The 287648-nt window shown below is 38.9% G+C and overlaps 16 protein-coding genes, 1 long non-coding RNA gene and 1 pseudogene across 22 annotated transcripts in view; 5 read left to right on the top strand and 13 right to left on the bottom strand.

Annotated features, from left to right (window-relative positions):
• Positions 1–3737: 3737 nt before the first annotated feature.
• Positions 3738–14136, bottom strand: nt5c2l1 (5'-nucleotidase, cytosolic II, like 1). 2 transcript variants are annotated; one of them, XM_041811409.1, is made up of 18 exons: positions 13925–14136; positions 11636–11709; positions 11393–11510; positions 11096–11191; positions 9900–9991; positions 9640–9697; positions 9432–9525; positions 9290–9343; positions 9124–9207; positions 8984–9019; positions 8794–8901; positions 8650–8716; positions 7705–7875; positions 7566–7617; positions 7338–7398; positions 6751–6927; positions 6548–6626; positions 3738–6468 (listed from the first exon to the last, which is right to left on the bottom strand). In XM_041811409.1, exons 1-17 carry the CDS (start codon positions 14071–14073, stop codon positions 6549–6551), a joined length of 1569 nt encoding a protein of 522 aa, XP_041667343.1. In that variant the 5' UTR covers positions 14074–14136; the 3' UTR covers positions 3738–6468; position 6548. The 2 variants fall into 2 exon arrangements, with proteins under 2 accessions (XP_041667343.1, XP_041667345.1); XM_041811411.1 differs by lacking the exons at positions 3738–6468; positions 6548–6626 and adding an exon at positions 7081–7121 and having other exon boundaries at positions 6788–6927.
• Positions 14137–16716: 2580 nt separating this feature from the next.
• Positions 16717–27299, bottom strand: slc2a11l (solute carrier family 2 member 11, like). The gene is made up of 12 exons (XM_041811158.1): positions 27276–27299; positions 26885–26983; positions 24726–24886; positions 24461–24585; positions 24112–24241; positions 21644–21792; positions 21375–21562; positions 19204–19314; positions 18873–18974; positions 18673–18748; positions 18478–18605; positions 16717–16932 (listed from the first exon to the last, which is right to left on the bottom strand). Exons 1-12 carry the CDS (start codon positions 27297–27299, stop codon positions 16717–16719), a joined length of 1509 nt encoding a protein of 502 aa, XP_041667092.1.
• Positions 27300–53774: 26475 nt separating this feature from the next.
• kcnn2 (potassium calcium-activated channel subfamily N member 2) lies at positions 53775–103778 on the top strand. The gene is made up of 9 exons (XM_041811529.1): positions 53775–54581; positions 54913–55008; positions 78165–78583; positions 78870–79011; positions 81327–81437; positions 81530–81657; positions 90549–90557; positions 95172–95241; positions 103196–103778. The coding sequence occupies exons 1-9, from the start codon at positions 53775–53777 to the stop codon at positions 103469–103471; spliced, it is 2058 nt and encodes a 685-aa protein (XP_041667463.1). The 3' UTR covers positions 103472–103778.
• Positions 103779–107777: 3999 nt separating this feature from the next.
• Positions 107778–121782, top strand: drg1 (developmentally regulated GTP binding protein 1). The gene is made up of 9 exons (XM_041810104.1): positions 107778–107961; positions 110422–110545; positions 110677–110852; positions 110949–111018; positions 111490–111659; positions 114819–114949; positions 118694–118861; positions 119556–119678; positions 121423–121782. Exons 1-9 carry the CDS (start codon positions 107923–107925, stop codon positions 121520–121522), a joined length of 1101 nt encoding a protein of 366 aa, XP_041666038.1. The 5' UTR covers positions 107778–107922; the 3' UTR covers positions 121523–121782.
• Positions 121783–128784: 7002 nt separating this feature from the next.
• stard7 (StAR-related lipid transfer (START) domain containing 7) lies at positions 128785–135444 on the bottom strand. The gene is made up of 8 exons (XM_041811370.1): positions 134562–135444; positions 133154–133317; positions 133018–133067; positions 132586–132696; positions 132302–132384; positions 132094–132193; positions 131915–131999; positions 128785–130956 (listed from the first exon to the last, which is right to left on the bottom strand). The coding sequence occupies exons 1-8, from the start codon at positions 135005–135007 to the stop codon at positions 130778–130780; spliced, it is 1218 nt and encodes a 405-aa protein (XP_041667304.1). The 5' UTR covers positions 135008–135444; the 3' UTR covers positions 128785–130777.
• Positions 135445–142939: 7495 nt separating this feature from the next.
• slc20a1b (solute carrier family 20 member 1b) lies at positions 142940–157823 on the top strand. Its single transcript, XM_041811195.1, has 11 exons — positions 142940–143243; positions 144882–145590; positions 145886–146026; positions 146711–146796; positions 147091–147187; positions 151381–151500; positions 153247–153528; positions 153615–154239; positions 154338–154523; positions 154663–154747; positions 157092–157823. Exons 2-11 carry the CDS (start codon positions 145242–145244, stop codon positions 157245–157247), a joined length of 2127 nt encoding a protein of 708 aa, XP_041667129.1. The 5' UTR covers positions 142940–143243; positions 144882–145241; the 3' UTR covers positions 157248–157823.
• A 907-nt stretch (positions 157824–158730) lies between these two features.
• LOC121525294 (protein gar2-like) lies at positions 158731–167277 on the bottom strand. 2 transcript variants are annotated; one of them, XM_041811197.1, is made up of 13 exons: positions 167133–167277; positions 166924–166977; positions 166803–166829; positions 164877–164927; positions 164718–164747; positions 164607–164627; positions 164496–164531; positions 164360–164398; positions 164181–164210; positions 164051–164065; positions 159993–160031; positions 159863–159895; positions 158731–158840 (listed from the first exon to the last, which is right to left on the bottom strand). In XM_041811197.1, the coding sequence occupies exons 1-13, from the start codon at positions 167185–167187 to the stop codon at positions 158827–158829; spliced, it is 444 nt and encodes a 147-aa protein (XP_041667131.1). In that variant the 5' UTR covers positions 167188–167277; the 3' UTR covers positions 158731–158826. The 2 variants fall into 2 exon arrangements, with proteins under 2 accessions (XP_041667131.1, XP_041667130.1); XM_041811196.1 differs by having other exon boundaries at positions 164718–164753; positions 167133–167272.
• A 538-nt stretch (positions 167278–167815) lies between these two features.
• On the bottom strand, positions 167816–175729 carry pcyox1 (prenylcysteine oxidase 1). The gene is made up of 7 exons (XM_041811716.1): positions 175519–175729; positions 175174–175321; positions 174039–174245; positions 173751–173925; positions 173444–173655; positions 173205–173357; positions 167816–171533 (listed from the first exon to the last, which is right to left on the bottom strand). The coding sequence occupies exons 2-7, from the start codon at positions 175283–175285 to the stop codon at positions 170863–170865; spliced, it is 1530 nt and encodes a 509-aa protein (XP_041667650.1). The 5' UTR covers positions 175286–175321; positions 175519–175729; the 3' UTR covers positions 167816–170862.
• Positions 175730–176326: 597 nt separating this feature from the next.
• Positions 176327–179424, top strand: fam136a (family with sequence similarity 136 member A). Its single transcript, XM_041811167.1, has 3 exons — positions 176327–176598; positions 176695–176835; positions 178596–179424. The coding sequence occupies exons 1-3, from the start codon at positions 176512–176514 to the stop codon at positions 178782–178784; spliced, it is 417 nt and encodes a 138-aa protein (XP_041667101.1). The 5' UTR covers positions 176327–176511; the 3' UTR covers positions 178785–179424.
• Positions 179425–181737: 2313 nt separating this feature from the next.
• gmcl1 (germ cell-less, spermatogenesis associated) lies at positions 181738–193692 on the bottom strand. Of its 3 annotated transcripts, none has more exons than XM_041811175.1 (17): positions 193377–193692; positions 192260–192340; positions 191999–192077; positions 191235–191418; positions 190991–191114; positions 190802–190898; positions 190614–190711; positions 190382–190494; positions 188538–188603; positions 188255–188339; positions 188077–188167; positions 187845–187985; positions 187394–187463; positions 187192–187267; positions 186959–187104; positions 185204–185291; positions 181738–185112 (listed from the first exon to the last, which is right to left on the bottom strand). In XM_041811175.1, the coding sequence occupies exons 2-17, from the start codon at positions 192269–192271 to the stop codon at positions 184972–184974; spliced, it is 1611 nt and encodes a 536-aa protein (XP_041667109.1). In that variant the 5' UTR covers positions 192272–192340; positions 193377–193692; the 3' UTR covers positions 181738–184971. The 3 variants fall into 3 exon arrangements, with proteins under 3 accessions (XP_041667109.1, XP_041667111.1, XP_041667110.1); XM_041811177.1 differs by having other exon boundaries at positions 192267–192340; XM_041811176.1 differs by lacking the exons at positions 191999–192077; positions 192260–192340.
• Positions 193693–196690: 2998 nt separating this feature from the next.
• Positions 196691–208487, top strand: ggcx (gamma-glutamyl carboxylase). The gene is made up of 15 exons (XM_041810531.1): positions 196691–196888; positions 197623–197832; positions 197913–198071; positions 200501–200666; positions 200770–200848; positions 200940–201046; positions 201128–201291; positions 201556–201857; positions 202235–202366; positions 202493–202644; positions 204447–204616; positions 204716–204846; positions 204939–205086; positions 205749–205953; positions 206051–208487. The coding sequence occupies exons 1-15, from the start codon at positions 196864–196866 to the stop codon at positions 206208–206210; spliced, it is 2310 nt and encodes a 769-aa protein (XP_041666465.1). The 5' UTR covers positions 196691–196863; the 3' UTR covers positions 206211–208487.
• Positions 208488–208517: 30 nt separating this feature from the next.
• On the bottom strand, positions 208518–219053 carry snx24 (sorting nexin 24). The gene is made up of 7 exons (XM_041810532.1): positions 218884–219053; positions 216924–217007; positions 214093–214197; positions 213799–213893; positions 213666–213695; positions 211454–211518; positions 208518–211300 (listed from the first exon to the last, which is right to left on the bottom strand). The coding sequence occupies exons 1-7, from the start codon at positions 218950–218952 to the stop codon at positions 211230–211232; spliced, it is 519 nt and encodes a 172-aa protein (XP_041666466.1). The 5' UTR covers positions 218953–219053; the 3' UTR covers positions 208518–211229.
• Positions 219054–221376: 2323 nt separating this feature from the next.
• loxa (lysyl oxidase a) lies at positions 221377–231139 on the bottom strand. Its single transcript, XM_041811563.1, has 7 exons — positions 230291–231139; positions 228045–228153; positions 227442–227579; positions 226260–226416; positions 222194–222289; positions 221945–222060; positions 221377–221859 (listed from the first exon to the last, which is right to left on the bottom strand). Exons 1-7 carry the CDS (start codon positions 230913–230915, stop codon positions 221853–221855), a joined length of 1248 nt encoding a protein of 415 aa, XP_041667497.1. The 5' UTR covers positions 230916–231139; the 3' UTR covers positions 221377–221852.
• A 19744-nt stretch (positions 231140–250883) lies between these two features.
• On the bottom strand, positions 250884–259266 carry LOC121525563 (eosinophil peroxidase-like). The gene is made up of 17 exons (XM_041811608.1): positions 259195–259266; positions 257045–257214; positions 256871–256936; positions 256672–256759; positions 256153–256328; positions 255786–255918; positions 255262–255391; positions 254977–255183; positions 254526–254889; positions 253985–254145; positions 253636–253894; positions 253387–253557; positions 253036–253273; positions 252588–252793; positions 252391–252428; positions 252118–252186; positions 250884–251022 (listed from the first exon to the last, which is right to left on the bottom strand). Exons 3-17 carry the CDS (start codon positions 256932–256934, stop codon positions 251014–251016), a joined length of 2313 nt encoding a protein of 770 aa, XP_041667542.1. The 5' UTR covers positions 256935–256936; positions 257045–257214; positions 259195–259266; the 3' UTR covers positions 250884–251013.
• A 6956-nt stretch (positions 259267–266222) lies between these two features.
• Positions 266223–267390, bottom strand: LOC121525677 (protein HP-25 homolog 2-like). Its single transcript, XM_041811783.1, has one exon. The coding sequence runs from the start codon at positions 267199–267201 to the stop codon at positions 266728–266730; it is 474 nt and encodes a 157-aa protein (XP_041667717.1). The 5' UTR covers positions 267202–267390; the 3' UTR covers positions 266223–266727.
• Positions 267391–268138: 748 nt separating this feature from the next.
• Positions 268139–273145, bottom strand: LOC121525264 (annotated as a pseudogene).
• A 9127-nt stretch (positions 273146–282272) lies between these two features.
• Positions 282273–284407, bottom strand: LOC121525556. 2 transcript variants are annotated; one of them, XR_005993230.1, is made up of 4 exons: positions 284350–284407; positions 284153–284190; positions 283881–283949; positions 282273–283222 (listed from the first exon to the last, which is right to left on the bottom strand). It is a non-coding gene; the product is annotated as an uncharacterized LOC121525556 (long non-coding RNA). The 2 variants fall into 2 exon arrangements; XR_005993229.1 differs by having other exon boundaries at positions 284153–284382.
• Positions 284408–284427: 20 nt separating this feature from the next.
• The window catches only part of LOC121525263 (eosinophil peroxidase-like), a 6827-nt gene continuing 3606 nt past the window's right edge, over positions 284428–287648 (bottom strand). The window contains exons 6-15 of the mRNA XM_041811157.1: positions 287590–287648; positions 287165–287294; positions 286880–287086; positions 286429–286792; positions 285888–286048; positions 285539–285797; positions 285290–285460; positions 284936–285173; positions 284488–284693; positions 284428–284432 (exon numbers count right to left, since the gene is read on the bottom strand). The exon at positions 287590–287648 is cut by the window's right edge and continues 74 nt beyond it. Of these exons, the coding sequence (XP_041667091.1) occupies positions 284428–284432; positions 284488–284693; positions 284936–285173; positions 285290–285460; positions 285539–285797; positions 285888–286048; positions 286429–286792; positions 286880–287086; positions 287165–287294; positions 287590–287648 (1800 nt within the window). The remainder of the gene's footprint in view (positions 284433–284487; positions 284694–284935; positions 285174–285289; positions 285461–285538; positions 285798–285887; positions 286049–286428; positions 286793–286879; positions 287087–287164; positions 287295–287589) is intronic.

Here is a 287648-nt window from a genome sequence, read left to right as displayed (position 1 = left end):
TAGGGGACAAGTGGCAATAGTAGTGGCGAAAAATGGGAAGAAAGAGGCAAAAGGGGTTAAAAATTGCAAAAATAAGTGGCAAAAATGGGTGAAAAGTGGAAAAAAAATGGCAACGGTGGGTTAAAAGTGGCAAAAAATGAATAACAAATAGCAAAGTATTGGCAAAAATGTGTTTAAAATTGGCAAAACAGGTGGAAAAAGTGGCATAAATAAGTATTTTCAACATCAGAACCTAATAACTCTTTGACACACTTTTTAGCTCCAAAACGAGGGAGGTGTTAGCCAGGATGCTAGCACCAGTGCTTCCAAACCAACACGCACGCTCTGACATCTTAAATAAATCACAACTGGCAAGGGCCCATTCTCTGGTATTTCAGGGGCCCAGCCTTTTCTGTGGACAGGCATGCTAACATGCAATATTAGCCCTGTCTTGTCTCAGTAATTGTCAAAACACATATGACAAACTACTTGATGGGGAAATATCAGAAAATGTTATCCTCTCCCCATAGCTACAGGTAGTTTCTATCAGGTTTCTATCCACTCTTAAAGAAGTGCACTTCATTGTTGATGCAAGTTCTACTCCTGGCATACACAGAAGAGCTACATCTCTAACCTACCTAACAGCTCGTGCTCTCTCTGTCACACTGTTTCTAACAGGAATGCACATAGACACGAACGCTCTTCTACTAATATTTAGTCTTATCCAGAAACCTTAACAAAAACGAAACTAACTTTGAAACCAGAGGGTGCATTATAAAAGATCTGATTTTGCTTATTACCATACTGTGTTCCTCATTTAAAAAAAGCTAGTTGGCAAGAATTTTTAGGCTAATTTTAGTCTAGGAAATTAAGTTTAAATGAAAAAAAACACACTCAAACACTTTGTTTCGGGGGTTTAATGTATAAACTTTGGTTTGCAGGAATAAAGAGAATGGCAGGAAAGTGATGAGAATATAAGACTTAAGTAAAAGCAAGGAGAGACTAGAGTAGAAAGTTTGAGCAGGTGTGGAAATAATTTAAAAAATTAACTCAATGAAACAAATCGGGGGGGGGGGGCAACAACAATAAATCCAGGTGACAAGCAGACAATGACAGAGGAAATCCGAATAAACGGAAATAGCCCTGATAGAGGAAATGAAATCATCTGGGAAATGTGTGAGTGTTTGAAGGGGGGAGGTGCGAATGAAAGCCCAATGTAGAGCTGTCTGACTGATAAGTTCACTTCAAAAGACTTAAACAAAGCAGCAGCAGCATTAAGAGTGCATGAGAGCCAAAAACTGTTCAGTAAGACTCCGACTCCCTGTTTACATTTTAATTTAACAATCTGTTCTAAGCATTTAGAGACCATGTGACTGCACTTCTATATGTTCATCCACACTGCATTAACAGTCTGCACAGAACATCAGAACACTGGAGGAGAAAACCCACAGTCATATGTGAACACTGATATCAATCTGTAAGAGGAAGGGAAACTTAAGTCTTGAAAATGTTAATAATGAGAAACAACTCATATTTTTATGCATTTTTTTTAATTTAAAGATTTTAATAAATTGCTACAATAGTAAGCCTGTAGGAAACTAGGAAAAACATGCAATTTCCACTCATGCAAAATATGGGAAAAGGGTTTGCATTTGGTGAGTAACAGGGAAAAACTGCAAATTTGAAGCAGTGACTCTAGAATGAAGGGCTAATATAAAATGCATGTCTTTTTTTTCTTTTTTTAAATGCGATGGCTGGGGGGACACATTGTGGTTTTCATGGGTTCAATGTGGCTTTTTTGGTACCCAACACCCTGAGTGTATAGAAAAAAAGTACAGAGCTTATTATCGACCTGCAACAGGTTCTGATACTAAAACTGTAAAATTCTATTTAAAAAGCAAAACCACCAACATTTATGTTGTTAGCATTAACATAGTCATAGTAATAATTATATATATATATAAAAAACAAGAAGGGTTGAAAGAAAGTTAAAAAAAAAAAAACCTGAGCACTAAATCAAAAAGTCATGCTCTCAAAATATTTAAATGCACTTCACTTTTGAGTTTTGCATCTAAAACGGCTCCATATGGCTCTGCTGCAGCCAAACTGTTACTGTCCTGAGCTCTTTTTGCCCTAAAGCACTCCATGCAGTCACATGACAGAACAACTGACAGAAAACTTCTAGAAAACTTCCTGCTGTGAGGGACAAGTGTGGACAAGCCAGTTAGGAATTTTTCAGGGTAGGTTACCCTGAAATATCCAGAAGATTTGACCAACATCTGTCTTTTATCTCTCATCAAGTCTACATTATGGTGTCCTTAGAACCGTATTACACATGCACATTAACAACACAGAAGACTGGCGAGCCATGGTATGACAAAAACATGCAACTTGAATTTTACTTTTTTGGGATCATATTTGTATTATTCAAAATCTCCAACAGTTTTGATCATTTTTCTCCTGACACATCAGCTAAAGCACTGCTACCCCAAGTAAACTGCAAAATGTGTGGTACACCTTAAGTTTATTCATTACACTTAGAAGATTGATAAAGTCATTTTTTCAGAATTGCATCAAAAGCACCAGTAAGTTGATGATTATACCAAGATAGGCTATGAGTCAAGATTTTTCTTTGGGGGAAGAAATAGCCAATTCCATGTTAAAATAGACATTTAACCTCTCCATATGGCTGGAATGGACTGATCCTTCGCTAACATGCAGATTTGAGAAAGGCTCTCTTAAATGAATTGTCAAATGTCAAACTATAGTGGGTCATTCCTGATTTGAAACTTCTCCTAGTGAATTTTGAATTCAAAACTAATACCTGATCTGCCTTCATAGAAATGACTTGTTTTGGTTTTAGTAAAATGATGAAATCTATTCTCATTCAGTCATTTCAAACCCACTGATCAATCCCTCTGCTGCAGAGGTGATTTACTGCCACCCTGTGGACAACAGATGAAGTAAAAGACAACATCCCACCGAGAGGGATGCTTTACAACAGGAATGGAGAACTTTGGTAACCAAGGGGGCCACATTAATTTTATTGTCAATGCCAAAGGGCCAATTTGTCACAAATCGTTTGATATTCTCGATTTAACCATTGTTATAAACAATATAAGGAAGAATATATAGCTTGTTGATCGTTTATTAAACCAACCTTTATGTCTTTGAGCTCTAATGCAAATATAAACAATCCAGAGAAATGTGTCCATTCACATGTTTTATGACAGATTTTGTCATGTTTCCTTCAAGTTTAAATTTGATTGATATTTGAAATTGACTTGGGGGTCGCTTTGAGTGAAGTGGAGGGCTGTATGTGGCCCCCAAGCCACCAGTCACCCACCCCTACTTTACAGACACAAAAAAAACAAGCATCTTACAACCTCTTCTACTATTTTGCCTTTGATTTGATTTGCAGAAGTCCCCTTTTGTCTGTCTTTGAGAATCTGACAATCCTCAAAGACAAAAAAGACTGGTGACTGAATTTTTTTCAGGCACTAAATTTAATCACCGGCTCAGTGTCCTTGTTATAGACAGACTAATCTACAGACTTTGCAGTAAAAATTCACCATTGAAGTTAAACCATTTTTCTACCTTGATATCTAGAAAATAACACACAAAATGGGAACTAATAATAGGACTGCAATATCATTTACACTCCTTTAAATGTTGTGCAGATAGATTTAAAGCCCCCCCCATCCAAACATCAGCCACACAAATTAGAACAAAAATGATAGAAACTCTTTATTAAAATGATTCTATTTAAGTAGCACACGCCACATTTAAAAACCATTACATAACACAAACCTAATATTAAAAGTGCACCACAACATTTAAAAACATATTCATATATACAGTAACCCTGAGTCTGTCAAAGCTTTGAATCCTAAAAATCTCTAAAAGCTTCATTTAAGGGTTTGATAAACAAACATTGAGCTGAAAAGCAATCTCTGTCCACTAGAGGGAGCAGTAACTTAGTTTAATTAGGAAAGGGAGCTCATTATAGCAGTATGCATACAAAGTAAGGGTGTAACTGATTTAGGATTTACATAGTCCAGTCTGGTCAGATTTTGCCTTTGGACATAAATCATCAAATATATTCTCTTTTTTCCCCTCATTAATCCATACTCACATTTATAACATGAGAGATGAACCACATAATTGAACTGTTTATCTTCTAGACTTGGAATAATAATTTATTCTCTGAATAGACTTTATCTAAACTTTCTCTTGCTCATTAAGTCTGCATTATAGTGACCTTAAAACCACATTACACATGGACATATAAAATGCAGAAGAACTGGGTATACTTTCAGTTTGTCCCCAACATTTTAAGTGGCCTATGCTGTAAAGAAAATCAGCCCTGTGTTATAAACAAAGACATATAAGACCATCATGTTTTACAAATGGGCCTTTAGTATTTTCACATTGTTACTTAACCTTTGCTGCTTTAGAAGAAAAGATTGTTGGGAAATTAACAGCAAAAGAAGAGCAGATTTTACCATCACCACTGATCCAAAACAACACCCCCCCTACCAAGGGGAGGGGGTTTTAGAGGTGGGTATACTTTATGGAGACAGAAAAATAGGTGGGTATACTCTGTATACCCATACCTACATATACCCTGCACTACAATACTGCCTGTAGGCTATTGATAAGAGCAGTCCAACGTCACTTTCTGTTCTCTAGAGTGACATCTGGGTGAAAACTAGCCCCAATACTAAATGGCAGAAGACAATTATACACCACTGCATAGCATTTTGGGCTTCAAAAAAATGTTGAAAACCTAATTTATGACATGTTTTTGTCCTCTGCTGACAAGGCGTGTAAAAGGAGCAAAAGGTCTGGGCTGCAGACAGCAAACATCGATAAACACATGCATACTTAGATATAAAAGGCATCTTCTAGCATCATTTTCACAAGTTTCAAGTGTTAATACACTTTTTGAGCTTAAAATTGTGGATTGCAACGTTTGTGATTCATTTTCTAGGATTAGTAATAACAGGTAACGTTATTATTAAGGCCTGAGCACTGACTTTGGAGTGAGGGCCCACTGAAACTGTAGGGTTTCTAAAATATTATTATTTTAAGGCTTGATTTTGGAGCCTCAACATGCCTAAAAAGTCTCAAAAACCTTCCATAAAATTGTACTACAGTGGAAATTCTTGTCTGATAGTGGAACTGGCAAGTCTATTGCTTAGGGGTGGGAACGTGAGATAGGAAGCTGGGTAAGAGCTACATGCATGAAAATCAGTACACATATGCATGTGTATAGTGCAACATGCTTACTATTTGTCCCTGAGGGTCTATGTGGTCTCTCTGCTGTGCAGGAGCCCACTGCATGTTTTACCAACACCTAACTGTGGCTTTACACTGGCATTTACCACACATCCCGACATGCATCGGCATGCACGGGACCTTCAGGACTGCTTGCCCTAGTTGCTGAATATATCTCATATTTTCATGTTTATGATCAGTTTGGATATTTTAAATATCTTTTAAATGTTCATATTTATTTCCCAACTTCAGTGGCTGAAAGCAGTGACTAGCAGTAGATGCTGATTCTGCAAGCACATGCATTCACAGATGGGGGCTATGCATGCACTGACAGGTGTCCACTGTCTGCAACCAGGTGCCTCTGGAAAGAAGAGCTCTGTAGCTTTGGGCTGAAACTAGAGAGGAGTAAAATGGTCAAATGTGGGACTGGTGTTGTGTTTCTCCTGAGTTTAATGAAGTCTTCAGTCACAAGTCTGTCAAGTCTGATTGAGAGAGTCTGAACTGACACTCATATACACCTGTAACTTAGTAACTTATTGGCAATGTTACATTGCCAATTCGTGTTCGGAAAAGTCCTAATTTTACATTTAACTCACTTTCCATTAGATTTTGGCTCCTCATAACCATTTGACTGTATGGTTTTCTTTCTTTTTTAGGCTTTTAAATCGCCAAACATCTCGTCTTTCCCATTTACCATCACTAAATGGATTTTCATCTAGAAAGGGGCTGGGTCATTGTTTCAGCAAAGTACTCAGATGGATTGCTCTTATCAGTATAAACCCATTTCAAGTGTTTTGCCATATTACTTCTGGAGCTGTATGACAAAACCTTTTGACAATAAATTATGACAAACCTTACATTCGACTTTTAAGAATCATCTATAAGTTATTAAATTTATTCTCCAGACACTCTGAGAAGTTAGAAACTAAAAAGGTTTAAAGGTCAGCTTAGATACCAATGCTCTGATGGCCTTTAAAAATCGGATAGTGCACCTTTAATTTATTCATGCAGACACTACGGAAAGTGATATAAGAACATGAATTATTTTTAGACAAAAAGACATTCAAACCTCCATACATCTGGAATGAAATTATGCTTGTTTTATACTGTATGTTTGGCACTCCAATAAGGCTGAATTAGTCATTGAATATTATTTGAGGTCACCCTTATTGTGAAGCTTCTAATCAACATCTGAGACATCTCAGCCAGCTGCAAAACAAGAGGAAATATTGAAAGACTTCAATAAACATCAAATAAAATTGTAATACTGCATAAGAATAATAATCACCTCAGTTTCTGGTCATTTTGACAATGCCAGATATCTCTGATGAAACCAGTTCAGATGCAGGTTGAGTTTCATGTGGCATCTGGAAGAATCCAAGAGTGACACAGAGATTAAAAATGGCTGACATGGTCAGAAGCACAGCATGCCGACATGAAAAATGCAGATGTTTTAAAAATGCAGTCATGGGGGTGAGTGAGAGGACAGACCAGCACTGGTGGAGCCATGAAGAGGTAATTTAGAGGGTAGTTCAGCAGACTGGTGCACGTGGATGAGTACAGATCGGCGTAACGCACCAGCTGGCTGGCAAACAGCGTCTGTCGGGCTCCGCTACGCAGGAGGCTGCCCATCTGGCCGTAGGACATGTCCATTCTGTGGGTCACCACCTGAAAACAGGAAAATCAAAGAGCTCAGATGAAATAAAATAAGAAAAAACAGATAATGTTTAAAGGGGATATTTTGTGTCTCTGCATTTTTCATTTTTGTCTGGTATTATTGTAATCTCTGGCTTCATGATGGTACAGTAGCTGTTGCCTCACAGCAAGAAGGCTCCTGGTTCTAATCCATGTCGGAAGTTGCTCTGTGTAGAAAAATATGAAGAAAAACTAGAAAAATAGCCAAATTCTAACTGTAATTCAAACACTTTAGGGTCTAGAATCATTTGTGGTCATGAATGACTAAACTCATCATCAATGTGACTTTGAAACTCTCAATCTTCTCAGCAATAATAAAAAACATAAAACAGTATGTCCTTCAGTAATGATGTGCCTGTGAAGTTTTAACATCTAGTGTTCACCTTCATTCTGGTCTGGATGGCGCCGATGTCAGGACACTCTTTGCTGCCACTGTCCAGGTGCCTTCAGGTGAAAAATGACAAAAATACATAAATCACTTCATGTTAGTTCATCGTTCTGAAAATGTCAGAAAAAACTCTCCTTTATCTTATAAATCTAAAACAATTATTTTGGAAAAACACGAGTAAATTAGTGAACTGTGCTGCAAGTACAGGTGGATACAGACTCACGTGTAAATCTCAGCTAAGAAGATGTCCAGATTTTTAAGCTCCTCAAACAGACCTGCAAATCCAAACAGTCATCAGGACTCTGAAAACCACCATAATGATCAAAATGATCCAAAACCTGACACTATGTGCTTGTTCTTACTTCTCTTCTCCTCCCACACTTTCAGCTCTTTGGTGAGCTCAGGTACGACCAGGAAAGTCTTCCAGCCCTGACGCTTCTTAGATTTGAGGATGTCACCATAGATGTGGTCTCCAACATAGAGGATGTCTTTACCTTTAACATCCAGCAGGTCGCAAACAATGTCTGAAGATCCTGTCAACAGAGGCGAGTCAAAACAGTTGTATGGAAGAGTGCGTCAATAATAACAAAAAAACTCAAGTCACAATTTATCAAAAAAAGCTCACACATGTAGAAGCCAAGAAAGGCTGACACAGGGAGGATTTTAAAAATAATATATCTGCTGTATATAACTTATTGGGATATTTGATTGAAACAAGAGTATTACCCAGTTACAGGTTCACATATTCAGACTCTGACTCTGAAAAGTGCAGAAAATAATTTTCACTTGGTAAGGTTTTTTCAGTTAATGGATTCTAGTGACAAACTAGCCAACGGTCAAAAACAGATTAAAAAATCTAGCAAACATTTTTAAATCTACAACAGAAAATAACTTTTCATAAGAAATTTATGACTTATTTTACAGATTCTGAACATTTGAGTCATTAATGCTCATTCCTGCTCTTAAAGTTTCATTCGAGTCTGACAACATAGGTTTGTAATTGATCGGAGACATTTATTGCAGCAGCACAGCAAGTGAGGGCATCATCAGGCAGGAAGGAGTATTGACATAATCTGTTGAAAAAATAACAAAGTCCACACCTTCAAACAGCTGTTGGCACATAATTAAATCCATCTAAGTTATGAGCCTTCCCTTTCAAAATGACGATTCAAACAGACCTTTTTATTTCTCGTCTTTGTAGATTGACTGTTTTCCAGTGAAATCACTAATGCTATTCTGCCATGTTTCCCTCTTTCTGTCCAGAAAAAATAAAAAAATAAAAATAAAAACAACTGAATGAATCTCACCTCCAGAGTAAACAGTCCCATGTTGGAGATCACCTGTGTACGTCCCGATCCGAAGCTTCCCTGTGTCCTGTAAATGAACGCAACATTGAAACACACATCTACCATGAACATGCAAAGACTATGTGTGAAGGACTTTGTTAATACCGTGTCCACTTGTCTCAGCACAGTCCCCTCAGCAAAGAACAGCGGCTTCCTGGTGTCCACCACAACCAGGTCAAAGTAGGAGCGCCACATCTTTTTAGGATTTCCAGACTATGAAGAGAAATATTAAATCCCCATGATTCAATAAAAAGTCATTTACTGAGTGCTGCAACAAAAGTTAGAGTGCTCTTACCTTCACATTACTTTCTAGCAGGTATTTCATGATGGCCTTCATGAAGACAAAAAAAATTAAATGAGTTTGATTGATGGTTTGATTTTAAAGGTTGAGGTTTATTTTGAGCTCTGTTGTTTGTTTTTTTTAAAGAAGCTCACCTCTGTGTAGTTGTAGTCACTGTTAGTAGCGAGAAAGACTTTGGCAACCTCTTTAATCCGTGTCAGCAGTATAGGGAGATTTGGCTGGAAATGATGCAGTAATTTGATTCATATTTTTTTTACTTACAAAACTCAAAAAAGTGGATACACTTATTGGTTAACTTACATCTCTATAAACATATTTCTCCAAATTCTTTATGGTTCTGTCTTTCAGAGCTCCCTGTAGGAGAAATAAAGTTTAAGTCACTACAACAGAAATAAACAACACTACGTGTTTTTTCCTCTTTGAAACTGATATGTGAATTTACCGAATCATGTATAAAGTCCATGGCGTCTCTAACGTCCTGAAACATACTTCTATAGGACATAAACAAGTCTCCATGCTGGAAACCTTTCAGCAGGCTGGAAGAAACACAAAGAGCCATTCAGATCATCTGATTTATATCAAAGTATGAAAGTTTGAGGTAAAGGGTAAATAAAGAGAGCAGCTTTAAAACACAAGTAGGACTCACTCACTTTGTATATCTGGTGCATCTGGTAAAAAAGTCCACAAGGCAGGAGTAGAGATACGTCTCTGCACAGAGCATGGAAACACAAGTCAGGTAGCAAAGGCAGCCAAGTTGCTGATATCATATCAAAACTTTTCTTCAAAATCAGTTTTTAGTTTTAAGTAATGATTTGAATTCCCAAAGAGCTGTTTGTGTAGAATAGCATTTATAAGCTGTAAATATAACCATGAAATCACAAGCATTATTAATAAATACATAATTTCATACCTGAAAGATTGAATAGGGTGTTGAGGATGTAGAAACGGTCAGTGTCGTCTCTTTGAATGAACTTGTTTGGGTAGTAGCTGTGAATTTCTGACCTGTGGAAAATAAACACATAAAATTTAAAGGCACAATTGTTAAATTTTGGCCATTAGATGTCTACATTTATTAAAAAGCTTATGTTATGATTATTTTTTATTGGGTACTTACTTTACAACAAATATTTCTAATAGTTTTCAAAACTAGGGAATGTAAAAATTTTTATAGTTGTTATGGGACAGAATCACACTTGTCACTGTGACCATCATGACAGACACAATATGCTTATTATTGCTGTAAAAATGCTGGATGTTACTTGAAATACTGTAACATAACTAAGGCCTTTTGCATATGTGTAGTCAGGTATTCTTGAATATGGAGGTTTTTTCTTCTGTTTTCAAAAACTGATCTTATCCACACATGCTATACTCTCAACATCTCTCTCAAAAACATCTAAGAGCATGTCATGTCAAGAGCAGCGGTATTCCATTCATTTGTTTCTATAATCAACTCCAGCTCACTCAGGCAGCAACAATGTCTTTGACATGAACATTTTCAAGCCATTCCTCTGTAAAGACCATTTTTTAAGTTGTCCCACCAACCCATTCCAGGTTTCATCCAGAAAACAGAGTTTCTAAAAATCCTCCCCCTAGTAGAAGTCTTACAAAAGGTGAGTTTTGAGCAACTTAAAATGTTGTTTGTGTGTGTACAGAGGGTCAAAATGTAAAGAAAATGTTTGTTTTCCAAAAAATGCCCACCCATCTGAGGTGTAGGCCTCAGTATGAACTGTCACAAGAAGCTGCCTTTCTGCCGCTGTATCTGTATTCATATTTTGTGCTGCTTACTTTATGATAGACTGCTATTGTTCTCAGCCATAAGCAGGGCATTTTGACGCTGATCTCTCCGCCACAGAGTAACTCTTTCCTCCTGAAATAATACCTACAAGAAATTGTACACATCTAAATCTTAATTTTTTACACTTTTTCATTTTTTTCCGTATTTAATGTTTATTACGTTAAATAAACGTTTTGATTCTCAGTGGTACCTTCATTATTATCAGCTTTGTGCAGACACCAGTCTCTAGAGCTTTAGATACTACAGGCTAAGATGTACATCATAAAAAACATCAGTTCAGCAGAGTATTATCACAATTTTCATCTTACCCTTTAAGGAAGCGGAAACCATGACTGCAGACTAAAATATTCCCGTTTGAATCCACCTTCAGGAGGTTCCCATATGTGGTGTCAATCACTAAACCGCTGAGGGAGAAGAGACAAAAAAAAGTGTGAACAAGGATTCAGAGACCTGATGTGAACTGAGAGTTTATGCTTTTACAGAGCATGTTATTACACAGCTGTTGGCTTTATTTAAAATCGATTCATCCTTAAATTTTGTAATAAATAATTCAAATGTGGTAAAAGTTATCAGGTCTAAGTTACAGAAAGAGATGTAACTCTTACCGTGTGGGGAAGCTGGGGTCATATGTGTAGCGTAGAATCTCATGAGGATACCCAATAGACACCATCTTATCTCTTAACATCTCAAAGCCCATGCTTTCATAGTCTGGAGATTGATAAACTACAAACAAAACACAGCCATTACAGACCAGTAATTCTTGTGTAACCACTCTAGGTTGGAATAAGGAGCTCAAAATTACAACGCCCTAATGATGACACAATTCAACAAACATACTCTGTACATACTTGCCATGGTGTAGTCCATGTCAAATCCATAGCATTTGATGTCCTCCAATGTGAGACTTCTGTTGACGAACACCCTAAAATCAGAGACAAAAACACAGAAATGTAGCTGCAGGGAGATGCTGCAGAGGCTTAAACAAAGTGTGCTGAAAGGACAATAAAACATGATTAATGTGTTTTTGAAAGAACTGAACTAACTGTGGACCTTAATTATATTGCAATCAATGCATTAATGCTGACAGCCCCAGTTAGAATACCGTTATCTGTGGGCACTATATGGAAATAGTCAAATACCTTGTTAATATAAACATTAACAAGGTATTTGAGGACAGAACTCAGATTTATTTAACACTAATAAGACAGGTTTCTCAATATTCATACTGCAGGTCTCTGCTTGTCTGTCTTACTGTTCATAATGTCCTAAAGGGAAGAAGTCATCCCAAGTGATGAGACCTTTTCTCTTTTAAACCTAAGGTTTAAAGCTTTTTCTTTCGTGCCATTGAATATCTTCAGGGTTTCTTTAATAAATCTTTTCATCACAGGATTTTCTTGGAAATGCAGAAACTTCCTCCGCATTTTAGTCTTGTGCACCCTCTATCTCTTTCTCTGTCTATAAGCCCCCTGCTGTGGGGGTGGAGCTGGGTGGAGGGTAGAGATGTTATCATCACCCTCAGCTATCTCTACTGCTGTTTCTAAGGCCAAGTACGAGAAAGAGTAAAATAAACACCGAGGATCCATTATGTGGTTTTCACTGGTGTAAGTCTACATGGTGTACTGTGTCACTTGCCACCAGATGCTCATGTTTATCAGTGACACCCCGACAGAGACAGAGAGGCCTATCTGCAGCTTCTCCACACTCAACTCTTCTGACAGTTCACACTAACAGGGCAAGTGTAAATAATTTACCTGGAAACTTTTGGTTTGACAATCTTTCTGCTGAGATCAAATAAAAGCTGTCCGGTAGCAGTGTTTCTGTTTGAGCTGCTGGATTCAGTGTCTGCTGACTGAAATATTTAGTGACAAGGTACACCCCTTTAGAGAGCAAGGCCATTAGACGGGACCTGAACATTAGGCCATCTGCACAGCTATTATGAATATTCATTGTAATTATTGCATGTTATATCAAAATTATGACTTTTTATTTGATAATTTAGACTTTCAATCTCATAATCATGACTTTCTGTCTCATAACTACAATTGTTTTATATCATATTTTTGACTTACTATTTCATGATCATGATGTTTTATCTCATAATTTTGACTTGTTTATTTGATAGTTATCACTTACTATCACATCAATAGGACTTTCTATTTCATAATCAGGACTTTTTCCTCATATAAAGACTTTTTCATCTCATAATTATGAGCTTATCTCATATTAAGATATTTATCTCATTTACATGAATTTAATCTTTTAATAATGATTAATTATCTCATAATCATGACTTTTATCCCATCATCAAGACTTTTTATTTCATAATCATTTCTTCTTATCTTATCATCATGGCTTTTTCCTCATATTATCACATTTTTATCATATAATCATGACTTTTTGTCACATAATCATAACTTTTTATTCTATCATCAGGACTTTTAATTTCATAATCATTTATTTTTAACTCATTATCATGCCTTTTTCCTCATATTATGACTTTTTTTTTATCTTATAACCATTACTTTTCCATATAAGGTCTTTTTCAGATCACATTAGCATGACTTTTTGTCTCATAGTCATGACTTTTTACCTCATCATGCCCTACTTTCTCCTTGTTTCAACTGTAGCATAATTTCAACTGTTTAATCCATACTTTGAACTTTTATTTCATAATTTTGACTTCTTTCTCATCACTTTGACTTTATGCTCTTGACCTGACAGTCTTTAATGATAACTTTCTGTTCTTTCATGTGGCAGCAGAGTAAGGAGTATCTTGTAAAGGAGATTTTTAATGTCAATAAGCTTCTCCCAGTTAAATAAATTCAAATTAAAAACAAATAAACCAGGAGACATTTTTTTATTCTAAAGGCCTGCAGGGGTAGCTATCATAAATGTTTTACTAATTATTTTATGAAATTCTGAGATGTTAATAAAGTAAAACATACATTGAAAATAAAATGTCACGTGATCTGAGGTTGTAAACAATGAGATGCACTAAAATTGGAAATTAAAATAACTTTTTTTCTTATTTAACATAAATCAACAAACATTCATCGGAGTTTTCATCATGTCAGTTGTTGAAAAGAATCATTCTAAACTTCACGTTAAAAATGTTGATGACAATTAAAACGACTCACTTGTGGTCTAATCCTCTCTGCACCTTTGGCTCCTCAGAGGAGATGCTAGGATCCGGGTCCACTGCGTCCATTTCCTGACGTCCTGCTCCTGTATGTGTCACGTCAACGTGAAACAGTCCACTCAGCACGGTTTTTGCCGTAAGAGGCATTTAATCTTTAAAAGTCGCCCAAACTTTGCAGGCGTGGACTTGTTTGTCTCTGCTACACGTAACTCTCAACTCCTCCCTGTTACTTTTTGCTAGTTGGTGACGTTGAGCATGCGTCGTGCACGCGCATGCAGCCTCTCTGGTAGCATGTATTCCCCCTTGAGGACGTCAGCTCGGTGACACCACGGAGTTTGAGGGTGTAGATTATGTTATCAGAGGGGCACAGGCGGGCTGCACGCCTGCGTAATTAGAAGGAGTTCCCTCGTGTCAGACAGACCCGCTGTGACCCGAAAACTCAGCCGTGGTCACCAGGAAAAACACTTTATCATTGTTTGGATGCTTAATTTACTCCAGCTGTAGGCTATCCTTAAAGCTGCGCTGGACAAGTAGCCTTCAGAAGTGATGACAGCCACATAAAGCTACTGAAGCAAACATCCAGCAGCAGAAACATTATTGATAATGAATGGGCATTTTCTCTGCAATTGTTTTAGTTATCTATGATTGCTGTTGGTTATTTTGTAATTGTTGTTTTTATTTTATTTTTGTGTTGAGAATAAACTGGTACTATAACTCATGCTCAAAGGCAGTGGTTCTCAACATGGGGGTTGGGACCCCTTGGGGTTCGCCGGTCAAAAACATGTTTTGTTTTTTTTTTTTTTTTTTGGTGAGATTTATGCTGAAATCAAAGTAATGTTTAAAAAATCATTAGAAATTCACACCTTCAGGTACAGTGGGGGTCTCTAGCACAATTTTGGGGATCATGGGCTGAAAAGTTCAAGAACCCCTGCTCTAACAGGCCTCAATGATTAAGTCATGTGTATCTATGTAAATAAGGGACTAAGAAGGAATAAAATACCACTAAAATAGATTTAATCATCTAAAATGTTCCTTGGGAAAACCACTAGCCCAAACAGTTAGGTGAATACTCCTCAAAAAGTCCCAGTTTGTGCTCATATCAAGTAGATTATTGATATGTAGATCCCTGGATGAACTGGATCGGTGAATTGGTACAAGGGTGGGCAACTTTGGTCACTGAGAGGGCCAACATTTGTTTTCTTTCCTATGCCAGAGGGCCAGATTGTTACAAATTGTAGGATATTTTCAATTCAAAGAATAGAATTTGTCATAAATAAGCAAGGAACAAATTTATAGCTTTTGTCACACAAATGCAAATAGTAATGCTACATTTTGTAAATGAAACACAATATATAAACTAATTCAAACTGGGGTTTTTACAGTTAAATGAAAATAATAACTGGTTAAAATGAAGATATATTTTAGTTTTTATAAAATGCATTTACCATATAAAAACATTTCTACAGGCGCAATTACAATTACATCTCCATATCCTCACTAACATATATTCAAAGATAATCATAGAAATATTTCTATTTTTCTTGTTTTCATGGCAGCTTGTTCATGCTTTCTTTATATTTCCAGCTCCTTGATGTGTAAAATTGACTTGCAGTGAGTTGGGAGGAGAGCTGCATGTGGCCCCAGGGTCATCAGTTGCCCATCACTGAAGTAGTAGATTACTGGGTGCTAAGTGGCATGCAAGGTGAACATATATTTTATTCATCTGTTTATTTATTTTTTATCACATTTTGATGGAGTGGGCTTGAGTTATGATGCACGTCTAAGAGGCGATAAACTACTAGTAGGTATTGGTAGGACTGTCAGTGTTTATGTATTAATCTTGATTACGGCCAGAATTGGGTGCATTATTTTTCTTGTATAAATTACATGCTTTATTGTCCCTTTCAACACTTTGCTTAGGCCATTGCAGCATCTCCCTGCAGCCACCATGATGTAAATAAAGTCCTCATTACTGCTTAATGTCTCTTTTTACTTAGTAAAACTTACATACAGCTCAGAGGACAATTCAAAAGTTATCTAGCTACACCTTGTGAAATCAAACATTTCACTTTTCAAGGTTCCCTTATTTCCTCTACAATCCACAAATTCCCTTTTCTGTGCTTAAGTTCATGTCATAATCTTTGATCTACCAAGGTTCCTTATTTTCTTCAAAATAAAAGCCTGTATCCAAACAGGAAGTCAGTTACACTTTGTTCAAGACAGTACAAAAATCCCGAATGAAATTTTTAAAATGGAGAGATTAATCGTGATTTAATTATTATTATTTTTTTAATCATTTGACAGTTCTAGTGGTTAGACATATCTTATGTGTCTCTTTAAGATATGTCATGGAGCTGCCTTTAGTAGCAGTGGAGTAGGCTACAGCACATTTCTCATAGATAAACAGAAATGCAAATGTCAGACCCCCACCCACTCACAAACACTCTTAAGGCCATTTGCCCTGCATGTAGCATGAAGTTTATGCAACTGGACACTGGACGTCCTGAAGCCTATCTGTTTAGTCCGAGCATACAGGCCCCACTGATAACCTCGGGGGGCCAGACCTTGTTTGAAGCCATGAGAGCAACTCAAACATTAAACAGGAACAATTTTTCATGTTACAATGCAAAGTGTGGGATTTTTTTTTGTGTTAAGAAAATACAAGCAGACCTTCAACATAAAATCCACCTTTATGTCTTCATACACAAGACAGAGTAAAATGACATCACTTAAGTTAAAATAAAAAATTTAAATTTCGATGTCTTTGAGTATTATATTTTCTCAATGATCTCAGAGTTTGGTGTCATATAATGTTAGTCCATTCAGGTTCGGTTCAGTGGATTTGCTTGTCTGTATCTCTTCAGATTTGCCATGCATCCTCTGAAATTCTGCAGCTATCTCCAGTGCTGTCCGATTTTTGGTCTCAGGGACGTTGAACCACACAAACAGCCCACAGACGGTGCAGAAAAACAGGAATATAAGGAAACAAAAGTACTCCAGCTCCTCCTTGAAGGGAAAATAGAAATACAGTGTTGTACATCATGTTTATAATTGCTGTAATAAACTCTCCTGTAAGCCTACTAACTGCAAATCTACAATGCCAATTCCATAAATTGGTGCACTGTGTAAAATGTAAATAAAGACAGAATGCAATGATTTGTAAATCTCTTATTCACAATAGAAGACAAACATATTAGATGTTAAAACAGAGACATTTTACTATTTTGAGAAAATAATAGCTCATGTTGAATTCAATTGCAGCAATGCATCTCATAAAAGGAAGGACAGGGCCATGTTTACCACTATGTAGCATCCTCTTCTTTAAACAACAGTCTGCAAGCCTCTGGGAAGTGAGGAGACCGGTTGTTGGAGTTTTAGGAGAGGAATGTTGTCCCATTCAGGTCTGATGTAGGGTTTTAGTTGCACAACAGTCCTGGATCTTCTTTGGAGTTTTTGTTTTATGATGCTCCCGGTGCTTTCTGTTGGCGAAAGGTCTGGACTGCAGGCAAGCCAATTCAGCACCTAGACTCTTCTACTGTGAAGCCATGCTGTTGTGACGGATGTGGTATGTGGTTTAGCATTGTCTTTCCTGAATATGCAAAGCCTTCCCTGAAAGAGACGTTGGATGGGTGCATATGTTGCTCTAAAACCTCAATATACTTTTCAACATTGATAGTCCTTTTAGATGTGTGAGCTGCTCAGCAATAGGCACTAATGTGACCCCAGACCATCAGAGATGCAGGTTTTTGAACTGTGCACTGATAACAAGCTGGATGGTCCTTCTCCTCTTTAGAGCACATGGCATCTGGCGTCACTGGTTTCCAAAAAGAATTTCAAATGTTGATTAATTTGACCACAGAACAGTTTTCCGTTTTATCTCAGTCCATTTGAAATGAGCTTTGGTCCAGTGAAGACAGTGACGTTCCAGGATCATATTGCAAATTGCTTCTTCTTTGTGTGATGCAGCTGTAACTTGGATTTGGACTGTGTTGACAGTGATTTTCAGAAGTGTTCTTGAACCCATGCAGTGATTTCTGGTACAGAATCATGCCTGTTTTTAATACAGAGCCCACTGAGGGCTTTGTCAATTGTGTACAGAGATTTCTAGAGATTCGCTGAATCTTTTGATGACATTTTGCACTGTAGATGCATACAGATTCGTAAAACCTCAGCCCCTCTTCACTTCTGAGAGACTATGCCTCTCTGAAATGCTCCTTTTATACCCACTCATGTTACCCACCAGTTGCTAATTAATCTTATTAGTTGCAAAATGCTCCTCCAGCTCTTACTTTTCCAGCCTTTTGTTGCCCAATCCCTACTTTTTTGATATGTGTTGCTGCCATCAAATTCAAAATGAGCTAACATTTTTCATGAAATGGTGAAATGTCTCAGTTTTTAACACCTAATATGTTGTTTATGTTCTATTGTGTATAAAATATGGGTTTATGAGATTTTCAAATTATTGCAGTCTGTTTTTATCTAAATTTTACACAGCGCCCCAACTTTTTTGGAATTGGGGTTGCAATTTCATTGAGATTGTTACAAGCTTACCACTAAGATTGGGAAAACCATCCCCAGTATAAACAGGCCAGACCAGTTAAGAGTACAGGCGATGGTGTATCCAGCTGATTTATAAGGCTGAGTTAATATTTCTCCAGGAAGAGGAGCCGATACTCCAGCTGAGAGGGAAGAAACTGTGAATTTACTCATCAGTGATTCAAAGGGGAATTTTAAACTGTTACATACCTGGCCCACTGGCAAAAAAGAAAATAAAGATGAAAATGAGGACCATGCTGCAGTATGGCATCCAGGAAACATGAGTCTGGAGGAAACATGAAGTTATACCAAGGACTTTATGAGGTTTGTAGAAGGAAGATTTGAGTTACAGTGCCTGTTTTAGGATGAGAATTGTTCAGAAATGTGCTTCTGCTTTTATTTTGACTCACTTGCAGGTACAGAGTAATGGTGAGGAGGATCAGGGTTGCAGCCATTCCCATGTATCCTCTGGACAGAAGGACTTTTTTGCCCATCTTCTCAATGATCATGAACTGTGACATCAACAAAACTTCAACAGTGTCCCACAAGAGGGAGCTCTAACTACATATTATGGGGTGTGTGTCCCATATATCAAAGAACAACATTTAACTGTAGCAGCAAAAGAAAAGCTTAGAAATAGAATAACAAAAAGGGTGAAAAGTGTCTGTATCAGGACAATAAAGGGATATTTCACCAAAAAATCTATTAAGAAAGATATGAAATAGGTTGATTTTGACTTACACAGGCAATGGAGGTGCACAGCTCACACAGACCTGTTCCCAGGGCCGCATAACGTAAATGTTGTGGTTGGATTCCTGCAGCACGAAAGACGTCAAAAGAATAAAAGTACACCTGCAGAGGAGCATATGAATAACCAAAATGCACACATTAGACCAGTGCTGGTCCCTATCCTGGTTCTGATACTGGTGTCAACGTTTAACTGGTGTTGGATCAAATGGTGACTTTGGAGATGCCTGATTGAAACAATAACAATATTGGGTGCATTAAATGACTCCACAAACATTTTTATATATCAGCATAAATGTCTCTGAAAACTGACCTTTGATATTGAAATTCTTTGTTTAAAAGAAGTGAATTGAAAATATAGAGGTAAATGCCTCATTTTTAAGTCATATGAGGGTTTTTGTGGACCCCGTAAATGTCACATCATCTGCATTAATTTTCACACCTGCATGGCAGGGTTGAGTGAAGCTATAAAGAGAGCAGAAGTGAAGCATTCTTATTTCTCTTTAAAAGCTCAATACTCATTTCTGTTTACTATTGGGTTGATTTTTATTGGAAAAAGGGCCTTTTAGAAAAATGGAGCATAAATTTAAAAGCTCCTGAATTTACTTTTAGCACCAAAAGTGTTTTTCTTCATAAGTGCATCTTTGAGACTTTTCCTCCTCAAAGGATCAGTCTGACATTTTGGGCTTATTTGCTTTCTGTCAGAGTCAGGTTAGAAGATTAGTATCTGAGCAGGATGATGTGCTGCCTTCAAAATAGAAATCCTGAACTTGTGATTTCAGGAAAATAAGACTTAAGATGCTGTGATTACTCAAGAGGAGGTTGTTCATGTTGTAACTTGCTGTGAAGACAGTACGTGACCCCATCTAAAGGCACCTTCAAAGCAGTTAGCTTAACTTAGCACAGAGACTAACAGCCAGATTTAGCTTTTCATAGATACAAGCAGGGGGTGCTTAAGGAAAATACTCTCTTGGGTCTCCTTCCAGTGGACAAAATGTGATAAAATGCTTTCTAGGGTGCTCTCTTAGTAGACAAAACAATACTAAATTCCCTCCAGGGTGCCCTACTAGTGGACAAAATGTGGCACCCTCTATGGTGTCCTTCCAGTGAAAAAAATCGAATAAAGCAGCCTCTAGGGTTCCCAACCAATGAACACAGTGAGATAAAGACCCATCTAGGGTTTCCTTCCAGGGAACAAAATGTGGTAAAGTGCCCTCTTTTAGTGGACAAAATGTAAAGGTGACCACTGGGGTTCCTTGACAATAGATAGAACATAACAAAGTGCCTTCTAGATTGTCCTATAAGTAAACAAAGCTTGACAAAGTGCCTTCTGGGGTGTCCTTTCAGTGGATAAAACATGGAAAAAGAGCTCTTTGGAGCTGCCCTTCCAGTAAACAAAACATTATAAAATGTCTTCTAGGGTTCCCTTCCAGTGGGCAGTAAGTTCTATAGTGTCCTCTGGGATGCTCTTCCAGTGTACAGTCTTCATCATCTACATCTACTTCTGCATGTATTTGCTTACCTGTCACTGCCAATATGGTGGACAAGCCAACACATCCTAGCCAACACAGTCAGTGCTGTGTCTACATGCATAGTGTGTTGTTCTGTTTCTCTGTTGAGATCTAACTCACTGCCACCAAGTTAATAGGACATGTCCAAGATAATTTGGCACATAAACCTCCATTAAACAGTGATTCATAATCTTTATACTCTGGTAATGGTTAAAAAGTGGGCAAAGAAGCACTGTTCAGAATGTATTAAATGTAGAGCCAACCTAGCAGCAGGTTTGCCAGCCACACAGAGAGTTTTATCTTTCTTTTGAAGACCCTGCCAGGACTTCAAAAGAAAGATTTCCAAGATTTTAGCACAGAAACCCTGACAAAACAACATATTGTTATTTTTACACAACTAATTAGTGAGGATTAGAAGTGCTTTCAAACACAGCCAAGCTAACCAGGCTCCCAGTGTTTATGGCGGGCTGATTTACTTTAGGCCAAACCCAGGAGCAGGTTAGATTAACATGCCTTTTCACTTAGTTGTCCTGATACTTTAAAAGCATCAACATCACATTTACTACTCCTCATGTTTGTTGCATACTTGCTAATCATTTACTCTGCACAGCTAATATTATACTTTGTGCTAAGAGTGCTCAGTGTTTTACTCACAGCATTGATGCCACAGAGCTGCAGTGCACTGAAAGTAACAAAGATGGTGATGAGCTGCCAGCGCAGTGTTTTGTCCCGTAACAGCTCCAACACTGAGTGGTTACGTACACCCTGTAGGGCAGCTTTCTCCTGCAGCATCTCCTCCACCTTCATGCTGTGGTCCTGGTCGCCCCACAGTCTCCTCAGAGCTGGTAGAGAATGGCAAAGCAGCTGATTAAGGTCATGATATACCCCAGACCCTTGAGGGAACATATGGTTTCTTTCTGCACCTTTCTCACAGGCCTGACGGTCTCCTCTGTCCAGCAGCAGGAAGCTGGGAGACTCTGGAAGGAAGGGCAGTGTGGAGAGCTGGACCAGCGCTGTGAAGCCGTTGAAACCAAGCAGCCATGGCCACCTCTCATATGTACCAAGTAACTCACTACAACAGCAACAAAATCTTATCACACCAAATTGGACCTTTTCAATCTTTAAATGGTCTCTCAATTTAGCATGAGAATATATTTTTCCTGAAAAAGACATACAGAAAAAAATACAGTTATTGCAGCTCTCTGAGTTCTAACAAAAACAAAGAAAACTGAATACATTAATCCTCTTCTTAAAACATCACAGTGGCCCACAGTTTCTTGTAGAATATTTCAAAGTGGTGCTCCTAGTTCATAAAATACTCACTCATATTAGAAAATATAAAACCGTCATTGCTCTCAGACGAGGCTTTGAGTAACTCAGAGCAGAATGAAGCAGAGCTTTTTCTTGCTTTTAGCGCCGTACTTCATAGCAGACATGGATTTATCTTGCTGTTTATTTTCTGTGCAGGTGTTTCAGCATTATAATCTACATTGTTACTTTTTCTTATAAGTATTGGCATTAATATCGAACACTAATATTAAGGATGCCAAAGATTACAATTTTGAATCGTGTAATCATAACAAAATGCAACAGTATAGTGCTATTGAAGAGTGAATTGTTAGATAAAACAATCAAAATTAGGACTGCAAGCAGCACTGAAGGACCCTCACACCCTGGTGCATGTCAGGATGTGCTGCAACTGTGGCTGTATAGCATCTGCTGCGTGTTGGCGACCCCTGTGGTGTGTTGCAGCAAAGCAGATAGGCCATGCAGAAACTTTCAGGACTGTCGTTTAATGTGAGATACTGAGCCCACTGTATTTTGTATATGAGGTAGTACCGCTCATCATCAGTAGGTGGTAGCATGCCTAAGTAGAATGGTTAAATGTAGAATTGATAAGGGCATGACTGACATTTATAGTTTAATGTTAGAGGTGTTACTGGCTTCCTACATAGGTGGTGTTAAAGAACAAACATGAAACTAACATTTAAATGTGTAAAGGAACTGTAAAATTTGAAACAAATCACATGTTTAATATGAGAGTTGTAGCAACTTCCTGCGAAATTGGCAACATATGAAAATTGTTGCCATGTTAGTGTTGTAGAGCAATATTGAGGCCTTTTTTTCCAAATCTAAAGGTTGATAAGTTCAGCACAGTAAGAGGGCTGAAAATGGCCCTGTTGTGTCACTTCCTGTTGCCAGTAGGGGGCGCTTTGATGAGAGGTAGCTGTGTGATACAAAGGGTGTTGGCAAAAGACATGAAGAACACAGAACAGTGTATCTGAAAGTTAAAACAGGCTGAAGTCCTTCAACATCATCTGAAAAAGCCTTATATAGAAAATGAGATGAAGCTGGTGGACTTCTTGTTATTGCTTTTTTTTGGCAAAAGCACCAAAATTGGTCAAATAATTGCTTGTAGTGCGCTTCCTGTACATTTTAAAGGATGATCCAAAGAGACTTTTTTTTTGTCAAGACCTGATATGTATCTGTACTGATTTAAGCCTGTAGGTCCTTCCCAGTCCCTTATCTCCTGTTTGGGGCCACTGTGGGACCTGTTTGATGGACTTGCACAATTCCACCTAAATACAAAGCCCCCAAATTAGCAATTCCTCTGACAAATAAAGCTCAGCATTAGTTCATGCAGGACATGGTAGTCATACACACAGCCGTGATGAACTGGTGGCCGGCTGATCCCAATTATTGCCTCCCAGCTCCCACAGCCAATCCCAGCTCTTTCTTCCAACACAGCGGTGTATTTAAATATGACATACTTCTCACTAATCCCTGCTTGCATTAATGCTGATGCACCATGCTGCTACTGGCAAAGCTTTACCTCCTCCACCCCAGCCTCCTCCTGTATAGCATACAGCTTACATCATATTGCGAGTCATGCTACTATGCATTAATTGATTTTGAACAGATTTCATAGTATTCAGTATGCAATGTCATTAATGTATCCATCCATATGTGGGTTTCTAGCTGTAGTTAAATAATTATGTTTGGCAGCCCTTAAAATAACAGCTATTGATTCTTTTTCATGTTAGTTTTGTAGTTGAAATTGTGATCTGAAAGGTAAAAATAGAATGGAATATCTCTACTTCTTTGTCTCTTTAGGTGCATCGTATGTTTTTATTTTCTAAGGTTTGGAATGTCTAATGGTCTTCTTTGTCATTCTCTTGTTCATGTAAATTGCTTTTTCAATTATTTTCTATTGATAATATACTATAGTTACCCGGTATTGTCCTTTGCTTTCCTTCCTAGCTCTCTTCTACAGAGAGGACACCCTGGATCTTTAAGAGCATTTTGACCTAATGTGAGCTGTCATTTGAGCCCACCACTACCTGACCCCTCACTTGACTCTTCACAGTATCCATGACTCCGTCCACCTCACCTGATCCCCAGCAGCTGACCACCAAACTTCCCCAGGGAAATAGAGGTACCAACTGTGACACCCACCATCCCTCGCAGCCTCTTGGGGGCACACTCAACCAGATACAAGGGGTGAGCTGCAAGACTGAGTCCTAGAGGGACACACAGGGGAATCATACATTTCAACAAATCAATACTGATCAATAACTGGGTGAAAAATGGCCACAAGGACTACTCTAGTGACAAGTATAGATAGAAATCGATTGTCTGTTGGGTTAAATGTGGACCTAAGAGTGATGGAGGAATTGCTTCGAAGAAATTTAGGAAAAAACACAGGGATGAGCGCTGGCTTTTTAAAACACTCTGTTCACCCGAATTGATGCCGTAGAGAAACCGTCCCACCATGATCATCTCAAAGGACATGGCTGTCCTGCTACAGATCATCAACACAGCTCCGATTATCGCCACAAAATTGTTGAACAAAAGGCAGCCCTTTCTGTAGGAGACAGAGACGATTGTGATACAGCCTGAAGGCATCATTCAAAAACAGAAGACAAACCACTTAAAGTTTAAATTTGTTTGTCTTAAAGCATAGACAATTTATTGAATAGTGCTTTTTCAATGAGAAAAACTAACCTCCCAATTTTTGAGAGAACAGGACCCGCTATGACCCCCCCGAGCAGTCCCCCGATGCAGTAAATAGACACCAAGAAGGACCAGATGAGAGAAAGCTGCCACTGCTCCAGGTACATGTTGTATCTCTGCACACATGTTGTGTTCACCAGCTCCTTTATAAACTGCAATAATCACAAGCACAGTTATTGGTATTTTTCTTTTAGGTCTACAAGCTTGACTAAATTGAAGTATAGAGTTACCTGTCTAGATTATTGTGGAAAGCATTAGTACAATATTTTCAAAGTTAACCCTGGTCACATTTACATGGAAAAAATCCACCTGAAAACAATTTTTTATTTTGATTTCATAAAAATTCTGTTCAGCAGCTTGACAGGCAAATAGATTCTTTCACATGTCCATGTCATGGGGTATATTTCACATTTCATCTGGACAACCTTTCATAAACTGTGTTTGGGAAGAGCCCAACCCTTGAAGTAAACTTTGAGGGTGATTAGACAAACAGTCACATTCACTGAGTGACAAAAAATTGCATAGTGGGTGTACCAAGGTGTAAACTTCTTACTGAAGTCACTTTTGCACCAAGAAAATCTTTCATTGTGGTTCTTCACTCTTATTTTAATAAATAAATATTGTCCTGTTCTGTTGAAACTACCTCTATAGCTGTATCCTCACTAGTCCCTTCACCATCCATCATTTTCCAGTAAATGTGGCCTGAGTAAAGATGTAATTATGCACTCAAATTGCAATACAATACATATCAAAACAGTTTGTTATGATGATGAGTTTTAAGAAGACATTAAAGTCAATTGATAAACAAATATGATTTGCCATTTACTTGTTGCTTTATGTCGGATATGCAGTCCCATAAGCTTAGTGGAAGTTGGAAAAAACTGTTTTACAGCTGTCTCCTCATTCTTTTAAGTTTATTCTGAGATATCAAAGAACTGCATTGCTAAAACAATTAAAAGAAAACATAAATAGGCCCTAAAATAAACAAGATGACACCTGGATGGAAGCATATCTTCCTCCAATACCTGTTTGTACCTCTCTGTATTAATGATTCCTTAAAAGATGTGTGAGTTACCCATGCCATGGGCACTAATACACCCCTACACAATCACAGATGCTAGCTGTTGAACTTTGTGTTGATAACAATCTGGATGGTTCTTTCTACTTCAGTCTGGAGGACTTAACGGCAATTATTTCCAAAACCAATCTGAAATGTGGACTTATCAGACCTCAGCACACTTTTCCACTTGAAGTTGGTTCATCTCAAATGAGATTGTGCCCAAAGAAATCGATGGTACTCCTAGATGTTGTTGATATATGGCTTTGCTTTACATGGTAGAGTCTTAATTTACATTTGTAGATACAGTGGCGTACTGTGTTAACTGACAATAGTTTTCTGATATGTACCTGAGCCTACATGGAAATGGAGCTCAGTGAAAGCTCAAGCAGAAAGACTGTTTCTACTCATTCATCAGTGACCACTTGTTCATATCTCTACCTTCTTCCATTCTCTCTCTATTCCCACTTTGGTGATCAGCTGATTATGGGGGTTCACACTCCTCGGTACTAAGCTAATCAGATTCTGCCACAACCTCATTGACCAACCATCAGGCACCTGTCATATTTCAAATCTGTCTGCCTAACTTTTGTTTCAGTGTGAACGCTGCAACCCTCCTCCACCCCAGCCACCTCCATTCAGTTCATCAGCATCTAGCCCAGACCCTTGCAGGTCTTCTGTTCTCATCCTGCATACCTCAGTCTTCTCTTCCAAGCCACCTCACTGGTTCCTGGTCCAGCTACTCAAAAGTCTACTCCTCATATGGTCTTGCATCACTCATCAACTCCACCACCAGTGTCTAGACTCCATAGGTGGGTATCTTATTCCTGCCGTTTGCCTCACTACCCCTTCAAATACATTTAACCTGCTTACCTATGAAATTTTCCAGTTGTTCCTGGAGCATTCCATATGATGCAAGTATCAAATTCAAAATATGTGCATATTTCCGGACAGTTAAGTCTAACAGTTTGAAAATTAGATAACATGTCTTTGTGTTGTATAGGTTCTATTTTTATTCACATTTCAGACAATGTTCCAGCTTTTGTGGAATCAGGGTTTGCATTTAACCATAATTAGTTGCAGTTCTACTCACAGCAGACGGAGAAGTCATCACAGATATACTGAATCCATACTGAAACGTCCCCCCAATCCCAGCAGCAAAAATGGCTGTGATTACAACAGGACAGTCGAGCTGCAGAAATGAAGCATACAGTATGAGCAGTTATGTTGTCAAATATCAGCACCTTCAGTTTGATTTACAATCTAATTCTTTGTTTCTATTAACACATTTCCCAAAGCTTCCATTTGTCAGTGTCTTTATTGAATTATTTATGCTGGTTATGTTTCTTCTGCGAGCTACAACAATCACTCAGAGCAGTTTAATTAAAAGTAGTTTCCCGAGTGCATTTTTTATTTATCAAAGCTTACTGCAAACATTCATTTCTAAAAAGAAACAGCATTAAACAGAATGAAGTTCTACCTACCAGGAGCGTCAGGTAGTGTGGCATAGCTGGAGTCTGGTCGTTGTCATTTCTGCACTCTTTCTGGATCATTCAGACATTAAAATGGAGAGACATTTTTAACCCTGCTCTCAAATCATTAACTTTCTGTTCAGGTCAAAGAGGAAATGTACAGGAGGGAGACAAAATGAGCATTATTTTAACAAGGAAGTTATGAACTACTTAAAAAGAGCAAGTGGATTTTAAAAATAGAGTTATTTTTCTTTTATTTTAATGTCAGTAAAACTTGGCCGGACACCTACATTCTCTGAGTGTTTATTTTGTTTCAGAGTGGAGGAACAATTGAAGTGTCCACGTTGTGGTATTAAAGGTTGCAGTGGTTCTCAACAGCCTAAAATATGCAAAACTGAACACCCTGGAACTCTGCGTAACTGTAATGATTACACATTATGCAAAACAGCCATGAGCAAGAGGTAAATCTAAAATATTCATCAGCAGAGCCTCTGAAATGTCGCCCTCTGACCCTCCCTTACAGTCTAACAGCCTTTTTACTTGTTAACTGGCAGCTCTTTGGTATGCAGAGTTGAATAGGGAGTTATCTCACATTCAGTGATTACTGTCATTTTAGGGAGGCTTTGAGGACCACACAAGGCCAAAAAAACTAGACACAAGTTAACAAAGACTGCAGAGGCATAGGGACCCTCTGTAGATTTGCTGAAGCCCCCTAAATTACATCTTAGCACCCTGAAATAGTGCTAACAAGAGCCTTCATCCTATTTTGAAACTGCACATGTTCAGTACTGTGAAAAAGTATGTACCCCCTTTCTGATTTCTAATTTTTGGCTGACCACTGAGGTCAGCCCTACAGATGCCTCTGTCTGTGTCTGAATAAGTAGGTAAGTGACTGACTGACTGACTGACTGATGCTATTTTATGAGCCCTAACATAACAGAGTCACATTTGCTTGGACTGAATGCTGGCGGTAATGGCTGCCTCCACTGTGGTAACTAGAGCCATACATACAGAGATGCGCTATGGGCGGGGTTTACTTGTGCTGAAAGCCCACTAATGGCTGCCTTCACTGCTCTAAATACTCAGACATAGCTTTAGCATGGCCTCTGTTTAACCAGAACTGGACCACATCTCTGTATGACAAAGATTAAAAACTCCCTATAAGCTTTTCATGTTGGGAAAGATGTTTTCACTCTTCTGCTGACCTGCTTTGACATAACTATGTGATAGTTGAGGGGGAAAAGGTAACTTCTTGAGTGAATACTTGTATACAATGGCTGCTAATGGAGAACCTAGCTTGGTCTTAGTCAGACCAGCACTTTTGTCAGAAATGTCCAGCAATTCTTCATTACAGTTAGTGCTGAGAGGAACACAGAAAGCTTTCTGCGACAGAAAATGATGTTGTCGCTCCTCTGCCAACCTGCTTCAGCGTGACTATGTGATAGTTAAGGGAAAGGGTTTAGTAGTTGTGAGATACACACATTTCAATCAGGCATTTCAACAGGCATCCCAGATAGTTGCAGTTGGCCATATACTAGGTTTTTACCTAGGCTTTTTTTGCATATTTGTCACACTTAAATGTTTCAGATCAATAAACAACTTTTAAAACTAGAAAATGATAATCTGAGTAAATGATTTTTAAATGATGATTTCATTTATTAAGGGAAGAAAGCCATCTAAACCTACCTGGCCCTATGTGAAAAAGTAATTGCCCCCCTAACCTAATAATTGGTTGTGCCACCCTTGGCTGCAACAACTCTGACTAGGCCACTCCCCAACCTTAATTTTGTTTTTTAATCCATTCAGAGGAGGACTTGCTGGTGTGTTTGGATCATTGTCCTGCTGCATAATTCATGTGCGCTTGAGTTTGATGTCATGAACTGATGGCCAGACATTCTCCTTCAGGATTATCACACTACCACCACCATGTCTGACTGTTTGTATGTATGATGGTGTTTTTGTGAAATGATGTTTTAGTTTTACACCCAATGTAACAGGACACATTCTTCCAGAAAGTTCAACTTTTGTCTCATCAGTCCACAGAATATTTTCCCAAAAGTCTTGGGGTTCATCCAGATGTTTTTTTTTTTTTTTTTTTAAATATGAGACAAGCCTTTGTTGTGCTTTTTTTCTTGTGGTTTTGGTCTTGGATACCTCCCATGGGTGCCATTTTTGCCCTGTGTCTTTCTTATTGTTGAATCATGAACACTGACCTTAACTGAGTCAAGAGAGGCTTGCAGGTCTTTAGATGTTGATCTGGGTTCTTTTGTGACCTCCTGGAGGGGTCGTTGTTGCACTCTTGGAATAATTTTGGTAGGCCGGCCACTCCTGGGAAGGTTCACCACTGTTCCAAATTTTCTCCATTTGTGGATAATGGCTCTCAGTTGCAAAGCCTTGGAAATGTCTTTTAATGCTTTCCCTTTCTTTTAGCCTGCTTCACTTTGTCATTCAGGTTCTATTTAAGTGATTTTTTTGGATTCAACAGGTCTGGCTGTAATCAGACCTGAGTGTGGATAGTGAAATTGAACTCATTTTCCAAAAAAAATGAAATAAAATTGAAACATAAATTTTGCATTAAGGCACCTCTTAAAGGTGATTTTTCCAACCTGGTGACTTCTGTGTGACTTCAAGAAGAAACCCTGTCTGGCTATCACTTTGTGTCAGGCAGACTGTCCTGCAAGGTGTCACACAGCTGACCTCCGGGAAGGAGCCGGGACGGCTGTCCTGCATCGTCTTTGGGAGGCCTCGGCTTCTGTTGACAGCAGACAGGGACCAATGTGACATGGAACCTTCTAGAAAATTGTCAGCAGAACTTTTACCTTGAGGGGCTGCAGCAAAAGAAGCTCAAGTTACTTGTTTTTACCACAAAAAAAGAAAGAAAAAACAATAAAGGACATTTTATTTTTACATGTTCTTACATATGTGTAGGCATAAAGTCACCACTGACTGCACAGCAACACACAATGTTTAAAATCATGTGAACAATGACTAACCACCGGTATATCCATAGATATATCATTGTTTGTCTCGTCTGACTGGAAGGTCAATACTGAGATTGATTCTGTGTATAGGTCAAAGGAGTAGAAACTCAGTGTCTATGGCCACAGCAAAAACCATGTGAAGCCATGCGACTTTTTACCAGCACCACAATTCTTAAACCTCCACTATCTGGGAAATTACATTAAAAATTTAAATATCAACCTAGTAGTGATGACAGAATGAAGGTCAGGGCATCACCTACATGATGTGATCAACCCACCAGAAACTGTAAGTGATTTTAATAAATATGTTACTAGAATTTCTAAGAAAGTTTAAACTTTTATTATACTAAAGAAATGCCACAGTGTCCTTGGGGTCCATCCTCTGGGCTCTATTTCGTCTTTTGTAAATTTCAGAGCAATATAACAGTAATTTATCAAATATAATAATCACATTGTGAAAGATTAAGGGGATTACCAAAGTCTGCAGTGTTAATCCTCATAAGACCATAAATCAATATTAATTCAACAGGAGCATCCACCCTGTTGTCTCTTTTTGTTAATTTTGCTTATATAATTAGGTACCAGAACTATTGCCAGACACTTGTTTTCTTCTGCAAAGTTTACAAGAGCTGGGTTGATTTCTGTGGTACAAATGTTATAAGCAAGGGATGAACATGAGACCTAACTGGCCCTTACCTTTACCCTGTGATCACCCACATCGAATCAGTTAGTTCTTGAGTGAGTGAACATGTGTGTAAAGTTTGAAGAAAAACCCTCAAGACATTCTTAAGATACTGCATTTACAGGACAAACAAGGAATTAACATGAGGTCTATGACCTTTACATTTGACCTTTGACCTCCAAAATATAATCATTTAATCCAGAGTTTCCCAAACTTTTTTGTGACCCACCTTTTAGATGGTACAAGCCATCAATTTTGTTTTCTGTACTTAACTGCTTACCTGGTCTGTTTTGGTGAGCTGATGGCCAGTGCTAATCTGGTCCTGACCCAGGACTTTCCTTTTTATGAGCCAATTTTACCTCCCTGACATAGGCCTTCTTTAAATGCTTGATCCTTGGGCCTTTATTGTCTTTCTAACCTGGAAAAATGACTTTCTTTTTTATTAGCTAACCCTACCTAACTGTGACCTTAGCTCTACCACCAGCCAGTGTTGAGCCTTGTTTTGTTTTTTTTATTATGGCAGCAAGGGTGAATGTTATAGAGTGGAGCTTACCGATTTGGCTATAATGTGTACTGCAGACATAATTTTCCCATTAAATGCTATAGGAAAGAAATTTTGAAAACTTGCCTTTTAAACTCTGACCTCCAGAATGCAGCCTGTGGTTTATCTTCATCTTCAAAATTAATTTCTGAGAGTCTTTATTATCTAGAATCACAGGAAGAACCTTTGTTATCTTTAACTCTGAAAACTCACAAATGTGCTTCAGTCAATTAAACTCTGGACTTACTCACTGTGTAAACTACTGGTATGCCAAAAGTGCTTAGTTGGTTGAATCCCCTCAGGCATCTTATAAGGAACAGAAAAGACATCCTGATTAACGAGCTAAAAAGTGCCACCGTGTACCTTCAGAGCCAGAGTGAAAGAAACAACGGAGAGGGAAGGGGAGAAATTAGGGCACTGAGATCAGAGTGAGAAATACAGTGCTGCACTTCATTGTGTTTGAGGAGGAGAAAGTGAGACCAGATACCAAGTATAAATGAGAACTGGTGGATGTGCTGCACCTGACAAAAGGCAGAGGAGAAGGATGACTGGTTTTATTGCCACTGAGAACAGAGAGAGGAAATGGAAAAGCCTGAAATTGAATCACAAAAGAAGCGAGGTAAATCCTCAGTTGTAAAACTGTTAAAAACATATAAAAACCTGGGTCACACAAATTGCACTACACTGTTCTCAGAAAAGCAAACACTCTGTTCCCAGGGTAGAGGATGTCTATTAGCAGCTGGCTAATGCAGGACAAAATTGTATCACTGCACTAATCCTTACACGGCCCTTTACAGGTAGGTCTGAATCTATTAACAATGTAAGAAAGGCTGATGGACTGCCAGTGAGCTTTAATCTTGGGTAAAGGTTGTTTTATTTGTCTGCAAGTCTACATGGCAAACATCCTATACATAGAGATGAGTGCTCTATTTTTTAAGAGTGTTTTCATATTAAGCATGATTACTTTTTGTGCTAGGCTTAGGTTACACACTATTTTAGACAAAAAAAAAAACCAAACAAACAGAAAACTACAGTTCCCACAATCCTAGAGTGTCACAGTGACATCTCTGATCTGTTGGGCCCCTCTAATCACGAAACTGTTGGCCGTCGATGATGACAACACATGCCACTATGATATATTTAACCTGACATGTCAGATGGATGTGTTTCACACATCCATCCAGAAAGGGTGGTGGCTAGACATGTGAGTACACGACTTTTGTTGATTTTGAAAAGAAAACAACTCAATTTTGGGTATCTATTCTTTACTGGAGTAATTATTATTTTCAGCCTACTTATTACTTCTACTCCTTACATTTACACGTAATTATCTGTACTTTCTACTCCTTACATTTTAAAAATAGCCTCATTACTGATATATCATTTCAGCTTGTTTTAATTCCGGCTTGGCATCATTCAAAAAAACAGAAAAAAAATAAACCTAATAACCTATCCAGATAAACTGCGCCATCTGGATAGAGTAAATTTGAGTGTAGTTGGATGAGAAGTATAAACATAATACCATTCTGACACCCTATTGGCTTTGTTTTGTACGTTTGTACGCAATCCATTGCACCTTCGGACATGACACAAATCACGTCACACTCCAGCAAGGAAATTTTAGACGTATGTAGCATAATATGAAGATGTCCGTGGCAGGGACTCAAGAGAACTGGAGCATATTGTCCCAACCAAGCACCAGCCAGGAGGTTGGTAGTACACATAAATGGTTCTTGAATGTATTAGCATTGTACTAAAATACGTTCATTCTTAATGGGCATAAATACAGCTGAAACAGGTGCATCACAAAAATTTCAACATTACCATTTTAATATAACATTATAGTCATTATGGCCTTTAGAAAAATGTTTTTTTTTGGGGGGGAGGTGGGGTAGTGCACTATGGTAGAATGGAATGGAATGTATAATGGAATGGAATGGTAGAATGGAATGGAATGTATAATGGAATGGAACGGTAGAATGGAATGTAAAATATAATGGAATGGTAGAATGGAATGGAATGTATAATGGAATGGAATGGTAGAATGGAATGGAATGTATAATGGAATGGAATGGTAGAATGGAATGGAATGTATAATGGAATGGAATGGTAGAATGGAATGGAATGTATAATGGAATGGAACGGTAGAATGGAATGTAAAATATAATGGAATGGTAGAATGGAATGGAATGTATAATGAATGGAATGGTATAATGGAATGGAATGTATAATGGAATGGAATGGTAGAATGGAATGGAATGTATAATGGAATGGTAGAATGGAATGGAATGTATAATAGAATGGAATGGTAGTATGGAATGGAATGTATAATGGAATGGAATGGTAGAATGGAATGGAAAATATAATGGAATGGTAGAATGGAATCGAATGTATAATGGAATGGAATGGTAGAATGGAATGTATAATGGAATGGAATGGTAGAACGGAATGGAATGTATAATGGAATGGAATGAAATGTATAATGGAATGGTAGAATGGAATGGAATGTATAATAGAATGGAATGGTAGTATGGAATGGTAGAATGGAATGGAATGTATAATGGAATGGAATGTATAATGGAATGGAATGGTAGAATGGAATGGTAGAATGGAATGGAATGTATAATGGAATGGAATGGTAGAATGGAATGGTAGAATGGAATGGAATGTATAATGGAATGGAATGGTAGAATGGAATGGAATGGTAGAATGGAATGGAAAATATAATGGTATGGTAGAATGGAATAGGCCCCTGTGGCGCGGCCTAAGCTTTTGTCCTTAATGGAAGTTTTTCCCTTTTACATTACTTTTACTTTTTAACTTTAAGTAGTTTTGATACCAGTACTTTTACACTTTTACTTGGGTAAAAAGCTTGAGTTGATACTTCAACTTCTACTGTAGTCTTTTTAAACCCTATTATCTATACTTCTACCTGAGTAATGAATGTAAATACTTTTGACACCTCTGCCGCTGCATCTGAAAGTATTGCCCCTCAATGCTGATTGGTGCTGTCACTTTCTAAGCGGGCCTAAACGGTTCAGACAGGAGCTTTGCAAGATGGATTTTCCAGTGAGAAACAAGGAAACAGGCGTATCTAGCTGCTTTGCAAGGTTATGTTCCGTATATTATAATTTAAACTATATATACACCACAATGAAGATATATGTAGAGAGAAAGTACAAGCATGGTTTGAAAGCCTGAAAAGCAATTGTTAAATGAATGGAATTGCAACGGATTATGAGATAAGTAGGTCCTTTGTAAAATACATGCACACAGTCTTGTACATTTGCCTTTTTTCAGTTTTTGCATGGGCCGAATGGAACGTTTTTAGTCATTAGTTTTTTGGTAGCTGATTGATGTGTTTCCCAGATCAAATATGTTGATTTAAGGACTTTAAGAAATGCCATTAGATGATTTAAATGTATCCCTAAGACTGTAGCATCAAAGCCAGGCTAAAACTTTAGATTTTTGACTCTGAAACTCAATTAGACTTTTTTACAGAGGAGAAAAACATTCTTAAACTTCAATTGGATTTATAATAAAAAGTTGGATTCATAATCAAAACTATTTTAACTATAGTTTTTGAGTCTGGTGTGAGTTCTGCTTATCACAGCTAATGTTTGCTGAGGTTAGCTAACTGTAGATTGTAGTGTAACTGGCATTACTGGTTTAATTACTGTGCTGACTGTTCTCTTATGCTACACATCAATCATTCACCTGCAGTTTGTATGGTTGCTGTACCTGCAGAGAGTTGCGGTCTGAGAAACTTGTGCTGTGCTATTTTTTTTTTTTTTTTTTTTTGTGTAGCATGCTATTGAGGGGTGAAACTAAGAAAAATTAAACTATACAAGTCAAGTTGATAGAAACTCACAAATCAGAAAAGGGTAAAAATTAATTTTAGCTGGAAAGGAATGATCAATTTGAGGTATTTTTTAAAGAAAAGTGTTGTTTGATAAGAGTAGATAATCATCACTTTTATTCACCCTTTTTTAGTCCTTTTACTAGTCTATGCAGCCCCTAGAATGCATAAGTATTCATCCCATTCAAGTATGTGTTTAGTAGATGCACCTTTGACTGCAATCATGGCACTGAGTCTGTGTGGATAGGTCTCAGTTAAGGTGTGGGCAATGACTTGGCCATTCCAGAACATTCACCTTGTTGACTTTAAACCATTTCTATGTAGCTTTCACTACTTGTCTTGCTGTAAAATAATTCTTCTCCAAAGCTGTAGCTCTCTTGCAGGCTGCATAAGATTGCCCTCCATGATTTTCCTATATTTGGCTGAGTTTATTTTACCCTCTACCTTTACAAGCCTTCCAGGGCTGGTTGCAGAGAGCCATCCCCACAGCATGATGTTGCCACCACCATGCATTACAGTGAGGATGGTGAAGTGCAGTGTTGGGTGTCCACCAAACATAGCTCCTTGTCTGATAGCTATAAAGCACAATTTTTGTCTCATCAGACCAAAGGGCTTTCTTCCACTGGTCTATGGAGTCTCCCACATGCCTTTTGGTGAACTCTAGTCAAGATTTCATCTCAGTTTTCTTCAGCTGTGGCTTTCTCTTTGCCACTCCCTCATAAAGCTTTGATTGCTGAAGAACTGCTTGTAACTCCTTTAGAGTGTCTTGGTGGCCTCTCTCACTCGTCTCCTTCTTGCACAGTCTCTCAGTTTGTGAGGAAAGCCTGATCTAGGTAGATTTACACATGTGCAATATTTCCTCCATTTCTTGATGATGGATTTAATTGAACTCAGGGGAATGTTCAGTGCTTTAAATGTTTTTGTTTTACCAAGCCCTGACTTATACCTCTCAGTAATCTTTTCTCTGAGTTGCTAAGAGCGTTCTTTTGTCCTTATGGTGTAATGGTAGCCAGGAATACTGATAACCAGTAAATGGGCCTTCCATATACAGGTGTCTTTATACTACAATCATTTGAGACACATTCATGGTATTTAGGTGATCCCACTTCACTAACTGTGAGACTACTAGCACCAATTGGCTGGACCTCTGTTGAAATTGGTTAGACACTTTAATGGGGGTGAAGATTTATGCAATCACTTATTTTGTCTTACACATTTTTATTCAGTTGATATTACCTTGTAGATATCTGTTTTTGCTTTTACAGTATTATTATTATTATTATTATTATTATTTTTGTCAAAAAAGCCACATTATATTGACTATGATTTATAAAATCAATAAAAGGGTAAAACATCTTAGGGGGTTTATGCCCTGCATTTATATTTAGCTAAAACACCAGGTAAATGTAAGTATTCATAGAATATAGAACATTTTAAATTGTACTGAAAGTTGAGGACATTTGGCAGAGTAAAATTTTGACTTTTGGAGCAAGAAAAAAGGTCTATTTTTAAATTTCATATCTAGGTATGATAAAATGATTTGGTATTTTTTTCCTTTAGAGAAAAACTGAAGGGTGCCCACTAGGTATATAAATCCTCTGTCTAAACAAATGCCAAAATTACTTTTTTTGATTAACTAATAAAGCGTCAGTCAATCCAGCTTTGAAAAAAAAAAATCCCCCCACTATTGTCAGTCTCTTAGCGTTTTAAATATTGACTTTAAATTTTCCGTGAGGTGGCAGCAGCACTGTTAATATTCTTTGCATGAGTCCCCGAACAAACACAGAATATCTCTGAGTCTGAACTCTAGTCTGCAGTCAGTCAGAAACACTTGGCAGCACAAACAAATGCTCAAGGAGTCGTGCCAAACTCGAAGGGTCCTCCCAAGTAGACAGAGAGTCATGGCAACGCTTGATCACAATGAATAATGGATGGCTCACAGGTTCACTTTACAAGGAGCTTTTCAGGTTCAGAGACACACTCCCTATATTCTTGTTGTCTGAGTGTGAACTGCAGTCCAGCTGCTGAATATTCAGGAACAGTCACTATACTCTGCTTCATAAGACTTTGCAAATGTTGTGTATAAGCAAGGCTAAAATGAAAGCTACATGGGTGCAAAAAGGGGATTTCATCCACTTATGTTGTGACGGGCAAGGCAATAAAACATGGAAAAATATTTATAAGCACTTCTTAATCTCAGTAATTTAAATATTTTACTGCACAAGATACCTTGTTCTCTGACTTTCTTAGTCTACAAAATCTCTTATTAAAACACTATCATTTTTAGGTTAAGTAAAAGTCTAATGTGGATTTTTATAAGGCATTTTTAGAGATTGCATGTGTTCACTCCTTCTTCTACTTAAAGTTGACAACACCTGTGGCTTCATATTAAGCATGCAGACATAAAAATGGTTTTCAATTTTTCTTTTTAACTCCAAGCAATAACACCAGTACAGAACCTCCTAACTTGTCAGCTTGTTCAGTTATTTATTTCTTACAATTTAGAATTCTAGGCTATGAATTTCGTTAGATGAGGCCTCACAAAATGTATTCTAAATCTCTCAATACACCTAGGAGATGGATTTGTGAAAACATTCTTGGTTCTCTGACTAACTTCTACAGACATAATTCATAATCACCACTGGGATTCTTTAAATTGCATCTCAAGCATCAGGTCAACATTTTAATTTGTCTAATATTTAGGGTGACTATGTTTCCAAATCTCCATATAGAGACACTTTAATTTTACCACGACCAGCACCTATGAATTCAGGATAATTGGATTTAAGATCTCAACACCATGACCAATAGAACACCAGTAAACAAAGCACAAGAACTGTACTGGTGTGTTAAATTTATTTGTTCTGTTAAGTTAGTTGCCACAGGCGTTTGCATAGCAGAAGTAGGTTGCAGTAGTGCTGCTTCAAGCCTGTACCCAGTGTTTGTGTTTCCTCATTCTGATATTGATTTTTATGTGACTGAAAATGGACTTCTGCAGTGTGTGCAAAAGGTTGCATATTCATTGTCAAGTACTTTTAGAAGGAAGCTGCACCTCTCCTGGAGCCCTCTGGTAAACATTGACTTCCTTTTTGGCATTACAGCAAGATTACCTGATGTTACCCAGCAGGTCCAGGCGGTATGATAACCTGGGCTAACCAGACAACAGTTGCATTTTAAGATTGACTGGTATGTAAAGACAGATCAGTATTTGCCTGGGGGTGCATGTGTGGTGTTTTTCTATCAGTAACACCAACACCAGCGGCCCTGGCAAAGACATTGATTGACATATATAGAAATCAGAGAGGCAAGGATGGTGCATTGTTGTGCTATGTTAGTTGGCTGAAACCAGGACATATGTATGTGGTTTTATGGATATTTGTTGTAACTTGGGACCTGGAGTTTGAAAACAAGGCAGTCCCTGTCATATCAGGAATTCAGTCACATCATCACAACAATAATGCATTTGATAATGAAATTTGTCAAAACTAACATGATATTAGCATATTGTTCTGGTCAGACCCCATGAACAGAGGCCGCCGGCCTTTAAAGTGGGCAGCCTGACCCACTTCTGACTGGAGCCTCTTTTATACCTTTCCTACTGTACTGAGAATGGAGACTGAAATCCAGGGGTAACGATGCTAAAGTTAGCATCAGCCACTTCCTAGCTACAATTTACTGTAAGCTAACAATTTAAAAATCTTCATGAAGTACTGAAAATTGGTAGGGAGAGTCTCAAAGTAAAAAATTAGAACATTTTCAAGCTAACTCATACTTGATAACTCAATAGTTATCTTCAAAAAGGCACAACAGGTAAGGTTAGCATCAACCTATTCCATGCTCACATTAACTATTAGCTAGATAATCCCACTACAAAGCAGCAAAGCAGCTACGTGTCTATGTTATCTGCGTAGATAAGTTAGCTTTAGCTATGTTAGCTTTAGCTACATTTGCTAAAGTTCACATCTTCAACCTAACTCAAAAGTTATCACTAGTTATTTCCAAAAAGACAAAACAGTAAATGTTAGCATTGACAAATGCTGAAATTTACTGTTAGTTCTGAATTTCTGTGCTAATAATAGATAGGGATAATCCAATTCAGAAGATTTTCAAGCTAACACAAAGACTTCTTGACAGCCTATTTATCACCAAACAAGCAAAACAGCAAATGTCAGCATAAACCAAATATTTGCTTAAATTCACCACTACCAAAAAAAAAATGCCAGTCCTGCTGTAGTCTATGGAGAGAGAATAGTTAAATTCAAGGGATACATCAGAACATATTTTACGCTGTAATATTAAAATCTAATGATAACCTCATCTATAAACAGGTAAAACGCCTTACATTAACATCAACCAATTCTTGCTTAAATTTAGGCTCCTGTTAGAAAAAATTCACAGTTTCCTTCTGTATTAAAATGAATGAGGAAAGCTCAAGTAGTACATCACAACAAATTTCAAGTTCAAACACAAATAACTCTTCATCATCAGCCCATTAGATTCCAAACCTGATGCTAGCACCAACCAATGCTTTATAAGAGTGACTAGAAATTTATGTTTTCCTATTAAATCAAGTAACACTATCAAATAAAAGTAAGCCAAGAAATGATTGAGTGCCAACATTAATTTAAGGTAGCAGTAGATAACAATGAGCTATTAGGTATGTTGTTCTTCTAGACCTATGAGTGAGTGAGTCTTTATTATTATCAGTGAAATTAAGCGGTTGAAGTGAAATGACTTTTTTGTCAGATTCCCCGCTTTTGTATAATTTGCAAACCTGGAACAGCAGTTTGACAATTTATCAGCACACCCTCCCCCCTTAGTGTGATGTATGATAATGTTAAATGTATAAAATGGATGCAGACTCTGAGACTTCTTGTCTTAAGCTTCAAACCTCAAAGTAACCACTAAAGAAGACCAGCCTGATAAGCACTAATTCAACGTTCTGGTTTTTATCTGTCTCCAGACAGATGTAGGGACATACTCTTCTTATTTCACTGAACAGCGACTATAGCTCCAAGAGTCTGCTGAAGAGGCATTTTCTCATCTGTGGTTGGGTGATGGGATAGGATAATGGGTTACAGACCGGAGGACATCAAAGCGCAGGAAAGCGAAGAGATGTAGTGGATGTCAGACTTTAGGATTAACCCCCATCTGTGTGCTTGTGCTTGAAGCAGTTTTATGATATTCACTGTCTGGCCAATGCTGTTAGCCATTATCTGTTCTCAAACAAAAGAGAAAAGCCTAAAACATTTGGGGTGTCTTTGTGAAACATGCAGCCATGTATGAACACACACTAAACTCAATGATAAAACATGCAGAGCTTGTCAGATTTGTCCTCAAAGTGCCAGTCAGGATGGATCAATTCACTAATCTCCTGTGGCATGAAAACGACCGGCACAGCAGAAGACAAAGCAAGCTAAACAAAGAGTTTTGCAAGCAAAGACAAAAATAATAACAATAATAGTAACAGTTAGATTTGTTAAATATGTTTGTGTTTATTATCTAGCTAATCCTCTTTTCTATACAAAGTTGTCATCATATCACCAGTCAGTTAATACAGAACTTCATTGTGTCCTTTGGCCAGTTATCCTATATCCTTATAAGCTTACCAATTAGGTCTTTAATCCCTGCCCTTTTATGCAGGACTATACCCTTTCTTCATCCTACAAATCAAAAAGTTACTAACCAGCACAGTGGCAGTGGCTCATCAAAATAAACATGAAACTTCAGAGTCGAAATCCCATGTTGTATATTGAGCTATCATGGCCTTGAGTGTGGCACTTAAACCAGATTGCCTGTAAATCTTGAGCTTGACACAAATGGCTCTTCTGTCAGATGTGACCCGTTTAAAAGCTCTCTGGGTTCAGGTATCAGGGACATCAGAGTGAAAACAGACACAGACTGTTTCTCACTCAGGTCGGGTATCCAGTGTCCAAAGGAATCAAAGCTGAACTAGTCATGTTCAGTTCATTTCCAACTAATTAAAGGCAGGTGACAATGGATTGTTTAATTTAAACAAGTGGAAAAGGATGACCCTTAAACTGAAAATCTACGCTAAGACTTGGGCATAACTGCCAGAGTGGATTTCTGAGTTTCTGGAGGCATTTGGTTTTTGTCTGTTCTGCCTTGGCCATGAATGTGACTGATAACTCAAGACAGCTTTGAGGGATTTTTGTCAGATTTTGCACAAATGTTCTGTATGACTTCAGTATAGACTGATTAGAATTTGAGGATGAAAGGTCAAGATAATTGAGCAAAATCTCAAGAAAGCTTTGTGGGATCTTCTTCTTGCATTGCACAAATGTCCCTTTTTGCTTAAGAATAAACTGATTAGAGTTTTGAGGTTGACATAAGGTCTGAGGCCTAATGGTCATCCCTTGGTCTTGACCAAGACACTTTGAGGGATCTTCTTCAACCTCTGAAAGCATGGTCTGATTAGATTTTGAAGGTCAGAGGTCAAGGTAATTGGGCCTCATGTTCATCCCTTGCTTGTGAACCCAATATCTCAAGAATGCTTTGCAGGATCTTCTTCTAGCTTCTTCTGGCTAGGATGAACTGATTAGAGTTTTAGGGTCAATATAGGGTCATTGGGCCTAATGTTCATCCCTTACTTGTTATGTTGCATCTCATGGGCTCTTTGAGAGGGTTTCTTTAAGCTTTGTACAAACCTCAACAGGGGCCTTAGTGTTAACTTAATTCGGAGGACAAAGTTCAAGAAAACTGGGCCTCATGTTCATCTCTTGCTTGTGCGCAAGATTTGCACATTTCTGCCCAAATCTGACCTATTTTCACCACTTTCCACTTGTTGTTGCCTCTGTTGACTCGTTTTTTCCCACTATTAACCAATGTTTACCACTTATAACCCCTTGTAACTGTTTTTTTCCTACCAGCTTTTGCCCCTTAACACACATCTTTGCCACTCTGTACCCATATCTGCTACTTTTAAAATCCCATTTCACTACCTTTTCCACCCATTTCAACTCTGTTTTAAGCAAAGAGGTTTACATTTTAGAAGGCTATAAACTACAGCATAAATAAATGCTGCTTAGATAAGAGTAATAAACAAGAATTTTCTGACCCCTATCATCCCCTCTTATGGGCAGCCTTGGTTTTGACTCAAGGATGGTCTGATTAGATTTTGGAGGTCAGAGGTCAGAGACAACAGGCTTCATGTTCATCCTTGCTTGTGAGCATAATATCTTAAGAGCTCCTTGTTTGAGGGATTTTAACCTTGCACAAATGCCACTATGGTTAAAAAATAAACTTATTCCATTTTGAAGGTCTCTTGGACAAAAAAATCATCCCTTGCTTGTGAAAGCAGTATCTCAGTGTTTTAAGGGATTTCCTTCAAACTGTGCACAAATGTACACTCTCAGTCAAGGATGAATTGAGGTTGGAGATCAAGCTCGTTTGCCCTCATGTTCATCCCTCTACAGGTCATATTGAATTATAACATAAAATTATTATCATAATTTCCCATAACAGTCAGTTTGGTGCCTCTTAAAGATCTCCCTTTGAAGGGCCAGGTATCCCGAGTTCCCCACTCTACCCCTCCCTTTGAAGGGCCAGGTATCCCGAGTTCCCCACCCTACCCCTCCATTACAACAAGAATCGGGACACCCTACTCCTTGACATGAATTCACAAAAGATAGGGGTAAGCCTAAGTGCTGGGGGCAAGGTTTTTTTGGGATTGTGACTGTGCTTATATAATTTCTACAAATCATACTACAATAGAAACCACCCCAGCCTTCTCATTTACCCCATCACTACTTTCACTGTCCAGCACTTGTATACCTCAGTGAGGCACATAACCTCCAGGCGGTAGTTATAGTTTTCTGTTTCAAAAGAATCGTTTCTATTTCTGTCCTTGTTTATTCTTATTCTGAATGACTTTGTTCTTCCTCAGTAATGTTTCTTTTTTTAATCCTTCATTTGTCTGTTTATATCCCAACTGCGAGGAAGGTTGTAGTTTTACTTTGAAACTATAAATAAAGATGTGGGGAGGCTTTTAGTGAAGACTTCAAAACAAAGAGAGGCACATTTCCTGCCCAAGCTCTCTTTGTTTTACCACCATGACCCGTGTAAGATGCAGGATCACTTCTTATTTTAGTAATTGCAACGCTTTGTTAATTCAGAGTGTACTTTGTACAACCCCAGTTCCTAAAAAGGTGGGAAGTTGTTAAAAAAAAAGAAGTAAATTGATATAGGATGTGATCATATGTAAAATGTTAAACTCCCATGTTGAATTATAAATGGAATGACAACTTCAGTCGTCACAGATTTAACCATTTATTCTACAATCCATAAAGATGCTCCTGGAGTTAGCCAAGCAGCATGTTTTGACTTTGCAAGTGCAGCTCTTCAAACCTAGAGAGATCAATTTATGTCATTGCATGTCAAATATGATTTAATTCTGTTTGGCAACAACCCACTCCTTAGCAGCATAGCCAATTTTCAGGTTTAAAAATCAATTTTGTTGGGCTAAATGATGATTCTAAATTGCCCATTGACAGGCCTTCCCAAAGAACTGGCTGGGCCACTGACAAAACCTGAGAATGAGCCTTACCCAGTCGTGGTTTATAATGATGTTAGTTTCTGGGTGCTGGATCAGTAGCATTGGTGCTAGCATCCTCTCTAATAGTTATTTCATTTGCAGGTGAAATTGTGTGAAGCTGTTATTGGGTGATGGTGATTAAATTATTTGTTCATGTTACTTTTAAACCGGTTTTATCAACTTCTTTTTTTTTTTGCCATTTTTAACCTGTTGTTCCTTTCACCCTTAAAAGCTACTTTGTTTCTACCTGTAACTGAATTTTTTGCCACTTTCAATCATTTTTGCTGCTTTGAACAATCTGGCACTTTATTCCCTGTTTTGACACTTGTTGCCCATTTTTGCCACCTCTTTACCACTTCCATCAAATTTGCTACTTTTCACACATTTTTGCCTTTTCTTTTTGCCCCTATAAACCCATTTTTGCGACTATTCGTCTGTTGGTACCTTTATGCCTATTTTTGCCACCTGTTTTTGCCATTTTATCCCATTCTTGCCACTTTTTGCCAATTGTTGGCACTTTCTTGCTACTTTTAACCAATTTTTGCCACTTTACACCCCATTTTGCCACTTCTTTTAGCCACTTTTAAGCCAGTTTGGCACTTTTTGTCTTAGTTTGCCAGCTTTTACCTTTTTGCTACTTGTTACCGTTTTTGTTTGTTTCTTTCAACCAATTTTTGCAGCTTTTCACCCATTTTTGCCTTTTTTTTTGAACATTTTTAATGCATATTTTTGTAGTTATGAACACATTTTTGCCCATTTTTGCAACTGTCTTGCCCAAATTTAAGCAACTTGCTTCTTTTAGCTGTTAATGGCCCATTTTTTTCCACTTTTTTTTGCTGCTTCGCTAACTTTTGCCACTTATCCCTGATTGTCACTCTTTTTGCCACTTTTCGTGCATTTTTGCCATGTTTTTGCCCCTCTAAACCAATTTTTGATTTTTTTTGCCTATTTTTGCACTTTGTTTTGCGCATCTTAACCCTATTTGCAGCTTTTTCCTTATTTGCCCATTTGTGCCACTTCTTTTGCCACTCTTTAACCCATTTTGGCCCCACATGTGACTCTTGTTGCCTGTTTCTACCACTTCTTTTTGCTACTTTTAACAGTTTTTGCTGCCAGTTATCCATTCTTGCCACTTCTTTTGCCACTTTAAACCTTTGTTTGCCATTTTCCACCCATTTTTGTACCTCTTTAACACTCCACGTTGAACCCTTTGCCTCTATTCACCCATTTTTGCCACCTTTATACCACTTGTAACCCATTGTTGCCACTTATTTTTCCTCGTTTCAACCAATTATTGTTTTGCCCAATTTCTACCCATTTTTTGCCACATTAACCCATTCTTGTTGCACCCCTCCCCCTTTTTGCCACTTTCCTGCCACTATAATTCATTTTTGCTACTTTTCAGAAATTCTTTTGTCTTATTCATTTCTTTTCCATTGAAGTTGTTTCAGTTTCTTCTATTTCATTTTCTGGCTTGCTGATGTTTGTACATGTCATGGCTAGGTGAAGAAGTCTGACATTTCTTTCCTAATTTTTTATCAGCGTGTCCATCCACATTGCTAATACTACAATAAAAAGGTAATTCTGTTGTCAGAAAAGGGGTTTACATTTAAAAAAAAAAAAAAAGCTTTTTTTTACTACAGCATAAACAAATTAATTTTTGTGCGTGTGTCTTTGATAAGAGTGGTTATTACTCAGGCTAGAAATAAAATATGGTTATCAAAGCTTAACTTTACAATGAACCATAATTTTGTTGACCTCCTTGGATGACAAGTTTTACAATGTTGGAGAAAGGGTACCTGGAAAAATACTTGAAGTACAGATGATAGAAATTTTACCAGTTACAAAGATTAACTGGTTACAGGTAAGTGACATACTTGGGTATGAAAAGAGCATCCATCTTAAGTATATTTGCAAACTCAAATTCTGATTGTTGGGTAGTTTGCAGCACAAATAGATTAAAGACTGCGAGTCTTGTGAGACAAACCACAACCCAAAGCTAAATATAGACATGTGGTTCTTTAGAGTTCTTTATACCAAGGGAAAGTATAATAAATGTAATTAAACAATTTTCCGATGTCTTATTTTCCATTTAATTAAACTGACACTGATGTTATTAGGGTCTCTGACCATTGCACTAAGAGCCAACAACAAACAGAGTGGAGTTTTTTTTTTCTTTGCTTTTATCCCAGTCAATATTTAAACATCAAAAACACTCATTTGTTTCCAGACAGCTCTCTTTTAGCGCTGTCAGATGATTTATTCACTTACTTCAGTGCATCACTTTTGATTTACAAATACAAATGCTGTCAGTATACAGAAATGGAAAAGTTTTGTTTATTAAGACAATAAAAACATAAAACTGTTCATTTAAAGGGATTCATGGTCTGTCAAGTATCATCTTAAGACTTTGAATAAGAAAAATAAACTATTAATACTCTTGATTCCTGATTCAATGTAGAATCCCACTCACTATACTTTAAACAAAGTACTTTTATCCCCTATCATTCCATGGCATCAGTTAGCATTTAACATCCCTGAGAGATATTCTTGATTTCAAACATTTCTTTTATTCGTCTCATCTGTGGCGCCAAAGTCATCCAAGGACTCAAAGTAAAGCTATTAAGAAAAATATTGCAGCAAAAATGAAACCTCTGTGTATAACAAAAACATAACATAAGCAATCTATCACTTTATCACCCTGGGAATTTAAAAGCAATCAATGCGCTCAGAACAACCAAAGTTTCTCATAGTAATAGATGTAGAGGAATTTGTCACACTGACATCGGTGCAAAGATGTATTGATAAGTTTCACAGCTGAAATATCCCCTAAGGCAAAGGAGTAAGGCTTACTCACATGTGCCATAGATGGACACAAACAACTGCAATGTTCTAATGAGACATTTTACATTTGATGAAAAATATCAGCTCACATTGAATTTGATGGCCACAACACTCCTCAAAACAGCAGAGACAGGGCAGCCAAAGGCTGGAAAAGTAAGTGGTAATAATGAAATGAACTAATAATGTTAACTGGCAACAGGTCAGTGACATGACTGGGTTTAAAGGGAGCATTTTAGAGAGGCATTGCCTCTCAGTAGTAAAGATGGGCAGAGGTGCACCAATCTGCAACAGTCGGCATAAAAACTGTAAAACAATTTCTGAGAAATGTTTCTCAATGAAAAACTGCAGACTTGGAATATCCCATGATGTACGGCTCATAATATCAGACTCATTTTGTCTGAAGAGACCTCTGTGTTCAAGGAACAAGGCTGAAGATCAATACTGAACGTTCGCCATCTTAGGCCCTCAGGCGGCACTGCGTTAAAAGCAGGCATGATTCTGTACTGGAAATCATAGCATGGACTTGGGAACACTTTCAGAAATCATTGTCTGTCAACACAGTTGGCTGTGCCATCCACAAATGCAAGTCAAAGCTGTATCATGCAAAAGATAAGCCATATATGAACCCAATCCAGAAACTATGCTGTCTTCCCCGGACCAAAGCTCATTTAAAATGGACTGAGGACAAATGGAAAACTGTTCTGTGGTCAGTTGAATCAAAATTTGGCATTCTTTTTGGGAACTATGGACGCCAGATGCTTTGTGGACTAAAGAGGAGAGGGACCATCCAGCTTGTTATCAGCGCACACTTCAAAAGTCTACATCTTTGATGGTATGGGGTGTCAATAGTGCCTATGGAGTGGGCAGTTTACACATCTGAAAAGGCACTATCAATGCTGAAAAGTATACTGTAAACCCGAATTTTGTTTCCAATTAAACTTTATAGCAGTCATTACTTATTTTTCATGTTTTGTCAAAAAACGTGTGCATTACTAAATCAAATTAGTCATCTGTTGAGCAACTAGAATCATTACTCGCACATGAATGCACCCTTACTGTCCCTACTTTTTTGAGATGTGCTGCTGCCATCAAATTCAAAATGAGACAATATTTTTCATCAAATGGTAAAATGTCATTGTCAGTTTCAACATTGGATGAGCTGTTTATGTTCTAATGTGAATAAAATATGGGTTTATCAGATTTGCAAAGCATTGCTTTCTGCTTTTATTTACATTTTACACAGTGCCCCAACTTTTTTGGAGTCTGGGTTGTACCTATGTAGAGATGTCTGATGTGAAAACTATCTGAAAAGTGCTTTACAAGGATAAAGTCCCACTGTAAAGGTTGGTAAAGAACAGCCACAACTCTCAGTAGAAACATATTGAGGTCAAGGGTGCTCTTTGTGTTTTCAGTCTCTCTGTAATGGACCTTCACCCAAAGGGGAACCAGGAAATAACTGCTGAGCGTCTGAGTGGCTGTTTCTGTCAACCTAAGCAGGCTGCTCGCTCTGTTTCTCGCCTCTCTCCCAATTTTTCTACCCACATGTCAGACTGAACAAAATACAGTCCACTAGGTAAACACATGGAGCTGTGAAGTGAGGTGCTGCTGACTCTGTGATTGTGTGAGGCTGTGTTATGTCTCTCTTTCAAAGTACATCACAAGGTGAACAGAAATCAAGACACACAGCAGGAGACAGCTCACAGCTCAGGTGCAATAATTTTATTGGAAAATGAACCTGATTTGGATTAAATATTTTTATATACAACCCAAATGCCAAAAACGTTGGGATGCTGTATAAAAAAAAGTCCAGTTGGATAGGATGTAAAAGCAGGGTCAGGGCTCAAGGTGCCCTCTGGAGCAGGTGGATGTGCCATTTCTCTAATTTAGAGCATATGCTGCTCTAAAAACCTCTATATAGTTTTCAATATTGATAGTGTCTTTCCAAATGTGTAAGCTGCCCACACCGTAGGCACTAATGCAACCTCTTACCATCAAAGATGCAGACTCTTTGTGCGACAATAACAAGCTGGATGGCCCATCTCATGTCAGTCTGCAGTAATTTTGACCACTAGGGGGAGCATCAGTCAGTACCATAGATAAAACTCTACATGAATGCATGATAAGTGTTCATAGCTGATATAAATATACTTCTGCTAATTATGGAGCCTTTATCATTAATCTCTTAGTGATGAATAACTGATCTGAAGGACTCTCATGGAGCTCCATGAGGAGCTTAAAGGTTCATCATATTCATCAAGACCAGAGGAAAGATGTGTGTAACAATTCATTTATACAGATTTTTATTTGATAGTTCTGTGTTTAATGTATTGTGTTATCATTGAGATGTAATCAGCAATGTGTTAAAAAGATTTGGTAAAGTAGAAATAAATTAGTTGGATAAATTGCTATTTTGATGCCTGAGAAAGCATCTTTAGTTTTCACATGAAGCTTAAATCAAAGGAGTAATACACCAAAGAATTTCTAATACAGCTCAGATTTTGAGATTTTTGCTGGCGAGGTGATTCTTTTCTGAGAATCTGTGTCAGAAAATCAGTAAGGAGTCTGCCTTTAGTGTCAGAGTCCTGACATTTTAATCAAAATTCATTCCGTTTTCTTAGATTACAGATTTTTTTTCCCCAGGGTTCTCACTTAAATCTCAGAATTTTTGTGAGTTTTTTTCTGTGGAATTCTTAGATTTAATCTCAGAATGTGAAAAAAGTCATTTAAAAAAATAAAAAATAAGTCAGTGTCCCCTCTGCTACTCTTCAGCTCCAGTTGAATGTTAAAAGGGAATATTTGTAAAGACTGGAGAAAAGATCTCTTGTAGGTTTTCAATTTACTAAAGATAATACAATAATATCATTTTATTTTGGAGGCCCCTGTTAGCCATGGGCCCCTAGAATCTTCCTAACTTTGCTCCTCTATAAGGAACCCTCTGCATACATATACAGGTACAGCTCAAAAAATGGGAATATCATGTGAAAATATATTTTCTCCCTTGTCATTTACTTCAAAAGGTTAAGTTAATAAGCTCTCCATTCATCTCACACAAAAGGAAATATTCCAAGACTTTAATCTTGATGATTACAGCTTAAAGCTCACAAAAATCAAAAGTCCACTATCTGAGAATAATAGAATATTTTGGAAGTTCAATTTGCAAAGGTTTCCTGAGCCTTCATTCTCTAATTGTTGCTCAGTACATACAGCTGCAATAATGAGGACAACTACTGTCTTGACTATTGCCCAGAGGATAATCGCTGACCCTTCACAGAGAGGGTAAGCCACATAAGATTGATGCTGAAAAAGCATCAGCAGGCTGTATCAAGGCATATTCATGGAAAGTTGACTGGAAAGGGGAAGTGTGGTAAGAAACAGGGATGAACTCAGCCTTCAGAGGGTTGTCAAACAAAGCAGATCGAAGAACTTAGGGGAACTTCACAAGGCATGGACAGAAGCTGGAGTCAGTGTCTCAAGAGCCACCAGAAACAAGATCAGAGAGGCACGGAATCCAAATTTTAGTTTCCACAGTCAGTGATGGTTTGGGGTGCCATGTCATCTGCTGCTGTTGGTCCACTGTGCTTTATCAAGTCCAGAGTCAATGCTGTCTGAAGGTCAGCATTTCTGTATAGAAAAACTATTAATTTAGGCAGATTTTTGTGTTATTCCTATTTTTTTAAATAGTGGATTTTTCTTTATTTTTTGAGCTGTAAGTTGTAATAATCAAGATTAAAATATAATCTTGAAATATTTCACTTTGTATGAGATGAATCTACAATATATTGAAGTATCACTTCTTAAATTTAATCAAACGGGAAAATTCGAACTTTTTCATGATATTCACATTTTTATGCATCTGTACATGCATTACATACAGACGTCCAAAGATCGGATGATATACGGACTATTTTGCACGTCATTTTACCAAAATAAAAGAAAAACAATGATAAAACAAGATAAGCATTAAAATACAGCAACTACATTCCAGCATTCTTGTCTACCGCTGTCTCTCACTGTGTTACACCGAGTGCTAACGCTTCTCTAACTGTTGCCCTGATTGTACACTGTACCCATCCTGAAGTCGACATGAGCCTTGAATTTATGCAGGCTGTCTTCATTCACTGGATTCCACACACACACGTAAATCCACGCACAGACTTACGGGATGGAAAAAAAAAAATGAAGCTTCCGCCTTCTGAAGGTGGGAGGTGTCACATGGCGGCGGCAGCCAATGAGGAGTAAGTGCGCATTGCGATCCTGTGCAGAAGGATTGTTTTATTAAAGGGTTGGTAGTGATCAATGAGCGAGTGGAGCTGTCCGCGGTGCTGAAAGTTAGCTCATGATGGAATGACTTTCAGCACCGTGGACAGCTCCAGCGTCATATTTCATTTTAAAAATAGAAAACCGAGCAGAATCTGAAGCATTTTTAATCAGAAATTTACAACTGATTCTTTTTTTTTTTTTTAACTGATTTCATGACGTTCGGGAGAGAAAAGGAGACAACTTTATGACTCCAAAGCAACAGGAGCAGAGAAATCAACAGTGCAGCTCTGACTTAAATCCCTCCACTAATACAAAAGCATAACTCCAGTCCAACAGCCCTGAGACTAAATTTGTTGCTGCTTGGACGCCAGGACGTGTGGATGATTGGGTTTCAGCCTTTGCTTTATGCCTTCACTGCTGCTCAATCTCGGCCAGTTGGGCTGTGTTTCCTCAGGGTGATATAACTCTTCTACTCCATTAATAAGGCAGCCACCAGCGGTCACATCAATCTGTGGCTGCAGACATGAGCCCATGGACATATAGGTGTTACGGGCCGTGCGCGGTCACGCGGTCAGCCGCCCGATGAGCTGAATGGACGCAGCAGCAGCTTGTAAATCGGCGGTGACAGCAAGCTACGTGTGCTTCCTATGAAGTCAATAAATGGGGGATCAGTCGGGACTTTATGAAGAGGGCTTGGCAGGTGGGGTGTTGTAAGAAAAAAGCTAAATTAGATCAGTGAGAAGGGGTGTATCTCACTGTGCAAGAGTTTATCAATAAGTGAGATTTAACAAGAGTTAAAAGAATGACTATTTGGTTTAATTTATACTTTTAAAACTCTACTTTTTGGGTTGGAGTTTCAGGAAGACACTAGCACCTTTATAAGTCTTTGTAAAAAAGCCTTAAAGTGCTGTTAGGAATAAAAGAGCTTTAAAAAGTAACAGTCTTGCAGTGTTTCTTGGTGAATTTGACTTGACTTCACAGTTCAGGCCATGTAGCCTTTAGCTACTATCATAAATAGAGGAATAGCAGGCTTTACTTCTCACAAACTATGTAGACAAACTTTTGAAAGGTAGTAATTCTCAGCTCTAACACTTCTAATTGAAGTAACTCTATTGGAGGCTGTTCATGAGACTGAAGAGATAAAGGAGACTTCAGTTTGGTAAGAAATTTCAGCGTTTTATGCTAGTTGCGGCTAATGTAGCCTTTAGCTTCTAGCCTTAACAGTGGGAGAGCGTGTTGCCTTTTACTCACTTCATCACATTTTAAAAGCTTGTTATACCCAGCTTTAGTGATGTAACTTAAATGACATTAGAGGCTGTTAATAGGACTGAAGACAGTAAGACGGCTTCAGCTTTTATGCCAGTTACGGCTAATTCAATCTTTAGCCGCTAGCATAAACGGACGAGGGGCTTTACATCCAACTAATTTTGAACTGGCAGATATAAAACAGCTCTAGATAATCTTAAGTCAAGTAACAACGATTAGAATGTGTTCATCCTACTCTAGAGAAAAGGGATGCTAAAGTTTGGTTAGATTAAGACTTTATATTTTTATTATTTTTGTGATGTATTGTCATTTAAAAAAGATAAACATGTCATTGCATTTGCAAATAATACATAAAGCATTATGTGTAGATTTTTGAAAGATGACCCTGCAGTCAGTAATAGGGAGTAGCATAGGGGTATCCAAACTATGGCCTGGGGGCCGAATGCAGACCACAGTCCATGTTTTTTATTGGCCTGCAGAAAAATTTCTAAATAAAATCAAATATTGCCCAAATTATAATGGGACACTTATGCTTGAATGCATTCGTTTCAACACTAGAAGGTGCTGCTGTGTTAATTCAGTAAAACATTTTTTAAATAGTTTGTTAGCATAGCTTTTCGTGACTAAAATGAAAATAAATTGAGACGATAGTATAAATAGTAAAAATACTGTCAAACAAGATAATGATACCTTGATTCATAACACCCTGATAAATGCATATAAAATTACGTCTGACAGCTGCAGAAGCACAAATTGTGTTCCTTTGCTCTACAAATGCTTTCCAAAGCATTATGCTCTCATCATTTTCAAGCTCAAAAACTTCTATAAAGTTTAGCGGCTTTGTGCTGTTTGCTGTTTGCTTATCAGATGGCCCAAAATTTGTAATAATGATTGCCCATTTATATTGTCAGGCATTGATTTGGCTATTTTTCAAGCATATTCACTTATCAAACATATCTTAACCTACACCAGATTGTTTTTATTCAACACACTAAGGTAAGGGATATCTGGATTCGGCCCTGAAAAAAGTTTGGACACCCCTGGAGTAGTAGGTGGACTGTTGTGTGGGAGCAAGCCAAATTAGATTAGTAAAAAGGGGTGTATCTCACTTAAAAGGAATTTATTGATGAAGTGACATTTAACAGGAATTAAAAGGAGGACCATCTGGTTTAATGTATACTTTTAAAACACTCCTTTTTGGGTTGAAGTTTTAAAAAGAAGTTAACACCCTAATAAGCTTTGTAAAGGTGTAAAAGTGCTGTAAGGCATCAAAAACTTTTGAAGTAATAGCCTTATAGTGTTTCCTGATGAATTAGGCTGGACTTCACAGCTCTTAGTTGCAACCTTTAATGACGTCGAGCCAGTTGTTTTGGTCCCCTCTGCCCAATCGGAGGCTCCGCTCACATTCTACCGGAGCCGAAATGGGTCTATTCATGCCGCGGCTCCGTCCTCCCGTAAGTACCACAACGCCCTTTGTTGGGGGCTCTGTGGTACCCGACTGCTGCTTTAAACAGCAGCACTGACATGGAAACCCCATTGCAGCTGCAGAACGATTTCTTCCCACAGCAGCAGCAGCTCCAGCACTGTAAGTACCAGCACTACTGCGGGCGCGAGGATCGCCTCGGTAAGCAGCACGAGCAGCAGCAGCAGCAGCAGCACGAGCACTGCTGCACCTGCAATAACTGCACCTGTGAGGCGAGGAAAAGCCTCGTCTTTCGCGGGACGTCGCCGACCACTGTGGGAACTTTAAGGACACCTTCGGAAACGTCTTCGAGGCAAGGTTGCCAGTACAGCGTCTGCGAGTTCACACCCTCTAGTCATGGTAGTTCAACCAGGAATCATCATCATCCTCACCATCAGCAGCAGCAGCAGCAGTGCCGCGGTCGGCAGCGGGGCAGCCTGGGCAGCAGCCACAAAGACAGTAACTCCTACAATGAAATAGCCATGAGCAGCTGCAGATACAACGGCGGCGTAATGCGGCCGCTGAGCAACTTGAGCTCGTCCCGCAGAAACATACACGAGTTTGATTCCGAGTCCCAGCCTTTGCAGCCCATCTCCGCCGCAGATGCGTCGGACACTTTAGTATCCAAGCCGGAGAATAATTCCACCACCCTGATGCCTTACGCATCGGGGGACGGAGGGGGAGGCTGCGGCCACAGCGGCGGCAAATCGGGGAAAAAGAAAAACCAGAACATTGGGGAAAAGCTCGGGCACAGGAGGGCCTTGTTTGAGAAGAGGAAACGGCTCAGCGACTATGCTTTAATCTTTGGGATGTTTGGGATCGTTGTTATGGTTATAGAGACTGAACTCTCATGGGGAGCCTATGGAAAGGTGCGTATTTTCTCCAAACATGCTGCAAGGAGTTGATTTAGTGGAAAGAAATCACTTGAAATACAGAAAAGTTTTGCCATAAAGTGTTCTAGAGAAGCAGAAGTGGTTGCTCTCTGCAAAGTGTCCCATGTAGTTACATGGTCACATGCAGGCCAAAAGGCCCACTGCTGTCCAGCCATGAGGGGGAATCCCACATATCAAGTGTCAGAATTTGTTATGTTAATTATAACTTGCATATCTTATTCCATTGTCTTTGTCACATATGTAAAAATGTGCTTTTCTGTGATGCTGTTGTGTGTTGCTGGGCTTTAGTGTTGTTGCTCTTTTCCAGGAGTCCCTGTATTCATTAGCTCTAAAATGCCTGATAAGCCTTTCTACAATCATTCTCCTGGGGCTGATTATCATATACCATGCGAGAGAGATACAGGTAATGTACAAACTCCTTTGTTACTCTTTAACTGTTGGTGTTGTAGGCTCAGCAGTCTGCTCTCATGTCTTACCACATGTGGCATTTAATCTCAGTATGTTTTAATTTGGCAGGTGAGGCAGAAAGTTTTTTAAAGAGCAATTTGATTTCTCTGCAGCAAAGCCACACTAAATTTTGGAACTTTTTCCAAATCTATCCATCCGTATGTCTTCCATGGGGTTATTAAAGGTCTCTTTTAGACCTGCCCTAATGTTTTTAACCCTACATTAACACTTCATTATACATTTTGATGAGATTTAGTAACTCCTCTCAGTTGGGTGGATATAGATTGTCAGCCTCCCCTGAGACGGTCCAACATTCGGACAGTTTTATGACCTTGCCTTGGAGCATTGTTGCATTACTTTCCCGTTCTTCCTGCGCTTCAGCACTTGTGTCTTTGTAGAACAGAGACAAAATTAATGGTTTCTGCAGGGAGGGATGTATGTTGCCAGAAAGCTTTCATGCATCAGATGCTTTCCTTTTTTTTACAAATTAAATCAACTTAAAAGGAACTCTGCTTGTAAAGAAACAGCTCGGGTGTTCTCACCATTGTGGAATGACAGCATGTTTAATCATGTTAATGGATTTCCTTTTAAACAAGATGCTGATTTTTTTCTTTTTAGATGCCGCCAGCTAAACTGCATGAGCTGATCCTGCAATTTTCTTATGGTTTCATTCAAATTGTAGACAATGTGTTTGTAAGAAAGGGAACTATATAACATGGACAAAGGCTTTTTACCTTGTGTGTTACAATGTTTTCATCAGCTTTGTTGGTATTTTTAGTGCTCTCAGGTCTCCGGGGAGTATCAGTCATTGAAATAGCCCGGCAGTAAAATGTGTCGCCCCCTTCAGATGTCTCATTGTAAACCTTTCTTTATGAGGGATGATAGAAACGCACACACATCATTACCATATCTCAATGCATTACACAAGTGTTTTCATTTCCCCTTGCAGACACTTCCCTGGTTGCTGTTTGTAAATTACAAAGTTTGCATGAGAGTATCACATTCATCCTTACCCTCCCTTTGCCTCTTCGCCACCCCCTTTAATCCTGTGTGAATTATTTAATTCATAAACAGAGACTTTTTCACCCCTGCTTGTGTAAACTTTTCCTTCATGCTAAATAATGGAGCAATTTAGTTGTGACTAATGTGGTAGGAAGGTGCATTTTTCATCCCAGCAGGTTTCTACTTAGAGAGTTTTGTAACTGATTATGTTAAATTGGTAGCAGGGCCAAAGAGTTACATGCATGGTCCTTGTTCACAATAAAGCAATTTAATGCGTTAGCACTAAAATGCTTTAAATTATTGCATCTCAGTTATTATGTGTTCTAGCATCACGTCTGTTTCTCTAAATATGGTGATTATGCCACTTTTAGAAAGCCTGAATCCATTATTACAAACATGAAAAACAACCGTGAAGCAATACTCTTTCATTCATTGCACCCAAACTGAAGTATGTTTAATTTTAGCTCCCAACAAGCATTTCCTTTCATTCCTTTGTCAGTAGCTGCACATTTACCCAGCAGAAAGCCTGTTTCAAACCTCTTTGATCCAAACTCCTCAGACAGTCACGTCGATACCTGAAACATTTCTCACCTTAGATAGCTCTCTCCACACAATAAAGACATTTCCACTTTTGCTGACCTAGAAAACTTTATTAAGGCAATTGTTTTCCCCAGAGTTGATTACTGCGATGTACTTTTTCGCCACATATCCTTCCTTTCACGCTGATTTACGGTTTATTCAAAGCCTATAAATGAATAAAAAAGCCTCACGTCACTGCAGTCTTGCTCACCACCTTTTCCTTTGTGGGAGTTGATTTTAAGGTCTGTTTGCTAATTCATCAAGTCCCCTTTGGAAAAAACTATCAGCCGCTTCCTGTAAACTGACTCTGTCTGACTATTTAAATGCAGTTTCGAGTGTTTATACTTCAACTTCCACCGCACCAGCTGCTCCTTTCCTTCCCCGCCTGAGGGGCTTTTGTGCCTGTCGTTGCTAGTCTGTCATTACTCGGTTCCTGCAGACTGACATATGTGCCTGCACTCACACACTCACACATACTCACACGTAGACGAATTAATTCTACATCTATCTTGCTAATGACACCACATGTGCACACAGTGGCTCTGGATGTGAGGGCTTTGTTTCCCTTCCTCTCTGCTGCTGTTATTTGCGTCTGATGGAGAGGCTGTTTGGTTCCTTTGTTTGAAATGTAAAGACAATTTTTCATCTTTTCTGTAACATTCTCAGCCTTTCGAAAGACACTTAATCTTTTGGATCTATATGTTCCTCGTCCTTATAAAACCTCAACCTTTTCTTATCCACAATGTAATGTAACCACAAGTAGTTTTGTCAGAGTTCAGTAATGCTATGGTGGTAGCCTCTAAGTGCTAGCTCCAAGCAGAGGAAAGAGGAAGTTTCTTTCTAAAACCTACATCCTCTGGTGTAACTCATCCTGACTCAAGTGGCATCACTTGAGTCATATAATTGGACTATGTGCAGCTCCTTCTGGAGCCACAAAAGTTTTCATTCTACTTTTATTTAAATATGCTGCTGTACATCCCAAGACATCCATCCATCCATTATCTACACTGCTTATCCCGTTTGTGATCGCGGGGGCTGGAGCCTATCCAGGACAAGAGACGGGGTACACTGGACTGGTTGCCAGTCAGTTGCAGGGCTGACATACAGAGACACACAACCAGACATGCTCTCACTCACACCTACAGCCAATTCAGAGTCAAGCTGGGGGTGTTGAAAAGTAAAATGTGTTTTTCCTTTAAGTGAATAAACAACAGAGTATGAATCTTCACTCATACTATTTCATTAAAGGCACATATTTCAAGTGCAACCGCAAATTTGGATGTACGCAATGTGGAAGCTTGCTTTTTGCTTCTGAATAGCATGCAGTAGCTGTATGCTCGGGCGTTCTCTTATTGTCATTTAGTTTACATTTTTTAAATTCAGCGGCTAATGCTATTTAATCTGCAGTGAAGGACAGTATTCCTCAAATGTGTTCTGAAGTAGAACGTATATTTATTGGATTTAAAAGCTACTCAAAAAGTACAAGTGTACAAATGCTACTTAAATACAGTAACTTGAGTAAATGTAACTAGTTACCTTTCATCCTTAATGGCGTGTTTGAAGAAATCGAGTGTAAAATTGATTTTTCCACTGCTGGTTAACAAACCATCTTCTTCCCCTTAATAGCAGACAAGGGCCAAATTCAGTTTCTTCTTTTTAACTCTTTACAATCAGAGGCTTTTTAAGGCAACTATTCTCTGCTACAAACAATGCTAACTTAAGTCACCTCATTAGAGGCAGTTTTTTCAAACACTGTTCTTGCTGGAGCAACAAGAGGCCTCATACAGTCAAGTGTGCAGCACTGTTCTATGTTAGTAGAGGCTAATTGAATCTTTAGCTGTTAGCATAAATGGAGGAAAAGCTTTACTTCTAACTCTGTATTGACATAATTTATTTATTTCTTTTTATTAAGTTAGTACTTGATTTAACTACGGTTATATTAACACTGCAGGTAAAAGTGAGCCAGATCTTTTTATTTTTTGATCATATGTGACTCTTATCTGATTTTATTCTGACAGAGTGAACAGCACTGGCCACACTGAATCTGATCTTTTCTATCAGATTCAGGCTACTTTTATATGTAGCTCTAAATCAGATACATATCTGATCTTTTGAAATACAACTGTAGGGCTGGTACAGCCAAACAAAAAAAAATCTGATCTAAGTAAAAAGGAGAATTGATTTTCTAGGTTTAAGTAGTAAGAAATTTACCAGAAAACACCAGAGATTTTCAAGTTTAAAAGTCATAGATTTTATTTTTATGAATTTGAAAATTTCAAGTTTATAAAGTCACATATTTGCAATATTATGTGGCCATTAATTTATGTGAAACCAAACTGAAAAAGGTGGTTGGATGGACTTTGTCTACAGAAATGTCTGTTCTAAGTCCAGATGATAATGATAATGTGGTAATTTTGGGATCTAAGATGGTTTTCTTCCACACAATCGGCTCTTTTTCATTTTGTAATCTTCAAAACTGTGCTTTTGGTTCTTGTAAATTTATGACCTTTTCAACAAAAAAGACTTTTTGTATAAATATTTAACCTCAGTAAGTAAAAACTTCAATTTTTTTCATAAACTTACGACTTCAGACATCCATAAACTCATAATCTTTAAAAAATCAATTCTTTTTTATCCATAATCTACAGCCCCACCAAACATGCCCAAGTGACGATGTACAAGGAATGATTTCAGAGCCCTTTAATTTCTCTTTCTGGTGGCGATCACACCAGGCATTGTGCTCTGCCCACCTCTGTTACCTCCTATGCTCTTAAATAGAGATGTCTTTTCATTAAACGGACCTCCATTAGGTGAGAGTGCTGAACAGTAAACCAGTGTTTCAGTTTATAGGGTGAACTTCATGTACTGATAGTGGAAAACCTGTTTAAAAGTGCTGACGTATTCTGGCTTGTGCTTCTGGCGGACAGTCGCCTTTCACAAAGCATTTTGGGAACCCGATGCAGTGCGAGGCTCTTTTAAAATCTTTTTTTTCTCTCAAAATGTGAAATTTATCCTTGAAAATGAAACCTTGGTTTACTGTATAGTAACAGACACCTTATGGAGTTCCATTGTAATTAAAGACACCTCAATTGAAAAAAAAAAGTAAGAAACGCTCATGTGTTTAGCTGTTAGCATTACTAAATATAGCCTACTGACTGAATTGTAAGAGTTATTTATATTTATCTCTAATACACTACCTCAAATAACAACAGTAGAGGCTTTTTAATAAGTCTGAGAATTAAAAAAGAGACTTCAGTTTAGAAATAGTTGGGCTTTTGTTTTATGCTAGTAATGGCTAATGTAGCCTTTAGTTGTTAGCATAAATAGATGAGGGGCTGTACTTCGTACTAGCTCTGTACTGATAGTTAAGTCCGCTGTTATTTTTCTTTTATAATGCTTACTCAGATAACTACACAAGTGTCTGTTCATCCTACTCAAAAGAAAAAGGAAGCTTGAGTTTGGTAGATGTGAGTGTTTTATGCTATTATTGGCTAATGTAGTCTTTAGCTTCTGGCATAATTGGAAGAGGGACTGGCCTAACTCTAAACCATAAAACTCGCTAGCTTTGAGATCTAAATAAAAAGAGAAAAAGCAAGCCATACTTGCTGGGGCTCCACAGTGACTTTTTAAAAAATTTTGATTTAGCAACTTTGAGCACGAACTTTAGAAACATCATCTGGCGTAGTTTATCAGAATCTTTGGAATCAGGTATTTCCAAAATAGACTCACCAAGACTCTAGACCCTCTTTACTGACACATACTGCACCATAACACTATAGTCAGTTCTAACCTATGCCAACTTAATCTAATCATCAGAGGTGGTTTACCAGACTTTTCTTAGCTTCCCTCTGGACCCACATAAGCATTCAAATAACTATATTTCCCACATTTCTTGAAACATAGCTGTCAGCAGTTTGAGATTTTATTGTTTAATTCTAGCAGTGTCAAAGTAGCCTTGAGCTGCTAACATACATGGATGAAGATCAGGCTGCATTTCTTTTTTAATACTAGTTGTCTTCAGCTCACTTGCTGACTTGAGCAACATCTGCAGAGGATGGTTATCAGAAATCTCTCTCAGAGGCACCAAGAGACTCCAAACAGCTGTTTGTCAAATATGTGATACTTGCATTAACTACTCAATTGCTAGTAGTTTTATTAGATATTAGAGTGTTGGATGCTCATAGCAGCTAACATAGCCTGTAGCTGCTAACTTAAAGTTTGATAAACTGGATAAACCTCTTTGTAATTAGGTATTGATTTACTTTTATCTTAATTTTTAAACCTGCCGTCCTTGATGCTGACCAGTGAAGTAACATCACCTGAGGCATTTGATCAGATACCACTTTGTCCTCTTTGTAGCCACGAGAGGCTTCATACACTTTTCTATTATGCTCCCTTAAAGCTGTTTCAGACTTCAATTTGTGAAATAGCCTCCCTTTGAAAATATGCACTCTGGTGGCACTCAAGTGAAGTTGGTTGGGTAATTTTCTCTGAATTTTTACATCTGTTTCCTTCAGGCTGGTCTGAGCTTAATAATTACACCTTAAAAAGTAAAACTATTGAAGTTTTCCTTTCAATTATTGCTGTATTACATAGCATTTGACCATTCCTCTCTGGTTTGGGACCTCTGCTTTTTATTTCTCATGGTTATAGATGAGCCTGAGTGAGCCCTTTTTTGTGTGAAAGTGCACTTTTCCTGTGTAAAGTTTGGCTCCTGCAGTGAAACAGATTACGTATTCACATCCATGTGTACTCACAGATGCCTGTCAGATGTGGAGTATAAGTCAGGATGATGAAATATTTTCCAACCACTTCTCGCCCCTTAAAACTGATTTACTTGTCAGGCTCGGTAAAGAGTGTGCCCTCTCGCTTTTTATTGGTTGTAACAACAGAAAGTTTTGACAACTGCAAACTCCAAAGGTCAGGTCAGACAGGATGGATGTTGGATGCCAGCTGTCATTGAGTGTTTAGGGATACATCTGCTGCGATGTTTGACCTTATGAGCTGAGCGCATTTACAGTGAGAAACATGCTCTGCTAAATGTCCTCAGATTTGTCCTAACAATCTACAATTAAGAGAAGTACTTTTAATGTCTAATCCTCAGTTGGATATATACGATGTTTCACTTTATGCTTCTCCTTGAAGTGTTATCGGCCTGATTCAGTCCCAATGATGTCTTTTGTTGACAGCTGGCGTTATGCCCGAGTAATTTTTAGACTTTTTAGTTGAGTTGAGTTTGCTGTGTTGGCAGGCTGCTACTTACCGTACAGTACAAAAGGAAATAGAGAGGTTAGAGTGTGTAGCTGCCTTATGACTTTGATTTGTCATTGTCAAAGACAAGCTGCAACATCTTTCTGTTCGCACTGTGTAGCCGGTTGATGAGTTCACCTTATTCCAAAGCAGACAGAAACTGACATTTACTTGAAAGTTTTCTCTTCCTCTCACATCAAACGCTCTTTGCCGGGGGGCATTTGTGTTGAGGCCATTTCTGTGTCGTTGCACCTTGTGATGACAGTTCTGCTGAGTTTTCTTAAACTAATGCAAAATGCTTCTGGGGGGCCATCCTGTCTTTGATGTGTACTTTTTGTGATAAAAGTCAGCGCTGATGTTTCACAGTCACGTGGGTGTCACATTTTTTAATCTGCGGAAAAGATAAAATAACAACACATCGCCCAAACTGTGCCAAGCAAAATCCTGCCAAAGCCAGAGTTGGCCCTCGCTTGTCAGACCGCCCCTGGGTGGTGCGTATGTGTCAGAGATATGGTGTAACTGCAGGAGACACTCTGCATTTCTCACAGTGAAATCTGCCCTCTACCTGAGACTCCAGACGAGAGTCAGATAACCAGCGCTGGCTGGTGACCTCAGTGTTTTCACTGAACATACAGGCTTTCAAGGACAGGGACACTCGGCCTCCCAAAGAGCTGAGAATCTTCAGAATTATTTATTCATGCTTTCTGTAAATTGTGCTCTGCATGTGACTTCAAACATGGTTTCGGACTTTTATTTTGTGAAACTTGGCTGTGGGAGCAACACTGAAAAAAGAAAGATTTATACAAGCTTTTACTTTGGCGGGGAGAGGATTTACTTTGCTTGAATAGAAGAATTTAAATGCAAATGTGAGGCTTAATTTCTGAAACAAAAGCAAACTGAAACTGCAACGGCTTCAGATTTACTCAGCAAAGTGGCCTCTTAGTGGCTCGCTTTGATATCATAAATAAAGCATTGCATTAATGTCTAATTGGGCTAAACCTCTCAACCTAATTCACTAATGAGATTGAGCGATTTCATTCTCACTGACAAGATATATGTTCCCATCTCCACATTACACAGATTAAATATTGAGCTGGACTCCATTAGTTATATTGAGCATAGTGAAACCAGTAACCAACCCAGCTAGCATCGCAGGTGAGCCCCTCTGGGACTGCTCTGCTGTAGACACAGGATGGGGATGATCGCAGGACATATTCTGTGCCGTTATCTCTGCACCTGACGTGAATGAACCTCCCTGTAATGAGAAAGAGGGATGTAGTCTTTGTGTTCTGATAGTCTACTGAAAAACAAACCGAACATCTGAGAGAAGTCAGTTACAGCTGAATATTTTTCTCCTTTTTAAAAGTCTTTGAGATCTGTGAAGATAGATTTTGCTTGATTTTTTATCAAACTACTGTGTCTCTAATAGCTTTAATGAGGTATGTTATGCTTTGAAGTTAAATTTTAAGCCCTGTGCCTCACACTGCACCGGGTTCCCTGACCTGTTGACCTTTGACTTTCCTCTGGAGTCACCATAAAGCTTGTTGTTTTAAGATAAATGTTGAAAAAATATTTGAATTGTGTGACATCTGGCACTGTTGTCTACCTCCCAAGCCAAAGCGTCATAATCAGACTAGTCTTGGTCAAGTGGTTTGGTTACCACTATTCAAAGATATTTCTATCAGCCTTTATTTGGCTGTATGTTTAATAAAAATTGGCATCATACGAGTAATAACACAGAAAATCATAATTCTAGATTTTTAAAAATAAAACTTAATGCCCTGCATTGTTTCAGTGCAGCCTCATAGAACTACAAGCATTACTTTAAAAGTTAGCTTTGATGTAATATCCTGTTAGGACCCCAGACAGTTTCAGTCTCCCTATGTTGAGTTAATTGCAATTTTTTTGGTCCAAATTCTGCAGATTTAACTTAAAACTCTCTCCAGTTAGATTTTGCTAACTGTCGTGTTTAACTAATGCAACAGGCCAAATACTTTAAGGGCTAGACTATTGCTAACAGGTAACTCATGCAGGCTGCCTTCCTATACAAGCCGTCACCGAGAGCAAGCGGCAAGCTAAGTAACCAGCAAACATAAGAGGTTTGCAAGAAAGTAGTCAAGTAGAGCAAGCATAGTTAGCTGAAACAGTCAATAGAAACATCCATAAACACTTTCATAGATGACATCAGAAAATTAGGTCTTAGCTTTTGATGGGTGAAGAGAGAACTCACTGATTAAAGCTGTTCTCCTTCGCGCTATTTTCACAAGTTTTAAAAGTATATAGATTTTTAGAGTTTGAAATTATAGTCTACAATATTTGTGATCTACTTGATACTTAAAACTGAGTAATAGCATTTATAACAGATTGTTTAAACAGATTGGTGAATTTCAACCTTTTTAATTGTCTTTTAAAGTTCGCCAGTTATTTAAATGCTTATTCTTTCTTCCAAGCTTTTATTTGGGTTCTTAAACAATGGATGTTATCTTTCATGAATAAATCTTACATTTACAACTAGCAAAGCCTACTTCTTGCTTCCTCCGTTAACATCAGTCTCTTTCTTTGTATCTCTTGCTATCCTTCTTCCTCCAAACACAATGGCTTAAAGTGCTAAATGAGGGGAACATTTTGCTGGTGCATGTGCCAGCAGAAGTCAATTGCGAATGCACTTACAGATATGATGAATTACATGTGTTTTCAGATGTTTGATGTCTGCAGCCTCTCGAAACAGTTGGCCAGAGCAGCCAGCTTACACAAGTGGCAGGTGTTAAAGGGGACATATTTTGCCAAAATAACTTTTTTAGGCTTTTCTAACAAAAATATGTGCCCCTGGCCTGTCCACAATCCCCTCAAGTACATTCCCTGTGTGCTAAAACAAGCCGTTCTCAGATTTTCCCCTCATGACCTCATGTGGGGAGGTAGCCCTGCCCCCAGGTTCGGTTGGCCCTATCCGCTTGGAAGAAAGTTCCGCCCTCCGCTCCTGATCCATCTCTCAGCTGCCAGCTGAGAGGTGGATCAAGAGAGCTATATCATTTAGGCCACATCCATTTCCTGAGAGGGGCGGAGTCAGGCAGCTCAGTAACATTTAAAGCCATAGACACAGAATCAGCTCGTTCTGAGCAGGGCTGAAACAGAGGGTATTTAGAAATTCAAAAATCCATTACTGGAGTGTTTTTTCAGCAACAGACTTCACAGGCATGTTTTGGGGATCTCTGAGACCAATATAAACTTGTCTTAAAAGGGTAAAATATGTCCCCTTTAATAATACGCTTGATCTTAATTGGGACATTAATTAAAATAGTTATTTAGCTGACATAAATACAGGCTCTAGTCTGTTATTTTCACAGTAAAATGCACTATACTTCTACAGGCAGCTTTTCTACACAAGTTGTCAGCTAGAGCAAGTGGCTGGTTTGTATAAGCATTTGGCCAATGCAAGCAGACCTTTAACCCCTTAACGCCTGTTGTTGCATATTTTATACATACTTTTATGATACCTCTATCTAATAAATATGCTCAATAAATTACTCAAAAAAACGTATGAATACAATCTGATAAATGATAAAAATGCCCTCAAGTGGATTATCAGTTACCAGAAACACCTAATGAATAAAATCAGATACTAAAAATATATTTGTTAAATTTTATCGAAATTTGGATTGTTTTAAATTTTAGTAGAAAGTTAAATCAACATTTCAGTTCCAAAAAAATTAGAATTTTCTGGCTATTATTTGTGTTTTCAGGCGTTAAGGGGTTAACATGAGAGGCCAGCTAAAGCAAGCAGTCAACTAGAGCAAGCAGGTAGCTAACACAAGCAACCAGCTAATGCAAGTGGCTGGCTATCCCAAACAGTCAGCTAACACAAGCGATCAACTGAAAGCGTTTTTCCTGCAGACCATACATCTCTGACGGCCACTTTCATACTGTTGATCTGAGACGCCGCTCTGTCAGAATGGAATTATATGTTAAAAAAATCCAAATAAAATTTAACTAAACTTCCATTTAGGGTAAGGGTTAAGGTAATGGTTGGCATACAAAGTTAGAAGTTAAAAACCTGACCTGCAAAACCTAATTACAAAACATTTAATGAAGCTGACCAAACAGTCTGCTTAAAGGAATAATGTCTCTGAAAGAGACGGCATCTCACGTGAACAGTCTTTAAAAGTGGCCGTCAGAGATGGGCTGCAGCCAGGTTGTACATCTCTTGCAGCCAACTAGCACGCTATTAATGATAGGCTAATATCAGTAGGTAGTTTTGGTGACCTTAACTGGGATTATGACTAAAAAATATTTACAATAGCAATAGCTAGTGAAAAAAGAAAAACAAGCTCTATGTGTGGACTTCCCTCAGAGTCTTATTTTTTCAGAGCAAGTGATGAGATAACGTAAGCAGCTGGCTAACACAGCTGCCATCCAACCCAAAAGGCAATTTAAAGCAAGCAGTTGTCTAAAGTAAGCTGTCAGTAGAGCAAGCAGATGGCTAACACAAGTGGCCAGCTAACAGCTAGAGGAAGCAGTTAGACGGTATGAGTGGTCAGCTAACTTAAGTGGTCGTGTAGTATGCTAGAAGTATTGGCAACACTTGATCTCAGTTGTGATATAAATAAGTACAGAATGTAGAAGAATTTAGCTAGCATAAACAGCCTCTGTGTGCAGAAACATCATAGTTTTTAATTTAACAGTAGCCAACACTCAGGCAAATACTGATGGTCTTTTTAAATACACAGCAAAATCATCTGAGTCAAACCACCTCCCGTAGTGTTAAATGTAACACTTTTTTAGAGTTTGTATAATTCTCACAGGTTCTGAGTTAAATTTACTCTTTTGAAAGTGTTAATATTTTAACTCTCTTGTAGTGTTCATTTTTAACATTCACAGGATTGTTCTTAATACATGAAAGTGTACTTTTAACACAATGATGTGATATAACCTTTCACTATGGGTGAAAATTTTTATTATTGACACATTCCTATTTACTTTTCATACTTAAAGATTACCACCTTTTATGAACACCTGTGGATAAGTCAGGTGTCAGTACACCACCCTTTACTGCAGATCATCTTACCACAGGTAGGGAGTGACTAACTCAGTGAATAACTTCGCTCATGTTGCAGAAGTGTCTAACATCAAAAACAACAATAATACAGTGATCGCTGCTCAACAGGCAACATCTAAAAACGTCTTCAACATTCTGCCCAAGGGCATGATGGGGAAACTCCACTCTGATTTAAAATGGCATTGGGCGGAGTTTCGATCAGTTGACTCTCTGCAGAGTTGGACTAACCCTGATGATTAACACTGTAAAATAACTCCAACGATGGAAGACATTTAACCTGGAATTGTGTTGAAATGACACTTTGGGAGCTTAAAATCAGCTCTGAAATGTTTATGATAGAGCTTAGAGCCAGTGCAAAGTCCAAGTGGCCTTTAACCTTTGTAAAAATGTTTTTACAGTGCTTTAGTTCCTTTAAATTGGAAATTGGCTTCCCCAGTCTGAGTTTGAATTATTTGTCAGCCTCTGTAACTAATTTAAAACTGTCTTGTCCCATCAGCTATCTGTTTAATGCTCTACTCTCAGTATCTTCCTCTTTATTATATTTTGATGTGATTTAGAAAGCAGGGTTTATGTTTTTTCCAATGATGATGTAGTTTCCTCCTCCTCTCAGTCATAACTGTCTGTTCTGCTGCTGGCATGGAATATTTGATGCTCGGAGGTAAAGGGCCCTTGAGTATTGTATTTCAGGTCATCCATTACCATAATTGCTTTTACCAACCAAGTAGGCTTTCCTTATGCAACCTGCGTGTAAATCTTTAATTACATTGTTTTGAGGCAACAAACTTTGTAACTGCTTTTGACAGGCCGGGTTTGTTGTTTAAAATGTAAAATAAAACGCTTCTTGTGCTGTGTGCAAACAATAGATTTAGCTGCTTTCAGAGGCCTGGTTCTGTAAGTAAGACGCCGCGGCAGAGTGGAGTCACAGCTTGTGTTTCCGTGTCTACATTACACTCTGTTGGAAAGGCCGAACAAGGCAAGCTATGGTTAGAGTTACACACTTCTCTGACAGATGTCTGTTTGTTAAAGGAGCTCGGTGTCACTCATTTGATATGAACAACTGCCTCTGAAAATTTAATTCATGTGTTTTCTGTGTTTGGAGGGAACTTTGATTGTAGCTTTGAAATAAATATGAATGAGCTACAGGGGCATTGTGGGATAGTTGTAAAGTCTGTCCAGGGACATGTGTTGGTACTTGCTGCTTCTGTTTTTGCTGTAATGTGCCAGTTTTTTGTCCACTTACACTCTTCACACAGCGGCTTTTGGGCCTATAATTAACTCACTCGCTATAATTAGCATGTGTTTGCTGTTGTGGGTTCAGTGTGTCAAAATGAAGCGAGCGGCTGTTTCTTCAAAGGGCCTTCAAAGCTTTCAAGCAGTATGAGGAGCACTCATGTATGTCTGTGAGAAAAGTGTCAGCGCACAGCCTTATTGATTTTTCTAGGCGTCATCTTCGTCCTTGAGCATGGCGAAAAGGGGGCCTTCTCCTGGATGTGAGAAATATGACTATTTCAGCAATTTAATTTTATGTAAGGTATCACTGCTAAATTTACAATCTAGGTCACTGATCCCATTAGCCCTGCAGGATTGGGACACCTTTTTTTTTTACTTCTTTTAATGAGAAATTCCAAATTAAACTAAACGGAGAGTCGTTGGCACTGTGCCGAGTCGTGATGTGGGCCTCCAGCGTGTGTTGAATGCTGTGGAAGTTTGATTTCTCAAAGATTTAAAACTGCTGTTTTCACAAATTAATCAGTATATCCAGTAAAACATAAACTAAAAGAGATTGAATGAACATAATCAGGCTTAAAGACAGGGCTGAACTACAGTATCAAAAGTGAAACACCCCCAAGGCCTTCACCTTAACATAGAGAAAACTGGAGCACCTCTTTATTTCTCGACTCCAGATTCAAATGTTGTAGTCTTAGATGTTAGTGCAGATTTGCTAGCAATTATGATAAACATTATTCAGTCTTTCAACAAAGCTTTATAGCTTGAACAAAGAACAACAAGATAAAATGCTATTAAAGCTGTAAGTGAATAAGCAAAAGATGGCACAGTCAGCAGCTCCAAGGGGCCTGAGGACTGATCATTCTAGCTTCCCTGTTATTAAAAGAGCTTTCAGGAAAGTGTTTTATCATAACAGGATACACCAAGATAAATTCTCTTTCTAGTGTCTTTGAGAACAGTTCCCTATTTGGAGAGACTGGGGATGTACTTGTGCATCAGTTGAAGCAATACTGGTTGACATTAGCCGTCAAGTATGGCAAGCTATTATAAACAATTCAGAGATAGGAGTTTTATTGGCAGTAGAACTAATGTGTTTGACCATCTCTGATATGATTTCATATTCAAAAGTGAAGGACAATTTCTGCAGTTTTGGGGTCTTAAGTTGCGTTCAAACCAGACACAAACAATCGCCTATTTGAAGGTAACTGAAAGCGTGAATATAGGGAGTTTCTCGCTGAATTTCTTTAATTTGTGCGATTAAGTCATGTGTCACATGGTGTGTACGTGGATCTCCATGCTGACTGGCTCTTGGTGCAAGTGGTTTGCTTGAGTTCAGATTTAAAACTCTCGTGAAGAAGTGAATGAAATGAACATTGTGTTGAATGCAGCATGAATTGCTCGCTCAATTCGCACAATTCGTTCTGCACTTGCGTTGGCTGCCTGGGGCGAACTAGCATCTACTCGTGTCTTTACATTGACTTTACATGTAATTAATTCAAGCAAATGATTTTACTCTTGTGTGGACACTACATTAGACCAGAGATATACCCGCTGTTAACTATATGGATACATGACGGCTGCCATGCACTGGTTTGACACATCCACTGTGCACATCCTCAAAACTTATTCAGGTATTTTTGGTGTCAGGTTGTATAAAGTACATAACAATTGTATCCTCCAGAGATTTCATTGTTCTTTGCCCTTTTAAGGAGAATGTGCTAGTGGCACCTGCAGGGAAGTTAGGTGCACTACAAACAGATATACAGTAGTTGCTCTGCATAGTTTAGTGCTGTGGTTATCAACTGGCGGCCCAGGGGCCACATCAGGCCCCACAGAGGTTTACATGCAGCCCACAGAAGATTATTAGAGGCAAAAATGTTTTGGAAAGGGTATTTTTTCTTTAAATCTCTACAGATATCATCAACCCAACCCTAAAACAGTAAAGACTGAGACAGTCTTATCTAAAGAGACTGAATGTTTAGTTTGCAGAAATCCACCTGTCCACCATTATCAGCCAGTATTCAACCAGCAGTATGAGCTACCTCCCTCACACAAAGCTTTGCATGGGAGTGCTGATAAGCCTAGCGGTTACGCCATGTAGAGAGGGCCAGTGTATTTTATGACAGACAGATTTTTAATTTGAAATAAGAACTCTAAAATCAAGAAAAGAGCTGTTTCCGATTAATGTTTAAAAATAGGAAAACCAAAAGTGAAAAATAAACTACCATTGACCAGGCAGGTCAGATTAAAATGAAAATCAAAATAAGGGAAAACAAAACAGAAACTGTTTTTTTCTTTTTTTCATAAAGAACAGGATAAACAAAAAAGTTCATTTTTCATCTAATTGGACACTGGTGATGTAACATTTTCTTTTTCACAACACCTGCGGCGGGTCACATGTGGAAAAAAGTTTTCATTTTTAAATTTCTGATTAGGGTAAAATCTGATGTATAAGCTGGACTTTTAACACATATTTTTTCATCAAAAAATTTGGCAGTGTTTATATATCTGGGTGCTACAGCTGTTACTGTCACGCTGCACCAAACCTGACACAACTGAATGTTCACCTGTGTAATATGATTAGCTGCTTCACTGCTCAACTGCACTTGTTGGAATACATAACATCACTGACTAGACTGGCTGGTGTTGGCACCACTTTTTAACAGCTTTTCTCCCTCATTAGTTCATAGCCATGCATATAAGATCATGTGTTATCTTTGAAAATGAACCTCGTATCGGCTTGTCTGACTTCCTAAGCAAGGAAAACAAAGTGAGAGGCAGAGGGAGGCAGAGCGACTCATGGGCTGTGAGTCTGTCTCACAACAATCAATAGGCTGAGAGCTCCACTACCACACAGATGCTACTGAAAGAGTGACACAGCTGCACAGAAAATACACATTGTGGACTTTGCTAAATTAAATGGGAAACAACATGCAGAGGGCAGTTTAAACCCTTTTTTTCCTCAGGAGATTCCCAAAGAAGCTGACTATGGTTTATATACAGAGGTGACTTATGGTCCTGATTTTACAGTAAAACAAAACAAAAGGACATTTGCAAGGACTCCTGTTTATATCAGCCCCAGTAACAGTGACATGGAACCAGGGGTGAAAAGAAACTAGTTACATGTACTCATATTAGTATAATTGTGCAGCTTATTTGTGTGCTTTTAAAATCCAAATTTTTTTCACTTAAGTATATTTTTGGGGAAGTATTGTTCTTCTCTACATTTAAAAAACATCAACTACTGAGTAAAAGATAACACTAAAAGCCAGAATGAAGACGTCCAAGCTGCTGGTCATCAACATGAAACTAGCAAATAGTTTGGTTTTGACTGCATGACCGTTTCCACATTTCATCCAGAACAGCTGTTGCATTTTATTCTTAAGTTACATCATAATAAACGATCTAATTGGAGATTCATATTCTCTTGTTGGAGCACATGAGGGAAAATCATATTTTGCTGCACAAGCCCCGTGGGTAGCCAAAAATAGCTACTCAGTACTCAGTACTTTGAGTATACTTTGAATTACCTACTTTTTACTTTTACTTGCATATATTTATAGACCAGTACTTCTACTTCAGTAAATTTTAACCAAATCAACTGTACTTTTACTTGAGTATGGTAGTTTTGTATAAAAAAGAAGGGGGATGAATGAAAGAATAACAAGGAATAAGAAGAGGGTATTACATTAAAGCAAGTCTATAAAAGTGAGTTTTAAGAAGTTATTTAAAAGAGGGGTTCTCAACCTTTTCAGCCCATGACTCCCAAAACAAAGTTGCAAGAGACCGGGGACCCAGACTGTACCTGAAGGTAGTTGAAGCATAGTTAAACAAAGCCATCCACATTCAAGAAACGTCATGTGCTGACTTACATTTTAAGATTTTTCAAACATTACTTTGCTTTCATCATAAACCTCACCAAATTGCCATGCTTTTATTTTACATTAAACAAATAGTTTGCATATATTTTTATAAAAATGGGTAAACTATACAATCTGCAAAAAAACAGAGGGATCCCGACTAACCCCCGGGTTGAGAACCACAGATTTAAAGATATCACTGATTTCGCACGCCTTATTTCCTCAGGTGGGTCATTCCAAAGTTGAGGGCCTTTGACGGGAAAGGCCCTGTCACCTTTATTTTTAAGTCTTGACTTTGGAACAACCAGGAGCCCTACACCTGAGGATCTGATGCTGTGTGCTGGCTGATAAGTAGTTAATAATTCTGAAATATAGCTTGTAGCCAGTCTCTTTAATGCTTTAAAAGTAATAAGTAAAATCATAAAATCAATATTGTAGAGATGCTGGAATTGGAGTGATGTGATGCCATCTGCTAAAACCAGTTAGAAGCATAGCTGCTGCATTCTGGACCAGTCAGAGGCAGGAAAGACCTTTCCCGAGATAAAACTGGATATATTGCAGCTCTACTACTTGTGTTGTTTCTAAAATCTGGCACTCCGACCCCTCTTGACACTACAGAATAAAAGCCGGCTGAAAATACACAATTTTGTCTCATACACTATTGGAAACCTTCTTTTATAACCCATCACACATGAATGCCACCCTGCTGATATTACTTTTCTGGCATATCCATTCAGCTTTTTTTATATTTTACAATATTTGCTGCTAAAATGATGACATTAAATATAAATGAAGACCATGAAAGAATAAGGACCACTCTCCTTAAAGCTAAAGATAAAGTCTGTAACCCTTGACCTTTTTTTACCCCACCTCTCCCTTTAATATTTCCTCTTCAGCACCTAAAGCCTAAATATGTATTAAATTCCTCTTCATGCCTGCAGGTAGCTGTGAAATGGGAATAAAGTGGCTGCAAAATCAAACCTGCACACTTTAAACATTAAAGCTGAGCTTAGCTGAGAGATGAACCAACCTGTGCACAGTCTGCTTCTGTAAGCAAAAACATCCCTCTACATGTACATATTTTCATTTAAAGCCTAGAGAAGTCACTGGACATGTTGTAATTCATCACCAGGCACATAAAGGAGGGTTTCCCCACAAAATGTAATCATGTGCAGTTTTTCTTTCCTCTGCAGTGGGGGGCTTCTGCTCTCATGGCAAAATAACAGCCGCCAGGAAACCTCGCCTGAAGTTGCTGACGGCAACATTTTGTGCAATATCTACTCTGGGTTGTGACGGCTCGTACACGGGCGGAGACAGACCTTGAGGTGATTGAGTGTTTAGAGCAGGAGCAGCTGTGGAGGAGTATCAGTGTGGCGTGTCAAAAAAGAGGAATTATTTGACAAATGCACTGGGAGCTAATACAGTTTGATAGTGTTTAATCCTCGACCTGCAGCAGCAAATATAAAACCCTGGGAGAGGAAGAAGATGGAGATAGTGAATCCAGCGCTATAAGCATGATCAGGGATCACTGTGACGGGGGTGGAGATGGTGGTCATGGGCTGAGCTGTTAGTTCAGGGTGAATACACAGAGCAGTGAATTGTCTGATAGCTGCAGATAGGAGTGGAAGTAATGGAGAGGAAGGAGGGGACGGATCTGAGGTGACCATGTGAGGAAGAGGCTCTTCATGATAGAGGACAGGGTGGAGAAGAGTGATGAGAGGTGTAGAAATACGCCCACACTCTAGTCCCAGAAGGAGCGGCCTGCCTTCTGGTCGGGGTGACCAGGCGACCAGAACCTAATGCTAATGTGAAGGCGGCAGATGTTCCCATCAGCATAATGCTTTGAAGTTGAAAATGCTTACTGCATGATGCTAATGTAACACTTATTTTGTTTTTTTTTTGTATCTGAAGCAGGGAGGGAAACAAAATCAGGGGGGAGTTTGTCACAATATTGAGTCGTGGTGCATCACAGTCACAATCGCTATGTAGCCGTCTAACTACAAACCACAAATTTAATGTTGATTTTTATTGTTTCAAGGATTTCTTTTGATCAAACAGTTTTGAAAAATGCCATAATAGAAATCATTTTTATTCATAAAGCACATTTCAGCTTTACATGGAGTGAAAAAACAAAAAAATACAATAACTAACAGTTAAATCACCGCTATAAATTATATAAAGACATCAAATCAATAAAGCGTTCATATAGCAAACATCAGACACATGATATAGCAATCAAAAACCAAAACAATAAAAAGAAACAGAAAAACATACAGTAGTTGCATATGCAGCCGACCACCTAAGTGATCACTTGATGTATATAGAGGACTCTATTCAGAAGAAGAGACAGGTTTACAGATTATTCTTTCATCAGAGACAGAGGTGATAGACCTCAGGTTAGGTCTAATCTTTTTTTCTTATGTCTAGTTTTGTCCCAAACATCAAATAAATACCCAGAGAGATTGGGTTATGTTCAATTTAATACACTGTCCATAGCACGACATATAGTTCATATCCATCTGGACAACTACCAGTAAGGTCCCTCTCAATTCCCCCTTTGGTATCCTTGCATCCCTCACTCACATCGCTTCCTCGCATCTTAGCTCAGTCCAGCAGGGAATTGAACAAGACACACAAGGGAGGAGACAAACAGCAAACAATAATTCACAGCGCCGGTCTGAGCGACATCAGGTACTAATGATGAGCTGATTCACCTCATAGCCCCCTGTGCAAATGCTAGACCCTCACTGAAAATCATTCCAAAACCTTTGGGATTAATTTGCATAAATATGGTAGAAAAATTAATTATAAACTGTCTTAAACAAGAAACAATCAATATTTATATGTGGCATCACTATGAAGTGCAATCCTTTGAAATATCCTCATCTATGTCGTTAGGTGATAACCAAGGCTTTTTATGCCTAACCTGCACAATAACCCACCATGAAGTGAGTTTATCGATATCGTTGTCCAAAAATTAAAAAACAATAAACAGTCTCAGACTGCAGCCCCTCTCTCCTCCATCCTCACACCTTAAGGTGCATTTAATGAATTGGAAGAGCCTTTATCATGGTTGAGGGAGAACAATTTCCAGGTCAGTTGAGGAGAGAAAATGCAAGGATGTGTAAAATAATGTAATGAGAAGTATAGTCTGTGTTTGTGACGGGCAGAACCTTTGAAAAAAAAATATTGCAGAATGATTAGACAAATGTTCTGTCTGCCTTATTCATTATGGACCAATGAGAGCAACAAAACACATGATGTTGTAGGCGTGCGCAGCTCGGAGGAGTTAAGTAGATAAGGGCTCCACAGACAGCCACTGTCTTTGTTAACTGTCAGTGGATCCAGCTTGTGAATCAAACATTTGCAGAAGCCAGGGAAGAGCAATAATAGAGAAATGTGACCCAGTGTTCTAAAAAAAAAACTGCTGCTATATCTGAGCTAATCCCTGATTGTCATTGTTGACTAGCTTGAAGTATAACTAGACAACTAGACCTTGACCATAGTTGCCTCTTGTTCTCCTCAAATGACACTGATGACACATTTGGAATCTGGCTTTTCCATCGACTTTGCACAGTTAATGGCAAAGATCATCTGAAAATAACATGAATATAGAATATGAAAGGACAAAATGATCTCAAATTTTCCTAATTTTCTGTTATTTTTCCTCTTAATTAATTGATTTATTGATTTATGTCTTCCTATGCCACCCATGCCACTTTAATTTAAAGATCACATAACAGAAAAGAATAAAGCCTTGGTTTCCATTGTACAGCTTATAAAGGCCTTCATTCATCAGCCGTTCTGAAGAAGAAAATTTTCACTTCCTCTTTAATTCAACCTTTTCTTATCACAGTGTGATACATTTTTTCTGATGATAGGGCTGTCTGAAGTGACATCCTCAGATTTCTGTGTTTGTGTTGAATATTTATTATCTGCTAGTGGTGCTCAATATATAATTTAATCATTTTTCAGTTTCACTTGGAGCAGTACTACATCCCCTTAAGAACTATCTTAACCTAAGTATTCATTCAGGAACACTTACTTTATTGCAGAATGGATACCCAGTTTACTTGGCTGAGAAGGCTCTGCTCAAAAGATGCTCCCTGGGTTTTTCAAGCAGCGTGCTTTGACTTTCCAGGGACCGCATGGCTAGAAACCTCCATATAGATAGAAACAATTATGATAATGCGTATTGACTACAATAAAATTAGTTCAAAAGAAGTTAATCCATAATAGCATTAATCTGAATATGAGGGTACAACAAGCTTTCTGCTATAAGGGAGGAGGCTGGGGTGGAGAAGGTTAAGCTTTGCCTGCAGCATAGTGGTCCATTAGCATTAATGGAAGTCATTTACATACACTGCTTTGTTAAAAGAAAGAGCTGTGATTGGCTGTTGGAATCAGCTGGCTGGTCACAGTTAAGTGTATGACTACCATGTCTTGCATGAGCTGCCGCTAAGCTTCATTTTCTCATACTTGAATTCCAGAGAGCAACTTTTTTATGGTTTATTTTAATTTGGTCATCATTTTCATCTCTCTAACCCTCACTTAAACGCTGTGTGCAATCAGTGTTTGCAAACAGCCCTGCAGTGTCATTCTCATATATGAGTTCAAAAGGGGCATTTATCGATGTTAAAGTGTAAGTGAACCCCCGGCTCAGAGCTGACTCCGCCCACCTCCGTAATTCAAAAAATGCACAGAAAGTGAACAGTTTGGTTCCGAGAGGAGGGAGGGGAAAAGGACGGAGCTTTCCAGATGAGACGGGAGTGACAGGGATGTCCCCTTATCAGAGAGAGACACAGACAGAGTCCCACAGCACTGCTGCCTCATAGCGATCTTTAAAGTGGAGGAGTTTTCTCCTCTAGAGTCCCCCTGACATAGGCTTATAGTGTCGTGGTGGACCGTGCTGGTTCTGAGCAATACCTGTTCAGTCCATTGGCTCCAGCAGCGGCGTTACTATAGCCAGAGCTCTCAGAGCCGAGACAGTGCAGATGCAGGCATGAGAGGATGGGATTGGTCTCTGAATGGTAAAGTCAGCAAGAGGCGGTAACGCTCTACCTTTTATATAGAGTTTGTGACGTAGATAAACCCCACCTTTTCAGAAAAGATTTTTCAAGGCAGATGTCTGTTTGAGCTAATTAAAAGCCGTAAAATCGAGATTTTTATCAGTTTGGTACAAATTTCAGCTATAACACCAACACTGATGCGTTTTATTATAGTTCAGTAAATTACCTCAGTGTACAGATGAAAAAAAATGTTAAAGTGTTCACTACCTCTTTAATTAGGAAAAACATGCACAAGCTTCAAGCTTACTAGGACATGGGGCTCATCTGTTTTTGGTGTGAACGATTCACCAGTTTAAGAGCACCTCATGAAAGTGATGTATGTTTCTCTGGAAATTTTCTTACGATCAAATTTAAGAAAAGTCCTAGGAAGACATGGGAAATTAGCTCCATGAAAATTAAGAAATGCTTCACCTGAAATTACATGACATATAGGCACAGTAACACATCAAGCTTGCGTTCAAGTGGAAACATTTATAGCTCAGCAGCAATGTTTGTAAATGGTATAGATTGAACAGTAATATAACCTGCACCAGAAACAGCCACATTGTGCTAGTTAAAAAGAAATTACACAAGAAAGTTAAGATCTTTATAAGGTAATTAATTGTGGTTATACACCCACTAAACAGAATTAAAAAAAAAAACCAAATAACTCTCCACAAGGCAGGAATAAACACTTTAAAGTGCAATGGTATTAATGGTTAAAAATGGACTCAGAAAGACAAAGGCATGATTTTTCAGTGTTCATCAGATCACCTCTCACATATCTACAAGATCCATGTTTAATCTTGTTGGAGTTAACAGCCTGTTCTTATCGTATTAGGTATTTAACATTTCTTTGGCTGCTACTCTTCCTTTTTTTTGGTCAATTTAATTCTGTTGGAAATGGTCCATAAAAGCTGCTCAACTCTTTAGAAAATGTGACTCAAAAAAATGTAATTTAATGACTGGAGGCTCTCTGTGACTTATTGTTTAATGGGATTTAATGATTTCCTGTAGCGTGCTGTGTCACCATGATGAAAATGTTAGATGCCTTTCACCCCCGCTCGGCCTCACAGTGCCCTTTCTCTTGCAGTTATTTATGGTGGACAACGCAGCCGATGACTGGAGGATAGCCATGACATATGAGCGCATCTTCTTCATCTGCCTGGAGATCCTGGTGTGTGCGATCCACCCCATCCCAGGGAACTACACCTTTACCTGGACGGCGCGCCTGGCCTACTCCTATGTGCCATCCAAAACAGATGCAGACGTGGACATCATCCTGTCCATTCCCATGTTCCTGCGGCTGTACCTCATCGCTCGTGTCATGCTGCTACACAGCAAGCTCTTCACGGACGCCTCGTCCCGTAGCATTGGGGCTCTCAACAAGATTAACTTCAACACACGCTTTGTGATGAAGACCCTCATGACCATCTGTCCCGGCACCGTGCTGCTAGTGTTCACCATCTCGCTGTGGATCATCGCTGCATGGACTGTCAGAGCCTGCGAGAGGTGCCTGGATCACTTTCTCACGCTAGGCTGCTGTGCTCAGCATGAAACATAGATAAGGCGTAAAAATAGATAATGTACACACGTCTAAGCTCACTCAGTGTCTGAGCATTAAGGTAGAAAGATTTACAAGATTACAGCCCTCTAGTGTCCTTACAAATACTCAATTCTATGCACAGTACTTCATTCACTTTACTCCCTTTTTTTAAAGATGAAGCCTCCGTGCATACAGTATGCATTTTCAGGTGCATTAAAACAGTCAATCTAACACATCTATTATTCATTATAGGTACCATGACAACCAGGACATAACCAGCAACTTTCTAGGAGCCATGTGGTTGATCTCAATCACGTTTCTTACCATTGGATATGGGGATATGGTCCCAAACACATACTGTGGGAAAGGTGTCTGCCTCCTGACTGGCATCATGGTGAGAAATGCGTTTTTAAGGCAGTATTTCACTAGTAATAGGAAAGTCAAAGAATGTGATACTGAAGGATAGTAATGGCAGGATAAGTTGGGATACATTATGTTAGAAAATATTGTGAACTAGGATGCTGACACTTTATCATATCATAACACAGTGACATTAATAACCAAGGATAATGTGATAAGGACAAATGGAGAGCCTGAAAGTCTGCTGTCTAAGACTTGAAAGGGCTAAAGGATCTAAGGTTTAAAGATATGACACACCAAAAAAGCATAACATGACACTGACACATATGAAACCCTAAATAAAACACCTGTGCGTGTTTTCTTATCGGATACCTTTGTATGAAGTACTTAAAGTCCACGTAAAGTGATACAAAAATCTGTTTTTAAAGTTTGTTGTATGATGGCCACTGTGTTATGAACCACCAGACCAAATTTCAGTTATGAAAAACATCTTTGAGTTTATGAAATTAAGTTTCAAAACCAGTAAAATAAGCAAGCAGTAAAATCTGCTCAAGGATGCATTAGGCATGTTGAGTGTCAAATATGATACAATGTGTAATATGATAAAATAAAACATGACACACTATAGAATAGGATTTGACACATACAATAAAATATATGATACAGTATGTTAAAAAACAATATAGTATGTTATTATATGGTATGATAGAATAAGATACCTACTTCAAGACCATAATAACAATACTTTTTAAGAGCATGTAATAACTGATGCATCACTATATAGTCATAAAATAATAAATCACAGTTTCTAGGGATGCACCGATCGATCAGCCAAAATCGGTGTCAGCGCCGATTTCCTTAATTTTAGGAGATCGGCGATCGGCCGATCTTTGTAAATAAGATCGATGGATAAGATCAGTTTCATATGTGTCTACCTACTAAAATGTGAAAAATGAAAGACTAAAGGAACTGATATAATTTAGTAATTTGGATAGCAATGCTTTAAACTTTTCATTTATATTTGAGAGAACTACCTTATGTGCAGTTAAAACAACAAGTTTGTATTGTTTCACGGGTATTGTTCAATGTTATTCAATAAAATAAGATTGGAACATTGAAGGTGTATGCTGTCAGTTATAAAAAAAATCAGAATCGGCAGGTCAGGCTTTTTTAAAGATCGGTGATCGGTGATTCAATCGGTGCACCCCTAACAATGTCTAATTCACTGATAATTATTAAATGTGTCTTAAGTGGTATAAAGCAGGTTTAATTTATCCTCTGAATTTGTTTTGCTGCTATGTTTTTATCCTTGGCTGGTTCATTTCTGTTGATATTACACTCTGAGGACTCATGAAGTGGTGAATCAAATTCAACGGGGAATATGTTTCTTTTATTAACTTTGAATAACAACGATGTAAGTGAATCAATGTCTTATTTATTCTTGGAAACATCAAGCATGGCTGGTTTTACCATTAGACGTAGGGAGGCAATATCAGGGGACCTCATGCTCAAAGAGCCCTCAAGCTATAATCATTATAGGTGTGCATCAAATACAAGGTTTGTATCTGAATTTACTTTGAATGATTAATGGAAGTATTTTAAATGTAAACAAGGGGCCAAGAGTGAATAAAAAATATCAAAAGATTTTGGTTATCTAATAAAGTCCCTGCGGAGGACCCGTGGCCCTATCGGCAAGGTTCAAGCTTCAAAATATTTTCATATCAAACAAATTCTTGATAAGTAGATTCCTTCAGGCACAAAAAACTGGTTTATTACTGTGTTGTAAAATGGCATGAAGTATATAAAAATGTATGACTTTTAGCAGTAGAGGGATGTTTTAGAATATAACAATGTGAGTGTTTGTATTTCAGATATGTGAACATCCTGTGATTCACTGGCTTATAACCAGAAAAAAAAGCGCTTCAAATTGTTTTGCTCATTACTATGATGGCTTTTAGCTGAATGGAGAAGGGCCCCATCTGTGTCTTTGCTTAGAGGCCAGATAATTACAAAAACTAGCCCTGACTAGAGAGATTATTTACAGGCAACTATCATGGTAAAACTGAGTCAATAAAGAGTATGAAATAAAGACAAAAATTGGCCAAAATCTTTCAAAAGGGAAAAAAATTATATAGAGAATTGAAAATAAGAAACTGTATAAATACATATTTTTAACATTTAATTAGGGAGTTTTGAGGTTGAAGATTTTCAAAAATTCAAAGAGATAAATGTGCGTTATTTTCAATTAGGTGTTGTGTTTGACCCAGGAGCCACTGAAATTGTAAAAATCCAGTTTGCTTGCCTGTTCCTGTCCTTTCTTTGATTTATAATTTGTTCTTTATTCGACAGGGTGCTGGCTGCACTGCCTTGGTGGTGGCTGTGGTGGCAAAGAAACTGGAATTAACCAAAGCTGAAAAACATGTCCACAATTTTATGATGGACACCCAGCTAACAAAAAGAGTGAGTGAACGCTACTCTGTTTTTCTGACACCATTGATATTCTCCTTTTCTGCTGCCTTTACTGAATATTTTTTGATTCCTTTGCACCTCAGGTGAAAAACACAGCTGCGAATGTTCTCAGGGAGACGTGGCTCATCTATAAAAACACCAAACTGGTGAGGAAGATGGACCACGCCAAAGTCAGGAAGCACCAGAGGAAATTTCTCCAAGCCATTCACCAGTAGGTACCCCAAGATCATGACCCGGTCTCACTTCAGACTTACTCCTTCTTTATCCAGCAGTGTGTTGACTGATTTACTAATGCAACCTGAAATCTGAATTGTTTGACACCTGTAGCAAAATATGTGCTAATTACTGTACATCACCACCATGTTTTATCTGAATTTAAACTTGCAGATGGGGGAGAGATTTGGTGTCAGTTTGGCATTGCAAAGAATGGACAAAATTTGCAAAGAGACCACATCCATGCATATTTTGCCACTCATTTGTATGCAGATTTTTATGTGTCATTCTAAAATACGCATCTTTTATGCATATAAAGCCTTTATCTTCTTTAGTGGAGATTGGTGTTTTTCCCATAAAGTTGGGGCGTATTTTGGCAATAGTTCAACCAAAGTATTCGTGCAAAAGTAACCTAATTTTACCTGAAAATATTCTAAGAAAACACCTGGTTACTGTCTAACTTGCAAAAAAATAATAAAAGTTCCACCACTAGACTTCATAAGGCAAACTGTAAAAAGGGAAGGACATCTTAAAAAGGAAGTAGGTACAAACCTGCAAACAATCTGTCATCCTCATGGTGTCAGACCTAAAGAGGCAAATTAACGAAGAAACAAATAAACATCAGCTCCATAATTGAAGGAGTAAATGTGATGACAGACTACCAAAAGCCAAAGGCTGGCCAAACACCAGACAATTTAAAATTTCACTCTGGGCCAGATTTGCTCCCCCTGGTGATCTTGGGCATGTCCCAAGTCAAGGCTCATAGCAAACACCAATTTATGAAAATAATCCTCAAGTGAGTTGTGTGAAAGTCATTATATTAATGCACCCTACTGTGTCAGAGCCTCCCTGACCTCAAAACTTGAATGTAAAAAATATTTGATATTTATGGTTTTAGGCTGAACTCCCTTTGACAGAATACCCACAGTACCCAGTTTATTTACTAAACAGTAAACCAATGTTTTGGTTTTATCAATGACTTGCTCACAGCATAAACAGGGAAGGGTACTTTTAACAGCTTTTCCCCTTCATTATGAGAAATCCCATCATAAAACCACAACATCAGTTTACTGTTTAGTAAATACACCTCATGGAGGGGAAGATTATCATGATCAAAGCTCTCAATTCAAAATATGAAATCAGCAGCAGAGGATGGCAAGCCGAGCTGGAAATTCCTAGTGCAGCCATAACATTACAGGGGTTGAGAGGGTGTGGGCTGAGTTATGGCTGCAGACCCTACCTCTCTGACCTCCACTCTCAAAGGCTGCTCATCTGAGACGCCATATATCTCAGAGTGAAAATACACGTAAACTTTTGAAATCAAATCAGATTAAACTTCTGTTTAAGGTTAGGGTTAAGGTAATGGTTAAGATACCTAAAGTTAAAACCTGACTTGCAAAAATTGATGCAAAATTTTTGATAAAGCTGATTAAAAAGTCTGTTTACAGGAAATTAGCTAATCCTTCATGAAAACATTCTAACACAGCAAGTGTAGCTATGTAAGCTGTGTAAGCTACGTAGATAACAGAGCTATGTAACTAACATAACTAAAGCTAAGCTTACAAAGCAGCAGCTTACTTTATCTACGTGGCTAAGTTAGCTTTAGCAACATTTGCCAAAGCTTACATTGCTAAAGCTAATTTAGCTACATTGACACATGTAGTAACGTTTTTAATCAGTCTGTTATGGTTGCAATGTAATTCTTACTGCCAGACTTTGTTTTATGAATTTAAAAAAAATCTAAAACGTTGTACCGGCAAATTATGGCACTTCTGCTCTGAGATATACAGCGTCTTAGGTGAACAGTCTGCAGACAGACTCTTGTGATTGGACTGGCAACGGGTGTCAGAGAATAACACTGGTCTAACACAAGTCAGCCGCACCAAGCATGAATGAGATGCAGCAACAGAGAGGCAGTAGTAGTTCTCACTGCCTTATGTAGTAATCTTTTACATAACATCAGTCTTCTCCATGGCAGTGATAAACAAGTTGTGTTTGTCACGATCGTCATGACAGCCACTGTAACAAGACACCACCTATTACAAAATATTGAATATATATGCGACATAGAATTAGTCATTTTCAATTAATATAAACATTCCATATCTACATAATTAGCAATAATATTATGAATCAAAGATTTGTTTGGAGTTGCCTCGTTGTCATTTGGTAGTGTTTCATCATATTTACTCTCTCAGAAGGAAAGGTGAGGGTTGTTGTTTGTTGTTCTCAAATTTATTTTTTTCTTTTTATAATAGATGTGTTTTCATATGATCTAATTGTCCAAAATACCAAAGATGGTTCTCTAGCACACCTCTGTAATTACCCTACAAGTTAAATACTTGAATCAGGAGGGTGATATATAGATGTTACTTTGCTTGTTGCCATTTGCTGTCAGCCACTTCCTATTGAGATGTCCATCATTATTTTATATGTCAGACAGCAAGCCAGAGTTTTCTTGGATTTGTTTTAATGGACCCCTCCTAAGATACAGAATCCACAGCAACATACCACTGATGGCTGTTCCTGTCTTGCAAAGGGGCCAAATTTCTCCCAGTAGTGACACTTGTACTGTAGATTCCTCTGATCCATTCTTGTAGAGACAGTAAGAACTGTCTTTACAAGAGAGAAATATAAAAAATGTGTTAATGGGTTTTTTGCCTGATTGAAAGTCAGAAAAGTCCCATTAAAGGTAATTATTTTGTGGGAAAAGTCATTTTTTCAACAATTTTACAGAAATAGTCCTCCAAAACGGACCCATATCATATTTTACCCTGAAGTAATCTCCAGTTAGAGAATCCCCAGGTGTGTGGTATTGATCCCTCTTCCTCTCGCTCACCTTTATTTGTCAGATTGACTCTTGCGTGTCTCTTCTGTTCGAGTCAGCTCGCATGCTGACCTCATGGCTGACACATCTGGGTGTGCTTTTCTAGCTGGTCAGACACTCACCTGTCAGCCAGTCTTTTAGTGGGTCCCTGAGGACTCCCCGAGTGCTACCTACCTCCAAAACCGTATCGATCTCACTCTTGTTTTTCTGCAACTTACAGTGCTTAAAGGCACATCCTGTCTGTAGCTTTTCTGTACAAACTAGCTCTCAAATCAGTGGTTTAGATATCTAAGCATCTAGATGTGTAATAATTGTCTTTTTATGCTCAAGTGAAATGTCTTTTTTTACATGTTTGTGCGCTTCCTGTGGTTTTATGTACGTACTTGTGGTCTCCTGTGCTCAACTTTGATTTGCTCATGAATCCTTTGAACATGCATCTGTGTTTCTGAGGCATTAGGCCATTCAATAACGAGGAAGAGAAGAACAAAAATCTGTCTGCTGCTGCTGCAACCTGCATCCAGATTTGTGCTGTGGTTTAATAGCCTTTTGTCATGGTTGCTTAGTCGAGTCATTACGTCCCCTGCTGTCGCATTCAGGCGATTTGCAGCAGCGATGACAGTGTCTCATGTCTCCTGTTCTTTAGGACGGCCTAATAATGGAAATCCCCTCTGAGCTAAATCTATAAAGAAGCAGATTCATTTGGGGAAAAAGGCACGTCCTGCTCTGTGTGCAAGGACAACTGCTCAGCGTGGTGTCAGCATCCTGCCGTCACACCTTTTCTTACTAACTTCTGTTTGTGGCCTTTTCTTGGAGATTTTGGTACCACTATTTTTGAAGCATCCCACTATAATGTATTGTAACACATTATAAACATAATTATAATGCAGTATAATCACCTATAATGATGTATAACATTGTTAGAGGCTATTATCAATAAGTTATTTATAATGATTTATAATTTTTTTCATAACCCATTATGACACCTATGAAAGTTATTGGCATACTTATAATGTGTTAAAGTGTGCATGTAGTGATTAGCATTCATATGTAAATATGCATAATGTTTTATAACAACCATCACACTTTATAGGGCATTTCATAATGAGGTTGGTTGTCAGTGCAACATGTTTACTGGCGATTAACGACAGTCCAAAGTTAGTGCACTAATCATTTCTAATCACGATTAATCAAATTCTTTCTTGTCCCTTATCAACATCATGTGTTTAAGCCACTACAGCATTTTCCTGCAGCCACAGCAATGAAAAATATGTACCCCACTGCTCCTTTATTTATCAATTCACATCAGAAAACTCATACACAGCTCAGTGGACAAGTGAAAAGTCATCTGAACCTTGTGTTGTCAAACTTTATATTTCCTTTTCAATCCATAACAAGCTCTTTTTATCCGTGGTCAAGTCCATGCTATCATCTTAGCGCTACCTTTAAAATCAGGTCTGTATCCAAACAGGAAGTCAATTACCCTTAAATGTAAAATAGTGGGAATTCAAAAAACTGTGATAAGTTTGTTATTAATCACAATTAACTCCAGAAATCCTGAGATTAATCATGATTAAAAATTGTAATCTTTTGACAGCCCTAAATTTTTATGCTATTGCTAGTCACTCTAAGTGGTCACTCGATGTACTTAGTGAAGTCATGTAACCCGTGAATTACAGTCCATTATGAACTGTTTGTAAGTCACTGTAAATAGCCATTGTTTGCTCAAAGAAAAGTGAAAAAGAATAAGATTCAGTCAATGCAAAATGCTGTAACATCAATTATAACATTCATTGTAAACTTTTCGATGCTCAGCATTTTACACACTTAATGATTTAAGATGCAAATTTTTTCAAACATTAAAAAGTTTTTAATAGTTTCAACAGTTTTTTCCCTTCAAGTTTGAGAGTAAGGGTTTATAAACAAGGGCTTTATTGTCTTTAATGTTTGAAAAAACTAATTAGATACTGTTTATATTAGGGATTATTATGCATTATCGAAAGTAGGATTTGGTAATAGTGTGCAGTTGTGATTACACTGGACAATACAGCGATTTGCAATTTCAGTTATGATTTAATACATAAATGCTATCATGAGTCTTATTGCCTTGTTATTAAGGGGAATGTGCAGAATGATAGTTTTGAAATGTGTATTTTTCTATTTAAAACAGACAATTATATAGTAGCATAAAAATAAAAAACCTGTACCTTACAGCAGTGCTTTCAAAAAAGTGAACGTATGAAATGTTCCTAAATGAACCATACTGTGGAACTAGAAAAGCACTCGGGAGAGTGCAGACCTCCCCCATTAGCCCTATCTCTCAATAGTGCAGAATCCTTCAAAAAATTCCTGGATCCAGATGGTGGTCCGGATAACTCCCAAAATATTATCAGTTCTTCCTTGTGCCATTTCTGACATTTCCTGAAAATTTCACCAAAATCCATCCTTAACTTTTTGAGTTATGTTACTAACAGACAAACTATCAAGCAAACTAACAAACTAACAAACCCTGCCAATCACATAACCTCCTTGGCGGAGGTAATAAAGCAGATAAATAACACGTATTATGATAGGATTAAATGATCCTAGACAAAGAGTATATATAAGCGACAAATGAGATTTCATTAAGATATGTATTTAAAAAAGTCAGACATGAATATAACTTAAACCTTTTTTTGTAAACATGCGTGATATTCTTTAACCCTTGTTCCACGTTGACCCTTAGAAATCCACAGGCTATTTGTTAATTCTTCTCTTTTGGCAGTTTAAACCACTCAGGAAATGTTAACCATGTTCATGTTTGGTATATTTTTTCAGCACAGCCTAAACTCTGTGAAAGGAAAACATTTTTTTTTTTTTTTCATTTAGCTGACTGTATAGACATAGGACCCTCAAAACACACACAAACAAAAAAAAAAATCAAAAATGAAATTCTGCAAATGCTGGAAGTTGTCATTTCAAGAGTCACAAATTTTAAAAATGTTGTAAGCGTAAAAATAAAAGTTGAAAAATGGCATGTATTAAGATAAAAATGAATATTTTAACACAGAATTCATTTAACCTGACATGCCACATGGATTTGTTTCACACATCCATCTGGGAAAGCTTCAATAGGAAACGTTTGAGAAAAGGTAGAGGATTTGAAAAAAACTCGGAGTGTGATTGGATGAATGTTCTGTCTGTCAGATCTCTACGGGCCAATCAGAGCAACAAAACACGAGCCGCTATCATGCTGCGCGTGCACAGCTACTGAGGACTAACGCGAAACATGGCGAATATAAGTGCTTGAATTTTGTCGTTTTTTGAAAAGAAAACAAGTCACTGCTGTTCTTTGTTCTTCTTTTAACGAAGAAATATTGTCAAGTTCTGATAAAACTGGTGCTTTAGCAGCATCCACGCTTATCTCTTCCTCCATAACTGCACCAGCTCTTGCTACTGCCAGTTTACGTCACGACTTGCTGCGCCCAAAGTACTGCCCCTCGTCGCTGATTGGTCCTGGCACTTCCTAACCGGGCCCAAGCGGTTCAGATGGGAGCTTTGCAAGATGGATTCGCCACTGAGAAACAAGGAAATGGGCGTATCCATCTGCTCTGCAAGGTTAGAATTCGTTTGTATCTAAAGGCGTTTTTTTGTCTACTAATTAATGCCCAAGTTCAAAATAACTTTTGTGCCTATAAAAACACCAATAAAGTATTCTCTGAATTCCAAGGCTATGTGGGATCCTCAAGCAGTAAAAACTAAAAATACAAAGATCAAGTTAAATGCAAAAAAATACAAATATATACAAAGGCATTTTTTCTATTATTAACGGCCCCTCTTTACTATATTATTATGAACACAAATTTAAGGAAAAAGAAATTACAAGGAGTGCATTTTTACTGATTAACAGAGAGTACAAATGTAAAAAAAATAACATAAAATGCCATATTTAAAAAAATATTAGCACCAGTCCTTTACAGTATGGAACACCGGACCCCACCTGTAAAATTATTTTTTATATGAAATTCAAACAACCATATTTCCTTTTTTACTTTGCCTGTTGACATCAAACAAAAACATAAAGAGAAATACAAACTTTCCACACAAAGTGATTGCAGTGCAAAATGTTTCCATGCTATAATATGACAAAAATACTGCATGATGACATCATGCCGTAACCTTGCAAAGCAGATGGATACTGCCGTTTCCTTGTTTTCACTGGCGAATCCATCTTGCAAAGCTCCCATCTGAACCATTTGGGCCCGGTTAGAAAGTGACAGGACCAATCGAGGGGCAGTACTTTCAGGCGCAGCAGAGTCGTGACGTAAACTGGCAGTAGCAAGAGCTGGTGCAGTTATGGAGGAAGAGATTAGCGTGGATGCTGCTAGAGCGCCAGTTTTATCAGAACTTGACAACATTTCTTCGTTAAAAGAAGAAAAAACAACAGCAGTGAGTTGTTTTCTTTTCAAAAACGACAAAGGCGAGTACTTACATGTCTATAGCCGCCATGTTTCGCGTTAGTCTTCAGTAGCTGCGCACGCGCTGATCGATAGCGACTACATCACGTGTTTTGTTGCTCTGATTGGCCCGTAGAGATGAGACAGACAGAACGTTCACCCAATCACACTCCGAGTTTTTTTCAAAGCTTCTGCCTTTTCTCAAACGTTTCCTATTGAAGCTTTCCCAGATGGATGTGTCACACCGTGGACTTTAAGGTTTAAGAAAGAACTTCTTTTTACCTCTTACAACTATATTAGTCACATTTTTAAAACTTTTCCTCCAGGCTTTGTTTGATTTTTTTGTTTTTCATTAAAATGCTTCTCATTAATTTAAATTATTATTTTTAAAATATTTACCTTTGTAGACACCCTAGTGCTGCAGGATTTGGGAAAAACATCTGATTGCAATTAAACTGGACAACACTTTGATTTGTGATTACGATATAATACATAAATGTATTATGAGTCTGCTAGCTTGGTTACAAAGGATAGTGCTCAGAATGATTTTTAAAGTTTTTTGTTTTTGTTTTTGTTTTTTTGTCACATAAAACATACAAATATTAAGCAGCATACCTCAAAAATACCAAAATTTCCCCAAAAATAAAAGTTTTTCCTTTAAAAAAAAAATTAAATGTACCTTCACCAAATGCAATGCAGTGGCACTATTGTTAACTTAAAGGCTCTTCTGCAGGTATTTTTGTAAACCTAAGTACTACTTAATACAAATATTTGGCAATATTTATGGGGACATGCCATTGCACACCTTTAAATCCCAGTTGTGATTGCAGTTTGATTAATGGTGCAGAACTGAAAAAAGTGTGAAAGTCTGTTATAAACTGTTATAAAGCATAAACAACCTCGAGTGTTATATCAATTTTATAGTGAATTATAGGTGTGCTATATTGCATTATAAGTATGTTTATAATATTATAATGTGATATAGAGGTGGGCTTCATTAAAAGTGTTACCAGGTTGGGATTTATAGATTTGCCTGAAGCCAGTGTGCAGGGTGTGTTGCACAAACTCTGGATTGTGATGAATACAAGATGGGAAGTGAGAAAATCATTCAAGTGGAGGGTTGGAAAAGGCCTGCAGCCATCCTTGACCTGTCAGGAGGCGATAGTAAACATCTTATCAGATATCATTGTGCCTGTTTTCCTCAGGGTCAGAGCTGCAAGAAAACTTTCTCCGAGGTCTGAATCAGTCACTGGAAAGGATGCGAGGTGCAAACGGTTGTAAAAAGGAGCCACAGGGTGCTGCAAGGCGCTGTGAATGTTTACTCAAGTTAGCAGGAAGGTTGTTTTGATTTACTTGACTTCTGATAAACAGGACTAGAGTGAAAAAAAGGGATTAAAGAGCAGACAGAGCTGCAGCTAGCAACACAGGGAGATAACACACCGCAGGTTGCAGGAAGGAAGAAGTCAGGAATAAATAGTTGCTGTTGCTCAGAGAAGAGATGAGGGTTACAGCAGTCAGACATGAGCAAACACATTGTGCCATCTGAATATGTTTATCTGATGTTGTAATAATTCATTTGTCTACCTCATGTTTCCTTTTTTTCCTGTTTGTGTCGACACAATGCAATAGAGCTCGAAAGTAAGTCTTCGCCTCACATGTAGATATACAGACCTGTTGTGTGCATGCTAACGACAGCTTGTCCTTCAACCCAATAATGTGACTTAAAAAAATTACACTCCCTCATTTGATAAGTGAAATTCATGCCACAAACAAGCATTATTTGCCATAAGAGCTGCTCTATGGTTTTTAATAGGCATTTGTATCAATAAAACGTATTAGTCGCACATTTTCCCTTAAATATTCAGGATTTTGTGTTTAAAAATCAGCACAAACAGCTTATTATTGACACATGCTGCACACTCCTACCGTTGCATACAAAGTGAATTTCAATTATCAGTGATGGAGGGTGTTTTTCTTTCCATTTCTGCATGGATGTGACGAGAATTTGATCTTTAATCAGAAAGCCACTGATTAAACTCCAACCAACTGTGCTTTCACGTACCGAAGGATGACAACTCGAGCCTCTCCAGGACACAGACCTGCAGTCGCACAAGTATTTAATCTTTAATATCCCTCAAGTCATGTTCTACAACTCAGCTGTCATGCTCATACAGATCAGGGCTCAGGGTCATCTTTCGGCGGGTGGAACCATTGTTACGCCTGTTGCTACATTTGCAGCCACATTTTCCCTCGATTTTTCTCTGTTGGATGACACAGTAGCTGAGACGCTGATCCGGTGTTATCATGCCTGGTTAGGAGCATAATAACATTGACATACAGCTGTCATGCATGAGTGCTCTAAGAAGAATTAGCAGGGTTAGCAGTTTAAACACTGTCGAGGTCATAAGGATGGTGCGTTTTACCACAGCGGAGGCGTTGTGTTACAGTATGTAGCAGCTGTTAAGTCAGGCATCTCAGCCCCAGCCCCCTTTGGGAATCCTGTCCCTTTACATCCGCAAGGTTGAAGTTGGAAACATGACAAGACGTGAGTGCTTGTTAGCTCAGAGATCAGAGGATTGGAGGAACAGAAAAGTCACCTGAGAGTAAGGTCAGAGTAAACAGCCCCCGAGCGGTTCAGCTTAAGCCTGAGAGGTTTCAACTGTGAGCGATGGCGTGGATCAGTCAGAGGAGAGAGAAAAGAAAAACAGGCACTAGAGTGACCAATAAAGCTCTTGTGAGGCATTTTTAAATAGGAATGAATCAGACTGAGATAACTACTGATGTGTCTTAACGAAGCATCCATCAGTATCAGAATAAGTTATTTCTCTTTTGTTATATAAATGCCTGAATCTACTGCAGGGGGATACAGTTCAGTCAAAAACAACTGCTGAAAGCTTTACACTGAACCAGGAAATCCTTTTCCATCAAGTTCAGTTTGCCATCCATTGTGTATTGTGGTTTCTCTCCATAGGCAGAACTTTGCTACCTGAGTTAGTAACTTCACTCATGGTGCAGTAGGAAAAACTTTATAAATTAAGGGATGATAGTCAAAGAATTTAAGGGCAGTGACAAAAAATAGATAAAGTGACTGAGCACTGTTTACTTAAAAGTAAAAATGTGTTCAATTAATTCAGAAAAATATAACTGAAGAACTGTTTTAGAATTTATGTTACCACAAACCCTTCCTCTAAATAACGCTGCAAGGTGCACTTTAACCCAGAAAATGCTTTTCACAGAGTTCAGTTACTTATCTGTTTCATGAGGCTGGTCCCAAAGTCACGACTTCTCTACCTGAGTCAGTAACTTCACTCATGTTGCAAAAGCGTCTAATGACAGTACAATGAAAAAAAAAATAGACTAGACTGATTGAGAACTGTTCACTTAAAAATTTAAAAGGTGTTCTCTCAACTCTCTCAAATGAAAAATTTAAGTTAACAATCAAACAATTTTTCAAATATTTTTAAAATTGTTTTTAACAACCTCCTACTGTTCTGCCTTACAGTATAGCAGGAACTAAATTATCCTCTCTAATGTAGCCATTCAGCCTAACACTAAAGGCCATTTGCAAAATCGTCACTGTTATACCAGGCGTAGATTCTGACTATACACATTTTAGTTGATGAATACATTCTAGGCGTATTTGAGTGTCAAATAAGTAACAGGAGGCAAAAAATAGAATTTGCTTATTTAACACAAATTAAAGTGACTCTGTCTAATAAAAAAAATTCACCTTGAGGGCATTAACAATTACAGAAAATTTTTCAGACTGGACTGAAAGCAGCATCTCTCCGTGTTCAGGCAGTGTTCATAAAGCATACAAAAGCCTTGATAGCTATGTAACTGTCCTCACAAATACCTCTTTGTTTAGTGTTTAATCTTAATGTCAAAATATGCAGACAAAACAAAGAGGCATTCTCCAATACTGTTTTTAGCATCTCATTCAGCTGAAAATCACCAGTAAACATTATATTTTTATATAGCGTTCGCTACTAATATCCCATCTAGTGCTCCTCTTCTAAGAGAGTGGTTGCTATGGAAATGATGTTTGGTGCTTCATTCTTGATTTGCAGGCATCACTCAAGGGCAAATCAAGAGTTTTAAACTTTGTGTTTACAAAATGTGCACTACACTGGGGGGATCTTTAGTATTCTTTAGTATTGGTATCTAGTTAAATGCCCCTTTTGCTGAGTAGGTAGAATCAGAATCAAGCGAGACTGTCTGGTGTTTTATTCCGAAGACATCTTGGCATGCTGGATAGACATGCATACACTCCAAATTAACATACTCCACATGCAAACAGCAAGCAGCAGGCTGTAGACACCAGCAGTCATATCTGAGCTGTATCTGATCTGATATGTTACTGTGCCTTGTCAGTTGGTTTTATGATGGTGTAGTTACACTAAGGAACCTTTGGTGGGTGCCAAAGGGAACCAAATGAACCCACACATTGTTGCTTTTAAAGAAGGAGGGGGAAAAACCCTTATGTTATAAAAACATCACTTGCACATGTTAGAAATAGAGTAAACAAAGAACAGTAAGTACTATTTTGTCCACAGGGACCGCCAAAATCAACATAAGAAAAAGTTCTAGCAGAGGCTTTAAAATGAAGAAAAATTTGCATTTTGTGAGGACACCACAGAGAAAAAAAAAATCAAGTCCAGTTGGTGAAAAAACACAGCACAGCACTAGCTGATTTAGTGTGGTCCTGAAAAGCTTAGCATAGCTGCTTTCCCCCCTTGATGAATAGCGAGCAGATTTAAAGTGCCCATTATAAAAGAGAGAGCTGCCGGTGAGGAGTGATTGACGGAGGGACAGAGACACGTGGACCCATAAAAGCCAGAGCGAGCGTGGCCTCCTCATCCTGACCTCGAGCTGCCCTGTTCTTTCACCCCCATGTGACAGCTATTTGTCATCCAACAGTGAAATGTCGAACTATAACAGGTCTTACATCAACTACAGACTCATGTAACATTGAATATCTGTTACTATCATCATTGTAGATAGACTGCCCTCTTTTTCTTGTTTGAAGAGAATAAATGTGCTGTTTTTGCAAAGGTTTTCTGTACCTGTTTTTGGATTCTGCTCTGTATGAGGCGTTCGGGTCCTGTCAGGACACCCTGCTTTTCTTTTAGAGACTCCTGTGGCACCCTCTGTTGGTCTAAGCCATCATCTTCACTCCACATCTGCCTGTCTTCAGGACACAGACAAACGATCCTGCATTGCATGAGAATGGGTGCATCTACGCTAATTAGCAGCCTCCCAAAGGTCCCCCCTTTTCAATCCCTTCTCTGTCTTCATTAGTTTGCTTTCGATTCACGTTCAGCCTAATGATCACCTCACGCTCAAACTGCATCCATGTCTTGGTTGGTTGTATTTTTTTAAAAACCAGACTCAACCTGACATCATGTTGTTTTGCGTTTTGCACCCAGTTTAATTAACAAAGCAGGCGTGGGTGATTCGGATAATAAAAAAAAGCTCTTTAATATCTTCAAACCGTGTGAGGTCGACGCTCTACAATACTGCACAGTTGCTGTTTTTGAGCCCCCTGAGAGGAGGAGTAAAAACAGGCTTTAGAGGCCTAATTAAACAGGAGATGTGAATTATTTAAGCATGTCGTATGGAGTAGGTGAGGTTTGTTGTTATTTTACAGCACAGCTTCACCATTTTTAATATAAATACAAAATTCTTTAGGCCTCTTTCTTGGCATTTTCCCTAATTCTGACACCCTTTTTCTCTGTTTGTAGTGTCTTAAAAGGAGGATAGTGGACATACCTGAAGGTTAAACTTTAGCCTTTGTGTTTACATAGATTAATGTTTGATATCTTTGGCTTTTGACTCACTAAATTATTCATAAAGAGAGAAAAGGTTGAGTTTAACCAGAAAGAGAAATTTAAAGGTACAACAGTGACCTTTTTGGGTTTGTTGTAATCTCTCTGCTTTACTTCAAGTAGAAATAGGCCTTGATAAATGATGTTAGCACTGCAGAGGTGCTCTGCTACTCTAAGAGTCCTTTTTATTTCTTTTCCCTATTCTTACGATTACGGATTTAGAGCTGGTTTCTCCCCCCTTTGATGTCTCCTTTCCACTTGCATGCAGCTCAAACAAACAGACTGCCCCCCCCTGCATTTTTCTACACTGTGCATGTCCTATAGGAGTGTCCTCCGTGTGTATGCCTCTGTGTGTGCACAATTTCTCTGATACAACAGTTCTTGTAGCACTCATTCATTGGGTTCTGAATGGTCTTGTGTTCAGATTGAGAAGTGTTAAAATGGAGCAACGCAAGCTGAATGACCAAGCAAACTCACTAGTGGACCTTGCAAAGGTAAGCTAGACTAACAGTCTACTGCTGCATTGTGCTGTAGGATAGATTCTGTTTCCTCTGTGTGATTGAATTCAATGCTTTTGTTTTCTTATACACTCAAAGTCTACAGGTGTCAAATAAACAGACAGGCTGTTAAAACACAATCTGTGTGATGCTTCTGGTTGTCCAGCTCTCCTGAGATTCTGAAATAATGACTTCATTTTATTTCACAGTGTAAATTATCCTCCCCAGGACGTGTTTGTGAGAAATTTACTGAATGAGAGCAACGAGAAACCCCTTTGAGGCTGCACCGTTTTTCACCTCGTGCATTCTCTGATGTTTGTCTCCAGATGCACTAAACAGAAGTAGACAAACCTTAGGGAAAGACCAGGCAGCACGCCAGCCTGACACAGCAGAAACAGTAACCTGGAAAGGGAGACACACTGATCTGATGATTCAGCCAGAAGTAAAAAGGCAGAGAGGAAAAAGAGGGGAACGGGATTTGATATTCAGAAGTACACCACAGTTGCACTGGATTCAGGCCAACGTGTCATGAAAGGTATCAATTAATACTCTCCAATCTCTACGTGCTGTAAAACAGCGAAAAAGGCTGGGATGTGACATTGGAAAAAGGTGGCTTGATGCCAGTGTGACTCTAATGGATCTTTAAATGTTGTCATGTGAAGTTGTGGCCACAAGAAGGCAGTGTAGCTTCAGTCTCAGAGAGTCTGAATGTGAAGGCTGCACCGCCACTGCAGTGCAATGTGAAATTCCTCTGATCGCAGTGTAATCCCTCAACTCATTTTCTCTTCTACAGCCGATATGTACTATAAAAAACTCATCAGAAGCATGATTATTATAATCGTTGTGACATTTGTGAAGTAAAGCTTTAATGAGGACTGTTTCAGGCTGGATTACATGTCTCTTAATCTTTGAAATCTTTAAAAAGCACTGTCCCTCTCATGTTCCTTTGTGAAGAAAGGCTTCAGTAGTACCAATCAGAGGTTAAAATATTCAAATGAAGTTGATCTGAGCGAACAATATACCACTACTTTTATGCTCTATTAATTTTAACTTAATGCATAATGTATTCCTGCCATGGTTTACCAGACCTACTCCCTCCTCCATCATTTCAGTATTTGATGTTTTTATGTTTACAGATGAGAACAGCTCAGGTTATTTCAGTCCAAATACAAGGCTAAGCCTTAATGCAATTAATTTCTTAGTCAGGGGAAGAAAAACACGCAAGATGACGTATACATACACTTAAGAATAGGGTTATTTTAGAACCATTAGCTAAGAGAGAGTTCTGGGGCGCAGGTGGCCTAGTGGTTGAGGCGGACCCATGTGAGTGGGTGGCCCAGCCTGTGCCTCTCCCCGATTGCTCATCCCTGTTTGTATCTACCGTTGTCCAATGCCTAAAAAATGTATCTTTAAAATCAGAGAGACTCTGTAACTGAATATTAGTATGGTCATAGATAACTGCTGACATATAACTTTGATTGTATTATTGCATATAAAAGGTCATATAAGTAAGTAAGCACCATTAATCATCAACAGGTTATTAATTTGTATTCAGAAATTCATTTGAGTTATAAAAAACAACACATAAATAACTTCCTTTACTTGTGTTTGTGAGTCTTTGTGCAAACCAATATACAGCTACAGATGAGGGTGAAATTATTAGACCCCTATGAAAATGTATTTCTTTAAGTGTTTCCCATGTATTGTTAAATAGAGCAAGGAATTTTTTAAACAGCTTTTCAAAGCATCCGGATTTTATTTTGGATGCTTACATTATTTTACTTTGCATACAGAAACAAAATTATTTTACAAAAACAAGCAGGGTCAAAATTATTAACCCCCTTGATGTTAATAGTGTCTCCCTTTAGCTGGATAACAGCCTGCAGCCATTAGTTGTAGTTTTTCAACAAGTTTCAGACGTTCTCCTGAGGAATCCCAGCCCATTCTCCTCCAGATTTGATGGTCTTCTGGCATGGACTTTGGTCTTCACTTCACCTCACAGATTTAAGTGGGATTTAAGTCAGGGCTTTGTGCAGCCCAACCAATAAAGTTCACTTTGGTCTTCTGGAATTAGTTCTTCACCAGGAGCTACTTATGTTTTGGGTTGTTGTCGTGTTGGAAGATAAGCGATGATCCACACCCAGTGTTACTGCTGACTGCAGCATCCCCACAGTATAATACTCCTACCACCATGTTTCAATGTGGGGACGGTGTTCTCTGGGCTATTCACCTCTCTTCTTTCTCCAAACATAAGCAACGTCTCTCTATGGCCAGAGATCTCTAGTTTAGTCTTACCTGACCAAAGGACATGTTTCCAGCATGCAGAATCCTACTCCAGGTTGTCCTTAGCATACTTCATTCGGGCTTGAAGGTGTCTCTTCTGCAGAGGCTGAGTTTTTATTGGTCCATTCCTGTGCAGGGCTGAAGTGATGGTCTTCTTTGAGACTACAATTCCTAGCTTGGCTAAGTCATTCACTAGTGTCTTGGCAGTTGTTCTGAGGTCTTTAGACACATCTCTCACTAGTTTTCTTTCCAGAGTCTTTGAAATCTTTCTCTTCCTACCTCTGTCAGGCTTGTTCTGGACTGTGTGCCTCTCATTAAATTTCCTAATGAAACTTCTCACGTCAGTTCTTAACACTTGGAGCATTAACAATTCTTTTTCTCAAGTCTAAACTGATTTCTTTTATTTTTCCATGATGCTTTTTTAAATGACAACCCTCTTTGACCAAAATGTGGGGGATGTAATTGGCTTGCACTGAAATCACATTTTCTAACTGCCTTGAAATGAAGGTTAATGAAGGAGATTCTTAACTCTGTTCCCCATGTTGTTATATCTGTGCACTGTCATGAGCCTGCATGCACAAGCACAAAGCAGCCCAGGGTTATCAATGTCTCTGTTAAATGTGACAAATCAGTGCATCAGAGGTACACCCTGAAAGGCAATGTGTCATGATCTGATGCAGGAAAGTGACTGATAAAGGCCAGTTTGACTCAGGAAAAGTCAAGAAATACTGTTGAACACATTTTAATAAAAAAAAGTGAACAAAGAAATCCTGAAGAATAGAAAAAAATATACATGTAATTTTATCTGAAGAAATTTGAATGACCATTTTAAATCATAGGAGGAAAAATCTGGATAAAGAAAAATCTTTATCCACAACAAAATCAGACAAACTGCATGTAAAGTGTACATATTTGATTAAATAATCATTTGAATTAACAAAAGCGTTTCGATACAAATAATTAAAAGAAAAACATTTGAAGAATTTTTGCAGCATTCATGATTTTACCTGGGAAAACCACATTATGGTCACAGAGGAGGGCATAAGAAACTTTTTGTAAACTAAAATCAGACATTGCACCTAGAAACATAATGCATTAAAATCAATGCAGTGTCTGATCAATGCCAGACTGGGATAAATATATATTTGATAATGGAAATAAAATCTGTGATGAATTTCTAATTTTGATAATTGGAAATTAGTGAATTCTTGGGAAGGGGTGGGATTAAATAAGAGTGTACTTCCTCCCACTCCTTTTTGGATATGTAAATCCAATTGTTACATGTGACATTTGCATTGCACTGTATTTTTTATTTTTATTTCATCTATGAGCATTATTTTACCACTTTGCACTTTGTTTTACATATTCAAAATAATTTTCTATCTAAAAAAGCTCTAAAAATAGCATAATAATCACATTATCTGTTAGTGTGATAAAATGTTTTAAAATAAGTATACTACATCAGTGACGATCAGTGGTTATTGATACAAATGGACTTTTAAAGGGTTAAATTGATTACATTATTATTTGAATTCATTTTAAAAATCTGTTTAATGAAAACTGACAAGTTAAAAAAGATCTGCTGGAATAACCCCCCAAAGAAACATTAAAGTGGTGTATGCAGATGTTGGCTTTTTTGTAGTCATAGGGGTAAGTGGGATGTTTTTTATTTATTTTTGGGCTTTTTATGCCTTTAATTATAAAAGAGGACAGTGGTTAGAGTTGGAAATATGGATGAGAGAGAGGGCATGAGACGTACGGGAAAGAAGCCACAGGCCAGACTTAAATCCGAGCTACCCGTGTAACATGGGCTGCTATCAAACCGCTAAATCAGTGATCATCAACTGCCGGCCCGGGGGCCATATCAGGCCCCAAAGCTCCTCATACGGCCCCCCAAAGATGATTAAGATGTGAATAAAAAAATTATGTGAGTTTTAGGGTATCTTTTGTCTTTCAATCCCTACAGCTAGCAAATCAACCTCAAAATAATCGAGAATGCAACAATTTTATCAGGATTGACTGAACATTTCATCTGATTTTTTACAGAAATCTACCAGTCAAATATTATTAGTAAATACAACGTATAATAAACACATAATTAGACAATAATCACTCCAGTCCTGATTAAATCTGCTGTTTTCTGGTTCATCTCTACACTTCAGGCTCATAGAGAGTACAATTTTCCTGTCCAAGAATCAAAACAAAACACCTGTTTTCTGCATGTTTTTACACTCATCCAGGGAAACCACACTACCGTCATAGTCAGTAATGGACAACTTAACAGCCCTGGAAATAAATAGTTCAAATATTTCAACCAACTTCCTCATAGTCAGCTGCTGTAGAGGCGTTAGGGACTGATCTCACCGTTAAATACCTAAAAATAACTTATGCTTTGAGAGAAAAAACAAATGCTAATACAATAAAATGTTAACAAGAATCTTCCTTGGCAAACTCTGGGACATTTTGGAAGTTTTGATTTAGGTTGTAGCGTTAATCTTCATGTTTGCATCCACATACGTATAACCAGTGAAATAAGAGTTTGTTGACAGTTGAGTTTGTGGCCTTATGTTAATCAATCTAGACTAATTTTCTTTAATGAGAATTAAAACCATTCAGAACCCCCGAGTTAAAGTGAGACTTTAAGTCCCAGTGCTGTTATTTTCTATATATGCACTCGCAGAATGCCTCTTGTCCAATCAAATCAACTCTAAGGAATTATATATTATCTGCTATTATATAAAGTATGTGGATGTTTATATGTGTGATCCTCCCTAAAACAAGGAGTATATTAGTCTTTATTTCTAAAGTGGACTCCATGTCTCCACCAGCTGTCAGGTTGAGCAGTATCAGTGCTACTTTAGCTCTCACTGATTCACATAAACAACCTATCCCATTATTGCCGCCTTGAATCAGAACAGGACAAGGTAGGTGATGGATGGCATTGCCTCTAGGCTGCCAGAGATTATTAGTCCTCCGCTGAATAAACCTCAGAATCCGCCCTCCAGCAGCTTCACTCCCACTCCTCGTCCCAAATGTGACACACATTTCTTCTCGCGTTTGTTTTTTTTTTTTTTTTTGAAGACTGAGCCTCATGACTTTAAAAAGCAGCTTTAAGAGTTTATTTTTGAACATCTTTGAAGTGACGGCTGATGCATCAAAAGAGCGTAAAACATCGCTGTAATGTCGACAGGCACCTTTCACGTCTCTCTCCACAAGGTCATGTTGTAATGTGCTTTGCAGGAGACGTGAACTGGTGTAAACTGTTCATAGGAAATACAACCTTTTCTGTCAGAAAGCTGCAGATTCCCCAAGGTTGGAATTGTTTAGCATTAAAATAACTTCACCTGATGTTCCCCTTATTTTCTAATAATGAACTTTCTGCTTTCAACAGCTACTCTACCAAGACTTTAGGAAAAATGGAAAGATGTTTTGAAATTGCAGCTGATCAAGTTGATATCTGGCATTATCAGAATAATGGAATTTACTTTGACTTGTAAAAATATGTCATTTCAGCTGGGCTTTTAAGTTTATATGTTTTCTTTTTTTTTTTTTTTCAAATCCAGGGGGTGGAGTCAGGGGGTTCAGTAACAGCATCCATAGAAATCTGGTTAGGCACCCCAAAAGCCCTAATTATAGTAGGCTATGAGCCTTTTCAGGGCAGGAATTGTGTAAAAATTAACTATTTGGGCTCTCAGGACAGTGTAGTTTCTGTCTTTAAGCATGTGTTTTAGAGCAAAGGCCGTCTTCTCTTCAGCATGGTGGCAAAGTGAGCGTATGTGTTATACAGGGGAGCAAGGAGGGGGGGCAAACTGAAGCAAAGATGCAACAATTTTGGATTTTATAGAAAATCTGTACATTTTTATGACTTTTTTAATGGCACCAGTTTCAAACCAGTACACCCAAGAAATCTTCTGAGTGGTATCAAGGACAACTGGAGCAATATTGTGGCATGCAAATCAAAACAGACAGACACCGCCAATTATCACAGTAAGATATATAAAGATGTCTTTCAGGATTGGATGGGCAGAGTTTTCTCTTTCTTTTCCAAAAAATGAATTTTATGTGTGTGAGTTGGGTTACTGATCTGAAAAACACATCTGAAAAATAACAGACTGAGTGTGCAAATACCTAGAGCAGGGGTATCCAAACTTTTTCCACAGAGGGCTGCATATGAAAATGTATAAGGATGGTGGGGCCACTTGCATATGCGTCACCTTGAAGATAGTAAAGTTAGTAAGACCAATGTTATGATGGTTAAGACTCATGCTCAGTGATTGGGTATGCTTATGGATAGTTAATGGCTGACAAGGCATTTAGCCAGTCATTTTAAGGATTTTAGTGAGGCCAATCAGATTTCAGGGGGCCCTGAATGGCCCTGGCTACTACTGGCTCTGCCTCTAAAACACCAGTGGTACTGCTATTAGCCTTTGTAACTCATCAGGGCATTATAAATCAAACTTTTGTTATTATTTTGGTTGCCAACTTGTTTTTCATTTACAGAGTTTTCTTTATTTAGTCACAACAAACTCAATTCAAAAATCTTCTAGTCAAAATGTCTGTTTACAGAATTAGCATGGAAGCTCTATCTTGTGCTGAAAGCAAAAAGTACAATACAGCCAAGCACAAGCTTTAAGTTCAAATGTGGGCCTTAGTTGTTTTATTTCTAGTATTTGTTGCGGGCCAATCAAAAATGGACCGCGGGCCACTATTGCCTCCCCTCCATTTACCTCTTGCATGTACACCTCGACCTCATACATAATACAACACATGCAAGGTTTTATTTACAAAAAATTGGGTCTTTTGAGACATTTTGCCATGACGTGGCTCTCTAACGCTGCCACTGTTTAAAACACAAGCAACCATACCATGCCATAGCACACTTCTTCTATCAATAGCACTGCCGAGGAAGTGTACAGAGCTCAAGTGCAGTATGGAGCGCTCACACCGGTCAAACAAACTGAACTTTGGGTGTTAGAAGTGCTAGGGAAGGATAAGGATTGCTTGTGTAAGTGTGCCTTAAGTCAGTGCAATATATGGGCCTCACTGACGCTTACATCAGAGAATCACTTAGCGTTGATTCAGTGTCTTAAACAATATCCATACACCTATACTTAAATTGCAGTTTTCTGTATTGTTCTATTCATAGTTGCAACAAAGAGCTCTCTAGTTAATGCAGAGTCAGATTATCATGTTTTTTCTGTCTGAGTTTCTTTATTTTTACAACATAATTCCCTCTTCTTGTCCTTTCACCAGTGAAAAAAAGATCTGTCTTATTTAGACCGCTGCAGCTGCATATGAGATTTTCAATTGATCTTTCCCTTTTGATGAAGAAAAGATAAATTATACATGCTGTAAAACATATGGGCATGCAAGACCTGCTTTAATCAGGCTTGAATAGATCTAAAGTTATGTTTTAATTGTTTGTGTGTCAAAAATGATAAGTTGGTACCAGATGTTCTTTATACTTGGAGGGTTTTTCTGTGCATTCTAAACAGAGTGTTTGAAAAAGTGCAGCTTGAACACTTTTAACTGCATGTTCGATAATGCATTAGAAAAAAAAATCTACTGATGTTTGTGTAAATAACGGACACGCACAGCTTGTCCATCCAAAACACCATCTGTTTGTTAAAGGCTCATGTTAAATGTGCTTCCTGTCCCCCTGTTCCAGACTCAGAACATCATGTATGACATGATATCAGACTTGAACGAGCGAGGCGAGGACATGGAAAAGAGGATCGCCCTCCTCGAGACAAAGCTGGAGACTCTTCTGAGTAACTTGCAGGCTCTGCCGGGACTCATCAGTCAGGTGATCAGCCAGCAGCACAGGGACTTCCTGGAGGTGCAGCTCCAGCCTTATGACAAACACAGCCCTGAGCGCTCACAGTCAGTGTCCCGGCGGAGGTCGTCCTCCACGGCACCGCCTACATCCTCCGAGAGCAGCTAGAGCCCACGGGGAACGCCTCCACTGAAGACTTTTGCCATCATATGGCCAAGTTGCATTTATTGTAAAGCCTTATGGTTTCAATAAGTATTATCCAAAATTCTGATGACAGAATCCTAGATACTGGGGACAATGCATTTTAAAGGATAACTTCATGCTGTTATTTGTTTTTTATTACCTCAAAAGGTGGTGTTATCCTTGCTCTGGTGACATGACCACAAATAATGGCGCTTCCCTCAGTACAAACTAAAAGGCCTATCGATGGGGGTACGACCTGAGCTCTACTCCATCTCTATGCAGAGATAGCCAGTTTTAGGTGGCGAGGTGTGAAACTATTGCACTAAAATAGTGCTTCTCACAGACTTTGTGCTTCTGCTGGCTCGGCTCAGTTTCCTCAAACTGAGCAACCACTGAGTAAATAAGTCAGGGAGCATGACAGTGACGTTGAAGAAAAAAAGTGCTGGGTTTGATGGACTGGAGTGAACTGACACCAGAGGGCAGATGAAAATCGCTCCTACACACCGTCACTCAGAGATAACTTAAAAAGCTTGAAATGAGGAAAAAAGCATATATCTTTTAGGTTAGAAACAGCATCAACTATAGCGGTTTTCTTTTGCAAGAGTGCCCCTGTAGAATGACTATTTTTGGGGGGCAACATTGCAAATAATTTAATCCTCTAGTCAAAATGAATGCATCAAAGTCTGTACTTGCACTTACTTTTTAATCAATGCACTTCAATGCTGACTGACGTATGATATAAAGATGCGTTGCTCATTAAAAGAAGAACATTTGAGATGTTTGGGCATGGGTTTATTATCGTCAATTCTCAAGTTGTGGCTAGTGTTGAAGTCGAAGCCCCCTTTTTTTCTGTGTTTCAAAAAGAAGCATTAACAAAAACCTGCTGAGATTTACAGAATGATACTGAGTGATCACAATCTCAGTATCGACCCCTTTGTCTGGCTGTGTCTCAGCTCCTGTCCCTCCTTTCCTGTGCTATTTATGCTTGCTGTCACCCCAAGCTGGGCAACAACAAAATGCTGAACAACAACTTGCTGAAACCGTATCTACCTTTTAAAAAGAAAAAGCCTATTTTTGTATACTTTGATGAGGACAAGCACACCTCCTACAACTAAACAAACAGAGAGAATGTATGAGGTGACAGACTCAGCATATCTAGCATATGGTTTCATATTTCTAGGGCTGGAGTTAAGGTACGCACATGCAGTCGTTTATTTTGTCTTCCTGAACTTAATTAAGGACTATTTAATAATGCATAATCCCACAGATTACATTTATTTTTTACGGCAAATACTTTAGATGAAGCTGTTGGCTGAGCTGGAAGAGCAATACTCAAGAGCAGAAGTGGTAACCCTAACTACAGGGGATGGCATTTATTAGGTTTTAGATAAATGGCAAAAATCAAATACAGATATTAAAATTTGACTGAAATATCCTGTAAAACAGTCGAACTCCATATCAACTATGTGTAAAGCCCGAATGTGGCCTCTAGACATTAATACTCACTATATAAACATAGTTGTTAATGCAACTTTTAGCATAGCATGGGTCAGAAAACATCTGGTCAACTCAGCAGCACTGATCTTGTTCAACCAGCCCACCCACTAACCAAGAAGTCAATCAGACAGTCAACAAAGCGACAGATGTTCAGTCCACAAACTTCAGCAACATAGAAACCAATGAGAGATTATACTGTATGCGACTTAAACAATAAACAGCTAAACAATAAAAATATATAAATTAACATGCCTGTGTCCTTTTTTATCTTGGAAGATTTTTTAACATGTCATGTTAATTGTGTGTGTGTGTTTTTTTTTGTGTGTGATCTACATGTAGCAGTGTCAGCTCACTGATCAGCCAGAAGGGGAAGAAGTGCTTTGATGCTTTTCAAATGTAGAAAAAATGCACCATTACAACAATGTTAAAATGATATGAAAACTGTAAAAGCATGTCTCTTTGGAGAAAGAAAAACATTAAAAATACTCCAAGGATTCAGAGTTGTAAAATGCACAGTGTAAGTAGTATAAATTATATTCAAGTTTTGTGGTTTTAATTATGAGATTACGAGAGCAGTTATGGTATAAAAACAAAATTATGGCATAAAAGATGAAGAATTAAGAGATAAAAAGTCATATTTATTAGAGATAAAGTTATAATTATGCAAAAAGTCAAAATTTTGAGTTTAAGTCAAAATTATGAGGAAAAAAACAGAATTATGAGATTAAAAATCTAAATACGGGATTAAAAACTACAATTATTACATAGAAAGTCACAATTATGAGATAAAATGTCACATTATAGAGTTTAAAGTCAAAAGCATGAGATAAAAGTAACAATTTTTGGTTTAGAAGTAGAATAAACAAACTTATAAGTTTAAAGGTCACAATCAGGAATTAAAAAGTCACAAAAATGAGATAAAATGCCAAAACTATGGGGGGAGAGTGGATTTATGAGAAAGAAAAAGCACAATTACAAGAAAAGTTTGAGTTGTACTGTTCAAAAGTCTGATTTATGAGACAGAAAAGCTTTTTTATGGGTAAAATCAAAATTATGGGTTTAAAAGTCACAGTGAGGTAAAATGTCATAATTATGAGAATAAAAGCCCTGATCATTAGATAATTAGTCATAGCTATGCCAAAAAAGTTAAAATTATGAGATAATAGGTTTAAATTTCACGAGTACCTTGATGCAGACAAGATGACGGACATACATCCAATCCATACCGAAAGTTTCAACCGGAAGTCCGTACATCTCAGGTTAGGCTTAGGCATTAAAACCTGAGTGGTTAGGTTCAGGGTAAGGCAGTGGGGAAGGTGATATATTTCAGATTCAGCACCAAGGGTCAGGCTTGGGCACAAAAAAGACTGACAAACACTGGCAGCTGAGTCCAACACGAAGAAGAAACTTCTGCTTGGGACTTCCGGCATGGATTGGATGTATAGTGATGCCCATGTCGGCCATCTTGACTGCAGTTGGGTCCCTCTCTTAAATTTTGGCCCACAGATATACAGTCATAATCATGAGATCTTAAATATGTCACAATAATGAATTTAAAGTCAAAATTATGAGATGACATTTTTGCCTTTTCAAATTTATGACAGTAGCCCATTATTTTAATTATTTGTATTTTTTGGTAGTTTTTATTATTATTTTTATTATTATTATTACTCAGCATTCATATTTTTTTTAAAAAGGTAGAAAGGTGTTTCTATAAGCTCGTGGTCATTTTTAGATGTATAAAAGACATTTTGCTTTTGTATCTGCTCTGTGTTCATCCAGTTTTAAATGAAGTATACAATGTAAAATCAGGGTCATCCATTTTATCATTAGGTGAATCGTGGTGTCATGATTTGGTTAATGATTTGGTGTTTTTGGTCTCAAGAAGTTTTAAAGCTCCTATGAGAAGATTTTAGCCAGTTATGGGGCAGACTGAAACTGACATCGATGAATCTTTCTGACCAACAACAGCAAACAAGAAGGTAAACAGCAAACGACTGACAATTTCTACATGGTTGTTTGTGATTGCTGAATCCATCGCCACCGGGTAGGTTTCAAACAAAACAAGCTTTGCCAAAACAGCTATTGTTTACATTTCCTTGTGGAATGATTCTTTACAAATGATTTATTAGGACAGGATTTGTTCATTCAAGTACATGACAGCATCAGCAAAGAGATAACCTAATATCTAGCCTACTGCAAACCTGCAGTTCCTATTTTGAGCTTTAATGAAACAGTATTTATAGAGGATAGGTCTGTATGGTTTGACTACTAACAATTCAACATATCTAGGTTTTTATGAGTGCTATTTTTAAGACCTGAAGGTAAAAGATTTTAAAAAGGTTCTGTCATACTATGATGTAATTAAACCTTCAGATTAAATTTTACTTAGAAAAAAGCAACAAGTGATGCAGATGTAAACTAAATTTTAAGAAGAATAAACTGAATACTTGCCAGCGAATGGGACACTACAGGAAAACAATTAAAGTACTCGTAAGAAATTTAATGCTCGTTAGAAAATAAAAAATATGCTCATAGGTTGTGCTTTAGTGGGGAAGAAGAATTGATGATGGTGCATCATTGACCGTTTTATATTGAAGGCATGAACAAATGTTTTAATCATAGCCAAATGACAAATTACCTCCCAGTCCTATGTAAAATTTAAACTTCGTGTCGTTACAAATGAGACAATCGCAATTATTTGGATAAAGTGCATTTTTATAGTATTTTCTTACCATTGTCGTCCTGTCAGTCACAGCATTGGGCTCTGTACTCCACCTCACAACGTTCTCGCGAGATTTCCCGCGAAGAGGCGCACAGCGGCACTGCAGTTGCGTGGTTCAGATCAGTGTGCCTGCTAATATCACCTAAGTTTGCCAACTTCAATGTTAAGACTTTACAACTTCATTCGGTAACGTTGGCTGTACAAAAGAGTCACAATGAGTATACTGGCGAAAATAGCGGAGATCGAAAATGAGGTAAGTTCTGCTTTCACAGCTGGCTAACCCATTGAACCAGACACGTTTTAGCTAACCGCTAGCTAACGGGTAATGTTAGCAGTTAGTAGCCTAGCTCAAACAGCTGGGCCATAGTACACTAAAACATAACCTGACAGATAACAGAGTGAGTGGAAAGATTTAATTGTATACCTTATCCCGTTCTTAGCGTCCCAGTCTGTTTAAGAATGTGCTGTATTAGAGGTAACTGCTGCGAGAGGTTGTTATCATCTGGTTGGTAATAGTTAGCATAGAAACAGTTGGCTCCAGATTTAGTTTGATGAGCTGTCAGTTAAAAGAAGAAACCGGGTTAGGTGTTTTATTAAGTCCTACATCAAGATGAGAGTCTGTTGTCGAGTTGATTGATTGAAAAACCATGTCAGTCCTAATTTGGCTTCATATAAAAGACAACTTTGCTCCAAGTGTTTGGCAGTTCCCCCCCATTCGTTTGGGTTTTCAGTTCTGCGTATATTGTTCATTGAAAACAAAATAAATTATGATATGATAAATGCATTTTCAGTGTTCAAAATAGCCTCAAATAAAGCTTAGTAAATCGCAGCTTTAATAACTTTTATTTGGCTGAGATGATACAAGAAACGTGAAACTTTGATTACAGTTAGTGATTAAAAAAACTTTCAAAATGAACTTATATTTGTATAATGCCTTGAATTGTTTCAGTACAGCAACGAGGCTACTTAAAGGAAAAGTTCTTATCTTCCATTTAAACAGTATTATTAGAAATCAATAAGGTGATTGTTGTAACATGTTAAGCATTCAATAAACTAACATTTTTGGTGAATAGAAGCATATTTTCTTATTTCCTATACCAAGTTTAAACCTGATACTGTTATTTTTATGTCTTTAAAGCAATCCCCTCTGTTCTTTTAAATAAAATGTACCTGTATATATAAACATTTGAATGATTCAGATCAAGATCAGGTCATCCTGTATTTATGTCCCTAGTGGAGGAATTCAGCTGTTACAGCAACATGAGATGGAAAAGACAAGAAGCAAAACAGCAAATAGATAAATACAAAGAAACATAATGATTGGCTGCGCAAAGGAAGTAAATTAATACAATTAGAATGCATAAATTAGGGATTTATGAAACTAGATTTTTGTTGATATCTGATATGATAGGTCATTATTTGTTTGTGAAGACAATTTCATTGATGTGATGATGAGATGTCTCATTGTTTTATTTCTGTTAATTTAAAAGTTATCAAAAAAGCTTTTATATACATGTGCATTGCCTTAACACTGCATGGCAGCACCTGCATCTAAATGGACGTGTAGCACTTACAGATGTTTTTTCTTGTCTAGATCTTTGGTTGTGTTGTACTTACTCTCGAATGTATGTCGCTTTGGACAAAAGCATCTGCTAAATGACACTTTAACATCGTAATATGCATTTCATTACAATTTATGACCTATATATATATAAATGTATTTTAGACCTTAAACCTCAGTCCTTTAAACTAGGGATGCACAATATTATTGGCATGATATCAGTATTGGCAGATATGAGCTTAGAAAATTAAATACCATATTGGCAGATGTACAATTTTCTGTAAATATTTACAGCGGACAAAAAAAACAAAACAGTGCATATTGGCAGAGTGTTATATATTGCCCTCAAAATGCATGCATAACTGTATTATCAGATAGATGCCTGGGGTACCACAAACTAAAGGGGGGGCACCATGATCTGTGAACATTTTGAATGAAGCTCTCTTCTTAAAACACATTTTAAAGTTTAAAGAATGAGGATGAAGAAAGAGAATGTCCTGCATAAAACCCCTTAAACTTTTTCATACATATGGCCAATTTTTACAGCTGATTCATCTGTATAAATATCATCAGAAATTTTCATGGAGGGGGGAGGCAAGACAAGTTTGTTAGTTTAATTTTGTGGAAAACACTAATAGAACAGATAGCATTAATTAAGCTATGATTAAAATGATCACCTTCAGTGATAAAGTTTTTTTTTTTAAATAATAGACAAAGATAAAAACTTAAAATATTATCTTTATTATTGCAACAAGGAATATGATCATTAAAAGGATTGGAGTGATCGTTTGTGTCTTTTTTTCAGATAGACCCAAGTTTATCAGCCATCTACTGAAGCAGTGTTGGCAGTGAGAGAGGATGGAAGGAGAAAAAGAGAGAGAGATAAACTCACAGAGAAACAATAATTGCGAAGATAAATGTATTCATTGTTGTGATAAGAATGCCCGTGATAATTATTAAAAAAAAAAAAAAAACATATATATATATATATAAATAGACTCACTTTGGCATTTATAATAATGGTTGTGGTCTGATATTGACCACTAGCAGCGGTTGGAGCCAGGTGTGTCCACAGCAGTAGGTTGTCCATGCCAGTATTATACAAAATCCAAGTATTAGATCTAATGTTGGATTTGTTTCTCCTCACTGTAGATGGCCAGGACACAAAGGAACAAGGCCACAGCTCACCACTTGGGTCTGCTCAAAGCACGTCTTGCGAAACTGAGAAGGGAACTCATCACACCAAAAGGTGGCAGTGGTGGAGCAGCAGGAGAAGGTAAAAACCCAGTTTATAAATATTCTCTTTGGATTCTATGTTTTCTAGGTATCATTATGCAGTGTTAAAGTTTTACAGGGTTTCAAAGCAAATTAACTGATTCAAGTGTCTTATCCTTTCTTTGTTTTTAGGCTTCGATGTTGCAAAAACTGGTGATGCCCGTATCGGCTTCGTCGGTTTTCCTTCAGTGGGAAAGTCCACACTGCTAAGTAACCTTGCAGGTGTATACTCTGAAGTCGCAGCTTATGAGTTCACCACCCTCACAACAGTACCTGGAGTCATTCGTTACAAAGGTGCCAAAATCCAGGTGAGAGAATTTCTGATTTGATCAGGTGTGATAAAAGTTTTTCATTTTTTTCCCTTTTAAGTTTCATATCTTCAACCCTTGCTTGTTCCTTTTAAGCTCTTGGATCTCCCAGGAATCATTGAGGGAGCCAAAGATGGCAAAGGAAGAGGACGACAGGTCATTGCAGGTAAAAGATGTAATCAGTGACAGAAACACGTCTGAATCAACCCATAAAAAACAGAATTAGGAAGCAAAGAATTGCACTGTCAAATGAAGTCTTTTGACATTAGAGCTAAAGGGAATGTTTTTCTATTTGATAAGAGATCTCTTTATTTTTAATTACCTGCTATTATGTGCCTCTAATGGCAGCAATAAAACTTTATAAAGTGTTGAAGATGTGTCAAGCTATTTTGTTCTGCTATAAGGGCAGGATGATGAACAGGCTTGCTCTGACACTGTTTTGATTCTCACAGCAAATGCTTTAGGAAACAAAGTGCGCTGTGACAAACATAAGCTGTTCCATTTAGACATTATGTTCTTATGTAAGTGCTTATGGGAAAAAAGTAATACCTCATTGTTATTCCCTCTTTGTAAATCTCTGTGATTCCTTAATCCACTCCTCTTCAGCTTCTCCCTCCTCCTCTTCCTTCTGTTTTAGTGGCTCGAACTTGCAACCTAATCCTGATAGTGCTCGATGTGTTGAAGCCTCTGGGCCATAAGAAGCTGATAGAACATGAGCTGGAGGGCTTTGGCATCAGACTAAACAAGCAACCACCCAACATCGGCTTCAAGAAGAAGGACAAAGGAGGCATCAACTTCACAGCTACAGTATGTCTCACGCAGAAAAATATAAAATCAGGAATGAAGACTTGTCAAAATACTGAATCAAAAAAAGCTATGCTGGTGTATGCTTGTCATGATACCAGGATTTTAATCTTTTTATACCAGTATGAATCAAACAAAACAATACCACAGCAACAAAAATTTAAGTTGTAGTCATACAGCACCAAGAACAGGAGTCTTTCCCTTTTTACAATGTTACTAATGTATTTGTGCAATCAAGACAGTATGTGTGAGTTTCCTTGCCTTTTTAAAAGGAATTATTTCTCCTCTAGTCACTGAGTATAAAATAGATGTGCCAAGAATTATTTCAATTTTTTAATACCATCAGCATGCACAGAGTGCTGGCACAGAAGTCTCTAAACACTAAACAACCCATTAATAATACAGTTAAAAAGAAACAAAAGGCATAATGAGGAAGTTTCCCCTAAAAATTGGGTGTAAATTCAATTTTAGGTATTCCATCTCTATTACCTCAATCCAGCTGAAGCATGGTGTTGTACAGATGCTTGCCTTTGTCTGCTTTTTAGGATTCCAATCATCTGCTTTGTTTAGGACTTTTATTCGTCTCCATCATCTTGCAGTACTTTGAGGCTCAAAGGTCAGAACTAAAGCTGCATTTCCACCCAGCAATGTGGGTTTGCTTGTTTCAAAATTGTTGGCATTTCCATTGTCAAAAGTTGAGAAAGTTTCCAAAATAATTGATCTGCACTGTCCTACTTTATGGCAACCAGACGTACCTATCCAACCCTGAAGAGTGGAGCTAAACCCGCAGCAGTCCATTGATTGGTCTAAAGCAGTGTTTCTTAACCTTTTTCTGTCCAAGCACCTTTTCAAATCTCATGTTATCCCAAGTAAGATGTATTGATACAAACTAACATTCTGCATTCCTATGGCGAGGTATAATGAGGGATTCATTTTGTACTAAAAGTAAAAAGATGAATTTCTTCAACAATCTCTCAAAACAATTAAAATGCCTTTATTTTTACAGAGCAGTGGTGTAGACCTTTAAAGCACATCTGCTGAACAGGCATAAGCCTATTCATTCACTGACCAACGCTGATGTGGTTTAAGAAAAGGGCAGCATATGAGAACATGTGGATTAATTACCCAGGGACACTAAATAATCTGCACATTCATTTTAAATCTTGGTTGATGTAAAGCATTTTGAAGACACCCCAGAATGGCTGGTCAAATTACTTGTGCGACAGCAGTCAGAATGGACAAACCCAGAGCGGGCCATTTTTGCCACTGAGCTAAACAGCCACCCATGTCATTTTGTCCAAAACAAGCTATTAACCCTCTGAGACCAATGTTGATGTACTGTGTACAACAAGTAGTGACACAGGTCATAAAAAGTTTAATAACTTTTGAAAAATAAATCGTAACAGTTTTTGGTGAAAAGCATTTTTTAATGTTATATTTACCAGATTGTCCTTGAACACACTAATGTCTGAAAATAACTTCTGTTAACAGGCCATTTTTTGACAAACAGTGACTTAAGTATATAAAAAATATGTCGGAGCTTTGTGATGTGGTAGAGCCAGTACAGAATGAGTGACAATGATAGTTAAAGCAATAAAATGATATAATTTAATGGTACTTTATTGTTGGATGACAAATATTATCCCCACTCATGGAAAACAAAAGTGAGTCCAAAAAATGTCTTCATACATTTTTAAGGGATGTAATCACAGAAAATGTAGTGCAGACTCCATTTAGCTAGTAAAATCCTGTGCGCCTCCTTAACCCCTGAGTTATCCCACCTTTCAAAACAATACACCAAGATTTGATGAAGAACTTGAAACGTAGTTGGAGGTGGGTGTAAGATTTAAGTCCTAAATAATGCCTGCATTGGAATTATCAAAGCTTATTCCACACCTTAATGTTGATCATGCAAAAAGTCTGCCAAAAGTTAAAACTGTATTCAATCTAGGTTACGTTTGAATTTAGGCTTACCTGGTGCAACACATAAAAGCTCTTTTATGTGGACTACAGGATAGCTCCATGTTGATTGCTGGTTTCCTTTTTTCTGTTTCCATTTTTGACATAAAAAGCCAAAATTGTACCGAACAAAGGGTCATTGGAGCCAAGGGACCAGCTCTTTCTGCCAGCTGAGCTGAGCCAAATAATCCAGATCTCTAAAAAGAGATCCCTATGTGCAAGGCTGGCCAGAAATTGGCTGTAGAAACCTTTACAAGACCATGTCAAACTGTACCAGACCAAACCAGACTGCTTGGTGGGAAACACCATGTCCAGGGGACTCCTCAGTCATCTGCTGTTTGTTTGTAAGAAGCAAAAACAACTTTTGCTTCTTTTTGAGGACCTGAGAAATGCTAGTATATGTCAACCTGGGAAATTTAATGAACAACTGCAGCTTTGACCTTGAAATATGGCAAAAGATCTGACGTCTTTGTTAAGCACCAGTACTTTTTGATACATTTTATTTTTAAAATAGCAGATATTTTAGCAATTCAAACTCAAGAAAACTACATATGAAAGCTTTGAGAACCTGATACATTTTTAGTTTGCATTGTGCTTGATGCTGGAAATGCATATTGTTTTCTAGTTATCCAACAGATGAAGGGCTCAGAAAGAGAGATTAAATCGAGGAATCAGGTGTTCAATTAAAAGGATGCCCCTTTTGAAATAAAGGAGTCAGGGATTTTCATACTTGATTGTCAGTTAATTTTGAAGATGGGAAATTTTCTAGCACCTCATTATTTTAAACACATATTTGAATTAATTAATATATGTTTGTGTCAAAAAGTTGTGTAAACGTTTGAACTAATCTTCAGAATCAGTTGAAGAAAATGCTTTGAATTTAACCTGATTATGGTTCTACAACTTGGTTACAGTGAGAGCTGTGTAACACTGCCCTCTAATGGAAATGCAAGAAAAAACACCTAACTTGAATAATACATGAAACATATATTTTCTTGCTCTTTTGCAAAGTACTAGAACTAATTTTGTTTCCATGAATACAATAATTTGCACTCACTCTGTATTACTATTTGATACACATTATACTGCCTTTAAAGCATGATATTTAGCACAATGTAAAACTCCAGACATGTTTAGGCTCTGTTAAACACGTGTTGAGTTGGTGTCTTGATTGAAATTCTCTCTCTCTCTCTCTCTCTCCAGTGTGCACAAAGTGAGCTGGATGCTGACACTGTAAAGAGTATCTTAGCAGAGTACAAGATCCACAACGCCGACATCACTCTGCGCAGCGACTCCACCGCTGATGACCTCATCGATGTGGTGGAGGGAAATCGGTAAGCTGCTGAAGTGCCAGGATGGCCCTTCCAAGTGGGTGTGGCCTGATGTCCCACTACACCAATGCAGATAAAACTGAAAGTGCTGTTTGTGTGTCATACAGGCTTCCAATCATGCATGCATTTTCAGACCTCTAACCATTAGATTGCTCTTTGTAACGCAGAAAGTGTAGTTATGCATTGACCTATGTTGAAAACGTCCGTCATTTCACAAAATAATTCAATAATACAAAAGGAAACAAATGCATCAAAAAATGGGATAAAGATTATGTGAGTTTGTATAAGTGAGCTAACTCTGTGCTCTAGTGTTCTCAACCTTTATTCCAAGAGCAGTCGTTTGATTGCAGAGCAGGAGACAACAGCATCATCAGCCTGCAACTGTTGGAGAATAAAGCATCCAGTCTCTCCCTGGCATTAATTCCCTCCATGGCTAGTATTACCCTAGTTTTGTTAAATATAGCGGGGAATTTTTAACACAGCTTTACAAACATCCTAGTTTTATTTTGGATGCTTTCATTATTTTACTTTGCACACAGAAACAAAAATAATTCACAAACCTCAGCCTGATATCCAGCAAAAAGGAGACACAATTTACTATCATCCGCATCAGGTGGGGTTAATAATTTTGACCCTGGTAGGTTTTGTTTTTTGTGAAAGAGTTTTGTTTCTGTTTGCAAAGTGAAAAAATGTTAGTAGGGGTGTAACGATTCATTGATGTATATCGATATATCGATTGGTTGATTGATGATCCAATCAGATCGATGGAAAGTCAAAACATCAATCTATATGGATGCTTCAAGCTACGCTTCTATTTTGCAATTCCCCTGCACGCCTGTTGACAGTGTCTGCCCCAGCCAGCGTCCTCAACAAGCTAGCTGCAAGCTAACTAGGTAGCAGCAGTGGCTTAAAGTTTCACGGCTGAGGGAAAGAGGATATCCTCTCCTCTCTCTGCTGTGTGGATATATTTCAGACAGACGCTACTGCAGGATGGATCTCTCCCCTTAGTTTGCCGACTACATCTACATCTTTATCTGTATATAACTGCGATATGAGATCGTTCATGGATAAAAACACTCCACCCATATGGCTGAGGAAGCAAGTGCTGTCTGCAGCAGACCGCAGATACATAGAGAGGAAAATGTCTGCTGCTGCATATCTCCTTTGATACACTTATTTTACATCGCCGTCTCACGTTAGATTTATAATGAAAATATAAGCTGTCAAAACTTAACGTGGTTCAAGGAGCACAGGAGCGTCTTTATAATAAAACTTTGCTCTAGTATTCTAACCTTTCAATTTATTAGAATCAATGTAGCAATAAATAAAAAATGATAAAGAATCATTTTATAACATATGCCACATATTAAACCTCATTTAAATCTCATAAGGTGAATAAACTTCAAAAATGAACTATCTGCCACATTAACAGGCCCCTTTGTAAAGTATGAAGGGCTGATATAGAGCGGAAATATCTGTTGAAGTCCACGTGTGTAAATAAGTTGAAGAAAAAAATCTAAAATGGGAACACAGGCCAAACATTTTGATCATTATTATAAATGGTTGCAGAAAAAGTCCATATTGGTGCTTGAGTGATCTGGGGATGTGAAGAAATAAAATGTTTGGTACTGAAAATGTTTGCTGTTTTAAATCAACATGTTTTAACACAAATATGCATAGTTGTGTTCCTAATTTAAAGGTAATCAGGGGTAATCAGGTCTTTGTTGTTTTTGTTAAAGACATATTTTTATTAAATACAGAGACCTGTCAATGATTTAATTGCAGAAACTGTTTTTTTTCTGTAACTGTGTGTAATTTTTGCACAAAATTGCCTGATATCGATCCTGGGCCCCATATCAAATCGAATCGAATTGTATCATTGCAGATTTTGTGATATCGGAAAACACTGTATCGTTGTCCAAAATATCGATATTGATATCGTATCGAGATGAAACTGGTGATTTACACCCCTAAATGTTACTATCCAAAATAATAGTAGGATGTTTGAAAAAGCTGTGATGAGAACTCCTTGCTCTATTTAAAAGCACTTGGAAAGCACTTAGAAATGAAATTTTCTTAGTGCGGCTTATGATTTCAACCTTTTCTGTATGTAATTTTTATAAACATATGTACAATTGTAACATCTGCACTCCCCCCAAACCGGCAGTTGTATAGCAACAAAACATTCTCCTCTAAAAACTGGAAACAAAACAGCCTTTTCCTTCCCTTAAGTAAAAAAAGGGCAATTCTATGGAAAACACAGTTTTGTTCAAGTAAATTGGTATGAATACATATGATTTGGAGACATGTCATTGATGAAAAAAACTAGAACTTCCAAGATTTTAGATTATTTGGTTTAATGATTGTCTTGTTTGGTCCTTATCAGGCACCACACCTTGAATGGTTGTCTCTAGCAACTCTAATAAACACGGTCAGGTTCAGCTTAGTTCACAGTCAATAAGAAATGTCTTGCTCAGTGTCTAATCTGTTTGTGTGGCGTTTACTCTCATTAAGCTACCAGGATTTTTACACCACTGTGATTAGTCTTTCACACATAATGGGCATAACTTTTTCAATTTTAATCTAGGAAAAAATAAGCAGTTTTCATCTTTTATTTTTGTTTACTGCCAACTTGTGAAATATTTTCAATCCAATTACAGCTCAATAATACAGAACATCATGCCAACATTCATAAATAAGGCTACTGACATTAAAAGTTAATTTCCATGCTTGTAGTCACCCTTTAGACTCCATGCTGTTTAGAGAGGCTAATTACTGTATAGCTAAGATCTGCCCCTCTCCCCTTATGCATGTGCCAGGCCAAACTTAAGGAGAGGCAAATGGAATATGGAATATATATTACTGCCAGTCAGACATAGCAGCATGACATATTTTACCCAAGATATTTGAGTTTTAGTCTATTTTTTTCCTATAATATCTACAGAACAACTTCTGAGGGTGAAGCCCACTGCACAAATTACAATCAATGATGCATTTTCAAGCTCCTCTAGTAAAGTGTCTTGAATTAAGAAGCTTTTTCAATAAAAGCTACCCTCCAAATGGCTCCTTTACTAAACATTATACCACCCTTATTTAAATGAATGATTTTTAATTTACGATGGAGAAAAGCTGTTAAAAAGTGACGCTGCAAGCCTTGTGTTTTATGGGCTGACATGATGATTCAGTGTAGTGGGGGACAAGTGAGAGAATGGGAGCACTATGTGCAGTAATGTACAAAAATTGAGGGGAAAGAAACAAAACCTTTAATGAATCGTTTGTTCTAATGAAACTCAGTTTACTAATGAAGTGTGTGAACAACAGTGCAGACCTATAGTCTCTGTTAACAGACTAATGCACTTCAAAAAGATGATATCTGGACATCTGTTCATTACAACGCTGCTGTTTATGATGAACAACAAATAGGCCACTGCCTCCATGTTGTGCTCATAAAGATATCATCTGAACAACTTTCTATCACTACTCTGGATTGTAGTTATAACCTTTAAGTATAACAGGTAATTTATTCTTAAATGTCTACTTTTGATTGGCCCTGAGAGAACATGCATGGAGCACAGGCTCACAGATGGACAGACTGGAATTTTTTGGCATGATTTAGGCTCTCAGGGAATGTAGAAAAAAGGTCAGAAAGCAACATTTTTTCTCTTTTCAACAAGTAAAAACAGATATCATGGCACATTGATGTAGCAGTTATTGACCGCACACACTCACTCTCTCTTGTCACTACAGGGTCTACATCCCCTGCATTTACGTACTGAATAAAATCGACCAGATCTCAATTGAGGAACTCGACATCATCTACAAGGTGCCACACTGTGTGCCCATCTCCGCCCACCATCGCTGGAACTTCGATGACTTGCTGGAGAAGATGTGGGACTACCTACAACTCGTGCGCATGTAAGAGAAGTTCATACAGTCACTAACAACCTGCGGTAAAACTGTTTAGGATATAGATGCTGCATAACAAGAAAGATAAATATGCTTTATTTACAGTGCTTAACAAAATATATTAGACCACCTTATCCCTAACCAAAGTTAGGTTTATGCCATAGCTGCCCTAAATTAACAGCATTGGTAATCACCAAAACCATTTTTTATGTTTCTGCAATGGTTAATACACCAATATGCAGAAGCTCCTTAACCCAAATGATATTTTTAATGCTAAAATATAATTGTTATTGTTATCCATGAATTTTCAAATTTACTGATTTACAAAAAAAACAAAAAAATAGTAAAGCACATTAATATTTCTTGATTAATATGCCAAATTATAGTTATTTACTTGCATTCCTGAACAGAAAATGAGTTTTAGTGGTTGAATGTTATGCTTGATTCATTTCTGACTTCTCAGAGAAGCCCAGTGAGCCAGCTCAAATTTGGGTGAATTCAGTTTGAAATCCCTCATTCCTGTTCAAAATGGTAAAACGTGGAGAGCTCACTGAAAATGAAAGAGTCCGCATAAAAGCACTTCATGATGCTAGATGGTCTTTGAGACAAATATGACAGGTGATCTAATACAGTTCTTAAGCACTGTATAGCTATTGATTTAGACAGCAGATTCTGACTTTTGTCTTGATCTTATTACTTGCAGCTACACTAAACCCAAAGGCCAGCTTCCTGATTACACGTCCCCTGTTGTTCTCCCTGATGGAAGAACTTCAGTCGAGGATTTCTGCTTAAAAATCCACAAAAACCTCATCAAAGAATTTAAGTAGTAAGTACTTTGGACTCAGATTAATATTTTGCTGCTTTTTTATTTTTAAGATTTATTTTTGGGCTTTTTTGTGCCTTTATTAGAGAGAGGACAGTGGATAGAGTCAGAAACAGGGAAGAGAGCGGGGAGAGACATGTAGGAAATAGTGCCATGGGCTGGATTTGAACCTGGGTCGCTTGCGTACATGGGGCGTGCCTTGACCACTCGACCACCGGCGCACCCCAATATTTTGCTTTTAACTGGAATTTTGTTTGTCCCCAGTTAGCTTTGTAGTAAAAAAATGTTTAATCTTTATTGTCGTCCCAATCACTACTCCTATGAGCATTCCTCTTCCCCCTCTCTTATTACCATATGTTTATTACGTTTTAATCAAAACAGGCTACACAAGGTTGTTCGGTATTTCACACGTGTAAATGTTGTGTTTGTTAAAGAAACCAAATGACTGGGGTGCTTGTTAAACTCACTTTAGTAGAGAAAATATGTAGATAAATAGTTTCGAGTCATAGAGGCACTAGTCACTGGTTTACATCTCCATCAATGACCTCTTGGTGTATGTCAGCCCCATTCTCTCTTCCCTACATTTCATGTTTCTCTTCTCATTTGAAAAAGGTAAAAATTTATAATTAAATTTAGAAAAAGAAAACCATGTGATGAGCCTTTTTCCACTCATGAATTCCTGATAATTTCATGAATACACAAGCAGAAAAGATTACCAAGCTGAGTCACCGCCATCAAATCAACAACAGTAGTCCCAGGATCTAAACAACATCACCTCTCCCTCATGGGGAAATTTTCCTGAATATTTACCGCTGTGTTCACATATTGCCTGACCCCAACTTGACGCATGTAGATGTAATTTTTTCGACAAGGGGGAAAATCAGGGGCCTTTTTGTGGGGGATTGCACCTGGAGCAAAATCATACAAACAATTAAAGGGCAAATATTTTATGAAATCATGATTTAAGTAAAGAACATGAAAAATGAGCAGATAAAACCTGGAGAAAAATATTTTTAAATGCGATGAATATAGTTGTAAGAAGTGTAAGGAATTTCTTTCTTAAGGTGGTCCAAGTATGTCATGTATGCTTAAAGGAAAAATGGTTTATTAGTTATAGCTAATCATCATTTGTTGTTCATAAATGCTCTGTTGGTCATGTTTTGCTTAGTCCTGTCACATTGGATGGTATTTTATCAGTATTTGTCCAAAGTGTATTTAATTAAGAAACATTTGATACTAATGCTAAGGCCTTATAACAAAGGTATTATCTTTGAATGACTTTACACCAGATCAAGCAGTGGTCATTAGAAGCTTTAAAACAACAAAAGTTGCTTTAATCACAGCCTTTAGCCTCTTTATGGCGATGTTCGCTAGATAAGCATTAGTCCTAGAGTCTGGATTAGGATCTGAGATGTTGTGTTGCACTACCATCTAGAAATTGGAGAGCTTGGATCATCAATCAGTCGATATATTAGTGCAGCTAAGCATTAGCCATCCTCTGGGGAATTAATGGCTCTTACAGTGACACCAGTGATTAGAAAGCTTTTGTTGAGGGTGTCATTGCACCCTGTAGGTTACTTAAGAGAGCAGAGCAGTTGTAGCTGTGGCAAAGAGACAAGTCATATTATGTTCATACATTATTTTATGCTGTAATCGAGGCATGGATCACTGTTTTCATGTTAGGAGACATTAATCTCGTCAAAAAATCTTCATGTACAGAAAAAATAATTATTTCTTTGTCTTTCAGTGCACTTGTGTGGGGATCATCTGTGAAACACAACCCTCAGAAGGTGGGGAAGGACCACGTGTTGGAGGATGAAGATGTTATCCAGCTGGTGAAGAAGTAAAAGGAGTCTCATCGCTCTGCATGGCCTGTTTATCACAAAATGTTCTGTACGGTTGCTCGGTAAATCATCAAATATATCTATTAGAGCACATCGTCATGTGGGTCCCACTTTTTTCTCTAATTTGCAAAAGATAAGGTGAATGTAAGTGTGACATTGAAAAGAACCTACAGTACTTAACACCATGAATAGTTCATATTGAATATTGGTTAAGGCTTGCATTAAAATCTTTGGAAATCTGTACAGTAAAAGAATGAAGAGACTCTGCTGTGTTCTTTTTTTATTTCTTCTCTTTTTTATTCATGGCACTTATTTCAGTCTTCTACATGATGATTTTTTTTTAGCATAAAAGCTTTAAATATAACCATTAACACTTGTATGTATTTAAATTTAGACAATCTGTCCCAGAAGTGGTCCTGCTAAATGAAAATGTTGCATCATGTCTCCTGTGCTCCGACACAGTAACATGTTCTCCCTCAGAAACCCACCCTCACCAAGCAACAGCACTTACTGCAGCCGATGCAGTCTGGCTCAGAGAGGGAAAAAGGGTCTCATTTGAAAGGCCTGTCCAACTAAGTGATTTATGTGACATTGATGATGAAGGCAGTTATTGAGGCTGGTGGCCCACCCCTTCTCTCTGGTTGGGACAGCCACTCAGGTTAATCAGTTCATTCACTCAGACGCAGTCTGGGGACATCATAAGCCAGCTGTTCACAGCTAACAAGACTCCACGGAGCAAAACAGAGAGCATTTCATCAGAGCCAGGAGCTCTCCTGGAAGCTCACATTATCTAATGTCGATATGCTGCAACTGGAATGAAGTGTGCAGCCATTTTGTGTCTGAGCACCTGATGCTAGTCAGTGAATGGCGCCAGAAAGCATGGAAGAAAATAGAGAGGAGACAGTAAAATAAAAAAAATAAAAGCTTGACTCCACGCTTCATCAAACCAAGCAGAATATATGAATTAGTCTAGCTTCCCAAAGATACTAGGTTGTTGTAAAGCATTTTAAATATGCTGCAAAGATGCAGCACCACCTTATAATTTAAGATCTGATGGGTTAAAATGAATTCTTTCATCTTTTTTTCCAATACACAAGAATGGATAAGCATGTCAGTATGCTCCAAAATTATGGAAAATCTCAAAAATCAAAATAGCAACTTAAGTATTTTTTGCTGAGCTGCATGTAATGCAGAGAAAATGGAAAACAAAATAAAAAGATCCCTTACTACATAAATCCTTTCTCTCCAGTGTCATGAGGATGAACGCCATTGCAAGACCACAAAAATGTTCTTTCTCCATCTTTTTACTGTCAAAAATGCTATCACTATTATCCATTTATAAGTTGTACAATCTGCCTGATTCTTAATATATTATGTTGGAATCTTAACAGAAATTTATATAAATATATAACAAGGTTGAGGTAATTTAAAGAAAAAAACTAACCTGCAGGAGAGACCATTCTCACTACAACGCCATTTTAGTTAATGAAGATGCTATTGGTTGTATTTGATGTTATAAACCAGTTTTTCCACGAAAAACACCACATTTTTTTTTGAAAAGCTGCAGTGGTCGAGGGTACTGCCTCCCTGTCCCGCAGCAGAAGGATCAACCCTCCTCAGACACCACCCCCCTCCCCCCTTTACCCTGTAAATTATAGCAGCACTTTAGCTAATGAAAGAGTTGAAGACCGGGCACTAATAAAAGCCATTAAGTGAATAAAGCACTTCCCCCTCTAACAAAATTAAAGAATCTACCCATTTGGAGAGGGAGGACTCTGTATTAATATTTATGAAATGCGGAACCAGCGGGGCCCCCTCCCTCAAAACTCCCCAACCCACGTCCAATCCCAGCCTGACCAAGTCCTCGTTGCCAGTGCACCTATCCCAAGAGAACATCAGCAACCCCTCCTAGTTCGAAGGAGGGGCAGGAGATGGAGACTTGAAGGGTGCTGAGGACGCAGTCAGGACAGTCTGCCTCCAGGAGAGCAAGCTGGAAGACCCCAAGAACTGAGCTCAGAGCGCCCGTTCAGCCGCCTTCGCCATACTTTGGTCGCCTTCGCTGTACTTTAGTCAGCTGCACCTGACATCGACCTTAGGGCCAACAAAAGGAAAGGAAAGGTTTGTTGGAAAGACCAGATTGGTAGATTTTGGTAAGTCAACCAATCTTTGGTTGAAGATGGTGAAATACAGAGTAAGTTACGACTAAATCTCAGATTTTATATTTTTGTTGAAAATTTCTTGGGTTGACTAAGATGACCATTGTCCTGAAGAACATTTATTGCCTTTTTCTTTCTTATGCTTTAAATATGATCTTCTTGTAATGCTAAATGATCATGAATTTTTAACTTTCATTAGTCAAATTTAGAGTTAGATACAGAGATTTAAAAGACTGAAACTCAACTCCTGAACCAACCTGGTTAATCCAAGTTCGAAGACAAATTCAAGGTAAGTTAAGGACATATAATCATGTATCACAATCATCAGTGTTTAAAACCATCAAACCATCCCATCAACCACCAAACATCCCAAACATCATCATTGTTCTCAAAAACACAAGTCTGTTTCACTGCCACTCACAGTTTTCCACTCAAAGGACTTCCATTTTTCATATCATCTTGTTCCGACAAATGTAGTTTTCTCTTTGGTGCATTCATTCACTCTAATTTCATCACTCAAAGTGGTTCAGTTGCCAGAGCTCTAAGTTGATTATTGTACCAAGCCTGACCATTTTAGTAAGATGTCCCTGGGGAGAAAGAGACACAAGGTAACAAGATTGTCAATCTGTTTGGAGAAGCGGCTGTCTCAGCCTGATGGTATCATGACTCTTTGACATTGCACTCTTGGACTGGTAACGTAGTTAGGACTGAAAGGTCAGGAGTCTTTACTTTCAGAGGACGTTAAATGTCCGTGGCTTTATGGCTATGGGTGTCATTGCTGAGTCCATTGGTATCCCTTGGAATCAAGATGTATTTTTGGTGATTTACTAAGAAACTGGACTCTATGAGATGCGTTCGTAACAAGATCACTGGCGAATAAATCAAACTCTGTATTGATTAGTCCACCCAATATACTGCGGGAGAACTAATTTAATTAAGTTAATTCTTCAGGCCTGTATTTGAAATACATATTTGAATGTTTATATCACAAAACAGTTGTCAAATTTGGGGATCTTTCTTTTAGTCGGGTCTCAAAAAGTCGGGCGTGAAGGACAGGAGGGTGGGGTTTGACGCAGTTTGTGCGCATTAAGGGTGTAGCCCTTTTCTCCGCAGTGAGCCTGACCTATGACTAATCGTTTTCTTTTTTTTTTTTTTAATTCTGCAGATGTTCTCAGCTGCAACTATTCATTACCAATCATTTTGTAAACCTATGGTACTTTTTTTCCTCTCAAACAAGCAAGGATCCCTACCCTCACAGCTTTTGGAGTTTTTCGCCACTTGGACTGGAGATACAAATCGAGATGTTGGATTTCTCCTTCAGATGAAAGAGTCTTTTTAACTGATGATTTTCTTTTAGGAGTTTACTTTTTATCACACTCATCAGGAATACATCTGCAGTCAAACACAGAAACGCATATGTTTTAACAATTTTTCCTTCACGTCTATCCATAGTTACACCAAGTTTTTGAGTCGTTGGATGGCCTACGCTGAATAAAATCCCCTGTGATGTGTATTTATTTGTTCGTCTTTGCCCACGACTCCATTGTGCTTGATCTAACCATGCAGTGTGTCTTCTGTCCATGGTTGTGCCAAGCACCTTGGAGGCTTGAGAGCACTACCTTCTCTCAGATTTTAATGTCAAATTCTGCTGTTTTATGATTCAGAAGAGTAACTCAAGCATTGCCAGTATACCTTTATTTTTGGAGCAAATTAAAAGACTAGGACATGCTGGTGGACTAGTGACTACCAGGAAATTTTCATTAAATCTTCTAATTTACATTTTATTTGTTTTAATTCCATAATGTGCCATAAGTTGTACAAGAGTGAGAAATAAAGATCATCTTAAAATTCTGTCTGTTTTCTTGACATCAATGGATTTGAAACCTTAAAGAAATGAGAAATACTTTGAAAACAAAGGATGAAAGTCGAGCTCAAAGGGTTTTTATAGCATTCATATACATAAAATAGCCATTTTGAACAACCTGGTTGGTGTCATTGTGCCAGATTTGTAGAGACGATCAATTACAGTAAGTGCTCAGTGGCTTTTAACTGCAGCTAATAATCTCAGCCAGTGGAGGTCATATATTAAAACAATGTGCTGCCAGTGAAGAGTGCGGACACGTCACTGACCAGTAAATCACACATAAAACACACAAACCAAAGTGTTTTAGATTTTATGGACTCAGAATTATGATAAATTATATTTTGGTTGATGCTGTTTCATAAGTAAAACAACAATAAATTTTAAATGATCAAACTGGTCTCCTCTTTTCTTGTGACTCATAATTTAATAAATTCAAGCTTCACTATTGTTCAGCGTCCTGCAGAATCATATATCAATAAAACAAAATATAAACTATAAAATGGACCGGGCTTTTGTTGGCTAAATCCTGTTCAGAATAACCTTGACAGCCACGAGGTAAATAAATATCCACGTGGTATTAAGTTTAGCCTACTTGGCCAATTTGAATGACCTTGAGAAATATTTTCACAAGTAAAGCTAAAAGTATTCCTAAAATAAAAAACAGCCAAATTTATGTTGGAATTTTGATTTAAGCAGCAGTTTCTGCTAGAAATAAGATGATAATTGCCGACCATGTTGGCTTAACTGTTTCTGTTTAAATGGATTTGAACTTGACGACGGGATACAATTCCTAAATTGTAGTCACAGCCTACAGCAAATGTTTCTATTTTTAGAATAATATCCATTCTCGACAGGCATTTTGACTTTTGTTAGAGGGTAAAAGTGAAACCACATTTACAGCGGCACTGCTTCACTGTCAGTAAATCGAGCTAAATGGAATGCTGCCATAATTAAATGTATTTTATTTGTGTTTTTTCTTAAAAAAAGGGGAAAAGAGAAGGATAAATGAGACTGGAAGGACACTTCCACACTGTATGCATAGCAACATTCACAGACATTATTTAGAAGACTTAAAAAAAAAACAGCAACGCTTGTTCGAAAGGCATTTTTTGGCAGTTCAGATAGAGTATTGAATTAAGTTGGCAGATACTTCTATGAAACACAGAAGGTTGTGAAACAAGTCTGTATTAAAAGATGTATAAACAATGTCATTCAGACCACAGACAACAAAAAAGCAAATAACACACAACAGCTGTTGTTGCTAAAGATTGCAGCGTGCAGTGAAGCACCAGCTCAGAGCTTCCACAATAGTTCTGTGCCATTTGGAGACTAGAATTTTGTGGTGTGTTAGCTCATATATAATGTCAAGACTATGAATGAATTACTAAAAAAATGATTATGTTGTATTTATGGTTGTTTTTGGGCATGTGAGCTGTTTCACAATACAGTAAAATATACCGTGTGTCAAACTGCCTTCAGAAAGCTCTCGAAAATTAATCTGAGCACTACATCTAAAGAGAATATTTAACATTATTTCTAATGCACAGTAGTCTTCTAAAATCATAATCTGACTAACTTTTAACTTCATCCCTTTTCTTTGCCTCCATGCCAGCTACAGCCAAGGCTGGCGCATTACGTATTCAGGTTGTTCATTTGTCTGGACGTTCCTCTGTATGTGACTTTCTTGTGACCAAGATATCTAATGAACGTTTAGAGGGATTTTCTTCAAACTATGCACAAATGTTTGCTCTGACTCAAGGATGAACTGATGGGATTTTTTTGGGTTAAGGCTCAAGGCCCCTGGGTAATCCTTTACTCGTGAAACCAATATCTCAAGAACGCTTTGAGGAATTTTCTTCAAACTTTGTTTTCATTCTGGCTCAAGGATGAACTCATTTAAAAATGGAGGTCAAAAGTCAAGGTCTTTAGGTTTCACATTCATCCTTTAAACAGTCAACGTAATATGTCCTGCTTGGTTTCACCCCTGCCTGGACAACAAAAGGTGCACGTTACTGACGTGAAACTACTGCCCAATGAATAATCCTGTTCACAAATTCCCCACAGTAATCTGTGTAGTGCACATTTGGTACACAGAAAGCCAAAAAAAAAGCTTGAAATGTCAGTATTAGATCACAGTGAATTGTATACAGTTTCAATGTTGAAAACAAGCTCAATTTGACTAATACTTGCATACATTGTTTCAATTCAGAAAGTGATCCTGTTGACAGGTGAGGTTGAGCTGAGCAAGATATAGAAAACAGAGAGAGTACTTGTGAATGCCTCTTTCTGTGTTCTAATGACTATATTTTGGCAAAAACAGGGATATGTAAGGACATCAAGCCCTTAATATGTTTTTAAATTACTGCGTATGGAGAACTGCCTTTTTCAGCCTGGTCTTCACAAGTCTGTTCCTTTGTGTGTGCCTGTAAGTGGACATGGCTCGCTTGGCAGTCACTGACGTTTGTGTAAAGTAGGCTTTTATGGTTCTGAAACAACCTAAAATGTATCTATCCACCAAAATCCATTGTAGCCTAATCACAGCAGCAGTAATTCAATTGTCCACTCAAATGGGTGTCAAAAACCACAGAAAAAAAATGTAGATCTTTCTATCTGACCACCACTGTACTCTTGACATCTGCTCATTGTAGACCTAACAGAGGCATGCACGCATCATTTTAGTCTAGGTGTCAATATTTCTGTGCATTAACTGCCTGAATTGACTAAACTAAACCGAATACTGTGTGGAAACAGTGATGGTGCATCTAAAAAAATGTCATTTTTTCCCATAATTAAATTTTAAAAGTTGAAGAGTTTTGTCAGCTTTAATCATGAAGATTAAAACAGAAAAAGTCTTGAAATATTTTATGCATCTGTGTAAGATGTGTCTAGAATACAGGGAAATTTCACTTTTTGAATTAAATTCTGGGGAATAAATAACCTTCATGATGTCCCTTTTTTTTAAGATGCACTTGTATGTAGTCTAGTTTTGAAGCATTTCTGTAGGAGTAAAAGTGTTGCTCTTAACTGAGGCGAGTGCTTTGGGTTCACCGTGAAGCCTCTGCACAGTCTGCCACTGACCTTACGCCCAGACGGGAATAAAGGCTTTACAGATTATCCCATTACTCTGGACAACAGTGGCTGCTTTTGCACCGACACTGCCAGACACAATGTTAATCACACTTGTCTCTGCAAAGACAAGGTCACAACCAACAACACTGCTCTGAAATAAACATCTGAGCTCAGTATGACACACATGAAGATCTGTTTATTTCATCTGATTAGTCGCCTTTTCATTTAAATTACTCTTGTAATCACAGGGTAACAAGTGCACCGGCTCACGTTCACACAATAAATCTGATTTAAAAAGAAAACATATGGAGGCTAAACACAAGAAATGTTAAACTGCCTGCAGAGGGAACAAACAAAAAAAACAGTATCTGACAGCTCGTTGAGAGTAGTGCAGGCGGCACACATATGGCAGAGCATTAACATGTTACATTCTCAGGCTTCACATTAGCAGACACTGCATAATGTTTAATTGTATTATGATCTGTTTTAGGTCACATGAGAAAAAAAAATAGCATTTCCTCTTCACATTTTAAACATGTCTAGCATGGATCTTTTTTAATCAATAGAAATCTTGACGGCAGTTTGTTTTACACACAGTGGGATTATATATTAATACTCATACATATAGAAAACCCTTGACAAATGTGGATCCCATCACACTGCTTTACCTGCTGCTCATTCATTCTGATATACCACCCTATGACAAACACATTACATTTTAGCTCGATGAGATGCTTTTAGCAGAGATTTCAAGATATTGGCGCCAGATTGTCAGGCTGTAAACAGTGTACTTTATTCCACAGCACATGCTGCTTTGTACATTCATAACACCCCCCTGCAAATAGCAAAAGCAAAAAGAGTGAGAGGATGACGTTTCAGTAGGACCGACATGAAAAACAAAAACTGAAGAATCATAATACGGGAAAAGCTTGTTACAGAGCTTGTTCTCTCAAAAACAGGAATTTCCAGTATTCAGGCGATGGTTTTACAAATGTACAAGATCTACAGTAACACAAAGAAACACCAATACTTCCACACTTAAGTGATTTTTGCTACATCTCTTGTGACACAGGGATAACAACGGGACAGTTTTTTTGCTTGTATGAAATGCTAATGGATCAGGATGTGGCACAAGTGCTCCATTTTCCTTAAAAGGGCATAGGCTTTAGTAAAAAGGTGTCTGTGTAGGTTTAACCAATCTGAAGTGCTTTAGTACCATTGAATCTGAGGATTTCTGTTGTTGTTATAAGACACTACGCCCCTAATGCTGAAGGACTGGTTTATTTGCAGAAGGCTGTTTAGTCAACACTAAAAGTTTCCAAAAAACCGCGGTGAGATGGACAGCGTGAAAGCTCGACTGTGCTGAAAGACGAAAACACAAAAAGAAGCCCTAAATTTCTTTCTAAATCAGTTGACACGTTTTCTGATAATGGCATCTCTCTTTAATCCATCTGGTCCAGTCGTGTGAAGATCCACTACTCTGACAAGACAGCAGTTGGTTTGAATCCATGACATGAAGAGTATATTAGAAAGTGTTCAGCGTCAGTCCTCAATTCCTCATCAGTGCAGAGATCTTCATTGTACTTTTTTACATTTTAGTATAAACCTTTAAGAGAAGACAGTCACAGTAACCGTTTCATGCCTAATACTGCAAAACCACCCTCACATCTCAAATCACACATCAGTGATGCCGCTGCTGGCGGTATAATTCGAGCTTTTTTGAACAGTGGAAGAACAGATCATGAATGTTAAAAATGGCAGAAAGCAATGCTTTGGCGAAAGCATCCAAACAATGAGGAATTTTGGCTCACTCTTTCACACACCTCTACAACAAACGTCACAACCAGAGGAGGCAAAAAGTCCATGTGGCAATGTTTCGATAAGCAAATAGATGCTAATGCCAGCAGTCTGTGTGATGACATTGCCTCTGCGGGGTTGTTTTACTGTCACAGATACAGTTCACCGCTCTAGCAACGTCTCATGTACAACCAACATAACCATATCTATGGAGGGACACATTATTATTAGTCTTTCATGGAGGCTGCAACTTCCATTTGCAATTCACACAAAGTCCGGTCCCCAAAGAGAGACAGGTCTGGAGGGTTTGGGTCTGGTTTAAGTGCAAGTGAAAACACACCAACGTAACCCTCAGTGTGTGAAGTTTTCATCTCAAGCGTAGATCTGTCCAGGTCCGCCTGTGTGGGGGTTTTCTCCACTCAGGCGCTCCTGGCTCGCCTGACGGTTTGTGTCGCTGGATTTAATGACTCCTGCATAGTCGTGGATCCCAACTTCCAGGTTTTTGGCCCTCAAGGCAGCAGTATGCAGCTTCTCTAGAAAATCAGGCATACCTGTGAGAAGGGAGAGGAAGAGTTTCCTCAATATGAAGGTAAAGTTCACAAATTGAATGGAGAACATGAGCTGTAGTTCCTGCAATCAAAGATAGGGATGCAACTAACAACTATTCTGTAAGGCTGGGCTTTGCAATACTAATCGATTTTTTTGTTTTCAAATGAAAATAAACTACTCAAACATGTTCTTTCTATCAGAAATATGTAACATATTTGAACTGACTTCCTTTAAAAGGTCAACTCTGTAAACTTGTCTTGAAAGGTACACTATAGGGGTATTTACATTAACACTCAGGTTCTGAAAGTTTTATCTGCTTAAGAAACACACTGAAAGTAATGTTAATGTCTCTCCATGATCTATGCAAGCAAACAAGGTCATCAGAAGAATATTGATTATTTCTGTAGGTGTATTTGATTACTTGTCATCTCTGTCACAGAACCTGTAAGATGAAAATGTTGGCAAGCAGACCAAAACTCCTTTTAATTCTAAATTCTACTAAAAGGATCAGAGCGAATATGATAATTAAAACTGAGCTAAACATTTTTCTTTGTTTGAGAAAACTACAGTTACTCATAAGCAATGAGTAAGAAAAAAATATCATTTTGTTTACATGGTTCCCAGAATTAACATAAAATTAAAGCTTCTTACAGTAGCTATTACTTTTGGTATTACTGCAGTAAAGTTTAACAGAAAATCTCGATTTTCAATTTTCAAAATCTTGATTTTCCAAAAACCTGATTTATCAATTTAATCAATTTCTTGCCCAGCCCTACTATTCTGATAGTTGCCCAGCTGTCAACTATTGCTGGGTGATTAGTTGGCTAAACAAGTGGATTTTGGCTAAATTACTTGAGGCATCTTATTAAGGCTGTATACAAAAAAAACAAACATTTCTGTCCTGAGATTTAAGAAACATTCTGTCTTTTCTTTAAATATAACCAGTGAAAAACAGCTTACCACTTGACACCATCCAGCTCACACAGTAGCGTGGAAACACAGTCTGAGGGTTGTCACTGTAGGTCAGCAGATAATCAAATCCATTCTGTAAAGAAATGAAAATAAATGAGACTCAAAACAGAAACAGAGCCCTTGATGAAAGAGGAATTAGCCTGTGAATCAAAACATCAGCAACAAACCTCATCGAAGGACTTGTGAGGGCGGATGACCATCTTTGACTGGTATGAGTGGACTCTCACAAATTCTTGGCTCTCTGGCACTCTGGGATGCTCCACAGCTCTAAACATGGTTACAAATACAGAAGTTAAAACATACAAAGAATCTATCATAAGTAAGACATTACAAACTAACCAGTATTTTACCACAAAGATCGTTCTAAATACTCACCTTGACACTAGGACCATCAGGTTGTTGTCCACATCAACATCATAGCGGCGCACATACACATAGTCCCTCGAGTACATGGGATACTTTGAGGGGAGATTAAACAAGATTAGAACAGAGCTGATAGTCTCACCTACAAAACATCTGACTGTACTTCAGTTGTGCAAGCACTGCCTTTTGTCAGACTTTTCTTTTCTAACAAAAGGGAGAGAAATTTAACTGTGTACAGACATTTTCAAGAGCAAATATCCTCCACCCTTTAGGCATAGTAAGAAGGACAAACTCACAGGGAACTGTGTGGCCCAGTGCACGACCTCAGAGCCTGTATTGACATCTCTGTCCACCACTTCAAGCTTGATAACCAGAGAGTCCCACTTCTTCCTGTACTCTGTGTCCAACTGGGGAAAAGGTGACAGTATGAGTCAAGGGTAAGGTGCTTAATTTTAGCACAGGGAGTGAGGGTTAGAGGTGCATGTTGCGCACATGCAGCGTAAACACGGTTGTGAAACAGCATTTAGGAAATGAAACTATAAAACATAAAATGTACTGTGAGGACAATCTATGAGAAGGGACAGTCCAACTACAATGACTATTTAACCTTTAACTAAATGACTTTAACTTGGAGTCACATCCACTTAGATAATTGTAATCTATTTAAGCAACACATTGATGTTCCTTGGATCATCAGTTAGATGACGTGTGATTTAAAATGGACGTACCTGCACATTGAAAAACTGTCTCGGGGTGACATCTGTGTAGGAGCCCAACACTGAAAGTCAAACATAAAATGACTCTTAGTCTTCAGAGAAATCTTACAAACATTTTAATCAAATGTGAGATCATGGGCTGCCTTACCTCTGTATTCATACAGGTGGCTGTTGGGAATTGGGCGCCTCCACACTTTGAAGTCCTTCTTCTCCATTACCACTTCCCAGCCAGGTTCCAGCTGTCCTGTTGCTGTTCCTGAAGTTTTGTTTACATTTTTTGCAGCCTCCAGGGCCTGCAGCTCAAGTCCACACCTTCAGAATGGATGTAAGCATTAGGGAAGGCTGTTCGGTAAGCCACATTTGACATAACAGATCATAATCAAAGATAGAAAGGGCTGCAATTCATAAACAGATGGATGAGAAGAGATTTCAAGTTATGTAAATGGTGCTTTCACATTAGGGGCCTGGATCAGAGTATGACATGTGGACTATGCATGACATGTGAACACAACTGCTACCTGATACAGAAGAAAGCTGCGTCATATATTATAACATTTTCATAAAATTAAAACTTCTTTCACCTGTTTAACAGTTTTTCCACACTTTTGTGAATGCACGGGGGAAATCATAGGAATATGATGATAAATGGTTTGTTAGCACTGACCTTACAGATGACTACAAGCTATAGTCAGAGAGTAGAGTTGCAAAGGCAAATCTAAACATCTCCTGTCTCTTCAAAAACTGTTGCATCCTTGCAGCATGAGAGTGTCCGTGTTGTTGGAGTTGTAAAATGTTTTAAAAACATCCACGTTGGAAGGATGGACGCTTTTGCCAGCCCGACACATAAACAATCCTATGTCCAGCTAGTCTCAAGGGGTGAACACAGCTATACAAGGAGCTTGTTTGGTCTTCTGGTGGTGGATGCAAAGGGAGTGAGCTAAAATCTCCTGTCTGTGTTAACCTGGGTTGTGATCTCATGAATGTGAAGGCCATAGCGGAAAAAACAAATACATTTTCATACTCACAATACCCTTCTGGGATCCACATTGGACACACTAGAATTTAATTGCCTAAACTAAGATCAGAACTTTCAAGACTTAGATATAAAGTAGTGCTGCATGATTTGGTAATTGCAGCCTTTAATTTGATTATGTAACTGTAAAGCCTAACATGGCTCATGCATTTAGATTAATAGTGCAGAACACTTAAACCTATAATCTCTTGCTTGCTTGCTTAAAATGAGAAAGAAATGATTCAATCAAAAATTGCAGGCACACTTTTTCACAATGTCTAAACTGTACAAATAAGTTGATCATGTTACTGTACCTAAATGTAGCTAACATACCTGTGCATTTCAAAACATTTGTAGATGCTTTCTTGCTATTTTTAACTACTGTAAACAAGAAATTATATTTTGATCATCAGGAGGTTTTATTTCTACCTGTATAGCACTCATGTTTAAACACCTGTCATCTCTAGTCTACACATATGTACTCTGATTTTATTCCTGGATGCTTAGTATGAGTATATTGTGCATTTTAAGACAGATGTCATACCTGCGGATTTCCTCATCTTTAATCTTCTCGTTCTCCCACATGAAGACACCTGCCAGGGCCGCGAACAGTCTCCCATTAGGCGCGTGCTTGCTCTGAAATCTGCGCCATATGTTTCCGACCAGGGTCCACCTTGTCCGCTCCGAGTACAGGTTAGAGTAGAGCTCTCCGATCTGATAGGCACGTCGGAGCCTCTGTCCGGTCACAAAGCCGCAGTGGTCCGCAAATATGGACAGCAAGCCCTTCCTCTTTTGGCCAGACCCCGCGGCCTCACTGGCACCGACACCTGCCCTCTGGATCCATGACAGCAGCAGGCCCATGCTCCTACCCAGCCAAGGCAACCTTCCTTTGCCCTCCTCCACAGCACGCCTGAATGATCTGCTGCTTTGGAGCCTCATTGTGTTTACACCGATCTCACAAATAGGACGTCGGGGAACAGAGTGAAACATGACAGCCGTGACCCCTAGCTACCAATGGCACAATAACGACCAGCAAGGTTCAAAAGCTAGCTAGCTACCTGACGATTTCCGCTGCCAACACTAATGGTCTGCGGAGATGCACCATGCATCACCATTAAACAGATGATCAAACAGGCTGTTAGCGAGTAAAAGTCATAATAACACACCGCTCGTGTGATATTCAAAATATTTTCGAACAAGCGAAGTAACGTTAGCATCGACAGTTAGCTAACATGATTTCTATCGCCTTCTAAAGCAACCGTGTGACACAGCCAAACTACTGACCAGCAGAGTCACACTTATAATGTTAATTTACCAAAACCCGAAACACTTTACAGCTCTACATCTGCTACTTAAGCTGACACACAATTGTCTTCTACTTGCGTCTTTCCTGGAGACAGCCTCACGTTTTTCAAAGTGGTTTTGACCTCCTCTTCCTTCTGTCTCTCGCACACCCACTCGGAAGTCCCGCCTTACAAACCGCAACACTTGCGTTCATTGGATGTTTCATATATCAGAGCGAATTTGATTGGCCATAGTGGAAGCTTGTCAAATATTGAGCTAATTTGTGCCCCAGCATGTGCGACTGTCTGAGTTCATGTCCTCGGGACAGCTCTGTAGTCCCTCAAATGATCTTGGATCAGTTTTTGAGATCTGGCTGCTCATCTTAGCAGCTTGAGTCAACGAGCATGTGCATGTCGTACCTCGTCCAGGATCAGTTTTTGTGACATAATTGAACAGACATTGTGTAAAGAAAGTCAGAGTCGCCCTCAAGTGGCGGTATTTATGCCAACAGTGTTAAGCAACGACCCACCACGTGTGTCTCACTGCAGAGAACTTTGGGAGTTTGCCCTAAACCATATCCTTAGGAAGTACAGAAGTACAAGGCAGCCACGCTGCAGTAAAAGTATAATTAGTTTGTTAAAAATGTAGAAGTAATGGTAAAAATGTTAATTTTGCTTCAAGTACTGAGTATCTACCACTGAAACCCAAGGAGCGTGTACGATAAAATATGACCTTGCCTTAATTTGCATGAAGAACAAGAGAACGTTTATATCCAACCAGGTTGTTTACTAAAAGGTGTGGCTTAACTTAAAGGAAAATGCTACAGCTGTTGGGGATGGAGTATTTTTTTCTTTGTGCTACTAACCGTCATGTTTTATTGGCACAAAGCTTGGATCTCTTCCTTTTGGCTTTTTTCCATTATTTTTTCTATTCAGAACTTGATGCTATTTAAAATGAGTTGATGTACAATAGGCTACTTCCCCCAACATTTACTCTAGTAAAAATAAAATCAATAGTTTTATAAAGTACCCCAAAAACTATAAGTACACAAAAAGCTACCCACTGGGGTATAGGGATTTAGGGACCCCAGAAACAATATTACACTGGGCCCTCCTTTACTGGCTAGTCAAGCAACAAATGTTGCATCCTTTTTAAGAATATCTATGCATTTTAATGTATTTTTGAACCATAATTTCCTGATTTATGAGCAATATTTTTATTGTGATTAAATTGACTTTATTTGCATTATTTCGCAGCACTGGGCTACACATTTGGACATTTTTAAGGGAGGAGCAGGGGCACTACAGTATTTTGATTTACTCTATTTGATACAAATTTCGTCCTGTGATTGACTTGCGACCAGTCCATGATGTACCGTGCCTCTCGCCCAATGACAGCTGGGCTCCATAGGCTCAATTCCTCAGACTCTACAAAGTATTCAGTACTTTAAATAAATCTTACTTAAAACCCATTTTACTTTAACTTGAGTAGATCTATAGTCAAGTACTCCTTAGCAAATTTTAACCAAAGTAATTGTACAATTTGAGAACAATAATCTTGTACATTTTCCACCTCTGTTTTGTCCCTTATTTTTTGTGTTCTTTATATTCAATTTTGTATTCAATACTGCTACTATATTTTTTATAGTAATCTATATAAGCTCTCTGCTGTTTTCAGCTTCTTACTCGTATGAGAAAATGTACTTGGCAATAAAACTCAATTTTGATTCTGATGATATGGCTCAATAGAAAGCTCCTGCTCTGGCATTGCTTAAATTTTTTGGTTTAAAATAGCCTATATTTGACCTAGATGCCAGATCAACCTCATCTTTATTGGTGGATAATTAAATTACACTCCAAGATAGCAAAGCTTAGAGTTGGAAGTTTTGGAGAAATAATCTAATTGCAACCTTTCTCAAACTCAGTCAGGTTGGATGGGGACTGTCGATGGATAGCCATTTTCAAATCTCTTCAGAGATGTTTGATAGAGTCCAAGGCAGGGCTCTGGCTGGGCCACTCTAGGACATTCACAAAGCTGTCTCTACTCTGCTCCTGTGATGTCTTGGCTGTGTGCTTAGAGTCATTGACACATTGGAAGGAGAACCTTTGGCCCAGTCTGTGGTCCTGAGTGCTGGAAACAGGTTTTCATTGAGGATATCTCTGTACGTTGCTCCATTGAGCTTTCCCTCAACCTTGTCTCCCCACCCCTGGTGCTGAAAAACACCCCCACAGCATGATGCTGCAACCACCATGCTTCAATGTTGGGATGGTATTAGGCAGGTAGGTGATGCTTTCACCCAGACAGAACATTTAGAAATGATGTAAAACAGTTCAATCTTGGTTACATCAGACCAGAGAATCTTGTTCCTTACAGTCTGAGTGATTTTTTTTTTTTTTTTTTTGCACACTCCAAGTGGACCTACATGTGTTTTGTACTGAGGAAATGCTTCCTTATAGCCACTCTGCTATAAAACCCAGATCAGAGGAGGGCTGCAGGGGCTGTTGTCCTTCTGGAACTTTTTCCCATCTCCACACAGGATCTCTGGATCTCAGAGTGACCATCAGGTTCTTGGTCACCTATCTTACTAAGGCTCTTCTCCCCATGATTGGCTGGGCCAGCTCTTGGACGAGTCCTGGTTGGGGCAAACTTCTTCCATTTTAGAATTGTGGAGGCCACTGTGCACTTGGGAACCCTTTAGTGCAGTATACATTTTTTTGTAGCGCCTGTAGGGTTTTTGCAAAGTGTCGGAATACTAATGTGATATTTCAGTTTTTTATTTTTTAAAAATTTGCAAAAAAAAAAAACTTAACCATTCTGAAAAGTTTTAGATATATTAAGGTGCCAATTTGAGCTAAAAAATAAAATAAAAAAAGAAATGTGACCATGTTGATTCATACTGCAAATTATATATGACATGTATTGAAGGTGAGGATCATTTTTGATATCCTCAATATGAATGTTTACATTAAGTGTAGAAGATAACATCTCTGCTGCAAAAAATGATAATAATAATAATTACACTGGTGCTTAAAGAAACATTGCATCCGCTACAATTTATTCCAAATTTCGAGTAGTTGCTATGCCTTGGCAAAGATTTACAATCGCTTTGCGAACTTAGCTTTCTCTAAAAGAAACAAAGGGTCATGGTGAAGGAGGAGTAACAACTTTAACTTTAATATTGCATTTAAACGCCAGGTGTCGCTGTTTAGCCAGGAAGAAGATTAAAATGCTGCATTTATCTAAAATAATGTCTGAAAATGAATCTTTGTTTGAAAAAGTCCAGATCACATCTACAGCAGGCTTTCTGGTAATGATCTGAGTTGATAGTGCAGGAAAAGCACTAAGCATCATAAAACATCATAAAATTTTATTATAGTCATGAAATTAACGGACGCCACAGCCTTTTATAATGCAACTCCCTTTGTCCTATTTTTCTAACTATAATCTTGTGCAGTCTAAGCCATAAAATGTGAAGTGACCTGAATATAAATCCAGCCAGTTTGAAAGGTGTTGAGTCTTGTGACATTAACTACATTTCCCATCATGATGTTACTGATGGAAATGGGTCTTAACAGTAAGTCCTCGTGTTTGATACTATCTTCACCTGTAGGCTGTATCTAAAGTGTTGATCGTGAAATCAGTGGAAGTTCAGTATCTTGTGATCATGAGACAACATGTTTTCAGAGATGTTCCTCTGAGGACATCATGTGCTTCTTTCCCAGTTTACTTTTATTAGCTCGTGTCTGCTGTAGGGAGTGGGAACATTCACATAGGCTATAGGGAGTAGGAGTTGCTGTTGCAGGCCATCTTATGTTATCTGTTAACAGACTTTTAAACTTGAAGTAGAGCTATCTTAGAGGGAAGTTTAATTTAGGTCTCTTTTACATCCTACCCCGGACTGGCGGAGAGGAAGGGAGACTTTAAAACAAATAAAAGAGAGTGTTCATATATGACATACATAGCCTCATTATCTAATCTTTTATTTTGTAACTGGTTTTGTCACATTACTGCATCCAACTGAGGCATATTATTAGGCTACGTAAGTGAATATTGTGTTTACTTCAGAAGAAACTCAAAGGCTTCGCTTTAAAACCAGCCGAAATTAAGTAAAAGTTCAGGAAATTTCGAGAATAAAACTGACCCAGTGAGTGGGGGGTGAAACTAGCTCTACCCTTTTCCTTGGTAGAGTGATGCCACGACAAGAATCGTGATTAGGAGAGATCAAAGCCAAACCTTTACATTACCCAAGAGCTCAGATTTGGGAAAGAGGGAATTTTCCATGATCCTCCAAGAAGTGACGCAAGAAGCGAGGAGAGACAACAGTGAGGGTGAGCGCTGTAATAAAATAATAATTATGTGTGCTGTAATTACAGCAAAATGAACACTCTACATAGTGGTTAAGTGATTTCTCACTGTTTCCCTCATTGCTGTTATATAATTATAAAAACATGTTTTTACCAAACATTTGTTGCTGTGCTTACTGAGTGCCCCTGCATTGACCATATCGTGTGTTTCATGAACATAATAAAACATTAATCACTAAAGAAAACGACTTTTGTTATAAGGATGATGTTATTATTTCTGGTCTGTTGCTCTTGAATGAAGGACAAGGCGTTTGTAGTTAACATCACCAACACCGGATGTTTTTCCAGAACTGTTTTGATGTCACACTGTTTCCGCTCGTTGGCGAAGCATGGGATAATTGTCGTTTATGTCCTTTATAGGCGATGTGTCAAATGTCTAAAAGGTTACGTTTGTGGTCACATGACTATAAAGGCCGGATGGCTAACTATTACAACATGATTCCACTGAGTAAGACATTACAAGGGAAAGTCCTTCATTTAAAGGCACTTTAAAGTGTATAAATATGAATTAAAGTAGACCTTAAAATGGCCTAAGTCATGGTCATTGAATAAAGATATTATATTGCGTTATATTTTAGTATGAATGTACAACGTTTTGAGCAACTGGTAATTCAATTTTTTTTCTAATGGATTTTCATATGTTTTCTATTAGCGTATATTAGAGTATAAGAATCAGATCTTTCCTCCTTCTAGCCTATGTATAAATTGTGGACTACATTATGACAAGGCAGTAGGCGATTTCCGTCTTAATGTTGGTTAAATGATATGAAGGGAATGAAAATTTGCGAAACCTCTAAAGATTTTTTTACTGCTGCATTCTCAATTTCCCCTTTGCTTTTTTTGAACAATTTACCCAATGTTAATCTCTTTTTAGTGTTTTTGTTGTTGTATATGTTTTAAAAGTGCTGTCAAAAGATTGACAATTTTAATCACAATTAATCCCAGAATTTCTGTAGTTAATTATGATTAATTACATCCTTTTAATGGCATGATAACACTCCATGATTTTGCATTCAAAGCAGTTTTTTGTATGTTAAATTTTTTTTCTACAATCTTAAACTAATGGTGATTGACTTCCTGTTTAGATACAGACCTGCTCTCATAGGTGGATCAAAGATTTTAACATGAACTTATTCATAGAAAAAAGAGCTTGTTATGGATTGAAAAGGAAAAAAGAGAACAGTAATAAGGTAATTTTTTATATCACATTGTGAAGATGACTTTGACTTATCCACTGAACTATCTGTGAATTTTTAAAGTCAAATGAGGTGTTAAGGAGCAGTGGTACATGCATTTTACACCACTTTGGCTGAAGGAAGCTCCTGACGTGGGTTAACCAAGGTGTGCTTAAAAGGACAATAAAGTATATGATTAATCGTGATTTTTAAAAAATTAATGCACTAATTGTGGATCATTGTTAATTATGATAAATGTGATTAATCTTGAAAGCCCTAGTTATAACTGTTCTGTTTTGAAACTTTATAAAGTAGTGGCTCTCAATTGATCCAGCCACAGGATCAACCAGTCTCATTTCTGACAAAAAAAAGCCACAATATCCCAAAGAAATGTAAACATCTATGTTTATTTAAGAAAAATGTTGCTGTCTGGATCTTAGATGGAATAAAATCTCAAAAAGGAGACAGGACAAACCCCATGCTAATGTATAAGTATTTACCAATTTTCCAGTGATCTTGTGAAATTTCCTCCTCATCATGCAAAAAGCAGCTTTATTTTGGCAAGAAAATGAGATACATGAGTTGAAGTATTGATTTTTTTTTTTTTTTTTTTTTTGGATGTAAACACCATAACATTAAACTGCATAAAAAATAATGTGGATTATGTAAGCACTTAGCAGTGTAATGATGCCTCCCACCACTAGTAGCCAGTATAGCTTCAGTTAATGGCTACTGCCTTCCTGTCAGAGCTTTACTCAGGGCCTTTGCCAGATGTAAACATGAAAAGATTAGGGTTCAGTGTGTCGTAGAACAGTGCAGTATATGGCACGGTTTTGAAGAAGGGAATGGAGAAACAAAGTTTTAATAAGGCTATTTAGGGTTATACTGATAACTACTTAACTGTAGTGAAAACTAACAGCATTAAGGAAAAGGGTCTGGCTGCAGACCTCGACAAAACCTCTACACTGGGGCGTTCAGCCGCAGACCTGCACTCGGGCGAACCTCTATGCTGGAGCGTTCAGCACATTAGCTGTTGTTAGCATGACTAGACCGTTGGCTCTTACTAGACATTCGCGTAGCCCCGTACGCTGGGGCGTGCAGTAGCAGACCCAGACCCCTGCAAAGGAGAATCAAGGCTGGCAGAGCTAGCTGCTAACTTAAGCCACACTCTAAATGACACAGCAGCCTCACATGGTATACCCACTGAAACAATAGCACAAGTTTAGACAAGTTGATTATATACAACGTAAATACGTATTTAGCCAAATAGGGACATAAAGGCCTGGGAACATCTGTGGTATCGATGTCCCACTAAGAACTTTAGTACTAAGAACTTTGGCCACTAACCAAAAAATAAACAAACAAAACAAAAACAAAAAACAAAACGGAAACCATTGACTGAAAAAACTGACTTTTAGCCATTTTTGCAACTAGACACAGCTCCTTTACCCTCTTTTGGGTCCCAACCCACCTGTTGAGAACCACAGATGCAAAGCACTTAAAACTGCTTGCAATAAAGCGCTTTATCAATAAAGTTACCTTGACTTGCTTTAAACCTTGAAACATTTCCTTGGATTGTACTGATGAGCAATACTTATGTAATTGTTATACAAAAAAACTTCACAACTTTATATACATTTTACACAAGTAAAGATGTGCATATATGTTAGGCTATGAAATAATAAATGTAGGAGAATGTAATATAAAGTAGGCTTTCTAGGTGAGGTGTTTTAATGAAAAAGCCTACACTGATGTTAATTGAAGCCCGTATTTTTGTAGGCTCATGCTTGTGGCAGCTGTGCAAATATTTTCTTAATGAGCCAAGAGCAGTGTTGTGAAATACTATTTTTATTTCATAACAATACAAATACAACTAAATAGTACAGTGTCAGGGGTATACTATACAGAGGATACATTAAACATGCAAATTGCTCTTTCCATTTTTTTCTTGACTGTTGTGAAAGACTTCGCCATGAAGTGGGACTCTGACTAACCCAACGTCCATCCGCTGAACGCATGATCAGTAGAAAAAAATAGTAGTCGCCTCGTCTCTGACAGCTGGGCGGGGCTTCCTGAAGGGCGTATCCAATAAAAAAGAAACCTCTGTTCCGCTCAGCCGGCACGAGCAAGTTCCATACATGCGGTAGCGAGCTCTTCATTCAAACTGAGACGATTCTGGATTCAAAAAGACGACATTTTTCTCATCGAATCGGATAGTTTTTTTGGACATAGTCACTTCATTGTGTCGTAGGCAGCTTTTAAGACGTTACATTTCATAATTCTTGTGTTTATTCATTATTCCCGCGCGCGCTATTCTAACGTTACTGTCCGTGCGCGCGCTAAGTTAATTAGCTTACTGGCTAGCAACTCTATTCTTCCCAGGACTTAATTCTGCAACGTGTGGTAAGTAATTTTATTTTGATCTTTTTTAAAATCAGAATAACACTGTCGTTATGACTAATTCCCGTAAAACTCATCTAAGATTAACACGTCATTACGTGATAAAGTAATGCTAACGGTTATGCTACCTTAGCGGGAATGATTAACGGTTCTTTAATGTATGCGACACTAAATTATAGCTTATCTGCGGGCTTTGTAGTGTCAGCGAAGATCTGACATCATTGTACATGAAACTATTGTTTGACTGGGTGTAGGGAAGGATCATGATTTCATCCGAGTTGCCACCGAGTTTGTAAAACCCTTAGCCATACTCAAGGTTACCTTCGCAATGAAACCGTTCTTTACGTTGATGTTAAGCTTACGGTAGCACTATCGACCATCTGTCCACTTGGCAGGTCATTAAAATAGGCTCGGTACACTCGGTGGTGACTGTCCACACGGTCGTCGGAGATGCTACCTCTTGTGCTCCCTATATTAAGTAACATCCGGTTGCGCCCCCTTATACGACAAACCACGTCAAACCTAGTAGAAAATGAGCATGATGGGGACTATAATGTCAGATATTACCGAGTTGATAACCACACGTTAAATTCTTGTTTTGAGTGTTATTTGAATCAGTCCGTTTCTGTTGATTTGTCGCGTGAAGCAGTTCGAACAGACGGGTGTCGTGTATCCTGGTGTGTATGAATGGATGACGACACGTGCTCACGTAGAAGGAATTGTGATCCCTCCGACAGAAAAGGCCCTGTTTATCTTAAAACGGCATTTATGACCCGCAGTTAAAACTGAAACTATGATAAACAATTGAACAGTTAACTGTCCTGTTAATATTAGAGGGCACTGGTGTAATATGGTCTTCGGTCCCTTCCTGCGACATTCACCAAAAATGGCTTCCCGATAAGTTCTCTGGAAAAGCGGCTACGGGTGGTCCTTCTTCCGGTCCAAGCGTCAGCTTACTACAAGTTTTTCCACGCCTCTTATCAAAAGCTTGTTTCCCTGAAAGAAAAAAACACATTCACCAACTTCCTTATCATCCCTTAGCACTGTCAACGTGTCTTTTACTCGCCGGGATCCTGTGTATACTTAATAATACGTTGTTTTAAATTAGACTTTATACATTTAAGCATATACAAGTCTGATTTTTACTATTGAGAGGTCTTACATTTTAGAGGGCCCTTTCACTCAGACATGTCTTCATCCAGTGTTGTTCTAGCTTAATTTTTTTTTTATTATACTTTGCAATCATTTCAATATGCAAACAAATGAACGTCCAAGTCAAATAGAGAGGAAGTAAAAGTCTCTGTATTTCTCCTCATCTTCAGGCAGGGAGAGGAGTTCTCAGGGAATGGCTTAATGATAAAACCTCCCAGAGTAATCTGCCTATCTTCTAATAAGTATATATTAAACATCACCATCCTGCATATCGATAGAATAAAGGCTGTGCCAGAAGTCATCTGATTTTGGCATGTATTGTCAAAAAATATCTTTTTCCTCAAATTGTTAAATTCTTCTCAGTACAGGCCTTAAAATGATCTTTAAAGGTGTTGAATTTGATTTCTTCAAGTGTGTTATAATTGCTTTAACATGAGAATGACATCAAGAAAAATGACTAAATGGTTCTTCACTGTTTTTTCTTTTCAGAATGTACCCCTGCTCATCTGCAGTTACATTTGCACCATGGCAGTCTGCTCACTCTGCTTGATAGCTCAGCTCCAAAGCAAAATCAACAGATCTAGTATAATTACAGGATAGCAATAAGCCCACACTTTACCTCTGTTTACCTTAATTGTTTTCTGGTCTGTGCCAGGTAAACACCTTACAAAGTTTGCACTGCTAAATCCTTTAAATCCTGTTAAAACAGGTGGGGAAAAATAAGTTATTTATTTTACCATTTACCTCTTAATTTCACTAACTGCTGTTTAGATCATTATATAATTAACTACTTTGTCAGGCATTCATTCCCTTTAAGATTGTGAAGCAAGTTTTCAATAGATAACAATCATGGTTTCAACAACTGCAACTGCAATAATACTGACCGGCACAGTAGGGATGGTGGCACAGGGTCCTCTAACGGACTATCTGTGGCTCCTAGTTGTTGGCTTCATCATAGCCTTCATCTTAGCCTTTTCCGTTGGTGCAAATGATGTTGCCAACTCATTTGGCACAGCTGTGGGCTCTGGTGTGGTTACCTTGCGACAGGCTTGCATTCTGGCCACAGTGTTTGAGACTCTGGGCTCGGTGCTGCTTGGGGCTAAAGTGAGCGAAACCATCCGCAAAGGAATTATCGACGTCAGCATGTACAATGGCTCTGAGCAGGTGTTGATGGCCGGATCCATCAGTGCCATGTTTGGTGAGTATCGTCTGCTTGTCTTGGATAAAATTACACTTACGGTCGTTGAACCCTGTGAACAAAGCCTGGTGGCACACAGGGCTCAGCCTTGTTTGGAAGTTGAACATGATGATAACACCAGGTTAACCATGGTATTTCTTCAAATAATTTTCTGATGATTTAATGATTAGTTTGAACAATCTTTGAACCCCAAGTTGGCCTGATGTCCTTTTTGCCTACTTGCCAAGCCTGAAAATAGGTATGGAAAATTAGTTTTATGCTGCTTAAATGCAACCATTTTTTCTGTTATCATTAGGTTCTGCTGTGTGGCAGCTGGCTGCCTCCTTCCTTAAGCTTCCCATCTCTGGTACACACTGCATTGTTGGTGCTACTATTGGCTTCTCTCTGGTAGCCAGAGGCCAGCAGGGAGTCAGGTGGTTTGAACTTCTCCGTATCGGTAAGTCAAATTAATTAGCTGAAAAAGAGATGTAATTCATGTTTGGTTGGGATATGCATGTATGAACAGGATGGGTGGTTGTGACAGATAATGCAGCATTGTCACCATACTCAAGCCCTTATCTGGTCTAAGTAGAAAAACCTTCACTTAAAATGATCCAAAGCTAAATTCTTAGTGCACAAATACTGCATCCATTGAATACATGACTGTATTTTGAAAATAAGAGGTCGTTTTGGTTTGTATGATTCAGAATATCAATTTGGTCATCAAGGCAAGATGTGTGATAACATTTTATAACTCACAAGGTGTGTCAGTGGAGCATGAGGAAATTTAAGTCAGCTTTACAGGAATATACAATAGAAATTCTGATTTCACAAGCTGTCTCACATGTTGCACAAGATGGAGAATTTCAGGTTTATGGTCTCCACAAAAACCCCTACCTTGACACAAACTAGAATCTTAGTTATTTGTATACAAGAAGCTCTATTGACTTCATTACTGAATAAAATGAAAATTATCCACCTTAATAGTCAAAGAGACTGTTGCCAAATAGCCAAAGAAAGCCCACCTTATCAGGAGATGACCTGGCATGCCAGGTTTCTTTCTCCACATAAATTGCATTTTCTGGATTTCAAATATTACATTTCCACTAATTTGAAGTGCTCATGTTTCTTTAATTTGCAGTTGGTTCCTGGTTCCTGAGTCCCCTCTTGTCTGGAATAATGTCAGGGATTGTATTCTACTTTGTGCGCATGTTCATCTTACAAAAGGTAAGCTGGCTGCTATCAGGTTAGAGGAAGTGTATATTTTAGAAATGCAAGAACCTTCCAGGATGATAGTGCGAGTTGCTGCCTTGTTAAGTGTAAAAATGGCAGAGTGGAAAGAAGAAATGCACGTGGTAACAGTGGTAACTTCTGTTTCTGAAACACTTCCTTATTCAAGAAACACTGTGGTTAAAATAACATGGTGCCTTTGTTATGTCATCAACTGTAAACGGATGACAAAATGAGGTCAGTTTTTTCGAAATATCAGATATTTGAACCCTTGCTTCTTTCCTCCTGTAGAAAGACCCCGTGCCTAATGGATTGAAGGCCCTGCCTGTCTTCTATGCCATAACCATGGGAATCAACCTGTTCTCCATCATGTTCACTGGCGCTCCGAGTGAGTATCATTGTTTGAGTCACTTCGTTTTTGCATGCCTGCCCACAGCCACAGTTTAAAATAAACTGCTCCCTCAGACAGCCGGATGCCCACATGTATTCCAGACTGAACCAGACTGTGTTTACCATTTTCACAGAAGCCGTGTTTATTTTAACATGTTTTTTTGGGGCTCTCTGGCCTGTGGTTGTATGTGGGTCATAGCTGGAATGAAGTTTTAGAGCGGAGCACAACAGGGAGATGGAAATAAGATTTCGCTAACTCTTGACGTCACTGTCTGTGTCCTTCAGACATGAAGGAGGAAAAGAGAAGTAAAAAAGGCTGTCTGTAGTTGTTGCTGATGCACAGAATTGTTTGAAATAATGCTGAATACTTGTTGGCTTTTTATCACAGAATCTTTTTAATAAATGAGCAACTTTTGCTCCTTTGTTTTCTTCTCTCTGCAGGGCCTAACAGTTCAAGATGTTAGCTGGCCTGGGCCATTAAATGGCTGCTACAGGCCAGAGTTTGACCAGATATGGTGCGCTGATGTGTGCATGCACATCAGCAGCACTGTCAGAGAGGAGATCACTTGCAGATCCAGCATAGCCCATAACCCTGCTTAGTCAGGCACATTCTGTACAGTTGTGGGAAGTCTCTCAAACCACAAAGGACTGTACATGAGGACCTGTACTTTGGTACCTCGCATTATTAAGGTGCAAGTTTGCATTTTAAACACTGACAAATTCGCTGCATCTTCTAACACTGGGTAGATAGGTTTAGCTTTAACATGCTCACTTGCATCTGTGTTCTTTATGTCAACAAGAGCAAATTTTTATCAAACATTGACACACCTAGGCTATTATCAAAGCCTGAAAACAGCAGCGGTGCAAGTTTAGCAAGGGAAAATCATCAGCTTCTGCACAATTAACCATAAAGCTTATATCAAGCCATTCCAGTATGGATCTTATTTTAAAGCCAGATGTCCCATTTGTCTTCCAATCAGATAATTCATCTTTTCAATTCATAAGTTATATCAATACACTATACAAAAAGGGCAAGTCTTAACCATACTCATTGTTATATTATTTGCAAAGACAGTGCATTAATCCTCCAAGAGCACAAAAGTTGGCAACATTAAGCAAAGTTACAGTGGCAAGGACAAACTGCCTTTTGCCAAGCAGAAACCTTGAGCGCACTCTAATTAAACAGCCATCTAATGAAACTTTGTAGGGTTGAAAGAGGATAAAAGGAGAAAGCAGAAGGAGAGAGACCTAATTTGTGGATGCCGCACTACACCGCCTTAGAGGATAACACTTGTTCATATTGCTGATAGAGGAACTCTGCTGCAGCAGTACTATCTGCCGCCTACTGAGTACAGTATGTTTGGTCTCCTGTGATAGGACGCAACGTTCCCCCTGATCCAGATCCCATCATAGTGGTGAGATTGGACACCAGACGTCCCACAGCACATTCCTATACTCAATATATACACCAGTGCCAGGGACCTCAAGTCAGCAAGTGCATGCAATTTTGGCCAGAGAATTTGAGGGTCAGCTGTCGGTCCCTTACAGATGAGGCTTGGTGTGACTTCTTGACACATCGTAAATCCCCAACTGCTGTCATTCTACTTCAGCCTTTGATAAATGGAGATCTACCCAGAAACAGAATGCATCATAGATGTTTTGCCCTCTTAGAATCCACAATAAGTTCTGAACACCAGTTTATGAAGACTGATGGCTTTCCAAGTCAGTTTAAAATCACTATCAGCCTGTGCCTATGCAGCTTGCCTTCAAAGAGATTGATATGCAAGTCTTAACATTTTTATTTTGCATACTAGTGTATGTTTCAATGTGCTCAGTGTCAGAGCTGAATACATTTTGGTCCCCCACTACACACAGACACAGACAAACCAGCCTCAATTGACCAAGCTCAATGAGGTACGCTGGATTCAAATTTTCTGCCTGGGTAACTCTTTGCAACACAAACGCCCGCCAGCGTCTGTTGCTCAGGGGACACCAAACAATCGGCAATATAAAACTGATACCCACATGCCACTATACCTGGCTTATTCAGTCTGAACTGCTGTCCCCTGCTGTTGTCATGGATAAATAGTTATTGTGTGAAGTTAATGTTGGGTTTAGACGCTGCTTCTGTGCAGCTGCTTAATGAAGTTAATCGTAATACTTTTGGTAAGTGCCTCACTAGATTATAGAAGAAAGAGGACAATTAAGCAAAGGTTACTGGCCGAGTGACTCATAAACTGCCACTTTAAGTGTCTTTGTAATTGAGGTTGGTGGCGAGTTGCATTTATAGAAGTGGAAAAAAACAACAAACCATGTTATTGTGTAATGTAGGCCATGGGATGCAGAGGTTTCAGGGAGGGGTGTGGAACGCAGCCGTGGTTAGATTCAATTTCCTGCACAGTCCTATTCATCCCACTGCATGGCTGTGGTATAAACTCGCCCTTTTGTGTGGGAGTGTTTATCAGACCCAGGCTACTTTTTAAACCCGTCTCTTTTATATTTTGTAGGAAGTTGCCTACAAACAAGTCCCAATGACAAAGCGTAGTCATGCGATTGCTGTCAGGCCCCTTTGTCATTTTCTCGGCAGCTTTTTGTCCCTTTGTTAAAGTCTCTGACCTGTTACATCCAGCTGAGTCACACCTGTCTCTGGGTGTCTCATTGCATGTTTGTGCTCCAGTGAAAGACTCAGCTGTTACAGAGCTGCCTTCCTTTTTTTTTCCTCTTATGCCTCTTCAGTCCTGAAGGGAGTCAGCTTCCATTGCGTAACTAAATAAACATCAATGAGGTCCTCTGCAGTCTCATGCTGCAGCGTGACTCAGTGGAGAGAGTGCACCGTGGACTCTGCCCTTAAATGAACACGGCGACCAGACACTTATCAGGTAGCCTTGACCCTCATTCCCATTTCTTATCTTAAACTTCCCAAACAATCCCAAGCTAGTGAGGTGTTATTTTGTTTTTAATTATGCAGGGCCAAGGTCACCTCGGAGGAAGCATTGTTGTTGGGCTTCTCAGCATCTCTTGTTTTTGTTTTCTCCTTAACACACTTGCTGACTTGCATCCTCTCTGTTTGACAACGATGACTGCCTCCCCTGGGAAATGTAAATAGTCACTTTCTGCAGGCATGTGCTGCATTATATCCACCTCTGCTGCACCAGCTTTTCTGCAGTCTTGGCAAGAGAGTGTCGTTAATGCTACAGCAAACAGCCCAGAGGAAAGAGCCCCCCCCCCCCCTTCCCTTTCTCCTTCAGCAGTGTCGCCTTTTAAGGAACTTAATGGTCAGCTAGCGGGCATTTGGGGGTCATGGTGCCATTTTTGCTCTTTCACCTTTCAGGTGTTACATAACTGTTGACATTGAGGGGTGCACAGGCTTTCCATATTTAACTAGTGTGGCACAATGAGGCAATCCAGCCAAGCTGGGTCATGAGTTGTAGAGCCAAAAGATAAAACAAGGTTACTAACTGAATGTATTTGTACATCCATGCTGATTGTTTTAGTTAGCTCCATTCATGTTTCTAAAGAGTATACATGTGAATCAACCGATTTTGACTTGTAAATTATTAGGGGTGCACGATATCTATATCGGCAGATATGAAACTTTCGCATGCGTCTACAATTGATGTATCATCTTAACTCGGCTTAACTCTCTTATTTGTATAGCACCTTTCATCCATGAAACCTGCACCTAAAGTGCTTCACAAAGAACAGGCGGAAAACAATAGTGAAAATAAAATAAAAGCAATTAAACGATTAATGAGCTGATAAAGGAAATAAAAGAAAAATCAGTTGTAGAAATTGGCCGTATGTACAACTAAGTTTGTGGAGTTTCAGGTAGAACATACCTATGTCAGCTGAAGCCTTTTCTTTTTTCATTCTTTAATTTTTAAACTTTATTTTAAGGACTGGTGTCTTCTTCGTCCTTAAGCTTTATAGCGTGTTTAGTGATGTTCATATTTAAATGTCTGTTTTGGCTAAATCCGTAAATCTTTATGTGAATCTGTAAAAAATCAGAATATCTGATTATTGGCAAAAATCCAATGTCGTGCATCCCTATAAATTATATTTTAAGTGCCCACTAATAAGTTTAATGTGTCAGAAAGGTAGCGGCTGCTGCCTTGTTTTTTAAAACTGCTTTTCTCTGTTTGCTTTTGTGTTCGTGCGTGTTTCTATCCATTACATCGGGCGGTTCTTCAGTGCTTGGATTTGACAAGATTCCTTGGTGGGGTGTCCTGCTCATCTCACTCGGTCTCTCTGTGTTGACCGCCATTGTGGTCTGGTTCTTTGTCTGCCCTCACCTCAAGAAGAAGATTGAAGGTAAGCCACCTTTATGTCTTTGTATTTTTGCCACCAGACGTCTCAGTGTTGAAATCCTCACCACCAGTTTCCACAGAAGTCATTCATGGTTTCAGTACTTGAACCACGGGACAGGAGAGGGGATTTAGCATGCAAACCATGCAACCTCAGGTGACCTGTTCACACTGAGGGCTCCCGTTAATCCAGCAAATGGGGCTTATGGATATTTGTTCATAATGGAGTCACTCAAATAAAACGATTTCCAAAAATATTGTTAGCAGTTTTGGTTATATAACCCTGGATTAAAGTTAAAAAAAAAAAAAAAAAACAGATGCACAACGGAAGTGCGGTTCTGGTGTTTTAGGAGAATCTTTTCTTTCAAACAGTTATTGTTGTGTATTTCCCTTCTTTTGTTCACAGTACAACAGCTTTTGTATTCAGTTGATATTCATTACAGGTTCCCAAGTCTTGTTTTTTGTTGCCATGCTAACAGTATACCACTGTGGATTACACATTTGTGTTAACTTGACACAAACTAGGACACACAGGAAAACAGTGTAACTCCATTGCAGTTGAAAACCCTTCTTTTTAAAGCATAATTGAAAGAAGAAGTTTATGGAACGAATCTGTTGGGGTCTTAAAAGTTGATCAATTTAGTCTTAAAACTGGGGCTAGTTTTTCTGCTTTTGTTTTTCTTTTTAGTTTTAATTAAAAGTGAAATCTAACATCAGTCTAGACACACGTGATTGAATAATGTGTGCATGTAAGTGTGTTGTATCTGAGGTTCTGGCCAATTTTTAACATTTTACAGGATTTTGCAAATAAAAAGTAGCTTTGCAGTGAAGCCTTTGCTGAGTGTAATACTAGTACAGTCTTTCAATTTTCACTTCATTACCATCTAATGAGCTTTATTTGCGTACTACTGAAATATATACCATCTGCATTTTCGTTATTAGTCACACTGTCACATTTTTATCTTGCAATCTGCACTAAAAACACATAATTTTCTGTTTAAACCCTGCTTTTAGTTTTCCTACCTGTAGCAATGTTTAAAGAGAGGCATATCTTGGCCAGTTAATACTGTTTTACTGAATTTACCTTTTGGGTCATTTCTTATTACAGGATTGTTTTTGTCTGACCTAGCTTGATCTGTGTAGATCAGCAGCCAGCTAGAAGACAAGTGACCTAATTGGGTCATAGTGAGCCTCTAATTGGTCTTTACCTTCCTGACTAAAATAAGCCCAGGTTAACTTAAGGCGTTGACATGGCATTTACAGTGCATGTGTGGGGAGAAGGATGTAGCTCACTTGCCTCATCAGAACTGGTTGAAGCTGGAGCTGAAGGAGTCGATGTGACCAACCAGTCAGACAACTCCAAGCTTTGACAAATAGAAAATATTGGCTTTAAGTATCTGATTGACTTAAAAACACAAACAAATGTCATGTGAGTCTCAGGATGTGTTGAGTCTTATCGTCTTTCATAAGTTAAGCTGCTGGCGGTCGAGTAAATATGTTCCTTGTAAGATTATAATCCATTTATCTGATCCTGTGAACACAGCGGCTCACTTTTGAATGCAGGTTACATTACATTTATAGAACAAAGGAAAAAAAAAACCCTTGACTCTCTGGTTATGCAATTATTACGACTCCCTGCAGCTCCTGTTGAAAGGAAACACATGTTCTGTGCTGGTATGCCTCTACTGTCAGTACTGTATGTATGTTTGGACGCAACCCAGGCAATATCTCACGCCAACTCCTCCCTTACTAGGAGATATCAAGTCTGCTAGCCCCTCTGAGAGCCCCCTGATGGAGAAGAGAGAGCTGAAAGAGGCCCACTGTCCAATCCTGAAACAGACCTCCAAGGAGACAGACACACCAGGCACGCCAGCCGTCAATCAGAACCAGCCTGCTCAGCCCCCGGCTGCCCCTGAGGAGCGCAGGGTGGCGTTTGACATTGGAGACTCTGACGATGTTGAGAACAACAAGGAACGTAAGGTGGCATTTGACATCGGCGATTCTGACGACACAGAGAACAGCAATTCAAATGGAGGTATGTCAGTACATTGAGATGGTATTAAAAGTTTGTAATTTAGATTGATAGTGTACCGTAACTTCTCTGATTATCTCTGTCTGCAGTCCCCAAACAAGTTCAGTCAAACAATCTGTGCAACAACCAGCAAAGCAATGGCTCCGCAACTTCCCCCAATCAGGTCCAGTTCAACAACCAGGTCCAGTTCAACAACCGGCCTGCACAGATGCCCAGTAACGGTTACAGCCAGTACCACACGGTCCACAAAGATTCCGGCCTCTACAAAGACCTCCTACACAAGCTCCACCTGGCCAAAGTTGGGGACTGCATGGGTGAGGGGAACGACAGACCCATTCGCCGCAACAACAGCTACACCTCCTACACCATGGCCATCATTGGTATGCATGGAGACTTTAAGCACAAAGACACAGACTTCCGTGCCAGTGAGGATGGCGATAAGGGTCCAGGGTCAGGTGGTCAAGAAAAGAAGCGCGTGCGTATGGACAGTTACACCAGCTACTGCAATGCTGTGGCTGAGCACACCACCCCTGAAGGTCTGGGAGAGGGCGATGTGGCTCTAGACATCGGGCAGGAAGACGCAGGTAGCAGCCAGAGTTCTCTAGATGATGACGGCCTTGAAGCTGACAAACCAGAAGTATCTACGCTCTTCCAGTTCCTCCAGATTCTTACTGCCTGCTTTGGATCCTTTGCCCATGGAGGAAACGACGTCAGGTATGCAGATCTCATAACATATTATGTCATCGGGACAAATTAACCATTTTGTTTGTTTGGTATGATGTTGTAATTTCAACAACCTTCCCCCCCCGCAGCAATGCCATTGGACCGTTGGTAGCTCTGTGGTTGGTGTACCAAACGAGTAGCGTGACTACAAACGCACCCACGCCCATCTGGCTGCTGCTGTACGGTGGTGTTGGCATCTGTGCTGGGCTCTGGGTTTGGGGACGCAGAGTGATCCAGACTATGGGCAAGGACCTCACCCCCATCACTCCCTCAAGGTACAAACTCCACAAACAGCTCAGAACCTGTTTCTCCTCAACTTCAAAACCACAACCTTTTAAGGCATTAACACTCTTTGAATCCAGAGAGCATGCTCACACATGATTGAGAGACACAAGTTGTTTTTTTCCCCTGCAGTGGTTTCAGCATCGAGCTGGCATCAGCCTTGACTGTCGTGGTCGCCTCCAACATTGGCCTGCCTGTTTCCACTACCCACTGCAAGGTAAGCTGGTCAAACACTGCGGTTTAGGAGCTAGACTAGACACGGGGGAAGGGACATTTTAGTGTGAGGGAAGCTAAAGTAAACAGGAACACTGTCTGGAAGACTTTTTTTAATGTTGAGCCACTTTCTCTATTATAACATCTAACACTTACAACATGCAGACAGATAATTTAAGTAATAAATTCCATACCTGTTCGACACTAAAAGATGTTTTCTATCTTAGAAGGTGCTAGTTATGTAAGAAACCTCACACGATAAATAATTATTTAACAGTTTTGTTCCTGAGGTGCTTGAAGAGCAGCAGTTAGATCAGATCCAACACACTGCACAACAAGATTCCATTCACTGTAAAAACCTCATAACATGTCTCATGGTCAGAGACAACTTTAAATGAACAAACACATCAGGCAGCTAGCAGGAGGACTGAAAAATTGCTGAGACTGATCAACAAACTCATGAATTAAGTCACAGATATAACATTAATATAGGCTATATCAATTTTAATTGTTGTGGTTGTGCTTCTTCCTTCAGTCAGCTCACTTCCCACCTGACTATTGCTTTGTTTACTGTTAAAATCCCAATGTCTGTTGTCTGTGCTAGGCAAGGTTGTCATGAAGTAAAATTAACAAAATGTAGAATTATTTCCTCAGCTGAAACTAAAATGAAACTAGGCTTTAAAAGGAATCAAAATTAAATGATACTGTAATGTGCGTTTTTGAAAATAAAATTATGGACAAAATGACCTCAGTATGTTTGCATCAAATACTAAAACCAGGTTGGACCTTCTTGACGCAGGCACAGTTTAATATTTTGCATGAGTTTGTTAACGGTGGAAATTAAAACTGTTCTTAGGCTACAGACAAAGGTGTTATTGCAGTGAATGCTGCAAAGCATCTGCAGGTATTCTTCTTTGAGTTCTTTGAAATAATGTTCATGATCTTTGTTTTAAACCTAAATACCAAACCCTTCTTTTTAACGATCTGGATGGGAATGGACAGGGCAGCGACCACATGCTATTCTGCTAATTCCTAAGCATTTCTTTGCTTGTGCTTTTACATACATTTAGAGACAAATCTACCAGGTAGGAATAATTGACATGTAGGTCCATCTTTCCTATGTTAAGTAGGATTATTCTAACTTTTAATAGTTTTCACTTGGACTGAAAATGATCACAAATTCTAATTGCGATTATTTTCTGAATTTCTGAGGTTAATTGCATCCTTTGAACACACTTTTGATATTCCAGTCTTTTGCATTTAAAACTGTATTTGAATCATTTTATACTATTATCTGTTTGTATACAGACCTGCTTTTAGAAGTAGCTCAAACAGTTTGACATTAACTTAACCACAGGAAGAAAAAAAACTTTATGGATTAAGAGGAAACATTGAGGAACAAGGGGGAACATTGACTTAAGATGACTTGACTTGTCCACTGAGCTGTCTGATTTCTTAAGTGCAAGCTGTGGCTGCAGAGAGACACCGCAGTGGCTTAACCAAAGTGCTGAAAGGGACAACAAGACTTGCGGTTAAAAAGTAAATACAAAAACTGGCTCTTAGTTGATCAAAATTAATGCAATTACTCTTGATAGCCCTCGTTTTTTCAATTATGAAATTAGACATGATTCTCATCAGCAGCAGTTTGTTACTGGGGACAAGATCAATAAAGGCGAGGTGGACAAAATATGGGGAGCTGGGGAAGAAAAGCTGAGTTCCTTTCTTCAGCCCTTTCTGTCCCACCTGTAGAACTCTGCATATATCAATCATCTGTCATGCAAATGGCATGACAAGATTGCACAAGTCTGACATGTTGACCAGCAGGGGTGAACCCCCAATTTTGAGAAGGAGAGACTAAACCCTGTCCCTGGCCACACAAGACTGGGGAGTGAAAAATGGCCAGATTTTTATTTGTCAAGACCTCACACAGAGATATTTCGGTTTTTAAATAAGGTATGAAATGCCTAAACAGAGGTACGTATAGGGTATTTGATTATTTTCATTGAAATTGTATGATACTTTTACCAGCCTCTGACAACCAGTTGTATAAAGATGTGCCATTTTCACACTATCATAAACTAGGTGCCCTTGGGGTTCCTCTCAAACAGGACATCAGACTGTATATACTTGACCTTATGCTCTTCCAGACTGATAAGATCACTTCTAACCTACCTCACATGACAGGAAAATCAGGGAAGATTTGATAGTAATCCCTAGGATCTTAAAAAAAAAAAAATCAGGAATTTACTTCATCAGAAGAGTTGAAAAGTCTGCCTGATATCTCAAGTGTGCCCTGCTTAAGGAAGATGGTGTTGTTGAAGGTTATGTAACATCTGTGCTGTCTTTAGGTGGGCTCTGTGGTTGCAGTAGGATGGCTGCGTTCCAGAAAGGCTGTGGACTGGCGCCTGTTCAGAAACATCTTCATGGCTTGGTTCGTGACTGTGCCCATCTCTGGCCTGATCAGCGCCGCCATCATGGCAGTCTTCCTCTATGGCATCCTGTGAGCGTTCGGCTGCACCCCGCCAAGGGGGGAGGAGAAAGAAACCGCTCCAGTGCGCACCAGGAGACGAGGAGTAAAGTCAGATGGTCGAAATATATTGCTTACCTCAAGCCAACAACATTGGAAGAAAAGGCAAAAAAAAACGAAGTTTGACATGAGTTGTGATATGGGCCTGTGGTTCTTGGCTGCATCATTTTCAACATAGAATTTGCTGTTTGTTCCAGTTGGGCCACTTCACTTACAGTGGGGAATTTGCATTTCTTTGTTCTGACTTGCTTTTTTATATCATTCTGTAAAGAGTTAATCAAAAAGCATCAACTGATTTTTTTTCTACTATTCATTCTTCCATTGTTTTTTACTTTGCAATTATGTATATACAACATGCTGTTTTAATTTTGTTTTACATGTTAGTAAGAAATGAACAATTAAAATGCAGTATTAGCCTTTTACTGATGTAACTCTAGTCATAACACATGCTCAAAATAATGTAGTTGCAAAGGAGTATTTTTAGGTTAAAAAAGTGTGTTTGTGTGTATTCCCCCCAGAAATCAAGTATTTGTTATAAATTACCTATTTTTCACCTGGCTTCCTTTTTATTTTCTTAATTGGGATGTTTGTCTTCCTCCCTGGTGTTCTGGAACAAAGTTGACTTTAAACTGTAAGGTTGGTGTGTTTTCTTAACAGCTGTTCACACTAAATGCCTACTTGTGAAATTATAGATGAAATACTGTCATCAGCGTATAAAGGAAGCCACTTCAGGCACAATCGTTGGGTTAAATTAGCATATCAGAGTCTCTTTTGTCTCCCAGTTGAGTTCAGTGTAGACTTAGCTACCTGAAATAACTTTATTACTTGAATTTGAGCTTCATAACAGCAGAATGTCACCTAATTCTCCCAAACATGACCTTATGTCTCCTGTAAAAACTTGATTGCATCATACTTGGCGGTTAAATGCTTTAGGTCTGTCTCAGCCTCGTTTTCTCACCTGCTAACCTTTCATCACCTACTTCCCAGTTTGATTTTTCCGTGGAATTTTTGCACCTGTCCAGAAGTTTGGGTTGCTCTAGTTTCTTCCCTCTCGCTCGGCCCTGAGAAGCTGGTTTTAAAAATTAAAGAGGAACAGGAAGCTGAATCTGGAAGTTGTATAACAGTGATGGTTTGAGCTGATCTGTTTGAATGAGGGTGGACGTACATGTGCATGCCACCGACGTGTGGTCATTTGGCTGCAGTACAAAATGCATTTCAGACCTGTAGATGCTCTAGTTGCCTTAATTGTTTTATTTTCCCGTTAGGTACCAAAGAGGAGTTTTTGTTTTGTTTTTTTAATGCACATCAACATAACTATAATTCACACTTGTGGATATAAAAAAACAAAAAATAAAAATGGGAAAATACAGGTGTTGTGCTTGTCTTTTTTTTACCAGTCACCATGATGATATTTAATCATAGCCTATTTAACGACAAAAGCTTCACACAGTCACTACAGATAGGTTTAATAGTTCCCTTTTATTGACGGTAAGCTCGGTGCAGCTCAGACACCGGGTGATGAGGGAGCGTTGGTATCAACATGCTGCTGCGTTTTCTCACTCCAGTACATCTGTGACGCAGACAGACAGAGGATTCCTTTACGCTAGCTTTACATTATAAACACAATTCAGTAGTTTTCCAGACAAACACGAGCGAGTTTATGAATCACAGTGGTCTTTATTCTACTCTGATATGACTCACTCCTCGTGCGCAGGCCCTCATGAATGATGACTGCACCATTTTTCTGCTCTACAGCAAAAAAAAAAAAAAAAATCCAGCCCCACTCAACCCCAGCAGGATTAACATTTACAGCTACACCTTTCTACTCCAGCACAGTCAGCCTTTCTTTCTCAGCAGTTTAATTCTTCAAAGAAACAAAGAATACTTTTTTATTCTCTAAAAACCTTGAATTTTCAGGGTTTGATCAGTTTTAAAATTCAACTTTCTGCATCTTTTAGGGCAGGGACAGTGCATCCTTGGCTCTTAAAATATCCAGAAGCAGATGATACGTTATAAATCAAGCCCAATAAGCACCTGTGGGACAGACGCCTCACAGTGCCCTGGATTCATGTCCTACATTTACTCATACAAGGAGGACTGTGTTGGAATAAACAAACCCTGCATCTTATTTTTCGAGGTCAAGCCACAGACTGATCTTCCATTTCTGTGGTGACACAAAAATGTCCCCAGAAAACATTTATCTGAGGATTTTAATGCACATTTAAACACAAAAATGCTTACGAGGTTGTTTTACAAGCTGCTGGGCTGAAAATTGCAATTGCTTTGGGGGAATTTGACTATTTTCTAGATTTGAACCTGACCCATAAAGGGTTTTTAACTCTATTTAAATCTAGCTCAGACTGGCCTTGACTGGCTCTGTTTTCCTTTTTTCCCTTCATTGCATAACCTACAATTTGACTTTCACTTGGCGTGCTCAAAACAGTTCACCACATCGTGCCTCAGCAGGTACTTTCAGCCTGCCTCAAAAAATGTTAACCACTGCTTCCTAACCGAGATACTTAGATGATGGATAATACTAAAAAACATGTACACACTTAGATGGATCTTTTTTAGGCATTTTTAAGTTTTCACCTTGGTCCTTGGTTGAATCCTGAGTGCTTTCATCTGCAGAAGAGAGGAGAAAAATGGTGAATAAAAGTGAGTAGTTGAGTGTTTTCTGAAGTATAAAGATATTTTAAAGGAATTTTTTTCTTGTTCTTACCAGAACTGCTCACAGGCTCTGACACTTTCTCATGGTGCTCTAGGAAGACAGGGGAGTAGACAGAAAATAACCACAAGCACAGTAAAAGGAGTAAATCCTTTATCATTATTTAAGGCATATGTGAGGAGATTTTAATTTGTAGATCCTGGTGCCCTCTGTGGACAAAGCACCATTTGTTAACCATCCATCCATTTTCTTCCGCTTATCTGTGTCCGGGTCGAGTTGGCAGGAGACTAAGTAAGTCCACCCAGATATCCCTCTCCTCAGCAACATTTTCCAGTTCTTACTGTGGGATTTCAAGGCATTCCCAGGCCAGATGAGATATATAATCCCTCCAGCTAGTCTGGGTCCACCCCAGGGTCTTCTTCCAGTTGGATGTGCCTGGAAGACCACAGGCAGGGGTCCAGGAGTCATCCTGATCAGATGCCTGAACCACCTCAACTGGCTCCTTTTGAGGCAAAGGAGCAGCAGCTCTACTTCCAGCTCCAGCTTTTGGTCATTACACAGAGCTCATGACCATAGGTGAGGGTCGGAACAAAGATTGACCAGTAAATTGAGAGTTTTGCCTTCAGGCTCTGCTCCCTCATCACCACGGTGGTATGGTACAGCGTCCACAATACTGCCTGTGCTGTGCCAATCCACCTGTTGATCTTGTGGTCCATTCTACTCTTACTTGTGAACAAGTAAGACCCCTAGATACTTGAACTCCTTCACTTGGGCCTAAGACACCCTCCCAACCTGGAGGAAGCAATCCACCGTTTAGTGGCAGAGGACGATGGCCTCGGATTTGGAGGTGCTGACCACTTTGAGCTCAGCTAAATCCAACCAAATACCTGCTGGAGGTCCCTGGCTGAAGAATCTAACTGTTTATCTCTTTACTAATAGTATAAGTAGTGTTTTCTATTTAATAAAAAAATCTCTTCCTGCTTTCATATACTGTAAGTGTTAAATAACTCATCTAAGAAGAATCTTTGCCATGAAAAAATGTTAAACAAGGCCTACAGAGTGCCATCCCTACCCTTTTCAGGCAACTCTGGTTTAGTTGGTAGAGTCAGTTGTCTCTTAATCGTAAGAGGTTCAGTCCCAGCTCCGATCTGCCTATGTGTCTTTGGACCAGAACCCAAATCACTCCCAATACTGCATAAGATATATATATATCTGTCATTAGTTAATACTGATGGCCAGTGGCCTCCCTACATGGCAGCCTTCGCCAACAGAGTGCCAATTTAGGAGTGAATGGGCAAGGTTTATCTGTGGTGTGAAAGCGGATTTCAAGTGTCCCCTAGCTCCTCTAAACAGACTCATTGCCTCCAACCCTTCCCCTACCATATGTTTCTTTTTATTTAGAAAAGGACAGGGAAGGACAGCTCTTATACACTCAAAAGGTGTGGAACAAGGTTGAGATCATGTCTAGTTTCCCCTGGTAGTTAAATCTCTATCATCACTTTACATTTCCAGCACATAAATGTCATGAAACAGCCAGGAAGGTGCTCAAACCTTGAAATAGGCCTTTAAAGGGGTAGTGGTGAAATCCATACATCACCAATAAGTGCCACCCGCATCTACCCATACAGAAATGACAGCTCTACTGGATATTTCTACTTCAAGTGATATTTTCAAATTCTTGTTCAAATTAAAAAGTCCATAATGCATTGAAACAACACTGAATCGTGACATAAGATGGTTACATCGGCACACTTATTTTAACACTAAAGCAACCATCTTGAAAATGATTTGCAAGGTATTCTGGGAGATTTCCAGTAGCACTTGGTTTGGAGAGTGCCTCTGGAATATCTCTGTTTGATGGACCATGTAGCTCTAGAACTTCACTCATCCCCTTTCCATAAAAAAGAACTCAGGAAATCCCACCTCTAGACTTGAACACAAGCAACATAAAGCCGGGCATACACACTGCGGTTTTCAGCCAATTCTGACATAATTTTTGAGTTGCACCTGGAAGTCTGGGCAACTTTCAGTCTGAATGTTGTCGTGTAAAATACAGAGTGACACAACAGCTGACCACAGCTCAACCAGCTGCTCCTAACCGGTCAGATGGTTTTCTTGCATGTTTGATATTTTGGTCTTACAACTGCATGCTAGCACTGTGAATGCTAAACCACAAGCAGATTCCACAACTTTGGGGCATTTTTTGACTTTGAAAACTGCTGAACAGCATCTTAAATCACCATGAAAATAGCTGAATGCCTGGTTAATGTGTCTTCCTTTTAATAAATGAAATTAATCATAATCTTAATAATTCTTCTTCTAAGAAAACTCTGACATCTGTCACATGAACAGTTAGAGAACTCAGGTCGGGCACAACTAATAGACCGGACATGATGAGCACATAAATCGTGCACAATGGACATACACTGGAAATAGTCAGTCACACAATGCGAGCTGACATATCACCATGACTGTTGTAGAGTTAGCTTGAAATCACATGTGTACGACCAGTTTGGGGGTAGGATTACGTGGTAGGGGCAAAGGGTGAATTGGGCTTAAAACAGTATGGATGAATCAGAGAGAGGACTGGCTACAGACCACAGATCTCAGATGCCCCCTCTTGCACCCTACTGCTGTGGGATGTTGTCTCTGTCAGAATGGAAGAGATGTAATTTGCCACAACCATGCTTTAAAAAATGTGGCTTTACGAATAAACATCTGTCAGTCACATTTATGAAGTAACCACGCTGCAACAGTTAAACACTAAGCAACATTTCATAAATAAAACAGAGAAAGGTCAGAGGTGTAATCTGGGATTAAATTTTGTAGAGACCCATTTTAGAGGTAGTTACGCAAACAGTGGCTCTGCTTAGGTTGTTAGCTTTGCTAGCTACATAGTAATACAATACTACAAAAGCCAATGAAGCAATTTTAGCTTTAGTTTCAACAATGTGAGCTGTTGCAGATGTAGCTAAAGAAATTTAAGCTGTGTAACTAATGTAACTAAAGTTAGCTAACATAGCTAGCTAAAGTAGCTAAAGTCAAAGCAACACTTTTGAAGCTGTCGTAAAAATTCAGCTTTAAGCAGGAACATGGTGGTTACATTCATGAAATAACCACACTGCAAACATTAAAGACTAACAACAATTTGTAAATACAACAGAAAAAAGGTCAGAGGTGAAATCTGTGATTAAATTATTATGTATAGACCTGTTTTGGATGAAGTTATGTGAAATATGGTTTTCTTTAGCTCCCTTAGCTTTAGACATAGCTATGCCAGCAACGTAGTTAATGTAACATAAGCCAATGTAGCAGCGTTTGCTTTAGCTCTGACATCATGAGCTTTTGCAAATGTAGCTAAAGCTTACGTAGCTATGCAACTAACAGAGCTAAAGTCAGATTAAATGTAGCATAAGCTAACGTAGTTGACATAGCTTAATTAGTTTTACATCTAGATTAGATTAGATCAAGCTATGTAGCTACATTATCTATGTAGTTTAAGAATCTTTCGTAGCTGATGTAGCTTCGTCAGCTTTGTTAGCTGTGTAGCTGTGTTGCCTTCATATCAAATGTAGCTTTGTTGGCTTTGTGGAGGGCAAGCTTTCTTTTGTACATGTAAGCAGACTGTTTACTAGGTTTGCAGGCCAGGTTTTTCACTAGTTTTCTGGTTTCCTAATAAAAAAATTAGGAGGCCTTTGGAGCTTGCACATTCACGTCTAACGGTTAGGGTTAGATTCTTATTGGAAAAGAGGGGTAGAGTTAAGTGCTAGGAGCACATGGCCTATCAAATGGAGATTTTCCAGAGGCACACTTTAAACTGAGTACAATAGCAATTCTCATAAAAGATAGTTTACAAATTACAACAACAGTCCAATGTAATTTGATGTTGTTTCATGGGCAACGGGGCACTTGAAATGGAGTGGTAGGAGTAAAAATTGAATATTGGACTGAACTTTGAACGTGCAAAATACAGAGTTAGTTGTAGTGGTAGGGACCAGGGGTGTATTGGAACTGAGCTTAGAGAACCAAGAAACAGTCAGTAGTGTCGCTTATATTTAGAATAATGTTTGAGTTTGTTCTTTTGTTCTTTAGTGTAGATTTACAAAACTTACCCTGTCTCTTTCTCCCTGTTGAATATAAAAAAAAACAGATATTGTCATCAAAAAATGACAAATTCTGAAATATCAGCTTACTTTGCTTACAGAAACTGCTTAGATAAAGAACTCTAGGTTAAATACTCACCTTCAGATTCCTCGGAGGACTCAGAGGACTCTGGGTATGAGGGCAGAACATTCAGTCACAAGACTGTGGTATTTTACATATCAGTGTGCTTTAACATCCAGTCCTTTACTTAAAACTTCTCCAAGCAGTGCTTTGTCGCCATCTACAGGCCGACCCAGGAACAATAAGACCTCACTTACCCACACGTGCTGCAGCAGTGTCTGTGTTTCCGCCCCCCTCTGTTGGATGGAGGAGGATTTCACTGTTATGTAATGTTGAATCTCATATAGGTACATAAAGCTCACATGTAAGAACTTGTAGGATGCTTTCTCTCACTTGTGTTGCTGTCTTCAGCTTTGACACGTTCCTCCACTGTGGGAAAAATTTTGAAAAGCTGCATGACTTTGAAAAATGTTGGTTTAGATGATTATCATAGGGCTAACTTACCAGATCCATCCTGAGTCCACTCTGTATGTTAGAGAAATTAAAGATGTTATTAGAATATCAACTTTTTTAGTTTTCAATCAGGTCAAGTGTGTAGGGTCTACTATGCCTTACCAAGGTAGCGGCTACCCTCCTTCTGTTCTTCTGTGACTTGAAAGAAAAAGTTTTTTTAAAAAAAGTTCAAATTGTCTGAAGCTCTGAAACAACTCTGGGGTTAAAGGTTTATTTGTTTAAGAAGTCAGATCATTTTTCCTGGACTTTGGTCGAACTTACCATTCATCTGAGCAGCCTCGTTCTTCTGAGCGGCCTCAAACTCCATCTGATCTGAGGACACAAAAAGTTTGAATGATAACAGATAAATAGCCAGTTGAAATGTAAAGATACTGATAAAACAAAACACAAATTATTGATTGCGAGTGTCAGGGAGGTGGCTTCAAAAACAGCACAATATAACAAATTAAAAGGCTAAAACTGTTGGAGTCCCACTTTGTAATACAAAGCCACAGAATCCCTATCCTTATGTCCTATAAATTCTTACATTTTAAATTCTTTTGTGTGTCCCAATGACTACATTTTGGTTGCTATCAACACATCTGACTGCATGTTGGTGCAGTGGTTTTGTTCATTTCAGCACTTGCATGGATCCTCTCACAGTCCAGTGTTAATTGACTCTAAATGTCTATGCTAATTTTCCACTAGATCTCAGCCCTGACACTGACTGGCTACTAGTCCAGGGTGTACCTAGTCTCTCCCAATGACAACTGTGATCATCTCCAGGCCCCAAAACCATGAAGGGGACAAGCTCTTTTAACGTTTTCTTTTTCAGTGATGTAGCCATTTTTTTAGTGGCAAAAAAATGGGTTAAGAGAGGCAATCAGTGGCAAAACTGGGTTAATAGGGGCAAAAATAGAATCGCAAAAATGTGGTCAAATGGGTTTAAAGTGGCAAAAAATGGGTTACAAGTGGCAATCAGTGGCAAAAATGGGTTGAAAGTGGCAATAAACGATGATAAAAGTGGCAAAAATTGGTAAAAATGGGTTAAAATTGGCAAAAATGTGGTGAAAAGCAGCATAAAGTGGCATGAATAAAAAATTTTTAACATTAGAGCCAATAATAGATGGACACACTTTCTAACTCTAAAATGAGGTAACTGTTAGCCAAGTTGCTAGCATCAATGCTACTAATCCAACACACATGCACTGACTTTTGTCAATAAATCCCAACTGGGGCGTGCCCATTCTCTGGGGTTTTCAGAGGCCCAGCCAATTCTGAGGGCTGGGCTCCGTGTATAAATATTTCTTACCTTTAAAAGTAAAACAAGAGAAGCAATGTATACTGTACATCCTCTTAGCTTCATTTTTAAGAATTTTGCAAACATGCAAATTCTGCCACCAGGGTACTCTGAATCAAACAATGACAAAAGATGATGAGTAGAGACCAGGTTAATGGTCCTGGTTCATGCTGCAAGCTAATCACAAAGCATTCTGGGACTAGATGCAGCACAAGTCAGAAAGGACACCTTAAACAGCTTTGCCCTCTCATTATGAGAATAGCACTAGTGATCCAAGCTTATATCAACAGATGTGTCATCAACATAGGAGTAGTCATTTCTTGGTTGATATAGATATTTCTGTGCAAAAATTCTACAAATCGCAGCTTTAAAAGATGTCATAATTCACTATTTCAAGAACTAACAAAAGTAAATGTTCCATACAAAGACACACACAAGCAGTCTGAAAGTCAGCACAAAAAAGATTTTAAAAGATTTAAAATGTAGGTCTTGCCTCTCCGATTTTGAGGACAAATCAGATTTCAAGAGTGGGTGTGGCCACCATCACCCACCCTCTAGATACGCACTTGCTATTATGTTTTGATGCCTTATGTAAAGCACTTCGAATTGCCTTAACTTGCCTTGTCATTATGTTGGGATAAAATACTGTTTTCCCAATGTTTATAAGTTAATTTCATTCATTTTTTAGAGATTTTAAGAAATGTAATCTGAATCACAGGAAAAACAACACTGTGATCCTGATTTAACGACATAAAAAAGCCCAGATCAAGGAAAACAGGTGAATACAACTTGCTAAAATAAAAAAACTAAGTAAATAAAATAAGGGAAGCATAAGGCTTCTGTTAAAAAAGCAACAGCTGAATGCATTCAACATTAAATGTCTACATGATCTGTAAAGTTGACTGTACCTATTTCCTGCAGTTTAGTCATCCCATCTGAAACAAAAACAAGACACTTGAATCACATTCTTTTTTGCATGCAGAATTATTTTTGCATGCTTGTTGAAAATTAACGATAGTATTTTCTCACCGTGCTTTGCCACTGCCTCTTCTTTCTCTGCAGATTCCAGAGATGCTGAGAGAGCTACAAATCATCCGAAGTGCATCAGTCAGACTTCAAAAACACATACCTGAGCATGTTTTAACGCTGTATTAATTCAAAAGACATGTCAGAAATAGAAGTCAAACCGTGATCCCCTACTCTTTACTAGATGGAGATTCCCTTAAAAAGTCTCTTACCAGAGTGAAACGCTGCCACAGCGAGGAAAACAAACAGCGGCACCAGAAACCTCATCTTGTCTGCTGGTCGTCTCTGTAGATTTTGGGTGAACCTTTAAACTGTGTTGTTTTATTGTTGATGAACAGCCTCTTATATCTTCTGTCACATCACATGCTCTTCATAGACAGGCGGCTCTGGTACCATTGTTCCCCTCCCACCCTACTTGAGAGGACAGCAGGGTGTCACATCGGCACACAGATGTATCCTTATTCAGGCCGTCAATGGCACCCATTGTGGACTCTGCAGTCACAGGGGCCTTTATTTGGGGTGCTACTGTGTCTCATTTTCCCAACCAAAAAAATCAGAGGATAAAACAATGTGTATTTCCTGTTCCTGTGATTTCACTGCACATCGATGGCCCAATGTGACCAGAGGACAGTTTGTGAATTAATCACGAGGATCAAAACAAAAACAGAGAAGCAGAATCTCAGTGCTCCATGTGTTAGTTGAATGATTGGTGAAAAATTTTGCGATGGCTTATCTTGTTATGCTAGGACAACAAAACTGTTCCACACCAGTGTTCATTTCCTCAATACGACTGTTTGTCCACTACTTTTTAATTCATGAAGAATACAGGACTAAGACTAGATAAAAATGGATCTTCAGTAATGAAAAGTAAGCTGTCTGAGACTTATCTGTTGATTAACCAGCACTTTAATGTTGTTGCTACAGTACATTTTGTCATAAAGTCGTAACCAGAAAACATCTTTGAAAAATCTACAAAAATAGGCCCCTAAAAGTGCTTCATAGATATCAAACTAACAACAGTTTAGTCTCTTAGAGTTGTAAAAGAAAAGGACAGTGGTTTGAAAATCATGACATCAGAGAAATCACAGAAACAAATCTACTTTAGATGTTACAACAAAATACAGAAATGCATCATCGTTTTCAGTTTGGTCTAATTTCATTAAACATCAGGACAGAAGGGACCTGCAGGACTAAAGGAGCTCTTACTTTAAAGGGATTCCTCTCATTCAATAAAGACTGAAGCCAAATAATGGATTTATAAGGCACAATTACAGAGTTAAAGAGCTACAAATATACAGCTCATATCTTATCAGTGCGATCAGACTCTTTCATTATCGTCATTAAAATTACAGCAACAAAAACAACAAAGAAAATATCATAGTGAAAGAACTCTGCTGCCTGAACTCACAAACATACAGTAGACTGCTTAAAGGAAGACACAACTTTAAAATTAAAAGGACATTTATACTACCAGAAAAATCATTTTGCCTAAGGCTTACCATGTTTAGTTGTATCAGCAGCTTTTCAGGAAGCTAGCTGCAGGCAGCAATGTGCATACTTACACTTAAATCATCGAAAAATACTTTACAAGACACCCTGGTAGACAGAGGAACACTGAGGAACGTGTGTACCCTGTAGTGCAGAAAGCTTCACAGTGATGACAAAATCTGGCACTAGAGATTAATACAACAACTAATCAAGTCATTGATTAGCAGAATAAAGGAAACACTGAGCGATTTTGATGATTGATTCAGCATTTCCAGTCACTTTTCAGTCAGTAATGTCAAAGATTTACAGGATTCAGCGGCATCATTTGCTGCTTTCTTTGTCATTAAATGAAAAGAATTTTTCATATCAGGAAAAAACAGCAATCATTTCTTTGCTCTGCCTTTTTTTTATTTCTATTTTTAAAGTAAGGGCCACCCCTTAGATCCATCACAACAAAAACCCTTCTGTGAATAACAAGCCTTCTATAGTCGACAAAAAGAGAGTTTTTACACTATCATTTGTTTCACTTTTGGTGGTGTTAAACACATAAAAGCCCTGCTCGTGTTGTGTGTATCATAACATAAAATGTGAGTAACAGGGAGCATATATTTAGCATATAAATCTTCCGTTTTTGGGTCAAACAGAGTTTGAAATTGCAACTATCAGCAGCTATCTGCACAATAAATGCAGATATGGTGAAAAAGTAAGAATGGAGAAAGTCCTACTGACAGTCTGATCACAGCCACATCTTCTGAAGTATCACAAATAGGGCTGCGCAATTAATCCAATCTAATTGTGCTCTCCACAGATTGCTGTCAATTTTAGCATGTAAAATGTGTTCCAAAAGCTGTCATAATAAGCTTAAATATTATGAACCACTTGAGTATGGATACTGCTGAACAGCTGAACAGCAGGTCTATTTACAGAGACACTGATGGGTTGTGTTTGGCCAGCTGTTAGGGGCACAGGTGGGCCAAAAATGCCAGGTCAGATTTTTGTCCCAGTCCAGCTCTGACAACAAATATGTAACCACAAAGTCCTTAAAAAACAAAAGAAAAAAACATAATTGTTAATCGGGCTTACATTGTTACTCAAAATAATCAGGATTAGTGTTCTGGCTAAAATTGTGCAGTCTGAATAAAAACTTTTTTCCTTTGTGGTCAGGCTGGTTTCAGTGATTCTCCATAGCACCTGTGCACACTAATCGCTTCTTTCAGCTGACTAAAAACATGCATAGGGATTTCATATTAGTAAATGTATCTATCACCATTATGATGCATTTTCTTGGAGCCATGAATCGCATGTTTTCTGAGCTGTGTGGTTTGGACAGTTACTCCATGGCAGTGGCGTTCCTGTGTGCGTTCAGCTCCAACAGAGGAGCCTCACAACAAACCCAATTTGAACTTTGCATCATTTTCTTATACGTGACTATTTCTTTACATAGATTTATCTGCCACTTGGCACACTACCAAACAGAAAACCTACCAAGTGCAAACTTGGGGGCCATTAATTTCAGACCCTGATTGTAGCGGTCTTTCTTTATAAATCTATTTTTGGTCTTTTCATGCCTTAGTTCATAGAGGAGGACAGTCTGAGATGGGCTGAGAGTCGGGAATGGCTTGCAGGAAGAAGCCACCAGCTGGCAAGAACCCGGGTGCAACCTAACTGCTAGGCCATCTGTGCTCTGTGATGATCATTTTTAACAATTCTTTAAATATTTCACATAGTTGGATTAATCATAAGCCCCTGTAGGAGTTTTTGATTTGTGTTGATTTTGCCGCCCCCTGTTGGGAAGACAACTACTAAAATAAAGGCTTTCCTTGCAGAATCCATTGTCTGAAATCTACCCTGCTGCAGAGTCTCACGTTACTAAAACCTCATAAAAATAATCAGTATTTGTGTTTTTCTTTTTTAGATCCTAAATGGTGATTAGCATTAATTTCAGTCCATTTCATAGCTCATTTAAAACTCCTCATAGGAGTTTTAATGCTGACCGTAATTAAGAGTTACAGCCATACTATGTAATGTACACATTTTTTCCACCTATTACCACAATTCTTTTTTCATTTTTATTTTGGTAAAGGTTCTGTTGGTAGTTAAACTCTTCACTTTCTAAAATGCAGAGATTTGTGGAGGCTAAGTCATGTTTTCTATGCTTTAAGGGATTATCTCCCTCCAAATCCAGGTCAACATAATCTGTTTACATGCTGAACTGTAAACAAGTCTTCTTTGACTTCTCTGTCATTCTTACTGTGCGGGTCTAAGCCATTGATGCAGTAATAGGAAGATAGAAAAAATAGTCAAAATTACCACAGTGACACCCATGAAATTGTGCTTAAAGAGGTCAGTTAAGCCCAGATACCTGAAGACGTTTGCCTGACAGGAGTGTTTTTATAGTGCAGCAGGCGTTTCCATGAGTACCTGTGAGTTTAAACTTTTATTGCTTTTTTGTTCTCAGAGTTCTCCTCGTAGTCGAGTGTGGAGGTCCTCCTGATCTATCTTGCCGACTTGTCCATGCCAGCGGTGATGTGCCAACAGGGCCACGTTCCTTGCTGAGATGGCGCTCATCTCCATGGCACTAGCCGCCCACTCCACGGCGTTGAGGTAGTACAGCCGGTTGTGAAGAATAAAGGGGGGAGTTCTCCTGTGTGGGGGGCGGTAGGAAGGATAAGCCAGCCAACGCGTCTCAGACACAGAGTCCTGTGAGAGGAACATGTCCTTGAGCTGCTCCTTGGAAAGTGACTGAGGGGAGAACACCTTCCACACTTTGGCCTCGCTGGCAGGAGGACGTTTGTAATCAGAGGGGATGTGAATGGGGTCGATGGAGCTCAGGCTGTTGATGATGGAACCCTTTGTGTCTGTGGTGAGGATGTCAGACACGGTGAACTGCGAGGCTGGCTCAGTGGTGCCGAGGTATGACATGTTCAGCATGCCGTGGACCAGAGTGGAGACGGTCTGGTGGTACCGTCCAGGGTAGTGGGATGGGATTGGAGGGGAGAAGCCGGAGAAGGTGATGTCAGACTTTCCCTGGTGAAGCGGTGTTGCTATGACCACGATGTCATACAGAGCATGTGCTGAGCCGGATTCGTCGACATAATTCACCTCGTAGAAACTGCTGGTGAGGCCTTAAAGTGATGAAAGGAAAGATGAAAATGTCTGATTTTATCCAAATAAAAAAACAGTTATCTTTTTTGATGAGTTAGAAATGAGTAACACTTTCTCACTTAGTATGTGAGCATTTTAGCCATTATATAGCCCTGGGTATAAAACCTATGTTAATTGCAGCCAGTTAAAGGTCAAACTAGCCAGCAGCTACTTTTAGACTAACTGGTGCCAGTTAAGTGTTGGGAAAAAGAACAGTTTTGTTCATTAACTTTGGATTTAAGAGGGATATGTGACAAGCACAGGTATTTTGTCAAACATTAAGCACAGCGAATAGACATTAAAACTGTGAGTATTAATAGATAGAAAACAGGAGGGAGGCAATATAGCCCCAAAAGTATATAATAATTCAAGGAAATTTGCGATAACAATATATAACTACATAGAAATATATAACTACAAACTGATCTTTTTTTTGGCAATTGCACTTTGCAGGTAAAAAAATTATTTATTTATAAATGTGCAACAAAATGAGAGCATATCCACCCTGTCTAAGTTCAATGACTCAAAATTCTTTATTTCAATTGTAGTTATCCACCTATGTATGTCAACTGAAAGTACTGACCTATATCAGCTATAAATATTGACCAATGCTAGCAAAAAATATTTACATATGTCAGCTCTAAATATCAATTCATACTGGCAGTAAATATTGACTGATATGAACCTATATTGGCTACATCAGCTCTATATATCCTATATCAGAAGTAATTTTACACCTGCTGTATATCAGCTAAAACAGCTGTAATTATTGACCTATATCAGATGAAAATTAAGACCTATTTAGACTGTAAATATCAACCTATACCAGCCATTTCAACTGTAAATATTGACTTTTATCAACAAAATGTTTTAACCTATATTGGCTTTAAATACAGACCTATATCAGCTGTAAATACTGAACTGTATTGGCTGCAAATATCACCCTATATGGAGTGTAAATTTAGACCCATTTCTGCTGTAAATACTGAGCTATATCACCTGTAAATATTGACCTAAATCAACTGTAACGTTATAAATTTCTACCTTTGTTAGCTATAAACAGCGGCCTATATCAGCTGTAAAGATCAGCTGTATATATGAAAGTTTGTGAAGTTTTAGGCGGGGCCAGAGAGACTAACGTCAGCTGAAGTTGTTTTCTGTTCATCCTAATTTCTTAAACTATACAGTGTGTTTTAGGGACTGAAATTCCACACCCGAACTACATTTTTATATATTGATGCTAAGAACAGTAGTGGCTTAAGTGAATTTGGAAATAGCAGCAAATTGGATATCAACAAAATACCAATACTGTGCATCCCTACTTTTAAAAGCTCGTATGGGTAACTTCTGAAATACTGACTCTTTATGAGCCAACATGCAGACTTGGATCCATAGGCAGGGGCTTCCTGGTTGTTCATGTATTTTAACATCATTTTTGTCCAAGCGAAATGGAGATATGTCATCAACCTTTATAGTAGTAGTAGTCTATAGTCAGTGCTTAAAGCTGATATGAATTATTTAATATCTGCATATTTACCACACCTCATACTGTTATCGCAACATTGACTACACATCGCCTATTGTTCTCAAATCTTGCAGGCTTAATGCATATGAATGATACATAAAGAGAGGAAATAGGCATGTAAAGGCACCTGTTTTGGATGGTCGAACCTTGACAGAAATAGAGGTGACTCTCGCAGAGATGAGCTCACTTTTACTGTAGTACAGCAGTCCTGAGCACACTTTCTTATTGCCTCCATCTACTGCCCATAAGCCTGAATCTGCTCCAGCTAACGACACCGCACCTACAAGACAAGACATACATTTAATTTTTAATTTTTGTGTGCGCAGTCTTTTTCTTTAGATAAGGAAAGAACTGAGTCAAACGTACCCACAAAGCCGTTGATGCGAACACTTTGGCCATAGTTGACTCGAGTGATGGGTGCGACAATATCATTGAGGAAGATCTGTGAAAATCCTTCAGCTATCATCGTCTCCTCCAGGGTCTGGTTCATCAGAGTTAGAAAACTATCTCCACCCATGGCGTGCAGCAGCCTCTCTACACTGGAGAAGGAGTAACCGTACTGCTGGTACTGGTAGATCCTGTGAATACAAAGACAAACAAGATAGCTGAGATGCCCAACAGGACCAGGGATGTGGATCTCAAGTTTAAACAACGAAACTGCTCTTCAGCTCACCTCATGAACTTATCCAAAATACTCTCCACCCACATCTGCATCCGAAGGAAGCTGAACCCATATCGCCAGAGCAAGCGGAAGAAATTTATTATGAACCAGTCACTCTCTTCAAACGTGAGCTCCTTTCCATCAAAGATGGCCATTTTTGAGGGGACATCTTTCCTTGAAGGAATACCTAAACAGAGTCATATGCAGCAAAGTTAAAATATTGTAGACTTAATCATGATCTTGACATTTATTTTTGAACTTATTCTATAATAATTTGATTTAAAGGCATGATGGCTTTACCTAATTTTTCAATAAAGTGCTTCATGTGTAAGTTGAGAGGATGGATCACTGAGCCTCCTGTTTCATACTCGTAATCTCCCATCTTCACTGTTGCCAGTCTCCCACCGACAGATCCTGGTTCAAAGACATCGATCTTCACCCCAGGTCCGAACTCCTGTCTCAGGTAGAACGCTGCAGATGTGCCGCCAATACCTGCTCCCACTATAGCTGTAAAAGAGCAATAGCAAACATGCTGTTAACCAGCTCTTCAGCAGGCTTGGTTGGGAGTATTCCCCTATGCAGGTAAGTGTTTGTACTTTCTATAATATCATCTTACAAGTGTTAAATCAGTCTGAGATAGTACTATTCACGGTTTGATTATGGCAAAAATCATAATCATGATTATTCTGACTGGTATTGAGATCACGATTATGAAACACAATTAACTTGTTAATTTTACAGCATCTGCATCAAATGCTTTTATTAAAGCTAAACACACACAAAAAACTTTTATGACTAAAATATAAGCACAAGCACTGAAATATTTACCACATTACAAAACATCTTGACACAAAGTTTTTTGTACCTGCATTTCCAGTAAGCCTTCTCTTTAATATTAAAAGTATCGCCATACATAGTGTGGATTTTTACTTTAACAAGCAAATCAACTGGAAAAAATAATTTAATGCCAACTTAAGAGTTTTGATTTGATAATGTATTCAGACATAAATGTGCAATCTGAAATTTAACATCTTTCATGCAAGAATTTATGACCTTAAACTTTAATAAATCTGATTTCAGAGGTTTGAAGATCTTGTGGGAACCACTGAGACACTAGCTCTAAACAGCTGCCTTCTTTTTCTCACTTCAGTATGACCAGTTATGATTTAAGCATTGTTTATTGTAAATATCCTTGTGAAGCATTCATACTGTATCATGGATAACTCAAGGTAACTTTATCAATTTAGAAAAATGTGATTCATGTGAATTTTAATGTCTGTTATGTTCATTTTGGGTTGTATTCTGTCTTTGAGGAGGTAATGCTTACATATGCTCCAGTTAACCAGCTTTACAGCCTACACAATTGTTATAATTCATTTTGCAGAGAGGATGACAAGTGTATTTTATTTGTACATGCACTGTAAATATGGCTTACCTATCTTTTTGGGTGGATCTTGCAGCTCTGGAGCTGAGGCTAAACTTCTTCTTCCCGTGTGCCAAAGCCCGAGGAAGAGCAGTGCTCTCACTGACAGGACCCGTGGATTCATTGCAGTAACATAGAGTTACTATGAACAAATAATCATCTGTAACAGGTCACAATAACTTAGATTAATTTCAGGTCACTATCAGTGTTCAAAGGTTACACTCAGGGCACTTCCTATTTACTCTAAGAACAACAACGAAAAATAGCAACCGTACCAGCAGAGGAAAAACTAAAAAGAGCCCGCCTTATATTCACAACATAAGTAGTTGAATAGAAGTGTATTTAGTGTTGACTTACTATCTCATAAGTCGTTACAGGAGATCCAGAAGTAGCCTTTAAAGACTCAACCTTCTCGTTACACTTCAGGATACGTTTGCCACTCGGTAAAAGTTCCCTATTTTAGGTCAAAATAAAAAGATTAAGTTTTGACAAAACAACTCACAGTACTATAAATGACTGTAACTAACTAAACAGGTTTGACGGTTGATTTATGTCGAAATACCATGTACGTCTTTCCACACAGACACATTTCCGGGCACCCTTTCGTTCGAGCTTCACAATAAAAGTCGTAAGAGTGATAGCGATGGGCTGGCCTGAATAAATAAAGGCAATTTCTCCCCAGGCAAGATGCGTTACAGTTTGGTGTTTTTTATTAAACCTATTTCCTCTTATTTGATATCAGTTAAAGGAGTATTATACATTTGAAGTCCATCAAATGCAGGGAACACGTACTTTTGTAGATGATTATTTAAATAACGGGGGTTAATAGAGCCTTTTCACAAATCCTGCCATACACCTTACCTTTAAGATGATTAATAAAGCATGTGTTATTCTGATAAATTAAAAGGGCATTGAAAAGAGGTAACGTATATCAAAGCCAGTTAAGATACTTTGAATTTCATTTTATTTTGAAGTCCAATTAATCGTTAAAGTGAGCGGAAGTCATAACCCGAGAGAACTTTAAAACAGAAAATCAAAATTATAATTTGTCGACGGTTTTAAAACACAGGTAAATCTCCAATGGAAAATTTTATATTTAGAGTAATCTTTCTGCAGTCCGTTTTAAAAACCGGAAAAGAACTATTTTTTTTAAATCTGCTTGCGGAAGCAAAACGGAAGTGAGACGAACATCATCTCATCTTGAACCATGCTTGAATGGAGGTGACCTTAGTTATCTCCAAATAGTAAAGTGCACACCTACGGTACATCGCGTTATTGGGGTCTGGTTTAGATGATAACCAATCTTGAATTTATCAGAAGACTTTTGGTGAAGTAGCAGACCGGACAGAGATGGCAGAAGCTCATCAGGCTCGCATGCAGAATGCTGTAGAAGAAATGGTCCAAAGCCTGGAGAGGGACCATATCCGTAAGATGCAGGTAGGAGTCTTATCTGAGGTTAGATGTTAGTTCTAGCAATATACATCCATCCATAATCTATCATATATCTGATCATTGTGTTGTGGGGTGTTTTAGGGTCGCATGTTCAGCTGCAGTGCAGATTGCTGTGATCGTCCATCGGACTCCATGTCTCAGGTCCATCAGTGCATCGAGAGGTGTCACACTCCTCTGGCCCAAGCTCAGGGACTGGTCACCTCAGAGCTGGAGAAGTTTCAGGTGAGGAGCATGCACTTTATAACAGAAAATTCTACCTACCTGTCAACATTTGAATGTGTAGACTCCAAATATGCACAACATATGGAACTGCAGCTTACTTGTCCTTTTCAACCAGTAGTTATATTTCAACAGGATTTCCTGTTCAGCTGTGTAACATTGCTCATCATGGGCAATTACATGCTACACCATATATGCCAGCCAAATTTGGACTGTTTTCCTTCACTTGCTTAAAATTGCAGATCATAATGCAGCATATATCAAAAAGAATATTCCAGCTCAGTCTAATGCTATCATGCCAAGCCATATTTTTAACTGCAGATCTCTAAATGCATTGACTAAAGCTATACCCTAAGGCTGTGCGTTCCCACAAAGGCGTCAACTATTCCGACCAAAATTGTTTTTGAACCAGGATGTAAGCCTGTTTGCTGCAAAAATCAGCATTTCAACATGGGGTGTGGAAGTGACTCTGCTGCTTCTGTAGCCAGCAACAAATGGACACTTAAGGAACTATCCAGTGATAAAAAATATTTGGCCTCCATACATCATAAACTTTAACCTTTTTTTTTTTTTTAATTTCAAGGCACATTCGCAAACTACTAAAGGCAGTCCCACAAACAACTGAGTATTGGTTCCCAACAAGGGGTACTAACCCTTTAAGGCAGAGGTTCTCAAACGGTGTGCCTTGGGAATTTGCAAGAACATATGGTATTACTATAATTCTATAATATCTAAAGATACTGTAACACATATAAAAAAGGCTATTTTGCATTGAAATGAATATGGCTTGCCTTGCAAATGGGGGCTGATCTGAGGTATACCTTGGGCAGAAAGAAATTTAGATTTACTGCTTTAACAGAGTTTGATCTCAGGAGGTCTCCTCTGAGGCTGTCAAAATTTGAATAGTAGATGAAACTCTGGAAATAAAAAGACCTTTCCTCACATAAGAGCATCAGGCTACCTAGTCAATCACTTTGAATTTAGATCGAAATGAAACCAGTAAATATTGGTCGATTTGTGACGGAAATTAATTTAAAATCCACTCTTGTGAGCCTCTTGATCCACCATCCTTAGTTGGCAGCTCATGCACAGATTTCAGCAGAAATTCTTATGCATTCAGGTCAGTGCAACTTAGAGGCACAGGGTAAAAATAAAGTAGTAGTTTGAAAACAGCAAAAAAAAATAAGTAAATAAATAAAAAGGTTAGACAGTTCAGCAAAAGTAGAAGTCAATAAATCGAAATGAGAAAAAGAGAGGGGGTGGAGGCTCTCTGCTGACTCACTGGTTTCATCCTCCTTAAATAAAACTTTTAAGCTGTCATAAATACTTTAATAATGGGACGGAAGTATCCAAATGTTGCATTTAATATGCTTGCTTCATTTTAATCAAGAACCTGAGTACCTCATTTCAGACACTTTCTTGAGCATACATGCACTAAAAAAGACAGTCCTCTTCTTATAAAGTCTGGTAGAGCTTGAAAAGATGTTTCTCATGTTCTCCAGTTTCAGAGAAAGCATAGTGTTTCTAACCTGTTGAAAAAAGGTTAGATATGTTTGTTTCTTTCCGTAGAGATGAACGAGGCATACTGTATTTAACCATACTCTACATGAGTACATGAGCTCTTCCTGTAGGGGAGCACATTTCAAAAGTGCACAAAATGGTTCAGGAATGTTGTCCTTCAAGAAAGACCTAAGCAAAGGCATCCAAGCTCTACCACTTTTTTGACTGCTTTTAGTTGAGGTAGATGTTTTTTGTCCACCCAGGACCGTCTGACCAGATGCACGATGCACTGCAACGATAAAGCGAAGGATCTCTTTGACTCGGGCGCTAAGGAACCAGCCGTTCGATCGTTGATGGATCGATGTGTGGGCAGCTGTGTGGACGATCACATCAACCTGATCCCCAGCATGACCCGCAGACTCAAAGAGAACTTGGACTCTATAGCTCAGTGAGGACAGCTGTGGCCTGTCGTGGAGGCAGCTTTCGCTCCTTACGCTCACATTAAGCAGCACGGGGTTAATAAGCTCAGCCACTCTGACCAGATCACAAGTGAAGACGAGAGGGCCGAGACACCACAGAGGGATGGGGGAGTGAAGTTTAAAACAGTTCATGTAACAAAGAAAAAAAGAGGGATTTTACAAGTTTAAGAGGCTCTGGTGCTGAATGTTGTTATAATGTAAAGAGCGTTGTGAAATCTGTACCGTGTGATCTACAGTTTCCTCCCTGGGATAGAAAAGTTTGATAGAGCTTGTTTATCTGCCTCAAGAAGGAAACAAAGGAACTCATCTGGTGTCAAATCATTGTTTGTGGAACTCAAAGAGCTGTAAGGGAACTTATTAAAGTCAGCATAAGTGCATATTTAAGCAGCAGTTTTTTAAAAAAAAATGTACAACAGTTGAAATGATTCACATCTATCTGTGTGGCAAAGTTAGACATCAACTCTTCTCAGCTGTGTTTAATCTGAAGTTTCTCTCCCGTATGATACTTCTACGCCCTTGTTTCTTTTTGTGTCATTTTACTGTGAAATCATCGGACCTCCCATGTTGACATACGTTTTATGTCTGGATTAAAAGTACTGTAAAAGCACCTACATCTTGGCTGCATTAGTGAGATTACTTGAAAGAAAATTAACATTTCTTGTGCATATTAAATAAAGGAGACTATTTAGTTAAAATGTTAATGACAGCATAAGAATATTCTCAGTATATACACATACTGGTATAGGAACAGCAGCAGTAATTGCATTGAGACACTGGACATTAACAAATTTGACATATAAATAAGTTTTATTTATAAAACATGTTGTGCAACAGCAGGTGAATGTTATAATGCACCCATTTTGATGAATGTGTGTTAGCAGCATTGACTTATCCACAGGTTGTAAATAAAAAAAGCTATTCCCGAAAAAAAGCCAGCCTTAAATTATATTAGTTATTAATAAATATGAAAACTCTTAAAGACCCTGTGAAGTGAAACCCAACATTTGTGTCTTAACACACTAGATATGTTGGAATATGTAAACATGTGAAAACACTGAGATCTACATGTGACTAATTTTGGATTTATTTTAGACAGAAAGTTTTTCACCTGTTTCCTGGCTGGATTTAATTTGGGCAGGTCAAATATGTGGGCTCGCGATGTCACCAGGGACAGTGGGGAAATACCCCGCCCCTCTAACGCTACAATAGTATAAAATCACAGAGCAGTTCATCCAAGTAGAGTCTATTTGCATGACGTTACTGCCTTCATTGAAAGTTAACAGCCAGTTAATTGCTGTGTTTTTGTTCATCGTGAGGTAAATGTGCCAAACCTATCAGCCACAGTGGTCTATGGATCATTTAAAGCATTAAACAGGGATTGGAGCCAGAAAACAGACGTAACAGACATCATAAAGCCAGCATAAGGTCAAGGGGCAGGCTAATGGCATGAGTGCTTTCATCCATTCAGATTGTATTATTTCTCCTAAGTGGGCGTAGCTTTGGCTCATTCAACAGACACGCCCACACCACCTTGGAGCAGTTTTTTCTACCTCATTTTCCATGACTCTGAAGCTTTTAAATTTTTTTTTTTTTTTTTCTAAATTTTATGAATTTAGAGATGTTTTATTTGACTGAAATTTGACCTGGGGGTTCATAACACAGTGGCCCGTCATACAACAAACCTAAATACAGATTTTTATCACTTCACAGCAGGGGTCATCAACTCCATGTTCACAAGGGCCAGTTTTTTCTTGACCAACATTGGTGGCCGGACATTGACATGAACTGAAATAAAATCAATATTTTCATCTAATTAACATATAGTAAAAACATTAATTCCTTCCAAAATGTATGAGAACTTTAAGCCTTTAACAATGACATCAGTCTCTATCACCTTTACTCCAGCCAGTCACAAGGGTGTGTTTGAGATATTTTAGCAAAGACTGTAGAAAGAATTGGACAAAGCCTGTGTGACATCAGCCGTCTGCTTACAATAGACGGACTCAAACTGCTTTTGAAGTCAATCTGCTGCAGAAACATCTGGGATTTGAGATGAAGATGTGTCGCCCGTAAGAGTAAATTCTTGTTTAGGTTCTTTTTCACAAGATAAAAGTGGATGCTAAATTCAATCCTCCATTAGAAATTAAACTTGGCTGTTATCCGTTTTTAATAGGATTGTTTTAACACAGGGGCGCCCAGACTACAGCTCAGGGCCAACTGCAGCCCTTGGTCTTTTTCTAAATGACCTGGAACAAAAATATCTAAATGAAATATGGCCGACATCTGAACCTGTAGCTACTGCTTCACTGTATTGTAACACTTACCTTCAACACCAGGCAATGCTGCTTTATTTTTTCCTCTAAACAAACAAGTTGACAGAGGAATTTGTAGACATGGTTTTTCCATGTCTGAACTGGGATGCAAAAGTAAAATTTAAAACATACTGATGACCAAAATAATGACAACATTCTGATGCAAGACAAAAATCCGAGCAAGCAGACAATATAGTATTAACTTATAACATGATTCATGACTGGCAAAACATGACATGTATCATCTTTTAAGCGACAACACTTCTGTAAGTTAACTCTTTGTCTATGTCTAATTGTGGAGATGAGCCATTGGTGTCGTCCAAAATCTGACTAGGAGCGGAGACCGTGGATGTCAGGGCCGAGCAGGGACTCTAAAATCTGACTGGCCCCTTCAAAATCCTTAACACTGACAGCTATTTGCCTTGTTAACCATTAATAGAAAGTCATGTTAGACTTGACTAAGTCTAACTACGTAGTAAAAGAAGCTTAAGAACAGCAATGAGAAGATGTAGATGTGAAGCACCAGAGTTCACCTTACTCTTTATTTTAAAAGCTTCTGAGGACTGAAAACCTGCCCCGCTGTAAAAAGATCTGCATAGGAAAGAGAGCTTGCGTGATAGCACCACAGCCCACATGAAGGGGCGTTTTTATTGGCTGTCAGGTATTGTGTACACATTTTATTTTGCAAAAAACATAAATCTATACAAATACAAATGAAGTACAAAATAAATAAATGCCAAACAAAATAACAATGACAGTTACAGTTGATGCTTTACAGGCAAGTCATACTGACTCCTTAGCTGTACATGTACTGTTTTTTTTTTTTACAGCATGAGGTAACAGATGTCCACAACTGCCAAACAAATGCTGACCTAACAAGAGTACAAAAGTGTACGACAAAGTAACTGTAATGGTACAGGAACAGTGATGCAAGTTAATGGACACTCTGTAGTCCAGATAAGCTGGTGAAAGCCATTTAAAAATATGTCTCTGAATTTTAACACAATGTGAACATCCGAGTGCTGGTGTTAGTTATCATCTCAAAACTGTGTCAAAGAGGCTAACTAAGTAATGAAGAGTTTTGTAAAGAAACATTATTCTGATACCTGTGGATCCTGACCCTGTAATGAAAGTCTACGTCAAAGTCTGAGATATCCTCCTGGTAGTGATCTTTTAGTCACTTGTAGGCATATTTGTTCTTATTTAAAGGTTTATATATGGAGTTTTTACACAATAGATTTTAGGTTATATTTTATTTACAAAGTCCAATGGCAACTTGACACTGGGGATGATCTAGTGAATCTCATGAAAGCTTTAACAGAATCTGCTGTGGTGTAGGAAAGCGCAGAGACGTGGCTTGTAAGGGTTAAAGAGTGGTAAAACACTTCCTGCTTGTACTGCATTTTTGATTCATAAAGTTAGTCTGTTGAGTGTCGTCACTGGTCCTTTCTAGGACAGCAGGTGAAATGTTGAATCTGTATCAGTAGATAATAAACAGTGGTGGTTGATAATGACACTGTCCAACTTCAATAGATTTTTTTCAGCTTTGTGGTTTGCATGGTTTAATCAATATGAGTATCACATGATTTTAAATTATTTTAAATGAGAGATCTGCTTCTCTAGTAATTGATGGCATAGAAAAGTTTTAATCAAACTAGGAATGTTTGGTTACAATTTGACCAAAAACAAGAGGGGTCTGGCTGCAGACTCTACATTTCTGACGGCCACTCTCACAGACTTTTCACCTGAGACACCGTATAGCTCAGAAAGGAAGTGCCGTACTTTGCAGGTACAGCTCATTTCCAGTTTTAGATTACGTTTTTAACCCAACTTCATTCATCAACAAAGTCTGGCAGTTACATTCATGAAATAACCACAAAACAAAAGTTACAGACTAAGAATTGTTTCATAAATAAAGCAGAAATAAGTTAGGTCTAATCTGGTATTAAATTATGCACAGACCTGTTTTAGAAATAGTTACATGAATGGTGGCACTCTTTAGCTTCATTAGATTTAGCATAGCTACGTAATTAACATTACTACATAAGCTAATGTAGCTAAGTTAGCTTTAGCTACTTGAACTTTGGCAAACATAGCTAAAGCTTACTAAACTACGCAATTTATGTAGCTGCTTTGTGAGCTTAGTTATGTTAGCTAAGTAGTTCCTTTATCTACGCAGCTTATGTGGCTAAAGGAACTATGTGTGTTAGAAGTTTTTAATGGAGGAGGAGCTTTTTTTCTGTTAGCAGACTGTTTACTCAGCTTTATTAAATGTTTTCTAACCAGGTTGTGCAGGTCTGATGTTTGACTTTTGGCATCCTAACTCTTACCCTAAAAGGAAGTTTAATCTAAATTTATTTGTAAAGTTTTAGCTTGTATTTTGATTCTGAGATACACAGCGTCTGTAAAAATGGACGTCAGAACGGTCTGCAGCCAGACTGTCTTGCCAAAAAGTCAGTTTGTCATTCTGGATGTTGTGGTTCTCTCACTGGAAGCAGTCTGACCAAGAATCATAAATACCCAACACGCTGGATGTTTACTGTTCAAAGTCAGTAAGGCTCTGCCACGGTAGGCAGTTTATAAAATAAACACAACGGCACCGCACATCTGAGGATTATTTGGACAAATAATCATTTGTGACGAGCATCAACTTGGGACACGCCCCTTGACTTTGCCAAAACTGGCCTAAAGTCAGCCTTAAAATCATGGAGCATGTGGCCAGCCTAAGCCAGCTGATCCAGCCATCCCTCTCCCTTGCAACATTTTCCAGCCCCTCCTTGGGATTTTGCATCATTCCCAGGCCAGAGGAGACAGATTTCCCCAATTTCAGATGTAATTTTAAAATTGTGGTATCATGACAGCTCAAGCTGGTGTATTTTCTTTACAAAATGTAAGGAGAGGTTTTTTTAAGTCGCTTCAAATGGCAGGTGAAGATTTGTGTGCTGATTAGAAATGCTGTAGTACATGTGCCAACATGTTTCAAAACAGCACTGTTCTGGTGGAGCGTTCAAAGGCACCAAATCAGGATTGACCTTGTTTAAATCTCAAGTGCTGTTCCCTCGGGATGTTATCTCTTATTACCATGGTGTTAATGCCTCCATACACAGATAAACAGAAACAGAGTGGCTTCATTGAAGAGGACATATCATAAAAACCCACTTTTAGTACTTCTGCAGATGTATTTTAGTATCTTGAGTAGCTTCCATCCCACAGAACATGAAATAAGCCAACCAAGACGACTGTCTATGTCTGGAAATCTCTCCGAATCTGCGCCCACTGTGACAGTCTAAAAGCTGGTTTATACAGGGTCAAAAACCTCTTCTGGTGCACGGCTATATTAGATTTTGGCCAAAGCACAGCACAGATGTTTTATTAAGTCCACAGGGGACTGTGTTAAAAGGTCAAAAGAGGGCATGATATGTCACCTTTAATACAAATTTAAGCCAAACTGTTGCACTGTCTTCACAATCACCAGATCTGTAAGTCATGTCTCTACTGTCTAAAGCTGTGAAAAGTCCAAAGCAGGATTAAATCATCTTTAAAGAAGAAATGGTCAATTATCTCAGTTCTTGTTGGTTGTGGAGCTGCCCTGAAGGTAAATGGGGTCCTTTCCTTTCTGGCCACATCACCATTAAACTGTTAACCCGGTTTATACTCAGTTGAGTCTGAATGTGCCAAAACACTAAATACACAGACACGAAACATTTCCCTCACTGGGTTACACAGCATGCAGACGATATGACCGACTCATGTCAGAGTGATGTTAAATATGGCAGTGGATTGTACATAAGTGTCAAGTCTCAGCTTTACCAGAGGACTAGTCGCAGTTAAAGGCAGCTGACTCATTATCAAGACACGCTGCGAGGACTACTTTCTTGTTCTGAGGAATCTGAACGTTGGTCCGACTGAGGCGACGTATACAGGAAGTTACAGCACACATAGAGAGGGAATGATAACAACCGGCTGTCCAGGTTCATCACTACGTACTCCTGAGTGAAGAAAGAGAAAAGATCATTAGTAAGCAAGTCAAGACTATTCAATTATTCATGGTAATGGGTACATATAAAAGGGCTCTCTGACCTGGTCTTTCTCGAGCGTGAGGAGCTGGTAGCCTGTTGAGCGGCTGCAGACCAGCTTTCCACGGCTGTCAAAAGAGGCAAGACGTAATCTGGACAAAATTTAAAAAGGGACAAAAGGTAAGGATATTTCACAAATAAAAACTCACAATAAAAGACACTTTCTGGATTTTTTTAATCAGAAATAAGCTTATTTGCTTTATTGTTTAGAGTTTCATCAAAATACTGATGCTACACAAAGACCTGTACTATACAAAACTAACAAAAGAAGTGCAGCATACTGATCAGAAGCACAGGAAACACTAGCCTGGCTTGGCTCAAAGAAGGCAAAAAAACATGTATTTCTTAGTCGGCCATGATATAAGACCATGGAAGTCACAAGAGGGCATACACTCATATTCATATCTGTTACGTTCACAGTCATATGGGCTAATCAGAGCACCGACTGCCATTGCTGCTTGCAGGAAAACTAAACCACTCCCAAAGCTACCATCTTGGTCTCCTCAAACAATGCTGACTGGTCAAGTCATTCTCAGACCACGGAAAGCATGTCTAAAAGAAGCTTTGCAAGATGAATCTGCCTGCTGACAGATATGAAATCAAGCCACTCCATCTGCCTTCCAAGGTTACAGTTGAGATACCAAGGGTACTTATCTGAATCTAACCATCTTCACTTCCTGTACAACAGCGGTGACTATTGAAAAACTCAAACCATGACATGTTTTGTACTGCTTAACAGCTTTTTTCTCTAATTTTGCCATAAACATACACGTCAACATCGACAAACTACAAAATAAACCACGTGAGGTGCTGATTAGTCTGAAAATGATGACTCAATGCAAAACAACAAGCCTCACAATGTAGTGACAGGGCATTTGCGAGTGAGCTGGTCTTTGCACAGAGAGTCTGTTTTTTGGATAAGTAATCTGGTTGGAAAAAATCATTCCCACAGACATTGAACCCGGAGTATTCTTTTTCTATTCATTGCAAAAAATTACTGTAAGAGACATTCAAGCTGATTTTGTGGTTCCTTAGTTCTTTAACAACTGGGTCCATCAGTCCTGACCAGTATTGTAGTACTCGAGTCCTGATTGGAGGACTTGTGACTCAACTTGGACTCGAGCGCTGATGACTCAGACTCGAGCTTCAACTGTATCAGGACTCGAGGATGAAGAGGAGGATTCAAACATTTTTTTGCTGAAGACTATTCTCTTCTCTGTATTCCCGTGGTAATCTACAAGAAGTTAAACTAAAATGTAGCCAGCCTACCTTTGAATCACTGAAAATCTCCATCAGCTGTTCAGACTGGTCATATTAGCTGCTGTTGCTGTTGTACAGTAATCCTCCTCAGTCTTTGACAGAGTGATAAAAACTCTGAAACCTTGTAGTGAGTCCAGTCAGTTAAGAATATCAATCCAACGTTAAAATCTGCGTTAACTTTGGTGAGATTATGCTTATTAGTGAGCTAAACGAGGTGAGATACAGTAAAATTATGATGTGTTTAACTCAGACAACTCAGACTCTAGAGTATCGAAGGAGGGACAAAGTTAAGACCTTTTCATGATGTGTTCAAATGTCACACGGAGAAAATCGGAAATTTAGTTTTTAGTGAGAAATCAGAATGGGTAATGTCTGCGAGCCTTCTTTTTTTTTTTTTTAACATATTTTTGCTGTTTTCAAAAAACAAAAATGATACCATACAGACTCGGCCATATGCACAAGTTCAAATACATATTCAGAAGTTGAATGCACCACAGACCTGTATGCCAGATGCCTTCGAGGTTGTAGGCTAACAGCGCCCCCACATGGTTGACTCAGAGTATTTCTTTTGAAGACTATAAAGCGGTTTGTGTAGGTCACCAGTAGGTCAAAACCAAAGTTAAAGCCAGTCCATCGCCAGCAGTACTGAAAATAAGGATACATAAGAACATAAATTAAATAAATACAAGAAACCGGAGCTAAAATTACTGCAGCAGCCACTGTTCAACTTACGTCTCCATCTTTTGTAAGTTTTCTGCCACACCTCATACTGCTCAGCTCAAACTCATCTTTGTTTGCTTCTTGAGGACTAAAGAGACACAAAGAAAGGTGCTTTACCCGATCAACAGCAGCAAAGGTATAATTTCTGCAGTGGCTGAAATATCAAATCAGACAACATCACTGACATTACATTTGTGCAATCCCAGGTTCTTACCCATTATCGTTGTCAAATTCTGTCCTCAACATCGCAAACCACTGGTTTTTGTACACCGACGTTAACCAATCTGGAAAAAGTAAGAGCAGAAAATAACAATATAACATAAATGCAAGGAAAGAATAATTCACAGAGAGTAATTAAGACATTGTTGTAAAAACTGTCATGTTTTTCTAACACTGGAGTGCAACAGAGCATGTGCTTCAAATGATTTTTTTTTTTTGATAAAAAGAGATTATTAAAAAATGAATCAAACAAAAAGCTAAAAAAAATACTGGTCTATGTGACGTGGCTTATACTTTTTAAAACAATCATTTACTGAATGGAGGTCCATAAAAACTGAACTGAAATTAAATGATTTAATTAACAACTTAAAAAAAAAAAGAAATTGAATCAAATCCAGAAGATGCACATTCCTGTTAAAATCCTTCCATAAAGATGCTTTTCTTACCAGGCGGCAGAATATTGTCTCTCTCCAGGATGCGAGCAGATGCCAGGTCGTTGATGATGTACTGCAGACGAACGTGTTTGAACACTGAGCGAAATGCAACGCCCTCCTCTGTGTTCAAGAAAGGCTCCTTCTCACACAGGTCTACAGAAGAAACATGGTCAAACATTTATGAATGGCTACCGAAGAAGACTAAAAACAAATATGTCCTAAAGCAAATGTTGCTTTTCTGTACCAGTCCTGCGTTTGCAGAGCCAGGCGTCAGCGTCAGCCAGAAGCTGCTTGATCGGGCCATCCCACGCTTGATTGAGCTGCAGGAACATCCACTGTGGAGAGACAATTACAAAAAGAGAGTTTAGAAAATGCAGCATGGTTATCAAAGGGTTAATGAAGTGTAGAAGTTATTTATCCACCTTCTTCAGAGCTGTGTATACGTCCATCTCCACCTGCATGACGAACAGGTCAGAAGACTGGATGAGTTGCTCCATCACCTCTGCCCTGTAAATGCAGCATACACCAATTTTTTTGAGTGTGATCAGCTAAATACATTTTATATCAGGATTAAAAAGGGCTGCTGTTGATAGTCACAATTTTAATCAAGCAAGACACTGTAATGATGCCATTCATGCTGATAATATACTACATTAGACGCCTTCAATGAAATATTAGAAAAAACACGAAGAGGTAAAGAAATACCCAAGTTCTTTCATTAGGTCAACATTTTGGTGGGTCATCAGGTTGTTTAGAAGCCACTCAAGGCACCTGCAGAAACAAAATGTAAGTTTTATGAATATGAACAGTATAAAGGATATATCTGTCATATAAATGTCATAAGATTGGGCAATATCTAAATTTCAATACAGTTAAACTATACCTAAATTTCCAACACTACACAGTATTGCTGTAGTGTGATTAGAAATCACATTTTACAAGACGCAGCTTGGACCAAGTCAAGTGTGCTCATTTGCATGTTTCATTCAGTAAGTTTTTAAAAATGCCTCTTTAACAGTCTAAAAGATACAAAAAAGGGGCGCCAGTTAAGCTGAGTCGGTAGAGTAGCCACCCAATCCAAAGGTTAGAGTCCTAAACGCAGTGGTGGAGGGATCGATTTCTGATATTGGGACTGTTTGGTGCATGTCTTCCCTGATTCTGTCTCATCGTACACCCTGTCTTTCTTCAGCTGCCTGTATTACAGGGACACAGAGGGTGATTTATGGCTAGGTGTCTGCATTGTTTACGAAACTCCCTGGTAAACAGAGTTACACTGGGATGGATGATCAAATGAAGCTTTTTTTTCCCCTTTTATTTCGGCTCATCTTACACTGTGCAATGGTACATATGCCTTCTCTTTTTCCTTTATCTTGCTCACAAGCTTAAAAAATAATCATCAAAGTCTTTATCAGTCCAGATTTGATAATGTGAAGTAATGTTTGGTAGGCTTTAAATCAGATATACATGAAAATATCTATGTACTTGATTTACTGAGATGTACTGCTTAATCACAGCTGCTACATCCTGTTCTTCTGTGTCCAGATCATTAATGTTAATATTTGTCTGCTCAGGAAAGAAAAAATTAAAGCATTTTTAAACAGTTCATTACCATACAACATGTTACAATGAGCTGAGCATGTTAGAACTAGAAGACAACAGCACAGTGCCATCATGTAATACACAGGTATAAGCACTTCTAAATACTAAGTCTGTTTTTCACAGGTTCTCTCTTTGAAAAATCAGGCCTGAGTACTTAAGATAGCTCAGACTGTGTACAACTACCTGGTGTTTAGGATGTAAACTACAAACATGGAAACAACTGAGGAAGTTACTACAATGTTAATTCTGGGAGTATAACTAATGGGACTAGCACTATCTACGTTTTTTGTTTATTTAGTGACCGTGTTAATTGGTGACTTTCAGCCAGCTGCATTTACAGATGTGGTCGTTACAGGAGTTGATGTATCCAGAAAGATAACTGTTTTCATCACTTTAGTTTTTCATTATTTTGTCAAACTACATTGATCAGATATTTAATTAATGAAAAACTAAACTGATGAAAACAGTCATGGATGCATTCAGCTCAACATGGCCACTGGTTGAGCTCACACACTGATTGTATTTTCATTATTTTAACAGGTTTAAACATCAGCTGACACTTTTGTGCAGTGACATCATAAACATGTGGAGAATTTTAGACTCATTTAATCAGTTTGTCTTGGAAACTTTCACCCGTCATTTCTGCTGACAGTCACACCTCCTCTGCCTTTACACTTCCTCTACTAGACGTGTAAACTGCACGTTGTGCCTGAGTTGTGTTATGTTTTTGAGGATGTGCACAGCCGAGGCGAGAGTGGCAGCCATCATGAGTCTGCGTACAGCAAGTATATTTCTGACTAACAGCATCTTCAAACACAGGTGCTTCTACTGCTGACACGCCTAGGGAATTAAAAGGATATCGTGTTTATCTCTAAGTGCCCAGAGATACTGTGTTACTGCCCAACCTTAAAATGCAGTGAGATTACTTTAAAAATACATTAAGTTCATACTTTTTCATGACTGAATCCAAGCCGTAGATAGTGGCACAAGCGTAGTATCCACACACAGTCTTTGCACTGATGTTTTCCTTCATGGTCTCTCCACACTGCTGGATAAGGCCATCCTGAACACAACAAACCACAAGACTTCATTAAGTTTAATATCGTAAGACAAGTATTACAAATATCAAGATAGTCATTTTGTTATCCCAGATAACAAGCTTATATAATTTAATGTACTGACCAGCTGTAGCATACACGCAGCAGCAAGAATACTGACGACTCTGCTGGGTTTGATGAGAACATCATCTCGGTACAGAGATCCAAACACAACTTGTAGAGCTGAAGACACACAAAATAGTTTGGTCAGTAGTAACACACAGAGACTGTAAAAAAGGACACTGCTGCTTTTTCTGATTTCAGTTCCTTCACCTTCAGTGTCGATGTTCTGGTCCGGGATCTCCAAGTTGATTTCCATCATGTTAGACTCCTTCCAAGAGCCGCTGAACATGCTGGAGAAATACCCCGACTGCAGAATACACGAGAGGAAAAACCCAAATGTTAAATAATAAACCTGGGTGACCCACCCCAGTCTTGGAGGTATCTTTCCTTATGTTTTACCTGACACAGGTAAACTTTGTGGAGGTTCCACTCTTGTCCCAGAGCACAGATGCGAATGTCGCTGTTCTCCCCGTTCAAGAACAACGTCTGATAAATGTAGCGGGATGTGCTTTTCAGCTTCTTCCTGCTCAAGTTTTCAAATGAAAAACAAAAAGACAAAATAAACAGAGGAGAAAATGAAAGACTAAATAATGACAATTGAAAGTTTAGTGTAATCCATCAGCCTTTTTAAAACCTGACTTGCCTGCGTGGCGTATCGAGTATGGCGTCGTCCTCTTCTTGTTCACTCTCACAGTCGCACTGAGCGTTCCGTTTCCTCTTCTTGCACTCACATCCATGCTTGCGGCTTGTGTTCGTCCCCTCTGCAGCCTCTTCTGGACCCTGAGAGGGGGACTGAAACCTGCTGCCCAGACTTCCCATGTCAGCGTCTAACAAAGACACAAAAACAAAACAAGTCAGTTGCACTTTATCTTGACATGCGGCAGAGCTCCACAAATCAATACAAATATCTTGGAAGCAAACAGAGACACAGAGATGGGCTTTAGCAGAGAAAAGCCTGGGTTTGTGTTTTCTTTAATTTTTCTCTAAGGATTCACTGAGTGAATTTGATTCATTGAGGTTAAATTGATTATTTCATCAACAATATATCAATCTGAAAATTTTAGTAGGACATAATGCAATTAAATCTGCATTTCAGTTAACTGCACAGCATTAATCAACAGCAAATGTTTATCTGTTGTGTTAAATTAATTAAATCTGGCACTTAGCACACATTTTTTAATTGAAGCATTGTCCATCTTTATTGCAATAATGTGCAAATAATGCATAGTTCATCCAATAATCCATAGTAAATCATTGCCTTTGGGTTATCATGTTACACTTCATCATCTTGTCTGAAATCAGGAGGGATGATCTTTGTTCAGAAATGTCAATAATCCCTAAAAATTCCAATAAAACTGAATGTGAAGGCACACATCTTAAAGCATTTATTTATATAAATATGTTTACTTCTCTGTGGTTGTCTTTCAGAACATGTTTCTCTGACCAGAATGCGATAATATATCTTGATACAAAAGGCAATGGAGTGCTGGGTGATGGAAGAAAAACAAACATAATAATGCAGGTTTTAGACACATAACTTAAAACACTACAATCCTTCAGTATAACTTGATTTAATCAAACAGATGCATACATTGGTCCTTTACAACAGGCAGCTTTTAACTAATTTGGCCTGAAATGCAAACACAGTAATTCTTCTACACTACATACCTCATACCTCATTTAGCACACCTAACGGCTGATTAAAGAAGGGCGGAAGATGTGGCCTGTTGGACAAACTCTGATCTGTTTCTGTGGTCAAACATGAGAGAAAATGATGGTATAATAGTTAGGGTGTTACACCAAAAGAAGTCATGAAAAAATATGAGCTCTGTATCGGCAGATGTGAATAAATCTAGTGATATGTAAAGCAGATATATCAGCCTTACAGATCAGCAGTATAGATCAAATATAGGCCTTGAACATCGGCAAAATGTACAACCCGATTGCCAAGGACGCAACAGACTCAAGGAGGCCCACCGTGCGCCTTGAACATCTTGAATGAAGCCCCAAATGTAAAGGATACATTTGGTACTTTTTCACAATAAAAGGTGAATATATATAGGCATTGATATCTGTATCAAATAGAATGATTTTTCAAATATCAGCATATTGGGTCCTTAAAAAAATCCAGTATCCTGCATTTCAGATTTTAAACATTGGTATCAGAATCAGCCTTGACTTTACAATTGCTGCATCCCTAAAAACCTCTGTCAGTATTGCCCTGAAACATCAATATCAGGCAACCCCTGTACTGTTTATGTTTACACTTCTACCTCTATACTTATTTTGTCCTGAACATGTTTGACAACACATTTCACCCTGTTGTCATGATAATGAATCTTTGTTTTGGAAAATGCTTAAGAAAGAGACTGTTTCAAGTAGTCCTCTGACCCCTGTCAGTGTCTTTAGACATTAAAAATATGTACATAGAAGAAGTCCATCTCTCTGCTGACAGCTCCTTCTACTGATGAAGATCATCTAGAGGAATCAGTATTCGTTTTGACCTTTCTATAGCCATCTAAAAACTCCTCATATGAGCTTTAGGGCAAAAACATTTTTTTTCAAATCTAAGTTAATGTGGCGACGTCCTAAACCGCCAGTCCTATATAAGGAGGTTAAATTCTGGACTAAAATGTTGGGACAGTTGGTCGTACTTGTGTTGTTTCGTGCAAAACAAGCAAAACTTAGGTCACCACATTGAGTCTGGTATGAATGCTCCATCCTCCACCATATGAAAACCAGATGTAGGGTTTGTGTGACAAAGACAAAGCCTGAGCTAACTCACCTGAATATCAGCCCCGGGCAGGTTGAGGACGAGCAGTCAGGTCAGTCGTGACGGTAAACACGGTTGATAATCTCAGGTCAGACAGTCTGTCAGGCGTTTAAGAGGAGCTAACCTCACGGCTAGCTTTAGCTGCTAAATTCACAAACAACAGGCTGAAAACACCAACAACGCTGCGGCCGACAAACTCCTTCTCCACACAAGCCTCCACACCGCGAAAGTCCCTCTGTTCCAGTTACATTTTTATAAATTGAGGAATAAGTGAAACCAGGAGCAGGGGATGATGTGGAGCTGCCCTGAAAATTTGCGGCTGCTTTTGTTATTCTTCTTCTCTTAATGGATAGTAGTGGCATTTTCTACGTCACAGGTGGCTGCTCTGCTCGATGGCGCCACCTGGTGTGAGACAGAGAAACAACACAATCTGGAAAATCTTTATCCGTTCTTGTTTTGGTGAGTTTATTTTTCCCCCATGCAACGAGAATTATTAAGATCCAACTTAATAGATTAAAAGAGGCCATTAATATCTATCATAATGAAATAGTAAAATAACATATGGAAACTTTACAACCATGCCTAATCATGAACCCCACTGACCAGTCTGTCTGGTTCCCTTTAAGTCCAAAGGGCACTGACAAATCAACAGTTTATGGTCTAACTTCTGATGTCTGTTCCTATCACAGAGCTCAGTGAAGACTTCAGTGAGACTAAGGGGAAATGAATGTTCTTTATGTATTAGGAGTTATCTTTGTAGTTGAAGCAATTTCTATACGTTGGCTAACTTTTAAATAAGTATCAATCAGTTCAATTAAAACTGTCTATAACTAAAAAATGCATTCATTTGTGAGTCTTAATGACAATTTGTGAATTTCAAACTAAAAATAAGTAAAATACCTCAGCATGTGTCATAATATTACACAAAACATCTCCTTTCTCTTATTATTTAGCCTTAATACAATTTAACAAACATTTTCATGGGTTTTAAACACTGGAGATTTTTCTCTTACAGTTTAAAAACTGAATTTTAAAAGTCATCAACTAAACTCAGATATTTATCAAATACTGACTTAGATCTTTCTATCAAAACACTCTGTTGTGCCGCTCAAACTCTGTCCTTCCTCGTGCGCTGTCTGTGGAGACAGTGTCAGTGAAGCACACCAAGGTGGTATTTGTTCTGAAGATTCAGACCACTTCAAAAACCCTCTAGGTGTTTAGTCAACAACACTTCTGTGGTCAAAAACTAAGCACCAATTCATACCAACAACTTAGATTCAGCAGAGGTTGTTACCTTAAAAACCAGTTATAAACCAATATCACATCTACTGAAAGAGGATATAAAGTAAAGAAAGGGATTTTATACTGTAATCAAAAGGCAGCAATAAACTGGACTACCCCTTTCTCTGTGCTCTCTTTTCCCTTAGAGTAAACCAACATACAAATAATCTGTCCCTGTCACTTTATGAAGAACCTTTAAAAATCTTGAGAATAAATACATTATAGCATTATCTTGGCTTCAAGCCTCTGGGTGAACAAACAAAATAATTGTATAAATGTACTGTGGTTGACTACCCTCTTATGGTATCTTGTAGTATTCTGGTCTACTGCAGTAGCTGAAAACAGCAGATAAGAAGATAAGAAGTGTCACAGAAAGTTAGATAGTTTGGCCTCTTGTCCTGTCTTCTTGGACACTAGTTATTTTAGCAAACAACACGTAATAACCAGTTTTGTTCATCTCTTCATGATTTGCCAATCCAGTGAGATTTTAGTCTCTATTAGGTGGAATGGATTAAATCATTTCAATTAAGGTCAAATAGTACTTACATGATAATAATTATATTTTTAGAATTAGTTTTAGAAGAGACAGAACAGACCTCCTGGTATGTAATTCAGCATTTTCCAAAAATAAGATTGAAATGAAAAAAAAAAAAAGAAATAAGGAATTTAAAAAACTAAAACATAAATGACAAATAAATACAAAGACAAATAAATAATTGAATAAAACAATAAATACTAAAAAATAGAAAATTCAAAGCTGAATACATTTATAATTATAAAAGGTAACTTAATGAATAAGATATAATAAGAAATTTTTAAAAAGAAATTAAAGATGAAAATATTAATTAAAAGTCAGGTAAATAGAGGAATAAAATGAAATACATCAAGGAATGAGTTAATTAAAAAATACAAAATGAATGTTAGATATAATAAATGATAAAAATAAAAGAGATGATAAAGGAACATACATAAAGGATAGAATAAAATTTAAAAATGAAATAATTTAAAAAAAATAAAGATATTTAAAGGATTAACAAAAAATTAAAGGTGAAAAAAATGAATAATATAAAATAGAATATAAAATAGAATAAAAACGATTTAAAATGTTAAAAAGACAAACAATTAAAACATAGATAAATACATCTAATGAAATAAGACATGAAAATACATTTCTAAACGAATCTTATGAAACTAATGAAAAATCTGAAAGATATAAACAAATTAGTCATATGAAGAGAGAAATAAAATATTATAGCAAATTTCATAATCCTAAAAAAGATCCAGTATATGTATAAATAGATAAGTAAAACCAGATAAAACAATAATAAAGTAGAAAACAGTGTTTTAATAAAAAAAAAGTCAGATGAATACATGAATAAATAAAAACGGAAATAAGAAAATAGCATGAAAATATCTGTAGATTAGAAAATCAAACCATAATAGAATACCAACAAATAAATAAGTGAATGAAACGATAAAAGAGATCTAAAACTATGACTCTAAAAGTTCAATTAATAAATAAATAAAAATAATCAGGTAAATAGATTAACAAACTAAAAAATGTACATTTAAAAATATGAAATTTATATTGAAGGGATAGCCCATTGAGATGAATCATCTTGTTCACTTCAAGAGGTTATCCCTTCAATCCAAAATTAGAGGATTGACACATTTAATTTAAAACAGATTAATAAAAATAAAATAAAATAAATATTTGACACTTTGTCAAAAACTTTATCTACAGCAAAAATCTACTTAAACAGATAAAGTCTGACTTAAAGTTAATTGATTCATGAGATCAAAGATTAAGACCCAGCTTTACACTGGTATACTAACTTTTTTCTGCTTAAGTCGTTAATAACATTCAAAGTTTCAAATACTGTTTATGTGATCTTCTGTACGTAAATTCTCATTCATTTGATACAGGATATGATGTATGAGGATTTCCCTTAGTGGGCGTGTTCATTGCTGGAATCAGCCAATAAGAGCTGAGCACCTCTTTCACAACATTCCAATCCCTCCCCAATACCATCCTCCCACTCTCCCTCCTCTTCTGGTCTGACCAGGCCGTGTATGTGGGACTGTGACACGTAACTGTGCCTGCCTCTTCTACGTGACCAGGCAGGACACCTCTACCTGCGACAGAGAGCGGAGAGAGAGGAGTTCACTGCCCCTCTGTCCTGAAACGAAACCCGTTTGTACCTGAACATATTCAAGCATGGAGGCGAGAGACGCGACTGCAGGTGAGTTTGTGGTTAGCAGTGACAGTCAGTGAGGAGATGTGTTGTTGTTTAGCCTCTGTCATAACGAGTTTGACCAGCTACTAAACAAAGAAGAGGCTGTTATCTAAACCAATGGTTCTCAACTGGTGGGTCGGGACCCAGAAGTGGGTCACGGAGCAGTTTTCAGTGGGTTGCCAATATGTGTCCGGAAAAACAATGGTGGCAAAAGTGTATGAAGAGCATGCAACCATACCTTTTATTTTACTCTGTTTTATTTTGATAATGGATACATTTAAATGTTTTATCAATAATTCAACTCACTGATCTCCTTTTCTTGTAATAAAAGAGCTGCTTTTACCATGTTAATGAAGTAATTTCTCCAGATCTCTGGAAAACTGGCTAAAATTTACACGTTATCATAGGGACAAGGGAGTGTAAAATATGCCGGTCCTGTCTCTTGTTCCATCCAAGATCTTTAATGCAACATTTTTATTTATAAAATGTGGAAATTTGGGTCACGATTTGTCATCGAAGATATCGGTGGGTCCTGAGGCTTGACCAGTTGAGAACACTGATCTAAACTATAGCTGTTTTAGGCGTGTCAATAAGAATGAAATACCTTGTAAATCATGCAGGGATTTTCATGTAATCTAAATTAAGGCTAAATATGCTTGCAACATGTTACAGCATCTATTTTGCTATACATCATAAAAATACAGCTTTGTTTGATGATCATGTTTCTGCTAAACCACTAGGAGCTCTTTTGAGCAGTGATGGGGATGAACAGGAGGAACAAACTGCTAAGAAGGATGCAGCACCTAAAAAAGATGAGCCCCAGAGCAAGAATGGCTTTGAGAAGGTCTTTGGGTTCAGGAAGGAGGACCTGACCTCCTGGCATAGTCTGATGACCCTCCTGAACCGTCCCACTGACCCTGCATCCCTGGGCATCTTCCGCTGCTTGTTTGGTAACAGAAGTTTGTCTAGAAACCACAGTAGCAAATAAAAACTTGTTTCCCTTTAATCTCTTTTTACATATCTCCTGCAGGTTTGCTGATGGCTATTGATGTCACACAGGAGCGTGGTCTCAGTCACCTGGACTATAAGTACCTGGATGGAGCCCCCGTGTGTCGCTTCCCCCTCTTCAATTTCCTACAGCCACTGCCGCTGGATTTGATGTATCTGGTGTATGTGGTGATGTTCCTCGGTAGGTCACTCTCAAACCAATTTCTCAAAGATTGCAGGTTAAAAGGTGACACATCAGTGTTTACAGTTCAGAGAAGTCAGGAGAAAACCCAGCTTCTTTTTGAGTCCAGGCAGATACAATCCTTTTACAGGATACGGCCTCTGTGGGGAGGCAGTCTAGGGTAAAGATCAAAGAGCAAATACCAGACCTGCTATTTTCACCATGTTTTCCCCCGAAGCAGACTAACCCATGAAGACTTGTTTGAGTCTCACAAAAATTTTAACAGCTAATGCATTTAAAATATGCACTTTAGCATAAGCAACAGAGCAAACATGAAGTAGAAACAATGACAAAGTAAATTAACATTGATAAAACAATCACTGGGGCTAAATACCTCAGGCTGCACTGCTGTGGGAACAAATCAATACTCTGAGCATTAAGCAACATTTGAGTTCTCAGTTGACCCATATTACTGTCATGGAAAATTAGACAAAAAGTACTGGAAAATTATTTAAACATTGTCTGTATTTCATATTAGTGTTCCTTGGATAAGTCATAATAATTTGTTTTTTTGTACTGTTGTAAACAGGTGTTGTAATATTTTAAGTAAGGAGGGCAACTCCTTTCATTGACCCCCCCCCCCATTTAAAGTCTGTACCGACTGTATTCTAGGGTAAATTTGATTTAATTTATAAGCATGTAAGAGTTCGTGATTAGAGCAATAGACTGCACATCTTCTGAACTAGACTTCATAAAGGAACATACTGATGTTTGGTCATGATACAATCCTGTCATACCAGCTAAATTCTCACTGGAAAAAGTCTTGGAAATTTTGTTATAAAAGAGTGGTAATCCTGTTTGTTTAATGTAAAGTCACATTGATTTCCTACTTAATTAACATAATTATTTTAAAGTTTTACCTGAAATTTCCAGCATTACAATCATATCTTAGAATACTAAAGCTACATTACCAGTGGTTCTTTTGTTTGTGGTATTTAAAGACTTTATTTTAAAGTATTGTACACATAAAACTATAGCATACAGTTCATAAGTCTTACACGACAACCCTCATATTTTACAAATGATATTTTATGAGTAATTTGAAAACAGCTTAGAACTTTTATAGACAACACATGTATTTAATATGAGATGCTACAATGTCAATTATTATTTTTTCATTTGATTTAATATAGTTTCTTTGGACTTAAATATAGTGTGTGTATAAAGTGAAAGTCAAACAGCTGATTTTTTAGCCAATTTTTCCAGTTAACTTTTTATATTGTTTCCAAAAGACTTCTATCAAAGAATTTAAAAAAAATATTTAAACCTATTCAATTATTTTCTATAATGCTAATATTATAAAAAGTAATAACATTAATAAAGAAAATAATGGTTGTCAGGCATTTGAAGACAATCTTGTAATCACTCTAATACATCAGTAAATACATGAAAGTGAGAACCCTATGCTGATTGCTGAACCGATAGAGTTAAATCTTTTGGTGGAGGCAATGTGATGCTGTGGAGCGGTCTGGGACTGAACTCTATCCTCCAATATGACAACACTTGCCCCCACACAGTGGGGTTTATCAGAGACTACCTCCAGAATTTGGGAGTGGAGAGGATGGAATGGCCTGCCTGCAGTCCTGACCTCAACCCCACTGAACACTTGTGGGATCAGCTTGGGTTTGCTGTTCGTGCCAGAGTGACCAACAGAACCACACTGGCTAACTTGCAACGTATGTGCGACCAGCATAAGGAGATGCCGGGCTGTTGGGGCTGTGTATGGATCTTCCATATGCTACTGTGGCTCCTGTCTGTTAAATGAGCAAATTGCCAATATGTCATGGTTCTTCAGACTTCAATCATCCAATACACCAAACAACACTAAACAATGGTCAATGGCAGAGTAAGCTGTTTGGGATTGGCAGAGAAGTTTTGGCAAATTTATCATGGGTGCAACTCACATACTCAGCTCTGCTGCTCATCCAACAAATGCATGTTCCTTACAAATGTGGCACCATTGAAAAGGGAAATAAAAACACTTTGTAATGGTGTAAGATTTATTGCCAAGAAGCATTATCACAAAAAAAAAACAAACAAACAAAAAATCAACTAAACACAAATTTCCTTACTCTTTATGCAAAGTTTATCTTGTAAACTTCTTTATCAAACTTGAAATATCATGTCATCCAGATTATCAGTATATGATAAAATTTTCTTAAGTGGAGGCAAATGGAAGCAAATAGCTACACAATCCAACTTAATATTTAAATCCACTAACATTTTTATTGTACTAATATGAAGTTCATCAGAGTATTTTTCCTCTACTTGCTCAAACTCCTCAAGACAAACATAATAATTTCTTTTGTAACAGATATGTCTGTTTAAAAATATATTAAGTATGCTGTTTTTGATAAAAAATGACAATGTGTCTATGTTTCACATTGAAGGTGCTGTGGGCATCATGCTTGGCTGTTTCTACCGTTTCTCCTGCCTCATGTTCATCTCCACATACTGGTACATTTTCTTTCTGGACAAAACTGCCTGGAACAATCACTCGTACCTCTACGGCCTCATTGGATTTCAGCTCCTAATCATGGACGGCAACAGATACTGGTCAGATGATGTTAATATATCAGCAGTTTGTTTGTCTTTTCTGTCCTGACTACATGTGTGAGTTCAGCAGAGGGAGACATTTCTGCTTGTGTTTTAATTGCAGGTCGATTGATGGATTGCGGCGACCCTCCATCAAGAATGCTCATGTGCCTCTGTGGAATTACACCTTGCTGAGGACGCAGGTTTGTGCATGAGTAGCTTTTAGTAGCTAATACTGTGTATTTTTAACCTTAAAAGTAATCTACTAATGCTGATGCTTTTTGTCCCTCATAGATATTCATTGTATACTTCATCGCTGGAATCAAAAAGCTGGATGCTGATTGGGTAGAGGGATACTCCATGTCTTATTTGGCTCACCATTGGCTTTTTGATCCTTTCAAGTGAGTGCTATGCAGATGTTTTGATTTTATTTAGTTGTAATCCATAGCCTCTGCTTCACTGAATTTCTTCCTGTTCTTTAGGCTGATCATTCCTGTGGAGATGGTCAGTCTTCTGGTGGTGCATGGAGGAGGTCTCATCCTGGATCTGACAGCTGGATACCTGCTGTTTTTTGACGTCACACGGCCTTATGCGTTCTTCTTTGTCTCCTACTTCCACTGTATGAACTCTCAGCTCTTTAGCATTGGTAAGCCTGCTGTTTTGCTTTATCTAACGCCACTATGTGAAGCAATTTGTTTTGCTATATTTTCATATTTATATGATGTTTGAATGCTCAAGCTTGAGTCACTGTAGTTCACTTAATGTCCACCAGGGGGCTGAACTACCTAGAAATGCTTTCATAATACCTTTTAGTATCAACATTCTTGTTGCCATACATGCTGTTCACCAGTGCCATGAATAAATCCATGATTATTGGTTCAACCCTCATCTTACTGTGACTCCCCCACAGGGATGTTTTCATACACAATGCTGGCCACAAGCCCCCTCTTCTGCTACACTGACTGGCCTAGGAGATTCTTTGCCCGCTTCCCAGAATTCCTCAGGGCAGTCCTGCCGCTCACCTCACCAAACATTCAGCCAAGCCCTTCCTGCATCTACAATGAAGTCCAGGGCACAAACACTGAAGGCCAGGAGAGCCCACCTGTCCCTAAAGCCTCTAATCTGAGACTGAGACACAAGCTTGGAGCCATTTTTACGATCATCTACATCATGGAGCAGTTCTTCCTGCCATACTCGCACTTCATCACACAGGTACATCATCTACCCTACGTAATAACCTTACCTAACCTTTTTCTCCACTCTGATACTGCATTAAGGAAGGATTTGATGTCAGTAAAGCTTAACTAATTCCCCTGTGAGTCACCACACTGGTGGTTGCTCAATCAGAGTCAACGACCGAGAGAAAATAACAGTTAAACAGGTGTTGTAAGCAGAGGAGGGAAGCTCCAAAGACGTAAATTCTCATCATCTGGTGTTTGCTATTGGCACATTGGGCTTTTGTCTGCGCTCTTTTGAATTTAAGCCCTATATCTACATAAAAGGATATTCATTAACAACCAGAGAAAATATTAGAAAATTTAGAATTTGACTTCTATCATCATGAAATTGTTATAAATATCTTTTTTCAGGGTTATAACAACTGGACTAATGGCTTGTATGGCTACTCGTGGGACATGATGGTTCACTCCCGCAGTCATCAGCACGTTAAGATCACCTACAAAGATGGCAAAACTGGAGAAATTGGATATCTGAACCCTGGGGTGAGATATTAGAAAAACACTGACATCTAGAGCACGTGAGATGGCATTTCTGTTTAAACAGCCTCGCCGAGAGTAAATACACGTGCAAGTATATAAAATAATAATTATCCTGTTTGTGTTCTGAAGGTATTCACTCAAAGCCGCCGCTGGAAAGACCACGGAGACATGCTGAAGCAGTACGCAACGTGTCTCCATCAGTTCCTGCCGCGATATAACATCACTGACCCTGAAATCTACTTTGACATCTGGGTGTCGATTAATGAACGCTTCCAGCAAAGGTACAAAAAACAAAAACGTATCATTAATGCATCCACTTTATATCTGTGATTTTAAGGTTATAGTAAGAGTGGGCATGTTTTATTCTGTGCTTTGTCTAAGATACTTTTTGCTGCTGTAAATTGGAATTTCCCCTTGTGGGACTAATAAAGGAATATCTTATCTCTTATCTTAGTTTTTGTCATTGAAAAGCAGCTTATAATACAAGGGCCAAAGAATAAAATAGGTTTGATACCTCTGCAGTGACCAGTTTTTTATAGATTATCCAACTTTTTAAGGCTGTTATCTCAAGTAATGCTCAGCCTATGTCCATTTATCCGTTATTAATCACTGTTAAGGTTTCTGATTAATTTTTAACTGGGCCTCTAATGTGGTATACGATAATCAAAATCTTTAAATTCTGATAAATTCAGTTTCTATTGACATAATTTTCTAAACAACATATCACCTCCTCTACTTTGAAGATCCTATTGAATAACAAGCAAACATGGCCCTGGTGCTTGTATTGTGTACTTTCAGGCTCCAACAGAGTGAATTATATTCTTTCTATTCTTTGTGAATTGAAGCAGTCAATGGATTTTTATGGATGTAATGTCTTTGGGTTAAATCTTTTTTCTAGATTTGGATCTTGGGGGACCCTTTGCAGCGATACAGAACTGTTTTTGTTGGAATAATCTGGACAAATAGGAGTGCATATGGCCAAGCAGTCCCCACTCTTTAATCCCTATTTTTGACTACATCAATCAGTCAATTGTGCAAAGTTTGGCAATTAGACTCCATTATGAGGACTTCATGTACTTAAAGGAGTAGTGAAGGCCTGTGATAATCGGGATTAGATGCTAATGAACAGCATGGAGGTGGCTGGGGTGGAGGAGGGTTGCAGTGCCCACACTGAAACGACAGGCTGACTGTAAAGAGAGGACAACTGATGTAAAATCTGACAGCTGCATGATGATTGGGCAAAGGTTGTGACAGAATCTGATTTGCTTAGTACTGAAGAGAGTGGTCGCCCATAATCAGCCGATCAGAGTGGGAAGAGAAAGAGAATGGAAGAAAGGAGTTGTATGAATGAGTGGTAACAAATGAAAGAGTAAGAGACAGTTTTCCTGCTTAAACTTTTATTGAGGACCATTTGAAAAGTGCCAATTCATAGCCAAAGTCATCTCGAGAAACTTTAAAAATAGGGGAGGTCTAGACTGAAATCTCTGTTAAATTATTTATAAAGGAAGACCTAACATTAATCCACCATGAGCTCAGCACTGAGCAACTGTTAGCAAAGATACAGTGGAAAGGAGAAACTCTTAAACAGGCAGAAACCTGAAGCAGAAATCAAGCATATCACATTAGTTCAGGCAGGCCACAGAATCAAGCGCTGCCAAAACTGAGATCAGCTGATCTCATGCAAGCCCTCATCAGCTGTCGGCCAGCTGATTTGCTCAAAGCATGCTGTTGGCTAATCGCTCTCCTGCTGCTCTTGCCTGGCTATGCTCTGCCATTCTTTCTGTAATCTACTGTTGCAACCCCCTCCACTCCAGCTCCTCCTTTCTTCTGCTTCTGACTTAATCATTGTCATTCTGTTGTCACTGATGCCTGCTCTGCTGTGGGCCTTTTGCTGCTTTTCTCCCTGCCTCTGGCTTTCCTTGTCAGCAAAGGAAGAGCAGGAATGTGTGCTGTTCCTGCTTGATGCTTTCCATGTAGGCTCATTGAAGGGCAGGGTGATCCCAGAACAGCCAAAAGGCCAAATATAAAAACAGCAATGAAGGCAAAGTGATCCTGACTGAACTGTTGATGACTTCTTTTTAAGGATCTTTGACCCCCGTGTGGACATCGTAAAGGCTGACTGGTCTCCATTTAAACCAAACCCATGGCTTATGCCTTTGCTGGTGGACCTCTCACCCTGGAGGACAAAGTTTCAGGAGATCGAGGGCAGTTTGGACAATCAGACAGAAATCGTCTTTATCGCAGACTTCCCAGGTTTCTGATCTCTTCATGTGTCAACTTGTATTTAGGTTGGAAAATAGTGTTTATATTTGGCTGTTTGCTTACTCTTATTCACCTTTGTGGTTCTTTTAGGTCTCCATCTGGAGAACTTCGTAAGTGAAGATCTGGGTAACACCAGCATCCACGTGCTGCAGGGCACAGTGAACGTGGAGGTGGTGGAGGAGAAGAAGAACTTCACTCTGCAGGCTGGAGAGAAAATAAAGGTAGAACAACTCTATTCAGTCACCTTTAAAACCTAATGATTAACCTGGACAAACCTGGATATTTGCTGTAATTTATCTGTGTTTGTGTTTAGGTACCAGCAGGAGCTTACCATAAAGTTTACACAGTGTCTGAAGAAGCTTCCTGCTACATGTACATCTACGTCAACACTACAGAGGCAGCACTTCAGGAGAACTTCACCAAACTGTATGAGATCCAGGAACGAGTTCGTAATGGGACAGGTAAGAATAGGCTCATGCCAGGCAGAAAAATGATGGAGGAAAGCATTTATGGATGTTCCTAGTCAGAGAGTCCCTGGACTAATCAGCAGTATTTTGGGGGGAAAAAGCAGAAGCTGAACTGAAAGTTTTTCTTAGTGTAAATGATGTTATTTCTTTGCTCTTGACTGTCTTCAGCAAGAGTATGATTAACCAAATGACTCCATTGATAGTGAATGACAAAGGCTCTCTGTCAAACTAGCATTATGTCACTTACTCCTCAGCAGCGACGCTTGCCCACTACATCAGTCTGTCTCTCTGATTGGCATCTTATGAATTTAACAGACAAATTGTTCATCCAACCACCCTCCAAAATATTTTTTAAAGGTTCTGCCCTTCCCAAACACTGTTAACTGATGTGAAATATATCCCATGCATTGTATTTGTTCAACAGGCTTTCTAGAGTATTGGGTTAAGACAGATAAGCATTAAAATGAAACGTTAAAAAGACAGAAAAAAAATATAGAAAAAAGGGAGAATTTGTTCAGGGAAGGGAGTTGAAAGTTGCAAAGTTTTACTAATGCTGCATAAGAATATTCTTAAAATGTTACCATTTAATTAATTCATCCTCTATTTCATTTTTTATTCTTTATTGAAATTAGTTTTTTTTGCTTGCTTTCCCACAGAAACCGAACCCCTTCCTCCTGAGCTGCAGCCTCTCATCACTGCAGCCAAAGATGACGGGGCTGAGGTCGACGCTACTGACCCGATTGTGAAGCTCTTCCTGAAAAGGCAGCGCCGCATGAAGGAGGTGAAGAAACGCAGGGAAGCCGGCGTTCTGGAGCGACTGGAGCGCTTTGCAGTGAAGAAATACTACACGATACGAAGAGGGTGAGTGTTGTCTCCTAATATACCAGGTTTGTTTTTATTCAAACTGAAAATGTACACTAGAAAATTAAATTAACCTGTGAATGTCATCAATCCTCAGATTCTTGATGACAGCCATCGCCATGAGAAACCTGGCTGTCGGTCTCCCTCCTCTTGAACAGCTGACACGTGAAGTTGAGTTCGCCACCATGAAAGCGCCGCAGGCAGATGGCAGCCAGGACGACCCCCTGAAAGATGAAGTGGGCCATGGAGAACTTTAAAGAGGCCGCTGAGACCAAACATACTTTGCTGAATTGGCTGCAGGTGCTGGATCACACTCACATGTGTGTGTTGTTACTACTGGACTGTTACTGGGACGAGGCCGCTCAGAAATCAAAGCATGTTTAATTTTCTATGCTTCACAAGCATTTTGAATGATTTCCAAATGCAAAGACAGTATTTTTTTAAAAGTGTTCTTCATGAACCTCAATTTATGCAGAGGACCTGCTTCTGTTAACGCTGCAGCACATGTGATTACTGTATATCAACAGCAGTGCACTGCTTTGCTGTACAAGATGGCTTTTCCTTTCCTTGATTTTTACAAGTGCAATTAATGTAGGCAGGTAAAATAACCAAAAAGGGCATTTAAGCTGATGTGAGGAGTTTGTATCCAGTTATGAAACAGCCTAAAATTAATACAGATGCCTCTTTATGACCTATAAGAGCAAATGAGTCACTTAGTGAACAAATGAATTACTTTATTGTTGTTATAAATTCCTGAAGCCATTTCTAAGGGGTAGGCATCATCACTTATCAACACACTACTGTAACAGCCTTTTATTCCCCTCGTTTTTAATAGCAAAGATTCTTGATTAGTGATTTTCGCCTTTTGTTAAAAGGTCAACTTAATTGCTGATCCCACATTGTCTGTGTTTGCAGTGTTGTGTGCACTGTGCAATTTTTCTCTGACTGACATGAACTCACTGGCTCTGTTTCTGTAGCTCAGCCACAGCAGCAAGAGACGTGAGATCACAGAACATGAGAGTTCACACAGGAATTAGGAGATCATGAGATAACTGAGCCAAATATAAAAGTAGCATGTAAAAGCGATATAAAAAGGGCATCAGGTCTCAGGAAAAACAACTCCTGCTTAAGGCATCAGGCGAAAAGGTGTCAGGAAAGAAGGCGTTAAGAAAATGCATCAGGAAAAAAAGGCATCAGGGATAAAGGGGTTGGATGGTAAGAAAAAGGTGTCAGGGAAAATGGTTGTCAAGGAAAAAGGTGCCAGGGGAAAAAGACATTAGGAAAGAAAGCATCAGGAAAAAGGTGTCAGGGAATGAAAGTCGTCAGAAAAAATGTTGTCAGGGAAATAGGCTTGTTTCCTGAGACCTTAAACCTTTTCTCCCTGAAGCCCTTTCCTGAGACCTGATAAAGTTTTTCCGGACAACTTCTCTCCTGTTCCCTAACACCTTCTTTTCTGACGTTACTTTTCTTTCCTGACACCTTTTCTGTGATGCCTTTTTTCTTGATACTGGGTGTCTTTTCTCTTAGGACTTTTTCCTGACACCTTATACATTTCTCTTGAGATTTGACACCCTTTTTCCTTGCGCCTCATTTACAGAGACCTGACATTTTTCCGGTCCTTAATTCCTGAGACCTTATGCTTTTTCATCTAAGATCTCACACCTGACCCTGAGACATGAGGTATCTCAAAATGGACACTTCACCTGAAACTTTTCCAAATAGTTGGTTTGTAATGTTGTTGTAGTGATGAGATTAACATTCCTGAGTCTGTGCATTGTGTTTTACTTTTATATTGCCTCAATTCTCCGTGCATCCTTGTTCCTCTTTGGGTTGAATCGCTCTAATGCCTCATGCTGGCAAAGCTCTGCTGAAACAGCAGATCAGAGCAGAGTGGCACTTCTGGCATGCATGAGACAATTTGCAGCATGTGCCATGGAATTACAAAGACTGATTAGAAAGGTAGAGATATGCTGTGGGTTGCACTTTCAGAAAGCTGCACAGAGAAGGTGTGTGGAAGTTGAGGGTTATACATTAGCTGGACAAGATTATCAGACAGACAAGATCTACTACTTCCTTTCTTTGCAGGGGGTGCAAAAACTGACACAAACTTGAATTTCCCCACAGGAGCTTTAAACAAGCATTTAAAATACTGTATCCCAGATGAACTCTAGCTCATGTTTTTGCTTTTTCATGATGTTAAAAACAGAAGCTATAATTTTATGCATTTTTTGATTCAAATGCAACAAGCAAGCTGGCTGCTGAAAGGTTTGATGATTTATAAGGGAAAGATTTTGGCAAGTATGCTCACATGAAGTGCATCAAGTGGGATTCTTGCCTGAGGCATCATTGTTTGATTCCACTTTTTTAAACCTGCAGAAAGATATGTGGAGCTTTTCTCTGTTTTGACGGGAATTCTCTGAACTTTTTATGCTAACCCTGTAATGTGAGGAGCCTGACAAACAATTCTTATCCTGTAAATTGAAGCCATTTTTAGACATTTTTTATAATAAAGAAACCATTTTTGAAAACATTGATGTGTTTTAATTTAAAAAAAAAAAAGAATATTTAGTCCAAAACAACAGGTTTGAGGAAATAATGAATTTTATTTGTGTCAGTACGCTTCATGTTAAAGTGCTACAGTTCCAGTGCTCACTGTAGGTCGACACTATGGCACATAAACAACACTGAAACAGTACAATGATAAAAGTTATAAATACATATAAATCTTTGTGATGATCTCTATGAAGTGATTTCCTTGTGAAACATAAAATCATGATCAGGTTAGTTGAGGTTGATCGATCGGGATACATTTAATCAAAATATGTAGCTGTAGTGGAGGTCCAGTCACATGAAGAGAGTTGTCATAATTCATGATATGTAATATAAAGTCTGATATAAACAAGTCATTGTGAGTGTTAGAGATGATTTGTATCTTCACAGATGAGGAGCGATATATAAAGACAGTGTGTTTTTTGTTACATATTGCACAGTTTTACTGGTTTAAGTCCTTTAAATCGCCATCTATCATTGAATAAACACTTTTCACATTAACACTGTCTGCATCCCTTTAGTAATGGGTGAATACTCCTCTAATCATCACAAATGAAAAATATTACCTTTTTAAGTATTAAAACTATTATGACATAGAGCATTACCGGTATTAGTGTTACTGGCCTTTATTAGGTGTTAGAAGAAAATTCCCTACCTACTTGTGATTAATACAAGGGTTGTGTTTTATTTGAATGAACATACAAACTTTCATTATTGTTAGTGAAATTATTTTCAAATGCTATACTTATTTTTGGAACTGTCCTTCAAATAAATCAGAGGCCTTCATCTTACACCTAATCCACTCTGACATGAGAGCCTGTGTAAGCCCTCGAGGAGGACAACTGCAGAAATAAGAAGTGCTTTAAGACTATTTGGCCCCAAATTAAGCTGCAGGAAATTGATAATCTTCCTCAGGGGATGTCACATAAGTCAGCTTCAGTCCAGGGCTGATGACAATAAATATGAAAATGTAATACTCTTATCGCTTCAAATTGAAAAGAACTGAGCTCTCTACACCTCTGTAGGCCATTATGTCTGCTTAAGGTTGAGCCCAACGTGAACTTCTTTTTTAAACCTCATTTAAATCCATAAAGACCCATCTTTCCCATTACCTCCATTAATTTGGATGGAATGTTTTCACCCAGAAAGGGCCAAAGCTGGCATTGTTTGGGCAAAGTACCCAGATGGGTTGCTTTTATCAATGGCCAACATGACCAGACTTTCTATCACCCAATTTGTAGAAGCTGTGATAATTATGCCCCTGGGACATTTGCTGTGTAAAGGAAGATCCCCCTCTCTGCCGGCTCTGGAGATAGTAACAGAGGCAAAAACAGGATCAGCACTACTTGAATATATGTAGAGCTTTTACCATGCCATGCTCTCTCAACTGTCTTGCAAAGCCAAAATAAACTATGAATTGATAGACAGGAGAACATCACGGTGTTGAGCTATCAGTCTGAATGTCTCAAGGTGTAAAGAGAGGGGAGCTCTGTTACAGTGCTGTCAAAGTAATGCAGTGTGAAAACACCTTCAGACCAGCTAATAAATGTCCTTTATTAACTGATATGCGTATTTTTTCAGCCTTTGTATCTGAAAATTCAAAAATAATGAAATAAATAAATGTGTAATGCTAAAACTGGTGAAAATCATAAACTTCCCGTAACACATCATCCCTCCCTAGCAGTTTTTCCCATCTTTAACCTGCCTGCCTTGTGCCTCAAACCTCATGCTAATCAATAATGCGACCACAGAGCCCACTTACACCACTGTGAGCTCTATCATAGACCTTTGCAAATATCTGATGCTCACCAAAATAGGTCTTGCTGCTAGGGACAAACTTATAGCGTTCTAATATGTGCACAAACCTCAAAATTTCCCAAAAGGTCTTTGCACACTGAAAATCAAAGCTGTTCTGAAAAAAATAATAATGGACAAAAGTTTCAGTGTCATTGTTCAAACATGATAGGCACAACCTAAGATGTTATTTCTTTCTTAATATGTGGCTGTTCACTCAATATGCAAAGACCTTATCTCAGGGAGATTTCAGGGGTAGTCGGCCTGACATTTTTGAGAAATGTTCAGGAGTTCATGTGTGAAAATGTCTTTATAGAACTCAACTTATTTACAGTGTAGGATGTTCCCCCCTTCTGCTGCTATTTGTTTTTCTCTGATATGGTTAAATTTGGTGACTCAGAGAAAAATTAACCAACCATGATGCATCAAGGGAGTGGCAGCAGCCTGTTTGGGCATGACCCACCTCCACACTGTCAGCTGGTCTATTTGCTGTCCCACAAACTGTCCTACAGTCCAACTGTTATCTGTGTTTTCAGTCTGGTTCTTCTACAGTTGGCATCTTAAAAGTAATTAGAATAATTGTTCCTTATATATAAAGCTATATTATTTTAAAATAATGACCTCTTTATGCTAATATCACAAAAGCAAGTTAACAAGTAAACCCCTATAAGAGTTTGATATAAAATGACATGTTAATGCTGACAGATATATTATAGTGTTAACTAAATAAGCCTAAGTGCCTGTGACTTTCCAGTTCCAGTTATTTATCCCTTTTTAAGCTTAATGTATGGATGAGAATTGTATGCTTTGGAATATCTAAATGAGGCTCAGTGCTGTAACATGTTACGCCCTTGCTGATGAACACCTAAAAATGGTGCAAAATATGGAGCATCTGTTCATGGGGAGATGCCCTCAGAGTCGTCTCTGCAGCTCTACCTCGGCTGAAGATCAGGGTAGAAAACGCCGTGCACCACACCTTCGATCACCACATTAGCAAATGTGTCTGAAAGCAAAAGGAGAGAAGATAAAGAATTAGATTACTTTTTGCCATAAGAACCTAATACAACAGATTTTTTTTTTCTTCAAACTGTGCTCTCAGAGTTAAGTCAAAGTTAGGTGGATGTTGTGATCAGATTTATGCATATCCTTGACTCACCGTGTGAAGATGGCAGCAGGAAGGGGTCTCTCAGAAACAGAAGGACCGGCTGGTGTGAAAGTTTACTGAAAAAGTCCAAAAACAGGAAGTCAGAAGGTTTCTGGGTGGCATTAAAAAGAACAGGATGAAGATGTGTAACTAGCTGTTGCCACTAAAACATGGGCTGGAGTTCACAGGCAGAACAAATAGTGTCTCTTGATATAGTTGGTATGAAATATTATAAGCCAGTTTAGAATTTTCATACTTTTTCATACAATGGCTTTGGAAATTCAGTTAAGTCCTTAAATACTCAGACAGTGACACCTTTTTTTAATCATATTTTTTACCACCACAAAGGATTTGAAATAAAACAATCAAGATATGACTTAAGTGTAGACTTTCTGCTTTAATTGAAGGGTTTTTACAAAAATATAGCATTTATTTATTCTGTAGCTGACTAGAGCTTTAAATATGAAGTCCAAGTGAAGGCAACCAACAGTCTGAAAAAAATCTATAAGACAACAAAAATTTTAGGTGTGGTCAAACCAACAAGTTGATACATTCTCAAAAAGAAAGAATACACTTGCAGTATTATATAGTATATCAATAACATGAAAAGGCCTGGATGAACACAGGCACAATTAAACTGGATGACAGATGAATCTGCCTTGAAAGAATGGCTGATACGGTCAGGAAGATGCTTCTGAGAAAGACTGTAGATGAAAGCTGAAACATGTATTGGTAAAAAAACCCATCTCATTTATTTATCTACATTTATTTGTCTGATAAAAGAGGAACAACAGATAGATGGAAGAATCCTTGGTGAAGAAAAACCCCATCACAACATCTAAACACGTTGAAAAGACTGTGAAGGTAGTTGGTGTATTGTTGTCAGTCTACAATCAAGAGATGCCCTTATAAATGTAAGCACTTCACAACAAGATGAGCAGAATAAGACTAAGGCTGGGTGTACACTGTGCAATTTTCAGATGTTTCAGACACCAGTTCTAAATCGCAAGACATGCTTGGAAATCATGCTGACTTTTGGTGTGATCTAGTGCCATCTGTAATGCAGAACATATGGGGACACAACAGCCAACCAGAGCCCAACCAACTGCTTCTGACTGGTTGGATGGATTTCTGGGATGTTTTATATTTTTTTGGTATGGCTGCATATAATCACCCAGTTGGAGCAGAACCTTGAGCAGAATCCTCAACTTCGGGGCATTTTTCCTTTGTAAACTGTAAGACAGCATCTTAAATCCCTATGAAAACAGCAGGACAGGCAGGAAATAGGCCTACTTGTGAACCTCCAGTTGGCACAGATATTTGTTACTATATGATTGCTAGTTGTGTTTGCTGGCGATCCTGTTTGAGTTAAAGAGAGATATTTGTGAAAGCGGTTTTCTCCTGTGTTTTTGAGGCGCAAAACAAAAGGAGAATGGCAAGACTTCAACCTCCATGTACGAGACTTATTAAAAAAAAAACTCCAATAAAATTTGTTACAGTCTGTTCCAACTTAACTCTTAGAGTGTGAGCATTCAGATCGCAAACGACAGTCTCACCGTATAGGGTGAACACATGAGTCAGAACAGATTCAGTCGCACATGAGGCTGTACAGCTGTTATAAAGAACACTGGAAATCACACAGTGTATGTCCAGTTTTGAGCAGAAAACATCTAAAAAAGCCCCCCAAGGTGTGGAATCAGAGCGTCTGGACAGATGAAACCAGGACAAACTTGCGTCAGAGGAGGATAAAGTCTGAAGAAAGGAAGGAACAGCTCCTGATTCAAAGCATAATACATCATCTGTCAACCATGATGGAGATGGTGTTACAGCACGGGCACTAATGGCTGCCAACAGAACAGGATCACTGCTGTTTATTGATGATGTTACCGTTGATAGAGGTAGTAAGATGAATCCTGAAGTATACAGAGATAGACTCTCTGCCCACATTCAGACATATACTGCTAAACTGACAGGACAGAGCTTTACAGCTTTACAAATCATTCCTAGCTCCTGATAATGGAGGTAGTGTGGATGAAATGGCTGTAATTCCTAAACATTAAATACCATTTTTTATGAAATCCCTTATATTAAAGTTGAAAGTTGCACTTTAGTTGAATCTTGATTGTTTTATTTCAGACCTTTCGTGGTTGTAAATAAAAGCAAAACGGTAAAAATGGTGTCACCGTCAAAATATTTAAAGATCTTACTGAGAGAAGCATCTTACCTCGATTCCTCCGATACCGTATCGAACGACCTGAAAGAAAAAAATTAAATTTAACTTTGTATTCTTCCAGTAGCAAAGAGACATTCAACTTAATTCTGTTTTATTTCATGGAAAATCCACAGTTTGAACTCACCCACAGCTTTCTGTTTTTGGCACTGAAGGAAAATGGCGGATGTTCAGGAAATCCAGGAATATCTTTGGAAGAACCCCATTTTCCATAATTATAGTCTGCGAAAAGAGACAAAACAAAAGCAAATTACAGCGTGCACAAGGAGCAGCTGTATACAACAGCTGCTCCTTGTGACCTCCATGACTTCTTCCTGGTTGACAGTTTCTTTAATCCCTCGACATCTGTGCTGAGTTTGTATGTTTGCTTTTAGAGATCAGTCCCAGAAATCAGGCAGATCAATGTGTGCTGCGTGAGTACCTGCAGGTAGAGCTCCAGACCTTGTCTCCTCTGCTCCAGAACTTTGGGAACCCAATTTCTCACATGTTTTGAGGGAATCTCTGGTGGTTTTATACTCTTCTTTAGCTGGAGGGATTTAAAAACATCAATTATGTTAAAACTCCTTGACAAATTGGATAAATTCATATCTGTGATAGCAGCACTTTAAGGCTGTATTTAAGCACTGCAGGGTTGTTAGCTGCTTCACTATATTTGGGGGGCTTTGTGCCTTTAATGACAGGACAGTGGATAGAGTATGAAATTAGGAGTCAGAGCGGGGAATATTTAGATTCATATTCAGATTCAGACAACTTCATATATCCCAAAGGTCAATTAAGGAGCCAGAGTTTGGACTTGAACCTGGGCTGCTGCCTGGATGACTATAACTTCTGTATATGGGGCATGGCCAAGTAGTAACCGCTGTGACAGAAAAATGAAGCCAGTGTGGAAGTTTAAAAAACTGCAGTTCCTCTGGTGTCCACTTGAGGCTGTCTGCAGAAGCGCTAGAAGTCACCTGCACACCCAGTGTTAAAAGTTTTAAAGTAGCATCTTAACAGCCTGGACTGAATGGCAAAACGGCACAACTGTCTGTTCAATGGAAAAAAAATGGATGAAAACAGGGGGAAAGCAGACAAAGATCCATTTAAATAAGAGATATCTGGTATCGACGAAGATCCATACTGTTTCCTGGACTGTGGATATTGATATGTGGTCATAAATCGAGTTTCCTGATATTATATGGACCTGATTCTAAGTATATGAAGCTGAGTTGAGCGAAAGGCACACATCAGCCCAGTTCATCAGTACAAGATTCAAAACTGAATTGAGTTTTACATCTAGTTTGTTTTTGTTAATACAAAGCTTTAGATAAGTTGTTCCTCTGTATTTCAGAGATTCATTTACTACTTTTTACTTCAGCTGATCTGTAAAAAGATGGCTCAGTGGTTGTTCAATCTGTTTGCAAAAATCCTGGTACACTTAAAAAGGAGCTCAATGCCCCCCTGCTGTCCTACTTAATGCAGTCAAATTTGAACACCAATTAAAACTTTATTTTTAGTTTTTATGTGACAAATTCACATGGTATAACTCTGAATTTTCATATAAGGTTGAACAAACAAATATGATCACTTATCAGACTATTCATTGAGCTATAAAACATAATCCATTGTCATTAAGTGCCCGTCACCTTAGATATTATTTCACTATATGGTTGATCTGCTGATATTTAAGGTCGTAATGTTTGCCTGTGAATTTTTCACATTTTTGAGCCTTTAATTTGTGTCACCTTTGGTATGAATTTATTATCTTTCTTTTTACTTACTGTAGGGCTTTCATGCCTTAATCAGATAGTTAGGGCAGTAGATAGAGCTGGAAAGAGTGGGGATCGACATGCGGTGAAAGAGCCACAAGTCAGACTTGAATCCAGGCTGCCCACGTACATGGGACACAACCTAACCACTAGGCCATCTGCTCCCCTCAAATTTAAAATCTAGTTGTGTTAATTATGAAGCTCATTACAAATTTCATGGTAAAGTTGTCAGCTCTACTAATAACATAATAGCTCTGTTCTTAGTGTGCCAACACTATTAGGATCCTCAATGCAACATCTAACTGTCGTTCAGCCTCCATTTATTTTATCAGCTGAACTTCTGCTTGTTCTGTGGAAGTCTGCAGAGGAAGAGAAGTTCAACTCAAAACTAATTCAGGCAGTGAAGCAGGGAACAGGAACTGACCTCTACATCTTTAATCTCAAACAAATAAGTTTGTTGAGTGTGGTCAAACATTGACTAGCAATATAAGAACTAATCACTTCTTATTATATTCACTTTTATGGCTGGCACTGCAATCACTGGCTTTAAAATACAAACAAATGTGTGTGTGTGTTTTTTAAGAAAACCATAAACTGTTCTACGTTCTAAAATTAGATGAAGATGGAGGCCTAAAGGGTCCAAAAAAGTCCATGCACACTTATTTTACTTGATGGAACAGCCCATTGATCAAGTTTCTAATAATATACAGTGCTTAACAAATTTATCAGACCACCTGTCATATTTGTCTCAGAGACCATCCAGCATCATGAAGTGCTTTAATGTGGACTCTTTCATTTTCAGTGAGCTCTCCACGTTTTACCATTTTGAACAGGAATGAGGGATTTCAAACTGAATTCACCTTTTTATACCCAAATTTGAGCCGGCTCACTGGGCTTCTCTGAGAAGTCAGAAATGAATCAAGCATAACATTCAACCACTAAAACTCATTTTTCTGTTCAGGAATGCAAGTAAATAACTATAATTTGACAAATTAATCAAGAAATAATAATGTGTTTTTACTATAGTAAAATAGTACTTTTACTATTTTTTCAGTTTTTTTGTAAATCAGTCAATTTGAAATTCATGGATAACAATAATAATTATATTTCAGCATTAAAAATATCATTTGGGTTAAAGATCTTCTACATATTGGTGCATTAACCATTGCAGAAACATCAAAAATGATTTTGGTAAGTACCAATGCTGTTCATTTAGGCAGCTGTGGCATAAACCTTACCTTTGGTGGTGGTCTAATAAATTTGTTAAGCACTGTACATATATTATATAAAAAAAACTAATACTAAATTAATGCATTCTTTTTTTTAATTTTAGGCAAAGGTGTACATTTAAATGCTTTCACAGCTCAAATATCAGTGGAAAAAGATTATCAATATGCTTGTTAATAGGCACAATCATGTAATCTTTTTTTCTATTGATAATCTAAGGTTTAGGAATGTGACCTCATAAGAAAGATGCACTTTGTTTGTTAGCTCTAAAACTCACCATTTTATGCAAAGCGTGGAATTCACTGTAGCGTTTCTCAACACTGTGCTGTCTGCCGTTCATCAGCACATCAATCTTAAAGACCTGACAGAGAGGGAAAAAAGGAAAAGTTAAGTAAAATACATTTATCATCAGAATGTCCCCTATCTGTTCAGTTTTCACCGATGTCAGCAAGTTACCAAGAGGAAACAGCTTTAAATGTGCTTAAAAAAGGGATAAGGCTCAACATCCTTCAACAGACTTTTACTTCCCTCAGTCTGCTTGATTCTTCTGACAAAGCTGCTGATACGGCAAAGACCTTACTGTTCCCGTCAGGAATTAGGAAACAACTTTTAAATGACGGCACAGTTGTTCATGCAACTCCGATGACAAAAAACAAAGACTGCATTTCGCAAAACAGAATGAAACATTAATAGTTAAATCAACCTGGAAAGAACAGGAAATTTACACTGAGGGAAAAACACATCAAGAAAACACTGTCCAAAACAGCAAAGGAAAGGGAATATGTGATAAAAAACCTAAATTTTAAAATAAAACCATTAGTTTTAAATCTTATTGAACAGATGAGCCCAACTTAAATGAGCGAGTTTTGGAAAATAAGGTAATACTTGAATATTGTTTGTTTAGCCAAAAAATCTGTTTAAGTATTTTTTTACATCTTTCATGTCCGAATGCCAATAAAGAGGCCAGTGTCTGACATATGTTTTGTTATCTTAGTTTAGGAATGAAAATAGAAAGCAACATCTTAATCTGGTCCATGAGAGCGTGTAAGTAGATATCCCCTTCTTCCCAAAATAAGCAGGAACATAGATGGTACTACACACCCTGAAATCGAGGTTTCACACTTGAAAGTCAATAATGAAAGACAGTTTGAGTTGACATGGGTAATACTGTCAGTACTGTTCTGAGGAACCACCCTGCAATCCTGCTGTTCAAGAAAGAGACTATTTTCAATAACATGTTAATTCTAGTACAAGAGAGACTCTGTGATCTTTACAATAAAGTAAGATGTGTATATAATGGTATCAACAAAATGAGTTTGGAAATACTGGCATATTGAACATGGGCAACAATCAAATATCATGCATCCCTAATAACCATCTTTGCTATCTTTTGACAGCTAGATAAATAAGACAAGATCTCTAAAGCATCCAAGATTTGATGGTTATCACATCAAAATAGAGTTACATAAAATGTAAGGTATGTCCGCTTTGGGCTCCCATACATTGTCTACTGCTAACAGCTCTGCAGTTCACTTTTGGGTCCCGAACCACCAGGTGAGAGCCACTAATCTGGAGATTATGTTCGTTGCAATGATATCCAAACAGATATTGTCATTGTTTACCTTTCATTATTCTTTTATTGGAGCTTTCAATTGTGTTAGAGACCAGCTCAGATGTTAATATTGCTCCAACGTTTATAAATGCAGGGTTTAGTTGATATACTTCCCATTTAGAGTTAGATTTATTCTGTTTTGAAAGGAATATTTACACTTACTGAAATGTTTCTTTAACAGTCACGGGTTAAAATAAAGAGTCTTTGTTTATGTCAGACAGCTGAGGATGATCTCTGATCCTCTGCGTGGGTTGGTAAACACGGCTGCCCTTTAGCTCTCTTTAGACAGGAATTCACTGGTCTTATCGATGTAAACAAGACATAAAACTAACATGCAGACGTAAAGCTTTCTCTGTGTCTAATATGAATCATGGATTTAGAGAGTGACATTGTTTGAATCTATAAAAAGAAGGAGTGAACCCTCCTGGTTTTGGATTCACTGCACTAGACAGTCAAACGCACAGAAAAATGAATTAACGTCGACATTTTTACTGATTGTTTCTCGTTTTTAAGCAGACTAAAGCTTCTTCTCTAAGAGTCCATAAATAACCTGTGAGTTAAAACTGATGACAGCAGCAGACGACACAGACAGACATGCAGACAGAGGTTATTCTGAGCAGCTCACCGTGAATCCTTTCTCCATCGGGTTGTTTTCCGATCGAAACGACGGGATCGACACTCTGACCGGATGCATTTTGACAGAAAATGTGACACTTCAGTGGTAAATATTTAATCCTGTGACACTCGTACACTCAAATACACCCACAAACACTCTGCTGGTGGTTTACTCCAGTTTCTGTGGCTCCCTGATAAAATCACTGAATTTAAACAGGATCAACAGAGTCTCAGTAGAGCCCCCTGGTGGAGCGGAGGATACTGCACATCATGAGACTGGGATTATATGGCACATTTTAAAAGAAACCCTTCATATAAAATCATGATGACTTTACTTGCCTAAAATTAGTGTCTTTTATATGTTTGTTGTAAAAGTTGGCTGCCTTTTTTTGTAAAATAGAACCTTTTAAACCAGATCACTGATTCAAGGCAGAATACTGTACCCATCCCTCCCACTGCAACGTTTGATTGGAGTAATTTGGCTTGTTCAGCTCTATTCGTATGAAAAAGTTGTTTAAACTAAAATAATAATAATAAAAAAATTGTAGGCTGCCATTATTGAGAAATGCAATGTGGGAAATGATTCTTTATAGTTGCATTCTTCTTCCTGCATAGTTTCATCCTGAAAAACCTCATGATCTTTGTGCAGGGGTTGTGAAGAGGACAAGGAGGAAGAAGTTACAGTCAAGTAGAAAGATGTGAGTACAGTCAGATAGGTGAGGGAAGAACAATGCAACCACATGACATCACTACCCAGACTGCATTGCATCACAGTGGCAGCCTACATGGGATTCTGTTTTTAGAATGCTCTCCAGTATGTAGAAATCTAGTGTTTCTTTGTACTACATACATATAAATAAACAATACTAACGTCAAAAGATCAGTGTGTCTTAATATGTAGGGTTCCCTCTTAGATTCAAGGTACTCAAAGTTTCTAAATAGCAAGACATAATGATAATGAAACATCAAATAAATGATTAAACAAATTCCATTGAATAGATATGCAAAACAATGAAAATACAATATGTGTGAAAACCTCAACTTAATTACATAAATGTCATTTCTGATTACATAAAAATATCACTTTAGGTATCCTAAAAACATTTTATTGAGGATTATCAGGGATAATTTTTCCCTATTTATCTTATGTAACATTTTAAAATGAATTCTATCATACATAGTTTTGTTATAAGGTCTAAGGATGCAGCCATCCTTGTGGTATTGCTAGTTATATATTTTTAGATATGTTACTGTCTCAGTGTGGTTATTTCTGAAGGTAATTCAATTGCAAATACTGTACTCTAGGCAGCATATTTGTGTGGAAAATGCAATATAATTGTTTGGCTGAGCTGTTGGATTTGTAAATATGCAAATCTTTGCCAGCAAGTTCCCAATCTTATAGAAGTAATCATGTAAATAAGCAGGCATTCATGCAGATTGAAACCCAGCTGTATTAATACAATACAATACAATACAATAACTTTATATATCCCCAAAGGGAAATTCATTTGTCTGGAGTCTCATCTGTTTATGGTAGAATTATATAGTCTCATTGCTGATTGTATGAGTGATTTTCTTTATCTTTCTGTCCTGCAGTGAAGAGGGAGGAGCCGTCCACCACCGTTGTTTCTTTGGTCATTTAGGGAGATATGAAGTGGATGATTCATGTTCCCCAGAATGGCCTCCACCTTCTTCATTGTGCATCTCTCCACCTCATCCTCCAATGAGTTCAACTTGATTCCGACCACAGAGCCAGCTTTTTTTCACCAGTTTGTTCAGACGCCTTGCATCTCTATGTATTATTCCATTACTATTTTATTATTATGTATTATTCCTCTATGCATTCTCTTCCTACCTCTGCCAGGCTTTTTTTCTGGACTGTGTGACTCTCATTGAATTTCTTCATACTACCCTCTCCAGTTCTTGACACTTGGAAACGCTGTGATAACTTTATATATCCTTCTCCTGCTTTGTGAGCATCAACAATCCTTTTTTGCAAGTCTAAACTGATTTCTTTTGTTTTTGCCATGCTTTCTCCAGTGACGGCTAAAACCCTTACTGAAGTTTTAATACTAAATGTAAATTGGAAGGTAAGCCTCAGTTTCAACTTGATTACACACGTTTTAGGGCATTACAAAGTTAAAGCACATCATCGCACCACAGTGGTTTGTACAGTAGCTCAACAATAAGGTCACTTCTAAATAGGGCTAATAATTTTGACCCTGGTAAGTTTCGGTTTTTCTTAAACAATTTAGTACCTGTGTACAAAATAAAATAATTTAAACATCCAGAACAAGACTCGAATGTTTGGAAAAGCTGTGTTAAAAATTCCTTGTTCTGTTTTACTTGGGAAAAACGAAATTTTCATAGTGGGGGGTAAATAATTTTGTCTTCATCTGTAAATCTACTTTTTGATGGTGTCTATATCCATTTAAGGTATCTAGTGTGCGTGACAAAGCTAAGTTGAAAACAAAAGGTTAAAAAAGAAAGGAAAAAGAATAGACAACATCCAAACTGTTTTTATTTCCACCACATATCACAAAAGCTTTTAAGTAGAGTTTCTTCTGTTGCTTATAAATATAAAAAATATTTTTTTCAGTATTTTAAAATAGTGATACACCTGACTTAACAATGAGAGAGAGCTAGTTTATGTCTGCTTTTGGCATTTATAAGCTTCTAACTTTATGTATTTGTAGGTGAAAAAATGCAAGCATACAGTACAACTGAATAAAAAGACATGGAAAATACAGGAAGCAGTTTGATAGAATTATGCGCATTAGTAAGAAGAGGAGAGTGGATAAGAACTGCCTTCACACACAAGAAAGAAGAACTAAACATTACCTGGCATTGTAGCAGATGATAACTGCTTTTTACATGAAGTATTTTAAATAAAATGTTTGTCTAACAATTACAAATTAACTTGCATATGCAGTCCTCATTATTGTCTTAACAGAACATGCTGTGAATGGCTGTCATGTCTTAATACCTGCAAATAAAAAGAGACAAGAATGAACACAGAGTAGTCATTTGATGAAAGATTTGAATATTTGTCGCCTGAGAACAGTACTTACGGTGACATGTGACAACCAGACACATAGGCGTAGTTGCCAGTGTAGCGAACATCACAGCGCACAATGTTGTTGCTGTAGTCACTTTCTTCGACCTGATAGTACGGGTTTACGCTGATCTGTGGTGAGCAACAAAACAGCACAGACTCTAATTAATTCTTCATGAAGGCCTTGTTTTTCTGTACAAAGCCTGTGTTTTGAAGAGGTTTAGTGCCTCAGGAGGAAGCCAAATGTCTGGTATTTGTGACAAACCTTGAGGGTGTACTGTCCAGGTTTCACATCTGTAATGTCGATCCACTGGCAGTCGATGTCTGCATTGTAGGTATCATAACATCCCGGGCTCAGACCCTGCACAATGGACAGAATCCATTTAAAACATTAGATCAAAAAGACAACCTCTGATTTATCAACAGTTCATTTTATATTGAAGCACAACAGCTGAAACCACATGGAAATTTGGTAATTTCTCAACAAATTTCTCAAACAAAAATAATTTTGTTATCCAAAGAAATGACGATAAATAAGTAAGCCATATCATTTTCCTAGGGACCCGCTGGAAAGAGCGTCGTGACCCACTTTTGGGTCCTGCCCCACCAGTTGAGAATTATTGGTCTAACATGTTAGTTTTGCATTCAAATAATCCTTAGTTTGTTACCTAATTTTCATAAATTAAACTAACCCATTTTCCCTTTTTAGGGCCAAAAATAAGAAAATATCAGAAGCATCTGCACTGTTTCTGTTTCTCTCTTGTTGGCATGTAGTCGCGTGCCAATAGAAAGTAGACGCAACGTCAGTGCATCCATCTATTGCCAGAGAGAAAGTGGAGATATCCCCGTTGTGCTGAATATTTGGACAAAAGGACAAGAACATTTGAATGGTGAAAGGCAAGTTAAAGAAAGGGTTTGCTTGTGTTGTCTTGTTTTCATTAAAGCAGCTGTCAAGAGAGGCTGACTTTGGGCCTAAATTAGGCCATATAACAGGGGTGTCCAAACTCTAGACAAATGAAGCCTGTGGTCCATTTTTAATTTGCCCTCAGCAAATTCTTCTTAGTTTCAACATAACTGCTTCTGTTAATTCTGTAAACATTTTGACAAGAAGAATTCATTCAAATATTTTTTTCATGACTAAACTGAGATGACAATGTCTCAGACAATAAAAATTCACAACTAAAATAATAAGAATGTCTTGATTCATTACACTCTGATGAAGAAAGACACAGGAAGTATGGCAGCAAATAGCACCAACTATCACCAATTAAGATGGCAGCTTCATGCAGTTTACTCTTGTTTAATGTCTCAACATGGAGATGAGCCATCAGCATCTACCATCTTATGCTGACCAGAGCAGTGGCCAGAGCAGAGTACAGCTCCTCAGAGACCTACTGGCTCCATCTAGAATCCTCAACAATAATTGGCTTCTGCTCTGTTATCCATTAAAAGAAAGCTGTGATGTAGGTTGTTTCCTCTTTAAGCATAGTCGATCACTGAACATTCCTTCACCTACTTCAGACTGGTGTTACTAACTTTATAAAGGTCAGGTATATCAAAGTGGCCCCATCATTCTTTTACTTATCTGTAGGTGGCCCTTAGTGAAAAGGGTTGACACCCCTGCTGCAGAATGATGGTAGACACACATTGAAAGGCAGACATAAGGTCTGCTGCATGATGTTTTTATAGCTAATAAATGATTACAATTTTTGGTAATGCAAAAGTACCTTAGCACACTCCTTTTCTCAGTATGAAAACACAAGTTACTTTTTAAAACCAGCAATGGTAGCTATACCTTGTAAAGCCATATAACCACCATGTGCTAGTTTGAGTTTGATTGACAGTACATTATCTAAATATTAGATTGAGATGAGAATAACTATAGCTGTTTTCTATGGTTAAATCTTGTAGGAGGAAAAAATATTGTGAGAAACCGGTCACAAAGGTCAAAGTAGGATATCCTTACTGCAGAAGCAAGAAGAAGTCACTCTCACCACTGGCTCATGCAAAAAGGAAATATTAAAGTTATTTTTCCAGAGGACGGCAGTCTGAGTAAAAGAGTGTTTGCTTTCTTAGTAATCCACTCCTTTATGAGTAGTTTTACCCAAACCAGGTCATTCCAAGAAAGCAAATGAGTAAATATATTATTTTCCATGTAGGTCTGAACATCTTGTTCACCCAAACAAAACAAAAAAATCGTTAGAGAATGAGAGTTCAGCAGCATACCAGTGTAGTTAAGTAGATATTTCTAGATCAAGGTAATCAAGGTTATAGTTTATCCTTTAATATAGAATGTAATTCTGCAACACTTAATATTCAAACCGAACTTTTTTTTACCAAGGACATCCTGAGTTTGAAAAGCTCAAAGCGCACAAAATAAAAGTTATTTTTGGATGAACTGAATACAGCGACGTCAAGGTCTCAGTACTTCACATGTTGGCTCACTGTCATGACTGAGACATTCAAATAGACCTGGGTAATATCATCACTGTTAGTAAGACCAGTTCTTCTACTGTGACAAATAAAAAGCATGTGTTGTAAATGAGGTGTTATTTTTCTGCCCTCAGGATGCTGCTTTTATACAATTGTTGGTGCTCTAGTTTACAAGAGCCAGCTGGATGGGTGCTGTTGCAAATGCTTAGCATGATTGATTAATTCTGCATTAACAATGATTCCCAAAGAGGGGGCTCAAAGTTATGATGGGGGGAGGGAGCAGGGCTGAATAAAGTCAATGTACAATGTGTTGCACTGTGAGCAAAGGATTGTAGACTTTCAGGTGAATGGAATTCTAACTATGAATCTAAACCAGATGTCACCTTCTAAAACAAAGACAAGGAAATATGTTGAGTGAAGAGAGCCACACATGTTCTTTTTTATAACAGTCTACCTAAGTGAGTTTTTTTTCTGCATTTGCCTCAATAAAGAAAAAGCTGGAGGTAACATTTTTATTTGAAGGGGTATGTATAAGACTGACATAACACTGTCATAATCATGACATGACACATCATTCACATAAATCAGACTTAATGAACATTTATGAATATTGTCATAAAGTATCAATAATAATGTCACCTTTAATGCAATAAATTAAGAGCATACCCACTTCTACACACCCCACTACATTACTGGACATCTCAAATCAACAGTGGATGTTCAGTGCACCTTGCACTCTGTCTGGTTGCCCTGCAGCTTTTTTCCTTTCTTGGAAAGCCACATAAGTAAAAACTGTATCTTACCCAGTCTCTCCTATTGTTTCTAATCTTTACCTTAGGCTAAGACAGCTAGCTACAGCCTTACCTTACTGTACAAAGAAGCAAACAGGTATCAAAGCAATGTCAACTTTGCAATAAAGGTGACATTAATGACAACATTCATAAACACTGATAAAGCCTCCTTAATGCCATGACAGGTGTCACGTCTGCCTTATGCATACCCTCTCAAATAAAGTGTTACCAAACTGGACATTTAACATGAGCTAAGTGTGTCAGTCTCACAGCCACTCCCCAGAAATGAAACATAAGGTAAGAGATATCAGCTGAAAATATCTGTAGGTCTGTAAATATAAATCTTTCAAAAAGATTTTCATTCTTTTTCATTTCTTGGAGAGAGAAGTTCATCTTATGAGATCTGGGCTGTTGTTCATCTTGAACATGTGGAAGTTTGCAGTTGCAGTATCATTTTGAACTACTTCTTCTGTAAAATCTGCTTGATAGTTTGTTCTTTGTTGTCACACAGTGGAGTCTTACTGGCAGACAAAGTTTGAAATACACAGATACATTGAAAAAATATTATTTTTTTGAAAGATGACAAAGCTTACATTGTGTTTAATGTAAATTTCAAAGAACAGACTTGTATTTATTAGTTAAACTGTCTTATTAGTGCTTGAACACATTGAAATCCATATTATTTTCCAGTTTTATTTTTATACTTAATTCCTGTACATTGAAAGCAAAGCTAACCAGAGTTAAATTCCTTGTTTGCATACTTGGCTTTAATGCTGATCCATCTGCTATAGCAGCCCAACAGTAAAACTTGGGGAATCACTAATTGATTTACTTATTGTTTGGCCACCTGGGGGCAGCAAAATTAATGTATAGCAGAACTGTTACATATTGTAGCCTAATGAGGATAACTTGGTAAAACTGTAAGCTTAAGCACTTCTTAATATTTCCAGTAAACAGGAAATTTGGAGTGTTGGTCAAAGTAAGAGATGCTTTTTGGGGACAAGTATTTATGATGATTTGCTTCTATGAGGGCATTAATAAAAGCAGCTTCAACATTATTAATTTAAACATTTCATAAATGATTTTCTCTGCAGGTATATTTGACACCTGTGTGTGTGCGGTGCAGGCGTATCTCCTGTAGTAGCCGTAGTCACAGGAAGTGTCCTCCAAGCAGAAACTGGCCTTGTGACCCTCGGCCACTGAGTGCTGAGTGGTGGCATCCAGGAGGTCGTAGTGGCTGAATTCGTCCATGCTGTGGAAGTGCCTGTGAATGAACAGCAGAATTGTTGGACATTGTTTGATCCAAACAGAGTGAGCATCAATCTGGGGCTTATTAAAATGAGCAGGTGCTGCCTTTTGTTCTGTTTGACTACATGTTGGACATTTCAAATTAGTGCTCAGTTAAATGGATCCAGGTCACTTTGACTGAATACATCACAGGCTTTTATTGCATTTATCACATTCTTGTTTATAGAACTGCAGTGAATCTAAGTCTGCTTTTAATCCATTATCATGAAGACAGAGTTTGTTTAATGCAATAGAAACAGTCTGGACCTTAACATCATTGGACTTTCCAAACACTGACTAAAGCCTGTATAGGCTAAATCAACACTTCATAGGATCTCTGCCAAGTGTGTTCTATCTTGGGCATTAGCACGCTGCTCTGGTTTATTTGACAACATAACTATGGACTGAGGTCGTCTCTGTAGAATCAGGGAAAACTCGGCTGCTTGCCAAAAGCTAAATTAAGGAGCAAAAATAACAGCAGTTTCCCTTTGTGGCTCATTACCACCATCACACAACTTTATTTTACAATGTCTAGCTTTGTGGCTGTAAATACGCTGAATCTTAGGTCATGATGAGTTCAGTCTCATTGTTTTTACTGTTTTTTATGCAGGGGTTGCAAAAATAAAAGCCTAAAGGCACAATAAAACTCGTGAAGATGTGTGTTTTGATGTGGCAATGTGTAAAAAGCAATGAAAGTGCAAAGAAAACAAATAAAAATGCTAAATCTGAAGTATGTTTTTGAGTCATAACTGAAGAAAATGTTACATTTCAATATTGACTTCTTAAAATATCCCTTTCTATCTTCATTTGAATCAGAAATTTTAAATCAGGGCAGAAAATTCATGATCAGTTTCATTTTTCATGCATGAAACCTAAATGCTTATGTCTCCAAAATGATGCCAGCATGGATAAACGATGCATGGCATCAACCCACACCTCACAGCGTCACTCTCTCCCCGTGTGATGGTGAGGTGGACGGCACTGACGTGACATTATACTCACTGGTGACAGCTGTGCCACTCCCAGGAGTAACGTGGCCTGCTGGGGAGGAAGTCTGCTGTCCCCTGGTTCTTCACTTTCTGAGGAAACCTCAGCAGCATGCGCGTGTCGTAGTCTCGAACACTGGATCTATAGGCAGAGCTGCAGCCACAAACAGAAGAAAGAGGATAAGAATGGAGGGAAAATAAAAATGCAGGTCATATATGGACGCAATGACATCAGTGAGATAGTTTTCCTGCTAAATCTCCTCCTCTGGCTGCAGAAAGAGGTTCACTGTCTGTTTAAATGGTGGGTGGAAAAATAATTTAAAGGCACGGGGCTGTTTGGGTTACTGTTCAATAATGTGTTTACCATTCAGGCTTTCTCTCCTCAGGCACACTATGATTAAACTCTACAGAAATCCGCCGCTCCACCCCATCAGCGGGAGGATTTGGTTAATTTTACCCCATCACATGCTCAGCCCTCTCACCCACAAACACTTAAGGTGGTTGTTATGGCTCATAGCACTCTGAATCACACGCAGACTTGGCGGCAACCTCTGTGGATTTTTTTTTTTAAACTTTAGCTCCTGCCATGTGGATAAACCCTGACAGCCTGACAGTCTACCTTGACAGACAGTTCTCCTCAGCTGCACATCTCAGGTTATACATTGGGACTCTCTGGGCGTAGGCTGAAGCTTGGATGTAGTAGGGATCAGGTACGAGATCAGGCAGACCTAAAACAATGAAATAAAACAAGGGTAACAGCTACATACAGCAGTTAATGTAAGATTTACACAAAGTATAATCTATGCAGAGAAATGGGACAATAAACTAGCATAAATAATTATTTTTTTCCACATACAAATAAACAAAGATGTTTAAATGAATTTTGCAGAAGTGAAAAGGTACCAGGATATTTTACTCAAGTAAAAATACTGTTACTGTGGTCAAATTTACTTAAGTAGAAGTAAAATTACTGGCCTATAAATCTACTCATGTAAAACTAAAAAGCAGATAAGATTAGATAAAGATTACTCCAGACACTGAGTAGCTTCTGAGGAGTTGTAAAGTGAAATATGATCTTTGCTCACTGGCAATAGCAACAAGAGGAAATGAATCTCTGACCAGGTTGTTCAGGTAAAGCCAAACCTTTATAAATAAGTGAAATACAACAGCTGTTTTGGATGTGATGTGGAATCATACTCTCACTTACCGTCATGTGTAGTCAAAGCCAAACAACTGGCCAGATTTCTGTCATTGACAGAGTGCTAAAACCTCCTCATTTTGACTTTTATGTACTTTAGAATTAAAAGTAGTGATCTGAAAATGCTCAGAAAAGTACAAGCACACACAAAGGCCGCTCCAGAATAGTTTGAGTAAATATACTATCACTGAAATGGGTAGAAAAGTTAACAAATTAAATGATTGGCTTCACAGAAATTAGGTCAAAAAACTAGGGCTCAACCGGTTATTGACCTGACTGATGATTACGGCTGATATTTGACGTTTGGCCAATTATTGACATCGGCACTTTATTTTACCAATAATCTATCAAATCAGTTAATCAAAAAGCGTGCTACTTTGGCTCCACTGAAGGTTTGTCTTCCCCTCTGGCTTTATTTTAACTCATCACAGTCCCACCAAATTTCCTATACAACACAATCTGATTGGCTAAGTGTCACATGAGTACTAGCCAATCAACAATTGAGTTTGTGTGCCACTGATACAATAAGCACATGGTATCACTTCCAGTTCTCCTGTTGCTACTGTGTTGTTCTGTGGAATTTCTCATACTGACCTTAGAAGTTGGGCTGAATTATTATCATTCTTTTTTTAATTTTGATCATGCAATTTGACTTGTCACATCGAGTACATTTTGTACATCACAATAGATGCATGTCGGTTCCAAAATTCAGGTATCAGTCTCATTAACTACTACTAATCAAACCTGTATTGGCCCTGAAGAACCAATATCAGCCAACCCCTACAATACACTACCTTAAAATGCTTAATTTTCCATACAAATAAACAGGGATGCAACCAATAATTCAAATCGAGTAACATATAAGAACTTAAGCCAAAATGAGAAGGTCCAAGCTTTCTGGCCAGTAGTTTCATTCCAACAACTCATGACGGTCAGTAGCACACAGAGAGAAAGATCCAACACTTAGACTCAACACAGCTGTTGCATTCCACTTTGTATTAAGCCACACCTTATAGTTAACAACCTTGCTGGAGCTTTGTATTCCCTTGTTGTTATTGCATATTAAGAAAAGACCATAGTTCACTGTACAAGCTCAGTGAGTATCAAAAGTAGCTACTCAGCGGATTTATAGAGCAGTACTTTTAGTTCTTGGATTAAGCCAAAGTAACTGTACTTTTACTTGAGTACAATACTCTTGTACTTCTTCCACTTCCGGTAGTTGCTAGTAAAGAAAAACATCTGTTTCTGAAGGAGAGACCAATAGTGGAGAGTGCCCCTGCTGGTTAAGAAAATAAATAGCAATATTGATTTTTTTTTTGTCAAATCAATGTATTTGTATAGTTTCATTTTTTCAAATTGCATTGCTAAATGTTGTTTTGTCCAAAGAGATGAACAACGTTTTATATACATCAATTTAGATACATAGTATTTGGTTACTTTTGCCTGAATTTAAGAGTTTTAGCGACACTGAAGCACTGCTAGCAAAACAAATTAATTTTAAAGCTATTATAGCATTAGCATTAATGATGTCTCGTCCGTTAATACCTTTATGCGCTCCTGTTAGCCAACAGAATACTTTAATATTACTTGATTAGGCTAAATAAAAAGCAAAAACACGCTGTGAGTTGTATCTATATCATCTTTTAGATCACTTTCCCCTCTCTTACCGTACTGATGATAGCTTGTGCCATATCCAGGTCTCGCTCTCGGCCTTGGTCTCTCGTACACGTCATAATAATTGTAGTATGGATTATCGCTGTCGATGGATTTGTAGGGGTCGTAGGGGTCGTCGCCCACCATCATGTCTTCTCTCCGGGGTACAGGCGGACTAACGGTGGCTTTATCCTGGGTCTCATTGGCTCTTTTCTGCGTCTCCTCGGGGCGCTCCTGGTGATGCTGGCGGTGCTCGCGCCCTCTCACGAGCCGCTGGAGCGGAGGCGAGAGCCCACGGGGGCTGTGCGGGTTGGACGCCGGCCGGGGAGGCTGCTGCTGCTGCTGCGACTGGCTCGAGGTGTCCGGATGTCTCGCGTCCCCATCACGGATGATAGTGAGAGGTCGCGCGTGCACTTGCTCCTGCGGTGCGCCTCTCCGCCTCGCGGGCTGATACTGCGAGCCTTGGCTTAAAATGCTAAAAACCTTCCCATTGTGTGACCACTGCAGCGTCTGCCGGAGAGCGGCTCTTTGCTGTGTCCCAGCCTCCCTCTGAGACTGTGCAGTTTGCAGAATAAAAACAAAAAAACAGACGCACGCATATGCGTAAAGACGCGTGCCAAATACGCGTAATTCCATCATGATCTAAATTAAAGCAAATTGAATGTGACAAAGCAAATATTTCAAATGAGGCGGGGGTTTCCAGATGCCTTAAACTCAAAAATCCCTCATCTCTATTTGAAGGATTTTCAGAGAGCAGGGAAGAAAAGCTACGTTTGAATGTATCCGTGTAAACTCATATCGCTCTGCTGCTGCAGCCTGTGGATGCGCAAAGTGAGATGAGGATGATGGAGGAGAAGGAGGAGGAGTTCAGCTTTTTAGAGTTTGGGAATCTGTTACACAAGTCAGCTGCTGGAGCTCATATAACCAGGGGAAGGATACATTATGTCTGATCAGGCACAGCCAAGAGTGTTTGATAACTGCTCGGCCTGACCCTTTGAAAGTCAACAACAAGCAGAGAAAATCAGTCAAAAAAGAAGACGCCGCTACATTGAAATTGTACAATTATAAACAAATTAGTCATAAACCATCTTGTGAAATGGATTTCCCCGAATAAACTGACCCACTTCTTAGCAAATAATTTCATTTCTTCACTTTCTGCTGTATCAACAGTCTCATAATAAATAGCTTTTCTCCTGACTGTTGGATGAACCTCCAAACCAAATTGCAGCACACTCTGCCAGACGCCTCTACACTACACTTTCTCATAGGAGGATTCACAAACCTAAACATCACTCTCTGACAGTCATGCAACATCAAACATCTCCCGCAAACCTCTCCTGTCTGGGCTGAAGATTTCCTGACAATGTGAAAGTCTAATCACGTGCATCCCCAGTATGTCATTCTCTATAAGGTCGTATTAAGTCTATTCTGGGTGTTAAACAAATGAGACTGTGGTGATCAGTACTGTCTGTGTATAGAAAGTGTACAGTATAGATTGGTGACCCCACACTCCCACTCTAAGAAGTCATTTTCTGCAGCCTGGACAAATCACTGCCCTGCTGTAAACACCACAGCTTTAATGCATAGCTTGGGAAAGTTAATCTGAGGTTTGCACTTTCCTCAGTTCAGCGAACCGGGAAATTCTTTCATGCATCTACACAATCAACCACAGGAAAGCTGCTGCAAAACCTCAGCAAATGGTAACAAGGGTTTTACAGTTTGTCAGATCACAAAGGTCTATAAAAGTATGAGAGTTTGGCCAAGTGACTCAAATAAAGCTACAGATAAACTGAAAATGACAGAAGGAATCAAAAGTCTCTTCTGGCATGACTTAAGTTAAATGACAAGGATGTAAGGATATGCTGATTTACAATTAAAATCAATACAAACTTGGACAGTTAAAATTGATTTGACAGAAATACAACAGACACTGCAATACTCTTTTTCACAAGTAGAGGGAATTATCTGATTCTGGCTCCTCTTGTTTGATGTCAGATGGTAAAGAGGACAGATATACAGTCCTGACAGAAGAAACAAACATGTTAATGTTTCCTGTTCAATACAGGGTTGTATGCCCAAGGTGGGAAGGAAAAAGACAGGACAAAAATATTGTGCAATTCTTGCAAGTGACCGATAAATGCAAGAAATATAGCCCAAGCAATGTGATTTAGCAAATAGAGCGGCACAATTCTTAACATTCTTTTATATTTATTTTAATAAAAATGATTTCAGACTCATATTTTTTAAATAAAATTGCTAAAAGAGATAAAGGTGTTGTAGCACCTTATCTTCAGTTGAGTGTTGTTACATCCTCAGTAACAGATGTAAAGTAAAAGTTGCAGGGCCATGTGGCTACTGATGTAGTTAAATAGTGTTTTTTTAACCAGCACTGGAGGGCAGATCATAGTGATTAGTATCCAAGTTTTCTCCAGAGTGTCTGATGTACAGTGCCAATCAAAGTATTCACTCCCTTGGATGTTTGACCCTTTTATCGAATTTATAAATCAAGCATGATCAATATAGTTTGCCTTTTCTGGCAAAAACAACTAAAAACTTTTTAAAGTGAAATCAGATTTCATTTTTTCAGAAGTAACGTCAATTAGATAAAATATGCACTGTAAAATAAGTGACTGAATAAATACTCAGCCCCTTCAAGTCAGTATTCAGTAGATGCACCTTTGGCTGCAATCACAGCACTGAGTCTGTGTGGATAGGTCTCAGTCAGGCGTGCTCATCAGATTGCAGGTGTGAACAGCCCTTTTCAAGTCCAACCATAAAGTCTCTATTGGATTCGGATCTGGGCTTTGAGTCAGCCCCTCCAGAACATTCATTTTGTTGTTTTTAAACCATTTCTGTGCAGCTTTTGTGGTATGCTTCCAGTCATCATCTTACGGGAGAATACATTTTCTCCCAAGCTGTAGTTGTCTTGCAGACTGAATAAGATTGTCCTCCAAAATTGCCCTATATTTTGCTGCATTCATTTTACCCTCTACCTTTACAAGCCCACAGCATGATGCTGCCACCACTGTGCTTCACAGTGGGGATGATGGGTGGTGATGTGCAGTGTTTGGTGTCCACCAAACATAGTGTGTTGTCTGATGGATAAAAAGTACCGTTTTGGTCTCATCAGACAAAAGAACTTTTTCCAATGGACTAGTCTTCCACATGATTTTTGACGAACTCTCGTCGAGATTTAAAGAGTTTTCCTCAACAGTTTCTCTCTCTTTGCCACTCTCCCATAAAGCTTTGACTAATGAAGAATAGTTGTCATATGCAGAGTCTCTCCTGTCTCAGCTGCTGGAGCTTGTAACTCCTTCAGAGTAGTCATAGGTGTCTTGGTGGCCTCTCTCACTAGTGTCCTTCTTGCACAGTCACTCAGTTTATGAGGTAGATTTACACAAGTGCCATATTCCTTCCATTTCTTGATGATGGTTTTAACTAAACTTCAGTGCCTTGGAAATTAATTTTTTGTATCTATCCCCTGACTTAGACTTTTGTCTTCATGGTGTAATGGTAGCCAGGGATACTGACTAACCAGTGACTGGACATTCCAGACACAGGTGTATTTATACTACAGTCACATGGACTGTACTCAGGTGATCCTCATTTTACTAATTGTAGGACTACTAATACTTCCACTTTAATTGACAGGTAGGTATAGGTACTGTAGTTGTTAAAAAGGGTTAATACGGTCTCACCTCAGTCCCTCCCATTCTTGTATAATTACTTTAGATTTTGTATTTTCTAAATTTTTGTCTAGAATGCACCGAAAAGGAATAGTTAAGATCATTTAACAAAATACAGTATAATTTCATGATTCTTGGCAATTGCATATTTTGACAGATGAATATAGTAGCCACTATATTGGTGCCACTCAAAGCTTGATTGAATGATTGAGCAGTAATGATAAAAGTAGATATTTTTGTCTTATTTTTTTGGATGCAAAATCTCTCTTTCCACTCATTGGAGGAAAGCCCTTTATTTGTTTTTTTTTTTGAGGATGAGGAGAGCAGCGAAGAAGGGGTTGTGGGTTTGGGAAATTCTCAGGGCCAGACAGGATTGAGGAGACTTTATGCTCGTCCAGAAGCTGTGGCTCTACAATGACCACTTCCAGGAGCTGGGAGCAATTTAACAGTCTGTAGGGGAGAGTCACACCAGGACTCAAAGAAAAAAAGCTCTTGAGATGAGGAAAACATAGGTTATAATTTAGTTTTAGTCAGCATTTTATTGTGAAGATAGAAAAGATTCCCACGCATCTTCTGTTTTTTTAACACACCTGGTCAGCACAAGTGTGGGAAATTTCTCTCAAAATGACCTTTGTTGAGGTCCTGGCAGGTCTTTTAACTTATGTTGCAGAGCTTATGAGAGCGGGACACCACCAAAATAAGTTTCTCCTCCATTTACTTTAATGTTATCTGATGTTCTTTCCCTTAAAGAAAAACTTTATCAAAGAGTGCAAGTTTTACAACTGTTCACTGTTAACATTTTGGTCTTCTTGACATTGTAAAGTACAGAAATGATCCAACACAGTGGAGGAAAAAAAAAGTATTAATACTCCCACTCTTCATTATTATTTTTCCCTGTCAACCCCCCACCCCCACCCTTCCCATGAACTATGGAGGAGCTACATTTCTTCATCTGGTGGCTGGGCGTATCTCCACGGGGTTCTGTCGAAAGAAAAATAAAACATGGAAGTGCCACCACCCTGTGGGCCCACCACCTGCAGGGCTGATAGGGGTAGGGTGCTTTGCAGGCTGGGCAGCTGGCAAAGGGTAGGACCTAGGTGCTCTGACCCTCAGTGTCAGAGACTGACTCTGGGGACATGGAATGTTCATTATTGAGGGTAGAAGGGACCATGAAATCGGCAGGCAGACTTGGGCAGCATCAACGGAATTGCAGATGTTGTACCGCACTGTCGTGGTGAAGAGGAAGGCAAAATTCTCAATTTACCAGTCGATCTTTGTCCCAACCCTCACCTATGGTCATGAACTCTAGATATTGACCAAAAGAACAAGATTGCGCGTTCAAGCGATCGAAATGAGATTCCTCAGGGGAGTGGCTGGGCTCAGCCTTAGAGATAGGGTGAGGAGCTCGGACATCTGGAAAGATCTCAAAGTAGAGCCGCTGCTCCTTCACGTCAGGAGGAGCCAGTTGAGGTGGTTCTGGCATCTGATCAGGATGCCCCCTGGTTGCCTCTCTGTGAAGGTCTTTGGGCATGTCCAACAGGGAGGAGACCCCAGGGTAGACCTTGAACTTGCTGGAGGGATTATATATCCCATCTGGCCTGGGAACACCTTGGAATCCCCCAAGAGGAGTTGGAAAATGTTGCTCAGGAGATGTCTGGGTTTACTTGCTGAGCCTACTGCCACCACGACCTGACCCTGGATAAGCAGATGAAAATGGATGGATGAATGATTCTGTTAAGGCTGATCTTCTCTCCTATTGGACAGGTTAAGGTGTCATCACAGAGCACTGTGCCCACTATAAGTTTTTCTCTTACTGCCTCACAGTGCACAAGGATGCCACATGCAACCCTGCTGTGCTCAGCTTTAGGCCGCTCTAGTGTCAGGCACCATTTACATTCTGGAGACCCTTAGAAAAGGTGGCAAGCAATGCTGTCTCTTTTTACGACTTCCCTAAGGCCTTTGATATTATGGTTGACTTCATCTTACTGGATCGTTCAAAAGCTACTCGGTTTCAGAGCATGTTGTTGGATGGTTTGCCAACTATCTTACTGGCAGAAGTCAGGCTGATCAGTTAGAGAGTGTTTCCTCTGAGGTACCACAAGGTTCAGTACTGGGTCCTCTGTCATTTACTTTATACATTAATTGCCTGTGACAGAATCTTTCCAATTCTTCTTTTCACATTATGCTGATGATATGGTTTTTTACTGCTGTGCACCTACCAACAGATGATGTCAGCGAGAGTACGTCCATGTTTTATACAGTCTACATCTAGGAGGCATCTTGGTGGTTAAAATAAGCGATGGGTAAGCCCTTGTTGTCACTTTTACTGTTGGTCCTCTGATTTGTAAACATTAAACTATAAGCCTCTAACATCCAAAGCAATAATTTAAAGGGAAATCTGATGAATTACTTTCTGGCAGACAGTTCGATGAGGAGATTGATACTGTTCACACAGATGGTATCAATCTCCTCTCTAAGTCTGCTCCAGGATGTCAGTAACCGGATTTCCCAAAGTGCTCAACAATGTTCTGTAGGTTACATCAGCAGAAGAGCTTATCAGATGCTGGAAAAGCATTTGTGACATCTTTTCTCTAATGTAAGAAATGAGCAGCTGAGTTCAGAGGTTTTTTTCACTTTCTGAACCTGATGATTTCTCTTCTATCCCTCCAGTTTGCTGGCAAGCTGTGTGGAAGAGGAAGGGGTTTCTTCAAACAGTCCTTTACACTTCTTGAATGTGTAAACAAGAGAACACCATAAATACCAATGAGAAGAGAAAGCACAGGCAGAAGTACGTGCCATAATCCTCATTTGAACAATTATCACGTGTAACCTCTCTCCATAACGACCATCTTTGCCTCATGTTCCAGTGTGGTCGTCCACAACAGCTTTAAATTCTTCTCTCTTTTTTTTTTTTTTAGCTGTGGTCGGATGACACGTCATATAAACTAGCTTATTTTGAGCACCACCAAAAAGCCTGGGGAAACATTTACGCTCAATAAGCCTTTACTCTGAGTGATTGCATCCTGAAAGAAAACAAGCTTTTCTGTCGGTTTTAGGAACGTTTTGGTTGCTTCATGTGTGACACTACCAAGTATTTTCTTTGCCTCTGCTTTTATATTTCTAAATAGGTGGAACAAAACCAAAAAGCAGGGTCACTGCGTGCAATAATCAGAATAAGTATCATTTGAGTCATTTCAAACAAACCATGATAGGCTTTTTTTTAAAGATTTATTTTTGGGCATTTATTAGATAGAGGAGGACAGTGGATAGAGTTGGAAGCAGGGTCAAGAGTGGGGGAGAGACATGTGGTAAAGGGCCTCAGGCCGGATTCGAACCTGGGCCGCCCACGTACATGGGGAGCGCCTTTAACCACTAGGCCACCTGCTCCCCATGATAGGCTTTTTACTGCTTATCCATTGTTGCACACAGGAGCAATTAATTTACATTAAGCAATTAAAAGCAGCATCACCAAACTCAGATTTATTTGTGTTCAGGAGCAGTAATAAGCTGTGACTACAGGAAAATATTGGTGGTAATGTCATACTACAACCAGGTCCTTTCAAACAGATGTTATGACAAATGAGTTGTACTTTTTAGCGCCCCCTGTTGTTGTGGTTTTGTTGGTTGCAAAAAGAAGAACTCAGACAGTGAGCTGTTCCATTGTATGGCTTTCTGTACATATTGGAGATTTTGGCTCAGTCCTATCACTACCCCATGATTTGAGTGTCCCCTTACCCCTGGAAACAGAGTGCTGAAATCTCCCCCTATGAAATGGGACGACCCTTCAGTTGTCCATGCCATTAGCGTAAACAGCCATAAGGACAATAACTAACATTTATACAGCAGGACCATGATGCATTGAAACAACATTACTTAATGATATTACACTGTTGTTTTTGTTGTTGTTTTTTTTATTTTCTAATTTTATTAACAAAGAAACAGCTGACATCCATACACTTTTTCAATGGTCATCAGTAAGTATAATTTTATCATCTTAAATTGCTAAACTGGTGGTGGGCATTGCAACCAGCTCTCAGGACAACTTAATCCTGCCCATAGCTACTGCCTCATTCTTCTGAAATGACCTGGATTGTGTCTGTCACAAACGTGGATTGGAGCTGTGCAGGTTGGATTTGCCTGATGACACACTGTCATATCCATCTGCTTTGCGAAATTAAATTTCTTCACTGGCAGCCATTGTTTACAGGTTTGCAGTACAACAACAACCATGCCACTATCCACTGATTCTTTCTCTTCAAATGATGCTGATTGGTTCTGTTGTCTCAAACCAAGCACAAATGTTCAAACTGAAGTTTGCAAGATGGTTTTGCCTGATGACTGACATGGATTCAGGCCAATCCATCAGCTTTGCAAGTCAAGATAACGGTAGGAATCCATAAAAGTCAAGCTGCACTGTTATAGTTATTTTCACTGGATTTACACTTTTTTGTAAGAAAGAGCTATTTTTGTATTTTTACCTTTATCTTTCCAGTGACTAAAGAAAACGATAAACCCCCTTCAGCTGCTCACACTGGTGTAAATCCACAGCTGGGTGATAGACACCATTTGGTGTTTTACCAAAGAATAGAAACTCTACAAACAATTCAAAATCCTACAAAATGAGTGAGGATACTGAGAAGATAAACACTGCACATTCATTAATCCAACTCTAAGTCTTGGCTACTAAGACTTGAAGCAAGGAAACAAGGCTCTGCGTGACTTTTAAAAAACTTTTTCAAAGCACTGTTGAGTTCTCTGGTGAATAAAGTTTTTCTCACCATGTGCCTATCTTACTTCTAACAGATGGGTTGATTTCATTTCCTTTCTCATAAATCTCTTGCAAAGCCTATTCTTATTAAATTTGGCAATTTTTGTTCAAATCCACATTTCTTGATGCTCTCCTTCCTTCCTTCATCCTTTTATTTGGTGTCTTTGAACAGGTTGCATACGATTCCAATCTTAGAACCATCAACCTTTGGGAGCAGATGTAAATTATTTGAGGCTAACTGTATAAATATAGCATCAGAAAAGCAAAAAAGGATTTTTATACTGAAAACTACCTCCTTGTGCTTCCTCCTTGTTGTGCAAACTGCAACCTGAAAGGTGAGAACTGAGTTAGAGGGTTGCAATCTGACTGGCCCCCTTGACATTCAAGGTAAGGCCTGTCAATGAGCGTCTGCAAGGCTGAGATCAACCACAGACTTGTAATCAGTTTGCTGTCTTGCAACACTTGTCTGGTAAGACAGTGTGGCATTCCCAATATCTAAGCATGCAGACAAAAGTCAGAGTCTTTCAGTCCTTGGTTCTTCCAATTTTGCCATACTCTCACTACTGGGTGACATTGGCAAGACTATGTGTCTTATGCAGATGTGCTCAGGAGAGCAGGGATGGAAAGGGTCAGTTGCCTGATACAGGAATGGCGCACCTGGTATGCTTTCCTGGGCTCACCCCGTACTGGGTGCCCAGGCCTCAGTGGGATGGTCCAGATGCCGGAGGGGGACTGCCTGCATCATGGAGGGGGCAGCTTGGAGGATACTAGAAGAGAGGAGGCATGGGCCTGATGCAGGCCTGGAGGATGGCAATCTGGAAGCCAGAGTAGTACAGGACAAAGCAAAGAGCTGAACTAACATGCTCCAATACCTGACCTGACCTGATTAACAACTGTTACTGCCTGTCAAGCTTGTGTTTTATCTCTTCTCTCGGGCAGTGCAGAAGTACATCATGTTTTGATGATGAATGTGACAGTGTTTGTGAAATCACCCTTTGAGACAGTTTTTGAAAGTTTCTGCCCTTCCCAGACATGATGAATGGGGCGCTGGCCATATGGGTGAACTATATCCCATACCATAGATCTGAGAAATAGTTTATCTGGCCATTGGTAATACTGTAGGTTCAAGTCACGTTCTAAAGCACCAGAACTACTTCCACATCTTGTATTAAGTTTACTGAGAGAAAATGCATGACCACATAGGCATGGAGAAGAACAAGATAGTTTGAAAGATTTTCTCCCAAATAGGCCAAGAGTTGAGTGGCGCCTGCATTTCCAACATGGCCCCCACCATCATTGAGCTTCGTCCATGCAGTGACCAACAGGTGACTTCAGTGAGAGTATGTCCATGTTTTATACAGTCTGGCTGGGAAGCTGTGGGTGTGATGAAAGAGATACAGGTCAGACTAAAAATACTCTTGAGTCTGCAGACTTCTTCTATAATTGTAGAGCAAACAGATTAAATCATGCTGTAAATTACATTTAACCCATTGCATTGTTCTTGGATAACGGAGGGCACGCTTTATCTGACAGTCACACGGCCTGTGTAAGCTATAAGGGTGAATCAGAGCCAGGTGGAGTTTTGTGAGCTTCTGAAATGACTTATTTGAGTCAGAGATAAGTGGAAACATTTGATACAGACAGGATGAGGATACCAACACCAATGAAAGAACGATTTTATGAGACTCTGTAAATGTCAAAAGAATTAAAGAAATACTGTTGACTATTACCAAAGCTACTCCAAGAGTTTTGTTTTCATTCAACTATGTCAGATTTGTTTCCAGTAAAAAGTAATGCATGTACCTTTCATGGCCAAATATGTTTTTGCCTTGAAAATGAGCAACATACACTCCTGTGATTCTGCATACCAAAACTTCCTAAAGGGAGTGGAAAGTATGTGCGTTAGCTCCCAAGTTGACTCCTTTCTCTTCCCTGGAAAACCAGACAGACAGTCAGAACCAGCTGTACTGGGTCGCTGGTGTTTTTTTGCTCGTAATTCATTGAACTCTCAGTGCCGAGTCCTTTTTCTCTCTGGTGAGGGCAGCACAGTGTTCCCTCGAACAGCTCACAGACACATCTGCAAAGAATTAGCTGAGTTCTTTTGTCCACGTTGCTGGATTTCACCCCCATTCCTGACTTTCTGGGCACTCGATTGAGCTAAAAGAATTTAAATAAATCAACAGACTTGTTGGAAGACAGAGGGAAAGCAGTGACGGGGTTTCCTACGTGAGACATGTCATTTTGCAGAGGGAAAATTTGAAGTTAAGCATCCTTATATGATGCTAAATTTACCATAAAACCAACACCAATCATTTAGTGCCATCACTGAGTAAGCATCAGACAAACTTTTGCCATCCGGCTTGAGACGTGAAGTCTGTGTTTAGGCATTCAAAGCAGAGAGTGTCTACATTTCAGAGACTTCAGTATTTTAATCACAATGCTTTCATAAAAACAGCATACCTTTATCACAAAAAACCCTTCAAAACCTGTAAGAAATTCAGCTTTGGAGGTTTTTCTTCCTCATTTGCTTCAAATTTTTCACTTTCATGTCATTATTATGATCTCATCATTGAAAGCAAACCACACACATCTTTTAAAAACCCCTAACAAAGCCTGCTTTTTCTAATCTAATCCCAGCACTCCTCTGACATATCCTTCTACTTAAACCCTGCAAGTTTTACACCATAACATCTCCTCGTCTGTTAATCTCTTTTTAAAACAGTCTTCTTTCTTGGTGGAAGACTTTCCCTCCATCCTCCCATCTGCAAAACTCACTCTATTCAAATAAGGTCAAGTTCAGCTCAAAATCCTATGACAGAAACAGACGATTCAAAAACTCTCTCCTCTTTCATAAATACTGGGTTTCCATTACACTTGGAGCTCCAAGTTAGGGCTTGCACAACACACAGTCAGCCACCACACACACTGTCTGGTGGACTACGTGGCACTCTGCACACGCACTATGTTCTCCACAACCAGGAGGAGGAGCGCTTTATAAGACACAAGCCAGAATATTTGACATTGTGTGATTATTCATGCTGATATTTTTCACTCCCTGTACCTCCACTTAGCCTACAACAACAGAGATGCAGAGCAAAAATCTGCTGCTGAAGAGATTTATTTCCTTTTGTCACTTTAAAATGATGTCTTATTTATCTCCAGCAGTGATTTATACAATTCTCTCCTTGGTGGGACGTTAACACTATTATCTTTTGTTGTAACTAAAGAAATAAATCACACATCAGAGCAGTGAGTTACATCAGGTTGTTGATATTTCACTGATGACAGTAGTTTAAGTGTCAAAGTTAGCATATGACTAGTTTTATGGCCACTTGGCAGCAGAGACACACTCTTGAACACACTGACAAGTTGTCATCGTATAAGCCTACTGCAAGGAGTAATAAATGGTAATAAATGTTACAACTTATGAGCTACAAATCCCTAAATCTGCAAAAGTTCTCTTTCACGCCTAAATATAACGAGCTAGGTGAAGGCCTTTCTTAAGATAAAAGCAGAGCTGACTGAAGATAGCACAGAGATAGGGCACACGGGTCAACCACTTATTAAGGGAAATGGAGTCTTCAGTTGCCCCGCCCCTTTGTCAGACACTGAATATGACATTCATGAAATATGTTACAAGAAGGCCTCTCAGCATTAATGCATCAATTGCATTAAAGTCCAAAATTAGTGCATTCAGCGGATCAGCGGATGCCTTGTGTTATCAAACATTAACCTTCCTTATTTCCCTTTCAATCCATAACAAGGTCCTTTTCCGTGCTTAAATTCATGTCATCAAGGCTGCCCATAAGGGGGGATAAAGGGGTAAGCTTTCTGAAGCCCAGCTAAATAAGGGGCCCACAGGGGAAAATCATGGCCCATTGTAAAGTTAATCTGTGATAACACTATCTTACATTTAGCCTGAATAATCGCCACCCTTATTAAAGCAACAAAATAAATTGTTCTTATGTATGGTGTAGTACAATATGGCATTTTCTTAAAATTGAACGACCTTTTTATATGTAAAGTTATAATTGTGGATGCACACATTGAATAAACCATTTGAAAAGTAAAGTCAGACTTCACAGCTAAGCCATGATGTGCAAAAAAATTTTAAAAACTAGCAGCTAAAGTTGTGAAAGGGTAAAAGTAGAGAAAACTGGATGAAGAGTGGCTAAAAAGTGGCAAAAATAGGTGGTAAAAATGGTGAAAAGGAGTTGGAAAGTGGCTTAAATGGCTAAAGAGTGGCAAAATGGCTGGAAATAAGTGGAAAAAGAGTGCAAAAGAGGCTAAAGGGATGAAGCAGCAAATATGGGTTAAGTTAGGAAATAAATAATAAAAGCGGGATACAATTGGCATAATAGGTTAAAAGTGGCAAAAATTGGCAGTAAAAATGGTGAAAAGTGGTTAAAAGTGGCAAAGGCGGGTTGAATGTAGAAATAAATATGGTAAATAGGTGGAACCAGTGATGAAAACTAGCATGAATAAATAATTTGAACATGAGAACCCGGTAACAGCTTCACACATTTTTCAGCTCCAAAATAAAGTAACTGTTATAAATGGATGCTAGCACCAATAATACTGATCCAAGACACATGTATTAATCTAATCAATAAATCACAACTGGGGAGGGGTCAATTCTCTAGGGTTTTCAGGGGCTTCATCAATTCTGTGGGCAGGCCTGCATGTCGTAATAATTTATCTAACTACAGTATGTATGGCGCATACAGTATGTGCCAGAAGTCTGAGCAAAAAATGCTTTTTCAGCCTGACCCACTCTCTGTATGCACTCCTCCGACTGTTGTTCTTGTCCATTATTATCTAAAATGGTCTTTAAAGTGTTGTATGTCTTTCTTGTTGTATTTACTTTATATACTTTGTATATACTTTATTGTATTTTCAAGAAAACGTCTGCATGCTGGTTCATGCTACTGCGTTAGTGGTCGTGCCAATAACTAGATCGGGGTAATCAATTAAAATTCAAAGAGGTTCAGTCAGAGAAAAGATATTAAACTAAAGGTCTGGAAGATCATAATGTCTAACTTTGAGTCATTGTGATATGTGGATCTGGGTGCGATTTCAGGGACTTGTTGCGCTGATAAAATATGAAAATTTTCTTACAGCTCACCCGTTTCTCCGTCTGTGAATCTCTCCTTTAAGGCCCCATGAAATCCGTTCATTTTTTTGGACAAATTCCATTTCAATATTTTGAAATTCCATTTTTTAACCTTTCCACAATTTTTCCATGAAAAAGAGTGCCACGTTTATGTAAATGAATAAAATGTTCACCAATTAAATAGAAACAACCTTAAATGTATTGAAAAAGGGCCACAGTTGGCCCATGAGCCATAGTTTTGATAACCCTGACATAAAATAACTATAACCAGTGTAACAGTAAGATATTTCCAACATAAGACACATCCACGTGTGTAATCACATCCTAACTGATGTTTCTAATGTAAATAAAGAAATCCTTCAGTTGTCTCAAACAGAGAGTGATAGTAACGAAGGTAACATTAAAGTTAAATAGTTTAAAGTAATCCTGTTACCTAAACTTGTCTCTACTCTCACAGTCTGTAACAGTGCATGCAGTTTGATGCTGCATTGTGTTTTACTCCTGACTGTAACTTTCTCTCCTGAACTTCCTCCATCCTCGCTGTCTGCTTCATATTAGACTGTTAATGCAGACACACACTGCCTTGTTAAGTAACCATGGGGAACTACAGTATCTACAGGAGGAATTATTAAGCTTATTGATACTCGAATGGAACATTTAGACTGCAGGACTTCGAGCCCGTCCGACTCGAGTTTGAAGCCCTCGAGGGGTGAGTAGAAATAAAGACTAAGACTAAGACTTTTATTTTATTTCATTGTAAAATCATGAGATTTTTGTTTTGATCCTGTTAAACTTTTATTGAGAAACTAAAAGTGGTTTGAAAAAAAAAATCTCTCTCTGTGAATTAACAGTTAGCAAAAATACACTGATGTTTTACTGTTCCATAACCTGCTGGTATTCTGCGCATTTTAAGTGTGTTTTTATATGCTTTTAACAGTTCCTAGCTCTTTTACCCTAGCCACAACTAAGACTTCTTGTCACTGTGTGTTTAGAGCACCATCTCCTGGACAAACTGAGTATAGCACATAAGCTCAACAGATACTGGTTAATTCACCTCTGACTTATCCTTTTAGAAAATACACATGAATTTACACACACACCCACACACACACAACTTTAGCATTTTTAAAGACTTTTAAACAAACTTGTTAATTTAAATGAAATGCAATTTCAAGACCTGTACACATAAATAAATGTGGACTTAAAAGTAAAAATGAAGAAATAAATACGTAAATATAAAATAAACAAATAAATAAGCATATAAATAAATAAATAAATTAGTAATGAACAGTCAAATAAGACAAATATTTCGACATTTTTGCATTTTTTATTCATGTATTTATTTATTGCTATATTTATTGATTTATTCATTTATATCTATCCGTAATTATTTTTGTATTTATTTCAACATTTATTTACTTTGAATTTTGTCATTTTTGGTCCCCCATAGTGTGTGGCCACTTTGGCCATTTTTCACTAAATGGACTTTTTTATCAACGTGTTTTTAATGTTTGGAGTCTACTTCAGTGGCATGCACAGACTCTTTCAAGGGCAGGGGCGAAAAGAAAAAAAGGGCACAAACAAACCTCTGCAGCCACGGTGTGGATGGCCGAGTGCCAGTGCTCCCTAACTCACCCTCTTGCTCTGCCCAGTCTCGTTGCTGACTATTCGGAGATGTCCAAGTCAGTGAGCCAAGCTCTGTCAGAGATAATAAATGAAACAATTGGAAACTAGGAATTCTTATCATTATCAAAACCACAGCAATGCTCAAATTTTATTGCCGAGCATAGACGCTACATTAGCAAGACCATGTTGTTTTTGTATTTCAATTGTCTACTGTAAATACAAATGTAATTACCTATTTACCCAAACAAGCGTTGCCAATCATCTTCCTGTTGTTTTATTGCAGAATTCATTCATTCAAAGAATAGATCTAGAGTAGAAAGCCTGTTGTTGTCAGTCAACCAGTACAATGAAATTATAAAAGCTAAGAAATAAAGACTACGATGTAAATGTGCCTTTACACAAGATGCTGAAGTTTGCTGAAGTGTATATCATGTGAAGTTTAACTTGCATGGGGATTGTGGATGGACGAATGCAACCCCCCCCCAAAAAAAAAAAAAATCAGGAGTGGTCACGCTAACGTCGTCCGCGACGTCCCGGTCAAACTTACGGGTCGCGGCCCGATTCCAAGCACTCTCAGCAGTCCCCAGCCCTCTGTGAGAACTTTCTCTGCCACTGACTCATGGTGTGGGTGCCAAACAATCAGTGGAGGGTCTGCGTGCGATGTCCAACGTGTAATGTGCAGCTGACTTGCTACGGCATTCATAAAAATGTGCAGAAAGTGTTGGACATTGACTGCTTTTACTTGCTGGTAACCCAGGTACTGAGGTGTACAGTCTGTTGCCTCACATATCTGTCAACCAGCAAGACTGTTCGGGACCAACTCAGCCTGCTGCAACAGAAGCTGTTCAGGCTCATCCTGACACAGAAGTTAGTGTGATCAGTAGGCATAGAATCACTAATTATCAATTTCTATGTGTTATCACAGATACGCATGTGACATTGGTGTCATTGGCCTGCTGCAGGACCAGGACCTCCTTTACTTATCTTTAAAGTTTTTATCAAGTCTTAACAAATTTACCAAGGTTAAGGTCAAAACAGATTTCCCTTCCGTATACTTTCTTGTACTTAACAGTGAACCATCATCATTTTCTCAGTGTTTTCTATCTGTTTTTTTCTTTTCTTTTTTTGTCCCGAATAAGATCACAAAGAAGTTTGCTGGGATCGGGAAGGGGACGATACGCTGGCTGACCTCAGTCGGCAACGAGATCGAAGGAACGGGACTTGACAGGATGGTGGCAGATCTCACAAAGAGATACAGAGAAGCTCCTCTATGTGGACTCCCACTGCTGCACAGACACAGGGTTCACTAAACTGCAGCAGAGGTTCAGTGACTGGCATGGACTCAGAATCAGGTTAGACATTTGGCATATCATGTGTAGGATGTCAGCTGGATGCACCACAGATGCCCATCCACTCTATCCTACGTTCACGTCTTGCCTGTCTTCCTGTTTTTTTGAGTGGGACCCACAGGATGTCGCGCTGTTGCCCTGGGCAGTGGCTGAGGAACTCAAACAGGAAGGGGTCTCTGTTCTCAGTGTCAGCTAGGCGGACAGGCGAATCACAAAGAAAGATCTGTCCTTCTACTGTTGGCTGAGAACTCGTTGAGAGGACACCACCATCTGTCTTATCAACCAGCTGTTAAACCAGCTGATGGGGGGTAAAGGCAGAGACCTCCTGGGTGTGCCTCTGTTTGACCAGGTGAGGACGGAGCATATCTGGCGCATTCAGCAGCGGCACATCAAATGCATCCGGGATGTTCCAGGGATATCTTTGTACACAGAAACCGGGACCACCACCAGAGGGGGAATCGTTCTCACCTGGTACATCCCTGGAGTCATTCCATCTGCATTTGCAGAGATTCATCCCAGGTTAGTGGCACACACATAATTTCATCTATTTACAATCAGCTCAAGCTATTTTATTGCAGTAATTTGAACTAAAAAATTCTCTTGTTGCCATTTTACTAGGAACAACTGCCAATGGCTTGAATTTCCAGTTATACCTTCTGGAAGGACTCAGCCGCTGGAACCAGGACAGAGCAGCTGCCTCAGTCACCAGCCAGCCTCCTGCTTTGCTGACCTATGCTGGAGATGTTGTGCATAGCATAAAAACCAACAACTTAAAGGTTTTTGGCAGGAAATATGTCAGCTCCTTCCAGCCTCCTGCCAAATACAAGGGGAAAAATTCTTAATAGAAACTAATAGTACAGCAAAAAAGGTATGTTTTTTAGAAGTCTTTCTAATTTGCATTTGTTCTTTTTAAGGAGAGCTGATTGGTGTTGACTATCTGCTGAAGCAGACGGGACAGCCATTACAGGATGTACATCCTGACTCAGAGGAAGCTGACAACCTGCTGGAAGACCACAATGATGATGGTGGAGAGGAGGATGAGGGCTTTGAGGATGGCACTGGACCCAACACTGACGGCTCCTAGCACCACCATTCTGCCTCCTGAGGAGATCTTTTTGCCAATAAATTCCCCAAGTCTTACACAGTCAGGAATCGAGCTGCCTCCATCTGCAACCAAGTCAGCAGTCCAGCTGCCCCTGTCCGCTGTCCAGTCAGCAGTCCAGCTGCCTCCTTCTGCTGGCTGTGGCATATGCAGTGTGCAGCATTCTTGGATGTGGCTTCACTTAGCCCAAAAATACTGGGGCACGTCTCCTTTTTGTGCTTGCAGGCTCTGCAGGTGCAGGTGAGACTGAAGCCAAAACAACTATATGGCTCTTATTTTGACATGGAGGCTTTTATTTTGAAATGCTCACCTTCCCCAACGGTCACATGATTTTCTTTTCCTCAAGTATTTCATTAAATGAAGAAATCAAAATAACAGAATTGAAAAAAAAAAAAAAAAAAATTGGACCCTTTTTAAAAAAGTTATTTGTTTTTCCGTTTTTGTGACCAAAATGAAAAAACGGAAAAACAACTCTCTCTTGCAGTTTTTCTACTTGGGGTTCTGGAAGTGAGCTCTCAAGATAATGGAAGCTTTGCCATGGTCAGAGCCTTGATAGCAGTTTCCTTAACTGTGCTGGCTAGACACTAGCGCTATGGTATACAGTGTGCTGTCACATGTTATTAAGGAAGTTTCAGGTCTTAATCTCCACCCATGAACCCTCCTGTATACAGTTTATACATTTTCACCTACACTTCCTGTTGATGCCTCTCAGTGTGAGCATGTACAGACCAGGTAGGCTGGAGAGTGTACTGTAAGCTCACCTCATCTATATGTTTATGTGTGAAATCTTTACCCTGTTTTTAACTCCTGATTGAAGTTCTGGCCTTAGTGTTGTGGTAATTCAAATAGAATGGTTTAAATGATAAAGACACAAGTGAACAAAGAATAAATGTTTGTCAGCTATTTAACTGAGCTGCTCTTTCAGTAACTCTAATCAATGAAGATTGATTTTTCAGGTGACTTTCTTACCCCCAAACAATAAGTGAAGAAGAAACTTGAAAGCATTAGTTTCTTATGTGAAGGTTAGTTAAGAACTGGAGAATAATAGTTATAACTTTAAAGAAATGTATTTTTTCAGATGCTTTTAAGGCCTACTTTTACTGGTCACATCCTGACATGAATCAGGCATTTATGGAAAGATGGCTCCATCTACAGGAACTATCAGTGAATGGAGATTGTATATGATGCAGTATTTCTAAAAATGTGTAGTTTTTCACTGTTTTGGACCAAATCTGGATGGGAATCCGAGAAGCAGCTGGCTGCAGATCTATAGTGGGGCGTTTTGGGCTCATCTGTTGATGACCTCTACATTAGGGTGAACTTGATGTTGGGGCAGGAAGTGATGTGCTACCCGTGTTGGGTTTTTCTCTAGTTTGTAGTTTGTTCTTTTTAATTTCACCCCCCTCCCCCTTCACCTAACCCTAACCCTCTTTGAGGTTTCCTTAGTTTGTAGTGTGTTCAATTCAAATTGATCCCCCTCAGTAAACTATCCATTTTTAATTAATAAAATACTGCTGTTGTGAAAACCAGCCCCTTTCTGTCACAGTGAGTGGGTAATATATATGTCTGCAGCCAGATCCTCTTGGGGAATCCTGATTTATGGGAGTTAAACTTTAAGTACTGCATTAAAAAGAACATTTTTACTTGGATGCATGGACATAAAGAAATCTTTTCTTTTCAACTTTTGCAAACTTGCTTTTATTGTTTTGCCACCTCTGTGATTTACATACAGTAAGTATCCATGATGTAGGAGTTATTTACTTGTAGTTTTTATTTAGTTTGCTTACATCAGTTGGCACCCTTTGTTTGATTATTGTTGGGTGTTTTCTTTATTTTCAATACTTATAGAATTTCTTTTGCTAATTAATTATTTAAGTATATTTAGTTTTACATTATTAGCAATTTAGTTTAACTGGGTAATTTGGTAATTCTTTAGGAACCTGAGATGAAATAGAAAGAAAGGTAAGTAGAGAACCAGCAAGCACTGAACTTCTTTTGCCTGTGTACATAACATCCCCAGGGTGCATCAGTGTCCATTTGATTATGTTTGATTTAAACTCAATTTATTTTGTCCCCCCCCCCAAGAAAAATAGCCACTAACCAATATACATGAAATACTTCCTGATTTATCATTAAGAATAGAACACAAGCACATTCAATGCAGTTCAGTTTATTAATTCAATGCAAAATACAGATAAATATGAAAGTTACAGTAAAAATTAGCCTCACAGTCAAAGCACAACACAGCATTAAAAATGCATGCTTGATTTCATCAGTGCATAAAATTATCTCTTATAACACCAGCAAATTCCATCATATAAATTTGGCACTGATGAAAGACTACATGCTGTAACAGAATAATATAGATTTCCTGCAATCATATTTCATGTTCATAAGGTCGCTTGATGAATTAAAAATAAAATTTGTTTGTTTCCATAAGGATAAAAACATGTACATAAACATGAGTTTGTGTGTTGTGCCCATGTCTGCCTCATAGACCAAAAAGAAAAAAATAATACATGAAATTATAAGATATTCAATAAAAGCTGATTTTTGTGCGTGTATTTTAGTACAAAAAGGTGAAGTCATGAAAAGAGATTCCAAAGCAGACAGAACACCGGTGTATTAGAAGTTTAAGCCTGGAGATAAAGTGTTAGCGTCACACAGTGAAGACCAGGTGTCCAGACAGGTAGCTTTTGCTGCTCAAGCTGCTGCTCCCATCTATGGCCTCCACCCACACTCTGTCTCCGCCTTCAACAGCATCACCGTGTCCCCTGATGCCAAATGGCGACCTCCTGATAAGTGTGGTAACTGTTCAGTACCACCCTGTTGTTACGCCACAGGTCCATGCTCACTACGCCGTTGTAGGATATGCAGACAAAGCTGAACTGGTAGACACCGGGATGACACATGTAAACATACCAGACTCTGGGCTGTAATGGTTCTGTTCGTTGTAGATGATTTGATGGAAATGGATGATTCTGTCTGAGGTGGAGATGTACTTGCCCAGGAGAACAGAGAAGGCAGATTTTGGCTGTGAAGCATTAAGGTTGAGTGATGTTGGTCCAGGGGGACCTCTGGGCCCTGGGGGTCCTACTGGACCTGCAGAGATACACAAGTTCAGATTCATTAAACATTCTGCTTAAAATCATGGTATATGGTTTCGACTGACATTATGGTCTCACATTATTGTCTTTGGATCAGCTTTTATCATAAACATTTCAATGTTTCACTTGTCAAGAACTTTGATGTTTATGAAGCATGCTGCGACAACATCATGGTGATCTCTGTTTTCTATACTTTACTGTTTTATATTTCATCTGTATTTTATCTTTTACTCATTGTAATTATCACCATGTTTCATTTCTATGAAAATCTTACCATACAAGTCCTTGTAATACACTTCATTTATTGGTTGCATCTTTCACTGGCATGTGCAACACTGTGTACATGTGGATTGTTGACGCTATTGTTCTTATATGTTATAATATGCAGACAAATTTCCCCAAGGGGACAACAAAGTGTATCATAACATATTACTGCTACTGACACCTACCTAACAGCAGTGATAGTGGGCACCAAAATTAAATATAATAGAAATAATCTATCTTTAGATAGAGTTTAGGGGTAAGGAAGAGGATTAAGGCCACTGAAAAAAAAAATTGAGATGCAATTTTTTTTACTTGTGGGAAAACGTCAGAATTCTGAGATTGAAGGCAGAATTCTGACTTTTTTCTCAGGATTTGGACTTTAATCTTAGAATTCTGACTTTTTTCCTTAGAATTCTGACTTTTTCCTGAGTTTAAAGTCAGAATTCTGAGATTAAAGTTTGAATTCTGGCTTTAATATCAGAATTCTGACTTTTTTCAGGAGTCAAAACTCTGCCTTTTTTCTCACGAGTTTAAAAAAAAATGGTCTCAGTGGCCCTAATCCTCTTCCATAGTCGGGGGACTGACTTTAGAATTAGATTCTTTTTTTTTAGCTCAGGTAGACACATCAGTATTAAGCTCAGGCTCCTTCATAAGTAGTAAGTGAGGAGTGCCTCACTAAAAACATATTACAGAATATCTCAGTGTCAGGAACGTGTTATGGTATCAGGATATACTAAAGCAGAATATTGTTAAAAACAGTGAGCATTTGAGAAGATACAGTAGAAAATGAATAAAGAGGTATGAAAGCAATCTTTGAAATAAGTACCTCGTTGTCCTCGAGGGCCTGGAGGACCTCTTGGTCCTCTTGGTCCGCGGATTCCGAGTCCATCACAGTCTGTTCATTTAGAAAAGGTCAAGTTAAAACCTGTACAAATAAGTTTTTCCAACAATGTTCTTGTTTTACAACACCACTTTCACCGGGGTTACAAAATGTTAAGTTCAAAGGGTGTTTCGTGATTTAAATGTGCACTTTTTTTCAGAAAGTGTGGCTACATTGTGCTCTTAAAATGTGAAACTACTGTTAGTATTTAAAACCGACCTTTGTTGCACTGACTTCATTACAGCTACCACCCGAGTCTGCAAGATTAAACACCACACATGAAGAACGGTTTCCGTACAAGTGGGTTAGAGAAGAAATAAAACACACGAGGTTAAACAGTGGGTGACAAATGATTGTGAAAATGGTGCCGCCCCCCCTGCCCTGAGGTCAAAGAGTCTGGTGCTGTGCTGTTTCACCTGAACACCTCTCCCTCCAGGCCGACAGGTCCAGTCTCGTAATGTTGGAACAGCTAACAAGTCGGTTCCTGCGTGTAATCACACTGAACGGGTCCTGGGTAATGGATGTGATTCCAGTGTTGTCACAAATAATCCTTGATAATGAAGCCCTGGACAGAGCTGATCTCTGACGTGCGGTGAAAACGCCGGGATTCTCGTACCAAAGTCTGATTCAAACAAGAGGAGCAAGGACAAAGAAAACATAGTGAGGCTTTATTAGAAATGCATTCATTTTTGAGGTTGTGTTTTAGTGTGCAGCTAGCATTTATTTAACACCTCAGTCAAAATGTGTTCACTTTTTGAACAGAACTGAATTTTATTTTACAGCATGATGTTGTATTGGGCAGAACTAGTCAAAGTCAGTTGACCAGTGCTTCAAAGACCATGTTTCCAATACATGTATACTAACCTGTCACCTTGGCGGATCCTCTTGAACTGTTGTGCAATGAGGCAGGCAAACAGAGGTCCAACACGGCCACCCTCCACAAACGGCTCTGCCACTCCACCCAGCCAGATATCAATGTTTTCAGGTGTACCATAGAGCTGCAGCAGCCTTCTGGCCAGGTCAGTGTTGTTCAGGACCTGAGCAAGCTGCGCCTGGTTTCTGGGTGCAGACAGGCCACAGAATCGGCGCCACGCATTGTAGCCTTCAAGAGTTAAAAAAAAAAAGAAAAGAAAAAGCAGCGTGGTTGAGGACTGAAAGAAGAGCTTTAAAATTCAAAATTCAAAAAGCAGAGCACTCAGAGAGAGCGAGAGATACCAGGCAGGCCATGGTCACGTCCTCTTTCCATGTTGAGAGAGCCCAGGTCCAGAGCCAGATGCTGCACAAACTGGAACAACCTTTCTCTTAGGGCGTCCACCATCATGTGATCCTGAGTGTTCAGTTTAGCAGGGCGGCCAACCAAACCACGGAGCAGGGGGTCAATACCACCTGGAGGTAAAGACAGGAAATAAAATTAGGGTGACAATTTACAGTAATGACTTGGAAACTTTTCTCTGGATAACTCACCCTCAAAGATAACTCTCCAGGGGGTGAAGAAGGCTTCAAACAGGGGGACGCTGGGGAACTGAGGGTGCTCCCTGTAATTTGCATCAAGACGAGACAGAAGTGGCTGGATGGCCAGGTGGGCAAAGCGGTAAGCTGCTGTTGCAAAGACGTTGGCAATGCTGGGGTCAACATTGGGATCGTAGCCGGGGTAGCGACCCAGCAGAGTGCGCATTGCTTGGCCACCTACAATGTGAGGCAGGTAGTCCCTGAACACAAACACCTGAGAGAGAGAAAGACCTTGGTATCCTCAGTCAAAGACAGAAGGGTGTATGACACCCTCAGGCAAATAATGACTCTCAGGAGTACCTACCTGTGTGTAGGCACCCATGATCTTGCGGGCCTCTTGGTAGAGGGTCTCGCTGTCCCAGTGTGGGTTTAATCTCTTCAGCTGACGAGCCAGGCGGTTATGCTCTCGCATGAACAGTGTGTGAAGGGAAGTCAGAGCAATGTTCTCATCAACACGGACGTCACCTAACAGGCAGATTTAAACAGTTGATCAAAGATCATTTCTGTTTCTGATTCACATCTTCAGCATCAATTCTGTGTTTAAGATTGCCTTTTATCTCCTCTCTGACATATTCATTGTGCAACTACATGAACCAAAACATGAGCCCTGACCCATCACAAATACAAAAATACCCTTCAAACTGACTATATCTAAAGATTATAAGCCAGATATAAGTGATTCTTTATAACATACCAGGTCATTTCATTATAGTTTTTTCAATTGTTTTTTTTTTATTTAGGCACTCAAAATTCTTATTAGTACTCTGACTGCTTAATACTGGTCTAAGAAGCATTGAACACATCTATAACTCTTTATAACTGAGTGCAGTTGCATGATGCTTTACCTGCAATAAAACAGGGCACCTCTCTGGCGTTGGAGTCATTGGTGACTCTTTTGCGAGTGGCGCACATGTTCATTTCCATCGAGTGGAATGGCAGCAGCTCACGCCCATTATCTCTGAACTCTGTGTTCACGCGCAGCAGGCCATCATCACTGCTCAGGTTGCGAAGATTCAAGGCGAGACTCTCCTCAGAGCCGTACACCTGGCCGAGATCCAGGAAGGCTGTCAGAGCGTTGATCTGCTCCCTCTTTTCAGGTTCTCCACCAAAGTTGTATGCCGAGAATCCTGTTCCACAAACTGGGGCGGATCGGAAGGAAGGGAAACAGCTTTCTGGACCGGTGGGCAGGCGGGGGTCACCAGGAGGGATCTGTACATTGCAGTGAGTCAAAGGTTACAGGTATAATCTTTAGAGGAAAGCAACACAATATATTGAGATTTGATCTGTCACACCAACCGGGATGGGGATGCATGGCTCAGTTTTCTCGCAGCTTTCTTCACAGTCGATCCCGTTGCTGAAGGAGACGATGCTTGGGGAGAATGGTGTGAAGGTGACATCGTGGTCGTTCCACTGCCCAAACAAGGTCACCATGTGAGAGAATTCTCCATCACTGACCACACCGGCATCTGTTGTGGCTAGGATGTTATTTGACACCTGTCGCACCTGAAGAAAGGAAAGAAATGTTTTAATTTTGAATAATTATGTTAGCTAAAGCAAATGTGTGGGATTTCTGGGCCGTACCAGTGGGAGCATGAAGTTGTTGAAGGTTCTGTTTGGGTTCCAGGCCTTCGGTTCGGAGATGCCATCATCATATTCAGCAGGAAGCCAGCGGTTGAAGGGGGTGTTGGAAGCTCCCCAGCGAGGGTTTTTCCTAAAAGCAAGTAAGAGATGACAAAGTTTAGAAATGCAGCTTGAGAAACAAGGAAAGTGTACTCAATACCTGCAGTGGATGGCCTAAGATGTTTCACAAGCATTTCCTCTAGTTTCATGCAACCGTTCATGTCACAGAGCCTTGTGCATAAAATCAAACCCCAATTTCAGCTTGGGAAACTATACATACATTTTCTCTCTACATATATACAACACATTGCTGTTTTGAAAGGCTACGAGACAAAAAGTTGATAGTGTAGATGATGTGTAGCACTAAAATGTACTTTAAACTTGAGGTATGTAAAAAAATTAAAGTGTTTCATATATCAAATAGCTTTATAGAAGTTAGAATACAGGAGCAATTCTATTAAGATAAAAATATCTCTTTCTCTTACACGTTGTTGCAGACGCTGGTGGCTGTGCGATATTTGTTAATGTTTGGTGTGGTGCGACACTCTGGAAAAGTGACCCGAGCTGCACATCCGGTTATTTCAGAAAGCTTCGTCAGGTCTTCTTCTGTGAGCAAATCTACAAAAAAACACAAAAGACATTTTTCAAGGACTAACAATGCACACGCATGTCTGACAACTTTTTTTGTCTAGTTCTTAACATTACTTTGAAGTGATTGCATTGAGCACATCGTGACACCAGAAACCCTACACCTCTGAGCCTGAACCAAGAATGGGGAAAGGTTGTCACAAAAAAACTTAATAATGACTGTGGTTGTCTGCGTTGTCTTTGTTTGGTTGCTGCGTGTCTTACCTGTTGCGTTGAGGGAGCGTTTATGAATGTGTGGCGACCTCTCGTGCAGCAGACGGAGGGTCTGTGCCATGTAGTCTGCAGATCTCACAGCCATTCGAGTGCCAGCGCGAGGCTGCTTGAGGAGGCGGAGGGCATCGTGGGGACGCACAATTTCCTTGCGGACTCGTCTCAGACTCCTGAAGGAGAAAAAGACACACAATTAAAAAACAGAAAGTATTTGAAATTTCTCTTTCAACCAGTAAGCTACAGATTTACATTAATAAATGACAACATTTTAGTACATTTCTACCCTGAATATTCTCCTTTTATTCTTTGCTAAGTTGTGTTCATATTGTAACAGAATCTCCTGATTTCTAATTTTGAATTCATATTTTATGCTGCATACAATACAAATCACTGTCTTTCTTTACAAAACTCACAGATATACTCTGACTTTCATATTAAGGAATCTCTAAGGAAAACTATCCTTCAATGCATTTGTCCATCTTTCAAACACAAACATACATAAGACAAACTCACTCTTCTCTGGAGTACTTGTATGCATTATCCACCAATGTCTTTGCATCCTCAAAACACTGCTGAACCAGACTACTGCTGAAATATTGTCCTGCAAAAAAGGATAAACACTCCATAAATGTGACAGAATAAACCAGGCCAGTGCTGTGAAACAATCTGGCACAAATTTAGATAAACATGAAAATTGTTCCTAAAGATGTACCTGCTGGTTTGGAGTGAATGTGCACCAGGGAGACGCCCAGCACAAAGAGAACAGAGAGATGCATCTCTAAAACAAAAAAAGAGATGTAAAAAGATGAACCAAGTGCAAAAAGACTGACATAAATATACATCTTTAAGGACCATATAACATAAAAATATCAAATTATCTTGTTACCTGTGTGTCAAGGCTGCGAAGATTTTAGATGCTTTCAGAGATCAGGTGTCAGTGATGCTGTGTCTCACCCCGTTGCTCCTTTTATTCTGTCTGAGGTCGTGAGGCCTCGCCCACAGGGGTGTCCAGGTGAAGGTAGTGTCAGTAAAAACAGTTCCTTCTTCCTCCTCTTTCTGCTGAAGGAAATCCCTCACTCTTATCACTTGTTATTAACAACCACACTGGAAAATGTAATCTAGAGTACTGTAGATAAAGCATTGAGCAACATGCCAACGCAATGAGGAATTGCTGGTAACCTCTCAAATATTAAAATGTAATCATTGCTAATTTTTTCCCCTGTTATTTCAGTAAAAAGCCATTTAAATATGAAATATATTCTGATGGGTTAAAGGAGCATTAAAGAAAATTCAAGATATTTTGTACCTCTTTAATACTGAGAGTTCAAGGATGAGACAATTATGACATTTTCTTGTTCTTTTTTTTCACTTGTTTATTGATGTTGACATGTTGTGGCTCCTGACCTTCAGTATTACCACACAGAAACTGAAGATCTAGAGTCTTCTTTAAAAAGAGGAAGGTATTGACATCTCCTCATTGTGATAGTGATTGAATACTGAGCAGTCAATGTTTAAAAAAGAGTTTACCAGTTTTAAAATGAGTTCTGGCTTTTTTTTGTCAGATTAAACTTACGAGTTCCAGTCAGTGCCTCATTAAATTTACCTCAGGGAAATAAAAAAATGGGCAGAGTTTCTGAACAACAGCAGAGCAATAAGGAAAAATTTAAGACAAGAAATTCAAGTGTGCCTTGAAACTGTAAGTTTGTCTTTGGGTGCAGCTGCTGTAAATGTACACAATAGCTTTTCTCATAACTGGAACGTAAAATGGTCACTGATAACAAACAAGGAAGAGTGATTTGACAAGTTCATCAGTCCATGAAATGTCTTCCTCATTGATTAGCAAGCTAAGGAGATTATTGCATCACTGGTCATGTTGTTTTTTAAAGACAATAGATATGATAGCAGAAAAATTCAGAACACATTCAAAATAAAGGCATAGCATTAACACTACAGGAGAACAAATGGTCCAGCTTTGACTTTGGAACAGAAACTCACAGCGCCACTGTGTTTACATTTCAGGCCTTGGACTTGTTGACAGATGTAGAAGGAAACTTCCAGATGCCATCAATCTTTCAGTACCTTTAGTTTTAGTCAACAAAAACTCAAAAACATGTTAGCCTTGTTTTAGCCCATAAAAAGTCGTCACATTTTAAGCTTAACTTTAAGTCCAAGCATCGATTCTCTTGCCTGAATCTGGTACCAAATGATGGTAGTGTGTTCTGTGCAGCCTGCCAACCCTGGGGTCCCTGCTTTCTAAAGCTGAGAGGCAAAAGGGATAAAAATGCTTTGTTTTTTTGACAGATTTACCCACAGAGGTGAAATATCATGTATTTTGAATGTGGGACTACAATTAAATTCCATTTGATTCAAGTTTTAGTCATCTTTACGAGAACAAAACTCACTTTTTTAGTCAGCTTTAGTCATCAAAAATCAATTTTTGGTTAGTCTTAGCCTAGTTTTTCACAGGGAAAGAAAGGTTGTTAACAATAATTAGTTATAGTTTTAGTCAACAAATCAACACGACTTAAAATTACATCGATATTTCCAGAGACACTATTAAGACTCAAATGGTGCATTTCTCTCGCACCTGAACATGAATACAAATCACAAATTTGTCCGGGATTTGATGACTTCTGTCCTATTAAAACCTCCTTGACTGCAAAACTGGGAAATGTGTCAAAAGATGCACGGATGAAGCAAATCTAGGGTATGATTTACCAAAAAACTGGCTGAAAATTTTAGAGGAAGTATATGAAATGGGAAAGACTCATATTACTGATGAGTTTAACAATAAAATTTAAAAAAATAGAAGAAATGGCCTGCCTGTAAGACATTTCTATTGATGTATGTCGAGCTGAAAAAAGGAGTGATACCCCAGTAAAAGTAAACCCATTTGGTTATTTGTTGGTTTGTATGCTTCTCTTTTCTGAAACAGTAATTCCAGTATTAAAGTAAGTATGTTTTCATGCACACTAAGAAATGATCATTATGTGATTTCAAGAGTTGCCTGATCTCTCAAGTAATGATCCAGCTCACCGTATACTGGGTGCCCAGGACCCAGTGGGCTGTTCCAGACTCTGGGGGTGACCACGTGCATCATGGAGGGGGCAGCTGGGAGGATACCTGGAGAGATGGAGCATGGTATCCAGTATTCATTACTGTTAAACTTTCCAAAAAATGTCCTGCGGTATTACTGACAGGAGTTTAAGAACCACATAGAGCCACTTGCTGGCACGCACAGGCAGGTGTTGCAGCACATCCAATGGTGGTTGAGTCTAAAGAAAGATTTAAAACAATAAGGATGTTTATTACAGGGGTGCTGGAAGTAATTTATAGATGCATCATTTCACACTTAACAGGTAGGCTGGGTTACACCAGAACAGAGCATCTTCCTCTCTTTCTCTGAAATAGTTCATGCACTCTCCTTCCCCCATGGTAAGAGTAAATAAAAGAAATAGTGCTGCACAATGATGGACAGGATCAATTAATGTAAAGTAATGCTTCCTACGCTTTTAAAAAGATAAAGATTGGCTGTTGGTATTATTTATTTTCCTATCAATGGTGTGCTGTGTTGCATGGGAAGCCCACAAAAATATACTAAAAGAACTATTCAGACCTAAAACTTTAGCCCTTAAAACACACTTTAAAGTTTGAAAAAACGTTATTTCTAAGAACACAATTTATAACTTATGGAAGGAGGATGAATTAGAACAGACTTACACTAATCTAATTACATCTAGCCTAAAACTCCACAAACAAATTGGTACATAAGGCTGATATTTACTTCCAGGCAGTTACAAGCTCGACAAAATATGAAATATGAATCACCTTCATCTCTAGACAGGGGGAAAACAGAATGGTGAAATACTTGAAGTGTTTACAAAAATGGGAGTGCAGATTATAGGAAACGAAACAACCGAAACAGTCAGATTCAGGGCCTGTTGATGAGATCCTGGTCAAGGTGACAGTGACATAGCCTGGTTCCTGACATCACCAGGTAAGTCAGGGAAATAAAGCTGTTCAAGAGATCATGTGAAAAGGTCTGAACCGCAGTAATGCATTACTAAAGTGTTTGTAAATAAAATCCACTCATTACTGGCATGTTTCCCTGCATGCACGTTCAGACCTCTGCAGATGATCCAGACAGCAGCAGCACGTCTGGTCTTCAACCAACCCCAGACAGCTCATGTCACTCCTCTTTTCATCTCTCTACACTCGCTTCCATGATGCAGCTCGCATCAAATTCAAAACTCTAATCATAGCTTACAAAGCAGTAACTAAAATGGCTCCTGTTAACCTGGAATCCCTCATCCAGGTCTACACTCCTTCTCACCCGCTATGCTCAGCCAGCAAAAGGCGCCTGGTACTTCGTCAATAGCTTGACTCTTCTCTTCTGTTGTCCCTCGATAGCAGAATGAATTAGGAAAACCTCATTGAGATCAGTAATCTCCTTTACAAGATTGTCCTGGCCAAGAAAGGCAGCAGCACAATGAACAGAGTTACAGACATGAAATATAACAGTTATAAACACAGATCTAACCAATCCCAAATCACAGAGCACAAAGTCATTGGTCAAAACATCTACAACTCGAAGCATCATCCTCCAATGCCTTCAATCGACCTTTAAAAAGATTTAAAGACGATTGTGACTATTTCCTTGCAGAAAAAATGTTAAATTTATTTTCTAGTGAAAATGGAATTTTCTGTTTATCTTCTATTTCAGCTCAAAGTCAAGTTTGTCTGTAGTTAACAAAATGTGAGGTTGTGTTTCAAACAGAAAATGATTTGGTTTGTATCATGCTCAGGGAAGTTGCACCACTCCTGCCCAGTTCTCTGTGAAGGAAGTCAAAAAAGCAGAAATTAGCTGAAACATGGCAGAAACATTACTCAATGCCAGACTTCAGCAAGCAATCACATCTCTGCACTGTTTTTTTTCTTTCTTTGAATAAGGCTGCCTCTAGTTTTAAGTATTTGACAGGAGCCTGCTGCTGCATGTGGGTAACTCAGCTATTAGCTGTTACGCAAAAAGTTGTGCACATCCATTAGAACATTTTCAAAAGTATTTTTGGATACAAACATATGGGATTTTTGCATGACTCAACAACGCCTCACAGTTTTGTTGTTGTTAGTATAATCCCCCTCAGTCAAGGAAGCAGAGCTGTCTTTGAGTCATCATGTCATTTATGATGACAATAAATCAGTGTACAGAGTTGAACAGAACAGGCCTAACCTTCTCTGTGAACAGGAAATAACACACTTGGAAACAATAAAGTCAAAGTATCTCCTGTTACTAGACTTGTTAGGTTAAAAGAAGTTTCCAACATGCAGGAAGTGACATTTTATAGATACCTTAAACTGAAGAAGCTCAAACATGTTCTAAAGTCTGAAATCTGTATTAATATGAGGAAACATCAAAAACATTAAGGGTCATATAGTCTCTTTGACAGCTTTTAAAATAGTTTTATGCACTAACATGACCTGAGCTTAGGGTCAAAAACTTGAAAGAGTTTTCTAAGTCTTGCTTTCAAGAGTCTTGCCACACAAAAAGTATGTTTGAGAAACAAAAGGTCACATCTTGTCTTTTGTTCAAAAAATAGTTTCCTTCTTTTCAGACAAAGGCAAAATACCATTTAGACAGGAACCAGTGAAAACTGAAGAGAGTCTGAACATAAACAAATCACCCTAAAACCTCTTGTTTAAAATGTTTTCCTCAAAATTAAATTAAAAGAAGAACTTCTCAACACACACTTCCCCAGGCTGCACTTCACCCTTCTGTCTTTGGTCTTATTTAGATTTCTAGCCCAACATAACCAAGTTTTCATTGTGTTTCTTTTTTATTTGATTAAGTTTGGGGATTTTTATTTTTGTTGTTGAAGCAGAGCAATAGAAAGGTTATTGGATTTAGTTGTGTTATTATTGAAGAATTAGGAATTAATAGTTGACTTCATTTTCATAACCAAGATCTGTGTGTGTAAATTGAACTGGTGTTGCATGATTGTGTGTACAGAGCTGAAACTTTTTAAACATTAAATAAAATGTATTAAAGTCAGTCTGTAATTGTGCATCCAGATTTTAATTAAAATGTGTTGTTTAGAGGCTAAGCCAATGCTTGAAGCCCCTGAGGTGCTCCACTGGGATTTAGCCAACTGACGCGCTGACAAACCTTACCGCATCTGATGAAGAGAGTCCGAGACAAAAGCTTGCGATGCAATAATCTGTGCATTTATTGCTCCAAAACACCTATGAGCACTAAGCAATCGTAATTTAACATTCATCCAACACGAACAAACATTTCACTATGCCGGTGTCTTCAGCGGTCAAAAACTGTTTTACTTCCGGGCGGAACACCTGCCCAGATAAAGATTGGTTCCTATTTATAAAGTAGCGCTCATTGGCTCCTACACCTCTGTCTCCTTGAGCCCCAGCCATGGACCTCACCCTCAGCAGTCCCCGGCCCTGCTACGTCCTCTGTGAAGACTTCACCCTCAGCAGTCCTCGGCCCTGCTACGTCCTGGCCTTCTCCACGACGGCTTTTACATGGACCTGTTTCAGTAAAGAGTGGATGAGGCCCGGCCCCCACCCACCATCCGTCAGTGCTACAAATGCCAACAGTTCAACCATATATCCACCAGCTGCAATACTCCCACAGTCTGCCTCAGATGCGGAGAAAACCACCACCATAAAACATGCCAAAAAGAAAAAAGAGAAGCCACATGCGCCAACTGCTCTGGATCACACTCTGCCGCCTCCAAAACCTGTCCCGTCTACCTATCACACATGACCCCGACTCCCACCAAACTCCCACCAGCCGGACCCTCAGCCAGGAAAACATCCACCTCCAACATCCCCAGTCTACTCCCTACAAAGAGCACCCACCTCACCCACCTCTGTGATGACCTGAAGAAACTCTCAATGAACGACAACAGAATCAAACAAATAATCCAAAGCATTAGGAAACACACCACCTTCACTGTCTAAAACCTCTCCATCCACCAAAACCAATAAACCCCACCTACCTAAAAGCCTCTATAATGTCACTCACCACCTTTCTACACATAAACATCCGAGGAATCAGAGGAAATAAAGAAGAATTAATCCATCTACTCAACACCAAGAACATATCCATTGCCTCCATAAATGAAACTCCTCTCTCCAAATCATCCCGCATCCGCATCCCTGGTTACCACATCATCAGAAGAGAACGCCAAACAGGACATGGAGGAGGAGCCGCCATCTTAGTCAAAAACAACATCAACTACAGTCAAACTGATTTTGGTCTCTCATCACAAGAACTCAACGGAAATGAATACGTCGCAATAACAATCAAACTCCACTCCCATCACACCATCACCGTCACCAGCATCTACTGTCCCCCTGAAATCAAACCCTCAGCCCCCCTTCTCAAAGCCACCTCCAACCCCAGCCTCTCTCTAATCATGAGTGACCTCAACTCCAAACACACCAACTTCCACTGCAATAAAACCAACTCAAACGGAACAGCACTCAAACAGATTCTACAGGACACAAACTTATCAATAATCAACACCAATGAACCCACACACATATCCTCACTGACCAGCAACCCAGACATGCTGGACCTCATCTTATGCACCCCTGACCTGGCCGCAAGACTCCACAGCTTCTCCACCACCAACCATCTTTCCAGTGACCATCTACCAGTACTCACCACCTTCTCCTTCCAGCTCCAATCAATCACAACAAAGAAATACAACTACAGAAAAGCAAACTGGGACACCTACAAATCATATATAGAAGGAAAACTTAAGGACATCACCCCTCCACCACCCAAAACCTGGACCAACAAGCAACCCACCTCAGCCAACTACTATCCCAAGCCAGAGAAGAAACCATACCCCTCAAATCAACAAAAACCCCACCACAGTCACTACCCCACCACCTTCTTCAGCTCATCAAACACAAACAAAAACTCAGCAGAGAATACATCCAAACCAGATCACCCCTCACCAAAACGGAAATCAACAAAATACAAAGTAACATCAAAACACAACTCACCCTCCACCGAGGGTGACATGGACCACAACAACACACCACATCTCAAATCTGCATATACAATAATCACCAACAACACAGACAAAGCCACACTATTCTGTAACCATCCATTCATGTCCAAATCAGCCACACTTTGACAACAACTGGAAAACCCACGTCGACAAGGAAATCTCCAAACACAACACAACCCGGACCAACCCAGCAAACCCCACCACAGAGCCCCATCCCCTCACCGACCCAGTTACAACAAAGGAAATCCAACAACACCTCAAGAAAATGAAAAATAAAGCCCCCGGAGTAGACACCATAGACACCATCCTAATAAAACAAGCCCCAGTCATCTACCTTCAGCACCTTGGACAGCTCTTCACCTCCTTCATCACATCTGGTCGCTTCCCTTCACCCTGGAAATCTGCCCTCATCACCATGATCCATAAACCCGGTAGAGATCCCCACAACCCCTCCAGCTGCCGCCTCATCAGCCTCCTCAGTCACACTGGAAAACTCTTCGAAAGAATCATCACATCACGCCTCACCCTTCATATCAACACACTTGGACTTTTAGCAATACATCAAGCTGGATTCAGGAAAGGAAGAACAACCACAGACAACATACTCAGACTCTCAGAAGACGTCTACCGGAACTTCAACAAAAAACAACTCACCATAGCAATATTTTTTGACATTGAGAAAGCATTCGACAAAGTATGGCATAACGGACTGATCTACAGACTTCTAGACAATAACCTCAGACTCCCCTCACCCACCCAATCCATCATCTCAAGCCTCCTCAACAACCGCCAGATAAAAGTCAAAGTCTCCACCTCCATCTCCACCCCCTTCACCCCCCAAGCAGGCGTTCCCCAAGGTTCAGTCCTCAGCCCCCTTTACTGGTCATATCATGACATGAATCAGGCATTTATGGAAAGATGGCTCTATATACAGGAACTATCAGTGAATGGATTTTTTTTTTTGCTTGGGACTGCATTTCTTATAGACAGATATATATAAAGACAAAACTTACAAAGAAATTAGTTTTACAGCATAAAAGAGATTATATATGATGCAGTATTTCTGAAAATGTGTAGTTTTTCACTGTTTTGGACCAAATCTGCATGGGAATCCGAGAAGCAGCTGGCTGCAGATCTATAGTGGGGCGTTTTGGGCTCACCTGTTGATGACCTCTACAATGGGGTGAACTTGATGTTGGGGCAGGAAGTGATGTGCTACCCTTGTTGGATTTTTCTCTAGTTTGTAGTTTGTTCTTTTTAATTTCACCCCCCTCCCTCTTCACCTAACCGTAACCCTCTTTGGGGTTCCCTTTGTTTGTGGTGTGTTCAATTCAAATTGATCCCCCTCAGTAAATTTTCCATTTTTAATAATAAAATACTGCTGTTGTGAAAACCAGCCCCTTTCTGTCACAGTGAGTGGGTAATATATACGTCTGCAGCCAGATCCTCTTGGGGAATCCTGATTTATGGGAGTTAAACTTTAAGTACTGCATTAAAAAGAAAATTTTTACTTGGATGCATGGACATGAAGAAATTTTTGCTTTTCAACTTTTGCTAACCTGCTTTTTATTGTTTTGCCACCTCTGTGATTTACATACGGTAAGTATCCATGATGTAGGAGTTATTTACTTGTAGTTTTTATTTAGTTTGCTTACATCAGTTGGCAACCTTTGTTGATTATTGTCGGGGGATTTCTTTATTTTCAATACTTAAAGAATATCTTTTGCTAATTATCTATTCAAGTATATTTAGTTTTACATTATTAGCAATTTAGTTTAACTGGGTAATTTGGTAATGCTTTAGGCACCTGAGATGAAATAGAAAGAAAGATAAGTAGAGAACCAGCAAGCACTGAACTTCTTTTGCCTGTGTACATAACATCCCCAGGGTGCATCAGTGTCCATTTGATTATGTTTGATTTAAACTCAATTTATTTTGTCCCCCTCCCCCAAGAAAAATAGCCACTAACCACTATACATGAAATACTTCCTGATTTATCATTAAGAATAGAACACAAGCACATTCAATGCAGTTCAGTTTATTAATTCAATGCAAAATACAGATAAATATGAAAGTTACAGTAAAAATTAGCCTCACAGTCAAAGCACAACACAGCATTAAAAATGCATGCTTGATTTCATCAGTGCATAAAATTATCTCTTATAACACCAGCAAATTCCATCATATAAATTTGGCACTGATGAAAGACTACATGCTGTAACAGAATAATATAGATTTCCTGCAATCATATTTCATGTTCATAAGGTCGCTTGATGAATTAAAAATAAAATTTGTTTGTTTCCATAAGGATAAAAACATGTACATAAACATGAGTTTGTGTGTTGTGCCCATGTCTGCCTCATAGACCAAAAAGAAAAAAATAATACATGAAATTATAAGATATTCAATAAAAGCTGATTTTTGTGCGTGTATTTTAGTACAAAAAGGTGAAGTCATGAAAAGAGATTCCAAAGCAGACAGAACACCGGTGTATTAGAAGTTTAAGCCTGGAGATAAAGTGTTAGCGTCACACAGTGAAGACCAGGTGTCCAGACAGGTAGCTTTTGCTGCTCAAGCTGCTGCTCCCATCTATGGCCTCCACCCACACTCTGTCTCCCGCCTTCAACAGCATCACCGTGTCCCCTGATGCCAAATGGCGACCTCCCTGATAAGTGTGGTAACTGTTCAGTACCACCCTGTTGTTACGCCACAGGTCCATGCTCACTACGCCGTTGTAGGATATGCAGACAAAGCTGAACTGGTAGACACCGGGGATGACACATGTAAACATACCAGACTCTGGGCTGTAATGGTTCTGTTCGTTGTAGATGATTTGATGGAAATGGATGATTCTGTCTGAGGTGGAGATGTACTTGCCCAGGAGAACAGAGAAGGCAGATTTTGGCTGTGAAGCATTAAGGTTGAGTGATGTTGGTCCAGGGGGACCTCTGGGCCCTGGGGGTCCTACTGGACCTGCAGAGATACACAAGTTCAGATTCATTAAACATTCTGCTTAAAATCATGGTATATGGTTTCGACTGACATTATGGTCTCACATTATTGTCTTTGGATCAGCTTTTATCATAAACATTTCAATGTTTCACTTGTCAAGAACTTTGATGTTTATGAAGCATGCTGCGACAACATCATGGTGATCTCTGTTTTCTATACTTTACTGTTTTATATTTCATCTGTATTTTATCTTTTACTCATTGTAATTATCACCATGTTTCATTTCTATGAAAATCTTACCATACAAGTCCTTGTAATACACTTCATTTACTGGTTGCATCTTTCACTGGCATGTGCAACACTGTGTACATGTGGATTGTTGATGCTATTGTTCTTATATGTTATAATATGCAGACAAATTTCCCCAAGGGGACAACAAAGTGTATCATAACATATTACTGCTACTGACACCTACCTAACAGCAGTGATAGTGGGCACCAAAATTAAATATAATAGAAATAATCTATCTTTAGATAGAGTTTAGGGGTAAGGAAGAGGATTAAGGCCACTGAAAAAAAAAACTGAGACGCAATTTTTTTTTTTACTTGTGGGAAAACGTCAGAATTCTGAGATTGAAGGCAGAATTCTGACTTTTTTCTCAGGATTTGGACTTTAATCTCAGAATCCTGACTTTTTTTTTTTAGAATTCTGACTTTTTCCTGAGTTTAAAGTCAGATTTCTGAGATTAAAGTTTGAATTCTGGCTTTAATATCAGAATTCTGACTTTTTTCTCACAAGTTTTAAAAAAAATGGTCTCAGTGGCCCTAATCCTCTTCCATAGTCAGGGGAGTGACTTTAGAATTAGATTCTTTTTTTTTTTAGCTCAGGTACTAACATCAATATTAAGCTCAGGCTCCTTCATAAGTAGTAAGTGAGGAGTGCCTCACTAAAAACATATTACAGAATATCTCAGTGTCAGGAACATGTTATGGTATCAGAATATACTAAAGCAGAATATTGTTAAAAACAGTGAGCATTTGAGAAGATACAGTAGAAAATGAATAAAGAGGTATGAAAGCAATCTTTAAAATAAGTACCTTGTTGTCCTTGAGGGGCTGGAGGACCTCTTGGTCCTCTTGGTCCGCGGATTCCGAGTCCATCACAGTCTGTTCATTTAGAAAAGGTCAAGTTAAAACCTGTACAAATAAGTTTTTCCAACAATGTTCTTGTTTTACAACACCACTTTCACCGGGGTTACAAAATGTTAAGTTCAAAGGGTGTTTCGTGATTTAAATGTGCACTTTTTTTCAGAAAGTGTGGCTACATTGTGCTCTTAAAATGTGAAACTACTGTTAGTATTTAAAACCGACCTTTGCTGCACTGACTTCATTACAGCTACCACCCGAGTCTGCAAGATTAAACACCACACATGAAGAACGGTTTCCGTACAAGTGGGTTAGAGAAGAAATAAAACACACGAGGTTAAACAGTGGGTGACAAATGATTGTGAAAATGGTGCCGCCCCCCCTGCCCTGAGGTCAAAGAGTCTGGTGCTGTGCTGTTTCACCTGAACACCCCTCCCTCCAGGCCGACAGGTCCAGTCTCGTAATGCTGGAACAGCTAACAAGTGGGTTCCTCTGTGTAATCACACTGAACGGGTCCTGGGTAATGGATGTGATTCCAGTGTTGTCACAAATGATCCCTGATAATGAAGCCCTGGACAGAGCTGATCTCTGACGTGCGGTGAAAACGCCGGGATTCTCGTACCAAAGTCTGATTCAAACAAGAGGAGCAGGGACAAAGAAAACATAGTGAGACTTTATTAGAAATGCATTTATTTTTGAGGTTGTGTTTTAGTGTGCAGCTAGCATTTATTTAACACCTCAGTCAAAATGTGTTCACTTTTTGAACAGAACTGAATTTTATTTTACAGCATGATGTTGTATTGGGCAGAACTAGTCAAAGTCAGTTGACCAGTGCTTCAAAGACCATGTTTCCAATACATGTATACTAACCTGTCACCTTGGCGGATCTTCTTGAACTGTTGTGCAATGAGGCAGGCAAACAGAGGTCCAACACGGCCACCCTCCACAAACGGCTCTGCCACTCCACCCAGCCAGATATCAATGTTTTCAGGTGTACCATAGAGCTGCAGCAGCCTTCTGGCCAGGTCAGTGTTGTTCAGGACCTGAGCAAGCTGCGCCTGGTTTCTGGGTGCAGACAGGCCACAGAATCGGCGCCACGCATTGTAGCCTTCAAGAGTTAAAAAAAAAAAGAAAAGAAAAAGCAGCGTGGTTGAGGACTGAAAGAAGAGCTTTAAAATTCAAAATTCAAAAAGCAGAGCACTCAGAGAAAGCGAGAGATACCAGGCAGGCCATGGTCGCGTCCTCTTTCCATGTTGAGAGAGCCCAGGTCCAGAGCCAGATGCTGCACAAACTGGAACAACCTTTCTCTTAGGGCGTCCACCATCATGTGATCCTGAGTGTTCAGTTTAGCAGGGTGGCCAACCAAACCACGGAGCAGGGGGTCAATACCACCTGGAGGTAAAGACAGGAAATAAAATTAGGGTGACAATTTACAGTAATGACTTGGAAACTTTTCTCTGGATAACTCACCCTCAAAGATAACTCTCCAGGGGGTGAAGAAGGCTTCAAACAGGGGGACGCTGGGGAACTGAGGGTGCTCCCTGTAATTTGCATCAAGACGAGACAGAAGTGGCTGGATGGCCAGGTGGGCAAAGCGGTAAGCTGCTGTTGCAAAGACGTTGGCAATGCTGGGGTCAACATTGGGATCGTAGCCGGGGTAGCGACCCAGCAGAGTGCGCATTGCTTGGCCACCTACAATGTGAGGCAGGTAGTCCCTGAACACAAACACCTGAGAGAGACAGACCGTGGTATCCTCAGTCAAAGACAGAAGGGTGTATGACACCCTCAGGCAAATAATGACTCTCAGGAGTACCTACCTGTGTGTAGGCACCCATGATCTTGCGGGCCTCTTGGTAGAGGGTCTCGCTGTCCCAGTGTGGGTTTAATCTCTTCAGCAGCCAGGCGGTTATGCTCGCATGAACAGTGTGTGAAGGGAAGTCAGAGCAATGTTCTCATCAACACGGACGTCACCTAACAGGCAGATTTAAACAGTTGATCAAAGATCATTTCTGTTTCTGATTCACATCTTCAGCATCAATTCTGTGTTTAAGATTGCCTTTTATCTCCTCTCTGACATATTCATTGTGCAACTACATGAACCAAAACATGAGCCCTGACCCATCACAAATACAAAAATACCCTTCAAACTGACTATATCTAAAGATTATAAGCCAGATATAAGTGATTCTTTATAACATACCAGGTCATTTCATTATAGTTTTTTCAATTGTTTTTTTTTTATTTAGGCACTCAAAATTCTTATTAGTACTCTGACTGCTTAATACTGGTCTAAGAAGCATTGAACACATCTATAACTCTTTATAACTGAGTGCAGTTGCATGATGCTTTACCTGCAATAAAACAGGGCACCTCTCTGGCGTTGGAGTCATTGGTGACTCTTTTGCGAGTGGCGCACATGTTCATTTCCATCGAGTGGAATGGCAGCAGCTCACGCCCATTATCTCTGAACTCTGTGTTCACGCGCAGCAGGCCATCATCACTGCTCAGGTTGCGAAGATTCAAGGCGAGACTCTCCTCAGAGCCGTACACCTGGCCGAGATCCAGGAAGGCTGTCAGAGCGTTGATCTGCTCCCTCTTTTCAGGTTCTCCACCAAAGTTGTATGCCGAGAATCCTGTTCCACAAACTGGGGCGGATCGGAAGGAAGGGAAACAGCTTTCTGGACCGGTGGGCAGGCGGGGGTCACCAGGAGGGATCTGTACATTGCAGTGAGTCAAAGGTTACAGGTATAATCTTTAGAGGAAAGCAACACAATATATTGAGATTTGATCTGTCACACCAACCGGGATGGGGATGCATGGCTCAGTTTTCTCGCAGCTTTCTTCACAGTCGATCCCGTTGCTGAAGGAGACGATGCTTGGGGAGAATGGTGTGAAGGTGACATCGTGGTCGTTCCACTGCCCAAACAAGGTCACCATGTGAGAGAATTCTCCATCACTGACCACACCGGCATCTGTTGTGGCTAGGATGTTATTTGACACCTGTCGCACCTGAAGAAAGGAAAGAAATGTTTTAATTTTGAATAATTATGTTAGCTAAAGCAAATGTGTGGGATTTCTGGGCCGTACCAGTGGGAGCATGAAGTTGTTGAAGGTTCTGTTTGGGTTCCAGGCCTTCGGTTCGAGATGCCATCATCATATTCAGCAGGAAGCCAGCGGTTGAAGGGGGTGTTGGAGCTCCCCAGCGAGGGTTTTCCTAAAAGCAAGTAAGAGATGACAAAGTTTAGAAATGCAGCTTGAGAAACAAGGAAAGTGTACTCAATACCTGCAGTGGATGGCCTAAGATGTTTCACAAGCATTTCCTCTAGTTTCATGCAACCGTTCATGTCCACAGAGCCCCAATTTCAGCTTGGGAAACTATACATACATTTTCTCTCTACATATATACAACACATTGCTGTTTTGAAAGGCTACGAGACAAAAAGTTGATAGTGTAGATGATGTGTAGCACTAAAATGTACTTTAAACCTGAGGTATGTAAAAAAATTAAAGTGTTTCATATATCAAATAGCTTTATAGAAGTTAGAATACAGGAGCAATTCTATTAAAATAAAAATATCTCTTTCTCTTACACGTTGTTGCAGACGCTGGTGGCTGTGCGATACTTGTTAATGTTTGGTGTGGTGCGACACTCTGGAAAAGTGACCCGAGCTGCACATCCGGTTATTTCAACTAGCTTCTTCAGGTCTTCTTTTGTGAGCAAATCTACAAAAAACACAAAAGACATTTTTCAAGGACTAACAATGCACACGCATGTCTGACAACTTTTTTTGTCTAGTTCTTAACATTACTTTGAAGTGATTGCATTGAGCACATCGTGACACCAGAAACCCTACACCTCTGAGCCTGAACCAAGAATGGGGAAAGGTTGTCACACAAAAACTTAATAATGACTGTGGTTGTCTGCGCTGTCTTTGTTTGGTTGCTGCGTGTCTTACCTGTTGCGTTGAGGAGCGTTTATGAATGTGGTGACCTCTCGTGCAGCAGACGGAGGGTCTGTGCCATGTAGTCTGCAGATCTCACAGCCATTCGAGTGCCAGCGCGAGGCTGCTTGAGGAGGCGGAGGGCATCGTGGGGACGCACAATTTCCTTGCGGACTCGTCTCAGACTCCTGAAGGAGAAAAAGACACACAATTAAAAAACAGAAAGTATTTGAAATTTCTCTTTCAACCAGTAAGCTACAGATTTACATTAATAAATGACAACATTTTAGTACATTTCTACCCTGAATATTCTCCTTTTATTCTTTGCTAAGTTGTGTTCATATTGTAACAGAATCTCCTGATTTCTAATTTTGAATTCATATTTTATGCTGCATACAATACAAATCACTGTCTTTCTTTACAAAACTCACAGACATACTCTGACTTTCATATTAAGGAATCTCTAAGGAAAACTATCCTTCAATGCATTTGTCCATCTTTCAAACACAAACATACATAGACAAACTCACTCTTCTCTGGAGTACTTGTATGCATTATCCACCAATGTCTTTGCATCCTCAAAACACTGCTGAACCAGACTACTGCTGAAATATTGTCCTGCAAAAAAGGATAAACACTCCATAAATGTGACAGAATAAACCAGGCCAGTGCTGTGAAACAATCTGGCACAAATTTAGATAAACATGAAAATTGTTCCTAAAGATGTACCTGCTGGTTTGGAGTGAATGTGCACCAGGGAGACGCCCAGCACAAAGAGAACAGAGAGATGCATCTCTAAAACAAAAAAGAGATGTAAAAGATGAACCAAGTGCAAAAAGACTGACATAAATATACATCTTTAAGGACCATATAACATAAAAATATCAAATTATCTTGTTACCTGTGTGTCAAGCTGCGAAGATTTTAGATGCTTTCAGAGATCAGGTGTCAGTGATGCTGTGTCTCACCCGTTGCTCCTTTTATTCTGTCTGAGGCCGTGAGGCCTCGCCCAGAGGTGTCCAGGTGAAGGTAGTGTCAGTAAAAACAGTTCCTTCTTCCTCCTCTTTCTGCTGAAGGAAATGCCCTCACTCTTATCACTTGTTATTAACAACCACACTGGAAAATGTAATCTAGAGTACTGTAGATAAAGCATTGAGCAACATGCCAACGCAATGAGGAATTGCTGGTAACCTCTCAAATATTAAAATGTAATCATTGCTAATTTTTTCCCCTGTTATTTCAGTAAAAAGCCATTTAAATATGAAATATATTCTGATGGGTTAAAGGAGCATTAAAGAAAATTCAAGATATTTTGTACCTCTTTAATACTGAGAGTTCAAGGATGAGACAATTATGACATTTTCTTGTTCTTTTTTTTCACTTGTTTATTGATGTTGACATGTTGTGGCTCCTGACCTTCAGTATTACCACACAGAAACTGAAGATCTAGAGTCTTCTTTAAAAAGAGGAAGGTATTGACATCTCCTCATTGTGATAGTGATTGAATACTGAGCAGTCAATGTTTAAAAAAGAGTTTACCAGTTTTAAAATGAGTTCTGGCTTTTTTGTCAGATTAAACTTACGAGTTCAGTCAGTGCCTCATTAAATTTACCTCAGGGAAATAAAAAAATGGGCAGAGTTTCTGAACAACAGCAGAGCAATAAGGAAAAATTTAAGACAAGAAATTCAAGTGTGCCTTGAAACTGTAAGTTTGTCTTTGGGTGCAGCTGCTGTAAATGTACACAATAGCTTTTCTCATAACTGGAACGTAAAATGGTCACTGATAACAAACAAGGAAGAGTGATTTGACAAGTTCATCAGTCCATGAAATGTCTTCCTCATTGATTAGCAAGCTAAGGAGATTATTGCATCACTGGTCATGTTGTTTTTTAAAGACAATAGATATGATAGCAGAAAAATTCAGAACACATTCAAAATAAAGGCATAGCATTAACACTACAGGAGAACAAATGGTCCAGCTTTGACTTTGGAACAGAAACTCACAGCGCCACTGTGTTTACATTTCAGGCCTTGGACTTGTTGACAGATGTAGAAGGAAACTTCCAGATGCCATCAATCTTTCAGTACCTTTAGTTTTAGTCAACAAAAACTCAAAAACATGTTAGCCTTGTTTTAGCCCATAAAAAGTCGTCACATTTTAAGCTTAACTTTAAGTCCAAGCATCGATTCTCTTGCCTGAATCTGGTACCAAATGATGGTAGTGTGTTCTGTGCGGCCTGCCAAACCTGGGGTCCCTGCCTTCTAAAGCTGAGAGGCAAAAGGGATAAAAATGCTTTGTTTTTTTTGACAGATTTACCCACAGAGGTGAAATATCACGTATTTTGAATGTGGGACTACAATTAAATTCCATTTGATTCAAGTTTTAGTCATCTTTACGAGAACAAAACTCACTTTTAGTCAGCTTTAGTCATCAAAAATCTATTTTTGGTTAGTCTTAGCCTAGTTTTTCACAGGGAAAGAAAGGTTGTCAACAATAATTAGTTATAGTTTTAGTCAACAAATCAACATGACTTAAAATTACATCGATATTTCCAGAGACACTATTAAGACTCAAATGGTGCATTTCTCTTGCATCTGAACATGAATACAAATCACAAATTTGTCCGGGATATGATGACTTCTGTCCTATTAAAACCTCCTTGACTGCAAAACTGGGAAATGTGTCAAAAGATGCACGGATGAAGCAAATCTAGGGTATGATTTACCAAAAAACTGGCTGAAAATTTTAGAGGAAGTATATGAAATGGGAAAGACTCATATTACTGATGAGTTTAACAATAAAATTTAAAAAAATAGAAGAAATGGCCTGCCTGTAAGACATTTCTATTGATGTATGTCGAGCTGAAAAAAGGAGAGATACCCCAGTAAAAGTAAACCCATTTGGTTATTTGTTGGTTTGTATGCTTCTCTTTTCTGAAACAGTAATTCCAGTATTAAAGTAAGTATGTTTTCATGCACACTAAGAAATGATCATTATGTGATTTCAAGAGTTGCCTGATCTCTCAAGTAATGATCCAGCTCACCGTATACTGGGTGCCCAGGACCCAGTGGGCTGGTCCAGACACTGGGGGTGACCACGTGCATCATGGAGGGGGCAGCTGGGAGGATACCTGGAGAGATGGAGCATGGTATCCAGTATTCATTCCTGTTAAACTTTCCAAAAAATGTCCTGCGGTATTACTGACAGGAGTTTAAGAACCACATAGAGCCACTTGCTGGCATGCACAGGCAGGTGTTGCAGCACATCCAATGGTGGTTGAGTCTAAAGAAAGATTTGAAACAATAAGGATGTTTATTACAGGGGTGCTGGAAGTAATTTATAGATGCATCATTTCACACTTAACAGGTAGGCTGGGTTACACCAGAACAGAGGATCTTCCTCTCTCTCTCTGAAATAGTTCATGCACTCTCCTTCCCCCATGGTAAGAGTAAATAAAAGAAATAGTGCTGCACAATGATTATTGGACAGGATCAATTAATGTAAAGTAATGCTTCCTATGCTTTTAAAAATATAAAGATTGGCTGTTGGTATTATTTATTTTCCTATCAATCAATAGTGCTGTGTTGCATGGGAAGCCCACAAAAATATACTAAAAGAACTATTCAGACCTAAAACTTTAGTCCTTAAAACACACTTTAAAGTTTGAAAAAACGTTATTTCTAAGAACACAATTTATAACTTATGGAAGGAGGATGAATTAGAACAGACTTACACTAATCTAATTACATCTAGCCTAAAACTCCACAAACAAATTGGTACATAAGGCTGATATTTACTTCCAGGCAGTTACAAGCTCGACAAAATATGAAATATGAATCACCTTCATCTCTAGACAGGGGGAAAACAGAATGGTGAAATACTTGAAGTGTTTACAAAAATTTGAGTGCAGATTATAGGAAAGCGAAACAAGACAGTCAGATTCAGGGCCTGTTGATGAGATCCTGGTCAAGGGGACAGTGACATAGCCTGGTTCCTGACATCACCAGGTAAGTCAGGGAAATAAAGCTGTTCAAGAGATCATGGGAAAAGGTCTGAATCGCAGTAATGCATTACTAAAGTGTTTGTAAATAAAATCCACTCATTACTGGCATGTTTCCCTGCATGCACGTTCAGACCTCTGCAGATGATCCAGAAGGCAGCAGCACGTCTGGTCTTCAACCAACCCCAGACAGCTCATGTCACTCCTCTTTTCCATCTCTCTACACGCTTCCATGATGCAGCTGCATCAAATTCAAAACTCTAATCATAGCTTACAAAGCAGTAACTAAAATGGCTCCTGTTAACCTGGAATCCCTCATCCAGGTCTACACTCCTTCTCACCCGCTATGCTCAGCCAGCAAAAGGCGCCTGGTACTGCTTGACTCTTCTCTTCTGTTGTCCCTTGATAGTGGAATGAATTACTCAACCTCCATTTGATCTGCAGGGTCCCTATCTATTTTCAAGAGCTTGTCCCAGCTCTTTAGAAAACACAATGCACAGAGCTAGACATCTCCTCCAGTTGTCCCCAGTGGTTGAATGAGTCTCCCAACTACAGTTGGCACAAAGTCATTGGTCAAAACTTCTACCCAGCTCTTTGTGGGGATCCTCCAATGCCTTCAATCGTATTTTGGTCATTATGTCCTCATTGATGGTGATGATGAGAGGTCTCCCTTTGATTATTGTTTTTTTCATTGCTGATGTTTATTGAAAAAATCTTTTATACACCATTTGCATTGCATTAACACTGCATGGCAGTACCTAACAAAATGGACTTGTGTTTCAAATGGCACTTACTGATGTTGTTTGTATCTTGCTCTAGAAGTTGCTCCTGTCCCAGTTCTCTTTTTTGAATGGAAGTCAAAGCAGAAATTAGCTAAATGACAGAAACATTAAATCATATTTATCATTTATTGATGGCCTGATGTTTCTCAACAGGGCTGACATTGGTTTTAAGTAAAGATGACAGGATCCCTGATCACATGTATCGGATCGGGGCCGATCAGCATTTTAATTGATCGGCGATCGGCAAGTTTGATCCGATTCAGAAGCCGATCTCTACGTCAGTTGCCGTAAATGGAGCATAATTTACGACAGGTCGTAAATGCGCCAGTAACAACAGTTTTAGCAGCGGTAGCATATTAGCTTTCATGTGCTAAGGAATGTCAGCGGTGTGAGAAAAACTTAAAACTTGAGATGACAATAAATCCAACGACCAGAGTTGCAGAATCTGTAACACGACCGTTTCTGTGAACAGAAATAACACACTTGCGTTTAAAACTACAAATTTGATCCGTCATCTCCGATCAAAACATGCAACATAAAAAGAAGTTTACAAGAGCAACATGCAGCTTCACCGAAGCAACACATTCTGGATTTTAAGAAGCTCAAACATGTTCTAAAGTCTGAAATCTGTATTAAGGCAAATGAGGATAACAGAAAAAGTGGTCATATAGTCATCACTTTGGTCAACCAGCCCGTCTCCGTGGTGGAGAATATTTGGACCCATGCTGTGCCCTGCCGTCTCTACATTACATTAGTGACACTGAGTTTTACTAAGCTTGTACAACAAAGTGCGACAGCATACTAGAAAAAGCAACTTCTGAGAAACTGTCACATCTGATGTTTGTCTTTTGTCACTGCTAGCATCTGAGGGAAGAAAAGGGAGGAAATGATGTAGTAGACAGGAACCAGTAGAAAACTGTAATTACAAGAGTGCCTTGTATCACCCTAAAACCAGTGTTAATGTTTTGGTTTACATCTCAGAATAAGCTGCCACATTTTAAAAATTGTTGTTTTGAATCTGTGTGATTCATCTGTTTTGATCTATTCAAGTTAAACTGTTTACACCACTATAAAGTGGAGTTGGGATGTTTTTAATTCATTCTTTGGTTCAGTTTTTTGTTGTGACTAATAGAGTCAAGTTAACTTTTAAGTGATATTATAATATTTAACATTCATTTATTGAATTCATATGTTATTGTGACTATTGACTCTGTTACACCACCTCTAAGTGAACCTGTGGTTACTTGAATTCACTTTGTTGACTGCTCAGGTCGTTCAGCTGACCACTTTAAGTGGATTTGGATTGTCTGAACACTAAACACTGCACTAAGTGAATATGTACATTTATTTTTGACAGATAATTGAAGTGAAACAGAGCTATTACACCATTCTGAGCAGAAATGTGATTTTATGTGTCTAACAACGATATTGGCTGTACTGAGTTAAATGGAAGAAGTTGAGATATCTAGTAGTAACAATTGAAACTCTGATCTAGGTCATTATGAGTATCAAAACTGTTTTACTTCCGGGCGGAACACCTGCCCAGATAAAGATTGGTTCCTATTTATAAAGTAGCGCTCATTGGCTCCTACACCTCTGTCTCCTTGAGCCCCAGCCATGGACCTCACCCTCAGCAGTCCCCGGCCCTGCTACGTCCTCTGTGAAGACTTCACCCTCAGCAGTCCTCGGCCCTGCTACGTCCTGGCCTTCTCCACGACGGCTTTTACATGGACCTGTTTCAGTAAAGAGTGGATGAGGCCCGGCCCCCACCCACCATCCGTCAGTGCTACAAATGCCAACAGTTCAACCATATATCCACCAGCTGCAATACTCCCACAGTCTGCCTCAGATGCGGAGAAAACCACCACCATAAAACATGCCAAAAAGAAAAAAGAGAAGCCACATGCGCCAACTGCTCTGGATCACACTCTGCCGCCTCCAAAACCTGTCCCGTCTACCTATCACACATGACCCCGACTCCCACCAAACTCCCACCAGCCGGACCCTCAGCCAGGAAAACATCCACCTCCAACATCCCCAGTCTACTCCCTACAAAGAGCACCCACCTCACCCACCTCTGTGATGACCTGAAGAAACTCTCAATGAACGACAACAGAATCAAACAAATAATCCAAAGCATTAGGAAACACACCACCTTCACTGTCTAAAACCTCTCCATCCACCAAAACCAATAAACCCCACCTACCTAAAAGCCTCTATAATGTCACTCACCACCTTTCTACACATAAACATCCGAGGAATCAGAGGAAATAAAGAAGAATTGATCCATCCACTCAACACCAAGAACATATCCATTGCCTCCATAAATGAAACTCTTCTTTCCAAATCATCCCGCATCCCTGGTTACCACATCATCAGAAGAGAACGCCAAACAGGACATGGAGGAGGAGCCGCCATCTTAGTCAAAAACAACATCAACTACAGTCAAACTGATTTTGGTCTCTCATCACAAGAACTCAACGGAAATGAATACGTCGCAATAACAATCAAACTCCACTCCCAACACACCATCACCGTCACCAGCATCTACTGTCCCCCTGAAATCAAACCCTCAGCCCCCCTTCTCAAAGCCACCTCCAACCCCAGCCTCTCTCTAATCATGGGTGACCTCAACTCCAAACACACCGACTTCCACTGCAGTAAAACCAACTCAAACAGAACAGCACTCAAACAGATTCTTCAGGACACAAACTTAGCAATAATCAACACAAATGAACCCACCCACATATCCCCACTGACCGGCAACCCAGACATCCTGGACCTCATATTATGCACCCCCGACCTGGCCACAAGACTCCACAACTTCTCCACCACCAACCATCTCTCCAGTGTCCACCTACCAGTACTCACCACCTTCTCCTTCCAGCTCCAATCAATCACAACAAAGAAATACAAATACAGAAAAGCAAACTGGGACGCCTACAAATTATACATAGAAGGAAAACTTAAGGACATCACCCCCTCCTCCACCATGAAAAACCTGGACCAACAAGCAACCCACCTCAGCCAACTACTCAGCCAAGCCAAAGAAGAAACCATACCTCTCAAATCAACAAAACCCCTACCACAGTCACACACCACCCTCTCCTACTGATCAAACACAAATGAAAACTCCACAGAGAATACATCCGAACCAGATCACCCCTCACCAAAACAGAAATCAACAAAATACAAAGTAACATCAAAACACAACTCACCCTCCACCGAGGGTGACATGGACCACAACAACACACCACATCTCAAATCTGCATATACAATAATCACCAACAACACAGACAAAGCCACACTATTCTGTAACCATCCATTCATGTCCAAATCAGCCACACTTTGACAACAACTGGAAAACCCACGTCGACAAGGAAATCTCCAAACACAACACAACCCGGACCAACCCAGCAAACCCCACCACAGAGCCCCATCCCCTCACCGACCCAGTTACAACAAAGGAAATCCAACAACACCTCAAGAAAATGAAAAATAAAGCCCCCGGAGTAGACACCATAGACATCATCCTAATAAAACAAGCCCCAGTCATCTACCTTCAGCACCTTGGACAGCTCTTCACCTCCTTCATCACATCTGGTCGCTTCCCTTCACCCTGGAAATCTGCCCTCATCACCATGATCCATAAACCCGGTAGAGATCCCCACAACCCCTCCAGCTGCCGCCTCATCAGCCTCCTCAGTCACACTGAAAAACTCTTCAAAAGAATCATCACATCACGCCTCACCCATCATATCAACACACTTGGACTTTTAGCAATACATCAAGCTGGATTCAGGAAAGGAAGAACAACCACAGACAACATACTCAGACTCTCAGAAGACGTCTACCGGAACTTCAACAAAAAACAACTCACCATAGCAATATTTTTTGACATTGAGAAAGCATTCGACAAAGTATGGCATAACGGACTCATCTACAGACTTCTAGACAATAACTTCAGACTCCCCTCACCCACCCAATCCATCATCTCAAGCCTCCTCAACAACCGCCAGATAAAAGTCAAAGTCTCCACCTCCATCTCCACCCCCTTCACCCCCCAAGCAGGCGTTCCCCAAGGTTCAGTCCTCAGCCCCCTTTACTGGTCATATCATGACATGAATCAGGCATTTATGGAAAGATGGCTCTATATACAGGAACTATCAGTGAATGGATTTTTTTTTTTTTTGCTTGGGACTGCATTTCTTATAGACAGATATATATAAAGACAAAACTTACAAAGAAATTAGTTTTACAGCATAAAAGAGATTATATATGATGCAGTATTTCTGAAAATGTGTAGTTTTTCACTGTTTTGGACCAAATCTGCATGGGAATCCAAGAAGCAGCTGGCTGCAGATCTATAGTGGGGCGTTTTGGGCTCACCTGTTGATGACCTCTACAATGGGGTGAACTTGATGTTGGGGCAGGAAGTGATGTGCTACCCTTGTTGGATTTTTCTCTAGTTTGTAGTTTGTTCTTTTTAATTTCACCCCCCTCCCCCTTCACCTAACCCTAACCCTCTTTGGGGTTTCCTTTGTTTGTGGTGTGTTCAATTCAAATTGATCCCCCTCAGTAAATTTTCCATTTTTAATAATAAAATACTGCTGTTGTGAAAACCAGCCCCTTTCTGTCACAGTGAGTGGGTAATATATACGTCTGCAGCCAGATCCTCTTGGGGAATCCTGATTTATGGGAGTTAAACTTTAAGTACTGCATTAAAAAGAAAATTTTTACTTGGATGCATGGACATGAAGAAATTTTTGCTTTTCAACTTTTGCTAACCTGCTTTTTATTGTTTTGCCACCTCTGTGATTTACATACAGTAAGTATCCATGATGTAGGAGTTATTTACTTGTAGTTTTTATTTAGTTTGCTTACATCAGTTGGCAACCTTTGTTGATTATTGTCGGGTGATTTCTTTATTTTCAATACTTAAAGAATATCTTTTGCTAATTATTTATTCAAGTATATTTAGTTTTACATTATTAGCAATTTAGTTTAACTGGGTAATTTGGTAATGCTTTAGGCACCTGAGATGAAATAGAAAGAAAGATAAGTAGAGAACCAGCAAGCACTGAACTTCTTTTGCCTGTGTACATAACATCCCCAGGGTGCATCAGTGTCCATTTGATTATGTTTGATTTAAACTCAATTTATTTTGTCCCCCTCCCCCAAGAAAAATAGCCACTAACCACTATACATGAAATACTTCCTGATTTATCATTAAGAATAGAACACAAGCACATTCAATGCAGTTCAGTTTATTAATTCAATGCAAAATACAGATAAATATGAAAGTTACAGTAAAAATTAGCCTCACAGTCAAAGCACAACACAGCATTAAAAATGCATGCTTGATTTCATCAGTGCATAAAATTATCTCTTATAACACCAGCAAATTCCATCATATAAATTTGGCACTGATGAAAGACTACATGCTGTAACAGAATAATATAGATTTCCTGCAATCATATTTCATGTTCATAAGGTCGCTTGATGAATTAAAAATAAAATTTGTTTGTTTCCATAAGGATAAAAACATGTACATAAACATGAGTTTGTGGGTTGTGCCCATGTCTGCCTCATAGACCAAAAAGAAAAAAATAATACATGAAATTATAAGATATTCAATAAAAGCTGATTTTTGTGCGTGTATTTTAGTACAAAAAGGTGAAGTCATGAAAAGAGATTCCAAAGCAGACAGAACACCGGTGTATTAGAAGTTTAAGCCTGGAGATAAAGTGTTAGCGTCACACAGTGAAGACCAGGTGTCCAGACAGGTAGCTTTTGCTGCTCAAGCTGCTGCTCCCATCTATGGCCTCCACCCACACTCTGTCTCCCGCCTTCAACAGCATCACCGTGTCCCCTGATGCCAAATGGCGACCTCCCTGATAAGTGTGGTAACTGTTCAGTACCACCCTGTTGTTACGCCACAGGTCATGCTCACTACGCCGTTGTAGGATATGCAGACAAAGCTGAACTGGTAGACACCGGGGATGACACATGTAAACATACCAGACTCTGGGCTGTAATGGTTCTGTTCGTTGTAGATGATTTGATGGAAATGGATGATTCTGTCTGAGGTGGAGATGTACTTGCCCAGGAGAACAGAGAAGGCAGATTTTGGCTGTGAAGCATTAAGGTTGAGTGATGTTGGTCCAGGGGGACCTCTGGGCCCTGGGGGTCCTACTCAACCTGCAGAGATACACAAGTTCAGATTCATTAAACAATCTGTTTAAAATCATGGTATATGGTTTTTACTGACATTATGGTCTCACATTATTGTCTTTGGATCAGCTTTAATCATAAACATTTCAATGTTTCACTTGTCAAGAACTTTGATGTTTATGAAGCATCCAACATCATGGTGATCTCTGTTTTCTATATTTTACTGTTTTATATTTCATCTTTATTTTATCTTTTACTCATTGTAATTATCACCAGGTTTCATTTCTATGAAAATCTTACCATACAAGTCCTTGTAATACACTTCATTTATTGGTTGCATCTTTCACTGGCATGTGCAACACTGTGTACATGTGGATTGTTGATGCTATTGTTCTTATATGTTATAATATGCAGACAAATTTCCCTAAGGGGACAACAAAGTGTATCATAACATATTACTGCTACTGACACCTACCTAACAGCAGTGATAGTGGGCACCAAAATTAAATATAATAGAAATAATCTATCTTTAGATAGAGTTTAGGGGTAAGGAAGAGGATTAGATATTAGATATAGATATAGAGAAGATATACTAAAGCAGAATATTGTTAAAAACAGTGAGCATTTGAGAAGATACAGTAGAAAATGAATAAAGAGGTATGAAAGCAATCTTTAAAATAAGTACCTTGTTGTCCTTGAGGGCCTGGAGGACCTCTTGGTCCTCTTGGTCCGCGGATTCCGAGTCCATCACAGTCTGTTCATTTAGAAAAGGTCAAGTTAAAACCTGTACAAATAAGTTTTTCCAACAATGTTCTTGTTTTACAACACCACTTTCACCGGGGCTACAAAATGTTAAGTTCAAAGGGTGTTTCGTGATTTAAATGTGCACTTTTTTCAGAAAGTGTGGCTACATTGTGCTCTTAAAATGTGAAACTACTGTTAGTATTTAAAACCGACCTTTGCTGCACTGACTTCATTACAGCTACCACCCGAGTCTGCAAGATTAAACACCACACATGAAGAACGGTTTCCGTACAAGTGGGTTAGAGAAGAAATAAAACACACGAGGTTAAACAGTGGGTGACAAATGATTGTGAAAATGGTGCCGCCCCCCCTGCCCTGAGGTCAAAGAGTCTGGTGCTGTGCTGTTTCACCTGAACACCCCTCCCTCCAGGCCGACAGGTCCAGTCTCGTAATGCTGGAACAGCTAACAAGTGGGTTCCTCTGTGTAATCACACTGAGAATGGATGTGATTCCAGTGTTGCAAAGAGTCTGGTGCTGTGCTGTTTCACCTGAACACCTCTCCCTCCAGGCCAACAGGTTCAGTGTCTTAATTTTGGAACAGCTAACAAGTCGGTTCCTGCGTGTAATCAAACTGAACGGGTCCTGGGTAATGGATGTGATTCCAGTGTTGTCACAAATGATCCCTGATAATGAAGCCCTGGACAGAGCTCTTCTCTGACGTGCGGTGAAAACGTCGGGATTCTCGTACCAAAGTCTGATTCAAACAAGAGGAGCAGGGACAAAGAAAACATAGTGAGGCTTTATTAGAAATGCATTTATTTTTGAGGTTGTGTTTTAGTGTGCAGCTAGCATTTATTTAACACCTCAGTCAAAATGTGTTCACTTTTTGAACAGAACTGAATTTTATTTTACAGCATGATGTTGTATTGGGCAGAACTAGTCAAAGTCAGTTGACCAGTGCTTCAAAGACCATGTTTCCAATACATGTATACTAACCTGTCACCTTGGCGGATCTTCTTGAACTGTTGTGCAATGAGGCAGGCAAACAGAGGTCCAACACGGCCACCCTCCACAAACGGCTCTGCCACGCCACCCAGCCAGATATCAATGTTTTCAGGTGTACCATAGAGCTGCAGCAGCCTTCTGGCCAGGTCAGTGTTGTTCAGGACCTGAGCAAGCTCTTCCTGGTTACTGGGTGCAGACAGGCCACAGAATCGGCGCCACGCATTGTAGCCTTCAAGAGTTAAAAAAAAAAAAAAGAAAAGAAAAAGCAGCGTGGTTGAGGACTGAAAGAAGAGCTTTAAAATTCAAAATTCAAAAAGCAGAGCACTCAGAGAGAGCGAGAGATACCAGGCAGGCCATGGTCGCGTCCTCTTTCCATGTTGAGAGAGCCCAGGTCCAGAGCCAGATGCTGCACAAACTGGAACAACCTTTCTCTTAGGGCGTCCACCATCATGTGATCCTGAGTGTTCAGTTTAGCAGGGTGGCCAACCAAACCACGGAGCAGGGGGTCAATACCACCTGGAGGTAAAGACAGGAAATAAAATTAGGGTGACAATTTACAGTAATGACTTGGAAACTTTTCTTTGGATAACTCACCCTCAAAGATAACTCTCCAGGGGGTGAAGAAGGCTTCAAACAGGGGGACGCTGGGGAACTGAGGGTGCTCCCCGTAATCTGCATCGAGACGAGACAGAAGTGGCTGGACGGCCACGTGGGCAAAGCGGTAAGCTGCTGTTGCAAAGACGTTGGCGATGCTGGGGTCAACATTGGGATCGTAGCCAGGGTAGCTACCAAGCAGAGTATGCATTGCTTGGTCGCCTACAATGTGAGGCAGGTAGTCCCTGAACACAAACACCTGAGAGAGAGAAAGACCTTGGTATCCTCAGTCAAAGACAGAAGGGTGTATGACACCCTCAAACAGATAATGACTCTCAGGAGTACCTACCTGTGTGTAGGCACCCATGATCTTGCGGGCCTCTTGGTAGAGGGTCTCGCTGTCCCAGTGTGGGTTTAAGCTCTTCAGCTGACCAGCCAGGCGGTTATGCTCTCGCATGAACAGTGTGTGAAGGGAAGCCAGAGCGATGTTCTCATTAGCACGGACGTCACCTAACAGGCAGATTTAAACAGTTAATCAAAGATCATTTCTGTTTCTGATTCACATCTTCAGCATCAATTCTGTGTTCAAGATTGCCTTTTATCTCCTCTCTGACATATTCATTGTGCAACTACATGAACCAAAACATGAGCCCTGACCCATCACAAATACAAAAATACCCTTCAAACTGACTATATCTAAAGATTATAAGCCAGATATAAGTGATTCTTTATAACATACCAGGTCATTTCATTATAGTTTTTTTAATTGTTTTCTTTTTATTTAGGCACTCAAAATTCTTATTAGTACTCTGACTGCTTAATACTGGTCTAAGAAGCATTGAACATATCTATAACTCTTTATAACTAAGTGCAGTTGCATGATGCTTTACCTGCAATAAAACAGGGCACCTCTCTGGCGTTGGAGTCATTGGTGACTCTTTTGCGAGTAGCGCACATGTTCATTTCCATCGAGTGGAATGGCAGCAGCTCACGCCCATTATCTCTGAACTCTGTGTTCACGCGCAGCAGGCCATCATCACTGCTCAGGTTGCGAAGATTCAAGGCGAGACTCTCCTCAGAGCCGTACACCTGGCCGAGATCCAGGAAGGCTGTCAGAGCGTTGATCTGCTCCCTCTTTTCAGGTTCTCCACCAAAGTTGTATGCCGAGAATCCTGTTCCACAAACTGGGGCGGATCGGAAGGAAGGGAAACAGCTTTCTGGACCGGTGGGCAGGCGGGGGTCACCAGGAGGGATCTGTACATTGCAGTGAGTCAAAGGTTACAGGTATAATCTTTAGAGGAAAGCAACACAATATATTGAGATTTGATCTGTCACACCAACCGGGATGGGGATGCATGGCTCAGTTTTCTCGCAGCTTTCTTCACAGTTGATCCCGTTGCTGAAGGAGACGATGCTCGGGGAGAATGGTGTGAAGGTGACATCGTGGTCGTTCCACTGCCCAAACAAGGTCACCATGTGAGAGAATTCTCCATCACTGACCACACCGGCATCTGTTGTGGCTAGGATGTTATTTGACACCTGTCGCACCTGAAGAAAGGAAAGAAATGTTTTAATTTTGAATAATTATGTTAGCTAAAGCAAATGTGAGGGATTTATGGGCCGTACCAGTGGGAGCATGAAGTTGTTGAAGGTTCTGTTTGGGTTCCAGGCCTTCGGTTCGGAGATGCCATCATCATATTCAGCAGGAAGCCAGCGGTTGAAGGGGGTGTTGGAAGCTCCCCAGCGAGGGTTTTTCCTAAAAGCAAGTAAGAGATGACAAAGTTTAGAAATGCAGCTTGAGAAAACAAAATCAAACCCCAATTTCAGCTTGGGAAACTATACATACATTTTCTCTCTACATATATACAACACATTGCTGTTTTGAAAGGCTACGAGACAAAAAGTTGATAGTGTAGATGATGTGTAGCACTAAAATGTACTTTAAACCTGAGGTATGTAAAAAAATTAAAGTGTTTCATATATCAAATAGCTTTATAGAAGTTAGAATACAGGAGCAATTCTATTAAAATAAAAATATCTCTTTCTCTTACACGTTGTTGCAGACGCTGGTGGCTGTGCGATACTTGTTAATGTTTGGTGTGGTGCGACA

The sequence above is a fragment of the Cheilinus undulatus genome, linkage group 17 (genome assembly GCF_018320785.1).
Source record: "Cheilinus undulatus linkage group 17, ASM1832078v1, whole genome shotgun sequence".
Classification (NCBI taxonomy): domain Eukaryota; kingdom Metazoa; phylum Chordata; class Actinopteri; order Labriformes; family Labridae; genus Cheilinus; species Cheilinus undulatus.
Note: the sequence above shows the minus strand (reverse complement) of the source record. Positions and strands in the feature narration are given on the sequence as shown.

Excerpts from the sequence above, each read along its gene's own strand:
- ggcx (XM_041810531.1), top strand. The coding sequence starts at position 196,864 with ATGGAGGCGAGAGACGCGACTGCAG. Across the intron at positions 197,833-197,912 it reads CATCTTCCGCTGCTTGTTTG|GTTTGCTGATGGCTATTGAT; the intron begins GTAACAGAAGTT and ends TATCTCCTGCAG. Across the intron at positions 205,954-206,050 it reads TACTACACGATACGAAGAGG|ATTCTTGATGACAGCCATCG; the intron begins GTGAGTGTTGTC and ends ATCAATCCTCAG.
- LOC121525563 (XM_041811608.1), bottom strand. The coding sequence starts at position 256,934 with ATGCATCTCTCTGTTCTCTTTGTGCTGGGCGTCTCCCTGGTGCACATT. Across the intron at positions 254,890-254,976 it reads AGCCATGCATCCCCATCCCG|ATCCCTCCTGGTGACCCCCG; the intron begins GTTGGTGTGACA and ends TGCAATGTACAG. Across the intron at positions 252,794-253,035 it reads AGGATCCGCCAAGGTGACAG|ACTTTGGTACGAGAATCCCG; the intron begins GTTAGTATACAT and ends TGTTTGAATCAG.
- pcyox1 (XM_041811716.1), bottom strand. The coding sequence starts at position 175,285 with ATGAATCCACGGGTCCTGTCAGTGAGAGCACTGCTCTTCCTCGGGCTT. Across the intron at positions 173,656-173,750 it reads ATTTTGGATAAGTTCATGAG|GATCTACCAGTACCAGCAGT; the intron begins GTGAGCTGAAGA and ends TTGTATTCACAG. Across the intron at positions 173,358-173,443 it reads TCGCATCAACGGCTTTGTGG|GTGCGGTGTCGTTAGCTGGA; the intron begins GTACGTTTGACT and ends CTTGTCTTGTAG.
- slc2a11l (XM_041811158.1), bottom strand. The coding sequence starts at position 27,299 with ATGCCACACTACCTGACGCTCCTG. Across the intron at positions 18,975-19,203 it reads TGTGCACCTCCATTGCCTGT|TTCATGATCATTGAGAAGAT; the intron begins GTAAGTCAAAAT and ends TTGATGTCACAG. Across the intron at positions 18,606-18,672 it reads CTTTTTTGCCAGTGGGCCAG|CTGGAGTATCGGCTCCTCTT; the intron begins GTATGTAACAGT and ends CTTCCCTCTCAG.
- stard7 (XM_041811370.1), bottom strand. The coding sequence starts at position 135,007 with ATGTTTCACTCTGTTCCCCGACGTCCTATTTGTGAGATCGGTGTAAAC. Across the intron at positions 132,194-132,301 it reads CTGATGGTCCTAGTGTCAAG|AGCTGTGGAGCATCCCAGAG; the intron begins GTGAGTATTTAG and ends AACCATGTTTAG. Across the intron at positions 132,000-132,093 it reads CTCACAAGTCCTTCGATGAG|AATGGATTTGATTATCTGCT; the intron begins GTTTGTTGCTGA and ends ATTTCTTTACAG.
- LOC121525294 (XM_041811196.1), bottom strand. The coding sequence starts at position 167,187 with ATGAGGTTTCTGGTGCCGCTGTTTGTTTTCCTCGCTGTGGCAGCGTTT. Across the intron at positions 164,399-164,495 it reads AGCTGAAGACAGCAACACAA|AGGGGGGCGGAAACACAGAC; the intron begins GTGAGAGAAAGC and ends TCCATCCAACAG. Across the intron at positions 164,211-164,359 it reads CACTGCTGCAGCACGTGTGG|AGTCCTCTGAGTCCTCCGAG; the intron begins GTAAGTGAGGTC and ends CCTCATACCCAG.
- nt5c2l1 (XM_041811409.1), bottom strand. The coding sequence starts at position 14,073 with ATGCCTCTTACGGCAAAAACCGTGCTGAGTGGACTGTTTCACGTTGAC. Across the intron at positions 9,992-11,095 it reads GGTTTCCGCTTCCTTAAAGG|GTCAGAAATTCACAGCTACT; the intron begins GTAAGATGAAAA and ends TATTTTCCACAG. Across the intron at positions 9,020-9,123 it reads GTGACTACAACTACACAGAG|GCCATCATGAAATACCTGCT; the intron begins GTGAGCTTCTTT and ends GTCTTCATGAAG.
- gmcl1 (XM_041811175.1), bottom strand. Across the intron at positions 190,712-190,801 it reads CCAGAACATCGACACTGAAG|CTCTACAAGTTGTGTTTGGA; the intron begins GTGAAGGAACTG and ends GTGTGTCTTCAG. Across the intron at positions 188,604-190,381 it reads TTGGATTCAGTCATGAAAAA|GTGCCTTGAGTGGCTTCTAA; the intron begins GTATGAACTTAA and ends TTGTTTCTGCAG.
- kcnn2 (XM_041811529.1), top strand. The coding sequence starts at position 53,775 with ATGGAAACCCCATTGCAGCTGCAGAACGATTTCTTCCCACAGCAGCAG. Across the intron at positions 55,009-78,164 it reads ACCATGCGAGAGAGATACAG|TTATTTATGGTGGACAACGC; the intron begins GTAATGTACAAA and ends TTTCTCTTGCAG. Across the intron at positions 81,438-81,529 it reads ACACCCAGCTAACAAAAAGA|GTGAAAAACACAGCTGCGAA; the intron begins GTGAGTGAACGC and ends TTTGCACCTCAG.
- loxa (XM_041811563.1), bottom strand. The coding sequence starts at position 230,915 with ATGATGGAATTACGCGTATTTGGCACGCGTCTTTACGCATATGCGTGC. Across the intron at positions 228,154-230,290 it reads CACAAGCTATCATCAGTACG|GTCTGCCTGATCTCGTACCT; the intron begins GTAAGAGAGGGG and ends TCATTGTTTTAG. Across the intron at positions 226,417-227,441 it reads GAGTGGCACAGCTGTCACCA|GCACTTCCACAGCATGGACG; the intron begins GTGAGTATAATG and ends GTTCATTCACAG.
- slc20a1b (XM_041811195.1), top strand. The coding sequence starts at position 145,242 with ATGGTTTCAACAACTGCAACTGCAATAATACTGACCGGCACAGTAGGG. Across the intron at positions 146,027-146,710 it reads GTTTGAACTTCTCCGTATCG|TTGGTTCCTGGTTCCTGAGT; the intron begins GTAAGTCAAATT and ends TTTAATTTGCAG. Across the intron at positions 147,188-151,380 it reads CATGTTCACTGGCGCTCCGA|TGCTTGGATTTGACAAGATT; the intron begins GTGAGTATCATT and ends GCGGTTCTTCAG.
- snx24 (XM_041810532.1), bottom strand. The coding sequence starts at position 218,952 with ATGCATCCGGTCAGAGTGTCGATCCCGTCGTTTCGATCGGAAAACAAC. Across the intron at positions 213,894-214,092 it reads GTCTGGAGCTCTACCTGCAG|ACTATAATTATGGAAAATGG; the intron begins GTACTCACGCAG and ends CTCTTTTCGCAG. Across the intron at positions 211,519-213,665 it reads ACGGTATCGGAGGAATCGAG|TAAACTTTCACACCAGCCGG; the intron begins GTAAGATGCTTC and ends GGACTTTTTCAG.
- drg1 (XM_041810104.1), top strand. The coding sequence starts at position 107,923 with ATGAGTATACTGGCGAAAATAGCGGAGATCGAAAATGAG. Across the intron at positions 114,950-118,693 it reads GATGTGGTGGAGGGAAATCG|GGTCTACATCCCCTGCATTT; the intron begins GTAAGCTGCTGA and ends TTGTCACTACAG. Across the intron at positions 119,679-121,422 it reads CTCATCAAAGAATTTAAGTA|TGCACTTGTGTGGGGATCAT; the intron begins GTAAGTACTTTG and ends TTTGTCTTTCAG.
- fam136a (XM_041811167.1), top strand. The coding sequence starts at position 176,512 with ATGGCAGAAGCTCATCAGGCTCGCATGCAGAATGCTGTAGAAGAAATG. Across the intron at positions 176,599-176,694 it reads ACCATATCCGTAAGATGCAG|GGTCGCATGTTCAGCTGCAG; the intron begins GTAGGAGTCTTA and ends GGGGTGTTTTAG. Across the intron at positions 176,836-178,595 it reads CAGAGCTGGAGAAGTTTCAG|GACCGTCTGACCAGATGCAC; the intron begins GTGAGGAGCATG and ends TTGTCCACCCAG.
- LOC121525677 (XM_041811783.1), bottom strand. The coding sequence starts at position 267,201 with ATGAATCTGAACTTGTGTATCTCTGCAGGTCCAGTAGGACCCCCAGGG.